The 269,778-nt window shown below is 37.6% G+C and overlaps 13 protein-coding genes across 26 annotated transcripts in view; 9 read left to right on the top strand and 4 right to left on the bottom strand.

Annotated features, from left to right (window-relative positions):
• The first annotated feature begins 89,086 nt into the window (after nucleotides 1-89,086).
• Nucleotides 89,087-194,831, top strand: bun (TSC22 domain family member bunched). Of its 9 annotated transcripts, none has more exons than XM_017080313.4 (5): nucleotides 89,087-89,202; nucleotides 95,562-99,755; nucleotides 123,937-124,677; nucleotides 172,666-172,717; nucleotides 192,155-194,831. In XM_017080313.4, exons 2-5 carry the CDS (start codon nucleotides 96,748-96,750, stop codon nucleotides 192,626-192,628), a joined length of 4,275 nt encoding a protein of 1,424 aa, XP_016935802.4. In that variant the 5' UTR covers nucleotides 89,087-89,202; nucleotides 95,562-96,747; the 3' UTR covers nucleotides 192,629-194,831. The 9 variants fall into 9 exon arrangements, with proteins under 9 accessions (XP_016935802.4, XP_036673120.3, XP_036673115.3 ...); XM_036817225.3 differs by having other exon boundaries at nucleotides 89,190-89,207; XM_036817220.3 differs by lacking the exon at nucleotides 89,087-89,202 and adding an exon at nucleotides 89,228-89,382.
• t-cup (tetleys-cup) lies at nucleotides 147,032-147,969 on the top strand. The gene has a single exon (XM_017080353.4). It carries the CDS (start codon nucleotides 147,187-147,189, stop codon nucleotides 147,895-147,897), a length of 711 nt encoding a protein of 236 aa, XP_016935842.3. The 5' UTR covers nucleotides 147,032-147,186; the 3' UTR covers nucleotides 147,898-147,969.
• A 1,371-nt stretch (nucleotides 194,832-196,202) lies between the features above and the next one.
• On the top strand, nucleotides 196,203-198,077 carry LOC139354330 (uncharacterized). The gene is given in 4 exon segments (XM_070998556.1): nucleotides 196,203-196,226; nucleotides 197,297-197,546; nucleotides 197,549-197,623; nucleotides 197,626-198,077. Coding segments are annotated over 4 exon segments (801 nt in total).
• A 660-nt stretch (nucleotides 198,078-198,737) lies between these two features.
• Oatp33Eb (Organic anion transporting polypeptide 33Eb) lies at nucleotides 198,738-203,279 on the bottom strand. The gene is made up of 5 exons (XM_017080323.4): nucleotides 203,050-203,279; nucleotides 202,800-202,988; nucleotides 201,809-201,965; nucleotides 199,687-200,984; nucleotides 198,738-199,630 (listed from the first exon to the last, which is right to left on the bottom strand). Exons 1-5 carry the CDS (start codon nucleotides 203,114-203,116, stop codon nucleotides 198,855-198,857), a joined length of 2,487 nt encoding a protein of 828 aa, XP_016935812.3. The 5' UTR covers nucleotides 203,117-203,279; the 3' UTR covers nucleotides 198,738-198,854.
• A 330-nt stretch (nucleotides 203,280-203,609) lies between these two features.
• LOC108014286 (V-type proton ATPase subunit S1) lies at nucleotides 203,610-206,504 on the top strand. The gene is made up of 5 exons (XM_017080333.4): nucleotides 203,610-203,779; nucleotides 203,833-203,938; nucleotides 203,999-204,248; nucleotides 205,074-205,700; nucleotides 206,120-206,504. The coding sequence occupies exons 1-5, from the start codon at nucleotides 203,682-203,684 to the stop codon at nucleotides 206,329-206,331; spliced, it is 1,293 nt and encodes a 430-aa protein (XP_016935822.3). The 5' UTR covers nucleotides 203,610-203,681; the 3' UTR covers nucleotides 206,332-206,504.
• Nucleotides 206,505-206,888: 384 nt separating this feature from the next.
• Oatp33Ea (Organic anion transporting polypeptide 33Ea) lies at nucleotides 206,889-213,237 on the top strand. 2 transcript variants are annotated; one of them, XM_017080373.4, is made up of 8 exons: nucleotides 206,889-207,110; nucleotides 208,622-208,971; nucleotides 209,306-209,547; nucleotides 209,606-209,858; nucleotides 210,326-210,819; nucleotides 210,886-211,079; nucleotides 211,794-212,473; nucleotides 212,777-213,237. In XM_017080373.4, exons 2-8 carry the CDS (start codon nucleotides 208,752-208,754, stop codon nucleotides 212,938-212,940), a joined length of 2,247 nt encoding a protein of 748 aa, XP_016935862.3. In that variant the 5' UTR covers nucleotides 206,889-207,110; nucleotides 208,622-208,751; the 3' UTR covers nucleotides 212,941-213,237. The 2 variants fall into 2 exon arrangements, with proteins under 2 accessions (XP_016935862.3, XP_036678623.3); XM_036822728.3 differs by having other exon boundaries at nucleotides 208,592-208,971.
• A 1,562-nt stretch (nucleotides 213,238-214,799) lies between these two features.
• On the bottom strand, nucleotides 214,800-221,793 carry eRF3 (eukaryotic translation release factor 3). 3 transcript variants are annotated; one of them, XM_036812820.3, is made up of 7 exons: nucleotides 220,861-221,793; nucleotides 217,720-217,905; nucleotides 216,874-217,643; nucleotides 216,723-216,809; nucleotides 216,191-216,367; nucleotides 215,961-216,129; nucleotides 214,800-215,902 (listed from the first exon to the last, which is right to left on the bottom strand). In XM_036812820.3, exons 1-7 carry the CDS (start codon nucleotides 221,279-221,281, stop codon nucleotides 215,859-215,861), a joined length of 1,854 nt encoding a protein of 617 aa, XP_036668715.2. In that variant the 5' UTR covers nucleotides 221,282-221,793; the 3' UTR covers nucleotides 214,800-215,858. The 3 variants fall into 3 exon arrangements, with proteins under 3 accessions (XP_036668715.2, XP_065724958.1, XP_016935843.1); XM_065868886.2 differs by lacking the exon at nucleotides 220,861-221,793 and adding an exon at nucleotides 220,409-220,439; XM_017080354.4 differs by lacking the exon at nucleotides 220,861-221,793 and adding an exon at nucleotides 219,067-219,215.
• Nucleotides 221,794-222,243: 450 nt separating this feature from the next.
• On the top strand, nucleotides 222,244-225,463 carry SC35 (SR family splicing factor SC35). Of its 2 annotated transcripts, XR_010655404.2 has the most exons (5): nucleotides 222,244-222,442; nucleotides 222,563-222,693; nucleotides 223,822-224,236; nucleotides 224,298-224,380; nucleotides 224,835-225,463. XR_010655404.2 is itself a non-coding variant. In XM_017080368.4 (4 exons), exons 1-3 carry the CDS (start codon nucleotides 222,365-222,367, stop codon nucleotides 224,198-224,200), a joined length of 588 nt encoding a protein of 195 aa, XP_016935857.1. In that variant the 5' UTR covers nucleotides 222,244-222,364; the 3' UTR covers nucleotides 224,201-224,236; nucleotides 224,298-224,632. The 2 variants fall into 2 exon arrangements, 1 of the variants encoding a protein (XP_016935857.1); XM_017080368.4 differs by lacking the exon at nucleotides 224,835-225,463 and having other exon boundaries at nucleotides 224,298-224,632.
• A 288-nt stretch (nucleotides 225,464-225,751) lies between these two features.
• Nucleotides 225,752-227,275, top strand: LOC108014274 (cilia- and flagella-associated protein 276). Its single transcript, XM_017080317.4, has 3 exons — nucleotides 225,752-225,950; nucleotides 226,007-226,422; nucleotides 226,913-227,275. Exons 1-3 carry the CDS (start codon nucleotides 225,910-225,912, stop codon nucleotides 227,032-227,034), a joined length of 579 nt encoding a protein of 192 aa, XP_016935806.1. The 5' UTR covers nucleotides 225,752-225,909; the 3' UTR covers nucleotides 227,035-227,275.
• Nucleotides 226,682-229,290, bottom strand: Trm1 (tRNA methyltransferase 1). Its single transcript, XM_017080316.4, has 4 exons — nucleotides 229,199-229,290; nucleotides 228,684-229,138; nucleotides 227,362-228,441; nucleotides 226,682-227,303 (listed from the first exon to the last, which is right to left on the bottom strand). Exons 1-4 carry the CDS (start codon nucleotides 229,223-229,225, stop codon nucleotides 227,132-227,134), a joined length of 1,734 nt encoding a protein of 577 aa, XP_016935805.3. The 5' UTR covers nucleotides 229,226-229,290; the 3' UTR covers nucleotides 226,682-227,131.
• A 430-nt stretch (nucleotides 229,291-229,720) lies between these two features.
• LOC108014278 (heat shock factor-binding protein 1) lies at nucleotides 229,721-230,489 on the top strand. Its single transcript, XM_017080322.4, has 2 exons — nucleotides 229,721-229,930; nucleotides 230,012-230,489. Exons 1-2 carry the CDS (start codon nucleotides 229,832-229,834, stop codon nucleotides 230,171-230,173), a joined length of 261 nt encoding a protein of 86 aa, XP_016935811.1. The 5' UTR covers nucleotides 229,721-229,831; the 3' UTR covers nucleotides 230,174-230,489.
• A 417-nt stretch (nucleotides 230,490-230,906) lies between these two features.
• Nucleotides 230,907-233,351, bottom strand: Fam92 (CBY1 interacting BAR domain containing protein Fam92). The gene is made up of 5 exons (XM_017080321.4): nucleotides 233,147-233,351; nucleotides 232,724-232,883; nucleotides 232,080-232,220; nucleotides 231,551-232,024; nucleotides 230,907-231,484 (listed from the first exon to the last, which is right to left on the bottom strand). The coding sequence occupies exons 1-5, from the start codon at nucleotides 233,284-233,286 to the stop codon at nucleotides 231,212-231,214; spliced, it is 1,188 nt and encodes a 395-aa protein (XP_016935810.3). The 5' UTR covers nucleotides 233,287-233,351; the 3' UTR covers nucleotides 230,907-231,211.
• A 31,260-nt stretch (nucleotides 233,352-264,611) lies between these two features.
• Nucleotides 264,612-269,778, top strand: part of vir-1 (virus-induced RNA 1) — a 23,041-nt gene continuing 17,874 nt past the window's right edge. The window contains exons 1-2 of one of the 2 annotated variants that reach the window (XM_017086264.4): nucleotides 264,612-264,629; nucleotides 266,258-266,442. In XM_017086264.4, the coding sequence (XP_016941753.1) occupies nucleotides 266,379-266,442 (64 nt within the window). In that variant the 5' untranslated portion in view covers nucleotides 264,612-264,629; nucleotides 266,258-266,378. Of the gene's footprint in view, nucleotides 264,630-266,226; nucleotides 266,443-269,778 lie in introns of those variants that run through there. The other variant, XM_017086268.4, reaches the window with a different exon arrangement.

Genomic DNA, 269,778 nt, shown 5'->3' with positions numbered 1-269,778 from the left:
GGATGCGATCCGAAGGGGCTCTTTCTCTCCAAGGCGGAAGCATGACTGGACGCCTTTTTCTGGTCGTCAGCATTCATTGATCGATATCGGGAAACTGTGGAACTCAGTCTCAAATTGTATTCTTTTCTCCACCTTGCTCCCTACGTTTATACCATTCAAAGGCTTCACCATATGATCATATTTTAACAATAAGACTACCCAAAGAGACATTTTCGTTTTAATTGCTTCATATTTTTCGGGACCTAACACATAAATAATAATTTGTGTTTAATACAATTTATAAAACTTAGCTGTTCCAATAGCTTACAGTTACTTTACAAATTGTTCACTACTTTTATTGATACATTACAGTATAACTTATACATTTTACATTTAAAACATTTTTTTCAACTATATAAAATCATTACTGTGAATTACTGTACCTTTTCAATAAGAAACGGGTCATTGAATATTTAATTTATCATACTCAAGTCTGGAACGAAGACTTAAAACGCTTTTTAGCGTGGTAAACTAAAAGTGGTTCTGTTAAATTATCTGTCATCTAACAGTTCAACAATTAAATTTACGCCCCTTTCCAATGTAAAACATGAATAAACACTTTTTCTCCAGGGCTTTATTCTAATTAGCAAGGTGGTATTCCCTTTCCCCGTTCAACACCTTTTTACCCTTCTCTACCGGTCTTACGCACTCGCCATGACTGGTAAAAATATTTGAGCCGCTTAATTGGGGCGGACAGTCCGCTCGATCCGCTCAGTTCTTTGACATGTTTTCTATTTGTCTAATTTGTCAAGTTTTGACTGGAATATTTTCTGTTAGTAAAACGGAAATGATCTGACAAAAAGTTTGTGGCCTAAACACTTTTTTTGAGTTTTGAATTAATTTGAAAGCGTGTCCAGGTTTTTGGGTTGGTAAGAAATAGAAAAATATGTATTTAAATTGATCCAATTGGGCTCGTGTTCAAACAATGCTTATTTTGCGACTTGATTAGGGTAAGCGTGCTGCGGTGATTATTTTTTTGGTCGGGAATACGTGGCAAAGCATACATAAGAAAGTTTATCTTGGATTTTAAACCTTCAAATCGAAGCGTGTGGTTACCTAAGAAGCTTAACATTGCTACCACTTGATCTTAAAGACTTTCAAAAATTATACACTGGTCGGCATAAGTATTTTGACGAAACAAAAGTTAAAATTACTCATATCTTAAACTTACTTCTTGTAAACTTTGGCATCAATGGAAAAGTAATTTAGTAGCCGTTTGAATGATACAATACATTTCTTAACCCATTCAGTACTTATTGAAAAAGGACGAATTTGTATAAAAATCTACTTTTTAAACATTTTTCCTTGTCTTGAAAACTTAAATTTTTTTATGCAAAAAGTTTCTCTAAACAAAAGTAATAGTAACTACAAAAAGAATTTTTCAAAAATCCGTTTGCTTATATTTTTTATGATTTTTTGAAAATGTTTAGAAACATGCATTTGAGCCATATTTTTCTTTTTTCATAAATAATAATTTAATAATTATTATTCTTGTTATTTAGTTATTTATTATAACAATAATAAAATATTATTGTATTAATTCGAGTTAATAAATGTTCATTGTTAAATCTGACTGTTTCAATTTTGTAAATGATTTTGTGTCGTTTACTCTTATCTAAAAACATTACATGACGATGACCACAATATTCTCAGAATCACCTTTTTTATGTTTTCCACTATTTTCCGAATATTGTGTCCTATTGGTACAGACAGTTTCAATCATATTGATAATGTCCACGTGCCTAAAATAGTAGTGCTATAAAAATGTACAATTTTCAATAATCTTTATTACTTACACTAGCACACTTCATAGAAAGGTAAAGTTGCCTATATTTTTAGAAATTATACGATCTCCTTTTTTAAATGTAATACCGAGCTCCTTTCTTTCTGAAAGTCTAAGCACAACTGAGAGCTGGGTGTAAAAATAAAAAAATTTCATCCACCCTTCCGGTAAAAAATGAACATCTATTCAACCCTTTACGTGGTCTCTCACTTCCAGTCGATAATTTTTGCATAAGGCCATGGTCTTTCCTTTTTTAGAACTCTTCCAACCCCTTTGATAAGGAAGAACTAGTTCCGAACGCTAGATGGCGCTGGTTACCATTTTCGTGGGACTTCCACTGCGATAGCAATTCATTAATGGCAGAAAAACTTGTGAATAATTTATATAATTAATACCCCGCTACGTTGACCACGCACAGCTGGCATTTAGTCGCAACTTAAGGAGAGATCTCTCAGCTGCTGTTTAATAAAATATTTTAAATAATTCCGTAATCTAAATGCAGTCATCGTCAGAGCAACAAAACAAGCCCAAGAACGTTGGCGACATTTTCCTCATCGGATTCAACAGGATGCTGAGAAGCTGGCACTGAGAAAGAAATTCTAAATACCAACGAGTCACAGCAGCATCCAGCACAAATCACAAATTGTCACGTTAATAGTGGCAGCCATCCCCGATACCCGACCCCCGACCCCCGATACCCGAACCCACCTCCATCCTACCTCCGCCTCATTTGAGCTTGTCTTGCATTTCGCATCCGTATAAATGCAATGTAAATTTTTTTGTGTTGTGCGCGCCATTGCATATGTCAAGACAACAACAAAACGCTGACGGAGGAGATGGCCAAAGAGACCAAGATGAGGTTTTAGAGGAAGTTTGGTGATGGCATCGTGAGGACTAAGATACTATAAACCTAACACGAGAGGAAGCCAACTTCAAAAAGATAAAGATTATATACACTTCCAGCCGAAACCCTAACATTCAATTGAAATCATCCGTATATTCAAATATATATAGAATATTATCAAAAACAACGAAGCTATAAATTGTTTCATATTATTTTCAATATTAATATTTCGTCTGTTCGTATAGAAGGTATTTTATAAAAGTCAGTTTAAATAGAATTTTATTTGTAACTTTGAAATCAATTAAAGAAAGCTACAACCAGTGTAAAAAGAATGTGATAAAAAACATCAAAGGTAGAATTTGTTTCCATTATATTCCGATCCTCCCTATGAGAGGATCTACCTGCAATATAAATAAGATTTTCTGGATATTTTCATCCCCATATCTTTAAAACTAAGTCACTTATTTGCGTAGAAACTGGTCAAGAATATCAAAAATATGTATAGTTAACAGGGTCGGAAAAGTCTCCTTCACTGCTGGTAAAAGTATTGACTGAAACTACGAGTATAATACCCCCTGTAAAAATATGAACATCTGACGTCAGCTAATATGTGAAATTTTTTTAATTTATTTTTCGTTTATATAATATTTGAATTAAAATTTTAGTTTGGATTAAGTTTTATACAAGTATTCTTTTAAACAGAACAATATAATAAAAGGGAGTTACATTTTAAATACACTTTTAAAAGAGCCAGTTATAGAAAATCAAAGAAATCAAATATAAATTAAAGTCACTAAGCAATTGTTTAGCTTTTCATAAATTTACAACTATCAATTTAAATATAAAAATGTAATTCTTTTAAATAATACTTTTATAAAATTGCTTTTAAAATTTTATTAACTATAAACCATAAATCATTTCGTGAACTATGAAAATCCGCAACACGCTTCCATCTCCAAAGTTGAAGCCCGATGGAGTGCCATTGCCAGCCACTCTTCTTCGTCTCTCAGCACGTTTCGCCTTGATAATTTATGAGACGCCTTATTAACATCAGTCAGCATCGGCAGAAGCGCAGATTCAGTCTTCTGGCCTCGTCTTCAGCTCGGTCCGCGGCATCCAACTGGCTTTCTCGGAAAGGAATCTCCGCTTTTTGCCTTCTCTCGTCGGCTGCCACATTTTCACTCATTTTAATGTAATTTCTGCTGTTTAATTTGTAAATTATTTTAATGCAGCCTTTGTCATAATTTATTGCCTGTTCTTGCCCGAGGAATCCGTGTATCCGGTAGATACACATATATTCCCCCGCTGACGGGCTATACGAGCATGCAAATCAGCTGGCCAAAATCCTCAACCAATCTCATTCTATGCAAATCCGTTTTTCCCGGCCGATTCAAGTCCATTGAGATGAGGTGGCTCGTTAGCTGGTCAACCGCTGGGATTTGCATAAGTATGTTGACTTTCAATAAAATGCCAAAGCTCGATCAGTTGTTAAAGGCATTCCGAATGTTAATTCTCAAGTGCATTTGATCGTAATGCCCAGTATGCCAAACGAAATTGGGAATTTATAAACTAAGTGGTGAAGCAGAGATACCCTTAAAAAATAATATAAATCTAGTATTTTTATTTTAGTTTAATTTACCTTAAAGAGTAAGCATTGCACAAAAAGAACAAAATTTATAATTTGTTCTAATAAAACTTTTTAATCTTGTTATTATTTAAATTATGTTTAATATTAACAAATTTAAAATTATTAACAATTATTAAATTAGTCTTAAAAATGTAAGTTTTTTTAGTTTACATTTAAAAGGTATATATTTCTGATAATGTGTTGATTAACATATTGCAATAGTTTATGATCCTTATATTCATCAAAACCAAATAGTCTACATATTTTTTATAGCCTTTAAGTAGCCAATGTACACCTCTACAGTTTCAAAACAACATTCACATTTATAAGGCACACCAATCAGTTCAATGACAAGCAGAGCAAATATGTAAGTTTTCGATTCGGATCGAGTCAATTGAGGGCAGTAAATGTTTGCATAAATTGAAAAGGAAATCTGGCCTTAATTGTTCTCAAACAATTATCAATTGTGCATAAGCACAGCCCCATTAATGGCAGAGAAAAATGCTTAAAAGGATTTAAGTCAGCGACAATTAGTTGGATGATTTTTCATAAATTCGTTGTAAATTAGCCACTCCAAAAAGGACCGAGACGGATCTCTGATAAATTGGCACTCTACCAGCGGCAAGTTCAAGTCCATCTTCCTCTTGGTCAAATTACAGTATTTAAAAATCTTAAATAAGCGCAAAATCAGGAGTGGAATATGCCGAAGCCGACCCACTTCAGGTGCACTCGTCTGGGGGCGTGTCGGCGATCTTGAAAAGCGCCGACACCTCAACACATCATCATCAGCGTCATTGAAAGCCGAACAGTAGCCGTCAGTAGATGCCAACATTCTTTTCGCCATCGTCTGAGGCAATATTTAAATTAATTGAGGCCTGACTCATTCGGAATTGAAAGGCGAAATGCTCGAGACAGAAAATTTACATTCGTTGGAAATGGAAATCGTATTCGTCTTGGCATTGCGAAAATCGTTAAGACAATGCACACTTTTGTAGACTATTTTGTAATTGTGAGCGGCCTCTCAATGAAACATTTCCGAATAAGTGAATAATAATCGGGATTACTTCATTGTGAATAATGTTCGAGCGGAAATTCTTTATGCTGTACACAAAAGAGAAAAGGAACATTTATTTTTTCGACATTTATTCTTTAATTGTTAAAACTTATAAAAAAGGTTGTACAATACTAATCGATTACTAAAAATTCAAAAGAACCATATTACTCACTTAATTGTCATCATAATGTTTATGAACTATTTGGCAACAAGATTAAAACCAGAATACCATTGCCATTTGTTGTTTCTTTCTGTGTATGTAAAAGTTGACTAAATCATTTATTGATCTCTACTCAATTTCGATGTGTGCTCGATTTTCGCCAGCATTCCTTTTAACTTAGTTCATGGTAATGGACTCCAATCAGCGGCCGATTAACTGACTAACTAGCCTCGTGATTTCTAAATAATTATGCAAATTTTCGTTTTGCAATTGCAATTATTGTTACGTTAATAAGCAGAAGTCAAAGCCAAAGGCAGCAGCAGCTCGCAAAAAGCACTTGGCAAATTATTCAATCGAAAAATTGTTTTCCAACAGCTGCAAAATCGAACTCAAATCTGACACACGGCGAAAAAGAGAGAGAGAAGTCGGCGACAAGGCGACATTGCGGTTGAAGTGTTGTTGGCCTGGGGCCACAAGTTGGCAGCTGTCAGTCAGTTTGACGTTTCTGACCAAATCGTGTAAAAACCGTTGAAAACGACAAACGACACGTCGCCAGCAGCTGAAGTTGCGAACAGATGCAAGCTTTTCAATTCAAACTTTTTGAGATGGCTGCGTGAGAAGAGTTCATTACTCTGATAAATATAAAACAATTAAGTCATAAATATATAGTTTACGGGGCATATCCACACAATTCATTTATATTTCTATATTTATGTTATAAAACAGTTCAAATTTTAAGTCATTCATTAAATCAATCAAGTTATCTTGAAATACTTAGAAGTGTTTGTTCGAAAAATCGCTGTAGTTTGAATTATTTATTTTTAATTAAACATATTTATGGCCTTTATGGCGTTTAACCAATGTTTTTATTTTATTGATTTGCAAAGCTTTAAAACTGTGCTCTTTTGCAGCTGATCACTTAAAAATTAAATAGTCTATAAAAAGAGGTTTTTCCCAATAAACAATCTATGATTTTTGTTCTTTAAATTTTCAGTTACTCTAAAATATATAACATTTTGGAAAGTCAGTTTGCTTTAATTCTAGTATCATACATTTTTGTATTGTTTTACAGATTATATCTATTTGTTTATTATAACTAGTTCGATTTATGTACAAAACTTTATTTAAATTAAAATGATTTTTTATAAGATCTCCCATCCCTAGTTTCTCCTTCCCTTTCGTCCGATGGCAGGCTGATTTTGTGGGCTTTACGCTTTTTGTCACCAGATTTCTCAGTCAGTCAGCCTCTGACGATTTCTCGTCTTGCCCCTCGGACCGATTAATTGTTGGCAATGCGCAAGCGCGCGCCTCTCCTCAAAAGTTTGTTTGTCAGTTTGGAAAATGTAAATTATGCTTTGTTGCATTTTTTGTTGTTGCTTCGTTTTGCTTTGCTGCCCCTCAAGTTGCTTTTAATGAGACAAAACTATTTGCATTTTGATTGACAGCACTGGAGATTGTCGAAATTGGACATGCGCTCGGATGCATATTTGGCAAATGTGATAATGATGCAGACAAAAACAAGAAGAATTCCACAAAACAAAAGGTAAAAATACTTTTGTTGGCCTTACAAATTTTATTTCAATCTGAAAGGTGTGGTATTTTTTAATGTACTAAAAATCTGAGTGTTGGCAATGCCGATTCCAAACAAGGGGTTACAAAGTTGACTGGAAGCCAAGGGAATAAAAATATTTTTGACACAGGGTCACACTTAGATTGTTCTAAAGATTCTTTGAGAAAAGGGGTAAGTGCCACTGCATTTACTTCCCAGAAAAAAGGGGTTAGGAAAATGTTTATTTTTTATCATAGGGTTGGTTAACCATTCCATTGCCACCCCAAAAACCAACGTTCACCGTTCCAACGAGTAGCTTCTTTTCCGTTTTTTATTAGTGTCGCGCATATTTCAGTGCGCATATTCAAATTTTTGTGAGTTTCCTTTAAATTGGAAACATTTCCAATCCAAGGAGTTCGTATAAAAGGCAGCCAGGCGCCAGTATGTTGCAGTCAATCGTATTTTGACGGCTATCGCGAACGGATCTCAAATCAGGATTGCTCTGTTGGATTACTTCTTATTGGATTATATAACCGTGGACTAATATTTATGAAATATTTTTATAAACTTGTTTAATTTATTTTATTTATAATATTGTTTTTTTTAAATTACACACTCAATCTCACCATTCTTTTTACATTTTTACTTTGTATACATAGTATATGTGTTGTATTCAATGTTAAATAGCTTTCATTTTAAAAGCAGTAGAATTTTTTTTATTTAGGGCTAATATTTTCAAATAAGTTTTAAAATGTTTTTTAAATAAAGTTTCAGATTTATCAAATAAATATAATTCCTGCGATTTTATAACTCAACAACAAAAATAGTTATTTTGCAACTTATTTTAGAAAGCGTTTTTTGAAAAACGTGAATTTTTTCTATTTATGTATTTAATAAAAATGGTCTTAGATTGTTCACAGTTTTTTTCTGTTAAACGTATTTTTTTTTAAGATAATTTCTCAGTTCCCAAAGTCAGTAAATTTCGTTGCCTACTTGCAACCCAATTTCATCTCACCGATCTTTATCACTTCTAATTTGCTGTAATTAGCAATGAAAACATTGCGAACAGATGTATATTTAATTTGATTTTGAGTTTCTGCCTCGTTGAAGGCCTTAAGCAAATACTCATCCGCCTTCCAGTCGAAATCTAAGCCAGCAACAATTTGCGTGTCAAATTGTGAACAGAAGAGGCAGCCGCCTCGAAAAGGCAGAAACTGTTTATGCATTTTGTGCAGCGAGTGCAACAAATTTAATTGTACCGATAGACATGCATTGGCAGTAAAAACCAAATCTAATAATACGGGCGAAAAACAAAAATAGTAAAAACCTTAGCTAAGTGGCAATAAAAATGCACAACACCAAAATTTCAGCCCAGCGACCATGCAATGATATCATTTCGAATCCACACTGCCCTGCGTGTTGTTAATTAAGCTCATTAATTTTCGCCGCTGTCGCTTGCCAGCAACAACAATATAGTTCTTTAACAACAACAAGGAAATAAAGACGTTAACTGGCTGCAAAGGCAATGCAAAAGATACTCGGATACGCAAAACTGCACCCAAACAAACATCTTTCATTTCGCCTTATAATTTATTTAATATTTTTCTTATTTCTTTTCTATTTTATTATATTTTGCGCTGCAAAGCGATTTGTTGCTCCGCAGCATAACTCATGGTGTGCAGCTGGGCACCCAGAAAATGAAATTAATTTTGAAAAATATCATTAATACTTTAAACTTAATATTTTGGCATAATATTACCATTTTTTATGGCCTTGCTCCGAGTGCGTTCGCTCCTGGAGTCTTTTGTTGTAGTTGATTTATAAGCCACAATCATAAAATGCCATTCGTAATCTTGATTTTAATTTGGCATTTGCTTTCGTGAGCTTTGAGCAGAGAAATTTGAAACGAATTTTTAGAAAAGCTAATTGAAATTGGACAGCACTGAATAGGAAAACATAAAATAGCTGTAAATTCGGAAGCGTGCGATTGCTATACAGAAAGAAACTCTATATCTTTAGGCTTTCTTAGATATTTTCCTCATGATTTTATAAGTCCCACTTTATTTTCAATGCATTTTATATTTATATTTAGAGTGAAATTCATTATGAATTCTTACAGCCATACGAAATATAAAGTAATACCATCTCTCTAATAAAGTATGCCATAAGGAAGTTTGATAATAATCAGGAGCACTCCGCTTAGACATAAAAAATTTGGAAAACATTAAAGTTCCATTTTGAATCCCAAGCCTCGCTAAAACAATTGCCCATATAACTGCAGTTTCTTAACTATTTAGTCAAACGCAAGAAATTAACAAATTCATGAGCCGAAATGTAAACACTTAAATATAAACATATATAAAAAACATCCCACTTTTATTACGTTACAACTAAATGGCAAACGACATGCAACTCATCAAAATTAATGTGCAACCGAGAACGGAAGCTTATTTCGGAAAGCCAAAGTTTTAATACCCTTGCAGATTTTAAAATATTTTTAAATTGTGACTACGGCGTAAAATTCAGTTAAATTTGACAATCCTGACAGATTGTCCCTTTCGGAGTTATAGCATGTAGTGCACCGATGTGCAAGCGTTTTTACCCTGATCAAGGTACACTGAAAAATCGGTAGGAAAAGCCAGTAAATATCTGGATACTGAATTTAAAGTTTCGTATTCACATTTGAATTAAATACAAACACTTTTATAAAAATCATATTAAAGTATGATTTCTATAAATACAAAATCATAAAATATAATATAAAAATCATAAATCATAAACAAAAAAATTTTTATAAAAATCCTATTCTCAATTTATTGTGAAAATATTTGAGTCAAGGCGGAAAATATTTGAAATAATGTGCTTTAAATATTTTCTGTTATTAAATCAATGCTTAAAATATTTGATATTGCTTTGATTGTTAAATTTAGTATTTCCATATATTAAGTTAATAAAAACCGCAATGAATGAAAAACAAAGCGATGGATATTCCAACTAAATATTTTAATAACAATAATTTAAACTAAAAGATACGTTTTTGTATTTAATTTATATATATAATTCGTATAATTGAATTCAATATGCAGATATTTATTTTGGTTTTTCCCAGTTTAAGCTATATATCAAAAATATAAATACACTTTATAGGGTCGCAAACTTCAGCTTTACTGCCTTACAAACTTCTGATCAAAACTGTAATACCCTCTCCAAGGGTAGATTAAAGTTTATAAATTGTCTATGCATAGATAAATTGTGAAAAGAGTTCACAACGTACAAGCTTGAAAACCTGATCAGGTCAGAACCAACCCATCATTATACCGCCCAAGATGGTCTATCTGAACCTGTCCATATATGTATATAGTGCTCGAGTAAGACATAAAATTATGCTAACTACGGAAATTGACGGCAGCCGCTGATGGAATGGAAATTTATAATGACTTGTGGACGCAGGGGTTGGAGTTTTAATGAGGGGGAGTCGGCGATTAGCATTTAATTCTAATGCGACTTTGACATGCAAATGATAAACTCACGTCATGGCCAGGAGTACACATTTTTCGTTCGAGTTATTTATATGTAAAACCTACGAACACATTTCAAATTTGCACTCCAGACCGAAGATCACGCCCTGAATAGCTCACTGAGGCAGAGTTTTATGGGAACCAAGCATGCAAATCCACTCAAGCCTAATCCGTGGCCTTAACTAATAAACACATTAAAATGTAATTTCTTTTTAATACGTTTTACAAAAAAAGAAGAGTTATTTTTAAGTTTGGCTCTTTTGTTGGTAGCCTACAACCTGCTATTAAGCAACGTAATAACACGTTTGTGGGAATAATTTAATAAATCTACTCTGTGATCCAGTTAGTCCGGACTCTTTCGTCTTGCGTGAAGATCTTCACATAAACTGGAGCTATTTTAGCCGTAGTTTGTTTAATCACTTTTACAGATTTAGATATGTTGGGGCGTCGCCGTACCTCATAATGATATAGCTAACATCGGAGTATTAGTTATTTGCATAATACCGGAACTTATTGCAGATGCTTAGATGGAATTAACTGGAACGAGAAGTAAAAGGTTTTGTAGATGTGAACTAAAATATGCGAACTATTTCATTTAATGAAAACTGCGCATGAATGTTATAATATGCAGCTACAGCTATTTAATAGTTTTTTTTAGCTAAGAATTATTTCAGAAATTAAGAATATGGCCTGTAATTATTTAAGATATTATTTTAAATTAAAGCGTAAGTGTTCACCAAGCCATTACAGCGTAATTCGGGCAAAAAATTACGATATAATTATACATATGCCTTCAAAATGTGGTTTTCTTACCGTCAAACTTCGTGTTAAAATCAAAACCCCTTATATATGCGTATGTTACATAAATAATTTTAACGCTGTACGCAGAAGCTCTATGGAAATTAATAAACTCGAATCTGGACTCAAAAGTAATTAAAATCCGAGGCAGACTTAAAGCGCAATTCGTGTGGCACGGTGCATCATGCAAATTTACTAAAGTGTGAAATATTGCAAATTCATGCAGACAGGGGGTGCGGGGCTTTGGCACCACAGGTGGCCATCGCAACGGACCTCCAGACCAATAAATTAACACTCTATTTTTATACAATACTTTTCCAGATCGCATGCAAACTGACCAATGCAGAAAATGCTCGAAAAGAGTTTTCCCTCAGCAACAATTAGCTATGCATAGGAAAATGTATTTCATTTCTGTTCCAGTTTTGCATTGGGGGCACGCCATCGTAATGGAGGGAATAAACTGTATTTTTATTATTGACTTGCAATTTTCTTGGAAATCTTGTAAGGAAATAGCGAACTATCATCTTTTAGTCTTGGCTAAGTTGATTAGTGGATAGATATTGCATGAAAAAGCCAAAGCTTGATAAAAATGTACTCTTTTTATATGCTATATACAATTTTTAAGCTGTTTTGAAATTTTAAAATACCTCAGTAGAAATTCTTAATGCCTCGAATTTAGTACATTGCGATTATGCCAAGCCATTATATTTATTTTGTAAAGTTTATTATTTTATATTTTTACAAATTTAATCTTCGTTACCTACAAAATATGTTACAAGTTAATATAAAGTATAAGAAGACTCCGTAGGAGCAAATATAATATAGACTATTTTATAGTCTTAGTAAGGGATAATTATAATTAAGCGATTTAAGTTCATTCTTTTTATAGTTTTAGGATCATTTACACTTTTTTTGTACAGTTAGACATTAAACTCAAATAGGACGCACTCATTTTATCCCAAAAAAGCAGAAATTAGTGAAGCTTATCGGCCGAGTCCAGTCCATCAGGCTGAAACATCCGCAACTCTTCGTCTGCCTTTCACCGTTGACAATACAAGGACCTACAACAATGAGCATTAGACATATGTCTGTTCTATCCAGCGATTCCATTTCCAATCCCCCCATGCCCAGCCCCCAGCGGAAAACCTACCGTAAATAATAAAAGAAATCGTCTTAGGCACGCATCTCGGGCGGCTGATGGACATTTTCGCACACAGACGTATAAAAACAGGACATCAGGACAACGAATGCCCCACAGGACATCACTTTGAATATAAAGCAAGCGAATAAAACACAACAGCGAATGAAAGGACGTGTGGCATAAAAAACACTTTCGACGGAAGGAGGGAAAATAAAAAAGAATTTCTTATTACAGATATTTTGCTTATCTGCAGCAAAACATTCGTTCACACTTCCCACAGGACCTCGAGCTGGGTTTGGGTTCCTTCGGCCTTTCATGTTGGCTAAGGGTGAATGCGAATCCCGAGCACCACCCTCCCATGAAGCACATGAAACTTGGATGGACACAAATCCGCTTTTATATTTTCAACTGTCAATCGTCGTCGCAATTTCTCCCTTCTCCTCCGTCAGTCGGCTTCACTTTGTAGGTGTTGGAATTATAATCAAAGTCCAGTGTACTACCCCCAAAAAAAACCATGCCAGTTCGCATTCCTTGCATTATCTTGGCTCACACACTCGGACGCTGTGTCGAACTTTTCCTACTCGATTTTATTTCCTTTTATTTGCTTTTCTTTTTGGCCCACAAATTGTAAAGCGAAAAATTCCAACAAAATTCGTTCTTAATGCCCTTTTTTCACTTGACTGACAGGCTCCGGCTCCATTTTCTTTTTCCCAGCTTTAAGAATTTTTTTAACTTTCTGCCTGCTGTTTGTTGAACACCTCCTACGGATACATTTTCCAAATTAGTTTCTTTTTAGTACGATGCTAATCAAGATTAGAAAACAGGCCTTTGATCTGAAAAACTTCAGAAGTAAAGAGACTTATATAAACTAAAATGCCTTAGGTTAATTACTAAATTGGCAGTAAAACAATATATTTAAATAAGAACTACAAAGGCGCCTAAAGAAATCCGCTTATAATGCTTAAAACAGCCTAAAATAACCGTATTCACATCAGAGTTTTTTCTAAACTAATTTTTAATAAATCTTATGTTTATATTGTTCTATTAAGGTTTTAAAAAATGTTTCTAAAGAGTTCTCATATCACAAAGAAGCAATTTAAGATATAAATCTCAGTTAACATTGAGAAAAAAACTTAGCCTAAGGTCCCCCCGAATTCCCAACTTATTCAAATGGCTGCATATTTAGGTTTATGACAGCGCAGCACATAAATCTAGCAATGAAGAACTAAGGGTTGTTCGATGCTAATGAGCCGCTTCGAGTTGGGAGGTCCGGGAACGGATATGGCGGGACTTTCCCTTGGCTTTCACCTTTGTGGTGCGCAGAAAGTTAGTGCCAAGAACGCCAACAATGAATCACAAGCGGCACCACCGAGTCCCAAACCACAGAGACCGCCACAAGACAGTGCCTCCAGTGAAGCGTTAGAACTGCCAAGTTTGCACAAAATCCTTGGGTGGCGAGATATATACATATATCTCCGCTTGCCTTGCATGCATAATAATAACAATCATAAAAATTGCGGGAGGAATACGACGGAACCAAATTATGCATACAATAATCATGGTTCATGACTTCTTTTCCTCGCTAAAGTTTTCTTCGGCATTTGAATTTATGACTAATCAAATGTATATAATTTTTACTAACCAAAGATTTATGGGTGCTGATTCGGTGGAATTTATGGGTGGAGGATTTTACTATTATGTAAAATTATACAACCCCTAATTTAAATGCAAATGAAGAGCATAGAAATCGAGGTTAGTCAGAAGATGGGTGAAAAAGGGTGATATAGAGGGGTGTTTTGAATTTTGAATTTGAATTTTACAAGCAATTTTAAATGGCGGACGGTTTAAAAAGAGTTCTTGTCGCTTATATGTATAAAAAATTATTTATAAAATGGCCGGGTACCGCAGTTCAGCCATTTTAATAGCAAAACAATTTGATGGATTTTCGTATATTAAAGCAAGAAAATAAACCATGTATACTTGACAATAAAAGATATACTCCTAGCTTCTCCAATAGCTTTAAATATTTTGAATATTCAATAATAATTTCATTTATTTTTAAGGCCATCTGGCAATATCAATGCAAGGTGCAACTTTTTCGTAATGCACAATCTCCCGAAAATATGTACATCGAAATGTTTCTAGACAGGCAAATAAAATCGATTTTATGTCACTTGCCACGGTGGCTTTTTCCTCAGCTTGTGCAGCCGGCAAAAAAGATAGACTAAACAAGAAAATACTCTTTGCTCTCGGGGCTCCCCCTTTTTGGAGGTAAAACTTTCTTTTCGGAGCCGGGGCATTGCTTTGCATGTGCGGGGGAATGGGACATATCCTTGAAGATTGTAGTTGCTGCCTCGGGCTGGATCTGAAACAGCTTCCAGACTGTGCGTGCAAGATAAGAAGTCGGAAAGAAGGAAAAGTCTAGGAAAATACGACAAAAGGGGCGTCTGGCTCACGGTTTCCCGTTGCAAGTGTACTTACGTGTGTGTGAAATCTGTCTGCCTTGCAGAAGGATATCCGGTTTGCAATGTAGTCATATAGACAGCCGAGGGAAAGGGTACAGCGATTGGTTTGGGTCACCAGTCGATTTCAAGGCAAGAGTTCAATAGTATTTAAGAAAACTAAGTTGGGAATGTTGCCAATTAAATTAAATCGTTATTTATATATTAAATGATATATACAAATTCAGTCGACAACATAAACCCCTAAAGTGAGAATCGTTAGACTGATTTTAAATTAAAAAAAAAATTTTAAAAACTATTAAAAACTATCTTTTATATCTTGATTTGGAAAATATTCTCACTAAAATTAAATGAAACAAATTGTTGACTTGAATTTTAGTTAAGACTAAACGGCCCTTACAAAACATCATTACAATTTTTTTAATACAATTTTTACAATAATAACGATGCCCATTTCGTTGACCTCCCAAACAAATGTCTGTGTTTCTTATGTTAATTGTACGGCTATGACCAAATTACACCCGCCAAAAAATTGTAAACAAAAACATTAGAGAAGCAAATAAAAATAATTTATGTAGCTTGCTTTTAGGCGAAACTATCAATTTGCGACGAAGTAAAGAAAGATGATTAGACGTGGAGAGGGCAATTTAGCCATTGAATTTTATGCGCAACGCAGCGTAAAAATTACACGAACAATTACCGGAGTGATGATATGCTTTTAGTGCTAATGCTTCAAATGTCTCAGGATCTGCTGACCGCAGCAAATCCCGAAAAAAGAGCTCCGTTCAAGCAGGCCAAAAAACAGGACATAAAATCTATAGCGGCATAAAAGCCTCTTTCAATTAACATAAAATTAGCATTCCAATTCAATTTATTTTTATATACGGCCCAGCAGCCCCTTTTCTGGACAAATGGGTTGAAGTTATTTACGCGATTTCGGCTTCTTTCTCTTCCAACCAAAGCCAGGCCAAAGCCAAGGCAACATTTACATTCCCACATGCGGCTAAAAAAAGAAGAGGGTGAAATTCATGACTGTTTTTCTGTGTGGGAGGGTGCCGGGAAATGTAAGTGGTCATAATAATAAAAATAATGATGCCGCAATAAAGCTGATTCAAGTCCTCCTCGGGACTCCAGGAGCGAGCTGGTTATTGGCTCGATAGGCCTGCGTCGATTTGCGTAAAAAATGGCAGGGTCCTGGCGCAGATAAAAAAGCAAACACCAGCAAACGAAAAGGCAAAGGCCGGAAAAGCAGCGCAGGAAAGCCAAGGGGAAGTGGAAATGGTCAAACGGTACGACCAAAGAAATTTTCCTGCGAATCAGCGTATTTTTCATGCTGCAGCGATTATTCACCTCTGCGTCGGAAGGAAGGTGCACTGGAAAAATTAAAAATAATTATTTTTAGTGGAGGGCTAAGTCCACAAAATTAGTTATTTTATGTTTGAAATTGAATTTAAAAGTATGAAGATTATATGCGGATTTTCCTTATACCTACATTTTAATGTCAAGTTTATTGTTAACCAAAATAAACCATTCCCATTTTTAATTGTAAGCATTTGAAAGGAGTAAGTTTACCACAGAATATAACTTTATAACTTTCGTATAAACATAATTGCATTTTGCACGACTGTAAAGTTTCTAAAATCATACAAATTTACTATTTACCAAAAAATTATATATGCATATTTTTTTAATTTTAAAATTGTCTAAATTTTTTTTGGAAGTCATAAAAAACATTTGTTAATTGTACGATTATGCACTAATATAGGAAAATTGCCTTCCATTAGATTGGGGAGCTGATCACTTAACATTTTCGAGGAGTAGTTGTTTAATTTTAGATTGCCAAAAAAGGGGTTTTAAGAATGTTCATTTCAATTAAAAATTAAGTTAATACACCCAAAAAAAAAATCGCCCTTAAATCAAGAAATTCGCCTTTAAATCAAGAAAATCGCCTATGATTTTCATCCAACGGCGACTCACCTTTATTTTAAATAAATAATTTTCTTGAATTTATGGTTTGCCATTTCTGGAAATAATGACAAATTTTTCTTAAATGTATGGTAAAAAACCTTAAAATTAAGGAAAAATTTATTAAAATAAGAAAAAAAAATATTTATGATGTAAGATTACATCATTTTACATTTTACACCTTACATTTGAGGAATTTGGTTGGTTTTGTATACCAATGTTGAATTTTAAATGGATAAAACCGTTTCTAATTTTAATGGCAATTATTACATGGGAATACTACAGTCTGAAAATTTTTATATTTACCTGAATTTATTAAAGATTTATTTTATATAAATACTTTTTATAAACATATAAATAAATATAACAAATGGAAAAATCCTTACCTCAGACAACCCCGGCGTGAACTCGAACCCGCAACTGCTCACACCATAGCAAGACGTCTTAACCATTCGGCCACGCGTGCTTCTTGTCATACAATGACTAAAGAGGGCTAAGGTGCTTTTGGTCCAGCTTTACGCATACAAATAACGTTTATTCTAATCTAAACCTTTTTAACAACCGTTTAAACAATTTGGTAAATAGAAAAGTGAAACTAATAAGAATAAAAATTACATAAATTAAAAAAAAAAGATAAATAAATAAACAAAGGGTACACTTGCCGTGGCGTGGGCTCGAACCAGGTACTTTTGTTCGATTGTTTATTGACCGGACGTTTTTACCAGCTAGACCACCATCAAAATGTATAAAAAAAAGTCACTTTCTCTTAAAATATGGATATTTCTTTCCTAAATTTAAGTAAGAATTTACCATTATTTCAAGAAAAAAAATCAAGAAAAATTCGCCATTAATTGAAGAAAAAAATGGGATTCTTCCTCTTCTTCATTACAAAAAAAAAAAAAATTATGGCGAATTCCTTAAATTGTAGGCATTTTTTCTATAATCAAGAAAATATTTCTTAATTCAATGGCGTTTTGAAATCACGGGCGATTTTCTAATATTTATGGTGATTTTTTTTTTGAGTGTATAAAATAAAGAAATTATATAAATAAAAGCGGTTAAATTGATTTCCCATTTGCAAATAATTTTCCGCTGTGTGGGAAAAATACCGACTCACCCACTCAATCCGGCCATCCCACCCAAAAACTCCCAGTTACCCATGCGAGTCGTACGTCTTGGCCAAAGTGTCATAAATTCATAATAACGCAAATAAGCACCGGCACTAGCAGAACGCAAAACTTATCGGAGTCATCTAAATCGGTCGAACCAGCAGCAGCGGAATCGGCCAAAGCCGTGGCCATAGGCATCCTGCCAATAACAACATCGAAGGGCTCGTCCTGGGTGTGCGTCTGTATGTATATGGCGGCAAATACGTTTTTTACGACTTTATGCTAAGCACTTTTTATGCATAAAAGGCAAAAGGAGAAAAAAATAGCAGCAGGCGGCGCAAGAAAAACAACCACCAATGGACCAGAGATGATGGCCAAACCACCACGCAGATCCTGCACCACCGCACCACCAGCAACATACATAACCGTTATTTTCCTCTCGGACGGGTCCTTATTTATGCGTTTTTTAGTATGGAAAGCACAAGGACACACGCACAGTCAGAGATATCCTTTCAGCGTCGCGTATGTAAAGAACAAGTGCGCTCTTGCCTTTTATGCCTCGGGTAATATATTGAAAATAGCCGTCCAGCGTAATAAAATGTATCTTCACTTGAGTGTTGGTGTGCGCAAGGACCTCCTGCGCTTCTGTGTGCGTTTGTATGCATACCAATAAAACTGCCAAATGTGAAAAGCAAAAGCAACAGCCACACACAAAACTCAATTTGCTTACAGAGTCACAGTGGTCTATATATTATTATCAATTACAACAAAATAAACGTAAAAAAAAACGTAAAATAAATACAAGTTTAAAGCTAGTCATGTTTGATTTAGTTTAGGTTTAAATATTAATTTATTTTTTCATTTGACAGCTATTTTGTTTATAAACGCTTGCAACAAAACTAATTAAATTACAACTATGCCCTTTTTTCATAACATTTTCTTGTGCAAACTTTTTTTTGGTAATAACCAAATTTACAAAGTATGTTGTAGGCAAATTAAAATTTGAAATTTTATAACTACAGGTATACAAAGACAGATTGACGAAATATTTTTTTTGTAATCATACAGATTTCTTTTACTCGTAATATAACTGCCAATTTATTAGTAGGGGAGTGTAGGGAAAGGTGACGAGTAGAGTAAGGTGACGAACTTGTCAAATCTCATATGTGACGTTAAGTAAAAAATTCCAAATAACTTTAGTAGATTTCCTAGGTATCGTGACAAACATTTTGTAGCGTATGAAGATTACCTCTTTGGTATTTTTTGACATTATATCGTTATTTGTTTCTTTTCTACAGCAGATAACTAAATAATTTTTGTAATTTTCTGAACTAAAATTAGACTTTTTTTGTAAGTGTACAGTTAAATTTGTATTCCATTATTGTACATTTTGAACAGATATTGAAGAAAAAAAAAATCATTTTACATCTGCATAGAGTTTTAGTCTGTATCTATCGGTTCGTCACCTTACCCTACAACTTTTAAAAGAAAGGAAAAATTTGTTTACGTCAAGAGCTGGAATTTTACCACCGAACTTTTACACAAATATACACTAAAAGCACTACCCTAAAATATGAATTTTTGAAAAAGTGACATTAAAAATCCGAATCGTTCGCCCCTATATCCTACACTCCCCTATACAAATATTTTGAGTTATGTATTTGTAATATTTCAACCCACTGTGTGCCAGAAAGTGCGCTGACCACGAACTCTACGTCCCCTTCGCACACCCCTCGATTTTTTCCGTCCATTGTCATCATCTTTGTCCATTTGGCAATCCCCTTGTCTGAGGCTATGTTTTTGAATTGCTGCTCAATGAAATTGCATCGATTATGTTGATTTTTCTATCCATTTCCTTTTTTCTCCAATTTTGCTTGGCTCTTCAATATTACTATTGTTTTGCTTGCCATTTCATGCTGCAACTGTTTTTATGGTCATAAATAAGAGATGCTTGCAAGGGCTCGAAAAAAGAGCATGGAAATCGAAGCTTTGAATAATTGATGGCATTGGAACTATCAAACAGAACAAAGAGATATATTCACAAAATGCGTCATGCTAAGCGATAGATTTTTAATATTAGCCGAGTGCTGGGGAATGAACCTTGGACTGCAAAATTGGCAAACTGATTGTACTTCCAACTTTCAAAAATTCAAACTCAAAAGCTATAGAAGCGATAGAAAATAATTTTTGCAAACAGACTTTTTGAATAATACTAGAAAACGTACTTGATTAATCTTAATAATGTTTGTACACCCCTAACCGCCTTTATTGTAATTTCTGTTATTAACGAAAACTATATTTTCCAAAAAGTTATTTTCTAACAAAGGCATTTTTCCTAACCACATTGAAAGAATGTTAAATTCGGAGATTATTAACATTTCACCCTCAAAATCACCCTCGCCTATACAAAACCCCATACACATATGCCAAGTGCACGTAACTAATACAAAATAGATTTAAATTCCATTTGGACGGCATTAGCACTTTGGGTCACAATGGGAACTCAGCACAAATCTCCCCAGAGACCGAATTGGGTGTAAACAAAAATTATTCCGTAAGTGTTTCCATAAAAAATGCATAACATTTTGAGGAATGTCGTCTCTCTAAAATTGCGAATAATTTGAAACATTTTCTGAAACGCTAAATAAATGCCAACGTTTCAAATAAACATTGGTCTTCGAGTGCGGAACGAATGAATGAGAGAGTAATTTTATTTTTGTAATGTAAAACGAATTCGCAACTCATTCTCAGCCCTCCAGATGAGTCTATTTTCCTTCGGCCAAAGAAAATATATTTACAAATAAAAAGGGCAAGGGTCCATGAAGGTGGAAACAATCTAGCCGCAAAAAAGTAAAAATTTCAAATGTCCAGCATTTGGGAGGGTGTCTGGCTGTAAATCCCACATGAAAGATTACCCAGAGACAAACCCTAAAAAGCACTTGATGCCAGACGCACACGCATATGCGAGGGTAGGAAAAGATGAATAAAATGTAAAAAATAACCTCAAAAAATGTATAATTTTTGTGTGTGGCCCTGGGGCGAGTTTTTCTATGTTAACAGTGTTGTTTTTTCCGCCTTCTCGACCCCATGAGGGTTGCGAGGAGGGGAACTTTGACATGTTATTATGCTGAAATAATTTTATAATTTATTTATTTTTCTTCTTCCTTCTTGGGGTCCTTTTGTGCTCCGCCTCGCTAGCCATTCGTTACGCCTGCCATCTTCCGTGGGACTAGCAGATGACGTCTGAGTAAGCTTCTTCATTTGGGGAGCCTTTAGTCCTGCCGGCACACCCCGTCGCTTCCTCACGATGAATGGAGAATGCTGATGGCAGCATCAGAGTGACATTTCAGCATTTCCTGTTTTTCTTGTCCACGGACCACGCACAATTGCTAAAAAAATATTTCTGAATTCAGAGTGGGTTGAGAGTTTGTAATAGAGACATAAGACAAAATTTTCGTTGATATATATTATTATACAAAATCCGATTGATATAAACTGTTCTGAGCATAAAAAAAAATAACAGCAGGGTGAAATTAAAAGCAACTAGAAATATAATTTTTTAATATAATAACCGTATTACACAATCTTGATTGAAATTAAGAAAAATTAATTTTGTTTTTTTATTTTTTATATCGGGTAGGCTTGTTCAAACGATTGGTAGCACTATCGATACTATCGATTGTTTTAAAATATTGGAAACATCGCTGGTCTGGACTTAACATCGATGGTATCGCTCAGCAAAATAATTTAATTTTACGTGCGATATTTGGCTTTATTTTATTGTTATATTTTTTAGAACAACAGTACACTTTCTTTAATTTATGTGTTCAACATCGAACATATTTTCATTATAATTGTGTTAAAATGTAGGTAGATCTTTTATGTTTTTTTTTAATTTTTAAGAATCAATTTTCAATTAAATTAATTCTTAGCATTCTTCTGTTTATGTAGTTTGACCTTTGTTTTCTACGATTTTTGATAGTATCGATAATATCGGTAGTGGCCACTATCGATAGTCAAAACTGTCGAAGTTTTCCAACCGTAATTTCGGGCTTGAAGTATCGAGTATTATTGTAATAAAGTAATACATTTTGAACCTCACAATTGCTTTGCTATAAATTGTTGTTACCCTCTGACCTTTTATAAAAACCGACCCTGCTCAAATACTTTCGCATACCAGAGCCAAACATAACTTTTCAAATCGAATTACCAACTCTACGCACCAAACCAATTCCATACGCAACATTACGCAATTGAAAATCGAATTTTGCTTTCCTTTTCTGTTCCAGGCCGACGTAAAATGTTCACAACAAATTAGATTTTACAATTCCAGATATGCGGCCATAAAAAATTGCATTTATGTGTAAGGAAACGAATCGAGCCCCAGAGCACGATAAAGACGAAACTCCCACTGATTAGATTGGCCAGCCAGGATGATTGGGGATGGAAGTTTGGGGAGCTTAAGTGGCTGCTTGCCAGGAATTTACATAAAGTCAATCAATCATGGCATTTGCCAGAGCCATTTTGCATGTGAGGCAGACACTTGTGAGATTTCATTAATATCAAGTCGGTGGCGGATTCCGGGGGCCCCTGTCTCGGGATTAGCATTTCGTCGCTCATACGCCCCCGTGGCACTGGCATGAGCTTGCATAATAGACGAGGACGATGTCCTTCGCCCCGCCGAAGGGTGTCATGATGAATGACCGAGCTGTCCCCGGGTCTCTTCTGGTCCGCACTTGATCCTGCTCCATTGTCCTGCTCGCAGGACCATCATTTTTCATGCGTTTAAAAAAACCAAGAGGGGGGTATAAGCAGAAAGGAAAGCAACAGTAGCCGCTGGTCAGTAGCTGAAAAACTGTTCAAATTTGATTTACTCACTTGATTACTCGATGGCGTTGGTGCGGGGAATTCCCCCGTCCTTCCACTTTGATTTAGCCATGTTTCGTATGTATGTGGCCCCCAAGGTCTTTGTTCGCCCAATTGTCGAGTGGCGTGTAATTTGCGTAAAAATGTCATATTCATATTCGGCCGGAGCTGCTGATGTTGATTGATGAGCCGGCAGCTCAAGTGGCAAGAGCCTCAAATTATTCCAAGAGCTAAAACACTTTAGTCAACGGATCGCCCGGGGGAAGAATGTTTAAGATTGATTTAGTTTAGGTTACGGTTCCAGAAATCTGTGGTAGTTCTAGCAATTTATTCCTTAATGCTTGATTGTTGTTAATTCAATACTCATTTTTTATTGATTTTCTTAAATATTTCAATAACACATAGGTAAAGTAAATTAATAATTTGTAATAGCCGCGAATTTATACAAATTCAATACATTATGCTACACTTGTTCTGAAGAATTCGCGGTTTATTTTTGTCAATGAATGTCAGTTGGAAAATGTTTGGTTTCTATTTTCTATTCTATATGAATACAAATGTGGTTTTTCACCAAAATATATACCATTGATATTCCAACTACCATTACATTCTACAAAAAATGTAAGCATATAAAATATCTTGATATCCAATCGCAATCTGTACTATAAGCCCACTGCAAAATAAGCAAAGCCCACGCAAGAAAATCAAATAAAAATTTTCCAAAGTAGAAAATGAAAGTTTGACTAGAGGGTCCTTGTGAATTTGATGTGCGTTTGTGTCAGGAGCAGGCAACAACAAGAACTTTTGACCCTAAGAGAGGAGAGCAAAAAAAGAAAGCACATGGCAAACGTAATTTAAAATTTAGAAAAAAAAAGAAATACCCGAAATGCTCCTGTAAGTCCTAAAAAGGACACACGCCTGATTGGCACGCACATGACACAAACAGAAAAACATATACGTACCATATACTACATACAATACAAAGTCAAATATTTGACGTTGGCGCATTTCTGTTTCAACTTTCTATTTGGCATTTCTTTCTGCGGACCTTTTTGTTCATTTAAAAAAAGCCAGAGAATTCTGGGGTCTCCTTCCAGCAACACAGTAATGAAATTGACAAACATATATGTGCGTGAGTGTGTAAAACTGTCTTATCTGGAGGCCAACCATACTCGGACTCATCCTTATCCCAAGAACCCCTCTTTTATTTCTTATTTTCCAGGCATTCGGCACTCGTGTGTCTATTCAGGTCTGTGCTAATTTCTACGCATTTTTATCTCCCTTTGACTTTGGGTGGGTGTAAAATAAAAAATCCAAGTTGATTACTCAGGCATTCAAAAGGCATTTTGATTAGTCCAAAAGTGGCATGTCTACCAAGAGGGGCTGCCATTTTGCCTTTAATTTGAACTTCTGATTGAGCCAGAAGGGCGTTTCTTATCGGCCAGGTTAATACTTCAAAGCAGTTTTGACTTAAAACGAACATTAGCAAAAAATAAAAGGAATTCAGAGTGATACTTCTGTACCTTTGTGTATGTTTTTTTTAGAATGACAAATGGTCGAGTTGAAATTCAGAAGTCACTTATGTCATTATCTTCTCAGATAATATTAAATCATTCTAAATGAAAGGATTTATATATTTGTAAGGATGATTGGTTTTTTATTTAATTCTCGTAATTTTTAAACAGACGGAAGGAAAGAAAACAAATTTATTAATTTATTTAATTTCACATTGCTTCACCCGATGTCTCTTAGCTCCGAAATAAGTTTAGTGTCAACCTCATTTTTGTGTATCTACGTTTTACCAATATTTATCTGGCCCATTTCGGGAGTTGTGTAAATTTTCCAACATTAAATAAACATGAAAGAAGAACAACACAAAAGTTGCCAACTTGAGTTGATCAGCATTGAAATTGAACTTTTTCCCTTATTTAGTTTTATTTTGTATCTCGTATTTTATATGCAGGAGGGCATATATTGGCACAAGACAAATAATCACAGCCCCCACTCCAACTTTGTCCTGTGTCTCTGTGTAGTGTAAATAAAATGTTGCTAAATTTTGCCTCTTTTTTGTGGAAAATTTGTTCAATTCGAGAGGTTGGGATTTGGTGGGACTTTGAGGTTCTTTCCGTGTGCTCTACGGTTCGTTGCACGTTGCCACTGATTGGACACATGTCGGCAGTGAAAAATCTACGGGCAGGTACCTTCCAACTAAACCGGAAGGCGGCACGTGTGTGGGCGGAGGCGGAGGAGGAGGGCGTGGCTGCCACATAATGAGACATTTATTTAAAAAGAACATTTGAACATTTTTGATGGGCCATATCTTGGCTTGTCAAGCTCCAGGGCTGACATTTTCCTCAATGCTTTTTTTATGAGACTGGGGAAGGTGTATAGCAAAAAACGTGTCCTGTTTTTCTAAGCAGTCCTTGGGATATGAGCCATTAAATTAGTTAATTTTGGAGTGTATTTCATTTTAAATATGTTCTAGGAGGGGTAAAGAAAAGTTGTAGACACATATGAGGGTTTCTAAAGTTCGAAAAAAAGATACAAACGATAAATATATTAGGTAATCACACTTTTCTTCAAGGATCAAATGCGTTTTTAAAGTACATAACAAACTATGTATTTGATTTATATTACTTTTACCATTAACATTTTTCCAAACCCTTTTAGTCATCGTTACAAAAACATAATCATATATCATCTGTCTTGCAATTTTCCCCGATTCATAATTTTCATAGAAATTAATATGAAATCAATCAAGTATAATTTTCATTTACGTTTTGCCGATTTGGTTCCGTTGATTTGCCGGATCATCGTCGACATTGTGTTAATGGAAAAGTTATGCTGCCCGCAAGAAAAGAGTTGAAAATTCCAATTTTTGTCATGCTCATCGGGGGAAAGTTTCTCGGTAATTTGACCGGGACAATCGTTAACCCCTTATCGCCCCCGCGCAGCTGAACTGAGCATTCATTAACTGCCCCCAAAGCGTAATTAATCTCTTTCTCGCAGGAATATTTCCCCATCCGCCATTTCTCCAGAGAAAGCCACCCCTTGAAATGGCAGTTGCATGTTGTAAATTAGATTTTCGTCTGTCATGACAACCCTCGCGCGAGGGTTGCTGCAGCATTCGAATGCAAAACTGAATTTGGGTTTGGTCATTAACCTGTCTGAGGCAAAACTTAGATTCGGATTTCTTCCCCCAAAACGAAGGGTACAGCGAAATGCTTTCAGCTTCCGAAGTTTTGCAACCCTAAAGTACAGAGTTTCCACACTGTCACGATTCTGATGCGGCGCCATTTTTGGATCACGCAAAACTTCTTAATGAACTTTAAGGAGACTGCAAAGGAAGTCGATGGGGAAAGGGGTAATATAACCGCACAAAAGGGTTAAGCAAGTGTTAAAGGGTGAAGGGAATAGTTTTGGAAAGGGAGGAGCTCATCAATCATATTTCATACATAGCTAAATCATTTACTCTGCTCAGTTTGGGTTACTTAATGGGTTTATCCCAAGAAGGGGAAAGTTTAATCATGGGAAACAGACAGGTCCAGATGGAAATTTTATAAAAATTAGCCTTGAAAAAGATATAAAGGGACCGTAAGTTTTAAGCAAGTTTAAACAACTGTTACCAAAATCTCCACAACTGGATTTAATATTAATTTTTTAATTTAAAGTATATGTTAAAATGAAAATATTTTTCCAGATAAATATATAAAATAAGTATCTTAATGCCTTCAGGAAGAAATAATAATAATAATAAATTTAAAAAAATAGGTAAAATCCGTAAAAAGCAAACAAGCTAACACTGTAAAACAAATCCCAAGATGGCAATTTCGGTACATCTAAACCTATTTGAAGACCTTGCAGATACATTTGGTATGTATACTACTGAGCATTTGTAAATGCGGAATGCTTATTTTTATGCGTTTTCAATGCCAATTCCAAGGCAAAACCAACAAAATCACATGGAAATAATGGAAAAGCAATTTCCATTTCAACGAGGGAGAGAGAAAGAGGGGCAGATACAATTCCCCAGCAGCGATTTGACCATTAAAATTATACCCACAGGACGAGCAGGCATAAAAAGTAGAGGATGCGAGGTGTTCGGGGACTTCGATATCTCCAACTTGAATATGAAATCGTTTGGAAATGCCCAACGACCAAATTGGCATTTGGAAAAGTGCAGAAAGACAGAAGAAGATGTTTGAAAAGAGTTTTTTGTCGGTTGGTCACATTTGTGTTCTCGTTAACTGCGTGGGTGGTGGACCAACAGAAGGAGAAGTACTGGGACAGGGAACTTCCTTACGTGTTGGTTGGTCATATTTTAGAAACTAATGTGACATTTCGATTATTCGATTGGATTTAATGTGTTTTATGAGTTTTACACGCTCCAAACGTTCTGCTTTTCCTTCTTTCCCTGTGTGTGTCGTGAAAGTGATGACAACTCTGGCGGGGGAAGGGGATCCGAATGGTTAGGCCCTGTCACTGCCTTGATTCGGAGATAAATGTTGTGGGCGTGGAAGATAAAACCAAATACGGGAAGGCCATCTACAAAATAGGGCGACTCCTTAGGTTAACCTTTTATTCTTCTCATTTTGTGTAAGGACTTAGCTTTTTCACGATTCAACATCCATTTTAAAATTATGCTTAGTTAAAATTAGGTATTTTAAAATCCTCTAACCTATACAAAAATTTTGCAATGTAAAAGGATTTCAAAAAATTCAATTACAATTCCTTTAGCTGCTTCCATTTCTTTTCAAATATTGAGAATTTATGGATGATACAGTGGCTAAACTAAAAAAACATAATTATTTCAAAAAGCTATGAGGAATATACGATTTAAGAGTTGTGTAGTGGAAGTTAAAGTAATCTTCATATGGTCATAAATTTAACTTTTGTTCTTTATTCTTCTGAACATTTTGTAACATTTTCTTATCCACTTTACTTATAGTTTAGAAAACAATTCTATTATATGGGTCAATATTTTGAACGACTTTTTTTCGCTTGCATTAAAAAAACACAACTAACCCGCAAAATGTGGACTTGCCGAAATTCACTTAAGCATCTCCCCTTGATCATCACGATTTCAGGCAAAGCTTACCCCAAAAAAGTAGCCATTTCCCTGAAATTTCCCTCTCCGCCAACCTTATCTTACCACCTCCACCCACTGCCTTTCAAACTTTAACTCATTTGTATGCCAAACAGCAACAGAACTAAAAGTTTTTTCATGTGCCTCCCCCACTTGGATTTATTTATTTTACTTTTTTCCCTCATCTCTTTTTGCCCAGCTCGGCACTTATTACTTATTACTGGACACACACGAAGGCGAGAGCGAGGAAAAACCCTAGACATGCGAGACATGGAAATTCATCATCAAAAATGAATAATGTCTACACTTAATGCGGCCATGGAAGTAGCAGACCCGAACTCGATTCCAACTCGAACCCCCGGAAAACTCGGACTCTATGGATAAGTCGCATCGCACCCTGCTGAATCGCAATTCGCACCCCATCAAATGGCGGGGCGTGAAGCCAACGGAAGGCTCGGCAATCCCAAGTAGATCAGAGATGGGTCCTGCAAAGGTCTTTGGGGGGAAACGGTTGCTTGAATATTAATTGTGAATATGTAGAAGGCCCCGGATGAAAGACCCCAGCACAAAAGGGAAACAAATGTGCAGACTTACGAATGCAGGCGACGTGCATGGGTCCCGTCAGGACATGATGCAGTGTGTCCTGAAATCAGGAGAGGGGACAAAGTCCTCAGATCTCTGAGTCACAATCTAATAGATTTCTGCCAAGTGTCGAGATAAAAACATAATACGATGGCGGGGAGCTGTCAAAGGGAAATTACTTATACGATTTGGAAGGACCGGACTCTAAGGGGAAATACACTTCCAATGCATTTAATGATGCTTCAATTAAAAGACACGGAAAAAGGCAATCCTAAAATTAAGGCAAAAATTTCGTATTGTTTTTTTTTAAGCTAGTAAATATTTTTAAAAAATGTATATACCCTGTAACTAACGATGACTTTCAAAACAGATTGAGTCTCGCTGTTTCAAAGTTGCCCTACAAGACTAAAATATATTTGAGTACTCATTAAGTTCCGTATTTATTATTGATTAATATTTTTTTATGAAACAAGGAGCATACATTTATACAAACGTAAAACAAATGTTTACATGTAATATACAATATTAATCTAATATTCAGGCACGTAGCGAAATCATTACATATTTAACCAGTTAACCATTTACAGCCTAACGCACCATAATATGAAGCGCATGACGTGTAAAAATCATTCAACAATTGCGACACTTATGAGTATTTGCACGCCCTTAGGACCGGTCACCATAAACAGATGATAGATATCCGTAGGAAAAGTAAGTAAAGATGTCCTACGGTTGGCAACCCTTATACCGTCCGCAAGTTCATCGAGGAAGCCGCAAAAAATACTAAGCTATAATTTCCGACTAGACTTATCCACTTGGAGATCTGTTGGAGAAAAAATTGAGAAGGCGAAACGTTTAATGAGCTTTGAAATTGTTTTTTGGTTCACGTACGCCTAATTTAGGTCTCGAAAATGAAAACCAAGCAGAATCGAATTGAAATCGAAAATAGAAGAGAGGACCACAAATCAGGGAAAGTTGTTCCATAATGCCAGTCATAAATTATGGGCAATTAATATGTAACACGTTAGATCCGAATTCGAATCAAAAGCATCTAATGGCGAAGTCCTTGGCCATTTGTCAGCCTGGATGTGGCCATAAAAAAGCTACCGCGGCACCCCATATGGCCTACACCCCCGAAACTCCTTCACTTTCGCTTTCAGTCCCTCCAGATAAATCACCATTAAAAAAAGAAACGCGTTTCGCAGTGGACAATCCGCTGGCGAAGGGACATAAAATAAAATTAACTTAAAAAGCAAATTCTCACAGACATATTTTATGTGGCAATGTCCAATTCGGCTTTGTTAGCTCATAACTCAATGCGCTAATCCTTTAAATAGGACATTAATGTTATCCTGCCTAGACGTTGCGACCATTAAAATTAAATTTATATCTAAAAAAGCAACGGAAAGAGTCAACTGTCTCTCATATTGATATTTATGACATTTGCAATGCATTACAATTCTTATTGGATTGTTATTTATGTTTATACGTGTATATGACTGTTGTTAGCCTGGATTATTTATCGAGCTCATACGGCATTATCTTTTGAGGTCTAGAAGGAAAACAAAGAATTTATAATAATCATTGTATATATAAATATTTCAAAAAACATCTTTGTCAAAATGCACTTTTTAAGCACTCTAGTGTGGCACGCTTTTCTGAACCCGATTGTAAAAATACATTTTTTTTAAATATAATATTATTTAAGCATCCCAAAAAATGTTTAGTAATATTTAAATTTTCAATTTTATTATTGGCTTACATATTTCAATAAAAATTTTAGCAAATATGTATGCATGTTTAATAATTTTTTAATTATAGACAGATCGATTTGATGTGTTCTTTTTGGCTTTCATTTATATTATTTTGTAAGCTCTTCCACATTTCACAATGAATTACTTTCCTAGTGCCAACACAAGAATAATACATTTACTTTTGATTTTTCCACGAAAGTTACTTTTGTAGTCATTTTTTTCTTTACAATAGCAATTCTATTTACAGTTCATTACTTTTCATAATTTCTGCCTTGTACTGACGCAAGGACTTGGTAAGGTCCAGATTCCCCACTTCTCGCAACCCCCCAAGGCAGCTGTTCAAAAATCCCACGCAGCAAAAATATTCTGAGGGTTGATTGGAAAGTTTTTGGCCCAGCCCAAATCTAATTGGACGCATTCGTTTCGCTTTTACGTTTGACATTTTGCCCTCTAAAAAATATTCTATTTAAATTGTTGAAATCCGCTTATGTTTCTGTAGCCTCTAACCTCGGCCATTTTGTGTTAGTCCTAAACGTTTTGTATTCAGTCTCAAGTTTCCTTTTCCATTTGAAAATCAAATTGATCGGTTTAAGTTTTATTCTAAGCTACTTAAATGTCCTTAAGTTTCTATAAATGTAAGATGAGCTTCGTTGACGCACTTTAAGTATATTTCTTCTTTTATCAGAATTTATGTGTATCCTGTACACTATTTCTCACTCCAAAGGACAAAAATCGATAATATGCAAATATTTTTTGCATCCCCCACACACACACGAGCGTAAAACAAACATAAACCCGGCGAGTCCTAAGTCCTCTAGCCTCGCTCCCCCTCCCCTTTCCCGCACACACACACACAAACTAAATAACTAAATACGCATTAGCATCCTGTCGGATTTTCCTTTATTATAGCTGCGGCCGTCGTCGAAACGAAAAGAAACGAGATGCGTGGGAGGCGAGCAGGCGACGCACGTTGCACGCGCTCCTCCTGCGGCACAGTGGGGCAAAACAAATGTAGCAGGCTGAAAATGTAACAGCACATCTTAATTTCGTTTTGCAATGGAAAAGTCCAATATATCGACATTAACACTGCGTTCAATATCGTATCGTAAATATAGTAATGTGGGTATATCAAAAATATCGATATATAAATTATCGTAAATATCGAAAATATTCGATAACATATTTAATTCTTCTTTAATTCTTAATTCGTTATATATTGTTTTTCTTTATATTTAGCAAGGAGCAAATAAGAGCTATAACTACTCATATTAGAATTTTTTAGGTCAGTGAAAAATTTTGAAAAACCTATTAGAATATAACCAAATCAAAGTGAAGGTTTAAAAATATATCTTCCTTGATTCTGAGTCAGTTTATAATAACATTGTTTCCTTCGAATTGCTTTATTCAACTACAGTTGATAACCAAAATATAAAAATTTTTGGCATTTCTTTCAGAAAGCAGTGTCATTTTTCGTTTTATCTCGAAACTTTTCCACTGTTCGCTACCAAAAAAAATGCCAACAGTCCGAATGGCAACAAATTCAAACGAACGTATATGCAGAGTGTGACTGAAAGCATTATTAATAGAGAATGTCGGCGGCTAAACTCAACCACACACACTGGAGGCACTCACATACACGCAAAAGGGATATAAAAGCAATAAGGACATTCATCTTCATAATTACGGGCAGCGAAATGAGGAGAAAGTCCGAGAGGAGAAAGATGTGGAATACGTTAGTGAAGAAATTCAAATGAAACGGCAAAGTTTTGCATATACTTTGGGGATGTGTGTGTTTTTCGAGGAAGTTGGAGGGTTCCCGCCCTTGTTCGTAAGTCCCAACTACACTTAGGAAAATAATGGAACAAGAGACAATTGAAAAATTAGTACATAAGTTTTAAATTACCAGTATGTATTCTTAAAAATGTATCTCAAGAAAATGAATAATAATATTAGTGTTTGTCAATAAAACCAAAACAAAACAAAATGTGTTTTAAATAAGTTTATTGATATGTATAGAAAGCCAATCAAAAGCATAAAAAAGCATTTATATGGTAATTATTTCGTGAGCTTTTTCGCTCGGTGTATGCTTGACCAAATGGGCGTCTTATGGAAATGACAGTTAAGCCCGCCGACACGGGTCACCCTAATGAATGCTCGAGCAGGCGCTTTCCCCCGTTCGGGATGCAATCAAATGGAAATTGTTAAAGAAAAGCAAAAATGCCCGAAAGGCTGAGAGGACGAACAGGAGCGAGTGGAAGAGCACGCCTGACTGGATCCCGGGACTTTTACCATTTAACGAGGGTGCAATGCATCGGTCTGCACTAATTACGCACAAAACATGTCCGGCAAATCTTTGGATGTCGAGAGAAATGGGGAGTTTTGAGGGAGACTGGACCTCAGGCGTCTGTTTGCCCAGTGTTTTTTCCTGCCTGCTGCAATTTAAATGAGACGCTGTCCAAAGGCGAGGGTGTCGCGTGCAATCGGTGGGTGAAGGTGGGCGGGGCTGGTCAGACGAATTAATTCTAATCCCGAACACGTTCCATCGCAGACGAAGTGGTCAGATGTGTGATATATACATATAGAACTCCTGGCATGGGTTTCAACTGGTGGAGGATGCGTCGATCATTAGCGTGATTTCTTTCCGCTTTGACATGCCTGAGCCGCAGAAAAATTGCTAAGGAAATCGGAACGCCTCAATGAACTGCTACAGAACATAAAAATAATAACTACAAGATGGTACGATAAATACAGGAAATACCTTCATTATAGCTTCAAGGCTTTTGAATTGTCAATCCAAAATTTAATTAAATAAATTTAAAAAATTACCATTGTTTAAGCAAATAAGTAATTTCTGACTTTGTGGGTGAGTTATTTGGGAAATGTCCAGAAATTTATTTGTAGTTCTTTTTAAATAAGTATAAGAACTGACTCATTTTTATTAATTAATTGGGAAAAAACAAGAAACGGATTTTAGGTGTTTGACAAGCAACATCTACAAAAACAGCGAGCACTGTATTTATTTAGATTGTGATATTGTGTTGTTCCAAAACTCAACCAAAACCAACTAAAACTTATATTATAAAATTAAAAGTCTATTTTTTTTAAAATTTTTGATTTTGTCAAACCTTTAATTTTCGACCTATGTTGCTGATAACTGCGGCTGCGGTTTAAAATAGAGCGACAAGCAGCACCGAACCGAAATCAAAATCTTCATTTAATCAATGTCTTATAGTCGTCATGAGCTGGCGAATGTATTTTTTGGCGTTGGACAGTTGTTGGTCAAATGTTTAGCCATAGTATAAAGTATAAAAATCTCTACAAACGGCGTATACCCCAACTAACCCACGATGTGTTGTGTTTATAGACGGATCATCCCCAAAAAGCTTGGAGAATCCAGCTTTTGTAGGATCACAGTTCTTTGGAAACGGTACCCGTCGACAAATTTACCGAAGCTACAGAGTAGATCCATTTGAGTTGGATCCTGAAGGGGTGGAAGTCCAAAGCCATTGTCAGAAAGTCAAGCTTTCTACGTGTATACCACTTGAACTGCCTCTACGATGATTACAATGCGGTACTGATGTGCCGCTTCAGGCAGAATAGGCACAGCTTGGAAACCACGAGATGCTCATTGACAATGGATAATACAGTTAAAGAGGATTGCAAAAAACATGGTTCTTTTTTTGGGATCTATGTAGGGGTCCAACTCTACTATTTACTACCATTATCAAACTTGGATCATTTTCGCTGTAAATGGTTGGACCCAGAATTCCATGGGTCAATCGTTGATGAACTACACTCAGAAGACGCCAGTTCTGATTAACTATACATACATATTCTCTACTGGGCTTTTCGTGTCCCGCCAATTGTGTATCCACAGAAAAATTGGTGGAAACTATATATTCTGGAAATGGATCCGAAGGGGCCTATACAACTGGCAGTAGGTGCAAGATACATAGGTTCTTCAGGCGCTGTCATGAAGTGGAATGTTGATCCGTCAAGTGTCTTGTAGTCTCATTAACCTTCGCTTTCCATAAAAAAAATATTTGGTTGTGGAACTTGGATAAATACATTTATTTATCCAACCCCAATCTTAACATTACTTACAACAAAATACGGAGAAAAGAAAAAAACCGACAACTAACGAAAAATGTTATAAATTTTTTCAAATAAATTCGAATGGCGCCAATAATATGTATTTATAGGAATCGTTCTAACTCGCCTCAATAACTTACATGTAACTTACATGCTGGTCTAAGTGCAGGGAATTCGCCGCGTAGAAAACGATTCGAAGCGAATGTTAGCGATACGGCGAATTCAAACGAGGCGAATCCAAGTTTCGGACCAGTCAAAAATTATTAAAGTTAGCGTTGGTAATAGGGGAATGGTGGTATATAGAACAGTGGGGCTCTTTTTATTTGTCATTTTGTTCCATTTGGTGACCAAATTAAAAAAACTATAATGCATGGTTGGTCAAAAAAAAATGAAATAATAATAACCTATGTTTAAAAAATGCATTTGAAAAATCGTGTCCCTACCATTTTGTTAACTGCTCCCATCACAAAGGTTGTGCCAATACGCACGCTTAGCCAAGCTATTAAGCGTTAATTCGAGCTTCTGCCAATATGCACGTTATGTGGGCTGTTTTGGGATCATCTAGAAATGTTCTGTTATTTCATCAAAATTAAAGCCACGTTTTTTAAAAAAATTGTTTAACCGGGGGAACGGTTTAAAAGATTGAGGAAAAGCCGTTTAATCTACAAACTGAACCACTGGATACTAAGACATGAATCACGATGGAAATAGCTTAAAAAACCTTTTTTTCCGAAGCAAATTTTCTTTAATTTGCTACAGCTCTCATAGAAATTGTGCCAACTTGCACAGTTTCTAATTAGAACGGGAATTTTGAAAATTTTTTTGTTTAAGACCTAGTATTCAACCTAATAAGAAGTCGTCCAAAACCAAAAACTTGATATAATAATAAACTTCACAACATTTTTGTGACGTTCTTTGTTTCATATTGTTTTCCCACCAATTTTCCGATCGTTCCTATGGCAGCTATATGATATAGTCGTCCGCTTTTGTTAAAATTTAGTTCGAAGTTCAGAACTAATTAAAAAATGTTACTTCCAAGCGTACGAGGTTATATGTTAAAAAACACCGAAGCTATAATTTGTTTCATATTATTTTCCCACCAATTTTCCGATCGTTCCTATGGCAGCTATATGATATAGTCGTCCGATTTTGTTAAAATTTAATTCGAAATTCAAAACTAATTAAAAAATGTTATTTCCAAGCTTAGGAGGTTATATGTTAAAAAACAAAACAGATATCATTTTTTTAAATTTGTTATTCCTATGGGAGCTATAAGATAGAGTTGTCCGATCCGGCTGGTTTCGACTTATATACTACCTGCAAAAGATATAAGACGTTTGGGGAAGTTTCAGCCCGATAGCTTTAAAACTGAGACTAGTTTGCGTAGAAACGGACGGACTGACGGACATGGCTAGATCGACTCGTCTAGTCATGCTGATCAAGAATATATACACTTTATGGGGCCGGAAACGTCTCCTTCACTGCTTTGCAAACTTCTGACTGAAATCATTATATCCTCTTCGAGGGTATAAAAATATTAAGTTGCACAGAGTTCCACTCTCAGAGGTTGTACCAACATGCACGGTATATTGGCAGATTGGGGATCGCCTAAATCAAGTTCAGTGGAAAAATCATAAAGATAAAGCCTTCAGTTTTTGAGAAAATAAAGATAAATAGTTAATTGCCGCCAGGTTCAAATTTGAACCAGAAAGTTCCAAGACATGAACCACTATGTGAAAAATGTATTGGGACACTAACCATGTGGGAAAAAATTATTTTGTTGTTACGTTTTGCATGCACGGTGCCTCGTTGGAAAGGAAATTAATTTAACTAATTAACTAATGCGGTACGGCAAACGGAAAGCCGTCAGTTTCTGAAAAAATCGTATAGTGCGTTGTGGGCATCTCATTTGATCCAAAACTGAAACTCGGAACACATTAACCTTAAATCGATACCCTACATCGATACTTTGATAAAAGCAAGCTGAAAGTGTGGCATCACTCCCGATTCGCGGGAACTTTTTATTTCGCTGAGAGCAGATCTTGCATCTCCCTTTTTCACTGACACTTACGGTGGCTTACGTTTTGTTGACACTTACGTCAAATCTTCCATCTCCCTTTTTTACTGACACTTACGCTGAGGCTATCTCCCTTTTTTACTGACACTTACGGTGGCTTACGATTTGTTGACACTTACGTCGAATCTTGCATCTCCCTTTTTCACTGACACTTACGCTGAGGCTATCTCCCTTTTTCACTGACACTTACGGTGGCTTACGTTTTGTTGACACTTACGTCGAATCTTCCATCTCCCTTTTTCACTGACACTTACGGTGGCTTACGTTTTGTTGACACTTACGTCGAATCTTCCATCTCCCTTTTTCACTGACACTTACGCCTTACGCGGCCATTTTTTCAACGGAGGGAGAATGTCTAAATGCGTAAGTTTATTATTATTTATTAAAGCGTAAAAAACAAATAGAGGATGAAGAAACGGAGCTTTTAGAAGTGTCCTGTGTCGAGGTGGAGAGCGAAATAGATTGTGTTCCAATTGATAACATTGCAGATTGGTTAACACAACCATGGACCATCAAAGATGCAAATGAAATCACTAATGATGATTATTAGATTTTTTGAGTTCTGCTAAAAACATTTATAGTTTTTAATAATTTAATTACTTTCATATTTTAAAAAATTAAGATATTGCTGCCAAAAATAACTTCGTACCGTAAGGACTCAACCCACTCTAGCGGACCAAATAAAGCTCTGTTAACTTAATGCTTAAGCACATTTTGAGAAAGGTTTCAATAAGTAAATAAATTGTATTTAATTTAGAGCTACCAGTGTTAGTATATTCTCTTGTGAGATGTTTGAAATTGTTAAGATTGGTAATACTGAATCGGCTTAAGTTTAACCGATGTTTACCGCTTCGGATCACTCCGATTGCGCTACCCTATAGATAGGGAAGGGAAACTGTGGTACGTAAGATAAATTGTGTATTTCAAGTTAAGTTAAGTTAATTTACATTAGTTAGTAAATTTATAGAATAAAACAACTCTTATTGCGTTCATCACTCACTGTTATGGAAAGGCGATTGTTTGCTTGTTGTTGAAGGCATTACCCCGGGATAGCAAGGTCGGCGTCGGACATTCATATTAAAGGTTTAATGCCATTCTCAAAAACAGCACATGTATATACATTTGTATGTATGTTTAAAACACAGTTTCCAAGAATGCACAAGTAGTTGGCGTTTACATCAGTGGTCGGCACACACATACCATCACAAGTTTGCCTTGCATTAGTGTGAGTGTAACAAACACGAAGTTTGCGCGCGGCGTGCTGTAGCGAGACGTTTCTCTGCTTTGCACTGAGATCCTCTGCCGCAGCAACAAAAAAGCGCGCCGAAGTTGAGAAAAAATGACCCGAAGACCCATGCCGAAGTCACACGAACATGTACGTTATACGTGAGCGAGCAGAGGATGGGCAGAACACTTCCCTATGCTCACTAGATAGGCCACTGCCGACCACTGGTTTACATACATAAATAAGTATTTACAGAGGAATGTGTATTTATACGTTACTGCGATGCTATGCAGAAGCTGCTCAAATTTGTTAAAGAAACCAATTTGGACGAAGAATGTCTAACAAATTTAACTGGTTCGTTTGCTGTTACACAATTAATTACACAATATTTATTTAATTATATTTTTTAATTAATTTTATCATTTAGAAATAAATAAAATCGATATATTTACTGGCCGGTCTATCCACGTACACCTGGCAGAAAATTTAAATTAAAAAAAAAACTTTTAATAAAAAAAATGCAAAAGAAATTATGTCCGTCCAATTAGCGTCGGTGACTTAGAGCCGATGGCGGAACGGTGGAATCTGGAACATGGGGCCAATTTTTATTTTTTGATTTTATCGGCTTCTTGGTGTCGAATCGAAAAATAATCAGCCGCCTTCGCCTTCTTGCGGCGCTTTTGTGGCTTTTTGCCCTTCTGCTGTTTGCGTTTTAAGGGGGGAGCCCCCTCGCCATTCTCTCCAACGACGAACTTGTCTATATTCTGTAAATGGGAAGAATAAATTGTTATTAGTTCATTTTAATTAATACATATATGTAAATAACTTATGCACTTGACCAGCAGCACCTTCGACTTCTCCTTTCTTGCGAAATAAAAAGTTCCCGCGTATCGGGGGTGATGCCACACTTTTAGCTTGCCTTTATCGAAGTATCGATATAAGGTTAATGTGTTCCTAGTTACAATTTTGGAACAAATGAGATGCCAACAACGCACTATGCGATTTTTTAAAAACTGACGGCTAATTGTTTGCCGTACCGCATTAGTTAATTAGTTAAAGTATTTTCCTTTCCAACGAGGTACCGTAAAACCTCTGTGAGGGGAGCAATAAATAAAATTGTGGGTACCCGATTTTTTAAATAGATTTATAATAGATTTTTAGAAGTCGGATATGTTTTCAAACTATCTAGATCGATAGATATTTTCATTCTAAACAATTCTGCATTTAATATTTTTCGATTCGGCCCCAAAAACCGAGGAAATCAAAAAATAACAAGGGAGAACGCTATAGTCGAGTACCTCGACTATCAGATACCCGTTACTCAGCTATATGGAGATATGCAAGCAGCAAAGCGAGATTAAAATGCGCCACCTACCGGCGGTATACAGATTTAAGCGTTATGGGCGTTAGAGTGGGCGTGGAAAATTTTTTTTGGAACAATCGATAGGTATTGACGAGACCAATACATTTCAGTTAAAATTTTTTACCTAGCATGAAAATTGTGGGCGTCACAGGGTTTTGCGGTTTGTGGGCGTTAAAGTGGGCGTGGCAAACTTTTTTTGGATCAATCGATAGGTATTGACGAGACCAATACATTTCAGTTAAAATTTTTTATCTAGCATGAAAATTGTGGGCGTCACAGGGTTTTGCGGTTTGTGGGCGTTAAAGTGGGCGTGGCAAACTTTTTTTCGGGTCAATCGATAGGTATTGATGAGAACATTACATTTCAGTTAAAATTTTCTATCTAGCATCAAAACTGTAGGAGCCACAGTTTTGGGCGGTTTGTGGGCGTTAGAGTGGGCGTGGCAGTCTACTGAAACAAACTTGCGCTGCGTAGGAAGCTCAGGAATCTGCACGCCAAATCTCAATAGCCTAGCTCCCATAGTTTCCGAGATCTCAGCGTTCATCCGGACAGACGGACAGACGGACATGGCTAGATCGACTCGGCTAGTGATCCTGATCAAGAATATATATACTTTATGGGGTGGGAAACGCTTCCTTCTGCCTGTTACATACTTTCCGACGAATCTAGTATACCCTTTTACTCTACGAGTAACGGGTATAAAAATTGGTCCCATGTTCCAGATTCCACCGTCCCGCCATCGACGCTAATTTGACGGTCATAAATAAATTATTAGTCTTATTTTTGGGTGTGAAATCCACAATTTATTCGTGTCAACAATGAGTATCAAATTACTGCGAAATAGTGTCAATGTGACTACATATTCTTAACAAAAAAATGCCAATGAGTAGTGGCCTTTTGACACCAAAAATAGTGTCAATTAGATGTTCTTCGTATCAGAGATTTTTTGACACTCAATGGTATATGGTTACGGTTATGTAAAATAGAATGTCAGTTGTGTAGTTGGTATTTTTTTTCCAGGGCTTTCCCTTGTTAGTGATTTTGTTTTAAAAAATCAAAATATCAGTAATTTTCGAACCCTGGTAGTTAAACATAGTATACAACTTACATACAAATTCTAAAATAAAAGAGCGCGAAGTCTTTACCACCACTTTGCCTCAATTCCGGCATTTTTTTGATAAAGAGACAGAAAAAATTTACTTTTACAGCACATTAACTGCGGTATTACTATACCTGTACTTCCTTCTTGCATTTTATTCATTTTGGAAGCATAAGCTAATCCGAAAAGTTACTATATGTATAGCATTTTTGCAATTTTCCAATTTAATTTACATATAATATACAACTGAAATAGGAATTTGAATTTTAATACACTATTGTTTGTTGTTGTTGTCTTATAAATTTTTATAAACATTACCTTTCCTTGCAATAAAAAACTGAAGGTTTTTAGAAATTTTATATACTTTTACATTAGTTTACAGAGTAAGAAGACCTACTGCATCTCAGCGGGCTGGGAACCAAATTTATAGAAATATATTAAATAGGGGAAATAAGATATAAGCTGAAATTCCGAGGGAAACAAATGCAGAGTTAAAACTTATTAGCCAGGTATACAGAGCAGGGCGTGATTACATCGTCTCGTAGGTTAAGAAGCTTGAAGCAGCCGACACTGCGACATTCAGAAAGTCGGCGAAATATTAATGTGAGCACTCTACAGCAGTTTCAAAATACCGCCGCCTACAGATAAGGCGCTTGGAGCCGAAGAAGTAGCAGATACTCGGCGTCATTCCATAAGGCTAAGAAATAGCCAAGTCACTGCTGACGATTTGCAAAGGCGTTTAGATCCTGTCCTTCGTGCGGGTGAACAAGCAGCCATGCTCGGCGTGGTTCGACCCTTGGAAACAAATAACGTGCAACTTACAGAAGCTAGATCAAGTTTTAGAGTTTGCAGGGTCGTCGAGCACGCGAGAAATACACTGGCTTGACGAAGTGCTGCTCGACCTCGATTGCGAAGACTTATTCATGGTTCCGGTAGAGGACAGGTCAAAGGTTACCCTGTTACCACTTATCCAAGAAAAGAACGCTGCCGGAACCACCATCGTCTACGATTGGCAAATTTTCCTTGCAAGTCTTGAACACGACCGCTCTTGTGATGTCATTATTTTGTTCTTAAACGTTAAGGAACAATTTTATAAATATAAATAAATAATTCAGTTATAAAGGAGAACATTGCTTACCTATAGAAGTCGACGAACACTTGAACACCTTTTTAATGGAAACCTGCCCAGTGCTTTTGTTTAATTGATCAACTATGAAATAAATTAAATAAGCTTAAAAAAAATCCATGGGTCAATTTTCCTAAAAAACTTTGTTAGTGATTTTTTGTAATATACATTTAAATAAACACTTATAATAAGAAGATTGAAACAGAGTGAATTATTTTATTGTTGCATCGGACAATTCTAGGTTAATTAGTGCAATACAGTTAGTTGAGTTGAATATGTGTATGTCAAATACCGCCATATAAAGTTACAAGTTGAAATATTTAAATACAGGGGTGCCACAAAAATATAAAACGCATGAATTCAGCGATCTTCACATCCCCACGGTGCGAGAGCAGATTAACATGCACTCAAGCCGTTACAACGAACGTCTACTAGCCCACACCAACCATCTAGCAGCATCCCTGGCAAACCGAATCACAATGAGAAGAAGACTAAAGCGAAGGCACCCCGGTGATCTCTGGACAAGAGGACGTCAGGTCTCTCGAGTCCTAAAGCAATGAAATTGTTTTTGTTCAATTGTTGTAAATATTGTTAATCACCTTTTCTCTTATGTTTCCATGTTAATTATTCCTTTTCGTACACAACGTTTTATAGCCATTAAGTTGGCTGATCAACGTTAAATAAATAAATTTGATATACTAAAAAAAAAAAAAAAAAGCATGAATTCAGCGAATATCGGTTTCTGTGCAATGCACACTTTAAATAAGCGTCGTGGTGCTTCATTTTTAAGTGCGACGACAAATTTGACGAGTCACCGCTCGTTTCGATTGATTTGCTGCACAAAGTGCGGATTGCCGCATAGAGGTGGGAAACTATCGATGGCACTATCGAGGTATCGAATATTTACCTCTCTAAGCCACTATCGATAGTCTTTTGTCACTATCGATGGTGCTGGGCAATTTTCACATCAATTACATTAGCGCAGAACACGAACATCGTGTCACGAGGTTGCAAGAATTTAGGTAAGAAAAAGGGAAAAAATTAAATATTATATCTCTATTGATAAAACTGCATTCTAGGTGAGCTCTAAGTGAAGGTCGGTGTTGACTCTGAACATGGAGAAATATTTAGTGAATCTCAAAAGAAAGGTTAATTATATTTACTCTTTATAAACAATGTAAATTTAGTAATCACTGTGGACGGCAGTACACGTAGTGGCGAAGCGCGCAAGAGAGCGTGCGAAGACAACTACTGTATATATCTGCAGAATTGAAAATCTGCCATTATGGTCCGATAACGTAACGAGTGTTACACCGATTGAAAGGTAAAGCGGTGAAAGTGTAAAAGTAAAAATTTAGAAAATTTATGTATTCGGCACGCTATAACAGAAAATGTACGTGTAGGTAAATAAATATATACTGTTGCGGGCCGAAATCATAATTTAATATAGTTTATTTATTTTCACAATTGTTGATATCAGAAATTTTTGTAAAAGGCGCGTTCGCCACTACTTTTTACCTCGTTAAGAGGTGTTTTTGTTTGATAGTTATTTATCTTGCTATGCTTATTTAACAGCACTTCAGAAATGAACAGCTCTGATGAGGAAAACAGTGGAGTAAAAAGACCAGGAGTTGTAAAATCGAAAGTGTAGTTTTTTTTTGTTAATTTAATGACTTTTTTAATAGTCAACACCATTACGAGGCTGTCAAAATATGAAGAGCGTTCGCGTCCGCGAATTGCAAATGTTGATTTGAAAAGCAAGGCTTCCGTTCTCTTTTTAACTCTGTGCATGCCGAAAAGTTTCTAGAAAATAAGATGACCACACTCCATGCTGTAGAGCAGGGGTCGGCAGCGTTCTATCTAGTGAGCATAGGGAAGTGTTCTGCCCATCCTCTGCTAGCTCATGTATAACGTAGATGTTCGAGTGACTTCGGCATGGGTCTTCGGGCCTTTTTTTTCTCAGCTTCGGCGCGCTTTTTTGTTGCTGCGGCAGAGGACCTCATTGCAAAGCATAAAACGTCAGGCCTCAGCACGCCGCGCGCAAGCTTCGTGTTTGTTACACTTACACTAATGCAAGGCAAGCTTGCGATGGTATGTGTGTGCCGACCACTGCTGTAGAGCCACCACCACCACCTCAAAACCGTCAACCCCAGTTCTAATTTGTCAAAAAAAATATTAAAGAACTGCCAAAAACAAAAAGGGCTGACGCAATTGTCCCTTTTAATTTGAAGCATTCTGATGAAAATGATGATCTCCTATTATACTGGAATACTACTATAAAAATATAATACTGGTCACTGTACCAATTTGCTTTAAACATAAGAATAAACCTAAATAACATTTGTTTAATTTCAGTATAATGATTCTAGTATACAAATTTGTATGTGTTCCCGCCACATCTACAGAGTCCGAACGCATGTTAAGCAAGGCTGGACTTATAATGAGAAACCGCAGGGCCTCGCTTAAGGCGAACAATGCTGACATTCTTCTATTCTTGCAAAGAAATGCATGGATAGAATAATATTTTTGTTATTTACCTAGCCGAAGCATTCGACTTGAAGTTTTTAGTTTTGTTAATGAGTTGATCTCAGATTTTGGTTCCTTTATTTCATACTGAAATGTATATTAATTTTGATCTCTTATATTTTTAGTCGTAGTTACAGGATTAAGCACAAAATATATGAAATATACATTCGAAATTGCTTATAATTTAAATTTTTATAAGGAGCCGCACAAAAAAGATACTATCGATAGTATTTTCGTTCCCAAACCATCGATAGTTTCCCAGCTCTATTGCCGCATTATTTATTATTTGCGAATAACAAATTCGCGGCGCGCTCATATTGTACCTTTTGCTACTTCGTTCCAAATCAGTGTGACATTTTTTATATCAGGGAAAAAAATATCACAATATAAATATTTATCTTTATTCAAAAAATATCGATAAATTGATATTTTGATATAACAGATATAACAGTATGTATATATTCTTGATCAGTATCACTAGCCTAGTCGATCGAGCCATGTCCGTCTGTCCGTATGAACGCTGAGATCTCGGAAACTATGAAAGCTACAATACCGAGATTACATATGCAGATTCGTGAGATTCCTGCGCAGCGCAAGTTTGTTTCAGAAGGGTGCCACGACCACAAAATTGAAAAAATCGTAAATATGAACGCGGATATCTCAGAAACTATAGAAGATAGAGAATTGGGATTTCAGATTTACATTTCGTATCCTTGTACGCAGTGCCACGCCCACTTTAACGCCCACAAACCGCCCAAATATGTGGCGCCCACAATTTCCATGCTAGAAAAAATGTTAACTAAATTGTATTTGTCTCGTCAACATTTATCGATTGACCCCAAAAAGTTTGCCACGCCCACTCTAACACCCATAACGCCTAAATCTGTCTAGCGCCCACATAAACATATATTGAGATAACGGTTAGGTGGCGCATTTCAATCTCGCTTTACTGCTTGCATATCTCCACTTCCCTTTGGTCCCTTTAGCTGAGTAACGGGTATCTGATAGTCGAGGTACTCGACTATAGCATCCTTCCTTGTTTCATTTGAAATCTGAATAAAACTTTGTCATAACATCAACTTACACAACTTATACAACTTTCTCATCATATCATAACATTAACATTTAGATGTTATTTTTCATAATCGTGCAGCGGACCATGTATCGGCGAGTACTTGAATCGGGGACCTTTCGGCTCATAGACAGACACCATACAAAATGGTCCATCGCACAACGTTTCCCGCTGGTGCTAAGTTTAAGTGCCATGATAACTGATACTTGAGTAAGATATTGCGACCATCGCATTTGCGATAGGCACAGATCAAAGCCATTATCGGTATCGAAGTAACTACGGTTGTTGACAGTCGGCTTCAGGTGACGTCAGCAATCTGGCGCCCACTCTCGCAAGGCCCAAGAAGGAAGCTAAAAACTACCAATTTACATGAATAAAACTTCCCTTAAACAATGTGCGTCAAATTAGCGTCGGTGACTTAGCGGCGGTTGTGGAACGGTGGAAACTGAAACTTGGGGCCGAATCGAATTAAATGCAAAATTGTTTAGAATTAAAATATCTATCGATCTAGATAGTTTGCAAACAAATCCGACTTCTAGAAGTATATTAAAAATCTATTAAAAAATCGGGTCCCCACAATTTTGTTTATTGTTCCCCTCACAGAGGTTGTACCAATATGCACAGTAAACCTGGTTATTGGGCGTTCATTCAAGCTTCTGGTCAGAAAGTATCATTGAGCTAAAGCCGTCAGTTTTTGAGAAAATCGCTTTACAGTGGGGAAAGTGCCGCCATATTCAAATTTGAACCAGGCAGTTCCAAGACATGAACCACTATGTAAGCATTTTTTCAGGACACCATCCATGTGGAAAAAATTATGTTTCGACGCTATCTCTTTTTTTCAATTAAATCGACTTTCGCAGACGTTGTTTCAACATGCACGGTACCTTGTAGAAAATAATAATAATTTTACTAACTAACTAATGCGGTACGGCAAACGAAAAGGCGTCAGTTTTTAAAAAAACGCATAGTGCGTTGTGGGCACATCATTTGTTTCAAAATTGTAACTAGGAACACATTAACCTTATATCGATACCCTATATCGATACTTCGATAAGAGCAAGCTGAAATTGGGGCATCACTTCCGATTCGTGGGAACTTTTCATTTCGCTGAGAGCAGATCTTGCATCTCCCTTTTTCACTGACACTTACGCCCCTTACGCGGCTATTTTTTTTTTGTGTTTGTAAGAGATGTCGAGGGTCTCGTTAATCAAACGATATTTAAATAAATATTAAAAATTGATCAGGCAAGCGAGGATAACTGAAGACATGTCTTTAATTCGTTAAAAAAATATTCTTTAACATAATTTCGTTTTTATATATTATGGCGCCAAGTTTATTTTCGGGGTGTCACAGAACCAACCGTTTTTGGTTGGAAGAGATTTTTGTGATAGCCCCGATTCTGCCATAAATTCTGCTGGACCTGCCTACATTTCACCCGAATTTCTCCAGAAAGGCCTTTTAGCTTTCTAAAATAAAAATTGTAGGCAATTATTTTTTTAATATTTATTGAATAAATATTTTTGGAAGGCGACAGTGCTACATCGTCTTTGGCGGCCGCCTCCTGGCTAGCCGTCTCCTGACCAGTAGCCTCGTTGCGAGCTTGGACCCCATTCCTACGGCGCTTTCGAGGCTTTTTGCCCTGGTCCTCGCGTTGTTGTGCTTTGGGAGGGGGAGCCCCCTCCCCATTGTCTCCAACCGTCTGTAAATTATATTCTGCTTATATTCTGTAAATGGGATAAATAAATGAAAAGTATTTAATTTTAGTTAATACATATAATAATAAACTTACGCATTAATAAACTTACGCATTTGATTAACAAGACTTTAGACATTCTCTCCCCGTTGATTATTTATCTTTTTTTTGATTTGTTACGGTTTTTATTTACATCTGCCCAGGGGGCAATAAATTAAATGTTTTGATAACGTTGGGTGTGAGTTAACAAATTAAGTTTTTGTGATGAGGTGTTTTTGGGGTGTACAAATAGGTGGGAGCCGTTCGCATTTCATACTACAAGCTGGATGTTTATGGATTTTGGCTATTAATCCTGTTGGAGAGCATTGACATCATTAGATTCTGGAATTGGTTGAACATGGTGATCATCATGGACTCCATTTGACGCATCATCCTTTCCTCCAAGGCATCGAGGGGGGACCTGCCATTGAATTGATTGTTATCGAAGTTTCCAGCTGCGCCTGCCCAATAAGTCATGAGTTCAACATTTATATCGACCGGCTTGGCAGAAAAATTTAAGATTTCACTATACGCCTTTTTTATGTCGTCATAATAGGCGTCTGAGTTCTCTCCGCTCTGTAATTCTTCAAATGAACTTGATTGGCTTGAAGATGATGGCGCAAATCGGTCTGAATAAATGATATTAAGGCTTAAATTAAATCGTACCGAACTATAAAACAGAAATATTTACTTATTTAATTACTAACAGCATGTGTCTGTGAATAAAGATGCTTTAGCAGAATTCTTGCTATGATTATGCACTCAGGGTTTTTGTTTAACACACGTCGAATTCGAGGATCCAAATAACCTGCACAAGTTACTATATGCTTTTCCAAAAAGAGGGAGTCCACCAATACCTTGCTACTGGTACCCATCACATCACCAACTAGCTTTAGCTCGAGACATATCTTTTAAAAATTGGTGGCCACGAATAATGGCTCCAAAGTAGTGCACATAGTTCTGATCGTTGTCCAGTCGGAAGCCGTCAAGTTGGATTGAATATAATGTTCAGAAAAGTTCTCATAATCCAGCAGTCTTTGGAACATAAAATACGTTAAGCCCCACCGAGTTGGGACCTATGACGGGACTTAAAATTTATGTTAACAATATAATATTAATAACACAAGCCTAGAAGACGGAGTCCTTAACATTTTGACTTCTGCACGTACTTTTTATATTAATTTTGTATATTCCGAGTTGACTAAAAAATACGCCTAATTGCAAGGTATGGGCAAAACATTTTACAGATGTTACTGAAGACACTTCAAGGTTTTTGATAAGTTCTCCATCGTCATCAAATTCATCATCATCCAAGAAAGTGGCATCGTCGTCACTGCTTTGATTACATTTTTGTCATTATCTGTGGAAATGCTGTATATATGGTTCTTCAAAACATGAAACTCTTAAAATTTTCTCGATTTTCGAGCTTAGATTGCTTCCTGAATGTCTATGGTACAGTTCGACGTGAGACGTAAATCCGGTTATTGTCATAAATCTGGGCATTCATTGATGCCACGGTTGAATCGTGTTGGTGTCCATTTTTAAGCATACTATTTTGTTTTTAAACAACCATTTTAAAAACCCTTTGATTTCATTATATTTTCTTTCAACGAACGTCATTATTTTTCTCGATGAAACAGGGCTCGATTGAGATTGTAGAAGATTTGCTTTCTCAATGTGGTTGACTTTGCTTTTGGACACTTTTACAGAAAACTTGATTTTTCTACTCCTTTCCACGGTAATTTGAATGTTTATTTTTTTATCAAAGACGTTTTTGTAGTGGTCCGTTAGATGGCAAAAATCGATTGGTGGATTGGATTAATATAAAATCGAAATAGTTTCGCGGTGTTATAAGGTTTTCGTCCTATATTAATATAAAAAATAATTCTTAAGGTGGTTGTTACTGATTGAGCTGACTATAAACAGAAGCGAGTCTGATCAAAATGTTTACGAAAAACGGAGACCTACACGTCGCATTTGTTTTTCATACAACGATGACAAAAAATGGGTTTAGCTATCTTAATGTGCGTTTGCAGACCTATCACTGACCCACTTTGCTAGTATAGACAATTTAATTTCGTTAACCGAGCATTTAGTATTTAAAATTTGTTTTTATATTTCTATTTTGATCGAAATAACAAAACTAAGAGAACCAGTTTTGTTATTTGATTTTTATATAAAACTCAAGAATAACTGTTATTTGCCAAGTTTAACATAAGACTCATGGGTTAAAAAAAAATATGAAAAATAAAAATTATTGAGGTTATGTAAAATACAATATCTAATAATGTCAGTTGTGTAGTTGGATTATTTTCCAGGGCTTTCCCTTGTTAGTGATTTTTGTTTAAAAACTCAAAATATCACTTATTTTCGAAATCTGGTAGTTACTATACATATTGACTTTTCTCGATATTGTTTAAATATAGAATACAACTAACATACAAATCTTAAAATAAAAGAGCGCGAAGTCTTTACTTGCACTTCGTTTTAATTCCGGCTTTCTATTAAAAAAAGTTGTTGGTAGAATAATCCAACTTTTACAGTACGTTTACTGTGGTGTTACTATACCTGAACTGCCTTCATGCAGTTTATTTATTTTGGAAGCATAAACTAACCCGAAAAGGGACTATATGTATTGGCCTTTTTGCAATTTTGCTATTTAGTTTAAATATAGAATACAACTGAAATATAAATTTGAATATAGAGCGCGAAGTCATAATTGTAATACACTATTGTTTGTTGTTGTTGTTTATTATATTTTTATAAACATTTCCTTTCCTTGCAATAAAAAACTGAAGGTTTTTAGAAATTGTATATACTTTTACATTAGTTTACAGAGTAGGAAGACCTACTGCATCCCAGCGGGCTGGAAACCAAATGTTCAGAAATAGATTAAATAGGGAAAATAAGATATATGCCGAAATTACGAAGGAAGGAAATGCAGAGTTAAAACTTATTAGCCAGGTATACAGAGCAGGGCGTGATTACATCGTCTCGTAGGTTAAGAAGCTTGAAGCAGCCGACACTGCGACATTCAGAAAGTCGGCGAAATATTAATGTGAGCGCTCTACAGCAGTTTCAAAATACCGCCGCCTACAGATAAGGCGCTTGGATCCGAAAAAGTAGCCGATACTCGGCGTCGTTCCATAAGGCGAAGAAATAGCCAAGTCCGAGCTGAAGAGCAGGTTCCAATCACTGCTGACGATTTGCAAAGGCGTTTAGATCCTGTCCTTCGTGCGGGTGAACAAGCAGCCTCAGTGAAAATAGAGAAGCAGAAAACATTTGGAATACAATTCGAAGGCAGGAAATACATGAATTACGTGTGAACTACCAAAAAGTAAGCTCTTCAGAGCGAATTTGAGTTCCATGGTGTATCTCTCAAGTTTTGTAAAACTTGTTACAACAACATAAAGGCCGGCAGAAAACCTAATGGTGGCAAGGGAGTTACTCCTTTAAAAGAACGGCTGATTGAGTCGATAGTCCATGAGCGACAGAGTGAAAGATGCTGTTGTTAATGTCCCTATTCCGGTAGCAATATCGTGACGTCTCTTCCACGAGCTTTCAATGAGGCTGAGGTTATTCAGCACCACCTAAAGCTAAGAATTGAGTCTTCAAAAATTGCGGAAGTAATTAGATATTTTCCAGCCGGCAGTTCCCTGGAGCTTACCGGCCCGAAGCTTCTGAAGTTTGCGCGGGATAAGAGGAACGGCGGTGGATCAATCCCCCTTTTCAACACCTTGGAAAGGAAATGGGATTTTACGAAACCCTTCGTCGTCCTAATTGCTTTGTGAACGCCGTTCGTATGTATGTCATGTGTGTGTACTTTATGGAGATGCATACCATTTATATGTATAAAAATAGGAGAAATTTTATTTATAACTAATTTTACCTCGTTAAGATAAGGCCAAGGTTTTCTCAATACTTTATTAGATTCCAGATACCTGGCACCAATATAAGACATCCACATTTGCCTTGCAAACTTTCGATGGGTCGCACTTTCAAGTGGTGTTTATGGAAGTAGTTCTCCATAGTAGTTCCACACGCATTAAAATAGTTTTAAAAAAAATTATTCAATTTTTAAAAGATTCAAATATTTTTCATCTTTTGCTGGCGTTTGTTTCCGATAACGGTGCAATAAATGGAAAAGAGGTACATTCCGCAGTTCCAAAACTGTGGGATTATTCTCATTAAAAAAAAACTTATGAAGATTCGCATACAGAAGTCATACTAGGCGACTTGTTTGCGAAACCAGTTCTCAAAACTAATTTTGAAACCATTTCTAAAAAATATTATGACTGTATTCAAACCAACACGCCACCATTACTCACTGAAATAATAGAAGAACAAGCAACCAAGCTTCTGAAAGCCGCCTCTAGATTTTTTGTTGTGGCGCCTGATCTTCAATTCCAGGCTTGCTATCTGAAGAGTGATATCCTTGAAGGTTTTGGCCAAAAGTGGAAGACTGGCCTTCGTGGTGCCATCAAGAAGCTCAAAATCACGAAAAGACAACTTCATCTCCATGGTCAAAACTTTTACCCAGAGATCTGGTGTGTACTAGTCCAACGAGGGACTGGAGACGAGCAGCGTGGGATCAAATGAATTTGAATAATTTAATTTGTTTAGTTATAATTAAGGTATGTTATATAAGTTGAATGTGTATATATATTTCAGTTGTTCCTATATATGTGGACTAGGGCGAACCACGTAAAAAAAACGCGCCGTGTTGCTCTACCTCTGCCATGTCTTGTAGTCTCATTAACCTTCATTTTCCTTAAAAAAATATTAGGTGGTGGAACTTGGATACATCACTGTGGACGGCAGTACACGTAGTGGCGAAGCGCGCAAGAGAGCGTGCGAAGACAACTACTATATATAGCCGCAGAATTGAAAATCTGCAATAATGGTCCGATCATAACGAATGGTACAGCAATCGAATGGTATCGCACTAACTAAGAAGATTGCATACCAAGACTTTCGAAATATAGATTTGTTTGGGAGAAAAAGCGGTGAAAGTGTAAAAGTAAAAATTCAGAAAATTGGAGCTGCTGGATACGGTGGGGATAAAAGCCGCCGGCTGATTAGCTAGTTTTATTCTTACTGAGAATACGCGTCGAATGACACCTCATTTGTTGAAATCAGATGTCCCGTTCAAAAGTAATTCAAAAAACAAGATTTTCTTCTTCTTCCCAAAATGAAAATGTTTGTCCCTTTGTTTGTGGGTTTGTATGCATCCCATCTTAGTTTTAGGGTTTTGGAAACCCTATGGGTGTATAAAGTAGCTTGAAATAGAAAACGATTGTTCTACGACTATTGGAAAAACCCGCTAGTTTAGCGGAAAATCCAAAAAAGAAAGCCAGATTTAAAATGCGTATAGTAGCTAAACAACTAGTGCAACAGAAACGTGCTATATATCTCCGAAAAGGTAATTTAATATGCTAAATACTCTTCATATAGTAAAATTGTCTGAATATAATAGATTTAGAGTTATGATAAAAAGTTTTTTTTTAAAACCACTTTTTGACTATTTTCTCAAAATTGAGTCGAACGATTTCTTGTTAAATTTTATATCATGTTGCCCTTGAGATTCCTTAACTTTTGACATATAACACTTTTTACCCTAAAAATTACCGTTTGGAAGATATTAAGCGATAAAAAGTGAAACTCGTTTCAGCTCCGTATACGAATTATTTCATACTTATTGGAATAAACAAGAAAAAAACCAATTTGATGAAAAATATTCTTATTAGATTTTTTTAAACGGAAAATCTGTTATGGTTTTAGGGTCCTTTACTTGCATGAAGCTAATCGAAATAGGAAACTTGATCTATTTGTTCTACCACTTTGGAAAAACCCGCTAGCTCAGCGGGAAATGTAAGAAAATACAGATTTCTCTTGAAATTTGAAACTATACAACCCTTGAGATTCCAAACTTGTGCTATTAAATTAGGTAATTGAAGCGATAAAACTTGTTATTAAAAAGTTTAATATTCATATTATATGTTTCATTCTTATTAAAATGTGAGTGTAAACAGCCCATACCTTATTAGAATAAAGTTAAGCCGAAGTGGAACATGAAAGTGTGCGTTTGGTTTTTCAATAGCCAAGCCATATGGGGACGACTCCTAGTCATTGTATTGGAGTACTTAAACTCTTGTGCAAAAAAAACTTCTGATATCAAACAAAAACACCTCTTAACGAGGTGAAAAGTAGTGGCGAAAGCGCTCTTAACAAAAATTTCTGATATCAACAATTGTGACGAAAAATTATATTACATTCGATAAAATAAATAAACTATATTAAATTTATGTATTCGGCACGCTACAGCAGAAAATTTACGTGTAGGTAAATAAATATTTACTGTTGCATACTGATTACTGATTGCATATCTCCATTTCCCTTTGGTCTCATTAGCTGAGTAACGGGTATCTGATAGTCGAGGCACTCGACTATAGCGTTCTTTCTTGTTCAGGTTGCTTTTATCGAAGTATTGACAAGGTATCGATATAAGGTTAATGTGTTCCTAGTTACAATTTTGGAACAAATGAGATGCCAACAACGCACTATGCGATTTTTCAAAAACTGACGGCTTATTGTTTGCCGTACCGCTCTCTGTGAGGGGAGCAATAAACAAAATTGTGGAGACCCGATTTTTTAAAAATATTTTTAATATACTTCTAGAAGTTGGATGTGTTTGCAAACTATCTAGATCGATAAATATTTTGATTCTAAACAATTTTTCGATTCGGCCCCGAGAAGCCGAGAAAATTCAATAAATAAAAATTGGACAGATGTTTCAGACTCTATTTGATTAAATTTTCATTGTGATATGTATGCACCCCCTAACTGGTCTTTATTTCCTGAATATTTTAATGTATAATTCATTAAAATCTAGCTAGTGGCTTGGGTGAATTTAACATTTTATTGATTTAGAAAAATATAAAAATTTCTTGGTTGCTATTGTGAAGTTGCCATACTGCCCAAAAACAATCTACGTTACTTTTTAAGAGAAATCCGTACAGAGAAGATAAGTTAAACCAAACAAAAGCTACAATGAAAAAAACAAAAAACATAGATACATCATGTGTAAGTTAATCGTATTTAAACTATTTATTTTATTAGAGCGCAATAGGAAGTCATTCCAGCGGAAAATGTACGCAGAAATTGTAAGTAGACTTTGCATTTTTTTCGTCTCCGACATATATATGTCCATGTGATTCAATACGGTTTGCGTGCCTAGTTTAAAGACAAAAAATAACGCTATATTGGGATGCCTCGACTATCTGAAACCCGTTACTCAGCTAATCGGAGGGCGAGGCAAATGGAGATATGGGGGCGCGAAAAGCAGGACACGACAACGTTTTATCGCGGGTGCCACAGAAGTCTTTTCCAACCAAAAACCCGTTATGTTTCTTACGTACAATCAATGAACTAAACCAACCGTCTTGGGTTGGAAGAGATTTCTGTGGCACCCGCGATAAAACGTTGTCGTGTCCTGCTTTTCGCGCAGTGTAGATGCCGGCTAGTCAACGAACATCCCAGGGAGGGGAACAACCAACAATGTTGTCTACGCAGCAGACACAACAAAAACAAAAACGGAAATTCAAACTCGGACAACGGCCATTTCACGACGGATTTCTCTTGAACATCTGGCACTGGACAACACAGCTCTTATTGTGGTCCTGGAGTCCCTCCCAACCATGAGTGTATCCTTCAACATCCTTTGGACACATCTCCCAAACCTGTTCGGTGGATCGTGCTACCTCGCCTAACTCATCTCACCCCCCAACACGAATTTCTACTCCCACGACTTCATTTCTTTTCACGTTATAATTCACAATTTTCTCTTAAATTTTAACATTTAATAATCCTACCTACGGTACCGAACTTTTACAGGGAACACATATATATATATATAAATAAATAAATAACAATAAACAATATTCCAATAGTAAATAAATAGGTTAAATAAATAAATAATTTAAATGGATATAAGTGATAATAAATTAATTTGGGCGGGTTACATAATCAACAACAGCAGTCTCAATTTTTTTGTATTAATTTTTGGCTTGTTGAATTTGTTTGCCGCTTATAGTTTTCAAGAACCTTTTGCTAATTCTGGGTGGCAAATATAAGGGGCGAATAAAAACCTGGGGCCAACCGGGGATGAGTGGCCAATTTTCTTGTCGAAAATGTAGATCTCCTCCTGGTGGCTGGTACTCGTCTCTCCTTACGTCAGTATATTTTCCTGATCCAGGCTTTTCCCTCACGGAATATTCTATAAATATTTATATTTCAACTCCACTCACATTAACAAGGATTTTTTTTATCACTCACTGGGTAGGAACTTGACTTCTAATCTTATATATATTTTTTTCCACCAGAACCGTCTGCGACAAACTATATTTGCCTTTAAACACCCTTGCTTGTTTCAATTTTTCAAGCCTCTCATCGCCCAAAAACCACTCAAACTTTTCGAATTTCAACCTTGGTTCATTTGGGAGTTATCCGGTTAAAGGAACCAGTTCCATGACTTGTCTAAGCTGCACGACTCCCTGAAGTCACGAGTCGTCGATAGTGTTGTATCGATTTTTTGCCTATCGTAAACAGGTAAACAGCTTTGCTAAATTCCAATTTGTGCATATTTTTGACGTTTAGCACATAACAACGTTGATCGCGCGTATGTACATAACTTTTTAATGAGTGGTCAGACTTGAAAAATCATGCATTAGCAGCATTAATAACTCAGTTAAGAACAAATGAGAATTAATAACGAAAACGAAATGTTGAACATACAAATTTAGCAGTTAAAAATAAACAACAAATGTTACTAAAGAATATTTACTAATTTATATTATACCATCCAGAATCGGAACCTATGCTCGCCGATCATACACACCGCCTGCAGAGTGTCGACATCCTGGTGAGGGATCTGTAGGCGGAGCGGTGGAAGCAGCAGCGGGCTAGGGTGAACCTTATCCAGCAGACATCGAACATGCGACTATGTATATACCGTTATAAATGTTGAGCCATTTACATACAACACTCGGTAGATTAAGCTTACATACTTATTGTGTTCAATAATCATTGTGACTTTAACTTAAACTCACCCACGCTCAAATAGAGAACAATCCTCACTAGTTTACCTATTTGTAACACATCTAGTAATCGACTAACTAATATGAACGGAAAAACTACAATATGTAAATCAGGTATAAAATCAATCACCTGCACAGGAGTATAAGTATATAAATAATAAAATATAATTAAATTTTGTATGTTTTTTTATTGTTATTAATGGTTATACATTTTTCCTTCAGGAGCTCGGCGCCGACTCGCCGTCTCCTCTTCATCGGCGGAGCGCTCCTCCTGGGAACCCTCCAGATTAAAATTGGTTATTGTCTGAAGAAGAAATTGTTTTTGTTAATATAATAAATAAATAAAATCAAAAAATATATTTACACATTTCACCATAGAGATTTCTCGTGCCATCCTTGACTTATTCCTGCGTAAAACTGAACTTGTGACTCTCCGCAAAATACAAGCGTTGTCGATTGGCTCCATTAAGTGTTGTAGGTCGAAGCCTGGCACTTGGCGATGTATCGATAAATACCTTTAGTGTAAAATGTCTTGGCTGAATTCGCCTTCTCGCTGGTCTGGACAGTGTGACCGCGTGGAAAAAGCTATAATTGAAAAGACTTGAATTTTTCGAAAATTGTGGGCTTGACTTGCCTGTAATTGATTCAGAAATTAGCTATAATTATGCCCCTTCGAATGCGATACCGTGCAAGTTGGCACAACCTCTGTGAGAGTTGTATGAATTAATTAAAGTTTGCATAGAAAATATTTATATTTATACCCGTTACTCGTAGAGTAAAGGGGTATACTAGATTCGTCGGAAAGTATGTAACAGGCAGAAGGAAGCGTTTCCGACCCCATAAAGTATATATATTCTTGATCAGGATCACTAGCCGAGTCGATCTAGCCATGTCCGTCTGTCCGTCTGTCTGTCCGGATGAACGCTGAGATCTCGGAAACTATGAGAGCTAGGCTATTGAGATTTGGCGTACAGATTCCTGAGCTTCTTACGCAGCGCAAGTTTGTTTCAGTAGACTGCCACGCCCACTCTAACGCCCACAAACCGCCCAAAACTGTAACTCCTACAGTTTTGATGCTAGATAGAAAATTTTAACTGAAATGTATTGTTCTCAACAATACCTATCGATTGACCTAAAAAAAAGTTTGCCACGCCCACTAAAACGCCCACAAACCGCGAAAACCTGTGACGCCCACAATTTGCATGCTAGATAAGAAATTTTAACTGAAATGTATTGGTGTCGTCAATACCTATCGATTGATCCAAAAATAAATTTTCAACGCCCACTCTAACGCAAATAACGCTTAAATCTGTCTACCGCCGGTAGGTGGCGCATTTTAATCTCGCTTTGCTGCTTGCATATCTCCATTTCCCTTTGAGTAACGGGTACCTGATAGTCGAGGTACTCGACTATAGCGTTCTTCCTTGTTTTATGGTTGATGTCATGGGTGCGGGTAGTCTCGTTGGCGTAGACAGTGGAAAACGACAATATTCAAAATTGTATGTGCTTAACACCCCCCACTGTAAATCAATTTTTTTAAAAACTTTGGCTTTCATTTTAAGAAATTTTCACGAAACGTGCTTAAGACGATCCACAATCTACCCATACACCGTGCATGTTGGAACAATGTGGGAGTGGAACCGTAGGTAATTTCATTTTTGCCCCCCTTTTTTGTATATGGAAAATAAGAGGTTGCCTCACTGTTAGGCGATTTTCTCGAAAATTGTGGGTTTGAATTTGATTAAACTTTCAGACAAGAATCTTTAATTAACGCCTAATAGCCTGGCTTAGCGTGGATATTGGCACAACCTCTGTGAGGGGAAAAGTTAACAAAATTGTGGGGATACGATTTTTCAAAGGCATTTTTGAAAAATAAATAGTCCTCGCATGTGTCCCAAACCTACCAAGATCAATAGATCTTTTTTTTCTAAACAATTTAACATTTTAGATTTTTTGATTTGGTCGAGAAAATTTAAAAATAAAAAGAAACCAAATTTAACCATTCCACTTTCGTTGCTAACAGGCTGACGCTAATTTGACGGATATTACTTCCCAAGACACTTACCGTATGAAAACACACATGGTCTTCATAAGAGTTTTAAATTATTAATTACTCTCACAAAGGATATGTCATCTCTCAATGCTTTGGCACCTAATATCGGTAACCATATATTCTTAAACAGCATCACTAGCCGAGTCGATCTAGCGTAAACTCTGTGTTTTCGGAAACTATAAAAGCTAGAGGGATGAGATTTCAGATTTAGATTCCTTATTTTCGTACAAAGCGCAGCTTTGTTAAGCGACGCCCACTCTAACGCTCACACACACCACAAACGAGTAGCGCACACAGTTTTTATGCTAGAAAATTTTTTAGCTGAAATGTATTTGGATCGTCAATATCTGTCGAAAACTCCCATAACTTTTTTAGTAAGTTCAAGTTAAATAATGCACCCCTGATCATTTTAATGTATAATTCATCAAAACTCGATCCAGTGGCTTGGTAGATATAAGGATATTGATTTTGAAAAACGTATATTTACATTAGAGGGGACTTTTTCGATTACCATCTAAAATGGTAGTTTTCTGTTCATAAAAAAATTATGCGACAACAACAATTTAAAGCAATTAAAAATAAAACAATTTAAATATTGGTTTCAGCAAGACAATGCCCCCGAGCACATTGCACAGAACACAAAGACTTGGCTGCTGAATACTGTCAAAAAATAAATAAAATAAAAAACAAGAAAAGAAGCTAGTTTCGGCAAAACGAAGCTTCTATACCCTTGCAGGTCGTTACCGTTGGAGCATGATAAGGATCTTCGAGTTTAGGAAAACAAAAATCTAAATACAAAAATAAAAAGATAATGTTCCATTTAAATTTACTACCGTAAATAAACGAAATAAAACGGTCTTTGACATTAATTACCTGATCGTTCTTATGGCAGCTGTATGATAAAGTAGTGTAATGTTTTTAAATTTATTTTGAAATTCTGAAATATTAAACGAATGATAGTTCCAAGAGTAAAAGTTAATAATAACACCAAACTTTGAGCATCGGTATGGGTCGCAAACGTAACAGTATCTTTCGTACCTTTTTTTCCTATGATATATCAAGCAAAAACACCTCTTAACGAGGTAAAAACTAGTGGCGAACACGCCTTTAAAAAAAATTTCTGATATCAACAATTGTGACGAAAAATGATATTAAATTCGATAAAATAAATAAACTATAGTAAATTTATAACTTCGGCCCGCAACAGTAAATATTTATTTACCTATTACCGAATACATACATTTAATATAGTTTATTTATTTTATCGAATGTAATATCATTTTTGTTGATATTGTTGATATCAGAAATTTTTGTTAAAGGCGCGTAAGAATATTTTTCATCAAATTGGTTTTTTTCTTGTTTATTTCAATAAGTATGAAATATTTCGTATACGGAGCTGAAACGAGTTGCACTTTTTATCGCTTAATATCTTCCAAACGGTAATTTCCAAAAATCAAAAGTTGAGGAATCTTAAGGGCTATAGACTTGAAATTTGAAAAGAAATCATTCGACTCAATTTTGAGAAAATAGTTAAAAAGTGGTTTTAAAAAATAACTTCTTGTCATAACTCGAAATCTATTAAATTCAGACAACTTTACTATATGAAGGGTATTTAGCAAATTAAATTATCTTTTTAGAGATATATAGCACGTTTCTGTAGCATTAGTTGTTTAGATACTATAAGCATTTTAAATACGGTTTTTTTTTCGATTTTCCGCTAAACTAGCGGGTTTTTGCAAAAGTCGTAGAACAAACGTTTTCTAATTCAAGCTACTTTATACACCCAAAGGGTTTCCAAAACCCTAAAACTAAGATGGGATGCATACAAACCCACAAACAAAGGAACAAACATTTTCATTTTGGGAAGAAGAAAATCTTGTTTTTTGAATTTCTTTTGAACGGCACATCGGATTTCAATAAATGAGGTGTCATTCGACGCGTATTCTCAGTAAGAATAAAACTAGCTAAACAGCCGACAGCTTTTATCCCCACTTTCACCGCTTTTTCTCCCAAACAAATCTATATTTCGAAAGTCTTGGTATGCAATCTTCTTAGTTAGTGCGATACCTTTCGATTGGTGTATCACTCGTTACGATCGGACCATAATGGCAGATTTTCAATTCTGCGGCTAGATATAGTAGTTGTCTTCGCACGCTCTCTTGCGCGCTTCGCCACTACGTGTACTGCCGTCCACAGTGATATAAAATGCAGAATTTAAAGTTTGCAAAATAACTTTTACCGTCAACTATGTACGTCTGAACCTGAGGCGTCATTTGCGAGGCAGGTAGAAGAAATAACAAATAAAATAATACGAATCCATAACAATGAATCTGGGCAGGAATATCTACCGCGTGCTCATACTTTGGACAAGGGTTTTAATATGACACTTGAAAGCCTTTTTAATGGACAGGCCCAATGCTTTTGTTTAATTGATCAACTTTTTTCGCATTCTGAAAAATATTAATTTCCTGCTTGTGTTAATTTTCGCACCAAATTTTGTGCTAGGGGTCGTGCTTGTGTAACATATACCTTTTTTCGTGTTTGTGTGCCAATTTTCCTAAAAAAATTTATGTTATTTATTTTTTTTTAATATACAATTAGAATATGTATATCGACTAAATTATAGGGTTGCAATCGATACTTATTACCGGAATAATTGGAGGGAAATACTTTTTTGAATAGATTAAAAAAATAAAAATACATATAAAATGTTTTCGTAATCATTGTGCCTTATTTCTCCATGTTTAGAGTCACCACTGACCTTCACTTAGAGCTCACCTAGAAGGCAGTTTTATATAATATAATATTAAATTTTTTCCCTTTTTCTTACTTAAATTCTTGCAACCTCGTGACACGATGTTCGTGTTCTGCGCTAATGTAATTGATCTGAAAATTGCCCAGCACCATCGATAGTGACAAAAGACTATCGATAGTGGCTTAGATGGGTAAATATTCGATACCTCGATAGTGTCATCGATAGTTTCCCACCTCTATGCGGCAATCCGCACTTTGTGCAGCAAATCAATGAAAACGAGCGGTGACTCGTCAAATTTGTCGTCGCACTTAAAAATGAAGCACCACGACGCTTATTTAAAGTGTGCATTGCACAGAAACCGATATTCGCTGAATTCAAGCGTTTTATATTTTTGTGGCACCCCTGTATTTAAATATTTCAACTTGTTACTTTATATGGCGGTTTTTGACATACACATATTCAACTCAACTAACTGTATTGCACTAATTAACCTAGAACTGTCCGAAGCAACAATAAAATAATTCACTCTGTTTCAATCTCCTTATTATAAGTGTTTATTTAAATATATATTACAAAAAATCACTAACAAAGTTTTTTAGGAACATTGACCCATGGATTTTTTTAAGCTTATTTAATTTATTTCATTTTTAATATTCTTTCAGAATGCGACAAAATTTGATCAATTAAACAAAAGCACTGGGCAGGTTTCCATTAAAAAGGCGTTCAAGTGTTCGTCGACTGCTATAGGTTAGCAATGTTCTACTTTATAATTGCATTATTTATTTATATTTATAAAATTGTTCCTTAACGTTTAAGAGCAAAAATAATGACATCACAAGAGCGGTCGTGTTCATGACTTGCAAGGAAAATTTGCCAATCGTAGACGATGGTGGTTCCGGCAGCGGTCTTTTCTTGGATAATTGGTAACAGGGTAACCTTAGACCTGTCCTGTAGCGGAACCATGAATAAGACATCGTTCTCGAGGTCGAGGCCTCTGTGAGGGGAGCAATAAAAATAATTGTGGGCACCCGGTTTTTTAAATAGATTTTTAATAAATTTCTAGAAGTCGAATATGTTTGCAGTGTATCTAGATCGATAGATATTTTAGTTCTATACAATTTTTCATTTATAGTTTTTTTTAAGGAAAATGAAGGTTAAGGACACTACAAGATACCTGACGGATCAACATTCCACTTCATGGCAGAGGTAGAGAAACACGGCGCGTTTATTTTACGTGGTTCGCCAAATAGCCCTAGTCTACATATATAGTGGGATCATTTGATCCCACGCTGCTCGTCTCCAGTCCCTCGCTGCCCTTAAAAATGTCACTCTGAATGTCGAAGAGGACTAGTACACACCAGATCTCTGGGTAAAAGTCTTGACCATGGAGATGGAGTTGTCTTTTCGTGATTTTGAGCTTCTTGATGGCACCACGAAGGCCAGTCTTCCACTTTTGGCCAAAACCTTCAAGGATATCACTCTTCACATAGCAAGCCTGGCATTGAAGATCAGGTGCCACAACAAAAAATCTAAAGGCGGCTTTCAGAAGTTGGGTTGCTTGTTCTTCTATTATTTCAGTGAGTAATGGTGGCGAGTTGGTTTGAATATAGTCATAATATTTTTAAGAAATGGTTTCAAAATTAGTTTTGAGAATTGGTTTCGCATACAAGTCGCTTAGTATGACTTCTGTATGCGAATCTTCATAAGTTTTTTTTTAATGAGAATAATCCCACAGTTTTGGAACTGCGGACAGTACCTCTTTTCCATTTATTGCACCGTTGTCGGAAACAAACGCCAGCAAAAGATGAAAAATATTTGAATCTTTTAAAAATTGAATAATTTTTTTTTAAACTATTTTAATGCGTGTGAAACTACTATGGAGAACTACATCCATAAACACCACTTGAAAGTGCGACCCATCGAAAGTTTGCAAGGCAAATGTGGATGCCTTATATTGGTGCCAGGTATCTGGAATCTAATAAAATATTGAGAAAACCTTGGCCTTATCTTAACGAGGTAAAATTAGTTATATATGAAATTTCGCCTATTTTTATACATATAAATGGTATGCATCTCCATAAAGTACATACACAAACATACATACGAACGGCGTTCACAAAGCAATTAGGACGACGAAGGGTTTCGTAAAATCCCGTTTCCTTTCCAAGGTGTTGAAAAGGGGGATTGATCCACCGCCGTTCCTCACATCCCGCGCAAACTTCAGAAGCTTCGGGCCGGTAAGCTCCAGGGAACTGCCGGCTGGAAAATATCTATTTACTTCCGCAATTTTTGAAGACACCATTCTTAGCTTTAGGTGGTGCTGAATAACCTCAGCCTCATTGAAAGCTCGTGGAAGAGACGTCACGATATTGCTACTGGAATAGGGACATTAACAACAGCATCTTTTATATCACTCTGTCGCTCATGGGCTATCAACTCAATCAGCCGTTCTTTTAAAGGAGTAACTCGCTTGCCACCATTAGGTTTTCTGCCGGCCTTTATATTGTTGTAACAAGTTTTACAAAACTTGAGGGGAACTCAAATACGCTCTGAAGAGCTTACTTTTTGGTAGTTTACACGTAATTCATGTATTTCCTGTCTTCGATTTGTATTCCAAATATTTTCTGCTTCTCTATTTTCACTGAGGCTTCTATACTGACTAGCTCTTTGACTTATATTTCGAATTGCATCGATGGTTGCTTGTCGAGCAGCTATATGTGCACTTCGTCGAGCCAGTGTATTTCTCGCGTGCTCGACGACCCTGCAAACTCTAAAACTTGATCTAGCTTCTATAAGTTGCACGTTATTTCCTTCCAAGTGCCGAGCATGGCTGCTTGTTCACCCGCACGAAGGACAGGATCTAAACGCCTTTGCAAATCGTCAGCAGTGATTGGAACCTGCTCTTCAGCTCGGACTTGGCTATTTCTTCGCCTTATGGAACGACGCCGAGTATCGGCTACTTTTTCGGATCCAAGCGCCTTATCTGTAGGCGGCGGTATTTTGAAACTGCTGTAGAGTGCTCACATTAATATTTCGCCGACTTTCTGAATGTCGCAGTGTCGGCTGCTTCAAGCTTCTTAACCTACGAGACGATGTAATCACGCCCTGCTCTGTATAAGTGGCTAATAAGTTTTAACTCTACATTTCCTTCCTTCGTAATTTCGGCATATATCTTATTTTCCCTATTTAATCTATTTCTGAACATTTGGTTTCCAGCCCGCTGGGATGCAGTAGGTCTTCTTACTCTGTAAACTAATGTAAAGTATATACAATTTCTAAAAACCTTCAGTTTTTTATTGCAAGGAAAGGAAATGTTTATAAAAATATAATAAACAACAACAACAAACAATAGTGTATTACAATTATGACTTCGCGCTCTATATTCAAATTTGTATTTCAGTTGTATTCTATATTTAAACTAAATAGCAAAATTGCAAAAGGCCAATACATATAGTCCTTTTCGGGTTAGTTTATGCTTCCACAATAAATAAACTGCAAGAAGAAAGTTCAGGTATAGTAACACCACAGTAAACGTACTGTACAAGTTGGATTATTCTACCAACAACTTTTTTCAATGGCTCTATATCAACAGAAAGCCGGAATTGAAACAAAGTGCAAGTAAAGACTTCGCGCTCTTTTATTTTAAGATTTGTACGTTAGTTGTATTCTATATTTAAACAATATCGAGAAAAGTCAATATGTATAGTAACTACCAGATTTCGAAAATAAGTGATATTTTGAGTTTTTAGACAAAAATCACTAACAAGGGAAAGCCCTGGAAAAAAATCCAACTACACAACTGACATTATTAGATATTGTATTTTACATAACCGCAATAATTTTTATTTTTCAGATTTTTTTTAACCCATGAGTTTTATATTAAACTTGTTATTTGCCAAGTTGAGTTTTATATAAAAATCAAATAACAAAACTGGTTCTCTTAGTTTTGTTATTTCGATCAAAATAGAAATATAAAAACAAATTTTAAATACTAAATGCTCGGTTAACGAAATTAAATTGTCTATACTAGCAGAGTGGGTCAGTGATAGGTCTGCAAACGCACATTAAGATAGCTAAAACCATTTTTTGTCATCGTTGTATGAAAAACAAATGCGACGTGTAGGTCTCCGTTTTTCGTAAACATTTTGATCAGACTCGCTTCTGTTTATAGTCAGCTCAATCAGTAACAACCATCTTAAGAATGTTTGTTTAAAAACAAAATAGTATGCTTAAAAATGGACACCAACACGATTCAACCGTGGCATCAATGAATGTCCAGATTTATGACAATAACCGGATTTACGTCTCACGTCGAACTGTACCATAGACATTCAGGAAGCAATCTAAGCTCGAAAATCGAGAAAATTTTAAGAGTTTCATGTTTTGAAGAACCATATATACAGCATTTCCACAGATAATGACAAAAATGTAATCAAAGCAGTGACGACGATGCCACTTTCTTGGATGATGATGAATTTGATGACGATGGAGAACTTATCAAAAACCTTGAAGTGTTTTCAGTAACATCTGTAAAATGTTTTGCCCATACCTTGCAATTAGGCGTATTTTTTAGTCAACTCGGAATATACAAAATTAATATAAAAAGTACGTGCAGAAGTCAAAATGTTAAGGACTCCGTCTTCTAGGCTTGTGTTATTAATATTATATTGTTAACATAAATTTGAAGTCCCGTCATAGGTCCCAACTCGGTGGGGCTTAACGTATTTTATGTTCCAAAGACTGCTGGATTATGAGAACTTTTCTGAACATTATATTCAATCCAACTTGACGGCTTCCGACTGGACAACGATCAGAACTATGTGCACTACTTTGGAGCCATTATTCGTGGCCACCAATTTTTAAAAGATATGGCTCGAGCTAAAGCTAGTTGGTGATGTGATGGGTACCAGTAGCAAGGTATTGGTGGACTCCCTCTTTTTGGAAAAGCATATAGTAACTTGTGCAGGTTATTTGGATCCTCGAATTCGACGTGTGTTAAACAAAAACCCTGAGTGCATAATCATAGCAAGAATTCTGCTAAAGCATCTTTATTCACAGACACATGCTGTTAATAATTAAATAAGTAAATATTTCTGTTTTATAGTTCGGTACGATTTAATTTAAGCTTTAATATCATTTATTCAGACCGATTTGCGCCATCATCTTCAAGCCAATCAAGTTCGTTTGAAGAATTACAGAGCGGAGAGAACTCAGACACCTATTATGACGACATAAAAAAGGCGTATAGTGGAATCTTAAATTTTTCTGCCAAGCCGGTCGATTTAAATGTTGAACTCATGACTTATTGGGCAGGCGCAGCTGGAAACTTCGATAACAATCAATTCAATGGCAATTCCCCCCTCGATGCCTTGGAGGAAAGGATGATGCGTCAAATGGAGTCCATGATGATCACCATGTTCAACCAATTCCAGAATCTAATGATGTCAATGCTCTCCAACCGGATTAATAGCCAAAATCCATAAACACCCAGCTTGTAGTATGAAATGCGAACGGCTCCCACCAATTTGTACACCCCAAAAACACCTCATCACAAAAACTTAATTTGTTAACTCACACCCAACGTTATCAAAACATTTAATTTATTGCCCCCTTGGCAGATGTAAATAAAAACCGTAACAAACCAAAAAAAAAAAAATAAATAATCAACGGGGAGAGAATGTCTAAAGTCTTGTTAATCAAATGCGTAAGTTTATTAATATGTATTTATTAAAATGAAATACTTTTCATTTATTTATCCCATTTACAGAATATAAGCAAGTTCGTCGTTGGAGACAATGGGGAGGGGGCTCCCCCTCCCAAAGCACAACAACGCGAGGACCAGGGCAAAAAGCCTCGAAAGCGCCGTAGGAAAGGGGTCCAAGCTCGCAACGAGGCTGCTGGTCAGAAGGCGGCTAGCCAGGATGCGGCCGCCAAAGCCGATGTAGCACTGTCGCCATCCAAAAATATTTATTCAATAAATATTAAAAAAATAATTGCCTACAATTTTTATTTTAGAAAGCTAAAAAGCGTTTCGGGAGAAATTCGGGAGAAATGTAGGCAGGTCCAGCAGAATTTATGGCAGAATCGGGGCTATCACAAAAATCTCTTCCAACCAAAAACGGTTGGGTCTGTGACACTCCGAAAATAAACTTGGCGAAATAATATATAAAAACGAAATTATGTTAAAGAATATTTTCAACGAATTAAAGACATGTCTTCAGTTATACTCGCTTGCCTGATCAATTTTAAATATTTATTTAAATACCGTTTGATTAACGAGACCTCGACTTCTTTCCTCCCGGAGGAGGAAAGTTCCCACGAATCGGAAGTGATGCCCCAATTTCAGCTTGCTCTTATCGAAGTATCGATATAGGGTATCGATATAAGGCTAATGTGTTCCTAGTTACAATTTTGAAACAAATGATGTGCCCACAACGCACTATGCGATTTTTTCAAAAACTGACGCCTTTTCGTTTGCCGTACCGCATTAGTTAGTTAGTAAAATTATTATTATTTTCTACAAGGTACCGTGTATGTTGACACAACGTCTGTGAAAGACAATTTAATTGAAAAAAAGAGATAGCGTCGAAACATAATTTTTTCCCACATGGATGGTGTCCTGAAAAAATGCTTACATAGTGGTTCATGTCTTGGAACTGCCTGGTTCAAATTTGAATATGGCGGCACTTTCCCCACTGTAAACCGATTTTCTCAAAAACTGACGGCTTTAGCTCAATGATACTTTCTGACCAGAAGCTTGAATGAACGCCCATTAACCAGGTTTACCGTGCATATTGGTACAACCTCTGTGAGGGGAGCAATAAACAAAATTGTGGGGACACGATTTTTTTAATAGATTTTTAATATACTTCTAGAAGTCGGATATGTTTGCAAACTATCTAGATCGATAGATTTTTTAATTCTAAACAATTTTGCATTTAATTCGATTCGGCCCCAAAAAGCCGAAAAAAACAAAAAATAAAAATTGGCCCCATGTTTCAGGTTCCACCGTTCCACAACCGCCGCTAAGTCACCGACGCTTTAAGGGAAGTTTTATTCATGTAAATTGGTAGTTTTTAGCTTCCTTTTCGTCTTGCGGATTCTTCGCCATCTTGGGCCTTGCGAGAGTGGGCGCCAGATTGCTGACGTCACCTGAAGCCGACTGTCAACAACCGTAGTTACTTCGATACCGATAATGGCTTTGATCTGTGCCTATCGCAGTTGCGATAGTCGCAATATCTTACTCAAGTATCAGTTATCATGGCACTTAAACTTAGCACCAGCGGGAAACGTTGTGCGATGGACCATTTTGTATGGTGTCTGTCTATGATCCGAAAGGTCCCCGATTCAAGTACTCGCTGATACATGGTCCGCTGCACGATTATGAAAAATAACATCTAAATGTTAATGTTATGATATGATGAGAAAGTTGTATAAGTTGTGTAAGTTGATGTTATGACAAAGTTTTATTCAGATTTCAAATGAAACAAGGAAGGATGCTATAGTCGAGTACCTCGACTATCAGATACCCGTTACTCAGCTAAAGGGACCAAAGGGAAGTGGAGATATGCAAGCAGTAAAGCGAGATTGAAATGCGCCACCTAACCGTTATCTCAATATATGTTTATGTGGGCGCTAGACAGATTTAGGCGTTATGGGTGTTAGAGTGGGCGTGCCAAACTTTTTGGGGTCAATCGATAAATGTTGACGAGACTAATACAATTTAGTTAACATTTTGTCTAGCATGGAAATTGTGGGCGCCACATATTTGGGCGGTTTGTGGGCGTGGCACTGCGTACAAGGATACGAAATCTAAATCTGAAATCCCAATTCTCTATCTTCTATAGTTTCTGAGATATCCGCGTTCATATTTACGATTTTTTCAATTTTGTGGGCGGTTTGTGGGCGTGGCACCCTTCTGAAAGAAACTTGCGCTGCGCAGGAATCTCACGAATCTGCATATCTAATCTCGCTATTGTAGCTTTCATAGTTTCCGAGATCTCAGCGTTCATACGGACAGACGGACATGGCTAGATCGACTCGGCTAGTGATACTGATCAAGAATATATACATACTGTTATATCTGTTATATCAAAATATCAATTTATCGATATTTTTTGAATAAAGATAAATATTTATATCGTGATATTTTTTCCCCTGATATAAAAAATGTCACACTGGTCTGGAACGAAGAAGCAAAAAGTACAATATGAGCGCACCGCGAGATTTTTATTCGCAAATAATAAATAATGCGGCAATAGAGCTGGGAAACTATCGATGGTTTGGGAACGAAAATACTATCGATAGTATCTTTTTTTTTGCGGCTCCTTATAAAAATTTAAATTATAAGCAATTTCGAATGTATACTTCATATATTTTGTGCTTAATCCTGTAACTACGACTAAAAATATAAGAGATCAAAATTAATATACATTTCAGTATGAAATAAAGGAACCAAAATCTGCGATCAACTCATTAACAAAACTAAAAACTTCAAGTCAAATGCTAGGTAAATAACAAAAATATTATTCTATCCATGCATTTCTTTGCAAGAATAGAAGAATGTCAGCATTGTTCGCCTTAAGCGAGGCCCTGCGGTTTCTCATTATAAGTCCAGCCTTGCTTAACATGCGTTCGGACTCTGTAGATGTGGCGGGAACACATACAAATTTGTATACTAGAATCATTATACTGAAATTAAATAAATGTTATTTAGGTTTTTTCTTATGCTTAAAGCAAATTGGTACAGTGACCTTCCAGTATTATAGGAGATCATCATTTTCATCAGAATTCTTCAAATTAAAAGGGACAATTGCGTCAGCCCTTTTTGTTTTTGGCAGTTCTTTAATATTTTTTTTGACAAATTAGAGCTGGGGTTGACGGTTTTGAGGTGGTGGTGGTGGCTCTACAGCAGTGGTCGGCACACACATACCATCGCAAGCTTGCCTTGCATTAGTGTAAGTGTAACAAACACGAAGCTTGCGCGCGGCGTGCTGAGGCCTGACGTTTTATGCTTTGCAATGAGGTCCTCTGCCGCAGCAACAAAAAAGCGCGCCGAAGCTGAGAAAAAAAAGGCCCGAAGACCCATGCCGAAGTCACTCGAACATCTACGTTATACGTGAGCTAGCAGAGGATGGGCAGAGGATGCTCACTAGATAGAACGCTGCCGACCCCTGCTCTACAGCATGGAGTGCGGTCATCTTATTTTCTAGAAACTTTTCGGCATGCACAGAGTTAAAAAGAGAACGGAAGCCTTGCTTTTCAAATCAACATTTGCAATTCGCGGACGCGAACGCTCTTCATATTTTGACAGCCTCGTAATGGTGTTGACTATTAAAAAAGTGCATTAAATTAACAAAAAAAAACTACACTTTCGATTTTACAACTCCTGGTTTTTTTACTCCACTGTTTTTCTCATCAGAGCTGTTCATTTCTGATGTGCTGTTATCTAAGCATAGCAAGATAAATAACTATCAAACAAAAACACCTCTTAACGAGGTAAAAAGTAGTGGCGAACGCGCCTTTTACAAAAATTTCTGATATCAACAATTCTGACGAAAAATGATATTACATTTGATAAAATAAATAAACTATATTAAATTATGATTTCGGCCCGCAACAGTATATATTTATTTACCTACACGTACATTTTCTGTTATAGCGTGCCGAATACATAAATTTTCTAAATTTTTACTTTTACACTTTCACCGCTTTACCTTTCAATCGGTGTATCCCTCGTTACGTTATCGGACCATAATGGCAGATTTTCAATTCTGCAGATATATACAGTAGTTGTCTTCGCACGCTCTCTTGCGCGCTTCGCCACTACGTGTACTGCCGTCCACAGTGATTACTAAATTTACATTGTTTATAAAGAGTAAATATAATTAACCTTTCTTTTGAGTTTCACTAAATATTTCTCCATGTTTAGAGTCACCACCGACCTTCACTTAGAGCTCACCTAGAATGCAGTTTTATCAATAGAGATATAATATTTCATTTTTTTCCTTTTTCTTACCTAAATTCTTGCAACCTCGTGACACGATGTTCGTGTTCTGCGCTAATGTAATTGATGTGAAAATTGCCCAGCACCATCGATAGTGACAAAAGACTATCGATAGTGGCTTGAGAGGTAAATATTCGATAATTCGATAGTGTCATCGATAGTTTCCCACCTCTATGCGGCAATCCGCACTTTGTGCAGCAAATCAATCAAAACGAGCGATGACTCGTCAAATTTGTCGTCGCACTTAAAAATTAAGCACCACGACGCTTATTTAAAGTGTGCATTGCACAGAAACCGATATTCGCTGAATTCATGCGTTTTATATTTTTGTGGCACACCTGTATTTAAATATTTCAACTTGTTACTTTATATGGCGGTATTTGACATACACATATTCAACTCAACTAACTGTATTGCACCAATTAACCTAGAATTGTCCGAAGCAACAATAAAATAATTCACTATGTTTCAATCTTCTTATTATAAGTGTTTATTTAAATGTATATTACAAAAAATCACTAACAAAGTTTTTTAGGAAAATTGACCCATGGATTTTTTTTAAGCTTATTTAATTTATTTCATTTTTAATATTCTTTCAGAATGCGACAAAAGTTGATCAATTAAACAAAAGCACTGGGAAGGTTTCCATTAAAAAGGCGTTCAAGTGTTCGTCGACTTCTATAGGTAAGCAATGTTCTACTTTATAATTGCATTATTTATTTATATTTATAAAATTGTTCCTTAACGTTTAAGAGCAAAAATAATGACATCACAAGAGCGGTCGTGTTCATGACTTGCAAGGAAAATTTGCCAATCGTAGACGATGGTGGTTCCGGCAGCGGTCTTTTCTTGGATAATTGGTAACAGGGTAACCTTAGACCTGTCCTGTAGCGGAACCATGAATAAGACATCGTTCTCGAGGTCGAGGCCTCTGTGAGGGGAGCAATAAAAATAATTGTGGGCACCCGGTTTTTTAAATAGATTTTTAATAAATTTCTAGAAGTCGAATATGTTTGCAGTGTATCTAGATCGATAGATATTTTAGTTCTATACAATTTTTCATTTATAGTTTTTTTTAAGGAAAATGAAGGTTAAGGACACTACAAGATACCTGACGGATCAACATTCCACTTCATGGCAGAGGTAGAGAAACACGGCGCGTTTATTTTACGTGGTTCGCCAAATAGCCCTAGTCTACATATATAGTGGGATCATTTGATCCCACGCTGCTCGTCTCCAGTCCCTCGCTGCCCTTAAAAATGTCACTCTGAATGTCGAAGAGGACTAGTACACACCAGATCTCTGGGTAAAAGTCTTGACCATGGAGATGGAGTTGTCTTTTCGTGATTTTGAGCTTCTTGATGGCACCACGAAGGCCAGTCTTCCACTTTTGGCCAAAACCTTCAAGGATATCACTCTTCACATAGCAAGCCTGGCATTGAAGATCAGGTGCCACAACAAAAAATCTAAAGGCGGCTTTCAGAAGTTGGGTTGCTTGTTCTTCTATTATTTCAGTGAGTAATGGTGGCGAGTTGGTTTGAATATAGTCATAATATTTTTAAGAAATGGTTTCAAAATTAGTTTTGAGAATTGGTTTCGCATACAAGTCGCTTAGTATGACTTCTGTATGCGAATCTTCATAAGTTTTTTTTTAATGAGAATAATCCCACAGTTTTGGAACTGCGGACAGTACCTCTTTTCCATTTATTGCACCGTTGTCGGAAACAAACGCCAGCAAAAGATGAAAAATATTTGAATCTTTTAAAAATTGAATAATTTTTTTTTAAACTATTTTAATGCGTGTGAAACTACTATGGAGAACTACATCCATAAACACCACTTGAAAGTGCGACCCATCGAAAGTTTGCAAGGCAAATGTGGATGCCTTATATTGGTGCCAGGTATCTGGAATCTAATAAAATATTGAGAAAACCTTGGCCTTATCTTAACGAGGTAAAATTAGTTATATATGAAATTTCGCCTATTTTTATACATATAAATGGTATGCATCTCCATAAAGTACATACACAAACATACATACGAACGGCGTTCACAAAGCAATTAGGACGACGAAGGGTTTCGTAAAATCCCGTTTCCTTTCCAAGGTGTTGAAAAGGGGGATTGATCCACCGCCGTTCCTCACATCCCGCGCAAACTTCAGAAGCTTCGGGCCGGTAAGCTCCAGGGAACTGCCGGCTGGAAAATATCTATTTACTTCCGCAATTTTTGAAGACACCATTCTTAGCTTTAGGTGGTGCTGAATAACCTCAGCCTCATTGAAAGCTCGTGGAAGAGACGTCACGATATTGCTACTGGAATAGGGACATTAACAACAGCATCTTTTATATCACTCTGTCGCTCATGGGCTATCAACTCAATCAGCCGTTCTTTTAAAGGAGTAACTCGCTTGCCACCATTAGGTTTTCTGCCGGCCTTTATATTGTTGTAACAAGTTTTACAAAACTTGAGGGGAACTCAAATACGCTCTGAAGAGCTTACTTTTTGGTAGTTTACACGTAATTCATGTATTTCCTGTCTTCGATTTGTATTCCAAATATTTTCTGCTTCTCTATTTTCACTGAGGCTTCTATACTGACTAGCTCTTTGACTTATATTTCGAATTGCATCGATGGTTGCTTGTCGAGCAGCTATATGTGCACTTCGTCGAGCCAGTGTATTTCTCGCGTGCTCGACGACCCTGCAAACTCTAAAACTTGATCTAGCTTCTATAAGTTGCACGTTATTTCCTTCCAAGTGCCGAGCATGGCTGCTTGTTCACCCGCACGAAGGACAGGATCTAAACGCCTTTGCAAATCGTCAGCAGTGATTGGAACCTGCTCTTCAGCTCGGACTTGGCTATTTCTTCGCCTTATGGAACGACGCCGAGTATCGGCTACTTTTTCGGATCCAAGCGCCTTATCTGTAGGCGGCGGTATTTTGAAACTGCTGTAGAGTGCTCACATTAATATTTCGCCGACTTTCTGAATGTCGCAGTGTCGGCTGCTTCAAGCTTCTTAACCTACGAGACGATGTAATCACGCCCTGCTCTGTATAAGTGGCTAATAAGTTTTAACTCTACATTTCCTTCCTTCGTAATTTCGGCATATATCTTATTTTCCCTATTTAATCTATTTCTGAACATTTGGTTTCCAGCCCGCTGGGATGCAGTAGGTCTTCTTACTCTGTAAACTAATGTAAAGTATATACAATTTCTAAAAACCTTCAGTTTTTTATTGCAAGGAAAGGAAATGTTTATAAAAATATAATAAACAACAACAACAAACAATAGTGTATTACAATTATGACTTCGCGCTCTATATTCAAATTTGTATTTCAGTTGTATTCTATATTTAAACTAAATAGCAAAATTGCAAAAGGCCAATACATATAGTCCTTTTCGGGTTAGTTTATGCTTCCACAATAAATAAACTGCAAGAAGAAAGTTCAGGTATAGTAACACCACAGTAAACGTACTGTACAAGTTGGATTATTCTACCAACAACTTTTTTCAATGGCTCTATATCAACAGAAAGCCGGAATTGAAACAAAGTGCAAGTAAAGACTTCGCGCTCTTTTATTTTAAGATTTGTACGTTAGTTGTATTCTATATTTAAACAATATCGAGAAAAGTCAATATGTATAGTAACTACCAGATTTCGAAAATAAGTGATATTTTGAGTTTTTAGACAAAAATCACTAACAAGGGAAAGCCCTGGAAAAAAATCCAACTACACAACTGACATTATTAGATATTGTATTTTACATAACCGCAATAATTTTTATTTTTCAGATTTTTTTTAACCCATGAGTTTTATATTAAACTTGTTATTTGCCAAGTTGAGTTTTATATAAAAATCAAATAACAAAACTGGTTCTCTTAGTTTTGTTATTTCGATCAAAATAGAAATATAAAAACAAATTTTAAATACTAAATGCTCGGTTAACGAAATTAAATTGTCTATACTAGCAAAGTGGGTCAGTGATAGGTCTGCAAACGCACATTAAGATAGCTAAAACCATTTTTTGTCGTTGTATGAAAAACAAATGCGACGTGTAGGTCTCCGTTTTTCGTAAACATTTTGATCAGACTCGCTTCTGTTTATAGTCAGCTCAATCTGTAACAACCATCTTAAGAATGTTTGTTTAAAAACAAAATAGTATGCTTAAAAATGGACACCAACACGATTCAACCGTGGCATCAATGAATGTCCAGATTTATGACAATAACCGGATTTACGTCTCACGTCGAACTGTACCATAGACATTCAGGAAGCAATCTAAGCTCGAAAATCGAGAAAATTTTAAGAGTTTCATGTTTTGAAGAACCATATATACAGCATTTCCACAGATAATGACAAAAATGTAATCAAAGCAGTGACGACGATGCCACTTTCTTGGATGATGATGAATTTGATGACGATGGAGAACTTATCAAAAACCTTGAAGTGTTTTCAGTAACATCTGTAAAATGTTTTGCCCATACCTTGCAATTAGGCGTATTTTTTAGTCAACTCGGAATATACAAAATTAATATAAAAAGTACGTGCAGAAGTCAAAATGTTAAGGACTCCGTCTTCTAGGCTTGTGTTATTAATATTATATTGTTAACATAAATTTGAAGTCCCGTCATAGGTCCCAACTCGGTGGGGCTTAACGTATTTTATGTTCCAAAGACTGCTGGATTATGAGAACTTTTCTGAACATTATATTCAATCCAACTTGACGGCTTCCGACTGCACAACGATCAGAACTATGTGCACTACTTTGGAGCCATTATTCGTGGCCACCAATTTTTAAAAGATATGGCTCGAGCTAAAGCTAGTTGGTGATGTGATGGGTACCAGTAGCAAGGTATTGGTGGACTCCCTCTTTTTGGAAAAGCATATAGTAACTTGTGCAGGTTATTTGGATCCTCGAATTCGACGTGTGTTAAACAAAAACCCTGAGTGCATAATCATAGCAAGAATTCTGCTAAAGCATCTTTATTCACAGACACATGCTGTTAGTAATTAAATAAGTAAATATTTCTGTTTTATAGTTCGGTACGATTTAATTTAAGCTTTAATATCATTTATTCAGACCGATTTGCGCCATCATCTTCAAGCCAATCAAGTTCGTTTGAAGAATTACAGAGCGGAGAGAACTCAGACACCTATTATGACGACATAAAAAAGGCGTAAAGTGGAATCTTAAATTTTTCTGCCAAGCCGGTCGATTTAAATGTTGAACTCATGACTTATTGGGCAGGCGCAGCTGGAAACTTCGATAACAATCAATTCAATGGCAATTCCCCCCTCGATGCCTTGGAGGAAAGGATGATGCGTCAAATGGAGTCCATGATGATCACCATGTTCAACCAATTCCAGAATCTAATGATGTCAATGCTCTCCAACCGGATTAATAGCCAAAATCCATAAACACCCAGCTTGTAGTATGAAATGCGAACGGCTCCCACCAATTTGTACACCCCAAAAACACCTCATCACAAAAACTTAATTTGTTAACTCACACCCAACGTTATCAAAACATTTAATTTATTGCCCCCTTGGCAGATGTAAATAAAAACCGTAACAAACCAAAAAAAAAAAAATAAATAATCAACGGGGAGAGAATGTCTAAAGTCTTGTTAATCAAATGCGTAAGTTTATTAATATGTATTTATTAAAATGAAATACTTTTCATTTATTTATCCCATTTACAGAATATAAGCAAGTTCGTCGTTGGAGACAATGGGGAGGGGGCTCCCCCTCCCAAAGCACAACAACGCGAGGACCAGGGCAAAAAGCCTCGAAAGCGCCGTAGGAAAGGGGTCCAAGCTCGCAACGAGGCTGCTGGTCAGAAGGCGGCTAGCCAGGATGCGGCCGCCAAAGCCGATGTAGCACTGTCGCCATCCAAAAATATTTATTCAATAAATATTAAAAAAATAATTGCCTACAATTTTTATTTTAGAAAGCTAAAAAGCGTTTCGGGAGAAATTCGGGAGAAATGTAGGCAGGTCCAGCAGAATTTATGGCAGAATCGGGGCTATCACAAAAATCTCTTCCAACCAAAAACGGTTGGGTCTGTGACACTCCGAAAATAAACTTGGCGAAATAATATATAAAAACGAAATTATGTTAAAGAATATTTTCAACGAATTAAAGACATGTCTTCAGTTATACTCGCTTGCCTGATCAATTTTAAATATTTATTTAAATACCGTTTGATTAACGAGACCTCGACTTCTTTCCTCCCGGAGGAGGAAAGTTCCCACGAATCGGAAGTGATGCCCCAATTTCAGCTTGCTCTTATCGAAGTATCGATATAGGGTATCGATATAAGGCTAATGTGTTCCTAGTTACAATTTTGAAACAAATGATGTGCCCACAACGCACTATGCGATTTTTTCAAAAACTGACGCCTTTTCGTTTGCCGTACCGCATTAGTTAGTTAGTAAAATTATTATTATTTTCTACAAGGTACCGTGTATGTTGACACAACGTCTGTGAAAGACAATTTAATTGAAAAAAAGAGATAGCGTCGAAACATAATTTTTTCCCACATGGATGGTGTCCTGAAAAAATGCTTACATAGTGGTTCATGTCTTGGAACTGCCTGGTTCAAATTTGAATATGGCGGCACTTTCCCCACTGTAAACCGATTTTCTCAAAAACTGACGGCTTTAGCTCAATGATACTTTCTGACCAGAAGCTTGAATGAACGCCCATTAACCAGGTTTACCGTGCATATTGGTACAACCTCTGTGAGGGGAGCAATAAACAAAATTGTGGGGACACGATTTTTTTAATAGATTTTTAATATACTTCTAGAAGTCGGATATGTTTGCAAACTATCTAGATCGATAGATTTTTTAATTCTAAACAATTTTGCATTTAATTCGATTCGGCCCCAAAAAGCCGAAAAAAACAAAAAATAAAAATTGGCCCCATGTTTCAGGTTCCACCGTTCCACAACCGCCGCTAAGTCACCGACGCTTTAAGGGAAGTTTTATTCATGTAAATTGGTAGTTTTTAGCTTCCTTTTCGTCTTGCGGATTCTTCGCCATCTTGGGCCTTGCGAGAGTGGGCGCCAGATTGCTGACGTCACCTGAAGCCGACTGTCAACAACCGTAGTTACTTCGATACCGATAATGGCTTTGATCTGTGCCTATCGCAGTTGCGATAGTCGCAATATCTTACTCAAGTATCAGTTATCATGGCACTTAAACTTAGCACCAGCGGGAAACGTTGTGCGATGGACCATTTTGTATGGTGTCTGTCTATGATCCGAAAGGTCCCCGATTCAAGTACTCGCTGATACATGGTCCGCTGCACGATTATGAAAAATAACATCTAAATGTTAATGTTATGATATGATGAGAAAGTTGTATAAGTTGTGTAAGTTGATGTTATGACAAAGTTTTATTCAGATTTCAAATGAAACAAGGAAGGATGCTATAGTCGAGTACCTCGACTATCAGATACCCGTTACTCAGCTAAAGGGACCAAAGGGAAGTGGAGATATGCAAGCAGTAAAGCGAGATTGAAATGCGCCACCTAACCGTTATCTCAATATATGTTTATGTGGGCGCTAGACAGATTTAGGCGTTATGGGTGTTAGAGTGGGCGTGCCAAACTTTTTGGGGTCAATCGATAAATGTTGACGAGACTAATACAATTTAGTTAACATTTTGTCTAGCATGGAAATTGTGGGCGCCACATATTTGGGCGGTTTGTGGGCGTGGCACTGCGTACAAGGATACGAAATCTAAATCTGAAATCCCAATTCTCTATCTTCTATAGTTTCTGAGATATCCGCGTTCATATTTACGATTTTTTCAATTTTGTGGGCGGTTTGTGGGCGTGGCACCCTTCTGAAAGAAACTTGCGCTGCGCAGGAATCTCACGAATCTGCATATCTAATCTCGCTATTGTAGCTTTCATAGTTTCCGAGATCTCAGCGTTCATACGGACAGACGGACATGGCTAGATCGACTCGGCTAGTGATACTGATCAAGAATATATACATACTGTTATATCTGTTATATCAAAATATCAATTTATCGATATTTTTTGAATAAAGATAAATATTTATATCGTGATATTTTTTCCCCTGATATAAAAAATGTCACACTGGTCTGGAACGAAGAAGCAAAAAGTACAATATGAGCGCACCGCGAGATTTTTATTCGCAAATAATAAATAATGCGGCAATAGAGCTGGGAAACTATCGATGGTTTGGGAACGAAAATACTATCGATAGTATCTTTTTTTTTGCGGCTCCTTATAAAAATTTAAATTATAAGCAATTTCGAATGTATACTTCATATATTTTGTGCTTAATCCTGTAACTACGACTAAAAATATAAGAGATCAAAATTAATATACATTTCAGTATGAAATAAAGGAACCAAAATCTGAGATCAACTCATTAACAAAACTAAAAACTTCAAGTCAAATGCTAGGTAAATAACAAAAATATTATTCTATCCATGCATTTCTTTGCAAGAATAGAAGAATGTCAGCATTGTTCGCCTTAAGCGAGGCCCTGCGGTTTCTCATTATAAGTCCAGCCTTGCTTAACATGCGTTCGGACTCTGTAGATGTGGCGGGAACACATACAAATTTGTATACTAGAATCATTATACTGAAATTAAATAAATGTTATTTAGGTTTTTTTTTATGTTTAAAGCAAATTGGTACAGTGACCAGTATTATATTTTTATAGTAGTATTCCAGTATTATAGGAGATCATCATTTTCATCAGAATGCTTCAAATTAAAAGGGACAATTGTGTCAGCCCTTTTTGTTTTTGGCAGTTCTTTAATATTTTTTTTGACAAATTAGAACTGGGGTTGACGGTTTTGAGGTGGTGGTGGTGGCTCTACAGCAGTGGTCGGCACACACATACCATCGCAAGCTTGCCTTGCATTAGTGTAAGTGTAACAAACACGAAGCTTGCGCGCGGCGTGCTGAGGCCTGACGTTTTATGCTTTGCAATGAGGTCCTCTGCCGCAGCAACAAAAAAGCGCGCCGAAGCTGAGAAAAAAAAGGCCCGAAGACCCATGCCGAAGTCACTCGAACATCTAAAAAAGAGAACGGAAGCCTTGCTTTTCAAATCAACATTTGCAATTCGCGGACGCGAACGCTCTTCATATTTTGACAGCCTCGTAATGGTGTTGACTATTAAAAAAGTCATTAAATTAACAAAAAAAAAACTACACTTTCGATTTTACAACTCCTGGTCTTTTTACTCCACTGTTTTCCTCATCAGAGCTGTTCATTTCTGATGTGCTGTTAAATAAGCATAGCAAGATAAATAACTATCAACCAAAAACACCTCTTAACGAGGTAAAAAGTAGTGGCGAACGCGCCTTTTACAAAAATTTCTGATATCAACAATTGTGAAAATAAATAAACTATATTAAATTATGATTTCGGCCCGCAACAGTATATATTTATTTACCTACACGTACATTTTCTGTTATAGCGTGCCGAATACATAAATTTTCTAAATTTTTGCTTTTACACTTTCACCGCTTTACCTTTCAATCGGTGTAACACTCGTTACGTTATCGGACCATAATGGCAGATTTTCAATTCTGCAGATATATACAGTAGTTGTCTTCGCACGCTCTCTTGCGCGCTTCGCCACTACGTGTACTGCCGTCCACAGTGATTACTAAATTTACATTGTTTATAAAGAGTAAATATAATTAACCTTTCTTTTGAGATTCACTAAATATTTCTCCATGTTCAGAGTCAACACCGACCTTCACTTAGAGCTCACCTAGAATGCAGTTTTATCAATAGAGATATAATATTTAATTTTTTCCCTTTTTCTTACCTAAATTCTTGCAACCTCGTGACACGATGTTCGTGTTCTGCGCTAATGTAATTGATGTGAAAATTGCCCAGCACCATCGATAGTGACAAAAGACTATCGATAGTGGCTTAGAGAGGTAAATATTCGATAATTCGATAGTGTCATCGATAGTTTCCCACCTCTATGCGGCAATCCGCACTTTGTGCAGCAAATCAATCAAAACGAGCGATGACTCGTCAAATTTGTCGTCGCACTTAAAAATTAAGCACCACGACGCTTATTTAAAGTGTGCATTGCACAGAAACCGATATTCGCTGAATTCATGCGTTTTATATTTTTGTGGCACCCCTGTATTTAAATATTTCAACTTGTTACTTTATATGGCGGTATTTGACATACACATATTCAACTCAACTAACTGTATTGCACCAATTAACCTAGAATTGTCCGAAGCAACAATAAAATAATTCACTCTGTTTCAATCTTCTTATTATAAGTGTTTATTTAAATGTAAGTTACAAAAAATCACTAAAAAAGTTTTTTAGAAAAATTGACCCATGGATTTTTTTTAAGCTTATTTAATTTATTTAATTTTTAATATTCTTTCAGAATGCGACAAAAGTTGATCAATTAAACAAAAGCACTGGGCAAGTTTCCATTAAACAGGCGTTCTCCTTTATAATTGAATTATTTATTTATATTTATAAAATTGTTCCTTAACGTTTAAGAACAAAATAATGACATCACAATAGCGGTCGTGTTCATGATTTGCAAGGAAAATTTGCCAATCGTAGACGATGGTGGTTCCGGCAGCGGTCTTTTCTTGGATAAGTGGTAACAGGGTAACCTTAGACCTGTCCTGTAGCGGAACCATGAATAAGACATCGTTCTCGAGGTCGAGGCCTCTGTGAGGGGAGCAATAAAAATCATTGTGGGCACCCGATTTTTTAAATAGATTTTTAATAAATTTCTAGAAGTCGAATATGTTTGCAGACTATCTAGATCGATAGATATTTAAGTTCTAAACAATTTTTCATTTATAGTTTTTTTTAAGGAAAATGAAGGTTAAGGACACTACAAGATACTTGACGGATCAACATTTCACTTCATGGCAGAGGTAGAGCAACACGGCGCGTTTATTTTACGTGGTTCGCCAAATAGCCCTAGTCTACATATATAGTGGGATCATTTGATCCCACGCTGCTCGTCTCCAGTCCCTCGCTGCCCTTAAAAATGTCACTCTGAATGTCGAAGAGGACTAGTACACACCAGATCTCTGGGTAAAAGTCTTGACCATGGAGATGGAGTTGTCTTTTCGTGATTTTGAGCTTCTTGATGGCACCACGAAGGCCAGTCTTCCACTTTTGGCCAAAACCTTCAAGGATATCACTCTTCAGATAGCAAGCCTGGAATTGAAGATCAGGCGCCACAACAAAAAATCTAGAGGCGGCTTTCAGAAGTTTGGTTGCTTGTTCTTCTATTATTTCAGTGAGTAATGGTGGCGTGTTGGTTTGAATACAGTCATAATATTTTTTAGAAATGGTTTCAAAATTAGTTTTGAGAACTGGTTTCGCAAACAAGTCGCCTAGTATGACTTCTGTATGCGAATCTTCATAAATTTTTTTTTAATGAGAATAATCCCACAGTTTTGGAACTGCGGAATGTACCTCTTTTCCATTTATTGCACCGTTGTCGGAAACAAACGCCAGCAAAAGATGAAAAACATTTGAATCTTTTAAAAATTGAATAATTTTTTTAAAACTATTTTAATGCGTGTGGAACTACTATGGAGAACTACATCCATAAACACCACTTGAAAGTGCGACCCATCGAAAGTTTGCAAGGCAAATGTGGATGCCTTATATTGGTGCCAGTTATCTGGAATCTAATAAAATATTGAGAAAACCTTGACCTTATCTTAACGAGGTAAAATTAGTTATATATAAAATTTCGCCTATTTTTATACATATAAATGGTGTGCATCTCCATAAAGTACACACACAAACATACATACGAACGGCGTGCACAAAGCAATTAGGACGACGAAGGGTTTCGTAAAATCCCATTTCCTTTCCAAGGTGTTGAAAAGGGGGATTGATCCACCGCCGTTCCTCACATCCCGCGCAAACTTCAGAAGCTTCGGGCCGGTAAGCTGGAAAATATCTAATTACTTCCGCAATTTTTGAAGACTCCATTCTTAGCTTTGGGTGGTGCTGAATAACCTCAGCCTCATTGAAAGCTCGTGAAAGAGACGATATTGCTACTCTGTCGCTCATGGACTATCGACTCAATTACCATGAAAGAAAGGCGAGGAGAAATCAGCCGTTCTCTTAAAGGAGTAACTCCCTTGCCACCATTAGGTTTTCTGCCGGCCTTTATATTGTTGTAACAAGTTTTACAAAACTTGAGAGGTACACCAAGGAACTCAAATACGCTCTGAAGAGCTTACTTTTTGGTAGTTTGCACGTAATTCATGTATTTCATGTCTTCGAATTGTATTCCAAATGTTTTCTGCGTCTCTATTTTCACTGAGGCTTCTATACTGACTAGCTCTTTGACTAATATTTCAAATTGCATCGATAGTTTCTTGTCGAGCAGCACTTCATCAAGCCAGTGTATTTCTCGCGTGCTCGACGACTCTGCAAACTCTATAACTTGATCTAGCTTCTGTAAGTTGCACGTTATTTGCTTCCAAGTGTCGAACGACGCCGAGCATGGCTGCTTGTTCACCCGCACGAAGGACAGGATCTAAACGCCTTTGCAAATCGTCAGCAGTGATTGGAACCTGCTCTTCAGCTCGGACTTGGCTATTTCTTCGCCTTATGGAACGACGCCGAGTATCGGCTACTTTTTCGGATCCAAGCGCCTTATCTGTAGGCGGCGGTATTTTGAAACTGCTGTAGAGTGCTCACATTAATATTTCGCCGACTTTCTGAATGTCGCAGTGTCGGCTGCTTCAAGCTTCTTAACCTACGAGACGATGTAATCACGCCCTGCTCTGTATAAGTGGCTAATAAGTTTTAACTCTACATTTCCTTCCTTCGTAATTTCGGCATATATCTTATTTTCCCTATTTAATCTATTTCTGAACATTTGGTTTCCAGCCCGCTGGGATGCAGTAGGTCTTCTTACTCTGTAAACTAATGTAAAGTATATACAATTTCTAAAAACCTTCAGTTTTTTATTGCAAGGAAAGGAAATGTTTATAAAAATATAATAAACAACAACAACAAACAATAGTGTATTACAATTATGACTTCGCGCTCTATATTCAAATTTGTATTTCAGTTGTATTCTATATTTAAACTAAATAGCAAAATTGCAAAAGGCCAATACATATAGTCCTTTTCGGGTTAGTTTATGCTTCCACAATAAATAAACTGCAAGAAGAAAGTTCAGGTATAGTAACACCACAGTAAACGTACTGTACAAGTTGGATTATTCTACCAACAACTTTTTTCAATGGCTCTATATCAACAGAAAGCCGGAATTGAAACAAAGTGCAAGTAAAGACTTCGCGCTCTTTTATTTTAAGATTTGTACGTTAGTTGTATTCTATATTTAAACAATATCGAGAAAAGTCAATATGTATAGTAACTACCAGATTTCGAAAATAAGTGATATTTTGAGTTTTTAGACAAAAATCACTAACAAGGGAAAGCCCTGGAAAAAAATCCAACTACACAACTGACATTATTAGAAATTGTATTTTACATAACCGCAATAATTTTTATTTTTCAGATTTTTTTTAACCCATGAGTTTTATATTAAACTTGGCAAATAACAGTTATTCTTGAGTTTTATATAAAAATCAAATAACAAAACTGGTTCTCTTAGTTTTATTATTTCGATCAAAAATAAGACTCAAAATCACTTTGCGGCGGTTTTGTGGTTCATAGAAATATAAAAACAAATTTTAAATACTAAATGCTCGGTTAACGAAATTAAATTGTCTATACTAGCAGAGTAAGTCAGTGATAGGTCTGCAAACGCACATTAAGATAGCTAAAACCATTTTTTATCATTGTTGTATAAAAAACAAATGCGACGTGTAGGTCTCCGTTTTTCGTAAACATTTTCATCAGACTCGCTTCTGTTTATAGTCAGCTCAATCAGTAACAACCATCTTAAGAATTATTTTTTATATTAATATAGGACGAAAACCTTATAACTTACCGCGAAACTATTTCGATTTTATATTAATCCAATACACCAATCGATTTTTTCCATCTATCGGACCACTACAAAAACGTCTTTGATAAAGAAATAAACATTAAAATTACCGTGAAAAAAAGTAGAAAAATAAAGTTTTCTGTAAAAGTGTCCAAAAGCAAAGTCAACTACATTGAGAAAGCAAATCTTCTATAATCTCAATCGAGCCCTGTTTCATCGAGAAAAATAATGACGTTCGTTGAAAGAAAATATAATAAAATCAAAGGGTTTTTAAAATGGTTGTTTAAAAACAAAATAGTATGCTTAAAAATGGACACCAACACGAGACAACCGTAGCATCAATGAATGCCCAGATTTATGACAATAACCGGATTTACGTCTCACGTCGAACTGTACCATAGACATTCAAAAAGCAATCTAAGCTCGGAAATCGAGAAAATTTTAAGGGTTTCATGTTTTGAAGAACCATATATACAGCATTTCCACAGACAATGACAAAAATATAATCAAAGCAGTATCACTCCTAAGCGACGACGATGCCACTTCCTTGGATGATGATGAATTTGATGACGATGGAGAACTTATCAAAAACCTTGAAGTGTTTTCAGTAACATCTGTAAAATGTTTTGCCCATACCTTGCAATTAGGCGTATTTCTTAGTCAACTCGGAATATACAAAATTAATACAAAAAGTAGTAAAGTAAAAAAAGTAGTAAAAGTAAATTAATAGTAAAAGTATTGTTAATACAAATTTTAAGTCCCGTCATCGGTCCCAACTCGGTGGGGCTCAACGTGTTTTATGTTCCAAAGACTGCTGGATTATGAGAACTTTTCTGAACATTATATTCAATCCAACTTGACGGCTACCGACTGCACAACGATCAGAACTATGTGCACTACTTTGGAGCCATTATTCGTGGCCACCAATTTTTAAAAGATATGGCTCGAGCTAAAGCTAGTTGGTGATGTGATGGGTACCAGTAGCAAGGTATTGGTGGACTGCCTCTTTTTGGAAAAGCATATAGTAACTTGTGCAGGTTATTTGGATACTCGAATTCGACGTGTGTTAAACAAAAACCCTGAGTGCATAATCAGAGCAAGAATTCAGATAAAACATCTATACATGCTATTAGTAATGAAATAAGTAAATATTTCTGTTTTATAGTTCGGTACGATTTAATTTAAGCTTTAATATCATTTATTCAGACCGATTTGCGCCATCATCTTCAAGCCAATCAAGTTCGTTTGAAGAATTACAGAGCGGAGAGAACTCAGACACCTATTATGACGACATAAAAAAGGCGTATAGTGGAATCTTAAATTTTTCTGCCAAGCCGGTCGATTTAAATGTTGAACTCATGACTTATTGGGCAGGCGCAGCTGGAAACTTCGATAACAATCAATTCAATGGCAATTCCCCCCTCGATGCCTTGGAGGAAAGGATGATGCGTCAAATGGAGTCCATGATGATCACCATGTTCAACCAATTCCAGAATCTAATGATGTCAATGCTCTCCAACCGGATTAATAGCCAAAATCCATAAACACCCAGCTTGTAGTATGAAATGCGAACGGCTCCCACCTATTTGTACACCCCAAAAACACCTCATCACAAAAACTTAATTTGTTAACTCACACCCAACGTTATCAAAACATTTAATTTATTGCCCCCTTGGCAGGTGTAGATAAAAACCGTAACAAACCAAAAAAAAAAAAAAATAATCAACGGGGAGAGAATGTCTAAGGTCTTGTTAATCAAATGCGTACGTTTATTAATATGTATTAATTAAAATGAAATACTTTTCATTTATTTATCCCATTTACAGAATATAAGCAAGTTCGTCGTTGGAGACAATGGGGAGGGGACTCCCCCTCCCAAAGCACAACAACGCGAGGACCAGGGCAAAAAGCCTCGAAAGCGCGGTAGGAAAGGGGTCCAAGCTCGCAACGAGGCTGCTGGTCAGAAGGCGGCTAGCCAGGATTCGGCCGCCAAAGCCGATGTAGCACTGTCGCCATCCAAAAATATTTATTCAATAAATATTAAAAAAATAATTGCCTACAATTTTTATTTTAGAAAGCTAAAAAGCGTTTCGGGTGAAATGTAGGCAGGTCCAGCAGAATTTATGGCAGAATCGGGACTATCACAAAAATCTCTTCCAACCAAAAACGGTTGGGTCTGTGACACCCCGAAAATAAACTTGGCGCCATAATATATAAAAACGAAATTATGTTAAAGAATATTTTCAACGAATTAAAGACATGTCTTCAGTTATACTCGCTTGCCTGATCAATTTTTAATATTTATTTAAATATCGTTTGATTTAACGAGACCTCGACTTCTTTCCTCCCGGAGGAGGAAAGTTCCCACGAATCGGAAGTGATGCCCCAATTTCAGCTTGCTCTTATCGAAGTATCGATATAGGGTATCGATATAAGGCTAATGTGTTCCTAGTTACAATTTTGAAACAAATGATGTGCCCACAACGCACTATGCGATTTTTTCAAAAACTGACGCCTTTTCGTTTGCCGTACCGCATTAGTTAGTTAGTAAAATTATTATTATTTTCTACAAGGTACCGTGCATGTTGAAACAACGTCTGCGAAAGTCGATTTAATTGAAAAAAAGAGATAGCGTCGAAACATAATTTTTTCCCACATGGATGGTGTCCTGAAAAAATGTTTACATAGTGGTTCATGTCTTGGAACTATCTGGTTCGAATTTGAATCTGGCGGCACTTCATTTAACTATTTATCTATTTCTTTATCTATTTTCTCAAAAACTGACGACTTAATTTTTATGATATTTTCACTGAACTTGCTTTAGGCGATCCCCAATGTGCCAATATACCGTGCATGTTGGTATAACCTCTGAGAATACTGAGAGAGTAATATTTGCCCCTTTTTTTTGTATGGGGAAAATCCGAGGTGCATTCTCTGTTAATAGGGTCTTCCCACAGAGAACCATTTACCATCTGCCATCCGTTGAACGAATGGTCCATAAGGTTTTGCCGTTCCGAAAATTTTCCAGTTAGATCCCCATCCAAATTTGACGGACTATTTTATGCGAAAGTGGAAAGTGGAACATTCACTACGAAAACGTAAACAATGATGACGGGAAACTTTTGAAAATGGAAGGCGACAAAGTAACAGGTAAGAAAATAAATGCTCTTTATATTTTTAATAACTGATTGCTTTTAATTTTACAGTCAATAATACGCGAACTGCCGGTGGCAAACTGAGGTGGACTATGCAGATGGAGGTCCTGCTTCACTCGTTTCTAGGCGCATACCGCATCCACAACATGGAGCAGAACACCGTTCAGAACGAGAGTATGTCCCCACACTTATATTTATACCCGTTACTCGTAGAGTAAAAGGGTATACTAGATTCGTCGGAAAGTATGTAACAGGCTGTCTGTCCGTATGAACGCTGAGATCTCGGAAACTTTAAGAGCTACAACACTGGGATTAGGCATGCAGTTTCCTAAAAATTTCTGCGCAGTGCAAATTTGTTTCAGCAGGGTGCCACGCTCACTCTAACGCCCACAAACCGCCCAAAACTGTGGCTCCTACAGTTTTGATGCTAGAATAAAAATTTTAACTAAAATGTGTAAATCGTAAGTATGAACGCTGATGTCTCGGAAACTATCAAGGATGGAGAATTGGGATTTCAGATACCATACATTGAGATCGCGGGTAGGGTGCGCATTTCAATCTCGCTTTTCTGCTTTGGTCCCTTTAGCTGAGTAACGGGTATCTGATAGTCATGCCGTCGACTACCGCGTTCTCTCTGGTTTATTATTCTACGGTGCTACGAATATACTCGTACGATGCCACGCCGTCAAATAGTACCAGTTATCACAAGAAATGGATTAACTGGAACTTAAAGGAATAATCGAAAAAAAGTATTATTTTGACTCTTTTAATGGGCATCGTGTTATCACTCAAGCAGGTCTTTAGTTTTAACTACAGATGCGGGTTTTTCTATGAAATCAAATGTTTTTTTTATAGAAAACTGGAATTAAAATCCAGCGGTTTATCAATACAAATCTACCCATTCAACAATTTATGAGCTCGGACCATTCATAAAAAAGTTATGAGCAATTTAAGTTTTTACCGCTATGTGTCGCCAGTTAGCTTAATCAGAAACAGTTAATTTAAATCTAGTGTTAGATATTGACATGTATAGTGCCTTGAAACCCACGTTTGTTTCAGTCGAATGACACGCCCACTTAAACGTCCATAACGAAAACTTCTGCCTAGCGCCGACATTTTGAAGCTGGATAACTAAAATTTGACATTCAGATTCATATTGGAAATAACTGAGTACCGGGTACCTGATAGTCGATACAGATTTTAGAGTTCTTCTTTGTTTTTGAATTTGAATTATAGCAACAGCAATTTGAAATGCCCAAAAATCTATCATAGGTTTGTGTACGCGCTATATCACAAACGGTCCTTCACCCAAGTCAGCGATGACAACCACCTGGCATTTTAGTAAGACCGTTTGTGGAATACTTTTGGTATACTTGAACATATACCAAAATAATGTGAGAGGTGTTTGTCACCGCTATCGTAGCGGAGTAGCCTACCTAAAAATTTAGTTAGGCCGTTTTGTCCCGACGGTATAATTGAGCGATAATTCCGCGGTCACACTGCTGTTTTAACGTAAGGTCATTTTTTATAATATTTTTAAGCAGTTTTCCCCGAAAAGCGCAAATCGCGGTAGGCGCAAATCGAACGCATCGCGGACTTATTGCAAAATCGCAAATCTCGCGGCGCCCTTGAAATCGAGGGGAAAAAGCGAAAAAGGCTGAGAGGCTAGCGCAAAATCGAAGAAAAAACTGTGTATGTGCGTGCGTTCGAGTGTGTGAGTGTGACGTGTGCGTTCGCTGTGTGTGTGAGCGAGCTGGCATGCAGAAACGTATGTGTGTGTGTGCGCTGCTGCTGCGGCTGTGTGTGCGTGTAAATTGAATAAGAAAACGGAGCACAAAAGGCACTGATGGAAAATTTATATGTGCGCTGAAAAATTAATTTATTTGCAAAAAGCCAAAGAGCTGCGAAAAGTAAAGTGACAAGCGGAGAGACGGGCAAAAAGAAGAACAAATTGTGGATTGCCGACTCTCTGCAGATTTGAAGAGAGTGGGAGACTCAGAAAGAGAGGAGAGGGAGTTTGTGTATGTGTGGGTGTGAGCCGCCTTTGCCAGGAAAACTAAAAAGAAAAAAGTCCCTGGCGTTAAAAGTTGCAAAAAAAAATTGTTGAATTCGATTGTTTGCTTTCCGCAGTTCGGCGTTTCGTTTCTTTTTTTTGCACAAAAACTTTTTTCGCCAATCTTTCATGCACGCTTTTTCGTTTATTTAATACCTCTCTCTTGCTCTCGCTCTCCTGCTCTTTCTCTCTGGCTCCGCTCTCCGGCTCTCTCGCTCTCCGCTTTTTGCTTATGCCAGGCCAACTGTCAAAACTGTCATTTACCTTCCTTTTGTCCGATTAGCAAAACGCAACGAAAAACTAAAATCCCATCCAAATTTAAATCGTGGCCGTTCGCTTGTTCTTAGTTTGTTATTTTATACCAAGAAACGTAGTACTTTTAATTCGTTTGTCCTACGCGTAAGTGTTGAATGAAGAAAAAGTCGAAGAACGAAGAGGCGAAATGGAAAAAATCGCCGCCGCCGCACAGTGCAACAAATCGATCAGAAAATAACCAAAAAAATCGAATTGAAACAAAGTGTTAAATGAAGGAAAATCAGAGAAATTCAATGGGATAAAAGTGCAAAAATGTCGCGTGATTGTGATTGGTTGTGTGTGTGTGTGTGCCCATCCTTTTTGCTCCTCTTCTTCCCCTTCACTTTCGCTGTGTTGTTGTTGCAGTTGACACTTTGTACCTTAGATTTTCTGAGTTCCTCTTTCCATTCTTATTTCTCCAAAACAGCTGGCCAAGCATTTGATTAACTCCAATTTTCTTTCTTAGTTTTTTATGCCATTTGCTTTTGTTTATAATGTCAGCTGGTGCGGCATTGTTGTTTATTTTCTGTTCTGTTTCGCCTTGATTGTTTAGTCAAGTGTTAGTTTTGTTTTTGTGCCATTTTGCAATTTTCTGCTTATTTGCCATTCGATATGGGGTATTTTTTATGTGATTTTCTATAGAAATTGGATTTTACACAAGTGTTTGGAATTAGGGAGATGTATTAAGTAACGGAATCTAGTTACATTTGCAAAGGAAGTATCATCATCATCATCCGTCTATAATAACTTTTATACGTATTTTGTGAGCTTGACTTTAAAACAACAGACGTTTTTATTAATTTCGCGTTTTCAAATAGTTAGTCTTTCTTCGAGCTACACAGTCATTTTGAAAATAGTTGATTGATTTAATTTTTTTAAAGACGCAGTGACGTTATGAATTGCTCTTTGAATTCGTAATATTATGAATAAGCTTAAAATATATTTTGTAAATCCGTACATTTTGAGCCAGTACAAAGATATTAGATACTTCTACAGACTGAGCCGAATTATCTATATTTGTGTTTATAAAACAAATAAAACCTATTTAATTGCCAATCCAAAACAGTTCATATTGGAACCATTTTCAACCCAACACCATTACGGATAAATCTGATTAGCTTTGCATGCCCTTGAACTGATCTTCATTGCCTTCAAGATCATAATGAGCATCCCTTCCATAGCATCTCCGATTTCAAAGCAAAATAAAATAATCCTCAGACAAGATCGGTTTTGCCAGGCCGCGTGGCATAATTTTTTGCTTACCCTGCACCTTTTCATAATTGTCACTAGAATATAGGTTTTTTGCTTAGAAATCGGATACTTTTTAGACTCCCGCTACTTTTTGGTACGAAAGTTGGCAAAGTTTCAAATCTTTGAATATCAGTTGTTAGCTATTAACTTTTTTGTATTTCTAACAGGAAAGTTTTTATGAAATCGATTTTAATTTGAGAAAATAAACTGGGTTCTTTTGGGTATACCCAACAGGGATGTACAAAACATGCGTGTGCAGCCAGTCACGTCTACCAAACAAGGTTTCAATATTTTCTCCTCCAGTTCTATAAATCTTGTATAATGTTGCAATTGGTCGTATTTAATTTATTAAAAGGCATCAGTTTCAGAACAATTTAAATATATAAACATACTTAAATTGAAATTAAAATTTAAATAATTAGGAATTTAAAAAGATACATTTTTGATTCTTGATTAATGCTAAACAATTTTTTTAAAATATTAATTAACAAGTTCGTTTTTTTTTTGAGAACTAAAAATACCTAAACTTATAATGATTATACCCGCGTTAAATTACCTTTTTTTAATTGTTGTACCCATTTATTTATAGGGTATAAAACATACCTTAATTTTAAGACATGTTTTCTTTGATATCTTGTTGCATTATTTTTTGTTTGCTGCTCCACACATTCTGCGACTCAATTCAATTGAGAAATTTTATTCGATTTCAAATTGTCATTGTAATCTGTGACTTGTTGTTGCTCTTGCAGCGGCCTCTGCCTCCCTCCTCCTCCTCATCTTCGTCGTCTTCCCTTTCGCTGCTCTTTTCTCGTTTGATAAACATTTTCATTGCCTTCTCTCGTCCTCTCTCTCTCGCTCCGCTCCTATTTCTCTTCTCGGGTTCTTTTACTTCCTCCTACAACGCCTTCGTTTTCTTTTCCTTCTCCCTTGCCATTTTTTGCATTGTGAATCATTTCCTTGCGGAAAGGAAAGGAAAAGAGGTGGGAAGCTCTGTGGGTGGGGGCAAAAAGGAAAGCAAAGTCCCTGATTAGAAATCGTTCGTTTTATTTAAATATAAATTGTATTAAGTGCTTTTCGGTTGTTAAAAAATATTACAAAAATAAGAAACATACATACAAAAATGTGCTTAGGGATTGTTTATGAATTAAAAAAGTTTAAACTTGGTATGAAAATAGATTCTTGGATTGCTGCGCTACAAACTTAATATCATTTACTTCTTAGTTTGATGCGGTTACTAAAATGTCAAAGAAAAGGTAAAATTTGTCAGTGTAGTTTGGGTTTAAAGAACCTAAAAAACCTTGTGTGTTTTGTATGTGTTTTCCTATTTTTTATCATTTATGGTTTTTAGAGTTGAAGGTATGATATTCGGCTGGTGCACTGCGAACAATCGGGACACCTTTCCTTTTAGCTTTTCGTCTTCTTCGGCTGCTGCGCTGCTATCATCATCAATATTGATTACCGGCAGCTGTCCGAGAGAGAGAGAGGAGGCCGCTCTCCTTTTGCGGTTTGTTTGGTATGCGGCCCCCGCCCGCCCCGCCCACTTGTAGGCGCCCACCTTGGTGGGAGGGAGGAGGGGGCCTGGCTCTCGCTCTTTTGGGGCTCTTTCTCTCTGATTGCAATTTTCTCAACGCGCATTCGCTTGTTCTCTCCTGCTCTCTCTCTCCCTCTCTTTCTGTACTATCTGTTGTAGTTGCTTTTCATTACATTTGTTGTTCTTGTTGTTGCTGGCTTGCCATCGATTTTATGCTTTGTCGTTGCAATTAGTTCTTCTTCTGTTGCTTGTTTCTTGTCTGCACTTTTAGTTCCCATTTTCTTTTAACCCCATCTCCTTGTTGTTGTTTTTGCTATTGGGGAAGGCAGAGTGAGAGAAGAAGGGAGACAAGAAGAGATTTGTTTGTGTGCGAAATCTGGTGCCTACAGCGATACTTTGATTATCGACTGGCAGGGGCTAATGGGGGACCCAAGTTTATTGTCCAGAAGTTGAGTTATAAGAATGGATGTTCTTCTATTTGTCCTGCCTAGGTGGGGCATACATTGGATTGGAAAGGACTTAATCCTATAATTGGTTTATTTTCGGTGAGAGTGTCCATACTCTTAATGCTATTATAGAAAACAATCGTTTAGGGTTAAGGGATCAGTAGACCAAGAAACCAATGCCATTTCTCCTTCAATAGTATTGTCGTCTTCAATTCGCCATCTCTACTTAAGCAGAAGATATGAAGATACCTATTTGTTAACCTCGTTTATAAATCAGATAGGAAGTCTGTATATCCTGAATTTTTAAGTCCTATAAAGATTCTGTTGAATGATTTGCAGTTTCTGTAACGGTTATTCCTTCCTTTTCTTCAGACGCGACTTACAAACCGACCGAAAAAAGCCAGACACTGAAGTCACTTTCTTTACAGATTTTTCATCTTGAATTCATACATTTTTTGCATTTTTTTGAACAATTTTCACTCCTTTACTCCCCCAAAAGATCTCCACAATATGAACGAGATAAAGAAGATCGACACCAACAACAAGGCCAATAGACTCTTGAAGACCCAACAAACGACAGAGCCCCAAAAAACCCACCTTGGCAGAGTGCTACGACCAATGTTGACCTATAACTGATTTTCTGTTGTTGTACGGTTGTTCTTCTGGTTTGCTGATTTGGTCGGTTGTCTCTTTTTTTCAACTAATTCCTCTTTTAGCCACGAAATAATCAGATTTTTTTGCGTCGTTTATAACTCGATTAGGCAAAAGAAATAAAACAAAATCAAGCGAGAAAGAGAATAAAAGAGCAGCAGCGTCAAGGTCTTGACTTTGCCTTCTGGCAGGGCACTCGTAGAGTTCAAACGCAACTACAGTAATCACTCATAAATCTGGATATGAATCATCAGCTATGGTTCTCAGCATGGGTTGTCCTTCGAGCAAACCTTCAAACTCAAGAAATCAATGTATTACATATCGTTTTGGTGGTCCTCAAACCCAAATATTCAAATTGTTTCATTTTCAAATATTAAGGGACCACTGTACCAACAAATACAAACACACTCTTTTCTAACAAGTCCACGCAATTTATGAATGATCGTCAAAAGCGTACGGTTATTAACCAACACAAGTGCTGCGAAAAAAACAGCGCGTGTGCCCGAAAATGTTTGCAAAACTTTTTCGGCAACTTTTTCGCGAATAATTTGGGGCTGCCTTTTTATCTCTTTCTCTTTGCTTCGCGCTCATTTCTGATTTCCGTAAACGAAATCGATTAAATAATGAGTGAGGCGAAACAAAAATCAATGAAAGGAAATAAATATTTGAATGTTCCATTGCAAATGCAAAGGTAAATAAGGCGATCATCGAAAAGAGAAAAGGAGAGTAAAAAGTTATTAAAAGCAAACAATCTGTTTTTTCGTTGGTTCGGAAGGAAACCACCTCCAAAAAACTTCTTTCTCACATGTAGCACTTAACTAATTCAACAAAACTACGACGTACATACCTTAACTCTGACAACTCAATGAAATCAATAATAAAAAAAGGAGGCGAAACAAAAAATAATGAAAAGCACACAAAAGCATCATCAACATCGTCATGATGATAATAAACGAATGCGAACTACGCAGTTATGAAATTTAACTAGATACTTATAGAAAATCATCCAATATGCAGAAGCAGAGGGTCGGGTTTAAGTTCAGGCAAATAAATATAAAGCTTTTTTTTGTTATACGCTTTGATGGATGCCATCTACGAGATGTTTTGAATATAGTCAAGTGAGGTAGATTAAATAAAAACATTTTGGATGTAATAAACTTTTCTAATTAAATACAAAATGATGATTAGTGATTTGCAGTCTAAAACTGAAACCCTTTTTAGGGTAAAGCTGCAACATTTGTGTAATGGAATATATTATTTATTTTTAATTGTGTCGATCAATACTTTTAATATCTTTGGTTTCACTTTGGTTTTGGTTCAAGCTTCCGCTCAGTTAAAAAATGGGAACCCTTGATTATTCGTTTATTTAATTACCCAAATGAACTCTTGACAAATGTTTTTTCCACTAGGGGTTGGTCTCAGCCTTCTCTTTCCTACATTACGTATACGTCGCGTTGCTCAGTGCAATTATTTACCTTTTTCGTTACCCCCTCCACTGACCCTCGATCTTCTTGGCCGGCGTCGTTTCTGTATATTTAATTTAATAAACAAATAATGGAAATTAATATTTATGTTTATTCTTGATCGAATTTCGAGTTTAAATGAATATAATTCTGATTGTCATCTCGTTCTTTCTCTTTCACAGGAGTTTCATTTCTACAACTTACTGCAGTGTGCTAGTAAAACTGAACCCAAGAAATTAACCCTACGAGATAAAGCTAAAGAAAACAACAATTTGAAAACCCATTCGTGAGCGTGTTACGACAAAGTGGAAAAGTGCAACAAATACATGAATACAAGTATAAATCAACGTTAAGCCCAAATCCAATCCCTAGTTACCCAAGATCACCAAAATATTTTCATAATTTTTAAGAAATATTTCAAGTGTGATAGCAAGTTGTAAAACACCTCGAAAGAAGTCATTTTCAAAAACGAATCATCAACTGCAGGACCGAATCAAATCGAATTGATTCGATTAACAGCTGTGCTGTACACATGCACCTGTGTGTGTGAGGGGCGCGCGCGTGTGCGTGTACGTGAGTGTTTCGTGTATCTGTGTGCTAGTGTTTGTCAGTGCTGGTGGCGAAAATTGAAACGCCCGCTAAACAAAGTCAAGCGCTAGATGGCGCTGTCGCTGCCGCCTGTGACCAGTGTTGTTGTTGCTGTTGTCGGTGTGCCACACATTGTTGTTGTTGTTGATGCTGCAGCTAATAAAACGCGGAAAGGCAAATTATAACCGCCCACCAACCCCACAACACAGCATAGCGCTTAAACATCCCGCCCCAGTCGGATAAATAAATCAATTTCAATTTATTAACCTAACAAAATCAACGCCCCAACAAAAGAAAAATAAAATAAAATAAAATACAAATAAAAACGTAAAGTAAGTAATAATCAAGAGTTTCGCATTACCCATCGTCGGTCGGTTCAAATTGCGTCGCGTCGCGTCGCGATCGTCGCTAGTCCTCGGATCGGATCGGAACGGAACGGAACGGAACCTTATAGTACGGGCTGTTACGGATCAGATCGGATCAGTTGGCAGTCGGTGGCACCTGACAACGCAACGCTAACCGCTATTATGCATCGGCGTCGTCGGTTGGCCAGTGCAAAAATCGGATTCGAATTGGCGGGCAAGCAGCAGCTAAAACAACTGACAGAACTCAACTAAACGGGCTACACATAAAGTAGACATTAAATAACCCCATAGTTATACCGGCTTACCAAACCGAAGGTAGATAATAACTTTTTTCGTGACCCAAATAATCCAAGAATCGTCAGCAATCCTGGATTATTTGCTAAAGACTTTGCGCACGCTGAAATCCAATTCGATTATGGCCGAGAATCAAAGTGCGGCCAGCGAAGATTCCGGTCACCAACAGCAACATCAGCAGCAGCAGCAACAGCAACACCAGCAACATCAGCAACCACTAGCCACCACATCAGTCACCGCCGCTTCAGCCACATCGACGTTAGCTAACCAGTCGCCCACTAACTCGCAGGCCTCATCCCCTGAAAATTCCCAGGAAGCACTGCCCCTGGTGCGACGCCAGCAATCAGCAGCAGCAGCAACAGTAGCAGCAGCAGCAGCCGCAACAGTTGCCGCCACCAGTAGCAACACTTCGCAGCAGCAACGCAGCAGCATCAGCAACATGTTCGATCGCACGGTGAATGCCAAGTTCAAGCCGACGGCCTCAAATGCCGGTCCCGGCAACAATCCGGGACGCAGGAACTCCATGCTGACACCGGCCCGAGGGGTCAGTGTGGGCGGCACTGGCGGCAACATACGCAAGTTGACCAAGGTCAACTCGCTGACCAGCAATCATCACTACTCGGTGTGCTATCCCCCCAGCAACATCTATCAGAATAGCAACAATTCCGGCAGCAACTCGCCTTTGCAGCGCACCACCAGCGAGAGCTTGCGTTTGAACTCGCTGAGCCGCGTGGCAGCGGCGACAGCCTCATCGGTGTCCAGGGCCAGTAGCAACTCCAGCCTGGCCACGTCCACCTCCACATCGCTGGCCCCCAAGTCCAGCAGCAGCAGTGGTGGCAGCAACTCGACCCCGCAGCAACAGCAACCGGTGAGCAGTAGCAACAGCAGCAGCAGCACCGGCGCCAGCACCAACAACAGCTTCACCAAGGCCAGTTCGCCCAACAACAACGGAGCACGTTCGGTGGGCGGAGCAACTGCAACTGCACCTGCAGCTGGCAGTCATCATCATCAGCCACATCACCACCATCATCACCATCACCACCATCAGCATCACAACCACCAGCAGCAGCAGCAGCAACAGACTAGCCTCAGCCAAGGACACGCCTCGTTGACCGTCGCCGGTGGATCAGCTGGGGGTGGTGGTGGTGGTGGAGGCTCCTCGGGCAACGCTGGTGGTGCCACCAATCGCAAACCAAAGACGACTTCCTCATTCGAGATCACCTCGGTGACGGTGGGCCATCCCAAGCTGAATGCGGCCGGCGACACTGGAGACGAGTCGGCCGACGATCTGGACGAATCTCACACGGATGACAATAGTCGGATAACGGACCTCGAGAACGAGACGCCCTCGATGTCGGAGGATACGTTCTCCAAGGAGGAGGTGTACTATGCCAACAATGCCCTCAGCACGAATGCGCCGGTGATACCGACTAGCTCGCAGTACGGCCTCGTGGTGGTGGATCCCATTGGTCCGTCGCTGGGCCAGACGATCCAGAACGTCCAGGTGAACGTGTCGGATAACATTATCAATGTGGTGAGTGGTGCCGTCACACCGGGCGGCACCAAGAAGAAGGACGACATCAAGGAGACGCAGCATCGCAGCGAGCGGTTCAAGGTGGTCAAAATTGAGTCCACGGAGCCGTTCAAACGTGGTCGCTGGATGTGCATGGACTACCTGGACCACTCGAGTGTGGGTAATGGTGGTAATAACAACGAAAAGACTGGCTCTTCTACTTCCGACGCGCACGCAGCCACGGCGGATGGTGCAGCAGGTGTGGCCGGTGGGTCAGAGGCCCTGCCCCACAAGACCACCCAGAGCATGATTCTGCCGCCCACCCAGAAGCTGAACGAGAATCACCTGGAGGCCAACTCGACCGATGCCAACTGGAACTATGCCGAGCAACAGCAGCAGCAACAGCAGTCGCAGCAGCCGCCGCAATCCCAGCAGCAATCCTCGCAGCAGCAGCAGCAACAGGCCCAGATAAGTGCCACGCCCAGTGGGGTGATGACAGCCCCCGCCACAGTGGTTCACGGGATGCAACAGTTGCACATGGAGGCCCAGCAGCAGCAGCAGCAGCAGCTCTTCGACAGCGTCAATGCCAATGCCAGCTCACCCAGTGACTCCGTCAACATGGACTATGCTCGAACGGCGGCCATGCAGTTGCATCAAACGTTGAAGCAGCTCAAGGAGCGCGAAGACGCCATGGACGTGCCGCCAGGGGGTTATCCAAATTTCCAAAACGGCGGAGAGGTTGGTGGTGGGTCGGCCAACAACAACAACACCGGTGGGGCAGCAGCTGCAGAGTCGCAGCTGAGCACCAGCTATGTGGAGCAACAGCAGCCGCTGTCGCCGACACCACTAACGCCCCAGGCTGCGCCCACATTCGCAGCTGTTGCTGCCGGGCAGTCGCCCAACTTCCAATTGGAGCAACAGCAGCAGCAGCAACAAGCAACATCGCAGATAGATGGGATAGTCCCCCAGCCATTTAACCCACAACAACAACAGCAGCAGACCCCGCAGCAATCAATACCACAGCAAACAGCAGCAGCAGCACCATCTGTCGTTGCTGCAGCACCACCACAACAGACTTCAAACACTTCCAATGCAGCAGTAACCACTGGCCAGGGTCAGACACTACCGCTGTTATCACACATGACCAGCTACGAGCAGCAGCAGCAGCAGCAGCCCAATCTAGGAGCAGCAGCAACAGGAGCAACGGGAGCAACATCGGTGGCTCCCCAGCCAGCAATTCCCACGCTGCAATTGCAGAGTGCTCCTGCAACAATTGCCGATCCACAGCAATTGATGGTGCCACAACAACAGCAACAGGAGGAGCAACAGCAGCAGCAGCTGACACAGCAGCAACAGCAACAGATTCCGCCAGCAAATATCGCGAGTGCTAGTGCCAATAATAGTAACCTAAACCTAACGAATACGAATGTTGTGGCCACCGCCGAGGCAACGACAAACGCGCTGACCTTGACCGATGAACAGGCGACCGCGGCAGCAACCACTGCAGTTGCAACCGGAGCTGCAGCAGCAACAGGAGCCACATCGGCAGCAGCAGCAACGCAGCAGCAAATTCAACAGCTACAACAGCAACCAAATGCAGAATCCGAGACTGAAAGGTGAGTCACAAGGCAGATATCTCTTATCGAAAGGTTTTACATAAATAAGAGCAGGAAGGGATAGAAAGAGGAAATTTATAAATGACTAATTGATAAATATGAGTATAAAGAAATTTATTATTAAATATTATCGAGTAGTATTAGCCAACTTAAGGTCACGTCACTGGTTGGGAACTATAGTGCGGCAAGAGGTAAACTTCGGAAAGCTGATCCAAACCCTTAATGTGTTGCTGGACCTTTTTATAATCTAAAATGAACAATGGCTAGCCTCTGCTTTAGTCCTTACACTCGAAAAATATAAGAAACATAGGCAATATTTCTTTAATTATATTAAAATTTCCATTTTTTAATTTATAAAAAACCCCATCGATTCCGCCCGTTTTATTAGGGAAAATCAAAAGTATTCAGTTCAATGGGCTAATGTATTTGGCTGCTATCTTATCGGGTTTTCCATTTTCCTCTACAAATTCATTCACAAAAACTTGTGACGTTGGTTTTCCACATTTACGACCTGGTATTTGGTTGTCTTATCTCAAACAGTATTGGGCTGATCAAATATTTACACGATTATACACAAAACGCTGCCGCTCTGTCTACTTTTGTACGGGGGACTTAATCAATTAAGAGACGACGACGGTCCCGAAAGTTATTTATGGCCAGAGCCGAGGTTCGGCTTTGGTTTGCATTCGACTATATTTAGAACGCATAAGCGTTGTTTGAACAAGTTTTGAGAATGCCCGATGCCCTGGCAGCCCCTGGCGCCCTCCCCTTCTGAATATTATCGTCTAGGGCTAGTTTCAGGTTCATTTCGAGCCGCTAAAGTGCCAACACGCGCCGCCTCTTTCCCATCGTGTTGTGCCGTCTCTTTCGGTCACAAGAAATAATTTCGCCACTCAAATAATTTGTTGTTGCCTCTTTTTTATAGTTTTTTCTTATATTTTTTAGTTTTGTTTGTTTGCAAATTTGTTGCGTCCATTTGCTGGAATTGCTTGCTTGGGCGGGCAGCGTAGAAAGAGAGAAAGAGACCTCTAATAGAGGGTAAACCTCATTATAATAATTTATTTAATAAAAATTCATCAATGAAATTAGCCATGGAATGTTTGCACCGAAAGCGAGCGGTATATTCTTTTTTTTCGGAAACGTTGTGGAAAAAGGGGGAGTGGACGGATCGGCGTGTTTTTGTGGGGGCGGTGGCTCTACAACTACAAAAATACGAACGTGACACAAAAGGTCGCTTTAATTAAGTTCGTTTTAGAGTGTACAACCGTTTACCCAATTGTCATACACTGGCAAAAATTTTAGCAAATTGTAGTAAAGGCTTTTTAAATTGAAATAATAAAATCAGGCAATTTTAAGTGGCAGTTGAACTTCTTAGACCTAAACTCACAGCATTTTATCTTATATAACATGTTTTATTATATATTGAACTAAAGAAATTAACTACATTGTGAAACATGCCAGACCAATTTTACTTAATTGATTATTTCAATTTATCAAAAATATTAAACTTCTAATTGGCCATTTGTATTCATTGCTTTTCAGATTAAGGCAATGCATTACAAAATGCATAAAACCTTCAATAATTGCGGTCGAACTATTATCGATTTTAAAAACAATAAAATGCTTTCATTACCAATTGTACATTTAAAAGCAAATATTTTACAAAGTGTTTTGTTTTTTCAGTATTGACCAACTGTTTTCCGGCTAAAACTTGGTGACAGTTTTTTTTGTTTTTATTGGTGCTCCATCAGGCTGATGACTAATTTGTTTGCCATAGAAAAAGTTTATTGGATGACTCACTTTTTGGGGGTTTTGCATGTGGCGCTGCTAAACGGATTGATTAAACTAGAGAAATGCATACAAAAAGGGGGATCTTTTTCAGTAGTTTACACATTGAGCAAATGCCAAGAGATTAAAGAGAGACCAAAGTCAAGGAAAATGAAACATGTGTGTAGATACAGATACATATACAGCAGATACAAAAGATATGTGTACATTATATTCTTGGCGGATTGCGCATTTGCGTGTGACGAGGAGCGAGTCAAGTGCCTGCAACCCCCTGAGACCCCTTCACACCCCGCCCCTTTTGGTCACTCCCCATATTTCTGAACGATCGTCCCTCTTTTTGTTTTTTTTTTCGTGCTTCCTCAACGAAATGCAACTGGAAATTGTAAAAAAGGGGCAGACTATGGCAGCAAAAGGCAAATTACAATGAATTATGTGGCTTGGGTATTAAAAATAGCCGGCACCCAGGGCCGTGGGCTGCAGAGGGGGTTTCATGGAGGACCCAGGGGGTGACAATGCGTCGTATGAGTAATACCTCCCCATATGCGCACTTGGAAGTGGTTTGTTCGTGCTCACGCTTGTCGGCTTAGCAACAACTTGAAGACCAAAACGGCCTGCACTTGACAACTTCTCCGCAACTAGCCCCCCTCTCAATCTTCATTTCACATTTATTTTTCTCCATCTCGTCTTACTCTGGCAGACAATTTGTCCATGTTTTCTTTATTAGAGCAACTGATTGATGCACTGGGCCCAAGGGCGTCTTACCCATGGTTTTCCACATTTTCCCCACCCCTTTAGGTCCACTTACGTCACTTACATTGGGACAAGTGGCCATAGAGGAAAAGGAGTGAGGAAAACCAGTTTGAGCCCTGCACATTGAAAAGGAAAGTCTTTGTTGAATGGCACTCAATATGGATTGTTACAACAATTGCAATTGTACATCACTTTACCTTATATAAAGGAAGAGAAGGATATTCTTGGGCTTAAATTGAGTAAGAAGTAAATAACAATTGGCTAATTGAAATAAATTAACGAGTTTTATCAGAACTATAAAAGGAGTTTAGCCGTTGGCAAATAAACGTTTTTATAAACAAACTTATATTTTATTTTAAAACCCCTTTTGCTTTCTTTTTGCCAACCTTTAAATTGTACATCCACTGATTAATCATCATTATTCTCTTGAAATCAGCAAATGTTTATTGCTGGAATATAAATCGCTGCTTGCGTCCGCCAAGCATCTGGAATATAAATTCTATTCCCTTCCGTTGAAATTTGCAATATTCGAATGGGTTTGATGACAAAAGTAAATTCCATTAACTTCATATGCCCGACTTGGCCCCATGGTCAAATGTTGTCATCGTCCAAGAGCTGAGCTCATAACTTGTGCTCAACACACACACTGGAAACTAATTTTCCTTTGTCCAACTGCCAATTAGTCGGGCAGAAGTAATCAAATGTCTCTATAAAAAAGAATACTTTATGCAGAGATGGCTAGTACAATTCTTTCGAAACGGACCCCTTGCTCTTATCGTTACATTGTTAGTTTGGTAGGGGAACGTTCATAGTACATTTGTTAAAGTTAGATCGCAGATTTAAAAATGTACTAACATGTAAATATTTTTAAATAGGTATAAATTAATAATTAATGTGATTCGAACAGTGGAACAGTTCACTTGAATGGTTTTTGTATTTATTTATTTAATCTTATAACATTTGTTAAAGTTTAGGTCGCAGACTTATAAAGTTTACACAAAATGTAAATACCTTTATTAATAAGTTTGTATAAATAAATTAGGCGATTTAAAGAATAATAACTTGAAAACATTAATATATTAATAATATACCACTCACATAAAAGTTATTTTGTTTTTATTTATATAATATTATAACATTTGTTAAAGCTTAGGTCGCAGATTTATAAAATGTACAAATGAAAATACTTTTTCAATAGGTATAAATAAATATTTAATGGGATTCAAGGAATAATAATAACTTAAAAACATTCAAAATTCTAGATACTGAAACAGATCACTAGAAAGATTTTTTATTTTTCGCAAATTTATAAAGTTTACACAAAATGTAAATTTGTTTTCAATAGGTATAAATAAATAATTAATGGGATTCTAGGAATAATAACTTTGAAGCATTAAAAATGTATATACAGGAACAGCTCACTTAAAGGTTTTTTGTTTTTGATTATTTAATCTTATAACATTTTTGTTTCCTAGTTCTAAACATTAAAAATAATATTTAATAATATTTATTTTTTAATTTACATAATCTCACAAAGCTCTTATTTATTTCAAACATTGCTGGCGGTAGTAAATATAATATCATATTTAAAGAAAAACATATTGAAAAAGGTATTAAAACACAAAGGTTTTTTTTACTTTTACTCATCCAGTAATTGTTGTCACGCGGATTCCTTCTTCTTTTTCGCAGCTTTGGCTGAATCTTTTCCGGACTTTGTTGCTATAATTTATATCGAACAATGTTTCACTCAGCCGCCTCTGTCTCGACTTCTCTGGATATCAAGTGATTGTGCGCTTGTGTGTAGGCAATTGACAGATTTACTGCAATTGGTTTTGGTTTGCCGGAGGCAACGACCCGATCGTCGTTTCCAGAGACCCAGGAAAAATGCGTCACCCGGCAGATAAAAAGCAGGAGACACCTTTACCTTTGCCACAATCCGAATCCCCCTGGAAACTTGAAACTACGGGGCATATCAGTGGATGTGATTACCTCATGCGTTGCTTAAATCGCGACCAAGGCAGGGCCCACCGACTATACGTATATGTTTATACGTATCGAATTGTTAACTTGACGCGTGCCTGGCATTGACCGACTTAGAATAATTGAAAGAGCCCCGAAACAGGAGCTGGGAAATGGGGAGGTTAGGCCTGTTCTTGGGTTCCAGTGACCTCGACAAATGAACTTCCGTAATGGGAGGAACGAACCGAGGCGGAGGCGCCAAGAAATGCCTTGTCAATTACTCACTCTCCTGCGAACGAAGTTGATTCACTCACACACAACACCAAGCGGAATCAACAATAATAATGTATGAATAAAAAAGTGGCCTAAGAACAGGGGAAGAAGAACCATATTGAGTATTCAACAGTGTTCTTAATGCCATTATTGTTTTGTTTTTGCATTTTCTGCGTACTTGGACAGCGACGTTAAAATCTATGTCAAAGTCGCAGAGAAAGGTATAATATACCATCGCGAAAATGAGTGGACACCTGCTCGAGCATTTTGCTGCTCGTGTTTCCAATGGCAAATTGAAAATTTCGCATTATACAGGACAGTAAAACATAAGGTAATGGATTTGTAACAAAGGATAATGGATTCATTTATTTATTCAGATTACCAAGTGATAGAGTTTAGTTAACATAAAACGATTTTAATTTTAATATATAATATCAATTTTAAGTCGATTTTCCTTCCCTTGAACGCATGCGGTGTACGAAAAAACGATAAATCATATACCATACCTAAAACGATTCATCTCTGTGATTCCAGTTTTTTGCAGAACATTTTTGCGAGTAACCGAAAATATTGAAAATACTTGTATTTATTTTTTGCCACAAGGTCAAAAACATTCCCGTCTCACATGTGCCAAATTATATATCATTCCTTTGCTACTTTTTCCTTGGCTAAATTTGCCTGTTTTGTTTTTCGGGGCCTGTCGTCTTTTGACGCAGTTGACCTACTAAGGAGGCAACTTTCGGTGCCATTATTTTACGCTCAAGAACCTTCTGATGCGGTTGTCACTTCCGTTTGGGATTCTGCCTTATCGGGTGGCGACCATCCAACCAACACTGCTATCTTCATCCCCTGCCCTCGTCTAGCTTTTGTTTATCTAAATTATCTAGAATTTGCCCGAACCAAATTGAACCCCATACACCCACTTGTCAAGCCAACAGATTGTACAAATGTATCTGCATGTCGGTTCATAAAAGCAAACCAGCAGTTAGGATTGCAGAGGCATGGTATTATGTGATGGACTAAAGCACTAATTTAATTTAATGCACTAACAAATTTACAATTTAATTGGCTTGCTTGGGTAACTTAAACAATTGTTTAATAGAAAATTTAGCTCACATAATACTAACCTTGTTAAAATCTTAAGAGAAATGTGTTTGAAGTGGTACAGTTAACCAAATTGTTGGTTAAACACGAAACCATTCTAATCTTCAGATAATGAAAACCTTTGTTTATCAGCAACAGTTGCTGCCATTCCTGGCGCTAAAGATAATTTACATTACTAATTTAGTTTACTGGGAAAAATGCATGAGTTCAAGTTCAAGTGATTGCTTAATGAAAATGTAAACAAATTTGTCAACGCCTATTAAAAAATATCTTTGGATGGTCACAGTTATTAATTGGAGGTGTTATTTAATGATGAATGTACTTTATCAATTGTTTGTTGATTTGATCGAAAAATGCAACTTAGTTAGGGAATGCCAACTAGGTAGTCAGACAATTTGATTAAACCTCAATAATTTTAGTTTAAATATTTTTTAACAAGTTACCCCAAACATTTTTGCCAGATTAACTTATCATTCATTTCCTCATAATGCATTACCGGCATGTAGCTAAATAAACATGGGCACAGTATACGAACATGCATTTCCATTTTATTTTCGTCTCGTTTACATCTAAAAAGTACGCCATATTGGGGGCTTGTAGCCCCCGTACATCTTCCCACCCCTTTTGCTTACATAAAAGCCACGCTTTACGCTAAAATGAGCTTCGCCTTATGCGCTGCGCACTTACTCGCCGTCCAAGTGTGTGGGGAAAAACTGTGATGTAAAAAGTAACAAAATGTAGTAAAAACTGGAAATAATTCGTTTACAACAGTGTGTGGAAAATGTAACGAAACCAAAAACACAGCTTGACCTTCGCTTGGGAAATTCGATGCTCAAGAAATGTGGCTGGCGACGGGAAAGGGAGAGGTGTGTGCTAATATAGGCGCCACACAACTTTCCAATTGGTGATGAAATAGTTTCGAGTGCCTTATTATATATTTATAATGCACATGGGATGACAAACGTGGAAATGAATAATGCGACTTTGAGGGAATTGGTTATGGTTCTCTTTATATAAGCCACAGCTCGAGTCATGAACAGAAACAGATTTGAAGTTACAAAGTGTTTAAGGATTGGAACCATTGAATTATACATTATATTACAAACAATTTAAATTATATTCAAAAATAATTGTAATACAGTATAAATAGGGATCATCATATTTAAATATATTTTCCCATTCACTTTTTTTCCATATACTTTGAAATATAACTTAATTTGATCTTTTACATATAAATATCTTTAAAAAAGAAAGAATAAGAATGTATTCTAAGTTTCACTTTAAATTTTTCTGGAATAGAAACGATTCAAACTTATTTTATTTTCCAAGTTTTTACTGAGGTTTAAAAAACAAAGATATTGACCGAGATCAGAGAGCTAATAATGTTGGGGAAAGGAAGTCTATGTATGAAAAGGAAGTTCTGGTTGGCATACATGTCGTATGAGTAATTTTTAAGTAAAATTTGAAGACATTTCTCAATTTTAACTTGAAAAAAATAACTGAAGTTTTTGAATACATTGTTTCACACTTTAATCTACCATACGAATAGGTGAGAAAAGGATTTCATTTTTTCGACCATGCACATGTTTTATATTCCCTGTAAATGGACTTTTCTGGTATTGACTAAGTGTAGTATACCCTAGTACTTATAAAATAGTGAGTACTCAAAAATAAAAACAAAACGTCGATTCTCTGACGTCGCTTCGTCTGTCTGGCGTCTCACACACACAAGCGTATAAAAGACATTTACGTGTTGGAGAGCGATTTTCGCAGTGCTCCTAGGATTTGTTGTTGTTGCTGTTGGTGTAACTGCAAATGATCGTTGGCCGGCGCATTACAAGCTCTTTTTTCTCTCCCTCTCTATCTTTTCGGCTGGCTCTCCCTCTCGCATTTTCTCTCGCGCACTCAACCCACACAATCAACGGTCATGCGTTCGTATCGCTTCGTTTGTGTCTAAAAATAGACACAAATATTGAAGTTGATTTTTATACGGCCACCGTCAGATACCCCCACCCCACCCCCTGAAAAACCACTCCCCCTTCCCCCGAGTCGTTTGGCGAGTTCGTTGTTGCTATCAAGCATCGCCTATCAATGTGCGACTTTTTCACTAGATGTTGTTGTTATTGCCATTATGTATGTTGTTGCTGCCTTCATTATAATGCGTTGTTGTTGCTTAAAAATAAGCTTTGCTGCGCGTGGCATTTTTTTTTCTCCTAATTCTACTCTCTCACGAGGAATAGAGAGAGGCAGGCAGAATTCTCATGCGTTGATTAAAGTCAATGAAATAAATTAGATTTAATTCATGTTTTTGGCTCTCCAACATGCTCATTCCTTACACAGAGAAAATTATATATCATCTTTGTAAATAATCCAAAAAGATTTAAGTACTAACATTCAAAATTTATGATTTAACGGTATATAACTTAATTTACCTATCTGGAAAATTATGGAGCTAATAGAGTTTATGGATTCATTTTCCACTATTTTCTTATATCAATCTTTTAATCATTAAAATAATTGTTACTCCTAAAAAAAAACCTCATTTATTTTCCAATTAAAACATGTCGCATAAAGTTCTGATTGTATCTGATCTTCCTTAGAATGTTTATCTATGAATAATGCAACTTCTTAAGAACGCATAAATAGTACCATTAGTTTTGTTTAGTGTAGCTTTTCCTATTGCATATTTGCGACAACGTTTTTTAATATTTTTGCGCAGCATTTTGCAATGTTTGTTTTGTATTTTTTTCGCGCCAATATTTTTAGCACCTTCTCCAATTTTTCTCTGTTGCTGGCTTTTTGTTTGTTTTCCTATTTAACGCCACGAGCTGTTTTTCTCAGATAAAATTCAGGATGGAGGGGGAGGGAGGGGAGCGCCGTCTGGCGAGTGCAACAATGTTGCCTCGTTTCAAGTGGCTGTTTAACCCACTGGTGGCCCAGGGCGATGCGAGTGCATAATGGGAAAATTTAACCAAGTGTGCATCTGTTTTTGATAAAGATAAGGTTGGGAGAGCTACTACTTTTTGTTTAAAGGAGGGTAAGGGTCAGGGAAAGTAGAAAGATATTTGACATTTTACATAACTCTTCCAAGAGATAAATTAGGGAAATGCTTACACACAGAAAATTCTGCTGAAAATAAAAATGTTCTTAAAAATATAACATTTTTGAAGTTAAAAATTTTTTATTTTGCTCGAATCAAGTTGAATTCGCGGTATTTACATAGTATATCTCAACAAATAAACTATTAGTCCAGTCAGTAGTGTGTACTTATCAAAAAGTTGTTAAATAAACTCAATTTAACTTTTCTCTTCTCACCATATCGTTCTAATATTGATAACATTGATTTAAAACTTTACTTAGACTGTTTTGAAGAACGAATATTTTCAATTCAAGAACAATTTAATTGAATAATTTTCTGTGTAGCTTTATTTTTCTACGACTTTTTTTATTCCCCCGCGTAACTTACATTTATGTTATACACGTGTTAACGTAATGTTTTCTAAGATCTAATGTAGTTTAACCGATTCGGCTATGATTCTCTTATAAACAAAAGAATCTTTAACCTAAATAAATAAAAATCTAAGCATTCATTAGAGACCATAAAGTACTTGCCCCTCTACTTATTCCCACATAATCCAAAAATAAACTGGACAACTGCTCCAAAACGAATTCCAATACGCTTAGAAATAGAATAATTCCCTTTGTTGCCAGGCAGGAATGTTAACGAGGTGTGTGGTGTGCCGTTGGTGATCTTTCCAATCATTATCAAACAAATACAAAGCGAAAAAACCTGATGGCTCACAACCTGCCCCACTGTGGTTGCGATGCGAACTGCGAACCGAAATGCTGAACAGGTGTTTCCATGTGACGAGGGCTGAACTTTCATCGCTCGAAATTAAATGCGGATTGCCGGCAGAGGGAATACCTCAGATTACGACTGCCCCCAGGGTTTTGCTCGTTTTGCTCTCATATTTTTATTTTTTGCTTTTTGTTTCCCCACATTTGACACTTGCCTCACTTGTTTTAGACATTTTTGCTGAAAATTGAAACCTTGACAGAGCGTGAAACGCCTTTTATTGATTTATGGGCGCCTCTTCGTGCGCTCGAATCGCCCGATTGATTGATTGATGATTGGCTTTGACTCTGGGTATTGACTTCTTGCACATTTGCAAGTCAAATTCGGCCGAAAAAAAGGCGAATTGAACGATTGTAGAAAAGCCAAAGCACTGGGAAAAAGTCGGTTCCCTTTTAAAGATACCCGAAATACAGAACGATATTATTGATAGACGTCAGTTGGCTGCGATCATTTAGATAGATAGGCAATCGCAGGGGAGGAGGACAGGACCCAGAGCACATGATTTAAATACTAAAGGCAAGAATAACAAAGAAGCCAAGTAAAACGAAAGAAAAACAACCAGCAATATCAGGCATATTTATTTGCTCATAAATTTCTACGGTCCGCACAAGATAGCAACCACCGCAGAGAGACAATGTCCCCATCTCTTTCGCCATCTCGTCTGCCCTCTCACTCTGAACCCCCCCCCCCCATTTCTCTTGCCAAGTGCCAAGATTGTGGTGCGATTCTTCTCACAGTGGGTCAATAATCGCAATCAATTGAATGAGTTTATGTGCTGTGAATGCGAAGTGCTGTTTCCCATACAGAATTCTTACAAATTGAATTTATCACAACATTCGGGGAATTTATTAAAAGGATAATATGTGGATAAATTAATATGACAAGATCGAAGCCTTCGTTGAGTTATCTTTTCCAGTGAATTGCAGTTGTTAAACCTCTAAAGACCTTAACAATCCATAAAATCTGAAAAGTTTGATAAGCTTATGAAAGAATATAAATCTGTTTAGTGCAGGAATTATCGATTCGAAATAGCTGGCTTGCGAGCTATTTCTATCATTCATAAAAAATATCTGTAAAGGTTATTTAAATCTGTAATTGACACTGCAAATTGCAATGGGGCACAAAAAGTTTTTTTCTCAATCCATGAAAATCTTAATTAAATGACTTCAGAATAGTATCCAATCCTAATGTTGGATTGACATGTCCATTAATTAACGTTCCCTCTTCATTTAATCATGTCAGACGCCGTACAGTGCCAAAAGTTGTCCGACTCTTTTCGCATGTCAAACTTAATTTGATATTTTGGCAAAACAAGGGGCATAAAGAGCTCTTTCCTTCAAAATTTGTGGCCAGCAGAGGGGATGTAAACAAAAAGCAACAAAATCGAACCAACAAACAAGGGAAATTGACGGAGAGTGGGGATATTACTTTAGTGGATTGGAATTGAGGACCCAGACTATTGTATAGTTGCATAGGATTACTTGCTTTTTGAATAAAGTTTAAAAAAGTAGAAGAAGAGTATTATCCAAGAACAAGATATATAATTGTTATGCTATTTAGGGAATTCTAATTATAGACTAAGATAAATGTCAAAACACAATATGAAAACTATATATGTACATTATGGTGCGCATACCAAAAGAATTTTGTTAAAAAACACGCGTTTTACGGTCTTCGAATTGGTTACAACGTTTATAACGCATACGCAGTGTTGCTTTTGATCAATTATACTATTTTCGTATCTGAAACACAAAATGATCTCTTTTATGTTATATTATTATCCTATGTTACAGTTAAGTTTATTTTATTAAAAACAAATAGTTTAAGAACCAATGAGAACAAATATTAGGTTTGAAACAATGAATAAATCCTTATTTTGTTACCTTTAAGTCAGAGTTGATGTGTGTACCTATTAATATGATCAGGTGTGTAGATGTTCATGACTTGGTTTTATTTCTAAAATTAGTTTTTGATTCATATTGACCAAGATCAGAGAGTTTACAAAATTGGGGAGGGAAAACCGATTTTTGAAAAAAAAAATTCTTGGTGGCATACATGTCATAGGAGTAGTTTTTAAGGAAACTTTGAGGACGCTTCGAAAGGTCTTAATCTTAGTCTATAAAAAACTCAGTTTTTCAATACATTTCGTGCACACTTTAATCCATCATATGTAGAAATGAGAAAAAGATTCGAGTTTTTGCAGATTTTGCTTTGAAAGGGAAGTAGTAAAAGCCACATTCTTAAACTCTTTTCGATTCTACCTTGGAATTACTCTGCATTAAGTGGTCCGTTTTTCACCGCATTTCGCCAGTACACAAATCAACTGGTGACACCCTACCTGCCCCACCATTTTCAGGGAGTTTATTGTCGGATAAAAGTGCCACAACAATGACCACAAATAGGCGAAGGAACAACAGAACTCAGTTGGAAAATGGGGAAATGCCTGCTTAGGCGAAAGTTAACTGTTGCCTGAATAGGGAACTGAGAGCGGGGGGCGGAAGTTGAGAGGCTGGGGGCGGAGGTACCACCCGGCCGAAGAACGACCTTGACAGCGGAAAATAACAATCGGCACACGGGTGGGAAAAAGCGAAATTATTATTATCGTGTGTGGGCAAACAAACAAACTGCAAATCGCGGAAAGTTGATTATGGATTTGCATTTCGGGGGAAGGCTCGAAACTGAACTGAAACGCAATTTCCACTTGCTGGAAAGTTACTCGAACCGAAAATCAATAAAGAAACAAACGCCGGCAAAATGTCAAACGGTGCTGGGGAAAAGCGAATGGGCTGCGCTAAAGTTGCACGTGAAAGTTGGCAGACATGAAAAGTGTAAAAAGTGTTTACGTCTTTTTTAGTTGCACCTTTCCTTCAATTAGCATCGTTCGCACAAATTGCGGGGGCGTGAGATGTCTGCACTCTTGCAAAAGGTCGTTAAAATGTTCGATGGGAATTGCCGGATGGTTTTTCAACTTTTGCCGAGTGCTTTCGAGAGATTTGTGGCGAAAGTTCTTAATAAAAGTTAAAAAAAGGAAAGTGTTCAAATTGTTGCAACCCTTACTTAAATTTCGTGGACCTTTTTTATGCTTTTATTTTAATATTACAAGGCTAGAGAACATAAATTACTTGCCCTGGATTTCTTAACCTTGTTCATAACATATAAGGAACCTTTTTTAAAATTGTAGGTAAAAGGGCAAGGTAAATTAAAGGTAAGGGTTTCTAAATATCATAATTAAAGAAGCTTTTATACAAATTAAATTAAGAAAGTAAGGAAAAAACTGCTGTGGAATAAAATGTCTTGATGTCTTTAATACCTATTCAAGAACACAAATTGAATTGGGTTGTCAGAGTGTGAAAACACATTTGTAGTTCCTCATGAAAACAAATTTCAAATAAAATGTTATTTAACCAGAAATAACAGAAATACTAATACAAATGTGAATGAACCTTTTGCCCCGATTGACGTATTCTGATTGTGACGCATTTGGTCGAGACTAACATTTGTTGGCCTGAAATCCACAAGTGGGCCAAAAGAAAGAAAGACTTAATAAGCGTGTCGGCGACTAGAAAAAACTACTCCCTCTCCTAAATCGAAGGTGGCGAACGATGAACCGAACCTCAAAGCGGTTCCAAAACAAAAATGTGCGTGACAAAATGCATTTCTCTTATCAGGCATTTGTTTTGACCCAATACGGATTTTTACAGTCCTAGTTGGGCAGTTTCATCCTCTGTTTTCGCACCTAGTTTGCTAATTTATTTATTGTGGGGTCATCGAACTGGGAAAGTGGGGAATATATTTGTTTCTGTTTAGATACTCCCACTTATCGGCTAGGGCCTCATTTGGTGGATCAACCATTGTCCAACCTGTTTGCGCACATATGTTTATTTAAAGTGTAAAATTATGTATTTACTATTTTTAGTTATATTATATTTTTAAAATTTATATTTAAAAACCTTTCGTCTAACTGATTGAGTATCTGATAGTTGAGGCACTCGACTGTAGCGTAACTTTTTGTTTTAGTTAAATTTCGAGATAATTTAATTGCGATATATAAGCTATTATTTTTTCCAAACGGATGAGTAGTTTTTTCTCAATCTTGTAAGCAAGTTTATAAAATTCATAAGATGTTAAATTCGGAATAATGTTAATAAACAAAATGTTTGTCAGCAGCGTCTTTTTTTTTTATAAAACTAGTTTCGATATTTATATATTTTTCGCCATTTTAAGTATTTGGTTGCGTAGTTTTGATAGAACATTCTTAGATACTTAAGGGTTCCTCAATAAGCCACAGTCACTGACTCAGTACTTGGTATACTATTCATTTCCGTTTCACTAAGCTAAGTGTTTGTATCTCTCGTTTGTACTCTCATGTTGCATTTACAATCGCGTTCCCCCACTTCCATTCACATTATTTAATCAACTTCTTTGTCTCGGCTTTCATTCATTATGAGATTTGTGATGCCCATTCAATTCAACTTTCTATCGAAGATTATAAGTCCTCAGATAATAAAATAAATCTTTTAAATATATAATACGGAATGACTAGCCCAAAGTTCCATTATCACATTTTTAGAATCAACTTTTCTATTTGTTTATCTTTATTTGCTAGGCTTGTTTTCTTTTAAAATTCTTTTTTCTTATCTTTCACAAGTTTGCATAATTTCGTGCATTTTTACTAGTTAATACAACTTTGTTTCTGTACATTATACGAATTAGGATTTTCGAACAGATTTTAATTAGTTTGGAAAGATTTTCTATAGTAATAAATGTCTTTTTAAATATCTTGTCTGCTTGAGTTTACTATGGCTGACTAAGAACTTTTCTAGACGGATACATCTGCCCACGCAGCTTAATGGGAAATTCCTCTGAAGATGTCAGTATTTATAAAGATTCGTAATATATCGATTTAAATATTATTGTTTGTATAATTATACCCGTTGCTCGTAAATTATAAGGTTATATTGTATTCGGGGAAATATATGTAACAGGTAGAAGGAAGCGTTTTCGGCCCTATGAAGAATGTATTTTCTTGATCAGGTTAACTAGACCAGTCGATCTAGCCATGTCCATCTGTCCGTGTGAAACCGGTGATCTCGGAATCTATAAGAGCTAGAAACTTGGGACTTTAAATTCCTTAGCTTCTCATTCAGCGCAAGTTGGTTATCCGAACGCCAACGCCAAGCCCTGTCTACCACCTACATTTTGTAAAAGTGTAAACGGGATTTTGTTTTGAATATTAATATTCATCTACCCATCCAACAGATTTTCAAATCTAACAATTCACTAAAAAGTTATGGGCAATTAAAGTTTTTAACGCTCTGTGGCGCCACTTTGGGAATTTTAAATATGTCTCCCTTTGAAGCTAGAGTGTTAAAAAGTTTAATATATCTTTACAAGTGCGTATGAGCCCCATGTTTGCTTCAGCCGATTGCAACATCCAAATTTTTAAACTGTTTTTAGTGTAAAATTTATTTTGTTTAGGGTGTCCATATCTGTTGACGTGCCAAAAGTTGGTCAAATCGGATATTAAGTTCATCATTTAAATTGGTTAGCTGAGTAACGGGTATATGACAGTCGTTTTATTATGTTTTAAAGGTTACCTAAGTTTTTTCTTTCTCTTAAAATTATAAAAATAAAAAAAAATTCTGGATACAATCTTTAAAATAGCTTCGCTCTGCCTTAAAAAATATTTAACCAGCTTTATGTTTTATGGGTGTAATTTTTTCATTTGTTTTTATTATTTGTTTGTGCTGTCGATTGGATGTACATATAGTTTTGAGCCGGTTTTTTCTTTGTCTGACTGCTTGTTCGTTTTTAGCTATTTCGCCGGCTTTTATTTTTGTTTTTAGTTTCCAGTGCTTGATTTTTTATTGTTTTGTTTGTTGTTGTTTGTTTTACAGAGTGCAGAGTCTCTTTGTTGTTTGCTGGTGTGCGAGAGTGTTTATTAGTCACCATCCACGTACACTCTGCAATATAGACTCCGATTTCCACTTACAGAAACTCCATAAATGTGATGGTATTTGCCCTCTCTTTCTGGCGCCCCTTTGTTTGCCGGTTTTGTTTTTTTTTCGAGTGGATATATAGCAGCTGTGTGGAGTCAGCAGCAAACAGCTGTTTTGTTTCCAGCTCCGTCTTCTTCTTCGCACGACAACGCCCACAAGGCATCCATACAAACTCGCAAACTCACACGCCCACACGAACTGAGTTATACGAATACACCCAAGCATATGGACAAAGGAAGTTAATCAAAGTTCAGTGGGCAGATTGAAGTTTTTCATACTTATAAGGAGTAAAGGGGAAGAGTTTTGTACTTTAGCGAAAATATTCCACTACAAGATGAAGCACTTAAAAATAAAGAAATGATGCAGGAATCATAAAAGGGTAGTTAAAGTTAAAGAAAGTTCTCATACAATGTGCATCAGAAATTAAATTGAATCCGCAATAATAATTATACAAAAATAAATAAATACATATAAATAATACACATCCTTAAAATGGTATTTGACACATTTTAAAGTAAACAACCATGATGAAAAATAATAATATAATAGCTTATGAGAGTTCAATGTCTTTTATGTTCTTTGGTGATTAAGCTTTTGGTGAATACTACCCAGAAGATACATTTTCTTTTAGAAATTGGCATCCTCAAACACTTTAAACAGTTATTACATTTTCCTATCTAGTGGCACAGCAGTCGTGCCTTTAGTCACTCTTCTCTGAAGATTGAAGTTTTTCATATTTATAAGAAGTAAAGGGGAAGAGTTTTGTACTTTAGCGATGAGATTCCATTACAACAAGATGGCACTTAAAACTTAAAGAAATATATTTCGACTTTAATGTTGCAGGGATCTTAAAAAGGTAGTTAAAGTTAAAGAAAGTATTCATAAAACATCTAAGTGTTCTCATAAAATCTGAATCAGAAATTAAATTGATTGTACAATATTCAATAAATATATATAAATAAAACACATTCTATCAATGGTATTTAAAATAGTTAAAGGAAAGCAACAACGATGAATAATAATAATAAATCTTGTTTATGTGAGGTTCAATGTCTTTTGTGGTCTTTAGTGATACTACCAACAAGATACCTTTTCTTTTAGAATTTCGCATCGTCAAACACTTTAATCAGTTATTAAATTTTCCTATCTAATGGCACAGCCATCGGCCTTTAGTCACTCTTCTCTGAATCACTTTTTCTGCTGTTTGGCGCTGCACTGCTGCCCAAAGTGCCAATTAATAAATTACTAATTAAATTGCAACCGAACACTTGGCAAATTGAATGGACATACGGGTGTATTATGATGTCTATATGTCTGGGGCTATGGCTGGGCGATTCAAGTGAGCAGCAGACGCCTTGACGCTCCATTAATTTCGCATTAATTTTCTTCATGCGCGAAAATGCGAAATTAATTTATTTACTTTGCCTAATTATTGTTTGTCAGTGAGACAAACACACGTTGGCACACAGAGGGGCGGAAAATTGAACAAGACACATGCAGTTGTCATGGACACGAAAAGCGGCTGAAAAACAACAGCACGAGATAAATTAAAATTAAATAAATAAAATTGTTTGCACGAACGAGCGGTGGCGACGCCAAGGAATAGAAGAAAATGCAATTTTAATGAACATTTCTTGCACTGTCTTTCGGCCTATTTATTTTACCACACGAGTTGATGGGGCATGCTCGAAGACATCATTAAAATAAGGCAATGACTTGTCGTGTTTTAATAATGCACATATAACTTTAAGTCTAACAAGAAGAAAATTAACTTCGGCAAGCCGAAGTTTGAATACCCTTGCAGTTATAATTATTAAATTTAAAAATACAAACAATGATATTCCCACAAGTATAAGATAATATGTCAAAAAACACCGAAGCTATAATTTGTTTCATATTATTTTCCCACCAATTTTCCGATCGTTCCTATGGCAGCTATATGATACAGTCGTCCAATTTTGATAAAATTTGTTAAAAAACACGAAAGATATATATTTTTTAAATTTATATTTTTTATTATTCCTGCAAAAGATAAAAGACTTTTGAGAAAGTTTCAGCCCGAAAGCTTTAAAACTCAGAGACTAGTTTGCGTAGAAACGGACGGACAGCCGGAGAGACGGACTGGCTAGATCGACTCGTCTAGTCATGCTGATCAAGAATATATATACTTTATGGGGTCGGAAACGTCTCCTTCACTGCGTTTCAAACTTCTGACTGAAATCAATATACCCTCTGCAAGGGTATAAAAATCCAAACAGTATTTATATTAAGAAAGGCAACAAGCCATTTCTAACGAGGAAATATTATTTTTTTAGTTTTAAGAAGCAGGTAATCCCTTAGTCCAAATCATTGCCTTTTAGCATGACTGTTGTACTGTTTATTTTCATTTTCTATTTGCATTTTACATTGCCTTGTGATCGGTCAATTTGTCATTGCCAAATTTGACTTCCGCACAGGGTGCACCGTGGGCATGAGAACATTTTTAAAGATACATTAAATCGGGAGGGGAAAGCATAAATCAATTGGAAATTCATTTTCTTCGAACTTAGATGCGCTGAGCAATTTTTCCCAGAGAAATTCCATTGCAAAATGCAATTTCCAATAAGGTAAATCGAGGTCAGCAAACGATCTATTGATTGCATTCTGGCGATATTGGTGATTTATTTGTGCGCTTATTAGGAGGGTTGGGGATCGAGACTCATTAAACAATTTACAACACTGCAATTTTACAACTGTGTAAATATTTTATGACAATGCTTCCTGGTTGTCTATTGTGTTTATGGCATTTTTAAATGAAAGGTGATTGGTTTCGGCGCTTGAATATCTCATTTATCCATTTGATACAATACAATGGGTTTTTAAAGTTAAAAAAAATTAAGAAAAGAAATTTTTAGTACGTTTTTTCCAAATTAAGAAACAAAATGAAACTGGATTACATATATCAAATTTAAGTAAGAAACTCAAAATAAAAGTGGGCTGGGGTGATATAACTTTCCTGATTTTTTTGACACCCGGAAACATTGCAGGCAGAACGAAGTTTTTATTTTTGGCATTTATCAATTGGGGAAATTAAAAGTCGCCTCGTTGCAGCACGCTCGTGTTTCGCCTTCTTTCTTTTTGCTTTCTTCTTATCAGGTATCAAGTCGAACTGAGTTCTGTGATAAGAGACAACCGGCGGGCAGGCCATCGATTATGCTTGTCTTACGTGAATTCCCAGTCATACGGACATATGGACACATATTCACCCAACTCGGTAGTCAGGGGCCTTAGACAAAATTCTGTGCATGAACGGAATAGTGAAAAAATCGAAAATAATAGATTTTGTCGCTTGTCGGTTGGCGCCAAGGCGCTTAAGCAAATTGTCATGAGTGTGCATATAGTATATCATATACGTATGCGCGATATCGAAAGGGGCGTGTGGGGGTTTTTCCCGTTCGCCAATTCTCTTTTTGTTTGGCAGTATCTTCTGCAGTCTTTCTGTTCGTACACTTTCTAGGGGAGTATGAAAATTAAGAAGATAAGATGTGTTTTAATGTTCATGTACTGTCTATTCAGTCGCAAATATTTCCTGTACTCATGCAATAAAAAAATCCAAAATTAAACTTTTATGTTTGCTCCGGAATTTTCAATAGACAAGTCGAATTTGAAAAAAATTTAAAAACGAAAGAATACCAGACCAGGGGTGATAATTTTAGCATATGACCAAATATACATGAGTTTTTTTTTTAGAATAGTTAGGGTTATAAATAAATCTACCATAATCTAGCATATTTTTATCCTACTTTCTTATAAAAAGTTGATTAGATGGACCAATACTTAATGGCTATACCTTAAAGGGTATTGAAACTGATCTCTTTTTCCTAACTTTTTTTGTTTTGCTCTTTTTGTGATTGACAGCAACAACAAACCGAAGCTGACAAATAACAAAACGTGAAAATCAGAGAGCGAAAAAAATAAAAAAAAATTAAACAATTTCTCAAAACATTTAAAAATAGTGCGCAAATTGCTATTTTTATTATAGACGGAAAAAAGAGAATGCAAAACAAAAACAAAACAAATGCGACACAAGACTCGCAGTCAATCAATTCTGCGAGAGGAGAGACAGAGAGGGCAGACAAGCTTATCACTTGGGTTCTCCGCTCGTTCCTCTCTGTTACTCTCTTACATCGGTAGTCTTTTACACACGTGAATTGTTTTGTTTTGTTTCTTCTCTTCTCTGCGTCCTCTAATTGCATTCTATCGTCGTCCGTTTTGTTTTGTTATTGTTTTCTGTTTTTTCTTACCTTCTCTTTCTCTCTCTGTATTCCTCTCTCTATCTCTTTCCGATTTTGTTCTTGATCGCTTTTGTGCATTGCACATTATCGCCTTGTTTGTATTTGTTGCCATTTTTCTTACAAAATAAAAAAACAACAATTTTGCGGCGAACGTAAACACATTTTTTTAATTGCGTTTCGGTTTTTTAGCTTTCATTTTTAAATGTTTCTTTAGGTAAAAAAAATACACGAAATACATACAAAATAACGATGTTTTAAAATGATCTTCTGGCTTAAAATGTTTTCTTATTTTTTACTTGAATTTGTGTTTTAAAGAAATATTATTTCGTATAATTTTAACTTTCTTTAAATTTATTAAAAAAAAAAACAGTAATGGTAATTAACGAATTGCAGCTTTACATTTTAAACAATTTTAGCTAAATTTTTACAGCTTACTAAAGCAGAACAATTTAAATATTATTTCTTCCAATTGTTAATAGATTTGTTTAATGTCTAATAATATTTTACTTCCTTTGAAATGGTAATTTACATTACATACAAAATGTACCCCGAATTCTACACGACTGCTTTGTTCCTTCAAAGCAAGCAGTTCATTGCTCTTATAGTTTTAGAGTAATTGTTTCGGGCTAACTTTCAAGTTAACTGCTTGCTATTGTAGTTGTAGAGCAACTGTTCCTTGCTAAATATTGAAATATAAACTGCTTAAAGCAGTTTTATGTTAAAAATAGGAAAAGTTCGACAAAGCGGTTATTTAAAATCGGCAAGCCGCCCTCTAGCGGAATATTTGTGTACTTTAAGCATTGGAAAGCAGTGCAAAGCAAGTGGTTCATTGCAAAATTTGAATTTTAAAAAACGTTACTATTAAGATTATACAAAAATTAATTTAAAATTTTCTATCGTAGCCAATTACTAAATCCCACTTTCTTTTATTTTCAGGTAAGCAAGAAAACTGATAAAACGTGTTATTGCCTTTGTGTGTATGTGAGTAGTACTATATCAACCTTTTTCCCAACCACACATCAAATAAACATGCATTATTTCTCGTTTTCAATCAACCTATCTGATTTTATCACTGTCTCTGTCTTGCCATTTAATGCATTTAAATAATTTATTCATGCATCAAAAAACTAACTTGTAAATAAAACTAGCCTAGAAAAACACAATGTAAAATGTCAGTTATGGTTTAAACCTGTGCGTACGACAGCCGTTTGGAATTCTGTTATTCCAAGAAAATAATTACTTGACCAATACTTAAAAATATCCACTGGGTGCTATCCGTTAAAAATGTTTTTAAACCAAATACAGATTTAAATATTTAAAATGCAATTTGTGTGGAATCGAAATTTTAATAGAAACCAAATTTTTATTAAGAAAATTAAAATTATTACAGTTTATTGTTGATTCGACTTCTGATTAGGTGAATAACAATTTGTTAAGTAAATAATTGTAATTAGTACAAAATATTTTATGGTCACATTTTTTTAATCCATCTGTTTCTATTTTTATTGAAATATTATTTTCTTGGATCAGAAGTAGATCTGTAATCATTACAAATCGAAAGAATTCCAAATCGAGTGCCATACGGATTTTTGTAGTTTAGTTTTTGGTGTTGTCTCCTCTTTTCTACCCCCGTCTATCCCCTTTCGCGCTTACGCAATCCTTTCTGCTGTCCTTTCAAGCTAATTGTGCTGTCAAATCAAACTGCCGAATTGCGAATAAAAACCGCAACATTGGAAATCAAATTACGTAAATAGAAACGAATGAAAGACAATTCGCAAATAAATTTGGCTTGGCTTGGCGGTAAAAGTGGTCAAAAGCAGAAAACAGCAGCGGCGAGCGATGAAAATTCGCAGATAAACTGCGAAAACAAAACGGCAGAGCGATTAATTTCCCCCCTTTTCCACCGAAATTTTCCTTTGAGCTGACTGAAAATTTCTTTTCAACGATTTTTTGTTGTCTTATCTCTGATCGCAGTTTTCGAGGCTCCCGTTTTGGAATTCTCTCTGCAGTTTTCTTTCAACTCTAGCTCCATTCACCTAATTTTGTTCAACAACAAATGCTTGTTTTTCACTATTTTTTTTGTTTTTTGAAACTTTTATTTCCTTGTTGGCTTTGGGGCGACATACTGAACAACAACAAAGCGGGAAAACACAATGGTAAATGAAAATGGCAGTGGTGGGGGAAAATGCTGCATGTAATGTGCATTTAATTTGCTGCTGCAACAACAATGCAGCCGCAATTTTCCATAGTTTTCAATGGGGTCGTTTCTTTTTTTGTGTGTTACCCATTTTGTGTTGTTCATTTTATGCTAATTTTGCTACTTTGCCATTATGCAACCTGCAAGTGGTGAAAGAAAGGACGATGACAACCCAGTTGCCAGGATGACACTGGTTTTTTCAAGAGGATGACTCAAGACAAAAGGAGAAAGTATCAAGTGTTAGGGAGTGAAAACAATGTGAAGTAATTAATTTATATTGGCGGAAGGGGATTTATTGAAAATTAAAAAAATGGGTAAAACCTCCTTGTTCCCAAGTGAGTCAACAACATTTTCCATTATAAAAAAACAGAAAAAATATGGCTTTTTAATTTTACTTATCCTCTTTTTTCAACTTTTCTTTGTTCTGATAATTTCCTCAGTCAAATAAAAACTTGCTCTCCAAAGAGTTACATTTTTGTAATGTGGACCACATAAAAAAGTTTCCCGAAACTTGAAATTAACAATTAAAATCGTAGCAGGAAAATCAAAAAATAAACAGAGCTGTTAAAGAAAAACTTTTGCTGCAGTCGAAAAAAGCAGAAAACCACAAACCCTAAAGCAAAGGAAAAAACCGACATGTGAGCCCCATTTTATTCCACTGAGTATAAGCCAAAAACCACTGGAGGAAAATTGAAAAAAAGGAAATTGCGGCTGGACTGCAGCTAAATGTAGTTGTTTTTGATATTTTTGGGATATCCCAGACTTCTTTTTAATATTCTTCTTATTTTTCGCACTTAGTTGGTTTTAGTTTATTCTGATCATTATTTTGTGTATAACTAATGTGAAAATAGACCTTTGGGCTTCTTCTGTATGCAAAGTTTTAAGGAGAAATCAGCTTTCTGCATGCCTTTTTGCATTTAAATTATGCACTTGGCTGTTGAAAGAAAATCAACCTGACTTTGTAAGACGGAAATATGTTCTTCGCTCTCAAAGAAAGTTGTCGTCACTTTGTAACAGATCAAACAATTTCAAAAGGAAATGTTCGTTTTTACCCTATTTAAGGAGATTAATTTGCCACAACGTAATTGACAAATTTCTGCACTTCCCCCGTTTTTCTTTTTGGATTTTGTCAGTTTCATTTGCGATGCATAAATTGCATGTGGCATGCCACATCCATCATCTGCGGCAGCAGCTAAATTCGATGTTGCATCCTCGGCAGTTGGATGTTGTTTATGCTGAGAATTGGAGCGCATCGACACGTTGCCGCAAATGTTGCATCATAATTTTCCTTGTTGCTGTTGTGCTGGCAAATGAAGTGGAAATTGAATGTGCTCCCCTTGTTGGCTGCAGTCGCATTTATTTTCCTTTCTGATTCTTATATATATTTATATATTTATTTAGCAAATATGGGCAATCAAAATAAAAACAATAACCATTTCAATAAATTATACAGAACAAAACAAACAATTTAACATAAATCATGTCATATATTTTTATGTTCAAAATAATTTCCATAATGATTAAAAACATACGAAACAAACTTTATTGGCAATTAAAACCTTTGATAAAATTTAAAGCCAATTATAACACTCAAACTGATTCATTTCAAGTTACAAAAACCGAAAACCTTAAAAAGGCAGTCTAATCTGGCTATATCAACCCATAAGATTAGCTCACCCAAATAATTTGCCACCGATCACAGTTCACTTCGAATCGCAACTTGATCACTTCATTGCAGCAACACCAAATCGACTTTTGTTGCCTGGCACCAAATCCTCTCCTATCCCAACCCAAACAAAATTATAGATGTTATATTATAGTTTCGATTGGCGAACCGAAAAGAAAACATGCAAATCTAATGAAATCTATATATCTAAAGCTTCTTCCAACCTATCTTATGCCTCTAAACCTTTTATTTTTTATTTAAACTGCGTGCGACCCTTTGCTTTGCCAACACCCAAATTCCAACTGAAAAATTCAGCTTTAGAACCGCTTCGATGATCCCAGGTGGAAGTCGGAAACGGGCCTTTAGTAATCCGCACATAGGAGGGCCCAACGATCCGACATTCGTGCACCGACTGAACCCGCAGCTGTACTACTACAACAAGTCGCAGTCGGGGCGGAGTTCCTTTTGCGTGGACGAATCCCTGTGGCCCACCAACAATCCCAATGGCACGGCCAGCGAAACGAACTTGTACATGGGCTCGAGCACCGAGGAGGACTACGAGGAGGCCATTGATCAGTTCTCGCCCACGATATACACTCGGTCGGCCAGTCGAGCGATTCCGATACCCAGTAGTGCTGGCAACAGTCCACAGCACCATCCGCACTCGCAACCGAGGATTGCATCTGGGATTGCTTTAATGGGCGGAGGAGGAGGAGCAGGTGGACCTGTACCCACAGGGGCCTTTAGCGCCGGTCCCTCGATATACGCCTATCCGCACTCGCCCTTCTATGCCAGTTCGCCGGATACGTCGCTCTCCTCGCCGGTGCAGACTTCCGGATTGCCAGGACAGCATCCGCACCCCGGCTCACGCATATCCTTCAGCTACGACCCTGCCTTCCAGCGCCTGCAAGTGCCGCTCATATCCGGCGATCGAAGACCCCGATCTCCGCTGGAATGCGCCACCGTTTTCGCAGCCGTCGCTGCGGCAGCCACCTGTGGTGGTGCGGTCGGTGGTGCAGGTGGTCCAGGTGGTGCGGCGGATACCACGATCAACAGGTCGGTGTGGGTCGATCACCCTTCCTTTCTTCCGGTTGCGGGCTCTAATCTCCATGTCTACTACTTGTCGCTTGATTTTGATCCTATTTCCGTGTCCCTTCCTGTGAATGCTTGGTGTTTCCTAACCGCTTGGCCTGTGGTGTTGCACGCTGAATGTTGTTCTGTACTTGGATTAAGTTCTTATGTGGTTTCGATTGCGGTGGTTCCTGATTTAGTGCACGCATACCGAGGGGGATTTCTGTGTATTCTTTCAAAAATACTGTTCCATAAAATGACTTTGGGACTGGTGAGGATTGTTATAATTCTAATAAATTAACACATACATTCCTAGAAACAAAGTCAGAATATAATAACCTTTTTTAACGACCATAAAAAAATAAATTAACAAATGCTAACAGTTATGCCATATGTATTATGACAATTAATAATATTTAAATTATAATTACTAATTCAAAGAAACATTAAAATAACAAAATAATAAATCATACAAAATTCTGTTAGTGAAAAAGGTTCTTATGTATATAAAATGCGTATCTGTCTAACTTTGATTATCAGTGTTATTAAATCGGCATGAATTAACTTTTAATTATTTTAAGCATGATCTTTTAACTAAAATTGATAACTTTGACATTTTATTTTGTACATATTATTGGTAATAATTGAGTACACATACATGAATTCAATGTTATGTCCCTTTATTGATGTGTTTTAAGTTTTTTATGTTAGAGTTATTTTGTTTCTGTGAAAATATTTATTGAGAAGTCCCCATTGGCATTTCCGATTTTAGCAAATTAAAAAAGGTTACAATAATATCTATCAGCAATTCGCCTTTAGCTTTCAATCACGTTGCGTCATCCCGCTGGTGATTCATGTGGCAATCACAAAATGCATCCTTTTCGTGGTCCAAGGCAATTTGTAATCCAGTCGCGAGGCCCTTAGGTTTCTTCGTATTCATTCCGCCTTTTGCTTAATTATAAAAACCAATCTGGCGGTAGGAAGGAAGCTTTCCCCGCCTCCCTCACCCAACTATTCAATCAACATTCAACGCATTTAAAAGTTGTGCGAATTTGTTCTTGGGTTTGGTTTTTGGTTTGGCTTTGACTTGGAATGATGTCATTCCTAAACTTGACTTCCCTTGTAATTCTTGCTTCGTGTTTCGTGCATTTATTCTCGATGATGATGGTGATGATGATGCGTTAGCATTTGCTGGCTCATAAGCAATAAAAAAGCAATTCCTTTGAGGTGGTGCCCTGGCCACAACGCAATTTCTCGCCAGCGAACTGCGCAAAAAGTGAAAAGGGTCTCTCGATAGTTCCCCATCCAGCCCGAAAAACCAAAATGGGGTCCCACAAAGGCGAGGCTTTGTTGGGGAATGGCGCACTAAATTAGGTATCCATGACAAGACAAGTTCACATGTTTTCGAGGGTCTGCCACCGCCTGATAAATAACATTTTATGTCGCACAAAAATCCTACAAATGTCAAAAATTCCGCCTTTACAATATGTTTTCCTCAAAAATTCCAAATGACGCATTTGTAAATTGAAGTGAACTTCCTTTAAAATGGGAGATGATCATATTAGCTCAGAAAACTATTTGAAAGTATAACTACGCGTATAATTACCTTTAGTGACTCATATGTGAATCACCTTTAAAGTTCAAAGATAGCGCTTCATGTGGCCTTATAAGGAGCGAGTATATTTGCGGGTGATTAATCGGGAAATTTTGTTGTATTTAAACTATGTTGAACGATTTCTGGTATTCCCCACACAAAATTAGCTTTTATATGGCGTAGGTTCAAGTTTATCTGTTATTTGCGATTTCTAAAGATAACTTGGTACTTGCTTCTAATAGGTGGTAACATAATGCTACTTGATGCAAGAGATTTAAAAGAAAGTATCTAGTGGCTCAAACAAATAAATGTCAAAGTAAAAAATCGTTGCATCACACTACTTTTCGTAGCTTTTGAGTTTTTACCATCGATAAATAAAATTTATACTTCGTTTTCCATTAAATTAGATTTCTAGTAGTAGCTAATTTAACTTGAAAGCTTTGTATCTTTTTTAAAATAAGTTTAAAGTAAAGTTCCATCAAAAGGTTTTTAAACATCTTGACTGGTACACCGTGCGTGTTCTTTCATCTGAAGTACAGCTCCGTCAAAAGGTTTCAAGCATCTCCGTTTCTCTCCCCAAATGCAGTGCAAATGCACTCAAAAAGCGCACAAAATGATATTCTGCCTGAAAATAAAAATAAAAGATGTTCGTGCGCCGTCCAGAAACATTTTACTGGGGAGAGGACCGAACTGACTCAAGTTCAAGGTCAACAATCCCAGGGAACCGGGTGTTCCTTTAGTTTCCCCAGTACATTCGGAACATTTTTGGGGAGGGAGCCAAGAGCCAATGGAATGGAAGCTGCTGTCGACTCCCCAGCCCAATTAGAATTTCAATTAGGCATCATCTTGAACAACTTTGGCTTTATCTCACTCAAGAGAGGCAAATGAAACGTGGTGCTTGTTTGTGCCACTCTCCTTATCGAGAGGGTCTTCTCCTGACTTCCCCTGCCCCAAAACCAAAAGTGAGCTCGATTTTTGTGTGGCTGCGGCTGAATGGTTTGCTCGGGATGATGTCAGCATTTATTTTTGGCACAAAATGCTTGCAGCCAGCCGAGCAAAACACAATGGCCAAAAAAAAGAGCAGACAACAAAAGCAAAACAAAACCGAAATCCCAAAAAATGAGAAAAACAAAGCAGAAGGCAACCAAAAAAGCCGCAAAACATGCCAAAAATAATATTCAAGTAAGGAAAATAAGAAACCAAAAAAACGAACCGCACACAAACAATTATCTTATGGAAATGGTTTAAGGAGTCGGGGTGATGAAGTGTAGGCCAGAGGCGAGTCTTTTATGGCCAAGAGTAATGTATGTTGGCCCAGAAGAGATGGATATCTGTCTCGAAACGATTCTTCTTGTTTACTTTGCTGTCTGGCTTGAAGATTTCTCTCTTATTCTTCTGGTCGATGGCTTTGTTTGGTTTTCGGGCCTGTCTAAGAGGAATTCTTCCCCTTTCTTCAGCTGCCTCCAAAGATCATTCTTCGTCGCCCACTTTTGTCTGCAAATATGACGATTTATTTATTGGTCTTTTTTCACAAGTATATCTTGTCAAGTCATTTCAAATTATGGCCTACTCGATGAGTCGTGGTTATTTATTTATTCCCATCTTTATATTTTATTTATTTAATTTATTGATTGCGGTTTGTTGTCTGGTTTTCGTGTATGTACACATGCAATAATCGTGTCTGATAAGTCTAAATTTAGGCCTATTCAAAAAATGTTTATTCATAAATCAAATATTTATTTTTATTTCAGGTATGTTATGCAATATTTATATTTATTTCTATTGGGTGGTAAGTTAAAAATACATTTTGCACTTTCTCAAGCAAAGTATTTACCCCAATGTCAATGAATTGTGGGCTATGAAGGCCCAAAGGTTTTGCAAAACATTACCCGTCCAAATTAATTGGTTTAAAAGAAAATTACATATTTTTTTTTGTCACATTTGAATATTTTCTGTGCCAAATTTGAATATTTCGCAAAAGCTACTATTAAAAACACATCAATCTCTGTTTAGTTAAATTATGCAGAAATAAGAAAATGGTGAATATTTGTCTCTAAAATGTGTAAAAAGGTCACACTAGCAAAGGTAAAACCTAAATACATAAATATTTTTACTTTTAGTTTATATTTTGAAGTAGAAGTCCGGTTTATCAACTACATTTTGCGTCTGTGGTAATGTGGTTATCTTTTCCAATAGTTCATGAACTGTAATAACCATAAATCTAGGCCATAAGGAAGTGGTTGAGGAACTTTAACTGCCTAAGCCAACTCCACTGTCCATACTAATCGATGCGATTACATTAGCATTAACCGGGGACATATACATTGGGAATAGACATAGACATCGTTGAAATGTGTAGGAAGACAGGGGGACTTCGAAGACTAACGAGCAACAACAATGGCAACCGATGTCGACGCCATCATGTCTGGCACATTCGCTCGTTCACTGGAAATCGTTAATTTAACACCCTTTTCCCCAGGCCCTCCCGCAAGCGAGATGGGCCTCGAGCCAGCGACGAACCTACAGATACAGATATAGATACACTTTTCTTTATTTCATTTCACATAGCAAAGTGCGCCAAATTACATTTAAATGGCTGCCACTTTAAATGTCTATGGGCGGGCAGGGGAGAAACTATAGTTCACGATGGAGGCTCTTGTGGGGGAGAGAAGAAAGTTGGAACGGAAAGGGCTTTCTATTATTAAAATTGCCTATGCAGGGAAGAGTGGAAGGGATTGGAAAAATGCAACGACAAATGTGCAAATATACGTTTTTAATAAAGAGCGAAATCTCTAGAATGATTTTAGAAATCCGATAAGAGGGTTGTGCAAAGGGGGCTGCAAATTCAGCACAAAGTTTTAATTCCATAAAAACTGTAGAGATTCAAACCCAAACCAGCACTTTAGAGACAAAAGCCGGAATTTTACTAATTACAATCAAGATATAATTACTTAACAAAAATAGATTGCTAATTTACAACTTTCCAATTGCATTGCTAATCTCTTAAAGAAAAGCTAAGTAGCTATATGTTGATGCATATCGTTCGGGCGTGTCGAATATCTTTATTGCGGTTTCTTTTGAGGCTCTGGATATTGTCCGAGTCGATTAACGCTTTTCGTTTTAATTACTTTAATTGCCATTGGCTTTGTTTTCCACAAAATAATTCCCGATGAGAAACGGTTGCATAAACACAAAAATACAAACAGAACAGTACAAAGAGTGTGCGCAATTAAAGGAATTACTGGGCTTGGTCGCATCTTGATAGATTCCGATTGAACTTTAGAATTGATAATACTCGGACAGCTGCGACTTCGCATTCTGGTATGGCGTGAGCAGAATAATTCAGGGTTGGCAGGTGTCATCAGTCCAGGTGGGAGATAAAGACTTCAGCTTGTTTTGAAACGTCATTGATGCATTTGATTTAACGGTTGGGAGGGTTAGAACTATAGGAAAAATATAAAAGTCCCAGCAAATGCGGGCTATATATGACTTACAATGGAGAAACAACTACGCTAATTTAAAGAAGCAAATTTTATATTTTAACAGAGCTGGCATCATTGATCTTGGTATTCTGACAGTATTGGCATCACTGATTTTTTATCGGACTAATTGGCATAATTTTTCATATCCCCATCCTCCGATTATTGATTACAATTCCAAATAAAAACCACCACTAGTAAATCCCACTATTTGATTGCATTTCTGCCCGACTCTTGTTGCCGCATGAAAAGGCTGAAGTTTTAATTATTTTCCCTAGAACTGACAGCCACGTGGCCAATGTTAAACAGAAGCCGAATGTGAAACACAAACACAGACAGAAAGCAATTCTGCTCGCCATTTGGCCAGCTGCCTCTATTTGGCCAAGCTAATGAGCGAAGGTGAGACAGTTTAACCAGAAAATAAACCAAAATATACTGACGGTTGGCACATGGTTCGCTTCATTAGTTTACCCCCAAAGCCAGGGCAAAGACAACCGGCCACCAGCAACCTGAGATGGAAAGTGTGGGGGAGGAAAGCTGTTGGTCGACAACAGCGTTTTTAGAACGCTTAAGTTCATTATGGTCTCGGGTTACAAAAACACACGGAGAAAGACGTCAAGATATGGCTAATAACATGGCAGACATTCTGGCGGCACAAACAAACGGCGACAGTGAAATATGCGTCCAAAACAAACTGTTGACTAAGCCAAAGACAAAGACACAAGTTTTCACTTAATAGTCATTTTTGCATAATGCAAGGAAATTCTTATGAAACTCCGGGCCACGCAATGTTATGCTTGCAAAATGTGGAAAATAATGGAAGAGCGTGGCTTGAATTATGGTATATCAATTATTATGCAAACGTGCAAAGCGCAAGCTGGTGAAATTGTCAAAAGAATTTCGTATACACTTTCTTTTGAGAGACCTTTCTGTCTTTTGTATCAACAGGTTAGCCATTAAGTTTATATTACTTAATCGTATTTATTAAGTCGTAAAACCTGAAAACTCACCCCCTTGGCGGTAATTTCTCGGTAGGCTACGTTCCGCCCACCAAGAAAAATCACAAAGCAGCCAAAGGAGGTCATGTCTTGCCCTCCAGTCATCGGCACAATCGCAAGCCTCATGACAAGCCCAAAATGCCCCAAGACAGGCGACTGCCATAGAGAAATAGAAAGAAAAACAACAGAAAGAAAAGTGTTGCCGCCCAGTTCGAATAATTGCATAGGCAAGTTCCCCCAGTCAATCCCAAAAAAAAGTGCAACAATCCAACCGGCGGCCACAAAAACGTCAAACTTCAAAGCAACTCCAACCGCAACAAAGAAAAACATGAGTATGGAAAACAAGCTGAAATTATGATTAGTTGTAATTTGATTTTAGCCAGCCTTTTGCCTTGCGGTTGCATTTTCCCCTCTGCCATTTTGCATTTAATTATGTGCGAAATTTGTGATTTTATGGGCAGCGATAAAAGCAATTTTGCCTGAATCCGAACAAAAGCATGAAGCAATGGCTTCAAATTGCTGTTTCGACTGGGAAATACTCTGTGATCAGACTAGCTAGGCAAAATATTATTTCTTTATTAAAACTTAGTAATATATTATTAATCTAGAAAAGATTTGGAGTTAATATTAACCTTCGATAACTTTTTATAAATCCTACACATTTGCCAAGGACCGACCCCTCTACTTTTACAGATACAGGGGTATCAAGGGAAAATAATATCTAAGAACGTGCCGCACTTTGGGATTCGAATCGTTCTCTCAACGCATACGATATTATTCGCTGCCTTTGCGTTTTGTTGTTGTTGGGGAATTAGAGCAATGAACTGCGGCCACGTTGACTTGTCTCAGCCGGAACTATGAGTTCATAGTGCCCATTACGAGAAATGCAAAATACGAGAAGGCGAAAGGCCCAGGGACCACACTCGCATGCAGACAAACCGATTTGAGCACGAAATTGTACGGGTAAACATTCAAAATTTATAGCAACAACAATGGCTTTGCTCCTGCTAACTGCAGTCCTGCTGACCCACAAAAAGGGTCTCGTTCCGGAGGTGATTGCACTACAGTAGCACCACCCACTTTGTCCATGTCGAACACCCCACCGAACATTACAAAAATTGCCTTCGAGGGCCCACGGCACGCGATGTGTCTCAAATGTCTTTGCAGGCCTCTTTTCCACGAATTGTTGCATTTTAATGAAAATGCATTTGGTTTTCCCAAGCAGTCGTGCATAAATAAGTATACCCCCAAAGCCAGTCAAAGTTTGCTATAAATCAGACTAAGTAGACTTTACCCACTCATCAATGGGTCAATATTTGGTCTTATTCGGTTAAGCAAATAAAAGCCAGTCCATAATATTTGTCCATTTGCACAAAAGGCGACTGGAATGCCAGCAAAACAAAAGATAGCTAGGAAAAGATGAACTAAATATGACTCACACTTCATATTACAAATGGGATTTGTTACAATTATACAGTTTGTAATTATCTTCTACTTTCAAAATATAATTTATCTGCACAAGAAGCACCAATATATTTAATATTTTGTCAAAAGAAATTTAAATATATGCCTTTTTTACGGAAATAAATATAAGTTGAGATGATATTATTATAACATTTTGTCAATATTTAAATTAGTTACTCTTCTTGTGCCCTCCATTGTTCTTTAATTTGCTAAAAAAGTTCAACGACACTCCAATCACGCAGACAGAAATCCGAAAGAGAAAACTACCTTGTTTACTTACAATCAGCCAAATAAAAATATTTATAATACGTCTACGAAAAAAGCCCTGGATGGACTGCGCTGGATTTTGTTTGTTTTAAAAATATGTGTATAATTAATGGCTATGATTTACGCAGTGCTCTTCTGTTTCATTCATTATTTGCTTAAAAGTGTTTTATTTAACGAGTGATGACGCCGAGTGGATATACAAACGCAGACTACACGTGTAATTGTCTTTACACTTATTACGTTTTTGTGACAAACTTTCACTTTTTAACGAGTACTTGTTGAGTGATATTTTAATTCGAGGAAATTGTGTGAGCTTTTGCGATGTCCTCATCCATATTTAATAGGCTATATCCAACAGCTAGTTCTAGAAATAGATTTTTCTTCCGTTTTTTTATGAGAGCATTTGTAAATATTTGAGAGATAGAAAACACTCACATTTGTGAATGAAATAGTTGAGGTCATGTCCCAAATTAGCTCTTATCAATAACAGATACGAGTGAAGTAGAAGATAACCAGGTTTTTTATATATGACAGTTGGTCGGTTTTGAAAGACATTTATTTATGGCGCACAATAACAGTGATAGATTTAATATGCTGATATGAAGTGGAAGTTGGGCAACTCACGTTTTGGTAACTCAAGTTTGGGCAACACAGTACACACTTGGTTAGGTATTTTAATATTTTTTGCAGGGAAACATATAAATAAACTAGTTTATTGCGAGATTCAAATAACTGTAAAAACAATTTTCCATATAAATTGACCTGTAATATTCCATCATATAGTCAGTCCCCCTCCTTTGTTTCTATATCGTTTGTAAACAACTTGGAATAAAGGCCGGGCAGCAGAGCGAAGCCAAGTAGATTTAATCACACGCAAAACTGGTTTATAAGGCTAAATTAATAACAGTCAACAATGGAATTATATATATGCCAGTTAGACCTTGCCCACCTCGAAAAACCTTTGGTTCTCAGATGATTTCAAAGTTTATTTTCCAAACTTAAAGCCTAATTAAAACTATATATGTATAAAAGGTACAATTTCTTACATAATACAATCTTTAAAATACAATTAAATCACATTACACTTCAGTGTGGTCAACAAGCAAATAATGGGGGTAATGAAAACAACAAATCAAGCACATTTTAATAGGAATATGTTTGGGTGTCGCAAGAGGAATCTTTCGGTAATTTCCGCTGATTATTTGGGCACACTGCCAGCTGATGTTTCGCAATTTGTGTGCCCGTTCCGCCGTTTGTTTTACATACTTCCAACTAGATTACAGTCATGGCGACGAGCATGAGCAGCAGGATGAAGATCCCGGGGAAGATGAACATCAGGCAGGCGACTTCGAACATTTTGCTGCAGAGTCCTCCTCTTTTCGATCGGCCAACTGTTGCTGTTGCTTGCGATGTAGGACTTCTCACAAAGCTCTTTGTTTTGACTCAGGGTTTGGACCTGCTGCCATAACACACAGCACTCGGAAAAAGTCCAGAAGTTGTGGAAACACACACACAACAGGTACGGCGTTCGCTGTCACACTGAGCCAGTCGAATTCGAACCTTTCCTCGTGTTTGTCGACGATGTTGCTGATGGGCAGCGATGTGTTGCTGTTGCTGTCGTGCTGTTGCTGCTGCTGCTGTCGCTCGTTTTCTTGTCGCTTCGGCTCTTTGTTTGGTTGTGCCGGTTTTGGTCTCTCCTCTCCCTCTCTGGTTCTCTCTCTATCTCTCTCTCTTGCTAGTATCTCTCCCGCTTTTTTCGATCGGTCCAAGCTTTTGTTTGGCTTTGCCTATAGCTTACCTTTCGAGTTCCCCCTACATCGGAAAGCTTCTGACAATTGCATTTCAATTTCATTGACCCCACACATCAGCGTTTTGATTTCCCTTCTACTGCCTCGTTGTTTCCATTTTCCCTACTTTGTCTGCGAGCTGTTCTTATCGTCTTCCCTTGGGTTATCATGAATAACCTGGATCTTTTCAGGTGAGCTTCGGTCTACCACGTGTTGTGCAACTGACAAAGTTGCGGATCAGTCTATAACCTCCAAAACTAGAACAAATTATAGAAAGGTTTTCTATGTAAATTATGTAAATGGAAAAACATTAATATTTAAAATATTAAAAATAAACATGGGGACGCTCTTTAGTGCAATATAAAGTAATTTTTTAAGTATCCCTATGCTTATACACATATTAAACAATTTTTAAAATAACATTAATTTTATAGGAATTCAGAAAGTCAAGTGTTGTATTAAAAATTTATATTATTTAATATATTTTTTTAAGAGATAAGTTGAACTAAAGTGTTAAAAACTAAAATGTGTGATGTAATTTATTATTTGAAAATTGCATATTATTCACTGTCCAGTCAATTCCTCGCGATTCTGACCGATTAAATGTATTAACGTTAGTTTTAAGGTACTAATATCCCATTCTTTATAAAGACAAAAATTTTCCATGGCTTAATTCCATCTACTTAAAGCTAAAATCCTTTTTAAATGTTTTAACATACAAAGCTCCCGTTTGTAGCCCACGTAAATCATAATTAGAGTGTCAATACCATGACTAGGTCAATTCTACCTTTCAAAGCTTTACTGGCCAGCTTTTCTGCTCTATAGTCGAAAAAAGACATAATTTGAGAGTGGAATTGATCGTGACCATCGAGGCGACCTTTTACAGAACTGGTCTGGGGACTGCACCCATTGCCATGTGGAAAATTACAGGCAACCAGTTTTGTTTACTTTGGGCTCTTTAAGTCCCAGGCAGCGTAGATGATTGCTCTATAAAAAGTGAACAAAGCGGGGCATTCAAGCTTCGTCATCTAATCAGTTTTTCACCCTCCAACACTTCCTGCGCTTCTAATCTTATCAATCGTTATTTACTTCTCGAAAATGTCTTTAATAGTGATTGATTTACCTGCAATTGCCTTATTGTGCTAAAAAAAATATCAATGAACTGCACTGCATGACTGATAATAACCTAATTTATTTTAATTTATTATATTTTGAGACGAGTGTATTTAATGTATTTTCTCTTTTATTTTCAGGTATGTTAATGACGATCTCTGCATTCTTAGCACATTTTTGTAGTAAGTATAAACCTGTGCGTGGGACATACATATATTTATATGTGCTCCTATAATTTGTATCTATTAGCATCTATTAGTCAGAGCTAAATGTTTTTACATAGCACAATGTGATTTATGGGGCAATGTATAGCCTTTCTAATAGCCTACTTTGAGTGGTGCTTTTTAAATAGGGGTTTGGTAACAATATTCAGCTAAGTATGCTATACAAATTATAAAATGTAGTTGTCTAAAGAGGAAACCCAAATAATTTTCCTTTTTATTAGCTTTAATGGTATATAGATACGTGTTTCGCCAATGGGATTCGATTTCGATTTATTGCGTATACGCCCCGTTTAAAAAATATAGTTTTAAATTTTTCAAGTAGGGAAGGTACGTTATGGTTAACTTAACTACTAAGATAGAGTATATTTCGAAAACGCTTAGTTTCCAAGAAAACTTCCCTGTTTTTCAATGAGCGATTGTGTTTTCTTGCACATTATACAATATTACGTATACGCCTAGTAACCAACCATGATGAGGCATTAATTCTTTTGGCACAATTTCAACTTCCCTATCTAACTGCTCTATTTAGCCTTATCAACACAGAAGCCTTACATTTTATAGGGTTTCGTTTTTATGACAAGAATCAGTCTAAGTTTGTCCCTTTGTTCCCTTTTCCCAGTTACGACCCACACGCACCGAAATTCAAATGTTTTCTTAGGGTTCTGAGCGTTTTGTTCTGAACATATATTCGCATAGCTGATTTTTATGGTTTGTTTATTTGACTATGTGGGTCATGCTCCACTTGTAATCAGAACAGCAGGGAATGGGATAGGATGGGACGGGCCCGCATGTAAGCAATTAATGTCGGGGTGTCCTTAGAATGCCCCCTGAAAAACTAGCTATTCAGTTCGGAAGCACGGGAAATTCCTTCAATTCCTCCACTGACATTGATTTACCTTGTCATTGAAATTCCTTAGCAGGAAATTCTTTCATTCCTCCATGCAATATTGTACATTTTTTGTGGTACTTCGCTGCCATTGCCTTTCCAGGAAGCCTTGAGGAAGGACCTTTCAAACGGTTTCGCCTCGTTGATAATTTATAAATTGGTGTAATTATTTTGGCCAGCCGAGGAGAACTTTCAAAAAATGGGGACAGCTGAGAGGCACTTCTCTCTCTCTTTCTCTCTCTGGGTTTTTGGCCTATTGTGCAGGGTTCATTTCTGCACAGACACATGCAATCGCAGCCCATCTCTCTTCCACTTATTACAGATGATAACGATGAATTTATGTTCTTTTCCTTGTATTTTCTATATATACAAATATATCGTTGGGCTAGCACGCTTTCTTGGCCGATTTGCGCAGGCGTGAGAAAAGTGAGGGCCCCAAAACAGGAGCAGGTGTTATTTATGCTTCACCCAAACCCCTATGTGTTCTATATTTATGTATACATCAACAGAGAAAGAGAGAGAGAGAGCAATAGAGAGATGTAAGGAAGGAAATAAAGATAGAAAGATAGAAAGGGCCCCTGCAGGCCAGAGCTAATTAGACGGAAACGAAACTCAAATTGCGAGGGAAAAACCAACGGAAAATTCAGATACAAATTTTCTTTTGGCGAGAGCTCGAAATTCACTTTCTTTGCGAAAATTGCGGCTCTCACGTGGCTCTCGCTCTCTCGCCTTTTCTGGCGAAAATGAACTCGCGCTTGCTCTCTTTCTGCACGGCTCTCTCCGTCTCTCTCATCTGCATGGTTGGGCGATGAACGCGCCACAAAAAGCTAGCAACAAAAAAAATCCTACCCTCAGTCAGTCAATCTACACTTTGGCTTCTTGCTAAACCAAACATAAAAACAAGCTGGCGAAATACAACATTTTGCAGCGTTGGAAAACATTAAAAATTCTCTAATAAAATTTGATAAAAGTATTTGCAAGAATTAAGTTCGTGTTTCATCGCTCGATTTCCACTGCTGTGCAGAAAAAGCCATTTTCCTGTGTCTTGTTTTTGTGGCAAACGCGGAAGTTTTCGCTGCTGTCGTCAGTCAGTCGTATTCGGACATCATCGCCGAGCGTTTGTGTGCGTTGAGGGTGCTTGGTGTGCGTGGCGTGTGTGTGTGTGAGTGTGCCTGCCACAAAATAAATCTACAACAATTTCAAGTTGTATAGAAAATAGAAAATAAAAAATAAATCAAAGCCAAACCAAATCAAAGTGTTTCAGCTGGTTATATAAAATCAGCGAGTAAACGGAATGAAAATTTGCATCTGAGCAATCAAAAAGTGAAAGAAAAGGCAGCTACCAAAAAATCTTTCATTCAAAACGCCTCGGTTGATTTGAGTGTGTGCGTGTGTGTTGGCCTCTCTCTCTCTCGCTCTTACAACTCGCTCTCGCTCGCTCTTACTGCATAGATAATTTCTAGAATTTCGCGCCCATTTGTTAGTTCTCTTTTTTTTCTCGTACGCGATAAAGTACCCAGAAAAGTTTACTAAAATAATTACATCCAACACCAGTGACCAAAAAAGTATCATTCATGGAAAACAAAAACAATTTAGAAATCGCTTTTAATAACGGAAATATTTTTATTAAAAGGTAATGTCACCCAATTCTAAATTCTAATTATTTGTGCTTGTGTTGTTAGTTAATTCGTTTCGGCTTATGATTTCATTGTGTTGACCAGAACAAAATAAATGGCAAATTATCCAATTGAAAATATTCTTCACATCTGATCAACATTAAACGAACATCAAACATTTCTGAGCATTTCCGACTAATTGTTTAAGATTATTTGAGGGATTTCGCGGGGAATCGCTGCTTGATTTGATGGTTGGGTGAGGTCAAAGCCTTGGATATTTGGGGGTGCACAAACATATACAAAGTTCCTTGGCAAGGCAAAACTCAGGTGGCTTACCAGGGTTATCAAATCGGTGAAAAAAGTAGCAATCTATACAAAAAGAAGAATTTTTTATGTTAGAAACAGCTGGCATGCATTTGTTTGTTACGCATGACTGGTCTTTTGTGGAAAAATAAATCAACATTTGAAGTTAGTTTAAAAATAAGCTAAAATTACAAAAATAATTGTTAAACGCACATATTGGAAGTTTTTCATTCATATGAACTTAAAACCATTACTGCCAAGACGTATTAAAAATATGTATTTCAATTTTAAACAATGGTATCGATTATCACACCATTCTTTCTCTGAAACTATCCCCAAAACTATCTAAATTTCAAAATAATGTCGAAACCAACCGCAAAAGGATCCCTAATATGCCATACCTAGTCTCTATAGTAAATATACCTCCCAATAGGGCACAACACTTCAAATCAATACAGGAAAAGACTAGTCATTGAAAAGGCAAACATTTAATCGCCTTGACTGGCGCTTTTCCTTCAATGTCACGGCGTCCTTAATGGGCCAATAAAAGTGTCCTTCTCCCCAAAGCCGAACGGGCATTAATCAGAAATCAATAAACAAGGGAAACCAAATGGCAAATTCCCCAGGAAGCTAAGCGCAAAAAGTTTAATTGTGCAAACATGATTGAGGGCATTTCTACGAGAGCCAACGAAATCATTGATTTTTCTCTATCTTATGCTGTTTTCCCTTCTTGTTCTTGGGCTTTCCTTAACGAATCATTGTTGTTCTTTTGCCCACACAGACCATTTGAGGTTGTCAGCTTATTCGTGTTTGTTGTGGTGTGTTTGTTTCCCACGCATTCGTTTGGCTAAGACCACAGAAAGAACCCCACCCCCCTTTTGATTACGCAACTCTTACTTGAAAGTTGATTTTCATTCATTTCCTTGGCGTTCTTCCGTGGAATTCCCTTGAGTTTGGGCCCAGTTTCGTTATCGTTCTGCCAGCCACAATGGCGTCACGTCAACGCTGCGAATACGCAATATTTTGACTGGTGACCTCAACAAAGGGAGGTGGAGGTTAAACCGAAAGAACACGATGACACACACCCCGAAAATATTATCAACTTCTATTCGGCGAGAGCGATCTTTTTCGCTTGAATGCAACTTTGCCTGTAATTTTCCAATTTTGGTTATTCCAACAAAAACAATTTAATTTGAGATCTTTTCATGCTGATAATTTGATTTAAACTGCTTAGCATCATCATCAGCTGTACACGTCACAAATGTGAATGTATAGATAGAACATCTGGCTGGTTCATTTAATCGGCGGTTGCCTATTAAGCGGATCGCATTTTGTGCATCTCGCTTTTCGATTTCGAGTAAATGAATCTTGATGAACTCAGCCGGCTTAGAGCGGTTTTTGCCGGTATTCCGCGACTTTAATGATCTAATATTGATGGTTCTTTTATGTATTTATTGATTTATGATGGAATGATAAATCAATTGAATTGAAAAGTCGTTAAAAGAATTGAGCGGGGAAATTACTTTTACGGAACCTAATTGAGCACAAACTTTAATGAACCTTTGAATTAAGTCATCGGAAGTAAATTAGAAATTGGTGTTTATTTTTGTGCAATTCGTTTAAGTGGGCGCTTTTTTTTGCCCTATCTCTTTAAATTAGCAGATTTTCTTTAAAGGTTTGAACAAATTTGACACCTTCCTGTAGTGCTTATCGTAACCTGAATTTATAATATATAGTTTCAAACGAACTGTTATTTTGTGAGAGTCTGAATTGTTAAAAACAGGCAAACATGAGAAGATGATTGGCTGGAGTAAATGAGATGCAGTTGCTGGCTTTCAGCAACTATATAAAATAGACTTGGTCGGTGCCTTCGTTCTTTTAATAACTTTAAAGAATATTTTAGCCTTAATTCTTGCATACGTTTTTTAAGTTTAAAATCTTCTTTCCATAAGACCGAGAAAATTATTCCAAAACTATTATCTCCGTTGTTGCCATACAGCAATTGCTTAAACTGATCATTTGGGAAACTTGTGTACACAGAGAAAATTCTACCGTTCTCATCTAAGTTGAAAATGTTCTTAAAAATAGAACGACATTTTTAAATTGAAAATGCTTTTATTAGCAAAATATCAATATCAATCAAGTTGAATTGGCGGTATTTGCATAGTATATCTTAACAAATAAACTATTAGTCCAGTCAGTAGTGTATATTTATCAAAAAGTTCTTAAATAAACTCAATTTAACTTTTCTCTTCTCACCATTTCGTTCTAATATTGAGAACATTGATACCAAAAAGTACTTACACCGTTTTAAGAACGAATGTTCTCAATTCAAGAACAATGTAGCAAATATTTTATTGGTTATGGTGCAGCTCGGAAAAGTCTCAATCATCAATCAAATTTAAATCTTTGCATTTTCTAAGAATGGTTATTTTTTTGTACCAAAATCAGACTTTTACAGTGCAGCCTTATGAATGTGTTCCCAAGTGACACAATCAAATAGTAACTATTACTCCATAAATACCGCTAAAAACCCAGTTTCATATCAACCCATGATTTTTTATACCCCACCCGTTAAAGCGGAAGTTTATAGCCCGAATGCAAAGCTATTTCGTAGACGCAAAGCCCTCGGACTGCTTAAATGCAGCTTACGTGATGAAATCGTTTTGGAAATGTTGACGTCCTTGGCAGCATTTTGCGGCAATTGTGAGTAGCTCAGTCGCTGAGTTGCAACTGGAGATGCCATAAAGTCAAGCGAAGCTGAGGGAAAACTATAAAATTTTATCATAAAATCAAGAGGGGGAATGGGGCGCAGAACATAGCGAAGCATCCGCCACGACCCACTTTTGCACCCACACAATCACTTCGAGCATTTCATGCTGTATCTGTGTAAATGTATCTGAGTCTGCTGCTGATTGTGGGCTGTATCTGTGTTCGCCCGCCAGTATCTGTATCTGCATCTCCATTTGTATCTGGGCGAAGCAGTTGCAACAAAGAACCAAACTAAACTCAAATAACAGCATGTTCAGGTTTCGTATTTTTCTGTTGGCCCATTCACAGGGAGATAGCTCGAAGAGGGGGCGAAAGCAGCCCACCCACCCCTCGTTTGCCCCACATGGCGCAATTTTCAGGTCAAGGTCAGGTCTGCTGGTGTGCAACTGTATATGTGTGCTTTTGTGGCAAAAACGATTTCGTTGTATTTTTTTCTTTTTATTTCCCCTTGTTCCCAAAGCAAGTAATGCGCTTTTGGAAAGTTGACGAGTCCTTCGCCCGATCCTTGTCCGTACTTGCTTTTTTCTGTTTTGTTTTCCATAGCTCAATGACGCGTACACATACACACACTTAAAAAGACCCGCACACAGATACTTTGCATAATTCAATTTTACACTGCGTGTGTTGCGCTTAAATACGCATAAAGATAGGTACTAAAAGACGGGGAAATGGAGGCCAGACGAAGGAGATTTCGACTCCTTGCTGACTTTGTTCTATGAAGTGCATAAATTTTACGCTCAAGTGATTTTTATTGTGCTCCTTGAAAGAGCACGATATTTGATTATGGCAGTACATTTCGGAAAGGAAAAATGAAAGTCTGTCTTCGATTTTGAAAATCTTTCTTATAATTTGAATGGGTATTCCTTGTTTACGAATAAATTTATTATTTTTGAATATAACTAGATAATATTAAGATAGTTAAAAAATACTTTAACATTACACATTCTCTTTAATTTATTTCTTTTCTCGAATTGTCGTTTAAAATACTTTTTACTTAATACTACAATTAAAGGATGGGTTCATATTCTGAAATGATAGCTTTTAAGTTTAAATTTCAAAGGAAAAATATTTTCACAGCATCCAAAATTTGTTAGACATGATTAGTAATTATAAGTTCAGGGAAGACAGGATTTTAGAAAATGTATTTAAAATGCATTTATGCTTTATAATGTTTTGAAAAGATACTTTTCGTTTTTTTAAATAAATTTTTAAATAAATGATGAGCCAAGTAAGTAATCAGCTAATATTTTCGGCTTGTTTCCTTTCCAAGCCCATTTAATATGTGCCAAGATTCCCCAAGCAAAACCTTATGAACTAGGCCTTCCTTCACTGTAATCTCCCATTACTGCCGCGCATTCCATCTGATGTATCAAAGCTCACTGGCCCCCAGCACGTGCTTAGCGAAACAAAAAATCCTTGCCAAACATCCATTCAACCATTGTGTTGACTACCTCAGAAATTATGCCCCTACAATGGGACTCGAGCATTAGACTTGCAGTTCATTTTCATACAGAGATTTTATTTTCTTGTTTCGCGCTGTGCTCTGTGTTGTTTTGGGTTCCATTATGAAAACGCTTTCAAGGCGAAATGGTTTTTGTGTTGTTTCATGCTGGGCGCCGTGTGTCAGTTTCAATTGAGTGGGGGATGTGAATGTGAATGGGAATGTGAACGAGTTTGTTCTTTGGCAGAGCAACTCAAGGTTTTCCACCAACTCTGTAGAGGAAAATACTTGGCAAGCTGGTGCCCCAAACCCGACCTCTCCTTCCGAGGGCTCAGAAGTGTCGACCCTTGACAAAAAAAAGTACTTGGACCGCCTCTCTGGTACGTGACTGGTCGACTCGGGTTGTGTGGGCACGGGGAAGTCAAAGTCAGGGTCGGGTAACATCGTCGTTAGGGCCTCAGTACTTGACTGTATTAAAAAACCTAAGCGTATGATATCGCACAAAAATATATAAATAATTCTGTCGAGTACGTTCTAACCTTCGTACTCTCGGTTCTGGTGATTAAAAATGCTAATTAATGTGTGTAGCACATCAATTTTAGTCACACTGTATTTCGGGACCTGCTTTTTAGTAATGTTTCTCTGGGGAGGCATCTTTCGTCCCTCATTATGGCTGGAATGTCTCTGCTTTTTGCTTATCGCATCTTAAACAAGTTGTTGGACAGTTGTTGACACACAAGTGCCTCCAGCCGGAGCTGTCATACTTCTAGCCGAACTGTCAACTAGCTGTCAACAGGCGCCATTTGTTGCACCCTCAAAGGCTGGGGGGAGCTGGAATAAAATGGGAAACCGGCGACCCAGTGCCTGACTAACTTTTGCATCAGAGACATATTACATTTTTGTACCACTTGACAGGCGGTCGGCGCAATATCTTTGGCTAAACAAAACGGTGGCCCACTCTCAAAACTAAAAACTAAAATTGTCGTGAAAAGGGAAGATCATATTTCCGGCACTGCAGTTTGGCTTTTCTTTCGAAATTATCCTTAGTCACTTTAAAAATTGGGTTCTTTTTACACTGTGTGGGATGTAAATATCTTTTAATTAAACAAGCTTCTTCACTCTTCTTTCGAAACTTTTACTTGTGCTTGCAAATAAAAACGGTTGTGCCACAAAAATCACAACAGTTTTAAAATCCCTAACTATGGTGCCTAATAGTATGCAACAACGTATAATTGGTAAATGTATTTGGCAACAGACTATTGGAATTAAATCATACCTTTCAATCTTATACACATTTTAACAGGTTCCTGAGATATTGATTAAATTTAATTGCAATAAGTTTTTAAAAGGAAATATAAGTGGAAATATTATACATTGCTGTACATGTAGTGTTGGGACATAGAACTTCTAAACAAATAAAAGCAAATAAATTATGAAAACAGAAATCCGGTAGTCGAAATTGTTGAGTAACCCACCCAATTGTTTCTGTTACTGCATCTCGCATGCTCCCTCATCCGCTTCACTTGTGTTATGTAAGCGTTGCTCATCTCCCGTTTGTACGAGTGTGTTTTTGTTGTTTGAGGCATGCAACAAAATGCCTTGTGGCATGTCAGAGCTCTGCGAATGTTAATTAAATACTTTACTCCATGCTGAAACTTCGCTCTTAATAATGACACACGCAAAACACCCACACAATCACCACCACTAACACCACAACACTCGACAAATTGCAGCTGAAACAGAAATTAATGGAAATTGGCAAAGTTTCAAATGAAAGCAACATACAATTTGCCAATTGCTTTTGTGATTTAAATTATGGTTTTTTGGTTTAAGTATTTTTGTATGACTATTGCTGAGTTTCAAACGTTTTTATTTAGGCTGAACAAAGTTTAAGGTTACTTATAAAAGATTTTAACTAAAGTGTAACATTTTAAAATTTCCTGCTCCGTGTCTGCTAAAATTTGCGAAATATATCTTGATTATTAATAATTCTAAATTTAACGTTATTTAGAAGAGATTTTAAACCAAAATACAACATTTTATAATGTCCTGCTCCTCGTTCGTTTAAAGTTGCAAAATATAACTAAATTCTACCGCAAACAAATGTATCTATCAAGTAAAATAAAGATACAGTAAATTAAAAAAATTACCTAAACTTTTAGTTATTAAAATATAATTAATACAAGCTACTATAAAAAATTCGTATACAAAAAATTGGCATTTGGATAATTATTTTAAAAACATTGCAGTCAAGTTGTTACTTAATTTTGAAGCCTTTGCAATAGTTATTTGATATCTTTGGCTTGCCAAATTGTAGACTTTTGTATTTCAACTTTTTGATCGATTTTAAGTTAAGTTCGAATTTGGCTTCACGCAAGACAATAAAAGTGCGCTAATAAACCGCAAAACCAACTTTGATCGAACAAAAACAACAAAGCTAAAGCGACAGAGCCACAACAACAACTGCATGAGAGTAAGTGTTGCCAGCATGGCGGCAACAGCTACAACAAAATGGCTACGTTAGCCAACAAAATGGCTGCCAATATGGCGACGACCAGCAGCAACAGCAACAACATCGCCGGCAGCGAAACCGCGCTGCAGCTACAACAACAAATGCACCACCAGCAGCAACAACAAAACACCAATCTGATGCCCGCTGCAGTCATTCATCCAGAATATTTACTCAATAATGACCGCGGTTTATTTAAGGTTTATTGTTTTATCAAAGATTTCATCGGGTAAGTAAACAGAATACAAGAGGATACGAAACACAAGCCAATTTATTACTAGAAGATACAAATTTATACGACCGAATCAACATTGATTATTCGAATTGAATCAGTTAATTATATATTATTAAAAATCCAAAAGATACAACATTTTTTGCTTTTAAAAACCTAATTTAAATATTCTTAATCTACATAAACAAAAAAAAGTTTATTAAGAATTAAAATGTCTAGATAATTTGTTATCAAACAAAAGCAACCTTCAACCACCTCGTACACTAAGAGAAAAACAAATACCTTCGCTCAATAACTTTGTTTGTTTATTTTACTTACATTTATTTTAATTTTGATATAAACAAAAAACTAATGATACATTGTTTTAAGATACAACTTATTATAACCATTCAAAGTCGAGAACTTCTGTATTTAATATAGAAACATATGCTGCTTTCAAGTTCAATTTTGAAACCAGTGTAAATTATGATTAACACCTGAATAGATGGATATTTATAATTTGTTTGTTTTTCTTTATTCTCTCTTTTTTAAGAACACCCTGTATGAGAATATTTGTTGTAGGGTTTTTAGTATACCGGCGCTTATCGTTTTTCATGACACACATACACTTTTGGAATTCCGAGTGTGTTGTGCCTTTATTTGTTCATATAATTCATATTTAATCAACTGATAATATAAGAAAACTGTTCAACCTGCCTTTGTGCTGACTGCCTGCCTCTGGGGCTGTGCTCCAATTTCTGTGCTCCTGATACACTTGCTGACATTATCACCTGCCCTGGCTGCGCAAATGATATGGCAGCGAGGCTCCGGCTATGTGATAACAGCCAGCCACTTGATATTTTCCAAAGCAACGGCAGAACAGCAGAGTAAACTTATGTTACCACACTCAATATTGGCAGATGAAATAGAGAAAACTATAGAACTGGACTGATAGAGGTCTTTACTTGGGAGTTGTTATATGATAAGTAGTAGATAATTATGCACGTTATGTAGGTTCAAAAAAAAACCCTCAGGGTATATAAAGACATCTCAAACTGATTCTAAACTTCTAAAAAAGGAAATATGGACTGATAGAGGTCTTTACTTGGGATTTGTTATATGATAAGTAGTAGACAATTATACAGGTTACAAATATAAAATTATAAAAAATAGTTCTTCAGGGTATATAATGACATTTCTCAAACTGATACTAAACTTCTAAATACGGAAGTAATAAAGAAATAAGGATTGATAGAGGTCTTTGCTCGGGATTTGTTATATAATAAGTAGTACACAGAGAAAATTCTGACGTTCTCATCTGAGTTGAAAATGTTGTTAAAAATAGAACGATATTTTTAAGTTGAAAATGCTTCTATTTTGCTCGAATCAAGTTGAATTGGCGGTATTTAAGTACATTGTATGTACAAATAAACTATTAGTTTAGTCTTTAGTGAATACTTATCAAAAAGTTGTTAAATAAACTCAATTTAACTTTTCCCTTCTCACCATTTCCTTCTTATATTGATACCAAAATGTACTCACACGGTTTTTAAGAACGAATGTTCTCAATTCAAGAACAATGTTCTTCTTTAAGGGTATGTGATGACATTTCTCAAACTGATACTAAACTTATAGATAAGGATAAACAAAAATTCTTTGAGAAGACCTTCGCAAGTTGGCCTTGAGAATACCATTATTTAGGTACATGTTCGAAACAATTTGAAACTTAAGCACTCCCAGAGGAAATGTTAGGAAACAACTGTGTCAACAAATAAATTCAGAATTTTACTCAGTACCATTTCGGCCAAGTTGAAAGAGTGATAAGACAAAATGAATGAGGAGCTAGGTGACTTTGGCTGTATGGTCAGCATTGCGTTGACCTTTTGTGCGGCTGCCCTGGCGTATTTATACGTCTATCGATATAAATTAAGAACCGGCGGACGCAACCAACTGGATTTGGCCAAGTTGTGTGCTACCGATCTGCCCGATTTACCCCCCATCAAATTGACCCTGGATCAGCTTTTAGGTTTCGATGGGACTCGAAGTGATGGGAGAATACTGGTGGCGCTCAGGGGAAAAATATACGACGTGTCCAGTGACTTCCCAGAATTCGGTTTGAATGGCACGCTGTCTCATGTGGCTGGCAGGGACTTCACATACTACCTCGAGACAATAATGGAGATAACTACGGAGATCAACTATGTGGATCGATGGGAAGCCATTCTGGAGACGAATTATTCACGTGTCGGCATCGTAATCGATGAGCTTGGCAATCCCCTGATCGAAAAAAGTAGTAATATGGGTGTTAAGGATTTAAAGATCCAAAATACTGAAATAGTCGTGGAAGATAAGGCGGTTATGGTGGATGCAGAAGAAATCGGAGTCACTGGTTCGGTTACTGTTAACTCAAATGTAAAGTCGAAAAGGAAACTAAATGAGGTTCTAACAGCCGAAACTTTGCCATCTGATACAATACCAGAGAAACATTTGGAGGAGCCCAATTCTGATCTCATTGTCACCGCGGAGATTTCTGATTGTTAAAAATTATTATTTACACCTTACTTTTAGGTTTTTTTTTGCTTGTTATATGAAAATGATTTTAAAATTTCTTAATAAAGTTGGTTGGCTTTAAAATAAACTTCCTTAGTTTTAGCATTATTTTGCTACAATGGCTTCCAAAATTGTGTGTGTCATACTTAATGCTGAGCATTGAATTTGTGAGGTTTTTTATAGATCTTACTCGAAAAAAATACCTACTCTATAATACATATATATTTTTTATCAGGATCATTAGCCTAATTAATCTAGCCATGTTCGTCATTCTGACTGACTATTTGTCTGTCTCTTCGTTTTCTCTTGTTTTCATTTAATAATTTTAAAAATTCTTGTAAACAATAAAATTTTGACCAGAAAGATTTTTTAAATGATTTTCCATCTTTTACCGATTCAACAGAAACATTTGATATACTTTTTTTCGACACGCAACACGTATTAAGTAGAAATATATGTAAACAAAATAGTGTACGTAATTTCTGTAGAAGAAAATTGTCACGTCCGTTTTGTTGTTTCGTTAGCCCACATTTGTGTATTCATTAAAATTCCCAGAAGTCTATTTTGTGCCTTTGGGGGCTCAACCGAGCAGCCTCCCCAAAACCACTTCACCCCTTTCCTTTGACACTTGACGATAAGTGCCAAATTAGGCAGAGTATTTCAATTATAAGGCCGAACCCATTTAATCTTTGACTCATCCTCGATCTGCCCACCTGCCAACAGCCTGACAAAAGAATATTCCGAGTCGCGAAAAGGGCGCACGAATTGTATATGTGCAGTCAAATTTTGGCCATCAACACCCACTCGGTTGGTGGCACACATCGCGATGCTATTGCCAAAATTGGCTAACCGCGAAAATTGATGCTGTTTTTCCTCTCATTTCGCTGGTGGTCGGTGCCATTTGGCCGACAAATTACACTCGTGTGACGTCTTTTGGCAGGAAGCTAGCTCTTTAAAATTGCTAAAATTTATTTTTACAGATACCCATGCATTTAATTTGTTGCTATACCTGATTACGACAATTAATTAAACCCACCATTTTTTTTCGCCTCTGCTTTATTTTATGTTCATCTTCATTGTAGTCGAATTCGACGACGACTTTTTGCGTCGTTTTCGAATTGACAGCGCTTTCAATCAGTTTAAAATTAATTATTTGGCTCGGCATAAGTACTTGAAATTGATTGGAATTGGCTTACAGTTAATTAATTGATATTTATTTTTGCATTTTCTTTCCAGGTAAGCGTTTCCATTTCAACTCACTCACTCGAAAAAGACAGTAAGTTAAACGGGGTGGGATAATTGTAGCAGAGGGATAATTAAGCAGAGGAACGTGAACCGATTAATAATTCAGGGCAGGGTTTCGAAAGAACTATTTGATAAGAGGTGGGGTTTAACCGGCATTAAACAGCCATGGAATATAATTTATTAAATATACATGGCTACAGCATCGCTAGAAAAGTATAGTGTGATACCAAAATCGATACCATAAAGATAGCTATACTTTTTTAAAGTTTTTTAAAAACACAATAACAATATATTTATGTTTTTAATTAACAAAGTCCGTCTAATTATATACTCCCTTCAACCGTGCTGCTTTATAAATCCAAGCATTGGGTCCATTTTTTTTGTCTGATATTTTCCTGACACTTTCACACACTCAGTCTGAAGGGTATTTGCACAACCTTATTTATGGTTCCATAAGAACTGCAAAGTTTCATACTGCCCTGCAAATGGTCGAGTTGGAGTTGTGCTCGGAATATTGACTGTTAATTAAAAAAAAGCCAGTCAAATATTGACTTTGTGCTGCTGTAAGTGCTGTAAAAACAATGTCCAAGTCAGGGCAACGTGACTGAAACACCTGGTTAACGACAGCAGAAAAATGGTTTGCTTGTAATATGACAATATATTAAAAACTTGTTAAATACGACTTAACCCTATTTATTTTATAAGAATTAAACGTCTTAAAAATAGCTTTTTAAATCTTTAAAAAATATGCGGAAGTATTTCCTGTAACCGAAATCATCTCGTGTTACCCAACACCGTCTAATGGTTTATATATAGAAAATGACTCACAAATAGCAAACATACCGGGCTTATCGCTAGACCATATAGATTATCAGTGGGCCGATAAGAGCTGAGTTCCTTGATGAGAACGTTCAACTGACAGCTGCCCAGTCCCAATGACATTCAACCAATTGCAATTAAACGCCAATTAGACATGTATACGACTGTTAACGCCCATAGATACACCCGTGTGTATAGAGATATAGATAGATGGCTGAGGAAAGCAGCGGAGAAATATGCCAAGCATAAATTCGCCTTGGCTGCAAACTATTTTTGCCGCTTTAACGTTTGCTCAACTCTAATGAGCCAATAAATTCACATTACGTATACGCGCAGGTGGCCAGCTGCTGTAATTTGCTTAAATCAGAAAGCAAAACTGAATCGTTTGCATTTTCCTTTGCCTCGCTTTTCTTCTCTGACTTTTCTTTCACTCAGGCGCGGCCCGTTGTTGGCTATAAATTTCACGCTAACTCGACACTTGTCGCAACCTCTTTCCTCTAATTTTCCTGCTTTTCCCTGCCATTTACCACAAGTCTTATGAAATCTAATTTCTTCCTCTATTCATAATTTGCCATTAAATCGCTTTTCAGTCAGATGATCATATAGAACATTCGATAACTCATGCGTCAAGCTTTTTTGTTGCGTATTTGCTTAGATTTTCCGCATTTTCATATTTATTTGGTTGGAGTTGGCTAGTCGAGTGGCTTATAATCAAAGTGCACACGCTTTTCCTGTCATTTGATAGCTATTGTTTGTTTTTTATGACGTCAGTGAATAGTTCATATAAATTCTGTTGGGGTAGTATAATTGGAGTGATGGTAAAATATTATTTTTTCAATTATTAGTGTAGTGCTCTTGGTAGTAGCACTTAGTAGCCTTTTTTCAGATTTTGAGGAGAGGTATCATATAGCAGGGCGGTGTCTTCAAAGCAGACTGACTGCCATAAATTCAACATCCTTTCCAAAAGCCTATGATTAATTGAGTTTGTGCTTTTGATTCTTATCAGTATCATTTACATATTGTCTTTATATGGACTTTAATAATTAAGACCTTTTAAGACCCATTTTTGTGACGGCAAGACAAAGTCTTGAAAAGATATGGTTGGTTCAAGGGCGGCGAATCTTTTAAACAACAAAGAATTATTTGCAGTAAAATATCGTGCTAGAGATGGCAAATCGTTTACGAATATTTATCGGAGAATCCTTAAAAGTCATATCATTCCTAATGGATGTCTTTTTAAACGTTGAGTTACTGAACCATCTCTGGTTTAAACGAATGATTTGCTTACCAGCCTCCTCGTCAGCAATATGATTGATGATGATTGCCGTTCAATCAGCTTTCAGGGGTTTTACTTTTTGTCAAATCCCTACTTTTTGCCACCCACAACTGGTTCCCTTCCAATATTTCAACCACTTTTTTTTCGTTCTCTAGTCTTCACCGCTCCACCCATCACTCAATGCTAATTATCAGACGGCGATTAGATAGACTACTTTTTGATAAGGAACACACGACGGTTCTTCGATGTAATCTACTCTGTTTTTTCGCTTGTCGCGTTTCGTTTTTTGGACTTCATTTTTTCTCGTTATCGTTCATCGGCGTCGGAGCTGTGCTCCAAAAAAAATACAATAAAATAAAAAATAGCTTCGGCTCCGGTCGTGTGTGTAAATTTTGTTTCTCGCCTATTATTCGGCGCTGTCGTCGCTGCCGTCTTCCCAAACTAAAGAGAGGAGAAACGCAGAAAAAATGTATTTTTGAAAATAATTTTATTGCTGCCGTTGAGCGCAGCCACCACTGTCGACGTCGCCAGTCGTTTTTGGATATTGTGTAAAATTCGGTTTTTGGTTCGAATTCAGTAAACAAAATCTTGTCGCCGGCGTGAGACGCAAAACGCGAACAAAAGCTAGTTTTACCAACAAAAAGCTGCACACGAAGATCAACCAAAAAGTAAAGAGCGAAGAGTGTTTGTTTAAACAATTTGCTATAATTTAAGTGGCAGAAATCTATCCCGTCCGTCTGTCGCTACTTGTATCTTACGGATACGCGTCGAGTGATGACGTCCGTTAAATGTTGCTGCTGTTTTCTGTTGTCGATTTCGATGTCGATGTCGATCTCTGGGTACCCTGACCTTGTTACTGACTGATTGTGAATTCTTTGCTTATTTATCTACGGTTTTTCTTTGGGCCCCTATTTACCTACCGTTGAGATACAAATCTATCTATGTACTTGGCGATCGCACGCACAATTTATCTAAATCGAATTCGTCTAAAAATAAGCGGCGAGCGAAAACAAAATGAGGGAAAACGGCAAAAACAAATTGTGGAATACATTTTGGGTGGTTCAAAAGTTTTGCCTTGCATTCGCTTTTCTTGGTGGGAGATCGCTTGATTTGTTTTCACATTCGAATGGAGCCAGAAATGGACCGGAGAAAAGCGCAAATTAATTTCACAAAATAGTGAACATTTAAGTGTCTACAGTTGTGCATAAGTATAAAATTTATTTTTTGAGAATTACAAATTTAAAATCAAGTTAAACCAAATACTATTGAGTTCCAAGACCAACTACACCTTTTAAAATTAAACAAAAATTCTTCTATACTCCCCATTCAAAATGTGCATTCGCGAAAACTAATGAACTTAAGTTCCCGATACAGTATTTTCAAAATACGCAGCAAAATCACGTTTTGACATTCTGTACACAAATTCCTCGTGTATCACAGGCGGCTCTTCTGCTAGGCAAACATTAAATTTGTCTGCAATTTCAACTTTGTATCTTTCGAGTGCCCGTGTGCGGCTGCTGTGCGTATCTTAATAGATAAATTTAATTGGTTGATATTTATTTTTAGTCAAGACTTGATTAATTGCCACCCGAGAGGAGGAGTTCTCTCGGAGCTCCGTTCGGGGAATTCTCCACCAGCTCGCTGTGGCTTTGCTCCCTCATATTAGTTTTTGCTATTTGGCACGCGCAACCAGTTCCAGACAGCGCTTAACAATTTATCAGCGCGAAATACAGCAACAGAAACAACAAAATTAAAAGGCGACAGCAACAATGTATGCAAAATATATAAATAAAATTATAAATACAATTGGCCAACGTATTGGGAGCTGTTGGCCGTGTTGTTGCTTTTGTCCAAGTTGAAGTGCATGTTTCTCTCGGGTCTCTCTACACGGCTCTCACTCTCGGCAGCGAGAAAAATAAAATTAATGCAAAATTCGAAAATTCAAAGCAATTTTTGTTTTTAGTTGTCGTTCGACCACAATTCGTTTGCTGTTTCTCCTTTCTTCGCCTGATTGAATAATAATTAAACACTCAATATTTCTGCCTGTTTTTTTTTTATATAACAGCTGAAACCCAAAAAAAGGGTCACAAAAGACAAACAAGTTATCCAAACCGCTAATTTATAAGCCTAAAAATAAACCAACTCAAAGTGAAAAAGTAAATATTTACGATAGCAAGCTAATAAATTGTACCAAACATCAAATTGAATAAAAACAAAATAGAAAGAAGTGAAAAACAAAAAAGAGAAAACCCACAAGTGTGAGAAAATGCTGAAGTATCCGCGAACCACTTCGTCGACCTCGTCGGGCTACTTTGATGATGATGAGGCCATGATGAATCCCTATCAAACTCCTCCAGCTTCGCCGCAATCTGTGCCCCAGTATCTGCAGCGTCACATGGTGCGAATGTTCAGCACTGAAGTTGATAAGTAAGTCGTCCTCAAACAGGCCCCCATTTGAAGTTTTGCATTCTTTCTAATATACTATAAGCTGATTGCAAAATGGAAAAAGAAACAACTTGACTTACTTAGATAAAGAAATGATCGTATCTTTCAATAGTGCAATAAAACATTTTTTTAAAATATTTAATAGTGTTAATCAAAGGAAACTGCACAAAGCTGTTTCTAATGATTTTAATATTTTGTTAAATTTGCCATTGGCATCTGAAATTGAGAATAATAGCGATTGCCTCGACTATCATATACCCGTAACTCATCTAACAGTCTTATTGAACCACTTTTAAGTGGGTGGATGGTCATAAACAGACGAAACATTTTTGGCACGCTCACAAATATAGATAAGTAAAGCATAGTAAAAAATACAGTGAACAAAAATCTTGGGCGACTAAAACTTTTGTGTTTTGCGTGCCTTAAAGTAGGGGTTCCACTGGGCTAAAGCAAACTAGTAGAATTTACATGTTAAATTTAAACTCTCTAGATTCAAAAATGTGGGTCATGGTAAAACTTCAGTGATTTTAAATACTACAGTTCTTAACGTTGAAATAATGGAATACAAATTTAACTGTGCACTTAACAAAATGTCTACTTCTGTTCTGCGTTTAGATTGAACAAATTAAGTTGTTCAATTTTTAGTTCACAAAAATCAACAAAAAGTAAATGTTTTTTAGTTATCGGCTCTAGAAAAGAAACCAACAACGAAATGTCAGCAAATACAAAAAAAAATTTAATATTCATACCCAACAAAATGTTTGTCACGATATGTTAGAATATGTTGGTGCTACTTTTATAGGGCGCAAAAGAATAGATCACAGATAGCAACAACTTTTGGTAAAGATCTAATTAATATGTACATGTATGTATTTATCTGACTTGGTTTTCCACAAATATTTACTCTGGCACTGCTGAAACACATAAATTGAATGGGTTTTACGAACAAATTACTGGAGCTCTTAATAATATTATTTAAAATACATTGGCACAATAGGAGAAATCGACTAAAATTATTTGGAATTTTTGACAAGACGTCACATTTAAAATATCACGAGCTCGTCACCTTACTCTACTCGGCACCTTACCCTACATTCCCCTATCCTATTTCTCTACAAGTAAGGGGTACAAATTAAAATTTTAAATTTAAATTAGAGGCCGTATGTGCTATTAGATTTATGCCTAGTACCTCTAGATTTTCCAGACCTTACGTCTTATAAATATGCATACGAAGCTCTAGAATGAGTTATTTATAGTAAGTGATTACAAATGGAGAAATTATATAAATCTAGCACGACAAAATCTTGTAACGTTTATTAATTCAGGAATTTACAAAAAAAGTAGCAAACTCGAAGAAAATAACCCAGGTTTGCAAAAAAAAACCCAAGACTGAAAGTTACAAAATCTGAAATGTTTTTACTTGTAGATTACGACCCCAAACTTTTAAATTTAACATCACGATACAGTGTAAAAAAACAACGTTAAAAGTACAAGATTTCGTATTTTTTGGCACTTTTCGGCTTAATAACAGCTAAACCATTCGTATAGTATATCTTAAATGCTACTTTAAACCTTAAATCTGTGTCGTGATGGAAAGTAACCAAGAATAGGGTAGAAATTTTTAGGTAAAATCCTTTCAGGTTTTGAAGTGTTATTATTATTAAAAAATGCCAAAGATCTAAAGCCAATATTTAAAGAAAATTTGTGAATAAATAGTTCAGTTTCAGTCCATTTTGCATAGTTTACGACAGCTGCCTTAAATAGTCATCATACGGTTTTCTACGATAAACTTAAGCAGGTCTTTTTTTCGCGAATATATTTTATTTATTGCAAAATAGTTATATAAAGTATAAGCAGTTTCTGGTTTCATAACTGCGAGCAACAACAAAAATAAACAGAAGCAAAAATGCCAGGAACGCCAATTTGGTTCTACAAAAACGCTTAAATGGAATAATTACACAAAAATCAATTATAAATAAAATCAACGGTGGGGTAGCGGTGCCCACAAAATCGTAGCATTTTACATCCGCCCTCTGCAGTTTTTTTTTTTAACTCGGTATGCCCTTTTCTCATTGCTTTCTTCCCCTGTCGATTCTATCCGCTGTTTTCTCAGTTCTGTGATTGTGGGTGGTTCTTGTTTATTTTAACAGCCACGCGCGCACATGTGCCATGTCTCACCCATTCCGTCGTTAGTTGCCACAGAGAAGTTCATTTGTTTGACCATTTATCGCATTCATCGCTCGTTGCATTTCTAAGTGCAAAATGCGCTTTTTACAGTATCTCGTATATAGTCGCAAATCGTTTTATTTTTGCCGGATGTCACATCATCTTAATGGTTTAGAAGTAACGGTGTAAATAATAGGGTTATTATAATGAATTTAAGACTTACAGCTGGCTAAGAATTTAATTAAAATGTAGAAGGGATTTCTCTAGGGAAATGTTTGTAGGGAAATATTGAAGGCGGTATATAAAAAAAAGAAACTAAAGATTTCAAGATTTAATTATTGATTAATGATACGATTTTGCAATGCATTTAATATTAAAGCTGAAGTCATAATCTTTATTTTTAGCTGCCTCAGCAATTTTATATTCCATTTCATTACAGCGATTAACTTTTGACCGATTCTGACGCAAATTTACTTTGTTGTTTCTTTGTGTTGCTGCCCTTAGAGCAGAACGGTTATCTCTAAGGAGTCTCTTGGTGATAATGGATTGGGTTCTATTATTGAGCACAAGGCTGTTTCATCTTCTGTTGAAATTATATTGTTTTAATATAATGTGCTAATCTTGTCCGACCTTTCCTTACATCTTTTGCTGAAAATCCTTATCATCTTGGTCATGCCCTTCTTCTAACACTTGTGTTTGTGGTGTTTGTCCAAGGGACTCTTATTTTGAACAGCAAAACACAACGAAGTTATCGCTATCCATACGCAAAGCATTATTAAACCCATGTCTTACAGAGCCAAGTTCTTCCCTTCCTTTTTTCATTAAACCTGGGCACATGAAATATCAATTTGTCTTTTCTTGTTTTTACCTTTTTGAGTTTCCCCTTCCTTACGGAACTCTTTTTAATTCACGCCTACAACTGAACAATGAGCAGTAATTAGACGAAACTTTTCTTGGTTGTTGTTTTTTCATCAATGAACTGCCTTGAACTCGCATAAACACAAAAATATCAACTAAAAGCTTTCAGAAATCTTGAAAAGCCCAGACAGACGAACTAAGAACTTCAACTACAATAATAACAAGAGGAAAAGGGCTTGAGCCACGCCCCTCCAAGGGAACTACAAAGGCAGAAATAAAGTTGTTGTGTCTTTTTTGTGTCAACGACTGAAAAGGTAAATGCACCTGAAAAGGTCGTGAGCGACCTTTGACCTTTTCGTGCCCAGCAGCGCTTATAACTGTGATATATGTATGCCGAGAAGGCGTAGAGTATGGCGGTAGAGTTCTTCAAGTGGAAAAGCGGCGTGAAAGCGGCAACACATGTTCTTTATTGTGGCCAAAGCTTTCCACATCGTTCTTCTTCGAGCTTATCACGGGGAATTGACAAACGACTTATTTATATCGCGATATCGATTGGATATATTTATAATTACGGGGCGGATAAAATGTATTGGTCTTTGAGAGCCAAGTCGAATAATGCTCGAAAATGATTGAAAGGGAGCAAGGAGAAAAGTCCAAATTAATTTTTGGTTTTTGTTTAATAATGTCAAAAAAAAGATCCAAAGAAACGCCATCTTTTATACACCTAGACAATACAATTTTAAGAATTATAGGTGATGTTAAGAAGAACTAAAACCACAAAGAATGATTAATACCCGGAGGCAGCTTTTAATTGTAAAATTATACTACTTTAATCACATCACCAGTCGAACAAAGCAATACGCAAATAATGTATTAACCTTGACATTGTCTTAATGTCAAATCATGATAAATGAAACGAAATGCAAAACAGTATGCAACAATTAATCTTCCACGCTGACTATAAACGTGTGGATACCGATTTTCCTCGCCAAATCGTTTCAGGAGGTGAATGAATAATGTTCAATAAATTTTAGCTTAACTCGAAGAAAATGTGAACAACAAGAGGGAAAAGCAAAAAACAATGAATATAAACAACAAAGTGTTGGCAAAATATAAACAAAAACAGCGGGGGAGGCATAAATCTCTGATTCCGGACGATAGGGCTGGATAGAAGGGTGCTGAAAATGTTTAATTCAAGGTGAAAGAGGCGCCACTGAGTCGGCTTTCAATAGAGCCATGTGTTTTCCTCCATTAAAGCGAAAAAACATAATAAAATTACACATGCTGGGATGGTAACAAGAACTCTGAAGGTCAAAGTGCTGTAAAAATAGTTACAACTTAAAAAAACAGTAGATTAAAAGAAAACATGTAATGTACTAAATTATTATTCATACATATGTAGCTCGAAACCATTTTTTATTTCCCCCTTCTATAAGTTTTGGTACAAAAATAAAACATATTTAGTAGGCCTCTTCGTATTTTCATCTCCCATATTTGCACCTTTAGCTTTGTATATACATATGTACATATTTTCAGTAACACACATGCAAAATAGATTGACCGTGAAAAGTGTTTTCGCTTGGACGCGTATTTTCCTTCAGGTGTTCGACCGCAAAAAGTTGTTTACCTGTATGAGTTTTCGGCAAAATAGTTCGTGGCTGTAAGAAATTAACGAGATAAAATTGTGTGAAAACTAATTGAAAAATTCTTTCGTTTTTAGCTCCCATAAAAATATCCTAAAATTATTTTGAGTATGGAGTTCGAAAGATAAAAGTAACACTATTCAAATGCATCTACGAATTAACAAACCATGAATCCATTCGTCTGTAAGTGCGGTTCAAAAAAAAAAGGAAAAAATGGATTTTTTAAAATTTGTGGTTCTTTGTCTCCGAATCCTTGCGGTGGGGAATTTTAATTTAGCAATTTCTTTACGTATGGTTTTTTTCGTTCGTGTAATATGTTTTATAAAACTAAAGGTACTTGCTTACCGGTTCTCTTACCGATTATTTAAACAGTATAATTAAAATCGTTTGTTCTTAAATAATAATATTAATTTTATTATTTTGCTGGATTTGTAATCCAGAAAATCGGTTGTGTTCCAGGTATAACAGATTCGTAAACATTTCCTTATTTTTTTTGTACGTACTTTAACTCACTATTTATTATTTTGTATACCCTTGCAAAAGGTATAATAATTTTAGTCAGAAGTTTCCAACTCTGTGAAGTAGACGTTTCCGACCCCATAATGTAAATCTATTCTTGATTAGCATCTACGCAAACTAGTCTCTTAATTTTAAATTTATCCTGATGACCTTTTTAAAAAACTTATTTCTATTGCAAGTAGTATGCTCAATAGTCGGAACGAAGCGGATCGGACAACTATATCCAATAGCTCCCATAGGAATAATCTATATAAATTGCTCCCATGGGAACGGCCTGAAAGGGTATAGAAATTTCGTCTTGCCGAAGTTAGCTTCCTTTCTTGTACATGAATAGGTTATAACGCCGGTGGTGTCACTGGCTAATAATAAGGTTTGCATCCCAGCTGATAAGAAATAAGTATTTGTTTATAATTTCTTTTTATGGATTTGCGGCTTCAACCTTATATTAAAAACCAAAATAATTCACAATAAAGGCAAATGCTCCCCTGTTATGGAACTTAAGCAATTACAAATGCGATTACCATGAAGAGTTGAAAAAGTTTATCACCCCGGTGGGAGGTGTCACGTCTGAGGAACCGGTTTGGATCTTAGGTAACAAAGACTAGTTGTTCGTAATTACTTTATAGCTTGGACTGCAAAGAGAACGGGGAATCGAAACGACTTAGAATTGATAATTCACAGCCCATAATCGCGTTTGGCTGTGGCATTTTCATAGGTCGCAACTTAAGATTGATTTGATTGCACAAACACGTTTTTATTTCCATATTTTCCTCACCACTTACAAGATTAGCACGAGAAACATGAATGATAGTCTATAGGCGGTCAAGCGATAGTGCTATATAGTAAGATTAGGGGCAGGGGTGTATAAGTGGTGCCGGTTATACGTGTCTTTCCTGGCGATCTGTTTACCCGGCTGCGGTTAAATTACGTTCGCCAGCGAGAGTCATAAATACTAGATAGATTTAATAACGCTAAAAAGTTTGCCACGAGCTCGTGTCTCAACGATGACGGTGATGAGAGTGTATATAAGTTATATAGTATACTCCACTGCCGCCAGGCTGTCTCAGCTGTAAATCGAAAATCAATCCACTTAGATGGAGGTGTGACCACAACAACCTTGCAACTTGATTAAGTTACCCACCTTTTCTTGGGTTCAAAGTGTCCACTTTACGGCAGGCCGTCTCTGGGTTTTTCTCGCCACTTTTTGACGTCACTTTGGTTTTCTTTGCCAATCGCAAACCGATCGTATTTTGACTGTAAATATTCCCACTTTTCATCTTCGACCGGCGATGGTGGCCCCTTTTTGGCTTTTCGTTGATTTTATGACTCAATTAAAAGATAAATACGCAAAGTGCAAACATTTCAATGTTCAGTGAATGCAGCCGACAAACGAACACATGACGTCAACCCAACCATCAAACAAACAAATTGTTGAAAGATTTATGAGTACTTCGAGTGTCTATATTTGGATATCCACGCAAACACGCACTTTTTCGAAGATGAAAGAGAAAGAGTTTGGCTAATGGGACATTTGCTCCCAGTGAGTACCATTAAGTTATATGGTGGATTAAGATGAAATTTGAAATAGTACGGTGATGTTGACAGATCCTTGGGCTTTTTATGATGGAAATTAAAACACTCCCAGTTTATTTGAGAGATAAACAAACAGGCAGATAAACCAAATTTTCAGAAAATTATTTTTCTAAATACGCAATTTACAAAACAGGTAATCCTTTAGTCTTTAAATGTCACTCGCTGGCTTGTGCTTTATTTTTCGGTATCATAATTATTTGTGGTTATGAGTAACATCTTTATTTATCTTTTTAATTTACGACTCTCGACTGCGTCAGCAGTGCGTGAGTGAAAGGCAAAAGTCCGCCAACAAGTTAACCTTAACATCTTTTCGCCGCTTTTTTATAACATTTATATTAAAAATGCTTTTGCAGATTTGCATACAAATTCAATTAAAACGCGTGAAGGAATTCAGTGAGCGAAGGCAGTTGTGGGAAAGTAAAATTAAATTAAAATGCTAAAAAGGAGGTTTAAATAAAACACCATATAAACTTATAATTAAGTTCATTTAACCAAACCTTCATTATCATATAAATATGTTCCCTCTTAAAATACCAAAATTATTATACATTTATTAACGAGTGCTGCCTGACACTCAGCTCGAATTAATGTTCGATTGACATGTCAAGTGGAAATTAGAGAGGAAAACATTCAAGTGGTTAATCAGTGTTGAACTTGTTTTTGTTGTGGTGCTTTTAACACTCACCACCCACACAGCCACAACCGCAGAGAGCTGAGGTCAAAGGTTGAACTTGACGTGAGTTCGCCTTTCGCTTTTCAGCGGTCTTTGGCTGAGGGGCAGGTTTTCGCCGGGTCAGAGGTGCAGGCGCCACCTAATGACTTGCAGCCTGGCATTAAATTGCCATTGCCTGGAAAACTCTGAAAATGAAAGTAACAAAAAGCGTTAAGTCGAGCTCACGATTTTGGATTCACAAGATTCATTGAGTGAGGTCTTCAAATACCCTTTTTTGAGTATTTGTTAGAAAATTACTAGGTTACTGATATTTGTGTTAACATTTTGCCTGTCAGAAAGTATTAGAATATTTTTGGAACAGTTGGAACTATTGTAAAATTTCGAAATTAAGACTTAGAATTTCTAATTTTTCTAACTAAAAGTAAAAAGTAATAAGTATCTAATAAAAATAAATGTTAAACATATGTATCTTAAACTACAAGTTACTTCTAGATGCAAGATACATTAACTTAGACATTTTTTTGTATTATATGTTTAGGTCATATTGCTATTTGTATTTAAAAATTATTTTTTTATTTACTTATTTAAAGCAATAATGTTACCCATAAAAATAGACCCTATAGATAGGGTATACAAAGATGCGGCCTAGACGGCGGCGCCCCGAGCCAGCGATTAAATGTTGTTATATGTCTCTTGGGTTGTTCGTTCGGTGTTCGTTGTTGGTTGTTGGTTGTCTTGGGTTTCATAACAACAACAAGACAATGCCTGGAAATATCCATCTATCTTATTGTGGGTTTGTCTTTCCGTCGGCCCCAGTGTTCACAGTTATTAGACACTGTTTTATGTTACACAATTGTTGTTTTTGCTGACCAAACTGAATCCGGCTGGCAACATGTTGCCAACTGGCAGATCTCTTGGGCCTTTCGATAATGGTGGGGCCTTTGCTAATTGTCGGGGCGTGGCCCGATCCCCAGCACAGCGATGTTGTTTTGTGCGAAAACCAACAGACGTCCAGCTGTTTACCACCCAATAAAATCACACTCCAAAATAACACTCATTAACAGGGAGGTTCCAGTATTTTATCGGCATGGCTGGGGTTACATTTGCAGTCCTCTTTTTTATGTTTTTTATTTTTTCGGCGGGGCTTGGCACACGTTTGCGCTATGAATACCAAATACTGCCTTTGTTGACATTTATTTGCACTTATTTTTCGTAGCTGGCGAATAATAATTTGCACAAACAATTTGCATATTTTTGAGATTTTTATTTTGTTGTGGTTTTCATGGAGGCGGAACGCGCTTGTTAAACGCAGTTAATGAGGTTACGGAAGTCAAGGTAAAGGGGATCGGACCAATTCAGGTCAGCAAACGAAAAGAATGGGAAGTATCTTTAAAGAACGATAAGTCTAATGTTCCTTGAAGTTTTTTTGTTGTTTAAAAATATTTTAAACATGTAAAATATTTTGTTTAATACACATTGTCCTCTGTATTTCTTTGCGCAATTGTTACGCACATTTCTTTCTCTTTCTCTGCTTAATTTTCATTGCGTGACCAACAAAACTTTTCTCCAACAAATTCAATGCGATTTCGAAATGGTTTAGTTACGGGGTGTTGCAAAAGTCGTAAAATAAGAAAAGGCGAGAAAATGTAGTGAAATAGCGGAAGAGTAAAGTATCTAAATGCGTGACCAGGTGGAAATGGCCTCGCTTAGATGTCCAAGCTGAAAATAAAATTAAGTTTAATTGTACATTACGCAATTTATTAATGATGTTTCTCTTTTCTTTTTCAGGTGAGTCTGATTGAAAAAATGTATTAGTTTGTATCCCATGTCGGAGACGGTAAGATTTTAAGAAAATTAAACGCCAAAGTTTCGAAAAAATGTGGTAAAATAATGGAAGTAGCATCAGGTTTGATCTGTTTGTGCATAATAAGCACCTTAGCGGAATTTAATGTCACTTATGATACATTGCCTGCCATAGATGAAAAATTGATATCCCAATTTTTTTTACGTTAGGACAGTTTAAAGTAAAAAATTCCACGATATTAAAAAAACTTATGATACCATTAAATTTTGAATCTTTTGCATTCTTAACATTTTTAAATTGTTTTTTATTTTCTTTAAGTTTTTTATACATACATCCTTAAAAATAAAAAAGACACCATTCTTAAGAAACATTTTAATAATTATGAATTCAAGATGATACTATAATAAGGCAAACTGATTTAAGAAAAGTCTACTTCCAGACCTCTGGAAAATATATACACATAAGTACTTAACAAGTTACCCAAAGTTACACCCCTCATAAAACCCGTCAGCAAAAATAAAATCAGCTGACTCGGAAATAAGCAGCCACACAGTATCTTTAATATTTCACAAAGCAACAGCGTGAGAAAACGGTCGAATATGCATGGAAAACCTTTTTCCATCGTGGGTGGTGGGTTTGGTGGATAGGTGGGTTGTTGGGTTGCTGGTTCGTGGCCAGCGAATCTACAGTTAGCACACGGGTTATTGAGCCTTCAACGTGGCAACTTGTCATAGTCAAGTGGCATGGAGAGTCTCTTGCTGTCCCTTTCCGACGCTGATGCTGCTGCTGCATCGCTTCACTGGATTTCAAAAGTTCTTTTGCCGTTACAACACGCTCTCTCTCTCTCTCTCTCTTTGGGGCCCGCTCTTTGCTGACAAAACCGCTGTTGTATGGTTTCTCTCCCGCCGATATTGCTCTCTGTATCTGGAATTCAGCTAAAAAGCTTTCAAAAAAGCAGCCATGTTGCTTTTTTAGCGTCCATGTGTGTGTGTGTGGGAGTTGAATATCGCGCTCTCTCCTCTCATAAATTAACTGATTGGAAAGATTCGTTTGTCTGCTTTTTTCGGCTTCCTCGACGTTTTTCTGTGTTTATATTATTTGTTTGTTTATTTTTCATGCATTTTTTTTTGTTTGTCTTTAACACGAGCGCAGCGAAAACGTGGAGCGGCAATGGGAATATCGCTCCGAATCGCTCTCAAAAAAGGGTTCCGTAACAAAGATCGCGCACCAGACGTACAGTGAAGCCTTTACATAAGGGGTTTTTGTAAATCTAATTCTTAGATAACAAAAGTTGTAATTTAGTGATAGCTATATATAAATTAGTCTTAATTTAATATAAAAAATTGTTTAGCAAACATATTTTGGATCTTATTTCCGGTCTAGAATAATGTGGCACCAAAAATCTTATTAATTTAATGTGTCTCATAAATTACATTACAAATCCATGCAATTTTCTTTTTAATTAATATGCAATTTGGCTTGAAAAAATAGCAGCAGTGGCGTTTTTTGCAAGCTCCACTTTAGCTTCCAAGCTTTGCTTTGTTGTGCTCTCCTGCATTTTTGCAAAAACAACAGCTCTGTCGGAACTGCCTCTCTCTCGCTCTCCCACCAACTTCGAAACTTCAAAAGCCACCACCGAAAAGCTGTTGTAACAACTGTTGTTGTTGCTGCTGCTGCACGTTCAGCTCTCTTGTGGGCTCTCTCTCCGTCGGCAGAGGCGAGGCAGCGACTGCGACGCGCAGCAGCGACGTCAACATTTTCAGTTATGCTTCCATTTCCATTCAAACACGAATCGCCTAGAAGTTAAAACTTCGAATCGCTTTTGTCGCTTGGGCTTTTATTTTATTCCGTTGCTCAATTGTTGTTATTTGTGTGAAAAATAATTATTTTTAGCTGTGCTCTTGTGTTGCAATCTGTGTTAAAGAGAGAGAGGGAATTTTAACTAGAAAAAGAACAAAAACTGGCGAAATTGTTTGCAACGACAGCCTAAACAATTGGCAAAAAGTTCGCCAGACATTTAATATACAAATCTTGAGGGAAAAAAACGGCGAAAATCGTCTCGCGCGCATTTTTAACATTTTCACTCAGTGAGAGAGAGTCCAAGAGAAAGCAGAGAGCGAGAGAGACGGAGTTGCTGAATAAGAAACGCATTCAGCAAAAGAGAGAGCCAGGGATTCTCTCAAATTTTATCTATCTCTCCCGAGCACAGAAATAAAAGAGCTCCCCAGTTCGTTGTTTTTGTTTGTTTCGTGTGTTAAAACATAAAAAGGCCTAAAAGCGAACACCTCAAATACATGTGTAACTGCAAGTGAAACTCATTAAAAGGGAAGCTGGTAAAAAGAGCACCCAATTAACTGTTTGGTCACATACACTGAAACCAATTATTGCGGCAGCTCTTCCAACAGTGTGTGTGTGTATCTAATAAGACAAAGCAGCGGCGACCTCCCCAAACAAATTTGTCAAATTAAACTAAACGGTAAAAAACGGTGAAAAAACATAAATTCCAATCACATTTTACACATATCATTGCTGAGCATTTAAAACATAAAGTTCTTCCAACTTTAAAAGATACACAGTAAACAAATCGCAGTGAACTATCGTAAGATCGATAATGAAAACTGAAACCGGCGGCAATAATAATAATAACAATAATACCGGCAGCAAAATGGATTTCGATATGTATCCAAGTATTTCGGGCAAGCAACAGGATCCCGTTCGCGAAGTAGTTATGAAATATATCGATTACTTTCTGCCAGAGTGAGTATGCGATAGGGACCGAACATTGAATCGTTAGAAAATTGTGAGACAACAAAAGATAATGGTACTAACGCGTCCAATTGTAAAATTATTCTCCTAAACAGATTTCTTGAAGCAGAAAAGGTTCTATTAAAAGTACATCTTATCAAAAAAATAATAGTTTTAAAGGCTCATTTAAAAAATATATAAAATGTTTTTATAATTCAGTTGTCCTTTGGGATATTATTTATTAAGGACATTTTTGTGATCAAGACTTATCTCCTTTAAAGTTTTACTTGTTTGTGTGTTTTTATTGAGTGGAAATGGGAAATTACATTTTTACATTTACAATAACTTTATTGCGACAAATTACAATGAAAAAATATAAAAATAGCCTGTGGGAAATCAAACATTGGTTAGATAAGGTATGGGGTTATTGTCCAAGCTGATAACAAACTGATGAAGAGGTCATCCCAAGATAATAGCCGCATATTTGGCTAAGGATTTCAGTGGGAAAACAGTAGCTCTTTGTACATTTGTTGACAAACGGCATTATCGTTTGAGATAAAATTGTTTTCAGACTGGTTATAGCTGGGTTTTTTAAGTAAGCTTCTAGGGAAAACATTTTATGAATCTGTTTATATGGTTGTGGCTATTTTTGTTTAGCTCCTAGACACTGCCTTTGAGCAGGGGGGTTTTTCAGTTTTTTAAGATTGTTTAGATTATATTAAAATGGTGTGTTACGAGCTAGAATGTATTTTGGGCATGATATTTTAAAAGATTATACATACTTTCCTCATTTAGAAATGTATTTTAAGAGGGCTAAAAGAGAGTTAAAAATAATGTTATTTATCTTAACTTTATTCCTTTATTTAACTCAGTTTGAGGGCAATGATCTTACTTTTTACTTGTTAGCTGAGCTTTGTCGTATAACACTTCGTCTTATCCAATCATAAAATGGTTATGTGTCCACCTGATGATTGATAAACCAAAAGATGACTAATTTTAGATGTCCCCAATGGTTGTTTAAAGTAAACTGTCAAATTGGAAGCAGCCAATTTAAGCAATTTTGTGTGAACTACTAGAAAAAATATGAAAACAACTTCAGACAACTAAGCAAACGACAATTGAGCAGGTGGCTATAAATAGATGGCAAAAATATAGGTACTTCCGACCCATGGTGGATGTGATTCGCCGCTTAGGAAACCAATTAGCAAACCCAGACATCATGATGATCCATAATGGGTCCTATATTATATCCCGTGCATGGCAACGCAGCTGAGCTGTTGCTCTTCGATCAGATCTGAGTAAGACACATCCGATGGCAAATACACTTCAAGGTGCTAAGTTGTGGATGGCGAGAGCAAATATCGATGGTCTGTTGTGTTGATTTTATAAGCATATATAAATATTTATCGGTTGGATAAGTAGACAGGCGCTCTAATTATATTGGTAAATAAAGTTTGCGTTGTGTAAGCGATTATAAACGGTTGAGCTGGCAGGGAAAAGTATATTTCTAATTTAATGTGCTGGTATAAAAGCATTAAATTATAATTTTAATTTGACATTTAAGACACAAATCCCCCGAATGATTTTCTTGGCAAATCTCGTGAAATATATACTTTAAACCGTACCGTATGTAAAAGACTGGTTAGTTCGCCCGCTTCCTGTCTATGGGGCCTTACATCACCGGGAAAACGGGCCAACGCATCGTTAGTTGGATAAAATACTATTTTTTGCTCTGACCTCATTTTGCTTTTGTCCGTTACGTCCAGTTAGGCAACTTGTTGCAAGTTGCGTTGGCATGGGCGGGGAAAATCCAGGAAAGGGGGCACCGAGGAGCAGGCTGCCACGCGCCTCTTGCTGTGAAGCCTGCCAAGTTGGCGACATTTCTTCGGTGGTTTCGTTGGCACTTTAAGGCTTCCTACAATAAGGCGGTAGCAATGAACCGGTCTTGGTATTGGACTTCACTTTGCTTTTTTCAACTCTCTTTTCAACAGTTTTTAAACCGCCATCTTACGTCTTTTGAACCCTTTTTGCCGTTTCTATATATAGACATTTACTTAATTTCCATTTTATTTGGGTCAGGGGCAAATGATTCCTTTTAATGTTTCCCTCATTATTAAGACTGAATATATATAATTTCGTATTTAAAATTGTTGCTATTGTGTTTATTTTCCTTGTAACAGAGCTTTCTTTGTTATTTGTGAGAGCTGCTGTAGGAATATATTTATTTCTTAGGTATCAACAAAAATATATTTAAATGAAGTTATTGAAATAATATAAACTTTGTAGCCTAATTGCTTCCTCCACGCCTTAAACTTTGCTTTAAATTCATTTCCCGCTTTCCGATCGTTTATTGTTCCTATTTTGCTGAACAGTTTTTACGATGTGTTTTGTTTTCGTTCGCCAACTTCCTGGAGTCGTAAACTCGGTGTCATCGTTCCCAGCTCTTGAGACCCTCAAATGCAAATAAACACTTCGCAAAACGGCATGCCAGAGTGACGGGAAATCATTCGACGGATTCAGAACCGCGAAGATGGCATGAATAAGTATGCCAAGTTCTCTTTTCGCTTACATCAGCCATCAGAAATGCCGCCTGACAACCATTTCGGTATCTGTTTTTCCTATGCATTGTTCGATTTTGCGGAGTCAGCGGAGGGCATTTGCTGTGCGAGCGATTTGTATTTTTAGGGGCAATCGCAGAATCGGCATCCGCAAGTTTAAAATTTCGGAAATGCGCGAAACAGTTTATGTCGTGTGAATCCCACAAAAAGTTGTCGTCGTTTCTCGATATTTTGAATGAAAATAGACGGGCAGAAAATGCCAAAGAGCAGCGACACTCATCAAGGGATTAGTCTGGCACTTGGCCAGAGTTTCATTCACACATAATGCGCTTATTCGGATTGATTCGATTGGATTCGAAACGGCTCATTGGCGGCATGTAATTCGACTTTTTCGATTGCCAGTCGAAACAAGAGTCCAATAGTTAAAAAAGGGAACGGCTGTGAAGGGCGCAGACTGCAAAATAAAGAAAAGTAATGAATAGCACAAATGGTTAAACGAGTTCCAGAATAAAATCTCTACTGACTAAGTTATAAAACTAATGATGTTAGGTGGTTCTGCATTTAATATAAAACTCCTAAATGTTAAAATTTAGTAGTTTGCTGTTTAGATACTGCCAAAAATGGAAAAGTATAAATAATTACTGTATATTAAATTTAAAGTTTATATTTCATATATAACGAACTAAAAAACTGTAATACTTAATACAGAACATTGCATATTTATTTTTAAAATATTTGAGTAAAGTTTGTACAATTTATATTCGATGTTGGTAATATTTAATTAAACCATTTTAGCTTATTAGAAACTGAAATAATTGTAAATATTAGAAACAGAAATAATAAATAATCTTTAATATAAAAATCTTTGAAATCATAAAAAATGAAGTACATAAAAAATAAAGCCGAAAATATTTAAAATTAATATGAAATCGTTGAATTTACACTGTCTCCTTTGTTCAGCGTACATAACAAGAAATATGTATTTTTAAAAATTAATTTTCCTAACGAAAAATACATTTATTAACCTCCTACCTGGTTACTCTAAACCAGTGGTCGGCACACACATACCATCACAAGTTTGCCTTGCATTAGTGTGAGTGTAACAAACACGAAGTTTGCGCGCGGCGTGCTGAAGCGAGACGTTTCTCTGCTTTGCACTGAGATCCTCTGCCGCAGCAACAAAAAAGCGCGCCGAAGTTTAGAAAAAATGACCCGAAGACTTATGCCGAAGTCACACGAACATGTACGTTATACGTGAGCGAGCAGAGGATGGGCAGAACACTTCCCTATGCTCACTAGATAGGCCGCTGCCGACCACTGCTCTAAACATAACTACATTTGGATAGACATTTTAGTAAACAAAATCGGCTTACTTACGCAGATTTTTAAAATAACTTATTTCCTCCTACTTTGCATTAGTTTGTTTTTGTTTTTCAATTTTTTTCACTGACGTGCTTAGGCAATATATAACTATTGCTTACGAGACCTTATAAATAATCCCAAACTATAACTCAACATAAACCACAGTCAGACTGACGAATGCCGAATAAATAAATAATCTTTAAATTAGCACAAAAAGCAGAAGTGAAAAAGTAAATAAATAAATGACATCACTGATATTTTTACGAGCGTTCGATGGCGGCGTTTGAACCTTAATAAACTTTGCACTTTTCTCCCTCCGCTGATTTCTTCCTCTTCGTGTTTTGGGTGCTTTTGAATAATTAAATATATAAATTGTGTGGCTTTAATTTGTTGTTCGTCGCGTGATTTTGTGCCTTCTTTTCCCACTCGGTCTAATATTTATTTTTTGGTGTCTGTACCTGTTTTTTTCTTTATTTTTGTTTGTCTGCTTGGCCATGTCTAATATTATTTTTCTGACTACATGCTGATTACGCCTGGAGAGATTATAACGAAGCAAAACAACAATCGCGTTCCTAATGATGATGATGCTGCCACCAGCTGTGCGTAAATGCCATAGTTTTTAGAGAGTAGTTCAAACTATCAAAATAGTATCAGAGAAATATGAGGTCCTAAATATACATATTGTAGTTAAGAATTCACTTTTAAACATTTGAATTTGTTTATTTTAACAGGCCCATTTGAATATATTAAATAGAATACTTTCGTTAATTTAATTAAATTACCTTGTGAACAAATTGTATTTTAATTTAAAGTAATGCGTTCCGGTAATAAGCAACGTGTTGTTGTCTCGATTTCAGTTAAATGAGTACTAAAAACTCCCCGACAAACAAATCCTATTTATAATTTATACTCCCATTCACCTCAAAATAATTAAGTGTGTTATTTGTTCAAATTGCTCTCCATTTTATTATCGAATGAATTAAAATTAATGGCCATGCGAAAAACGAAGCGAATTTTCGCCCAAAAACTCCGCGTGGCCAGCAAAAACAACTACAGCAATAAAGACGCCATTGACCGGTGTCCGAAATGACATTGGCGAATAAATGTGGTTTTATTTTATTTTATTTTTCTGGCTTTTGTTTGTGCCCATAGCCCAAAGAAAGAGAACAAAAGTCACGGCATGGATTGAGTCATTGCACTCGGCCGTCGTCTGGATGCAAAGGCGAGACTTTTACTTTTTCCCGCCTTGTTTTTCCCAGGCAAGGCGAGATGATATAGAAAGTCGTAAACTAAGTTCCCTTGACTCCTCCGCCTCCTCCGGCAGGTTAAGAAACTTTCCGCCACTCGTCCTTGTCGGCTGACTCAGGGGGTAAATCACAAGTTTCCCCTTCTGTCTTCGAAAACGAAACTCTCGTAATTCTGTTCTGCGATTGCTGCCCGCCCCCCTTCTCGTTCTTTATTGCCTTGCCCAAGCCGACTTCCACTGACTTTAATTATTTTGCAGGCCGCAAATCCATTGCCTACATCCGAAATGATAATATTCCATTTCATTTAAATGAAAGGCATTTCGGCAAAAGCATCAACAGCGCGATGTGTTAATCATTAAAGTGCATTTTTTATTTCTGTGTTTTATTTTTGTCTTATTTTGTTGATATATACTGAAACCAAAAAATATCATCTGCTGAAAAATGGAAAAGAGTAATATAAACAGGAAAGTTGAATATGTGATCACATACAAGCTTCAATTTTGTTCATTGTAATGCCTATATAAAAAATGCGGAATGATAAGGCTAAAGATTTGAATGTTTTTGGTTACTTTTTACACATACAAATTTTCTTTTCTATTGTTGGGTCTTATGTCTTAATAAAATTACTAAAAGGCATTTACTATAGATGACTTGTGCAACCCTTATGTGGACAACCTTAAATAAATTGCTTTCAAATGACTCATGACTCCATTATATCACATAAGTGTAACTATCCTAAAGCCATATAATTTTATGACACACCACTCCATATTATCTTGCCATTTCTATAATTAGAAATTATTGCGTATGTCAATTATTTTTGAAGCACATATCGAATCCATTTCGTTTGATAAAATGAAAGACAGATAGAACAGAAAAAGATATGAACAAAAATGACATGAACCTAAAGAAATAGAGCTGACAGTTGCTTAATTTTCAATAAAATGAATCGGTTTGGATCCTAACATATTTGTTAAAAAGCGTTTTAGACTTGCCTTTTTGAAATTCATCTTGTAGGGTTTTCCACCTACAAAATTATTTTAGTTTCCCCTTCAGGTAAGGGCTAACAAATGCAAGAAATTAGGTTTTAAGAATGTTATCCAAAACCAGTTTCTTTCAATGCTATATTTACTGTTCAAGAATTTATTAAAATGGCTTTTGGACTGTAAAATTGGCCGTGCCTTTCTAGTTTTCCTCAGAGTTTCATGATTGTTTGTCAATCGATCGACCGAGCAATGTAATAATTTGCACTTTTGCTTGCACTCAGCAATTAAAGAAATATGCCAAACCGTTGTTGATTGATCAAATCGTGGGGTACGGGGAAAACCCGTTGCATAAATATAATTATATCGGATTTAAATTCAATCAAAAAGTCTGAACACTTTTCATACCACTCATCTTTCACTTTGGTCTTATGACAATTTAATTGCTCATTTGGCATTGCAATTAGATGGGGAGATTTGAGTTTTATTCGGAGTTCGTTTTTTTTTTTGCGAAGTCGAGGAAGTTTTATTGTCAGATTGACCTCAATTTGCGGCTGTCATCAGCAAGGTCGGATCGCCAAAAATAACTTCCATTCGAAGGTCTTCAGCAAAAGTTTTTAGGCATTCAAAAAGGCAACTAAAAAATAGGTATTTGATTCGTTTTTAATTGAGAGGTTTGATGAGACTGCTTGGATGATGGGGCTATTAAATTGTCGAGGAGGCTAAGCTATAATTTGCAAATATTTAAATAGATAATGTGATACAATCCTAATACTTTACATTTTATAAATTAATACCCTAACTATTTACATCTTTATTTCAGTGCATCTGGAACAAGTGCAGTTGCGATTGATAACAAAATCGAACAGGCAATGGTAAGTTCAAATTGAATTATATTTCTAATTGTTTTATCTCAAATACATATAAATACGACCGTCAACTCATAAATTAAACACAAAGACAGAAAAAGTGCGAGTGCCAAATTGATAAGAATTCGAAAAAAACATGAAATCGTTAATCTTTATACTGGGCGACAGTTGCTACTAAAGTTCTTATCAGGCAAAAAAGGAATAATCAAGGAATACGTCATGGGCTGAGCCTAAAGTGTTTTTGAACTTTTGACCGTGAAAACAGTCGTTGTTTTTTAAGGCAAATGGTGCGTACTTATGTGGATGGTCCATTCTTGATCTCGATTAGGCAAGGTCTCAAGTCTCAGCAACCCATAAATAGCTAGAAGCATGAAAAGCCAATCGAAAAGATTTTCGAGTGGGGCACCATGCTCACAAAAAATGATACAATTCAATCAAGTGGCCCTCCTTCATCATTCTCGGCTATGGACGAGCATGAAGTAAAAATTTAGTTCAATTGAATTGAATTTGCTTTGTACATACTGAGTTGGCATGTATTTCAATGGAGGATTCTATATTTAGGCACAATTAAAAGACAGTACACAAGACTCTCAAAACAATGAACAATCCCAAGAAATGACAATTGGTTTCGAGTCTTTTTCAATGAACTGAAATGAACTGTAGCGAGAGTTATGAATGGAAAACCATTGATATTCATGGTTTACGGCTATACACAAAGAACAATCGAGTTGGTCTTAAGTGCTGAAATCTAATCGAGCTTGTAATCGGTTTTGCAATCAGTCAAAATAAAAGTTTCAATCATTATAACCAATGGTTTGTTGGTTACAGACAGAGTTGTTGTCAACCCTAATTAAATTTGATTTGTAGATTTGCTATCAGAAATCGATTAGGCTTTATAACCAGAAGCCATATTTATAAACAATATTATTTATGGGAAAACCATAATTCTAAGAATTCAATGTTTTTCCACATACTTTGGGTAAACTCAATTTATTTATCTTTTTCAATAAATCATCTCGATGGCGTACTTTTATTATACCAAGTAACGGAGCTAATAGAAAATTCCAAGCGGAACTTGATGACACATTTTGCGTTGTGGCAACTGGCCGCTGCATGTGGTTCGATTTTGCCTCATTTAAAGTCAATCAACTTTTCCTTTTCCACGAAATCCAATTGAGAGACAGTGTCTGCGCCTCTGTTGCAGTTGCAACTTGCCACCCATAATGGTCATTTGGGTCAATTGAATTGCTCTCCCCACTTTCTTTGGGCCGACGCATTTCATTTCGATTCTCTTCTTTTTTCATTTTCTTTTTTAAATTCCTTTCTATCCATCTAGAAACGTTTTCCCTCTTTTTTCACTTTGTGAAAGTATTTTCCCCAAGCGTATACCATTTTCCTTTGTGCAACACCCTCTTAACTCTTGTTTGCGGCTGAATTTATGCGTTTAATTCTGTTGTTGCTTTTGACCTTGGTGAGGAAAGAAATAAAATAAAATACAATTGTATACGAGACTTTGGGGCTGATATTTTTATGAGCTCCCTTCCAGGCGACGCTTATCAGGCTTTTGTCTTGTTTACAAAATGGCAGACTGTTTTTTCTGCTTATCTCACAACCGCCAGCAAATGCCACACTTCAAATATGCCATAAACTGTTTGCCAATTCAAGAGCAAATAAGGCCAGAAATGTGAAAGAATATAAGAATACAGCCATATTGTGTTTGCTTTGAGATAATTATTGAAATTACTCAACTCAATCATCGAAATGAAATTGGCTTTGGGGCAGCTTTGTATATTTGTGTGACACATTGCTAGACAAATCTGCGCCTTTGTTATCTTTTTACTTTGAGAAGTCTGAATATGACTTTTGTTATTAAGAACAAGTTTATTTTTACTCGCATTACATTTTTCCACAGGTGTAGCCTCAATTTGATTCGGGAAAGTTCTCTAACCCCCAGCAGATGTCGCATATCATTCATATTTTAGGACACTTCCCATTTCTTGATCTGCTTTATTTCATATACACATTATGCATAGTATATAAACTCATTCCGTTCGGTTCAGTTGTCACGTAGTGGACATGAGCACACAGATTGCGGATTACGGACTGCGGATCTTACGGATTCTGGCGTATTCCTTGGCTGACTCAGAAACAAGAGATGATTTTTTAGTCATTTGTAGCCTACGCCCAACAAAGGCGCGTCAAATAAAATTTAATTTATTTGCAGCAGTCTCTTTGCGACAGTCTTTTCCTGTTTTACAAATGCAAAGTACATAAAAAATAAAACTGAGACGGAAGCGTTTTGCTTCCTTAAACAATCGTTTTTATTGTTGATTTTCCTTTTATCACTTATCAATCAAGGCAAGTGACGTCACGGATTTACGTTCTTTTGCTCATTTCTTGGTTTTTTTTTGCCCGCCGTATATGGAAGTAAATTAAAATGGTGATAAGTCCCAGAACAGGCGATTGCAGTTCTATGAAGCACAATCTCTAGCCCATATAGTATATAGACTGGGAATACTTGACAGCCACGCTCCAATTTCTGCGCTAATCATTTGCCTCTTCAATCAACCGTCGATCGATGAAGAAAACAAGTTTTCCTCAAATAGAAACAAACATAACATCAAACTTAGCGCCAATGATTAAGAGTTTCTTTTCGTTCCGAGTCTAGTGATAAGGTTTTTAGGTTATACCAATATTAAATAATTGATTTGAACTGGCGGAAAACAATAGGAGCGGAGGGTAATGTAATACACTTATCAGCTAAAAACGCTAGAGTAGATTCTACTCAAGGTAAGATGTAAGCAAAACCTTGATGGGTTATCGTTGACGATAATTTGAAGGTTTAGCTGGACTTATCGAAAACCTTATGTGTCGAAGGTTAGTTTATCACATACATCCCCTTTCTATTTGTAATTTCTCTTTTCTAATATTTATAAAGCCCAATGAAAACGAATTTCTCAAGCAGCTTTCGATTCTTCGTAATTCGAAAATAATAAAGACCCAAAATATCCTAACCAATCCCAACAATCAAAGAAAAAGTTGTGAAAAACAACAAGATAACGATGATAAGTTGATTTGCTAAGACAACTTAATGACTTAATGACATTTATGAAGCTTTATTTCGACCAATGTGCGGATCGAATGGCTTGACTTTTGTCGAGCCCCTGACTGGCTGGCTTTATTCCTCAACTTTAATGAAAAACAAAATGCAGAACCCATAAACAAGACCATAAAAAGCATGACAGATAAGATAAAAATAAAGTAAAAAAAACACATTGGCCTGGTCGGGTTGTGCTGGGTTTTTACCACTCGATTTGTCCGGAGTCTCGTATTTGTGCAAGTGTGGGGAGTTTCAGCTAAGGCGAAGTGGGAAAACAAGCCTAAGAATAATGTTAAATAATTTACTTTTCCTCGACAGCCAGACATCAGCCGATAAGAATAGCAGACAATCGGACGGTTAGGGGAAAACAACGATATCTGCTGATTGCATAACATAGGCTCAGGAATTGCCAGAAAGGTATCTATAGGATGGGTAAACATCGGTCCAAGTCTGGTTCCAGGTTCCAGGTTATAGGCTGTTTACCTTTGGCACACAAAAGCGTGTTCTGGCCACGTGCCTTTCGGTGGTCTTTCCCTGATCTCTTACATGATCCCAACGGCGCTGGAATCACAGTTGTCCGAAACGATTCATTTACTGGTCTGTCCAAGTATCCATAACCAATGCTCAAGTAGGTACAAGTTATCATTATCCATCTCTGGCTGTATCATGATCTATCGCCCAGTCGGCCTAATTGCATTGACAATGCGCAGCACCGCAATTTTAAAACAATTGACGTCAGAAATCGATACTGTATTGTGGGTCGGTCAGTCAGTTAGTCGGTCGGTCGTTATTTTCTGAGCCCAAACCGTTCGGGCTAATTAGACGTGGCACTACAGCAAAGGCTCCCGCTGAGTCGCCGTTGGCGCTGCGTGTCTATCAGACGATCTAGTCTGGTCTATAGTTTATTACTATGGTTCTGGTGATGGACTCGTGACTCAAGACAATGCACGATAAACCATCGGATGAAGTAAATCAGTTGGCCTGAAAAGAAACACTACTTGATCCCAAATTATATTTTGGTGCGTGCAATTTAAAAGTAAATATGAAGGGTAAGGAAATGAAAAGTTAATAATTTTCATTCGATATTAATCGATTATTATCGATTGCTAATCGGAACTTTTGTAAACTTCAGAAATACGTTTAATCGGTTAGCCCAGTTAAGTCGAATAATTATAACATGCCGTTTTCTGTTAAATAACACTTAAATATAAACTGGTACTAACTGTTGCATCATTTCCACTAGAACACATTAAAAGCCTTGCATTGGACTTTGTAACAGCCACCGTGCTGACGTCATCTATTCAATCTCAAATTGCGTCACAGCGTGCAGTATCACAATGCCCGGATGATGATCTCTGCGCTATTGTAATGCATAATACATGTGGACACGTCTTACACGAATTCCCCCAGCAGAGAATTCTTTAGAACTCGGAGAAATTTGATTCTGGCCTTTGTTTTTTCTTCCCCCTCCGTCGAGGTCGGCGACTTTCAATTCACGCGAAATGCAAGAACGAAATCGGTGGGAATCGAGGGGAAATAAGGCAAAAGCAGTGGCACAGAGAAAGGTAATAGGCCAATGAGCCAACAATTCACAAACGGCGATGAGCTCACCCCTCCAACCTCCCACTCCACCAGTGGCGAACTCCTAATGACTCACAAATGCCACAATTTAGCGAGAAAATTTCACTGCAATTAGAGTTCATGCGAGCAAAGTTCCCCGAATCGAACTTTGTGTTTCAGCAACCTTGAAGGCTGAATCCGTGGGTGTTTTGCAATTGGGTGTGAAGTTCGGGTTTTTGTCCGAGAGGTTTTTGTTTGCAACGCGAGCCTAGTTGTGCTAGGTTGAAACGTGTTTCGCCTCTGGCCGCCTGCCTGCCCCTTCTAAAATCCAAGCTAAACACTCTCAGGCAGACCAGACGTTCAACATTTTATTTATTTTTGTTTTTTTTTCGCAGCCAGACGAGATAGCCTTTAGTTTAAGTTGCAATTGTCGTTCGAGCTGCCCGTTGTTTTGTTTGTACGTGCATTGCAGCTCCAAAAGTGGGTCAGTTTTATCGCCAATACATGTCTATATGCCCATACTCACACTTGTATAGACCCGATGCAGTTGATTTTCGTTTATGTTGGCTGCCTGTTGCCAAGCGCTCTCAATTTTCATAAAATACAAATGCAAAATGCGACAAACTTTGGGTCTGCGGTCGTTCCTGGAAGTGCACTGTGAGTGTTTGAAAACTATTAAAATAGATTTTATTTTATAAAGTATTAGTGAAATTTGACTTCCATTGCACTTGGTGTTGAAAGCACAACCTCATTTAGTCCACTTCAACTCACATTAGTAGAGATAAAGCCAAGAATCATTAGGGAATTCTGCTTTATCTGCACACTTTGGGGAATTGGCTTTTGTCTGTGCATTTGTAATGCTTATCAAGGAATTTCAAAATCCCCAAGGGCCGAAATGTGAATTGGACTTTCAGTCTATTTTTTTTAGTTATTGCAAAATATCAAATAATTAGATTACCAAAGAGGCGTGTGTGTGGGTCTGCTCAAACGAACTACATATTATTTTCATTGCATGTATTAGCATACAATTAGCCAACAATTTGCCTGCCAAAATATTTTCCTCAATATCAAAATTAATTAGACATCATCGGCGCATCACAAGGTATAATAAATTTGGTCGGTTGCTGTTTTCATCCATCTCTCTGCTTTGGCAGCCAGTTTCCTGTCTGCTTTAATGCGGAACTTAAAAACCACAATAAAACTGCCTAATGTTTGCCAAAATCATTTTCTAATTCACAACACTTTGACTTTCAACCAGATATTGATGTGGTTTTTATTTTTCTCTTGGCAGTGTTAAATATTAAACAAGTTTTGTGAACGTCACAAACTGGTTTGGCTTGCGGGTTAAATAAAAACGAAGTAAAATTAATAGCATTAGGCGCAGTCGTTCGATTTGAACGTTTTGTCTTCGGTTAATCCCCCAGTCGGGCATGCCAATGTGATAAATGCGGCTTAGATGTATTGACCTTTGTGCCATATACGCTGAACTCTAGCTAATATCTTCCGTCTTTGTTCGCTACACGCAGTCGAGCGAGAGGAATCATTAAAAAAGCGCTTTTAAAATGCAGGAAGCAAAGCTCAATGTATTCTTAATCGCTTTTAATTTGCAAACATGTGCGCCGATGATAAATCAAGCAAAACAAAAGGTAATCAAAAGTGAACAAAAGTAAGCACAAGATCAACCCTGAGAAGTGTGTTTCAACTTTGCTGTGGGCAGCAGCCTCTGTCCTAGACCTTCCCGCCCTCTTTGACCTTTGAAGTCGTCGTCAAACTATATCCAAAATGTTTGTGGGAGGTGTGTCAAATAAAGAAAAAGAAGGCGTGCTTCAGCGAAACGATTTCTCCCCTCGGGTAAACAATTATTTTTTTGGCCCATGGCCTGTGTGCCACTTTGCACAACAACTAAATATGTCAATCAGCTGTCCACCTGTCACACACAACTGTACTTGACAACCACTAAAGTTTTTCGATTTTTGCCCATTTTTTCGATTCTCCAATTGTGTTGCCAGGCAAACAGCAACTCGGCAAATTATTCGTTCACGCAAAAATTGTTTAAAACCGAAATGAAAATGTTATTGGGAAAATGACAAAAACAGTTGCTGACCTAATTATATATTTTTTTGCCTGGCGAAAAAGCTCATAAAACATACAAAAATTAACTAAAAACGCTATAAATAAACGCGAGTTTATATTTTTGCTAAAGCTTTTATCTTTCGCTGTTATGCCTGCCTGCATATACATTTTAAGTAATTTATTATGGTTAAATTGATGGCAGCAATTTGCCTGGTTCAGGGTCCGATTTGTGGATTGGTTTTCGGGTTTTTGGCGGCACTTGCTTTCTAATTGGGTTAGTGACATCACAGTGAGGGAGCTAAAACCAGTTTGGCAGAGTTTAAAGTTGTTCAATTGTGGCTTGTTTATAGGTTGTTTATATGTGGGCTACCGAATAGATTTGCCAATGAGTTCGACGAGGGATATAAAAACGGTTTAACGATCTCAGATAAGCTTCAGGTTTACTCAGAGTCAAGGATGGTTAACTTTAATTTTGATTTCGAAATTGAGATGATAAAATCGTAGTTTTAATTTAAGTTTTGTAACTCTTAAAAAATACCCAGTTCTTTAGGAGAAAACATTAAATATATTTTAAACTATCATACAAATTTTAGACATAAAATTTACTGCTTATATTTTCAAATTAAAAAGATATCTTTCGGGGAAACCCCTTTTAATTTTTCTCTATTATTTAATCAGAGCATTAATCATTGACAAAAGCCGAGACAGAAACTATTTATAATATGCGCCTACGCCGGTCTAATCCGGCCAATTAAGTTTTCCATTTTAAAATATTTTCAAGTGCATTGCTGACATAAATTGATTGTAAGTGGCAGCGCCATCGACAGATTTAAATACATGCGTTAATCGATTTCGGTTGAGGTGCGACTTGTGTTGATTTTTTGCTTCTTTACTCTGGGGACCTGTTTGACAACTTACTTGCAAATGATCTGAACTGGACCCAGCTGATCTCAGATCTCGGATCTCAGCTGAGTTGAGAAAATCAGAAATGCGCTGCGTGTGCGTGGCGTGCGCGTTGGCAATTGGCCGAGACACACCTACCTGCCTTACCTGCGAGTCCGCCGGACTTGTACACACGATTTAAATTTGGCCATGATCGAACACCAACGCGAAACGCGTTTGGTCCGAGACACGGCGATCTCTCTTTCTCTCATCGTAAACTTAAAAAAGATTTTGCAATTGATGATTAATGTGTGCGTTGGCTTGTTTGTTTGTTCCCTGCCTTTGTCTTGGCTTTATTTTTGGGCCTTTGCATTTTAATTGACACCAATATGTCATTTGAAACAACGCGAAGCGAACTGGCAATTTGAGGCCCCCACAGAAAGTTTATTCCGACCTAAGCATTTCTATTTTGCTATGGCCGGCCCCGCCTTTGGTCTCTACAAGCGCTACGAAAACAAAACGCCAATAAATATATCAAAGAGATATGTGTGAGTTTATATCTGTGTGCTGAGACCCCCATATAAAACTGTGGCGACTTTAGCTTCCGCATTATAACTCATCTAAAGACCTATTGAGAAACATTTGTCTGACCAAGAATGGCGGGGAAAATTCCGTTTTAGAAACTCCCGATGAACTATGTCAAAATGTTAGTTTATTTGGGAAACATTCCTAAATCTAGAAATAATTCGGTGTAATTAAGTTTCTTTCTTGATATTGACCCTTCAATAAATTTATTCGCTCGTTATCACTGGTTCATTTGGAACAATAACCGAATCAAAACGGATCCATTACAGAGTTAAAAGTGGTTATTTCTGGCAAAGTGCCGGTTAAAAACCCACTTTAAATCAATTCATAAAATATATAAAGCCAATTAAATTGTCCAGATATCAGGATTGAATCATAAATTTTTAACCATTTCCATAACATGCTTAAAGGCGAGAAAACAAAAAAATATTTCACCGCAAAAATATTCCGCGGAGCATTTTACTATATTCCCAGAAATTTATTTTCCCGTTGACAGTTTTATTTATTTGTCTAAGAAAAAATTCGACAATAATTTTGTTTACACATTTTTGACACTCTTATTCTGCTTCTTCTCTTTGCAGGTAAGCAAAACAAAAATTCATAAAATTAGACAGCAAATTTTGTTGTTCTATGGTCGGCGTAAGTCAATCAGTTAACCCATATATGTACATTGTACATATATGCAAACATTTGAGTACAAATATATATTCTTTGAGTCAGTTAAAATTATTCCACACACAAATTGAATAAATTCCAATCAAAACAGAAGGGGAAAAATGAAAAAAAAAGAATTCCACACAATAATTGAAGGAATGGAAATTATGTTGACATTCTTGATCACTTCTTGTTAGGGTGGGAGAAATACACATTGCCAAAAATAAATTCGGAATATATATAGCAAAACAAAATAATTAAGCTATTTCGCGTTAGGATCGTTCCTTATTGCCAAAATATATCATCCAAACAGAGCACGATAAAAACAAAATACTTGTTATTGAGAACGAAGACTTAAGTACCCTAGCTATGAATTCTTCTATATGATATCACTGCTATTCCCAAGACGCATAATCCTTTTTTATGGGGTATACAATAAAGTGCGAGTAAGAAGAAGGGGAGCTGAACTATTTTTCCGAAAGCTATAAGGCCTCTTTTGGGTGCAGAACACTAAATAGTAAACACACAAATCGAATGATACTCACACACAGACTTATATCAAATAGTGTTATTGTGACTGCCTCGATTGGCCTTGAATAATTCATGATTATTTGAGGTCTTTTTTCGCTTTCGAGCTTTAATTTTTCATTAATGGTTGTTTTTGTGGGGCTCTTCATTTTGTATTGTTTGTAGTTCTCTTTTTTTGTGATTCCTCTTTGTTCCGCTTATTTGTTTACCAAGTTTTTAAGACCCTTTCGGCATAGGTGGAAAAAAGAACTTTTGATTTGCGACCAAAATATTTTTTAGGTTTAATCGTATTCTGGGAAGACACAATATAGACGAATATCCAGGGTTGCTATTTTATATTTGTTGCCCGTTTTCATTTTAAAACTATTTCTCATAATAAGTTGCTATGGACCCAATCATTTTTTTTAAAGATATGACCTCATCCTTTAAACAAAAAAGTTGACCTTATAACAGTATTAAAAAAGGAAAATTGGTTTATGCTTCACTTATTTCACGAAATATATGTTAATATTTTAGTTTGTATTGCGTTCCATGTCACCTATTTCTATTAGGTTCATTTTATGAGTAATTGGTTTTTGGCGTGTTTGTCCTTAACCCAAAAGTTGTCGCCAATTGTCAAATCAATTTTCCGAAACTTTTTCAATTAAATTGTAGTACAAAAAAATGGTCACAAGGATGAGAGGCAAAAACAAATTCTATGCAATTTCAATGAGTTTTTATTATTAAGCCAATATAAACAAGATAAAAAGCAAGAAACAAACAAAAAATAGAAACATGGGGAAAATTCAGGTCAAGATGAAAGTCTATTCAACCGAATTGCTTAAAATAAACCAAGAAAATGATATATATACGCGAGATATATCGTTTATATAGAAAGGACTTCCAAGCAATATTAGACAGATACATATAATTCAGCGTATAAACCTTGAAAAGTCGAGACATTTTTTTCGATGCTTGACTCTTGGCCAGAAGTTAATTAGCAACACGTGCCGGTGGTCGAATCTCTTTACAACAAATTCGTGCGCATTCGAATGCAATTAGCGGTCGGGCCCCTACCTGAAAGTATCTTTGTCTACCTGGGAGTACTTTCAGTGGGTGACGACGATCGACCATAAAACGATTTAATGGCTCGCCGAAACTGCAGCAGCCGGCCGATTTAAATGCAATTTGCACTTTTATTTTTATCTTTTTCGTGTCCGGATGGCGCATTAGTTTCACATGTGATAAGTGGCAAAGAAAAAAGTATTTGAAATATCTTTTACGACCTGTTGCTGGAAATCCGGAAGCGTTAAGGAAGAAATAAACCAAATCCTGCCCAGCAATCATAAGTTTAAACGATGTTAATCCATTAAAATCTATAATATATGCTTTTATAATTTTAAAATTATTTTTGTTGTTCCACTAAGCCGTTGAATCTTTTAAGATAGCAATCGGGTTATGGAAAGACAACCAAATGAATGGCGGATTTTAGTAAAACACAAATTGAAAGTGAAAAAACGAGAATGTCAGCCAAAAAGAACCCTGCACAGTTACAATCGCTGCAAAAGTAGTGCCAAGAATTTTTTTGATAAGGCCAACCACTGCACCGTCCATTTTGAACCTATACATCTATTAGCTCGACTAATTCAATCGCAAGCGACCAAATCCCTATCAAGTTGGTGACTTTAAAGGGCCTTGGAGGGGTCGTTGGGAAGGCAACCATTCTATAGTACCTCCCAAACTATAACATATAGGGGAATTCTATTAATATCTAGGAGTCCCGAATTCCCAACAATTTATCTAAATCAGTGGATAACCCAAAAGATTAAATACTCGGACATTATGACATACATATTAAAACATCGCAAACTTTATAAAGGCCGTGCAGGAAATGGAAAACTCAGTAGAAGCGGCGACAAACTAATTAGCCAATCTTTTAAAATAGGAATATTTTTGCTGATTTCCTAGAAAACTATTTTTTATACCATTAAACAAATAGTTCCTTGACCAAATTCAGGTCCCATGTATTAGTTTTTAGTTTCTATCTCCCTGTTTACAGTTCCCAATATCTCACAATTTCGCTCACCTTTTTTTTTGCTGATCACGCCACACCTGTCGATCATCTGTTTGCAATTTCCGAAAATCGAATTTATTTTTTTGCTGGTGCCAAATAACGTCCCAGACAAATGTTTGTCATAGTCAAAGAAAGGGAAACCGTTTGATGGACGTATTGACAGACAGCTGCTTGGACTTGCACCGGCCGTTATGTACGCACAAAAATATATAGTCGTTTATTTGTGAGTAGGCCTCTGGTTTCAAGGTGTTCCCTTGGCCGGTCAACACAAATAAAGGCTCTTATCAACTGAACAAGAAAACGGAACTACAAAATGTGCTTATCAAAATACATAGGCAAATGCCAGCTAATCGCGAACCGAAACTTGTTCTAAGCAGACTCAACTCAACAGCGAATTCTTTGTTTTGATTTTCATTCGATTTTGTTGTTACACAGCTGCTGACGTATGGCTGGCTGCTAAATGGCGGACAATTGAAATTCATTAAAAGCGAATCAAAAACGAAAATTGTCAGAAGCAGCGTTCTCCAGTTAAAAATCTGAACCGCTATCAACCCATCTGCTTATGACTCGCCCTTATCAGCTTGCCTATATGTCTAGCTGAACTGCGAGCGATTTATTTAATGTTTTTCCTTATCAGCCAGCTCATCCCACTTCCATCTTGCGTGATTCGCTTGTCCAAAGGCAAATAGAACAAACATCTTCTATGGAAATAGTACGTGAAATCATTTCCTATCTCCTCATTACCACCAACAAAGTTTGTTTACCTCAAAAACTGGCCTATCAAGGAACGGGAAACGAGATAATATCAGCAATGTGTAAGAATAGTTGCGTGGCTCTATTTTGCGTAGGCTTGTTATTTTCCTTAAAGATATTTATACATTTTAAATGATTTATTGAAACTAGGGCAGAGATGGTTCATACATATACCCCACGATTGCCTATATATTTTAGACAGGCGCGTGTCTCGATGGCCATCATTTATTTTGAAGGCACGTGTATGGAATGGGGGCAGGGGATCATCTGTTTAAACCGCGCTCTCACGGAGTCTTATCAATTTGTACTGAGCCATTAGTCGTTGAAATTGTCTAATTGTATCTATCAGATACTGATACTGAGAGATACACGCAAATGCTTTTTTCTTTTCAATATAAGGAAATCACTAATCAAAACGTTTTCTGTCGATTGACCAAAGTAAAAAATGACATTTCTAAACGAGCTCAATAAATTGTATTTACGGAAAAAAAGATGTTGAGGGAAAAAAGGAACAGTTGGAATGTGGAATGGATGTTGGAGAAAATTGGAGAGGAATTGTTGAGATTTTGATCGCATTTTTAAGGGATGTTTTGGGGGATTAAATGGTTTTAATACAAGTATATTTGAGATGGTACCCCGAGTAAATAATTTGTTCTTTAATAAAATGCTCTTCATTTTTTTATGGCCATTGGAAACTTACTAATAAATTTGAATAAAATTTCCACTGAGATCTTGAGGATCTCCTCTTGAGATCTTAGCCTCTTGAAAAGTCAGTCGAACGACTCTAGAGATATGAGTTGTTACCTAAAATATAAAAAATAATAAACAATACTTTTCCACTGCCAGTTGATATCTTCTCTATCTATCTCCCCAGTTTTTGTCTCTCCCTTTGTGTCGGACTCTCTGAGTATAGGAAACACTTGTAAATTTCCACTGGGTCTGAGACTGCCTGTCGCACCTTTCCCTTTCCCTTGCCCCACCCACACCCTTTCGGTATTAAGGTGTACCATTGGCTACCACATTTGTTATGGATTGTATATTATGTCGGAGACTGCGGGACGACCCAATTTGCCCTCCTTTACCCCTCGCTCCTGGTTCTCCCGATTTATTGCCCTGTTTTTGAGGATTGCAACTTAGACAACCTGTCAAGCGGTTGTTGTAGGTTTTGTTCGGCGATAACCTATCTTATCAACACTCGGTCCTAGGGAAACCAATTAAAACTCGTTGGCCCCAAAGTCCAGTACCAGTACTACAAAAGCAATTGCCATTAAATCTACGAATTTTCCCACATATGAAACCCCGTAGATCTTCTAACAATCTGACACGCGCCGCTCAATGAATCAGAATTAATTGAGCTGCATGAGAAAAGAGCTGTTTATCCCAATGATGACACGCTAGAAATGTTGAAAAATAATCAAATGCAAATAACAATGTAATATTTTGTTGCTTTAATGTTTACCTACTGATGTATTTTAAAATATTAATATCTTTATATTGGAGCTTAGGTTTTTTTTTTTACTTTTAAAACATTTATAACCCCTTGAAATTTTAACTATTTTGAGTTTAATTGATGCCAGATTTTTTATATTTATTTAAGATGTGCTAATTTGTATAAATTATTTTAAAAACACCCCGCAACAACAAAAACTCACCACATACATACGAACATGTGTTCAAAAATCAACAACGAAATCAACATCAGAAATGCTGTAATTTTCCACACGCTTTTCTTTTTGATTTCGCGGACTTTTCAAATATTTTATAACTTTTCCGCATGTGTAGAAATTTGTTATGAGAGTGGGAGAGAGTGGGATGGTGGGATGATTTGCTCCGCTCCACCCACCCCCCGATTTTCACCCTTCTTTGGGATGTGGTCAGGCTGTTACAAAACATTTGGACTTGTTATTGTTGCTCGCTCGCTCTATCTCAGTTTTCCTCTCGCTCGCACCACCCCCTTCTCGGGCGCGATTCAATTTTATTGATTGTCAGACTCGGCGACTATTTCGAAATTTTCATTTGTTGATTCAAAACACACATACAGAAACAAAGAATGTGCATTGTTATTGTTGTCTTGATTTTGTATGCAATATGTGCGGCACTTAAATGCATATTGTGTACATATACAGCCAGTCGTCAACAAATGCATGCAAAAACTGTGTGTACAGAAAAGCTGTTAGAACTGACACAAGCCAGCCGTAGAGGAAAGTTTTTTGAATGGCTTTTAGAATTTTCCGATTTGATTGAACAGTTCTATAGATGCCTTAGAAGCAATGGCAATCACACTAGCTAGCCCAAAGTATCAAACCTAACTACTAACACTTTTTGATGACTTATAACTTTGTGAATTACCAGATATTGAGTCAGTAGGGTAGGTTAGGTAAAAAAGAATACAAACTATCTTGTTCGTAGTCCCTTTATGGACTTCTAAATATTTTTACTACATAATCTTATATTATGAAAGTATTCCCTTTTAATCTCTTAAAAACGGAATCGATTTTCTCCATTAATGCATTTAGAGCCTCTTAAGTTCCTTAAATACTGAAGCAGTCGCCCAGTTTCACTCAGCACTCTCAGCCTCCGAAACTCCCCTCCACCACCCCAAAACCCCACCCAGTAATACTCCCCACCACGACACAACCCATGACAATCCCAACTCGGTCTCATCTACGCAGTTTGCGTAGCAATTAGGGAACTTCTCTTCCTACCAACCCACGATTGTTGACATATTATTTTACAGCATGCCATTTGTTTATTTAGATGTGCATTTAATTGCTGTTTTCTCCGGTGTCGGCATTTAAAAATATTCTCCTCTTTCATTTTTCTTTCATAATTTTTAACGCGGATGTTTGTTTCATTTTTTGTTAAACAATTTGTTGTTGATGCGTCGCATGCCGCTCGTCGAGCTTACTGTTGGTTCCTATATACATAGATCGAAATCTATATGGCGTGTATGGATTGACAGAAAACGCTTCCTTCAACATGCGCGTGAAATCGATACGTTCTGTTCGTTTTTGTTTTATTGTATAAATTTTGTTCTGCGGGTTTTTAGTTTACCCTCTTCTCTCTCTTGAGCCCTTAAATATGTTTTGTTTGTTGTTGCCGAAAAAAGGGAATCGATTGTATGTCAAGGCTGGGGTTATATAATATTTATGCTGGTATATTATAATATATAAACCTCTGATTTTGTTAGAAAATATCAGTAAACTTGAAAGTTTGCTTGCAACAGCTCTTGGTACAGATTTTACGAAAATGCATGAGGTGTTAACCAAAAATTTTACTTGGTGTGGAGACCAAGGAAAAAACTTTCGTATTGCTACCCTTTCAATTCCCAACCATAATTATGTAAAGTCATGAATTTTATCGAGGAATTTTGTTTACTGTTTACTCCAACCGACTTAATTCGGTTAGGGGGAAAACGCAATGCGCAAAAGGTAAGAAAACCAACCCCACACACTCACACATTCCCAGAGAAATGCCGAAGTAATCGAAAACCACCGCGTGGCAAGCGAAAAAGTATCTACAAGAACGTCCCATCAAAATAAAAATAAAAAGAAATAAAATATAATAAGAGAGCGAGCAGAAGAGCTGCTGAGCGAAGCGAGTGATAAACAAAAGTGTCGTAAAGTTTTTGCGTCGCAGTGGCTGAAAAAAACATATGTATATTTTTCAAATAACAAAAAACCGGCTGGCTGTTCGGAAATTCAGTCAAACATTTTGGCAAATGAGCAGCCCGAAAGCCAAATTTATATATGTGGATTGAATAAATAGTGGAAGTCTTTGTAAATTGATGAGAAAACAGTGGGAATGAGTGGCGCGTCAAAACAAACAGAGAGTATCTGAGTATCTTTGTATCTGGCAAATGCTGATGGATATATCTATAGGCGGCCAGATACAGATACACATGAGAGGGTCGCCGCAGAGAGAGCGCGATTCGCAGTGCGCAACGAGAGAGCACGGCTCTCTTTCACTCAAAGGCACTGCCATTTTATATGAAATCCGCACTAATTGCACGCAGACGTTGAGTCGCCATTAGCTCTCTCCGCTCTCTGAGAGTTTGATTACACTTGCGTTTTGGTTGGATTCCTTGAGAAATGCCAAAAAATTGGGAATTTTATAGGTGCTATACCTAACCCTCCACCAGTTGGTGGGGGTGAGATGGACGTTGTCTCCCGCTCTCTCGCTTCGACCAGCTCTCTCTCAATGTATCTCAATGTGGCCTGGCTCTCTCCACTCAAAGGCACTGCCATTTTATATAAAAGCCGCACTAATTGCACGAAGACGTTCAATCGCCAGTTGAACTCGCAACACGCCACATCGCCAAGTAGAATTGGCACCAGTTTTTTATACTAAAATACAAAAAAATTACAATTACTTATATATACCAACTAAAAAACAGAAAAGCCAACCAGAGACTCGTGAATTATATTAATTCGTTTTAAGCAGACGCAAATCGCCAAAGGCAGTAGTTTTAATCGAGAAAAGCTCAAATATATCGCAAAAGCTCTGCGCCGGTCTCGTAAATCTCACAAAAAGCTAAACTTTGCCATACAAACACAGCCCGAAAAAGGCCTGAAAAAGCAAGAAAGAAAAGAAGTGAAAATACAGAAATACATTTTTCAACCCAACTGTGATCTGATCCAACTGAAACCGAAACAATAACTGAAAAGTGCGAGTGTGGGAGCAGAAAGTCTCCGAAAAAGAAACCAAAAATTATCGTATTCTTATAAAAACCCCTCAAACCCAAAAACCAAAACGCCAAATATGATGGGCACAATGTCGCTGCGCCAGCCAGAGAATTGGCTCTACGAGATTTGGCAGAAGGGCTACGACAGCCCCTGCTATGTGATGGTGCCCAATGCAAAAGTATGTATACCTTGCAAACCCCTTCGAAAAACCCCAGTTTACCTTGACTAGATGCAATTCTATCGATTTTTTCGTATTTCGTGAGGCTGCGCGCGTTTTCGTGGCGATTTTCTGGCGACTTTTCAATGTCGTCAAAGGCAACCAAGAAAAAAAAGAAACGTTATTCGTGTGCTGTCACTTGTCAATTTATTTTCGCTGTGCCATTACTCTAACTTAAGTGCAAAAAATGAGACACCACTTCCCCTGCTTTGAACAAAAAACAAGAAGAGGAGCTGGGTCCTTTGTTCTCTACACAAAGACATATTATTTCTACCTAAGGACCCCCGACAAGTGTACCAAAAAAACCTCAGTGCGGTGTCCGCCATGTTTGTTTGAGAAATGCAACCGAAAAAAGCAAACTGAGAACTGCAGGAGACCTCGAGAGAAGAGATATCTCTGGAGAAGCGCGTGACCTGACCCCAGAAGGCAACCCAGCCCGCTTCTCCAGAGGGCAGAGGTCTCTCTCTGTTTCTCAGCCGAGAGTGTGTGTATCTCCCCCGAGTGTGTATAATTAGCATTCAAATCGCTTACCTGAGCCGGAGTTATCTTTTTAGCAGATAACCCTTATGCCTATCTATGGAGATTTTCTCGAATCCCCTTTCAGATGGTGCAAAAAGCCGATAGAGACCCAAAGAATGGTTGAAAAACAGAAACTGTGGCACACCTGCCCCGTTTTTGAACAACAATTTAATGATTCGGCCCCCGGCCTCACCCTTATATGCCATATATTTGGTGTTCACTTATTTTTTGTGCTTTTTGCACCTCATTGTTAACAGGCCGAAGCGGTATCAACCGGTTTGCATTTGCTTAAAGCGGTTGCTATTGTTGTTCGAACTCGGCTTTTGCTCCCCGATTCGACTGCCGTCTGCTACGAGTTTTATCAAATCTTGTTTTTCGTTGCGTCTTCTAATTTTGGTTATTTTTGCACTTATTGATCGGTCAAGCGGGGGACCGTGTGTGTGGGTCTAAAAATACAGATTGGTATTTTTATAAAATTATTTATTAGCTCGCCTCGAAACAGGCGAAAAACGTGCAAAATATTATTTCTTACGATGGTTTTTGGCACTGTTGCCAGAACATGCGACTCTCCAATGGCTTTCCATGCCTCATGCTCATGCTCTGCAGATATATACCCACTTTATAGCGTATAGAATTTGAAGTATGACTAATTGGCAAGAGGCGTGCGAAATGTTTGCGCGGTTCAGAGTTCTCGAATAAAATGTATATTTATTTTGGACATTTTTGGCTTGCCTTGCCAGCGATTTTTAATGACAGGATTTCGGAACGCGCTTTTGAAGTACTTCCAGTTTCATATCCTTTTGCCGATTTTGTGCGTTTTTCTTTGGGAGATTTTTACTTTCAACTTTTATTTTTTCTTGGGCTGGCTGAAAAAACGAGGCCACAACAACAAGAAAATGTTGAAAGAAATTGTTGAAAGTGAAGACGACGAAAGCATCCGAGCTGCCTATTTATAGAGATCGCAGTGGAGAGTCGAGAAAGAAAGAAAACTCTTTCGTGAAACGGAACTGCCACGGGCAGCCTTTCCTAACCAAAACCAACCGAGCCCCCTTTCCCCACCCACGGGCTCTTTTCGTCTATTGACATTTCACATTAAACATGGGAAGAAATCACCTGAACACGTGCGGCTAAATGCACAGAGGAAAAAACGAACAGACGCCCATGCGATTATTCTATACGCCTGCACGCGTTTTCCTATCGGCCGCCTCTTTAATGGGTTTATTAAATTTTCACAAGGTGCCTCACAGCCAGGTGAGCCGTGGATGTTGTGTGCCGATTCGGTTTTGTTTCGGTTTCGGTCTCGGTCTGGGTCTCGATGACGTGTTCTGCGGCGGTGGCATTGACAATGACACGAAAGCATTTGATTCTTCGGGGAACCATTTACATTTACATTTACCTTTGCTCGGCAAACAAGCGAAATATGCAACGCGAACACGCCACATTGGGCAAACATTCGCCGCTGGTGCAAAATGTGATTTATGAATGGCCTGAATGTCGTGGGCAATGTTAAATCTCTGCAATGAGTCAGAGCCACCATGTAAGGCGTATTTACGAGTGGCAACAGATGTTAGATGAGCTGAACTAACAGAGGGTTCCGGTTAATCTGTGGGGTAAATATGAGGGATGGATAAGATTTGCTTTACAATTGGGGGTATAAACTGGGGATTACAGTCCCTTATAAAGGGATGATTAATGTAGAATGAACTGACTTATGAAATATTGTTATCTCCTCTATAATAATAGACTGGCAGTTATACTACTAGTTAGGATTATTTTAATATTGTATTGAAAACAACTTACTAATCACAGCTTTCTCTTTGCTCCCCCCTTTCAGGATCTGGTCAAGTCGCATCTCATGATAGCGGTGCGCGAGGAGGTCGAAGTGCTGAAGGAGCGCATCTCCGAGCTGATGGACAAGATCAACAAGCTGGAGCTGGAGAACAACATTCTCAAGTCGAACATCCCGCAGGAGACGCTGCAGCAGCTGCAGATGCAGCTCCAGATCGCCGCCCCCCCGGCCACGCCCGCCATTCAGGCGGCACCGGCGGTACAGAGTGCCGTTGCCTCGGCTGCCGCGGGTCAGGCAGTTCAGGCCGGTCAGCAGCAGGCCGCTGGAGGGGTCACGGTGGCGGTCACGGGCGTGGCCACCAGTCCGGCCTCCGCGGTGGTCCCCACGATCATTCCCAACGGCAGCGCCGAGAACGGCGGCAGTGCAGTCGAGCAGTCGGCGGCAGCGGCGGAGCAGCAGCAGGTGACCTCAGCAGCAGCGGCAGCAGCGGTAACCACCACAAACGGTCCCATGTCCTAAGCTGCTGTGGCCGAAAACACAGTGTTTGTTTTTTAAGCGCCCACGCTCTGGCATGTGGGGGAAAATGAACGTTTTTTAAGAATGAAAACCGTAATGTAAACTCAGCCTGGTCTCTTTCCTAGCCGGAGGAGACGGGGCCGAGCAGAGCAGCGAAAGTATTAGGTCACTAACAACAACAACAACAACAGCAGCGGCAGACTCGCCACCAACTTGTTAACCCCATGTTGGTTGGGCTAACCTGCGGTTAAGGACTGTTATGTTGTTGCTGGCTGTTAAGAAGCTGCTGCAGCCGCCGTTTTGTTAATTTCTCGATTGTGATATTTGTTTAACACACATACAGACCACACACATGTACACACACATCCAAAAAAAACACACACACACTCACACAGATAGACTGCACGCTAACAGCGACTGCGGCTGGCGCTGTTAACGTCCTCTGTTAACAGGAGGCGAAAGTATAGGAGTCATTTTTAACATCGCGCTGCTGCGCTTCCACTTTTTGTTTAAACTTTTTATTTTTGTTTACCCGTTTGTTTCCACGTTGTTAACGCTACGAATAAAAAAAAATTGAAAATCATAAACAAACACACCCAGAACACACAACCACTCACTGAGCTGGCTGCAAAACAATACTTGAGGAGAGTAGAATTTTCGGCCATCGGAGAAAAATAGCAGAAAAAATATACAAATCGATAATGTGTAATAGAGTGCCAGGGAAAAACATGCAGAAGAAAGAGAAGGACAGAAGGGAAATTAAATGAAAAATATGTGATAATTTGCATTGTGCAGTCAGAGACATAAGATGTAAATTGTAAAAAACAAAAGCGAACCAGAGAAGCGCAGGACAGGAAAGTAGGATTCAAATTTCCAAACATATTCAACATTGATTGATAAATACAAATACAATTTAATGAAACAAGAAAGGACAGCTGCTATTTTTATAATTTACTTTTAATTCGTAATTTTACTGTAAAAAAAGAACACAGCAAATATTAACTACATCATAAATATAAATATGTTTCAAATTAAACAAAGCGATAACAAAGCACGTAGAAAATTGTAGTAATTCTAGCATATTCTCAAGCTATATTAAAAAAGATTTATAGCTTTTCAAAAAGAACATAAAGAACAACAACCAAACAAAATGAAAGCTTATCAAAATTGTTTGTTAAACTCTTAAACTATCTGCAAATCGAAGAACCCAAATATATCTGTAAATATTGTGTAAAACTAAAACGAAAATTGAGAACAAACTTCTAAAGTCACGATGTTGAAGATCCAATGCAAAGAATATGAAAACAAGCAAAACAACAAGATGAAAAGCTAAATTTGTAAGATGAAAAAAACTCGTCCTATTTTTGTTATAATTATTTAGTCAATAATTTTGCATTAACCTTAGTTTGAGAACTCCTCGGTGTTTAAATGAAATCTGTTATAGGATTTTCTCCACATTATATTTTTGTTCCCCTCCCGCACTCTACGACCGACAAACCCAAAGGATTAACCATGAAAAGAAGCTGAACTGCTGCAGCCAAGAGATGGAAGTGTGAATAACTGAAAGGGCAAAGCTCTCGAGAGGTACTTCGCCTCCCAGAGTGGTCCCTGTCCGAAGTTGACCGCCCCGTAGACGCCAAGTTTTGTAATGCCCAAGAGCACTCACTCATTTGGGGGCAGGGCATAAGATCCTGCCCCAAAGACAGAATGCCAAACACAATGCAGCCTGCGGAGACTCAAATTGTCTAAGGTTAGCGTGGATAATACAAGAAAAACGAATGTCCCACATCGGTGAGGACCATCAAAAATGATCGCAGAATAAAATGTGAAGTAGAACCAAAAATAATACTCCAACTAAAGTGCCCAAAACTAGCAGTCTACGGAGCGAAAACCAACGGAAGGACATATAAGACAGACAGACGGACGGACGGACAGACTATTGCCATCCCCCGATCCCACATTAATTCTGTTAAAAGTATTCCCCTTTTATGATTTTCTTATTCAATTCAATGAACCATCATCATGCGTTTTATGTTTAGGTTTTTTCCTATGAGTTTTACGACTTAAGCCTCTTTTTAAGCTAACTATTAATTTATTAATTAGTTTGTAAGCGCAAAAATAATTAAAATAAATCTAAACAAAATAACTGCAAACAACCTATATTAAAATAAAGGAAAAAATAAAATTATATTGAAAACCAAAATAATCATGACTTGACTTATTTTTAGGGAAAGATATCTGGTGTATAAACTTTTCCAATTTCAGAATGAGGATCCCAATAAATGTTTGCGGGGACCAAATGTTTTTAATTTTGTGAGACCCTCAATTCGGAAAAATTCCCCTTGGACCAGTAGATGTCTTCGTATCTACTTAAGTTTGGCTACTACTGAACACCAGTAAGCGGGCAGATGGAATAGCTTCGCTCAGCCTATGGCGACACACGTAGAACTGCGTCGTCACACACACAATAAGCTGCCCCGTGCAAATATCTCATACAAATTAAAGACAAAATATCGTTGTGTTCCGTTCCGACCGCTGAGATAGTCCTATTAGAGCTAGAGTAGTCGGCCAACCCATACCCATATTTCGTATCAATCCAATTAAATAACTTGAAGATAGCAGTTTAAGTTGGACTATGCATTTGTCAACATCTTTTTACATTTTCTGTGAGGGACTTTACACCACCTCCGCCTAAAAGTATACTTCATTTTTTAGTATTCACTCTTCGCGTAAAATTTACTTGCCGCTTAATTACAAACAATCACATTTATTTCGTCCAATGTATTGTGATACATTATCAAGATGGTTTATTCAATGTTGAAGTTAAAGTCTAAAGTACAATTTCAGATAAAACTTGGATCTTGGCTACGAATAATTTGACTGATGGGAAGCCGTAAAAATACCTACGAATTGAAAATATAGTACTTTCGTCTCTATTGTTTCGAAACTTTATCGTGATGGAAAGTTTTGAAGTTTGTGTTCGTAATCTACAGGAAAAATCCTTTCAGATTTTGTAGTGCTTGTTCTTGGGACTTTTTGTCGTCTTGTGTTGTTTGGCTTTTACTTTTCCGAACGTTCTAATGTTATCTGCCATCGAAATGGCATCTAAGCGATATTTATAAAATGTAAATCGTAATTATACCCTTTACTGGTATACTGAAAAAAGAGCATTCTAGAATCGACGGATAGTACGTAAAACGTAGAAGGAAGTGTTTCCGACTCCAAAAGTATATATATATTTTTGATCAGGATCACTAGCCTAGTCGATCGAACCATGTCCGTACGACCGTATTAACTCTGTCATTTCGGAAACTCTAAAAGCTACGATTCTAGAGATTCCAACGCAATGCAAGTTTGTTTCGTAAAAGTGCCACACCCACAAGCCGCCCAAGACAGTGGCTCCTGCAGTTTTAATGCTAAAAAAAACATTTTACCTGAAATGTATTGCTTTTGTCAATACCAATGAAATGAAACAAAACAAGGAAGAACGCTATAGTCGAGTACCTCGACTATCAGATACCCGTTACTGAGCTAAAGCCACCAAAGGGAAATGGAGATATGCAAGCAGTAAAGCGAGATGAAAATGCGCCACCTACCGGCGGTAGACAGATTGAAGCGTTATGGTCGTTAGACTAGGCGTGGTACATTTTTTTGGATCAATCGATAGGTATTGACGAGCCCAACACATTTCAGTTAAAATTTTTTATCTATCATGAAAATTGTGGGCGTCACAGGCTTGGGCGGTTTGTGGGCGTTAAAATGGGCGTGGCAAACTTGTTTTTGGGTCAATCCTTAGGTATTGACGAGACTAATACATTGTTGGCGTTAGAGTGGGCGTGACATCTTCACGTAACAAACTTGCACTGCGTACAAGGCTACGGAATCTAAATCTGAAATCCCAATTCTCTATCTTCTATAGTTTCTGAGATATCCGCGTTCATATATACGATTTTTTGAAGTTTGTGGGCGTTAAAGTGGGCGTGGCAATTCGTCGAAAAGTATGTAACAGGCAGAAGAAAGCGTTTCCGACCCCACAAAGTATATATATTCTTGATCACGATCACTAGCCGAGTCGATCTAGCCATGTCCGTCTGTCCGTCTGTCCGGATGAACGCTGAGATCTCCGAAACTATAAAAGCTAGGCTATTGAGATTTGGCATGCAGATTCCTGAGCTTCTTACGCAGCGCAAGTTTTTTTTAGCATTTTAACTGGAATGAATTGCTCTCATCAATACCTATCGATTAAAAAAAGTTTCCGCCCACAAACTTCAAAAAATCGTAAATAAGAACGTGATACCTCGGAAAATATCAAAAATAGAGAATTGGGATCTCAGATTTAGATTCCGTAGCCTTGAGCGCAGCGTAAGTTTGTTACGCGATTATGCTACGCCCACTCTAACGCCCACAAACCGCCCAAATCTGTGGCGCCTACAATTTTCATGCCAGATAAAAAAAGCATGATCGAGACTGATTCTGGGCGCATTCTTTTTTAATGCACCTGGAATATTGGGATCTCTGATTTTGATTCCGTAGCCTTGAGCGCAGCTGCATGCATATCTCCATTTCCCTTTGGTCCCTTTAGCTGAGTACCGGGTATCTGATAGTCGAGGTACTCGACTATAGTGTTCTTCCTTGTTTTCTTATATATTTTTAATTTACTTTATCGAAAAGGTTCCAGTTTTTAGGGTTCCCCGTACATTGAAGGACAACTCTCACTTCCATGGCATTGATGGCTTTAAGGACGTGGGTGACTATCCGGATGTGAGTGAGCTGCGGGACCAACTGCAGCAGGAACACGCCATGAATGCAATGTACAGGTTGGTTTGCCAGAAACCCAAAGAAGTGGACTTTCTGCTCTGCGGTCTTACTAACTTTGCCAACTGCATTAACCTCTCCGGAAATGAATTTCTGGAAAAGATCGGTGGGTGTACATAATGGGAGGAAAGAAATATGGCCGCGGCAACATCATAAAGTGTGCCGAGCTTAATTTCATGATGGAGGATTGAAGGAGCCAGCTCTACTCGTAATTCTACCCCGGGAGCCCAGCGTCGAAGAAGACTTCTATCTGCCACTCGACTGGAGGCTAATTGTTTTGGGGTCCGTGGACCATCCCTTTGTAAAACTGATGAACATAGTGGAGCGATCCATGATAGAACCCCGTGGGATCAAGAAATGGCTCAATCCTGATGCCGTTCTCGCAGCTGCCTATCTCTTTCCAGAAGCAACTATTGCTGAACAGCTGGACTAACATGCCACAGTGAAATTGGCTGGCTTCCACACTCGTGACCGGAAGGTGCTAGATCATCTGCGAGGCCGTCGGGTGGATGCCATCCATGGAAAGAAGAGCAATGTGCGCATCATAACGCACCACAATAGAGAGCCCTTTCAGACTATTATGTCCTGGACGGGATTTCTTTCAGAGACAGATATTTCAAAGCTCTGCAAGCAGTAACAGACAAATGCTCAATCAATCTGAAACCCATTTCAATTTGTACAAGATGAGATCCATTAAAAATATATTTTAAAATAAAACAAGAGAAAACGGTATAGCCTTATATAGCTCGGCTGTTTCCGTGTTTGCACACTTCACCAATGGGAGACGCTATAGCGTCTATTCCTTTATTTGCTTATACATTTTTGATGAATAGTCCGACTTAAACAATTTTTGTCATGTATATGGGTGTTGATAATAAAAGCAAAATCCCATTTACAGTTTTGCAAAATCTTCAAAAATGTGAGGGCTATACAGGTTATGGACGTTAGGGTGGGCGTGGCACTCCGATGAAACGAACTTGCGCTTGCAGGAACCCCAAGAATCTTTATGCTTAATCCCAACATTATAGGTCTTATAGTTTCCAAGATCTCAGCGTTTATATGGACATACGGACAGACGGACATGGTCAGATCAACTCGGCTAGTGGTCCTGATCAAGAATATATATTCTTTATTGGGTCGAAAACGCTTCCTTCTACCTGTTAAATACATTCCGGAGAATCTAATATACTATTTTACTCTACGAGTAATGGGTATAATCATCCTCCTGTCTTAATCTTTCTTCCTAACTCAGTTTGCTTTCCTTAATAAGTTTCCCGGTTATCTAATCTCGAATGGCTTTACAATGGAATGAAAGATAACTATATTTGTTCAAATGATTTGTCTTGGCACATTGGATCGGTCTTAAGCTAAGGAATGTAATAAAAACACGTTAGAATACTTTGGTGTGGCCCCCTCAGAAGTCCGTTTCGGGGCTTTGTGGCCTGCCATCGTCTGGCTGCGAATGGTGGTTTGGTTGTGCTGGAGGGTTCTGCTCCTTGACCTGCGGATGGACCTGTGGGAGCACGGCTTGGACCTGAGGTTGGACATGCGCTTGCGGTTGGGTGAGCACCACGTCGTCGATGTCCACTGTGTCTTTACCTAGGTCAGCCTCCTGCTTGGGAGGATTGAAGGACTTCAGATTGCCCAACTGGCTGCGAACGTCCGACTCGGAGAGAAGGTGCAATGGAACATTGGCTGGGACGGCCAAGCGCTTGGGACTAGTGCTGCCGTCATCAGGCTTGCGTCTGTCTGGCGGGAAGACAACCTGCGCATAGGTGACGCCACCCTCATGGGGCTCCACAATGCTCTGGGCCCCGCCCGACGAGGTGGTCACCGAACTGGGATTCCTGAAGACCGCAGTCTCCGTCCGGTTCTCCTGCGGGGCATCGCGGCGTTGCATGGGCGAGGAGGTGGTGGTGGTGGTCACTGGACTTCCTCCTTGGGGAGCACTGGGTGATGTGGTCGCATCCTCGTGCGGAATGGGGGCGTATAGGGAGGGCGTGTAGTTATTATCCGTCACCTTGCAGTTGTACAGATTGAGACCCTTGGCGAAGATGTACACGAGGATGTCGAAGAGCACACTGGCCAGGATCAAGGAGGCGGTCAGGATGTCCAGGATGTTGCCATGTTTGGGCGTCTCCCGCAGCAGACAGCGCTCGTAGTTGGGAGCCCAGTAAACGCAGGTGGAACCTAGGCAACAATTTGTTAGATATTTTATGCAATTCCCTTGGAAACACAGCACTTACGGGTGACAATATCGTAGCTTAGATGTACGGGAACATAGGCGAAGAGGCCCACAATCATGAGCTCGAAGGCCAGGGCCAAGGACTTGTCCTGCGGCAGGACAGCCCTCAGGGTGATCAACGTTTTCCCGATCACACCCACGCCCATGAGGAAGGCCACCGAGATGCTCATGATCTGGAAGATGATGATGGCCGTCTGGCAGCTGTCGGAGCTGCAGGCTCCTGCGGTGGCCCTCATCTGGCCGGTGGAGTTCAGGGACTGGTCCCCGCTGCAGCTGCAGCCCTCGAACAGCTGGAAGCTGTTGATGGTGGTCTCCTTGGTGCAGCCCGCGTAGCAGGGCGAGAAGTAGGTGACGGCACTGTTCTCCGGGCAGACGGGCATGAAGGCGGTGGGCGTGCACAGGCACTGGCTGGAGCAGTAGGGCTGCTTCAGCTTGCCCCCCTCCACGCCCGCAATGGCGCCCACGTCGCACTGGACAAAGACCAGGCCCACGAAGATGGCCACCAGATGGATACTTAGGGCTATGTTGATGCCTGTGATTTTGCGGGCCGAGAGCTGGGCCTTCGAAATGATCAGGCCACTGATGAGCATTCCCACCGCCATCACCGGCGGCTTGAGAAAGTACGAAACGAAGGCCGACCTCCACTCCGCCGTCAGGCCATCCTGCTCGTTGTAGGGCAGGAAGAACCTGCTCTGCAGATAGCTCTCCTCCTGCAGGCCATAGTTCACCACCGCACTCTGCACACACATGATGCTCAGCAGGTTGACCATCAGCAGACGGTTGTTGAAGAGCCTCTTCAGCGATGGCCAGAAATCGGAGTCGTCCAGGTAGGTGGAGAACTGGCTGCCAAAGCGCCGCATGTTCGACTGTTCGATGATCCTCTGGGCGGCCTGGTGGATAACCGTCTTGGGCAGCCGTTTAGGAAACAGCCCCAGGAGCAGGGCTCCCACGAAGATGAAGGGAGCCAGTATCACCCAACCGAGCCACCAGCCCACCTGTGTCAGACCCACTGCCAGGACCAGAAAGGAGCCCGCCTGCTGACCAAAGACGCGGGCGGCCAGGGCAGCTGCTATCACCGCCGGACTGTCCTGCGAGAGGGAGTTGTCGTCGATGTAGCTGACCCCCAGTGTGTAGTAGGCCAGGCCACCCATGCCCAGGGCCAGCTGGAGGACGAAGAGCATCGCGAGGGTGAGGCTGCTGCTCTGGGCCTCGGTCAGCGTGAGCTTCTGGAACTGGGCCAGCGAGGTGGCGCACAGATTGGCATCGAGCAGAACGTCCTTCGCCTTGTTGCCCTCGGCACTGCAACAAATCAATGGGAATTAGGATATACAAATTCATTATTCGTTGAAAAGGTAATTCAAATTCTATTGCAAAGTAAGGGACTACATGATGATTCTACAAAGGGAATAAATATTTGCATGGTTAAGTATAATTTATCTATCTTAAAAAACTCCCTCAAATAAAAAACGAGAAAGAAAGGCGAGAAAACTCTCAAATTGATCTGGGAAAGGGTAAGAAAGCAATTTTCGAAACTCTCAAGAATAGAAAAAGAGAGCGAAAAACAGTATGGCGAACATATCAAAAAGATACGCCGCCCTATACCTAGATAGAATTGATACCGAATTTCATCAAATTATTCATCATATCCTATAAAGTGTTTCTCTGTGTATCAATAAGTTTAGGTTTAAATAAAATTCTTGGACTTGGACAGTTGCAACACTAATTGAAATGTATGAGACCTTTACTTCTTTTGTGTTCTAACAATATTGATTTATTTTGGAATTGGATATAAATGTAAATAAAACAGATCAGAAGACTTCAAACTTAAATTGCTTATGCTAGAAACTTGACCTTTAAACATGGCTTAAGATGTTCGTTTGAGTTTCTTTATATTCTTCGGGCGAAGCATCAACATAAGATTTTCCCGAAGGATTTCTGTAACATCCCCGATTATACTGGTAAGCACAGAAATTGAAATTCAAAACATTATAATTTTTAAAATGTTTTTCTACTCTTCGCAGCGTAAATTATACCCCAAAGCATTCCTTCGTCTGAAAATGTATTTATTGCTGACTTTCCTTTGTCCTACTTATTACACAAGTTAGCTTTATCGGGTTACTCACAAGTTCATGATGGAGGGAATCACAGCCACCACGCAGGTGACTGCCTGCAGCATCAGAGTTCCCACAAGCCATTTGATGGGGTGGTAGAATTCCGCCCAGTAGGCGAAGGCCAGTGCGAATACAGCCTGGAACAATCCACTGGCCACCAGCAGCCAATCTGTGGGGTTTAAAATAGAAACAGTATAAATAGATCGCTCAGGTGTGCTTCAGAAGTGCGATGGCGAATCCCTGGTAACCGTTATCTAACCCATTCATTGACGGAGATATGACGTATGAGTAACGCGACAGCGGGCCAAGTTAATTCTATATATAAAATCGACTTTAATTGAGGGAAAGCGATTTCCGTTAGGAGAGCATTTTTGTTCGATTCCCAGTAACTAAAAAAAGTTTAGCACGCACCAAATTTTGCTACGATTACACATAGCTTATCTCTTCAAACAATGACGAATATTTATTACCCACCGCAGTAGCATTGTAAAGAATTCAAAAGGAGCAAGTTAAATATTACGCCTATTAGGTACCTTGTATATAGTTTTGTTTATTAAAGGAACTTGAAAAATAAGTCATTACTGTTCACTCCTGCATATTCGTTAATATAATACAATAACTTTTTAGTTATAATAAGGTATTTATTTTGTTTCAGTCAATCTACGATTTTATTCTGTTGCATAATAGTTGCAATAATAAACTAAGGATATATTTGATATAATTCCTAAACACCGCTTATTTATGTATAGCTAAAAGTTTAGTACTAGGCTTATTTATCAAAATATAATAGAATGCCCGTGGCAAGCCAAACATATGTGTTATTTCGACCTAGGGGTAACAAGTGGAAAGAAGTGCCCCCAACCCCATACACAGGCAATCGACAAGAATATCGCAAAACTGATAACTATACCGAAATCTCCACGTAGAACCAGGCCAACACCTCAATTATCTTTCCCCGGGCATGTCAGCATTTCCCATTCCAGCGATAAGGCTTCTTACTCACCCACTAGCAGTGGACTATAGCCGAACTGGAAGGCGGCCTGTTTGGCCGAAACGCGGAAGTAGGATTCGCAGGCGCCCTGAAGGGTTCCCGAGATGGCCAGGACCAGGATGAAGGTGCGCAGCCGGGCATACTTCTGACATCCAGGACCGCGACACCATCCTAACCCTTTGATGCCGCAATCGACGCTGTCTGGGTGGGGTAGAGAAATTCAATGAAATATACGAAATCGGAGGCGATTTGGGTCACCCACCATCGGGTATATTGTTGGCATTGACCGCTATTTGCGATAAATCGGAGTTGCGCGTATTCTGCGCCATGTTCGTATTCGATTTCGGGTTCGGTTGTGTTCACTTCACTTCACTCGCTTTTTGTATTGGTTATTGATTACTTTAGTTAGTGGCCCTGGCTCGAAGGCATCTTAGCCGCGTTGGGACCGCAACTAACGTCTATTCGAAAAGAGGAACGAGAGCAAACTGAGGAGCCCCACCTGGCCAGAACCGATTCCCTCTCTCTCCGACTTTTGTTTGATAAGCCATTTCTTATCTAATCTTGTTTTTTGTTTTTAATTGCAACTGTATTGTTATTCCGCATGCAACATGTTGAAGCAACAAGTTCCTAGTCGAGTTGGATCGTAATTATAAAATAAGTCTGGAGGAAATTATTATTTAGCACAACATGTGTATGATTAATGATAATATGTGAAAGATAATACACAAAATGTCTATGAATAATAAACAAAATGTGTAAGATAATAGTAAAAAACATGAGAAAAGGATATTTCTTTTCTCAATTTAAAAATATCAAACCAGCAAGCCAGTTTTATGTTTCAAACATTTGCTTGAAGCTATTATTAATTTCACCAAGTCAAGAGAGCGGTTCAATATGTATTGCCTAATAAGTCTTTTATTGGTGATGCAATTTTTCGTAGTATCTGCGAAGGTGACGAGTTCACCACCTGTTCTGATCTGGGGCACCGATACGTGAGTAGTTGGTAACCAAAAATAATATAATATTCCCTACAGGATCTTTGCAGTCCTAAAGCTACGAGTATTTTTCGCCCGTTAAAAAGTGGACAGTTTCAAAAAATAATACAAAATTTAAAGAAGGACAACATGATAGTGGTTTACCTAGCCTCTGAGGTAATTTGTGAGGCACTTACTTAAAAGGTTTTTAAAATCCTGAGCGCCTTATTATTTTAGCTCGCCGCCAAGGACATAAACTGCGATGTGTGCTTTCCCTACTTGAGCAAGATCCAGCCCATGAACTACTACAGCCAGGTAGAAGAGCCTTTGATGGCCGTGGAAAGAGTCAGCAAAAGTTCCGGAGAGATTATCTGGCACTATCCTGCTCTTAATGAAATAAGGAAACTAGAACTGGAAATGGAGCTGCCCTGCAAAAAGGGCCAGATTCACGCTTTTAGCTTCAACAATCGCAATCTCCTGGCCCACGGTAGGTTCAAATGGAATCCATTATTTTAAACTAGCTTAGGGACCATAAATTACGTAATCATCCTGCTGATTGATTACTCATGATAAAATATTTTCGGGAACTTGAACTTTTATAACATTTTCACGATATACTTTTAAGATTTCACTAGAACAACAATTAAATTGAGCATAAGATAGTTTACCAAGTATCAAACAAAAAAAATTTTAAATATAAAAGTATTTATTTTATTTATTGATATAATTCTAACATCTAATTGTAAACTGGTTGCTAAACATAGGGGTGTGTAGGGTAATATGTGACGCTACGGCAAAAATTCCAAGCCGATAATTACAAAAACAATTATTTTTGTTGATTTTTGTAAACTAGGAATTGAACACCTTAATTTTGTTCAATTAAAACTCAGAACTGGAGTATACTTTTTTGAACAGTTAAATTTGCATTCCGTTTTTTTAATAAAAAAAAAAAAAAGTACGTCACCTGACCCTACAACTTTTAAAAGTGAAAAAGATTTTGGTTTACGCCAAGAGCTGTAGTATCTAACTCCGCTGGAATTTTACAATAGATGCCAGCAACTTTCTGCTTTAAAACCTGTGCAAAATATAAAACTTTGGAAAAAACATTCAAATATCGAATATTTCAATGGCTATCGAGCAGAACCTCGAACTTTTTCTAAGTACTTAATATATTTCTGAGCCTTTTAATCTACGTAACTCAACATCAGAATAATAAATTTCTTAACTTTTGCAATTAAAACAATTAAGTTGAAAGCCATTAAAATATTACGATTTAATTCGTATACTTCTGAAGTAAGATTGATTATTTCAGACGCTGCCATGGCGGTGGCAACCTATCAGTTCAGCGACTGTCCGGTGGTGCATGTGTACACGGCATACACGGAGGAAGATAGGGCCTTCCAGCGTCGTAAAATCCACAAGACCCGTCCAGCCCCCCACTTAATGGACCCGTTGAAGAACCTTGATGCATCGACAAATGCATCTGATTACGAGTATGGTCAAATGCCGCAGCGTTTTAGCTACAGTTTGGTCGATAACATGACCGTTCTGCGCCACGACATGCTCATCTTATCCTTTCGGAATATTCTGCTGGCCAAGAGGGAAATCCCAGGACTGCTGCACCCCTTCAACCGAACGGACGTGGTCCTTCCTAATGGAAGGGAGGAAGTCCAGGTGGCCTTCCTCAACGGCCGGGACGTTCACGGGGGAATCATAGTGGGGATGGACACAAACATCAGCCCCCTGCTGCTGGAGTTCATTCCCTCGCAGGGCAATTGGTTCCTCACCCGCATGATCCTCAGCAATTCCTCCCACTATCTACGGGACTACGTGTTCTTCGGCTACGAATTCAGCCTCTGCTGTACGGACATTACGGGCTTTGCCTCCGACACGGAGCGGCTGACATTCTTTGACTTTCACCTGGACATCCTTTGGCGTGGTAAGTGTTAACAGTCGAACTCTTGTATCTGGATAGATAACTGAGGGCAACTTTTTCTATCTTTTTTATTTAATACTTTCAAATAAAGAATCAAAACAATTATTTGTTACACTCTGTTGCTTTCCGAAAACTAGAAAGATAGCATGCAACCTTCTAATTTTATTCGGACCATATTATAATATTCGCTTTAATGCATTTAGTTTAATGAAGATACATAAATTAGAAGACATGATATTTTTGGGTCAATAATAAAACACCTTTGCCAAATGATATCCGCTTGAAAAAAATATTTTCACTTGTGTGCTCTTTTCATATTTATCTTTTATTACCCCATTGAGTTGCGATAACAATGTGCCATAAATTAGGAATATTTTTAAACATTAAAGTGAGTCAAGATAAATTGTTTTTACGTTTTATAGATACGGATAATGGCATGGACCTGAATTACGAGGTGAAACCCTGCTGGAGCTGTTCTGAACTTATGACCCCGACCCTGACACAGACCTTGTTCGTGGTGCTGATCATCGTTATACTGCTCTGGATCGGCCTGGCAATGATACTCTCCATCGGGCAGAACAAGATACTCCAAAACGCCAACGACCCTGACCTGCACATCAAGACGGACACCTAGGGGACCCGCAACTGTGGTGGCGACCCTCTCAACCCACGCTCTTTGATGCACATGCGGCACAGTACTCTACACATTCTGCTAATTCACTTGCTTACAATTCTAATCGCGTGGGGTCGCGGATGGTGCTGGGGAAGGGGCTTAGTGATCGTAATAATAATGTCATTGTCGCGTTATTTTATTGTCTGTTTTGAACAGAGGCGGATCCAGGATTTTTTTCTAGGGGGTTTTCAGAACACATTTTTGTTGCATACTTTTTGAACACCACATATCCTTTTACTTTCTACCCGAGTGGGAGTTGCAAACTTATCCCTCGAATCCCCCCGTGGATCCGCGCATGGCTTTGTATAGTCACAGCCATTCGGCCTCTCCGAAGAAAACAGAGGTCCGATAAGCCATAGGTTGCCTGAGATATGTCCAAAATTTGATTTGCACGTGGAACAGCGGTGAGAGAACCGATTGTTCCCGCCCTCGGCTTTATGGCCTGATAAAGCTTTATCAGGCTTCGATTGGCACCGAGCGGACACGGCCAGCTGCCTGGGAATTTGAAATTCCATTTCTCAGTTTTACTCGCGCCTCGATTCGGAACGGATCGGTTATCACTGTCTCCGCCCACCTACCTGTGCGCTGCATCGGGACTAGTTCCTGGGAAAAGGAACTCGAACGGAATTTAATTAATCGCATAAGTGCCGATTAGATTGTATACGCTAAACGAGAGACTACTATTTGGCAATTGATAATATGCGCACTATATAGGCAACTCTTCACTCGAGTCTGAAAAAGTACGTACACCTGTCTGGTAATCTAATTGTTTGTGATATCGGGCGGCATTCGTCGTTCGACATTGGGGTAGCTCGTCATGCGGAAGGAACATATAGTATAGATACTATACTATAGATACACTCCATGTGCATTTGTCCCCGCCGGGAATCTTTAGATCTCTGGAGCCGCATTCAAGTGGAAATCTTTTTAATCTTTCAAGATTGCCTCCTTAGATAACTTTATAGTTGTCCTTTTTTTAGAAAAGTGTTCTACATTAATGGAAATGATCTCAAAAACCTTTTTTTATTTATATAATCTGAAGGATGAAATGGCTTTTATTCAGGTGAAAAATTTTAATTGAAAAGTACTTTTTAACGCTCTATATTTTGACTTTTTTAACTGAAGTTGTGCCTGATCCTAATTTTTGATTTCCATTTATATTTGGTCTGAAGTGATTTTTGGAACACCCCGTATAAGGTCAAGTTTTTTTTATAGATGTGATCACTTAATAAATTTGTTTGGAGCCTTGAAAGTTAAACATTTTTAAATGGTTTTCCATGTCTTAAGAAAAACCATGACACATGAGTAGTTACAATAAAAGAAGCCCAGACCGTATTTTTAACTAATCAATCACTTCAACTCTTGGAATCAATATTTTGATAAGCCTTTTGTACCAGACAAATTTGTTGTTGGAATGCCCAATGGCAAATGGAAAGCAGTCAACAAATAAAATAACCATGAAATTGTCTGAGTCACAAAAAAATGGAATTTTATTCAATAAATTGATAACCAAGGAATTACATTACGAAACATATAATTTTCACATCAGTTGGTTGTAATCTGAGTTCATTAAACTGATTTCAGTTAACGGTTGTAGGTCTAAATAACAACAAAACGCCGTATTTATGATTGATTAGAAATGTTCCCAAAAATAGAAACCTAGAATTGAAAGTGCGTCGACTTTGCTGGCCTTTTTTCCGCAGATGTATACTTATGCAGGCGGGATTTCTTGGCCAGTCATAGTGATATAGGTTGGCTATACCCCTAATTCACCGTAAAGTACCCTACTAATATGAACCTCTTTGATATAACTTTCGATAAGATTTCTTTGGAGGCAACTCTAATAAAAGAAGGAAATGATTCTGATCATTTAGCGGGTGGTATGATCAATGAAGAAAAGATGTCTTAGTGGTCATCGTTATGCGGTAAATATAGCTGTTTATGAAAGCTACCCCGACCATATAGATATTGTTTATTTGGCAACGCCGGCTTATCTAATCGTCTCGGGTAATGTGATCTTGAGCGGGCGCCGTCGATAGTTAATCAATACCGCGAATTTCCCTATCCACAACATTTATAAGCCCTAAACGATATTTAAAGATTTCGGAATCCGGAGAGTCATGATTATAGAAGTGATTTTTAATCTACTAAAAGTGTATGGTGAAATTCCCTTTGGAGAAGGGAAACTTTCCAAGAAATCTTAATGCAATGTGATTTACAGGAGTACGTCCCTTTGCTCTCTCCTTGGCAGACTGTTTGCTATCACTCCACTATCTATCGGGAAGCCGAGTACGCAATCTTATCGTACCGAAATCGATGGTTCGCTGAGTACCACCGACAAGACAATAGCATCCCGCAGTAGGGGCGGTACGGAACCGAAGATGGCGGAAGTGAAACGTCGGGGATCGAATATCCCGCCCGGGCACTACTTGTGCGGCATGGCCAACTGGCATCCAGCATGGCTCCAGAAGTACGCCACCACCAAGATGTTCATGGGCGTCTACGGCCTGCTCGGCACCATCCAGGCCATGTCCTACATGTACTTCATCGTGACTCTCACCGTGCTGGAAAGGCGCTTTAAGATTCCCAGCCAAACAACAGGTAATATATAAAAAAAGTTATAAATTTAAATTATATTCTTTTATTTAATACAAAAATATGTTCTTAACATTCGTTAAAAAATAAACACATTAACTATTCTAAAATATAGAAAAAGGATTAATTTCAAGAAGTTCGTCAAATATATCTGAAATATATTTAATAATGAACTAAATCATTATTAAATTAGACAGTTTTAAGATCTAAGTAATAAGAATTCCCGGAAGCTATCTCAAAAAGCATTTTTTTTGGATTTAAAAAAGAATCTCCAGAGCTTCCCAAGAACTCTACCTCCAAAAATTAAAATTTTCTCATTTTGAAACTTGTCCCATTGCAGGTATTGTCCTCAGCGGCAATGAAATCTCGCAGATCATGCTGTCCCTTATCCTGTCCTACATCGGTGGCCAGCGGAATCGCCCCCGTTGGATAGCATGGGGCATCGTCTTCTGCGGTCTGTCCTGCTACATCCTCGCCCTGCCGCACTTTATCTACGGAGCTGGTCACGAGGTGCTGCAGTTCACCAAGGAGTACCAGGAAAGCCTACTGAATGCCACGTCTGAACCGGGTCAGCCCCTGGTGGTGGGTTATTTGCTCTCTCATCTATCATTACCTTCACTAAATAGTCATCCTCCTGTAGAATTTCACCTCTCCCCAGACCGAGCGACTCTGTGGAGTGGGCGCAAAGGGGAACGACTGCGACGATCTCTTCTCCTACGTGCCACTGGTGCTCATCTTCCTCTCACAGTTCGTGCTGGGCGTGGGCAACACCATGTACTACTCCCTGGGACAGACGTATCTGGATGATAACACCAAGAAGACGAACACTCCCCTGATGCTGGCGGTGGCCATGGCCTTGAGGATGATTGGACCTGTCGTGGGATTCTTTTTCGGTATGGTAGAAAGAGTTTTCAAGGGGCTTTTGTTAAAAAATACATACAAAAGTAGTTAAAAGTAGTTAGTCTATATATATAAACATATATGGTGGCATAGAGAATTAAAATGCAAAGCACAATCTTTTTTAAAAATAAGATAATATATATCTTGTTGTATCTACTGTTTGTTATACCAAATGGTACATTTTTTTTGTATTTTTAAAGAAATTTGTTTTAATGTTTTACTTTTCTGTGTCTTTACCCAAAATAATGCTAGAGGAGTATACCTGAAGTTGCCAATGGCTTAAGAGATTTGAGGTGTACACAAAATCTTTTAAATAAAACAATCACAGGCTAAGTCAGAGGAACAACAATGAGTACTTTCAGATCTTGAAATCCAAACTGGTGTACATTTTCCTGTAGCACTATGTAATCTTTCGAAAAACAAACTTTTACCAAAACTCTAAAATTTCTTACGATTTTAGGTTACTTGTCGCTCAACACCTTTATCGATCCAACCAAGACTCCTTTGATCGACAGAAAGGACCCTCGATGGCTGGGAGCCTGGTGGCTCGGTTGGGTGGTCCTAGGCACCCTGATGTGCCTGTTCTCCGGGCTCATCGGACTCTTTCCCAAACAGCTGCCCAGGATCAACGACGCGCCAAGGACGAACTCCCACTTGCCGCTGGCGCTGCGTCAGACGAAGGAGGAGCTCAAGCGTGAGGAGAGTCTCTCGCTGAGCAGCCGCTTCTCCTCGAACGCCGCACTGGACACCATTGGAGCAGCTGCCGGTGCCAATGCCGAGCTGCCAAAGCTGAAGGACTTCCCACGCGCCCTCATGCGGCTGCTGCGGAACAAGCTGCTGATCTTCAACATTCTCTCGGCGGTCTTCTACATCTTGGGCGCCTCCGGCTTCATGACCTTCCTCACCAAGTACATGGAGGTGCAGTTCCACAAGGACCCCCAGAGCGCCACCATTGTGAGTTTATTAACATTTTTATAAAATTGTTTTTAATTATCTAACAAATTGAAACCATCTTCTCAGGTCGTTGGTCCCATCTCCATTATGGGCATGGTCGTGGGTCTGATTGGATCCGGGCTGGTGCTTTCCAAGAAGAAGCCTCACGTGAGCAAGGTGCTCATGTGGAACGTGCTCGTTGGCGGAGTCTCCATTTTGGGGCAGATCGCATACGCTTTTCTTTACTGCAAGGACACCTTTTCCATGGCCCACGTAGGACAGTAAGTATCCGCGACCAAATTTATTTTAGTATTTAGAAGTATGATTCCTAATCGAATTAGATTATATTTATACTCGTAGAGTAAAAGGGTATATTAGATTCGTCGGAAAGTACCGCCCAAAACTGTGGCTCCTACAGTTTTGACGCTAGAGTAAAAATTTTAACTGAAATGTATTGTTCTCATCAATGCTATCGATTGATCCAAAAAAAGTTTGCCACGCCCACTTTAACTCCCACAAACTTCAAAAAATCGTAAATATGAACGCGGATATCTCGGAAACTATCAAAGATAGAAAATTGGGATCTCAGATTTATGCCACGCCCACTCTGAAGCCCACAAACCGCCCAAAACCGCCTAATACTGTGTACTAAAATAAAACTGAAGTGTACTGTTCTCATCAATCAATAGGTTCCCCACAAACCGCCCACAACCTTTCAAAAATCGTGAGTATGCCCACAAATCGCCTAAACCTGTGGCGCCCACAGTTTTCATGCTATGCAAAAAAGTTTGCCATAACCATATATTGAGATCGCGGGTAGATGGCGCATTACAATGTCTCTTTGCTGCTAGCATATCTCTATTTAGCTGACTAACGGGTATCAGATAGTCGATCTACTCGACTATAGCGTTCTTCCTTGTTTTTATTTATTGATTTAGTTTTACATTGTGTATAGAAAATTTGACTTAATATAATTTTGATTCTTTTTTTAATAGACTAAACCTGACTAGCTCATGCAACACAAACTGTGCCTGCGAAGGGATCAAATACACACCCGTTTGCCACGAGCCGACGGACACCACCTTCTTCTCGGCCTGCCACGCGGGATGTCGCGGATACAATGCCACCTCAAAGTTGTACGAGGATTGCAGTTGTCTGGTTAATGATACGCCTCCAGCCAGCGCGACCCAGCGGCTGCTCAATCTATTACAACCCACTCCGGAACCGGAACTGGATGGCACCACAGAATATGAAGGGTACTTCAGCGGTGTGCCCCTGCTCAACGACGACGGTGACTTCGATGAGAAGCTGCTGTCCAGGACCACCAGATCCACTCCCGATTCGGTGCTCCGTCCAGGTATCTGCACAAAGAACTGCACCTGGAGCTTTTGGGCCTTCTCCATCACCTCGATGATCGTAAGCTGGTTCGGATCATCCGGTCGAGTGGGCAACGTCCTGGTCAACTACCGAGCCGTGGCCTACGAGGACAAGTCCTTCGCTCAGGGACTGGCCCTGATGATGATCAGCTTGCTTGCTCTGATCCCGGGTCCCATCATGTTCGGCCGTCTTATTGACTCCACGTGTCTGGTGTGGACGAAGACTTGCAATGGCAATGGCAACTGTCAGTTGTACGATCAGACTCGCTTCCGTTACTCCCTCAACTTTTTGTCGTTCAGTAAGTTTCATACTGATCATTTTTTAAATTTATGTATCAAAAAACAAAACTAAGGCACTCTTTTACCATGAATATTTTGTTAAAAAAATATTATTTTATCCAAAATTTAGAAAATTATTTATAACTTTCCATTTAACATATTAACTCTTGTTAAAATTCCTAAAATTTCACATATAATTCAAAACGATGCAATAACGAGCAAGTAACATCAATGTGCTAGTACTTGTTTTAAGACAATTTTGTGTTCAAATTTTGTTATATTGGCTCAGTCTAAAACTCTTTTACTCCCATCAATTATTTCAGTTCTCACCTCTATGGGAATATTCTTTGATTACCTTGTTTGGTACTATGGACGCACTCTGGACATTTATGGCGACAAGGAGGCTAAGGAAGAGGAGCGGGCCACCAGAAGGAATCAACCTATTACTCCGCTTCTGACCAAAAAATCCGACCAGGAAGAATTCTAAAAAGAATCCGTGATACTCAATTATAAGGGGTAGATTCGTATAATACACACCAATTCCGAGTATTTAATTAAACAAAGCACATTCCTAGAGTAAGTTTCTAAAGAAATGTAGAGAAAGATCGGGTGAAGCTAAAAATACAAAGCCATATGTACAAACCTCCCGCTCTTCGATAGGATTTTAGTTATTGGATTCGCAACACCCTATGTCATATTTCAATGTACAATTGTTAACTATTTTTATTACGAGCTAAGTTCGCTTACTGTACCATGATTAGTTTAATAAAAACAACTAAAAGAATTTATTTGTACGCATGTAAATAAAAAACAGGGACCGAAAACAATAATTTTTTTATTTATCTATTATACCTGTTACTTGTAGAATAAAAGGGTATACTATAAAATATGTGTATTCACTATCAGGATCACTAACCGTCCGTATAAACGCTCGGATCTCGGGAACTATAAAAGCTAGAAAGTTGGGATTAGGCATACAGATTCTACAGAATCTTGCGCAGCGCAAGTTTATTTCAACAGGGTGTCACTATAGCGCCCATAACGTTAAAACATTTCCAGCTCCCACATCTGTGTAGATTTTGTAAAAGTGTAAATGGGATTAAGTTCTCTTTATCAACATCGGGCCATCCATTGAAAAGTTATAAGCAAATAATGAAATCGAAGCTAGGTGGCGCATTAGAGTAGTGTGCAATTTTGGAAACTGCCGCTTTGCTGCATTCATATCTCCATCCCCCGCACTCCCATAAATTACTTACGGGTATCTGATAGCTGAGGACATCGACTAAAGCGCTCTCTTGTTTTTCTTATAAATGTAAAAAATAAAAAGGGTATATTAACTAAATTTGAAAACAAAAAAAGCCATTTAATCTTGTCCATAATTTGCGTACAAATCAGCCAAATTAAAAGTTTCCCCGAAGTTCGCCCGAAGAGATTTCTGTGATTAAATGGGTCTTTTGGTTTGCTTCAAAAATAGTATATAAGAAAGTAATTATTTACACAAGTCAATTTTTGTGGCACCACCGATTATTAAATCAAAAACTCGAAAAAGACCAGGAAATTATTTTCGCAATCCACACATCCAAATAATTAAAATCGCTTAATTTGGTTCGTTTAGTTCTTCATCTTTTTTTTTTATTTTTCTTCACTTTTATTGATAAAAAATGTTCAAATTTATGCAGATCGTTTGTTTTTTCATTTCATACGTATATGTATAATAATAATACATTTGAATTTCGTTTTTTGTATAAATATTCCCGTTTTGTCTATATAATTTCTATTATTACGATCGCTCCTATTCCTCAGTGGCTTAGTTTTCGACTTCCGTTCTGTCTTCGCGTGTGGTTTGGTTGAGTGTCAGTGTCGGGGGTGTGTGTGAAACATTTTAAATAAGTTTCCGCGTTGTCAACAATTATATCGCACTTAGTATTATTACAATATGAATAATTTATCATTCGAGTTCGATTCGTAGGAGGCCGCGAAAAGCGTTAGAAGCAGGTTTAAGTCCTTCATTAAATATGTCCTTGATTTAAGTATGCATCAGTTAATTAAATTAACTTAGACAGGGGGACTGCTCAACGTGCTTAATAGGTATTATTTTAAATTTGATTACTTGTGTCGGTATTGTAACAAATAATGAATTTAAAATAATGAGGGGAAGACAAAATTTGAATAAAGGGGTGAGTGTTTTGAAACCGCCTTGGTCCTGAATCTGGATGAGTAATGAAGCAATACGGGGTAAACTTAAATAAAAACCTTAGATTTTTTGTTTTTGTTTCTGCTTAGTAGCAAAAGGCATTTTATTCTTTCATAAGTGGGTTTCGTGTTCAACTCTCACGAATTCTTCAATTAACTAAATTATAAAAATCAAATATTTTTTTGAATCAGCAAAATAAAATGGTTTTATCAGAGGGCTAAAATTAAAGTTAACAAATAGATGTTTCCGTAAGTGATAATGTGTGTTTCACTGTTATGCTTTTTCGTCGTGTTTTCAATACTCCAAAGACTTTTCATTTTGAGCTTACAAATCAAACCAACTTTACTCCAAGTTCTTTAAGCTTAAACTTAAATTAAAGCATTTAGATTATATCATGTAAAAAAGAAGAGCAAAAATATCGTATAGTATTTTGTAGGGGTTTAACAAATTTGCAATTTGAAGGCGCTTACAGGAAGCTAAATGGGGAAGGAGGGTTGGGATCTTGCTATCGCTTGTACAAATACAAAAATGGGGTAGCTTGCAGCTTTAGTTTGTTTTAAAAAATTTCACGTCTTGCGCGCGATTTAGGCATGTACGTGTACGCTATGTAATGCTTACAGTTTATACAAAAGTGGTAAACCAGGGCCTCAACAAACAAAATCATTCCAAGAAACTATTAATTAATGCCTTATCAGTTATCATCGCGGCTCCTCTCCAACTCGCTTTCGCATACATTATTTTATATATACGTGAGTGGTTTGTGTGTGTATATATATATAAATAGTTCATCTTGTTTCGCGTTCGCTGCCTCCGATTCTGCGGCTTAGTTATACATAATATAGTTTATATTTCGTATATAATGCAATTCTGTTTCTATCTCTGAACTCTTCTTCCGTGCGTCCGGCTTGTAAAATAACTTTTTGCTTGCCCGTTCTTATAGTGCACTCTACATTGCCGATCCGTTCCGATTCTATTCCCCTTCAACCCTTCTAATCAATGTATAATCAATTGCTATTGTTGGTAGAAAGTAAAGTAACCATATGTGAGTGAGAGCTCGAGCGTGGGTGTGTACTGTTTTTGTGGATTTGTCAAATGTGAAGAAAGCGTGGCGTGGCGTTGCTGTTGTTGTGGCTGTTTTCTCTTGTCGGGCGTGCAATGCTATCTGAAAAATCGCAGTGAAAGGCGGGCGCTCGAATTTAGCTTGGCTCAATTTATTCGACCACCTTCAGCACCTTGCCAATGGCAATGGTTTTGTCTGAAAGTTAAGGATAACGTTAGTCGCGGATTTCAACTTATATGAACTCTAGACTTACTTTCATCTCTGAGCGTGAAACGGCCCATTTGAGGGAATAGCTTAAACTGTTCAAGGCAAATCATTCCGGAGCACTCAATTCGCATAATTGCAACCTGATCCTGCTTTACGAACCGTGGACGTGTTTTTGATTTGTCGCCAGTCTTTTTGTCGACCAAACAGATGAGGGCCTAAGGAAAATAAAACGATTTAGTGTCCATGCAATTTATGGAAATTATGATGAAAACTCACCTTAACTGTAACCTCTTCGGCAGCGCAGTGTATGTGCATAACAGCCGAGTAACCCGCACAGATAATTGATTTGTGTTCTAAGATTACGACCTGAGCATCAAAGATTTTTCCCGTCTTGATGGGATTAGCCGCGTCGCAGAGCACAAACCCTGGCGAAACATCCTCCTCTTCAATTCCCTGAAAAACAAATTTTAAAATAATTAGTTACAGGGTAATGACAAAATTTGCTTAGTTATTGGAGATGAAGTCATGTATGCAGCAAATATTAAATATTTTTAAAATAATGTGGGCACCAGACAGACAGATTTAGCGTTATAGGCGTTTGGAGGCGCAGGAAGCCAATATCAGCTCTTAAAGTTTCTGAGATCTCAGCGTTCATACAGGATCGACTCGGATAGTGATCCTGATCAAGAATATATATACTTTATAAGGTCGGAATCGCTTCCTTCTGAATGATAGATTCTTTCCGACAAATACAATCTACCCATTCACTCTACGAGCATCGGGTATTAATGATTAAAACAACACTTACTTTCAGCTTGATCTTGACGTTCTCGCCGGGGCCAACAGATGTGACTTCGAAGTCGTCGGAGAACAACTGGTCCACAGCGACTTGCGTCTATAAGAAACGTTAAGTTAGTACCCAGGAAGATGTCGGCTAGTTTCTAACCGCAAGAACTCACCCTATTTGGCATCACCAACAGGTTCTGGCCCTTGCGCGCCATTCCGGACTCAACCTTGCCCATCACCACGGTGCCCATGTCCTTATACTTGTCCACGATTGGCATGATAAAGGGCCCGTCAGACTTGCGGTTGAGTGAGGGCAGCTCGTCGATGAACGGAATGAAGGCGGGCCCCCGGTACCAGGAGCACAGCGTCTCCGGGACTTGGTCCTTCAGGCCGTAGCCGCTGAGGCCCGAGCAAGGCATAAAGGTAAGGTCCTTGGCCGGGTTGAAGCCCAGCTTCTTGAGGTATGGTAGTATCTTGTCTTTGCATTCGTTGTAGCGCGACTGATCCCAACTGACGGTGGGGTCATCCATTTTGTTGACCAGCACGACCAGATGCTTGACGCCGGCGGTCTTGGCCAACATGGCGTGCTCTCGGGTCTGACCACCACGGTCGAAGCCCGTTTCGAATTCACCCTTTCGCGCCGAGATGACCAGCACTGCGAGATCGGCCTGCGCCGCTCCACCGATCATGTTCGGCACGAAGCTCTTGTGACCGGGCGCGTCCAGGATGGTGAAGTGCTTGCGGTCTGTCTCGAAAAAGGCTCGTCCCACCTCCACAGTCTTGCCCTTGTCGCGCTCCTCCTGGTTGGTGTCCAGCGCCCACGACAAGTACCAACTCTCGCGCGACTTCTCGCGCGCCTCCCGCTCGTACTTTTCCAGCGTCCGCTTGTCCACCATGCCTGTGAGGGACATGATCTGTCCGCCAATCGTTGATTTGCCAGCATCTAGTCGATGAAAAACCACAATGTTAATACTTAAGGGTTTTGGAGATAGCAGATCGTATAAATAACGCTAACTTACCAACGTGGCCGATGAACACAACATTCACGTGCTCGCGCTTGCTTCTGTTTTCCTCCACCTTGACCACCTTCTTCTTGGACACCTTGGGCGTGGCCTCGCCCTCCGTGAACTCGGCATCCTCCACCTCCTCGTCCTCAGGCGTGATCACTGCATCGTCCACATCCCAGCTGTCAGCGGGATCGGTTTCTAAACACAAATGAAAGAAATAGTAATTAGTTAAGTCATTTACAGGGGTTCCACAGTGCTTTGGTGAGGGAATGTCATTAGTTGCTGAGGAATTAGGTGTAGGATATCATAGAAATCCGAGAGTATGCATGCTTGTTTGTTCTTCCTTTAATAGTTGTGCCAACGGTAGGCAGTGGTCATTAGGGTTATATTACTAACATGCATGGGAAAAAATACATAATGTATTTACTTAAATTGTAAAGAATAAATAATTTAAATTAAATTGCTTTTAAGGTATATATTTTTATAAATTTTTATTTTTATATTTTTAAGATTAAAAACTAGCAGCTCAAAGTATTCCTCAAAATAGTGTCAACCAAATGCCGCATTCACTGGATTAATCCAGTTTTAAACCAAATAAGTGAATGGATTCTGCGAAAAACATAATTTGAATTTCTTCCTATGTTATTTTTGGAAATTTTCCACATCATCGGAGTGCTTTAGAGATAGAGAAGTGCGAAGCATACTTTCTCTATTTTCACAAAACTAAACCTTTTGTACATTTACTGTGCATTTGGTGGATACAAACGTGTCTTTTTTGTTGGCGTACTTGCTGTTCTTTTTAATTACAATGAAACTTTGTTCACTTTCTTGTATATTTTTAGAAAACTCTCAAAAATGCGAGGTATCTTTTTTGAAGGTGTACCTTTAGTCTTTCATTTCTGGCGCAGAGACAACTGTGCAAATAGCTTTATTTCAATTTAGGTCGAGTTGTAGAGAAATTCATTTCTTGGAAGCACTTCTAGATGATTTAAACTCATGGAAACTGCTATGGCAACCAAGTTGAGCTAGCTCTCTCCTAGTTAAAAGTATGTGTACTTCATTCAGGGGCAATCGGTGTTAGTTGAGTATCTACTACCACATGCACTCGCAGTGTTTGACCTAGCGGCCACATGCTAATTGGAAATCACTGGCTCTAGCCAGCCGGACGATGAGTCATGTGCCGAGTGGAGTGCTGGTGACAACGTGCTCGGTTGAAGAGGTGGATTTCTATTGTTAGGATCCCGAACCTTAGCCTTGGCAGGAGACCCTCCGGCCATGTGAAGAGGGGTGTTTCGAAGTGGATAGCGTATCCCGTATCCCGAAGCCCGACCACGGGACATGACATCCCGGACTACTAACTTTTTCTCCACTGCGACGTCGATGGTTTCTTGGAGTAAATGTAGCGAGAACCGGCGCCCTTACTCATGACTGCGATACATAAAACTCAAGGCGAATTGGTAATTGGTAACAGGAGCGGATGGACGAGCGAGCTGCGATCGCGCGAAAGTGTAAGAGCCAACAGCACATAATTTTTGTTCGTCGGTTTGGCTTGCCTGCCGCACAGCCAAACGCCGTGGAATCGAGTTCGAAGCGGTTTCAACCGCCGGCGAGCTGCACTAAGCGCTTCCATTCGGGCCAAACAACTACAAAGTGGCCCCAGTGGTGGAGTCGCTGCGATAACGACGAGTGAGCCAGCTGAACGGATGCCGATGGCGGTGGCGATGCCATGCCATTCCATTTCATTCCAGTCCGCGAAGCGAAGCTGGGCGCAGCATAGGCTCCAATAAACGGCTGGCAAAAACGCAAACGTGTCAAAAACACATGAACGGGGGGAGCCGCTTGCGCGTGTGGGTGAGGAGAGGACGAGGCAAATGGCCAAATAAACGACGGCACAAAGCATAGCGGGAGTAAAATGGCAGCGCAAACAGCTGCTCGTCGGCGTCGCCGGGAGAATGGCAAGTGGGTGAGTGGCCCCCAGAGATGCGCGGTGAATGGGAACAAGTGACTGTGATGTGATTGCGATATATGAAGATAGTAAACAAGGCAAAAGCAGGAAACAATTGAGTGAGATTAGCTAACTGCCTGATTAGCTAAAGAGGTGAAAAGGCATTTAAAAGAATTGGAAAGCACGGAATATCAATATTCCGATTGTAGAATAGAACAACCTTCTCTAACAAAATATTACTTAAAATTAATATTACATCTTTTTTATGGCTTGTGTTGCTTAAATCTATATTCCAGTTCACTTACTTGGGTTTATCTTTAAGGTAATACAAATTAATAATAAAATTGCTAATTATTCAAAATGATTATTCCAGGCAAGGAATTCCTAAATTTAGCTTTATAGCGGCGGAACTAAACATCAAAAGTAGTTTGTTCGGCTTATTCAAATTCATTATTCAGCAAAACGAACCTTTGAATAATTGCAGGTAAAAAAGAAACTCACAATTTTAAGTAACTGAATTCTTAAATAGTCATAAGCTTGGCGGTGACAAAATAGTTTGAATGTTATATCAAAGGGAAAAAAGAATACGTCCAACAAGTATAGATGGTCAAATGTAAGAGGTGTACAAAAATTTAAAAATGAAACGTACGTTTGAATGTTCAAATGTATTTTGGTATGCCTTAAACCAAATTCTACTAGATAAATTAGATTACTTTTTGGGTAACGAAAATACATAGACATTTTTAGTGATCTGACCGTGATTCCTGCGCATCTCTGCGATGAGCCACCGCTGGCGACACGACGACGTGAAAAGCGGCCAAAGAAAAGGCCCTGACCAACGAACTGTTTTTGCGCGCAGGCCGAAAGCGATTAGCCATTTGTTCAACGGCACAATAATGCCCGCAAATCGAATGGAGCTAGAGCAACACATGCGACGCCGACTGCAGCGTTGGCGCAGATTGAGGTTATGTGCTGCGGTACGCCGATAATAACCTAACCCAAACCTGCTGAATGCAGCCTTCTTCGGGCTCTCCTTTCGCTGGCTAAGCCCTCCTCCCTCCCGCTTTCTCTTCTCTAGTCTCTTTGCACCAGCAGGTAGCAACAATAACACGCTTCTTTGTTGACGTCACAGAGGAAGAGTTTAATGGACGTGGGGCGAGTGGATTTGGCAGGGGTTCAGGGGTTTCGCTATCGCTAGCTCTATTTACCATTGTTTGCGACTTTGTCCGAGGGGTTGAGACCTTCGATGGGCGTTGGAGCCGCCGATGCTGCTCCAGAAGGCGTGGTGGCTGGAGAACCCGGTGCTGGCGATGCGGAGTTGGAGGACGATGTGGGTGGTGGTGCCCCCGCCGCAGTCGCCGCCTGTGCCGTAGATGGGGGAGGGGGAGCTGCCCCCGCTGTGGATCCCCCGCTGCCGACGGAGTCGGGTGTGGTGGCTGGCGTGGCTGATCCGGAGGCGGGACCCGGGTCCGCCGCCGCCGCTGCTGCCTCCTCCGCTGCCACAATTGCCACCGCCTCCTCTGCCGCGGCCACGACGTTGTTGTAACTGAAACTGGGCACGAATTCCACGGCGTTCACGTTTAGCGTGGAGAACTTTGTGCTGATCTCCGTGTTTTCCTGGGCGGCCATAGTTGCAGTGCGTCGTTATCCTCTGTCCTCTGTTTTCCCGATGAAAATCTCTCGCTTTTTTCACGCGACACACTTTCGCCCTCCTTCAAACGGCTGCTTCTTCTTGCTGCTCCGCACTCACACAGAACACACGCGGTCGTTTCTTGGGATTGCAATGGGAATTGGAAACTGGGAATGGCAATGGCACAGCACCAAAAACACACACACACACGCTCGCCTCGACGGTTGTGGGCCGGGGTTTTGGTTTTGCGGGGGGTTCAAGCCAGACTTTCGACTCAATGAGGTCTACTCTAATGTTGTGATTCGGTGTTGTGTTTTTCTCGAGTGCGCTAGACAAGGCAACTCCGATTAAACTCGATATCCCTGTATTTCCTGCGTTATCGACTGTTGAAGGCAGTGGTGACCACCTGGTGACCTGCAGGTGCGATTCGACTACCTGAACGCTAAATGCAGTGCTCGGAATTAGCAATCTTCTCGTATTTTTACACGTTTCAAGCCACGCATCGGAGTCAGGGTTGTCACAAATGCGCAATATTATCGACTTATCGATAGGTGCAGGCACAGTGGTCCAGAACAAAGAAAACCAAAAGTGCTTGAAATAGTTTTAAATCAAGTTATAGTTTCGAAATCCATTATTAAAATCTTCAACTAATTCACTCAAATAGTATTTATTATATTTCACTAATTGTGCGGTTTTAATTCCTCATGTCAAATAATTTTTCTAAAATACGCGTTTTTATTACTGAAAGTTTTTAAAAAACATTAATTAATATTTAATTTAGTTTTTTATAAGAATACAAAATAATTTAGTTGAGTATCATAGATACACACAAAATTACCACATTAAAAAAAAACAGAAGATTGGTGATTTTTAACGATATTTAAAGTAACTCCTTTTCGCACACTTCCTGTAGATATCGAATTAGTGTTAATCGATAGACCGAATAGTCATCGGCCATTGTTCCAGCTCTAACGTCGTCTCTGACCTGACGCCATTTTAACATAAAGGAAAAAATCGTCTAGAGATAAACTCGCTTTGAGGAGTCGTGATTTTTAAGTGGTATTAAAATCTCAATAAAGACAATGAGTAACGGTGGAGGTGCCGGGGGATTGGGCGCAGCGCGTCCGCCTCCCAGAATCGATGGAATGGTCTCGCTAAAGGCAAGTACAAATGAAAAATTGGGGAAAACGCTAACAAAATGGCGGCCGGCTGGCAACGTTGCCCGGTTAGATAACCTCTTTGCGGCAAGTAAATCAACCCGCGTGTATTAATATCCGCAGGTCGACAATCTCACATACCGCACTACGCCGGAGGACCTGCGTCGGGTCTTCGAGAGATGCGGCGAGGTGGGCGACATCTACATACCCAGGGATCGCTACACACGCGAGAGCCGTGGATTCGCCTTTGTGCGGTAAGTAGTCGCCGTTCGGGCCATTTTCCGGGAAATGTTACCAACCTTTGGGTTGTCTTAAATTTACCTGCTACAGTGTTCCATTCTGAGAACCCTCAAAAATGTTTAAAGCGAAATCATTCGAACGTATTTCGCTGGTCAAAGCCTCAACTTTACAACTTGATCTTTAGCTCTAAGACCTGGTTTTGCTCTACGTTTTATTTATACCTTATGTATTCATATCCATGTATGTAGAGTGGACACAAAAAAATAGATAATTTTTGACCATTCTTCAAAGAATATTTATAAAAGATGGCGCATCTTAGCGGGAAATTACTTTTTCCAAGAAAAACTCATTTTGTGATAGTAAATTCGATCTTGGGTCAATTATATACAATTATAGTCAACTTGTAACAGTTATCTAGAAAAGAAATAGCCAGCTCATTAGACAAGTGTATAATATCCCCTAATTAAATAGAATTAGCATTATTTGCTATCATCGAAGGTGTATCAGCTACGAGTCTGTACATTTTCAGTAGCAGAACGGTGCCAGATTAACGTGTTCACTTGCAACTGTTGCCTACTCAACTCCTACTAGCCAACATACTGAGAATACTACATTATGGAACCTTGCATAAAGTAACCCTGATTTTTCGCGGTTATATTTTAGTTTCACTCGCATCATTGCAATCTTGAGAAATGTTTCAGTTATCAAGCTGTACATTTTGTTTGGTACGGTGCCAGAAAAACTGTGTTCACTTGCAACTGTTGCCTACTAAACTTCTACTAGCCAACATACTGAGAATGCGACAATTTTTAATAAAAAATGTTAGTGCTTGAAATTAGATTCTGCTTCGCGACATAATAGTTTTCAGAATTATGGTTTCTGTGCATTAACCTTAGATATAAACCTTAGAAGTATATCATGTGCATTATTTGCTATCTTTGAATATGTATCAGCTTTAATCTGTACATCTTCCCTAGCAAAAGGGTGCCAGATTGACTGTGTTTACTTGCAACTGTTGCCTACCAAAACCCTGCTAGCCAACATACTGCAAACCCCACAATTTAGTTTCGATTAAAATTGAAATGTAGTTTGTTTGCGATGTGCGTTCATAGATCTAATCAAACGTCTGTCTTATATCGCAGCTTCTATGACAAACGCGATGCCGAGGACGCACTGGAGGCCATGGACGGTCGCATGTTGGACGGCAGGGAGCTCCGTGTCCAGATGGCTCGATACGGCCGCCCGTCGTCGCCCACTCGCAGTTCCAGCGGTCGTCGTGGCGGAGGAGGAGGAGGTGGATCCGGCGGACGTCGTCGCTCACGATCTCGCTCTCCGATGCGTCGCCGGTCTCGCAGCCCGCGCCGCCGCTCCTACTCTCGCTCCCGCTCGGCAGGTAGCCATTCGCCGGAGCGCCGATCCAAGTTCTCGCGCAGTCCAGTGCGCGGTGACAGCCGCAACGGAATCGGAAGCGGGACCGCGGCACTGGGCACAGCCGCGTCTCGCAGCCGCAGTCGCTCCTAAACATCGAAGAAACGTTCCATCTTGTTAGAGGGCGAGGTGAGTTGAAAATAATCCCTTTTATTTTTATTTCCCTATTTTATTTCCTTCTGGTTTCCAGGTATGGCTCGCTGACAAAGACCACATCCGAATCCTGTGCCGGATCTGTGGCTCCTACTGTGTCATGCTGTACCCGAACAGCAGGTATACAAACCATTAAACAGTCTTACACTTTACAAAACTATTTATAGCGAACTATTTTAAGTTTCGGCAGAGTAAATAAGTAGAGAACAGGCATGATTATGTTCCGAGCGAGATCCCCGATAACTGGGCGATCCCTCGATGTCGGTTCCTTCGCATTAGGCTTTTGATATACTTATTAGTAGCGTAGTAGAAATCCTGAACAAAACCAGAAACAGAACATAATAAACTCAAATTAACACGGCTTCAACTTAATACCCAAATATCAGATGAGAGACAGGAGGAGAAAGAGAGGAAGATGAGTGATAGCACTGCTCTAGGACACTGTTTGTTTCGTTGCGTTCCGTTCGATTCTATTCGATTCGATTGCGTTTGTGTTGCTCGTTTCCGTTCTTTGTACCTTTTAACGACAAACTTATTAACAAGCTTCTCCCACACGTTTATTATATACATGCAGGCAAATGGTGTGTGGCAGTTGTTGCGGTTCAGATAAGATTGTGGTTAAATCGCGAGGGAGGATCAGCAGCAGCGCATCATCTAAGCTACAACTCCTTCCTCCCGGGAGCGGACATCGCGTGGCTGCTGTTTGTTGCTGCTACTGCAGATGCTGATGCTGCTGCTGTCGCACGTTGCTGTTGCTGCTGCTGTCGCACGATGCTGCTGCTGGTGCCGCTGATGTTGCAGTCGCAGTTGCCGTAGCAGCTTCCCGTTTCCTGTTAGCCGCTGCCGCTGCCACAGCTCCAGATTCTGGGAGCCCAGCTTGGGAGCTGGGAGCAGCAGTCACTCATAGTTTCCTGTTACCCGTCACTTCTTCTCTCGTCTCATCTCGTCTCGCGATTTGTTGCTGGTTGGCGTTGTTGGTGTTTTCCTGTCGTTGGTGGGCGTCCCTTTTGACTTTAGGCGAAAAAAAACATTTCCAGCAGAGCTACGCCGACGATGCGGTGGATGTCCAATTGGGGATCACGAACTGACTTGTGAGCTTTAGATACTTTCAATTACCTTGACGATATGGTGAGTGTGAAAACTAACCTCTTATTTTGCAGCTTAAATAACGATTCAATAAAATTTAACTTGATTTAATGTAAACAGTGACGTTGTTATTTGGGAAATACTTCGATTTATTCTTCAGGCTATGCAAAGTAAAACACTGGATTCAGAAAATACTTAAAGTTGTGGAATCATTGTTTCTATCTATTTTAAGTAGATATCGAACTAAGCAATAAAATTATTGTGATTTCTTTAAAAAATAAGTATAGCAGGTGTCTTAGGGTTCTATACACCAAGTACTTTTTGATATGCATTCCTAGGTTAGCTTTGTCTTTTATAGTATTTGGTTTACCAGAACTTGTGTTTTTCAGTCGGTTTCCATCGGCACCAAAAAACTTGGTAATCGGGGTGTTTATTGACAAAACAGTTGCCGGGAAACCGTACACAAAATCACAAATCCAAGCTGTCTTGAAACTGGTCCAGTCTCCCACTCTCGTCGAACCCTTTACACTTTCGTCCAAAATTTGGTTGGTTCCTTCTGCAAGATGATTCAATACGATACTGTGCAGGTCAAAAATGTGTCCTGGTAAGCTTTGTCTAATGTTGGCTTGGTGTCGGATGTTCATTCTTGTGGGTTGATAGGCAGCCTGAACTGCACACGGAGGGCACCTATGTGTGCTCCTTTCCGGAGCCTCCGCCGCCGGAGCCTCACTTGAATCCAGGCACTTGGCATGGTCATCTGGAGCCGTATCAGCGGCTTTTCTATCACCAGACGATGAACTCGGTGCGCTCGAGCAAGCGATACCGTGCCAACCCGAACGTCCCGAAGGACGGTCTAGATTTCTCGCTGCAGTCACGCTACGACCATACCCGTGAAGCCTTTCCGGACAAGGTTGATTACGTGATGCAACGGGAGACGTGCCGCGCCATAAGCAGCTGGTCGGCTCCCGGGGCCTCCAAGGAAATTGGGGCCCAGCTCAAGTCATTTCGAGTCTTACGCAACACTCGGTTTATTCGGCGCAAACAGGAGGATGTTCTTGGCCATCCTCTTCGCATTGGTAAGTTATCCCATTAAGAGATCTTTGTCCGCACGTTTAGAGCGTTTTAGAGCTATAATACTTAAGAAAAATTGGGAGTTTAAAGGCTACTAATAGTTTATAATGCGGAAGAGCAAACGGCTCTTTGAATAGTGCACCATTCCACTTTTAAGAGGGTCTTAACAAATTGGCCCTTTAAAAAAAAAAGTATTTTAAGTTGAATGGAGGAAATTTTGAGTTCAAAATATAGGGAAATTAGAAAAACTTTTTTAAGTCCAAATAAGTTTAAAAAGTAAATGTACAAAGGAAAGTTTATTTTAAAAAAACATCACCTGCAAGTAAAACAAGTTATCAGTTAGAAGTGATTGAAAGTTTAATTTTAATCACTAAATATAAATGTGCACTGAATTCTGTTAAATTTTGTCTTTATAAAAATGTTAGTTCAAGGCAATAGTTTTATAGTAACTAATATCAACTTGTTATAAATATTTTGAATTTAATATATTTCCAGGCGGTTGTAAGGAAAAAATCCACCCGCACAGCGTCAAGTTAATTTGCAGCGGCGTCCACAACCAGCTGGTCAACAACGGATTCTCGCGCCAGACCTCCGACGGCAACTTCTTCCGCTATTAGTTCCTCGAAGGCATTCGCTTTCCCAGAAAAAATACCGTTTTGTGTTTTGGGTTTTACAAACATTATTGGCAATAAATTTGTGACATAGAAGCAGTTGTCACGCAGTCGCCTCCAGCTTGGCCTGCTTGGCGGGGTGCTTTGCCTCACCATCATCCTCCACCGCTTGTGGGCCATCCTTCTGGTCCTCCTCCGGCTGCTGTTGCGAAGCTTTGTGACGCTGCTTCTTGTTCTGGTTGCGGTAGCTTTTGGGCAGTTTATTTTCGCCAATCCTAGGATGGGGTGGGAGTTAAGTATGCGAAAAAACGGTGGTTTTAGGACTTAGCTTACATAATAGTGGCTCTGGTGCCTGGTCCCCAATGGGGTGTTGGATTCTCCTGGAAACGCGATAGTGCAGATTTGCGGCTTTTGGGATTGGCCTCCGGGTGAAGGTCATCAAACTCGTAGTCTGCGGTGCCTTCCTTCGAAAGTATGGCCTGCAGAGGAGTTCCGGAAATCATTCTCTCGGGATTCACCGGATGCCTCTTGCTCCAGCTACGCAGGATGTCCCACAACACCGCTGGCGGGGCATCGGTTTTCAACGAGTTCTTCGAGGCATGTGAGTAGGAGACTCGATAGCCTGCATGTAGGATGGCAGAGCGGAACTTCAGCATGGGTACAATCTCCAGCTTAAGCACACAGCATAGTTTGTCCGGAGTATAGTAAAGTGGGACATCATGCAGTTCCTCTTGTACCATGGAAAGCACTCCAACGATTCTCCTTTGGGTGCCCAGGGATTGCAACGGTGTTTCCTGCACGGTCTTCAACAGATCCTGGACGAACTCTGGGTTGTGAATCGGAGCTGACCATATGGGTCCACCTAGGTGGTGCCTGTGACCGCAATGCTCGCACTGCGAGTTAACCGCCGGACCTGTCGGTATCCCGAATTTTAGTTGCTGCGGATTACCCGCCGTGGGATTGGGCTTAGTGGTGCCCAAAGGCTGAAGGGTAAAAGTCTCGCAACCGGTGCACTGGTATATCCAAGACTGCTTACTCATCGACAGCTTGCACTGGGCCTGTCCGACATACACTCGAACAAATATCCGGACGTAGAAGTCCGCGGAGATGCTCAGGAGCGGCTCAATGTACTTGCCGTGCCTGTTGGCATGGCTCTCGATGCAGTGAAGCAGGATTCTTAATGCCATCTCATGGCAGCACTTCATCCGCAGGGGCACCGACCCGTATTTAACGTAGCATGCTTCCGGAGCATTTCCGGCCAGCACGGCCATATCGGTGGCTGTCACCAGCAGCAGACCGCCGTCTACTAGGCACTGCATAGCCCCGTCCAGGAAGCGATTGGGGCATCCGTACGGATCGAGGTCCACAGCATCGAAGCGTTTTTCGGGGTGAGTCGAAAGATACATGAGGGTCCTGTAAGATATAGATGGATAAGATATGATGATTGGAAAAGTTGTTCAGAAATTTGTATAATTATTTATACAATTGATTAGTAAATTATCGTTTAGTATTATTCTTTGTCCATATATGTATGTTGACTAATGTTTTCTATCTAATAAACTTTTAAATTTTTCGGTATTGTACGCTACAATTATTACTAATTGATCCGAAGGATTTTAGATGTTCCCCTAAACGTATCAACACTTTGTACTTACATGGCATCCGAGTGACTGGGCTCGATCAGCTCCTCCACTTTGTTGTGTCGGATGTTCGTGTTGATAGAGGCCACCGCCTGGCGGGAAAGGTCGTTGGCCACAATCTGGCGTACTCCGGCGATTTCTTGGGCGTAGCGGATGCTGCGCAAGCCGGTGGCTGCGAGGGCCTCGAGGATCCGAAGTCCATCCTCATAGCGAGTGCCTGCCACATAAACGGATTGATCGTCGGGGACGGGAGAGGGTTTTCCTTCGTCCTCCTCTTTTACCTTCCTCCGCTGCTTTTTGATCGCCTTTTCGATCCTTTCCTTTGCTAATCTCCGAAAGTAAACATTCAAAACCGCGATGCTCAGATCTCGATTGAATTCCTGCACAGGATTGTAAAATACATTGCCGCCGGAAACGATCTCCGCATTGCGTTCACGGATCACGGTCTCGTTGGGGTTCTCCGCAATTATCTACAAGGGATTGGTTAGTTTCAAAGGTTTAATTCTAACTTAAGAGATTTTAGTAACAACCTGCGGTTTTTCCTCCTCGACTTCCATTTGGTAACGATAGAAATCATCCACGTGGGGAAACGATAAATAAGAAACGTAGCTATAGCTAAATAGTCATTACAAGTTATAGCTAGATTACTATACAGATAGCTAGATATTAAGTCAATTACTTTTGAAAATAATTTTAAAATTCACAACGCTGTTAAGCAACCAGTTTACTTTTATAAATAATACAAATTCAAAGCTCTGAAAAACCAACATAATCTTTTTTTTATATCATAACTTTTATATAACTATACTTTTTACAACTAACAGCTGGTATTCATTTAATATTCATACGTATACTAATTACATTTATCATACTTGACTTATAAAGTTTCTGGTTAATTTTAAAAACTCTAAAAGAAAGTATATTAAGCGATAGATACATTAAAAGTTTCAAACGACAGTTGAACAATTATCATACACACTCGAAACTAGCCAGCATGCCATCACCAGAATTATCGAAAGGCCCATCGGAGCGCAGTCCACCCCTAAGCCTGATAAAGAAATTAATTTGCAGAAGTGAAACAGCCGCAGCCGCAAACGGAAGCAAAACAGCTAGAAACGATAGGAATTTTGTACTTTTATACAGCGACACAAAGAAGCCACAGAATGACCGATCTGCGCAACGAGATGGACAGCGATCTGGACCAGAACTACTCCCTGAACAGCAACGCGGACCCCAAGAACATGCAGGAGCTGACCATATACGTGAGTAATGCCCGATCCGGGAACACCCAGTAATAGACACCCCCAAGTGAGCACCCAGTAAAATCCGCCTCCTGTTATCAGGTACAAAATCTGTTGCAGAATGTGCAGGACAAGTTCCAGACGATGTCCGACCAGATAATAACGCGCATCGACGACATGGGCAACCGCATCGACGACCTGGAGAAGAGCATCGCGGATTTGATGAACCAGGCCGGGATCGAGGGTCAGGGCCCGGAGAAATGAGACCCGTAGAGCTGGTTCAGCCACGCCCATTTGGAAACAGCATACCAATCCCATAAGATACATACATCGAACACCTGGCACCCAGTCACCCGTATCAAGATTACAATTCCAGGCTCTCACATTCATTTAATCTCCTCCGCACCCAGTTGCTCCGAAAAACACATTTGCTCATCCGTTTATTGCATAGTTTTAAGTTTCGCCCACTCGGAGAAGATCATAATTTAAGTAACGTAATTCTTTGTGAGCAATGGCCAATAATTTTAAATTATTGCCGATTAGTTTCTATTTATAAATTAAAAATTCGAGAATTGTAAAATCCCTGGTATTTGGGGGTTCAGGACTTCGATTTAACAACCGTTACCAGGCGACCAGTTCCCGGCTTTCGTCTCCTCACCTGAAGAGTTAGGGCGGTATTGCGGGATAGGGGAGAGAAAAGTGTTATTTCCGCTTGATTAGTTATGTTATGCATATATTTATTCTTGTTTATCTGGGGCAAATAATGCAAATCGTGAGCCGTGTCCATTAAAACTGTATGCAAATCAACGTTGTCAGCTAGTTCTAGATAAACGTAGACAGTTTTAGAAGGGAAAAGAACCCTGATTCATTAACCAGTCTGGCCTTCCTACTTAGTACTTTATTTTGTCAAAAATTGTGTGACATATTTGTGTCTTTAAAAATGGATGGGTTCAAATTTTAGAAAAGCAATCCAATGCAAAACATAAGTAACAAAAATTTGTAAGGTTTTGATAAGTAATTTTATTGGATTACGATTTGTTCTTGAAGGGACGATTTTTAAGTAGAAGAAGTGGATAGAGGTCTGATTTCTTGGAGTCATTCTCAATTTAAATTTTGAATATAATACTTCTTAAAAAATATACGTTACAGAATAAAATGAAGGATGTAATGCTAAAACAATAATGGAACGATTTTTAAAGTGGGGTTAAGAAACAAATCAAATTATTAAAATTGTATTTTGTCTTGAATACTGATGGGACCCCTAGTTGACTAGGAGCTCTAATTGTGTTTTTAATTTCAGTGCTAGTGCTGAGGCACATGGAACTGTTTCTGCAGCCTTACATGGGTGGAGGCCACCGCCTTGAAAGGATGTTTGACCGTTTGCCTGCTGGGCTTGGGAGGAGCAGAAGTGGCACCGGCGCTGTTCGAGGGCGTGGGGACTTCTTTACCACCAGATCGGATCTTGGCCCCAAAGACATTATCGCGGGGAGTGACCTGGCTGCTCGGCTGGGTGGGCTCCCTTTCATCGTCTGTTGCTGTTCCTGATTCCTCCTCATCGCCACTTTGATCGGTTTCCTGGATGTAAGTTTAAATGAGTTTTTCTTGGGTCAATCCTGAAAAGATTTATCCCAGATCTTTTACCTCGTCTTCGTCATCATCATCCTCCTCATCCTGCTCATCTGTTTCCTCTTCGGGCTCTGTCCTACTGCCGTGATTGATTCCCGCTCCTGCCAGATTTTTGGTGCTCCTCGATAGTTTCTGACGCCTCTTAAGCGGACTAACAAGGTGCTCGTGCTCCAAACTATCCATTGATTGGGAGCGCAGGCCCTTCTTTAAGGCCGCCTTGCGAGGCGTGGGCTCCTCCTTGGTTTTCATCAGTTTCTGGAACTCCAGGAAATCGTCGCGCTCATCGATGCTTCCTATGTCATAGTAACTTGCGCTCAGCACCTCCAAAGCTTTGGTGTGCTGCTTCATGGAGATCAGTATAAAGTCGCTGATTATCTGCTTTATGTCACGCAACTTTCGCTGCTCGAAATTCCCGATGATATCGTCGATTTCCTTGTTGGTGCGCTGTACCTCCATTTTGGCCTTGAAAAGCTCCGAATCGGCGGCACTCTAGGAGTGTATATTTTAGATTATTATAAAAAGTATTAAGCTTTATTCCACCCACATTGTTCGCTGAAAACTTTGACTTTAAGTCCAACATCTGGCGCTGACGTAGAACCTCCTTGTCCCGAGCTATAACAGCCAGACGAAGATTGTCCCTGGTCGACTTGCAAAGCTGCTCGAATTGCGCCAGCTCGTTGACAATCTGAGGGTGGGAAATAAAATGAGCCGAAATATTTGATATGTTATTATTAAAACATTTCTTAGTACTAGCCTACGAATAAGGTTATTTTTTTTTTTTTTTAATTCATTCAAATTTGTATAATTATTTATTACCCATTTTTTGCAATTCAAAATTGTGACGCTTATGCACGATTTTAAGCAAGTATCTAGGATGGCACATTAAAATTATGAATACTTTTCTTTCCAATTCTCTTAAATTTTTTTACCTGATACTCCTAGAGTAAAAAGAGCTAGAGAGTTTAGATTTCTGATTTAGATTCCTTAGGTTTATACGCAGTGCAAGCTTGTTACCCTAAGTGCCATGCCCATTCTAACGCCCACAAACGGCACAAAGTTGTGGCTTTTACAGCTTTAGTGCTAGAAAAAAAGTTTCCCTTTTCCTCTCTTTAGCTGAGTAACAGATATCTGATAGTCGAGCCAGTCGTCTATTGTTAGATCTATAAATGTAATTCTTTAAGACTGCACCTTATGTTCCAACCGGTGTACGTTGATGTCCATATAATCGCCCATAATGGTAACCGCATTAGTAAAGCTCTTAAGTCCATTAGAAAGACTCTCGTTGATTTCCTCATCGTCTGCATAACTCTTTACATTCTTGGCCAACTCATCGAAGGAGTCGCGATATCTATAAGGGATCGTTATTATTAAGAAATTATTATTTTATTATTTTCAATAATTATTATTACTATTTTCACTTCTCGCCACCAAGCCTATAGACGCTAGCTATAGAATAGGTTGCGCTATAGGCTAGGTGGCGCGTTAGTGAAAACAGCCAATTTTTTGCAAGCATATCTCCATCCCTCTCGCACTCCCTGAGTAACGGGTATCTAATAGTCGAGGCCATCGAATTATGCATTTTTACTTGTTAAGTATTGTCACGGTACTAACTTGGCCATCTTTCTTGTTACCAAAGCGAAGGCTGAGCACATCTCCATTAAATGGCGTTCTGTAATATTGATCCGTTCGTTTATTATTTTGATGCGATCGTCTTTGGTGCTCAAAAAGGATAGTTTTCCGCGGCGAAACATTTTTATTGTATTTTGCTTAGTCCTCTTTTTTCTTTCTTTCTTTTGACAATAAAATCGAGTGCAAACCGTTACCAAGACAACGTTTAAAATCCAGCTGGCAACTCTGGTTAACAGACAAACTGTAAAATAAACAGAGCTGGTATGAGCTCATTTACAGTAGGGGGCGCTTCTGCCAGTTGCTTTGAAAAATACATAGATGGCGTTTTAATTGAATGAATTTGAATGTACATACATATATATATATGTATAGTTCAAGGCTATGTCATTACAGCGTTAATACGAACGGACAGATTAACAGAAATGGCTAGATCGACTCGGCTAGTGAAAATGATTAAGAATTTATATACTTAGTAGGATCACTGTGAACTCGATCACGATCAGGGTGAGGATGAGGGTGAGTGGAAGGAGCAGGAGGAGGTTGAGGAGGAGGATTATGCTTAAATTTAAGTATTAGAAATTTAAACCATCCTGCCTCATCCGTAGCAACCTCCACGTATGCCAAGAACTGCGTCTTCAATTTCTTTGTGCCTATCGGTCCTCCTCCTCTCCTCCCTCTGATGTGTTCCGCTCTATACCTACAATGTGATAGAACAAAAATAGTAATTAAAGGACTATTTTTGACCTTTCTTAAATTAAATATGTATTACATATTTTTTTAGCCAATAAAAAAGTTAATACAATACAATTTGCTTGAAAAATAGTGTTAAATCATTAAAATAGTTATATTTTCAAGCAAAAGCAAGTGCAAATATCGACCCACCCTAATCTAAAATCCCCTTTTTCTATCTTTGATATTTTCCGAGATATCCGCGTTCATATTTACGGTTTTTTGAAGTGGTTTGTAGGCGTTGAAGTGGGCGTGGCATCTTCTTTTTGGGTCAATCGATAGGTATTGATAAGGACAATACATTTAGGAGCCACCGTTTTGGGAGGTTTTGGAATTTTAATGGAAAGATAGCCTTTGCATGGTTTTGACTTTAACATGACTTTGTTCTTCGATTTGATGTTATTTGTCATCAATTTTTATAATAATTGGATCTTCATATAAACCCTGTTCCCTAAGAACCTTTTAAAGCTTATAAGGCCTATTCACACAGAGAGGGTTTTCTCTTCGTCGAATTTTTTTCTCCGTAAGAAATACATGTGAAAGAAACGGCAAAAAGTCGCTACAACTTGCTGCATCGAAAAGTGGGACCGCACACGCATATTGATTCAGTATTCCAGTGTTTAACGAGTTTAGATAATTTTGGTACTTGGCGTTTCGGGATTTTTTTGAGAGGGAAATGCATGTGAACTGCAATGGCGCCGGTATAAGGAAGTAGTATTTGGTTGCAGGCCCAAGGAGCCTTGCAACGGCTCGTTACTCAGTAATTGTTATTTGGCGCTGTAAACATTCCACATGTTAGCGTTCAAATTGTATTTATCTTTGCGTTTTTTCTTAGCAACTGAATTTGCACTAGGGATGCAAAAGCATCGATGTTGTCCTAAATTCACTCTGACCTGCAATTGTATGAATCTCTTCGCCTTTTTAGGTTTGGCTCAGCAGACGCTTCATGCTGGCTCAAATCAAAACTGGAAAAGCTATTACATGATAAATTAGATATAGCGTCGATAACAGTATTATTTACAAATGGAGATAAAAGAATGAGTATTACATTGCAAAACCACTTCTCTAATTCCTTAATTGTAATAATATTATATGCCAGACCAAGAGCATTTCTAACAAAATCTCTTAACTCAATACTGGCCAATCCAACGGTTCTGATATCGACATTATTTTGGCATAGTGACTTGTGCAAAATTGAACGCATACACTAGGAAATATGTCACTTTCGCCATATAAGAAGCGGAAGCACATAGTATTGTATGCAACAATATCTGAATCAATAAATTCATTCAAAATGGCTTGAATAATAGCCATACTAACGTCGGTTACTATGCGTTTGCATATTGGCAGCTTTAACTTATAAACTTTACAACACCTATTTAGCTCGCTTAAAAAGCGAACAATGTCATATGTAAAGAGATTCGACAAAATGGCATGCGCCACTGGATATACCATATTATATTCTGGAATATGTGCAACCATTGAGTACAGGAGAATTCTTTTCTCAACATATTTCATTCGTTGCACAACACATCCCGATGCATCTAAATGCAATGTATCCTTCTTGATATTGTTCATCAAAAGACTTATGTGTTCTCTGTTCCACAAATTCGTCGGTAAAAACTGAATGAAGTGCGAAAAATTCTTACATTTCATATCAAAGGCGTCCTTAAAGGGATCTTTATCAAAATCCTCTTTTGCGTTTTCCTCTGATATAAAATTCCGGTAATAGGACAAATGCTTATTGATCATTTGATCATTACCAATAAGCGCCCTGTTTGTGTTGGCCAAATTTATCAATTTATTTCTAAATTCAAAGGCAGTGGTGCCTTTGATTTCCTTTTTCGCCAAACACCGATTTATAGCCCTGCATTGCGTTATTTAATTGCATTAATGGAATGTTTTAATTCAATTCTATTTGAATAAATTTTAATATTTCCATTATATGATCCTTGAAACTTAAAGAAGAAGCAGGATGGATCTTTGCAGTATCCATAAGCTGTGTACGATACCCTTTTAATACGAATAGACTCAAAGTTTAGTGAACAAGCATTGTTAACAGAAAAATAATGTTCTCTTATAACGTGCTCTATGCTCTGTTTCTCTGTGAACATTGCACAGCATTTAAGAACTGTTTCTTGAAATTCCTGAATTTGAATTTCAGCAATTAAAATTTCACATGACTCTGGTAAGCGATCCCGATTGGTATTGAAATTTACCATTTCCACGTCAACATTTAAACTCATTTTCCCAATCCGACAAGTTTTTCGAAGTCACTTTAAGGATGCTTCAATATGACTTTCGTCTATAGGATTGGGAATTGAAGAAGAACTTAAAGAAATATAAGGATCAATTTCTAATCGTAGTTCGTCCTCACAGGACATAGAACTTGGAAGGGGAACATCTTATAGTTCAGCTATTGGTTCCTCTGCCTTCTCTTTCAATAAAGTTTTTTCATTTAAGTTAAACTTTTTCAGAACTCTCTTGTAGCTCAAAACAATTTTTTTCTGCCATTTTCTTGGAGCGTTTTTATGTATAAAACTAGCTCTGTTGGCAGCACAAACATTTTTACGTATAAACGTAAAAATACGTTTATACTCATTTTCGGATAAATGACCTGACGTCCCTATAACTCCTTCTTCTAAAGCGGCTTCTGTGGCCTTATATAAATTTAATGGTTTGTTTCTAACAAAAAATATATAAAAATAATTATATAATAAACGGCACTACATTTTTATAGAATTTAAAATAATATCTAAATCTTTGGATTTTTGGTAATTTAATATATTTTTGTTTTATCTTTTCTAGTGCCGCTCCAAAAATGTATTTTCCAAGCCCAATAAAAACTAGAGAGGAAGCTAGCTTCGGCCAGCCAAACCCTTGTCTGTATACCCTGCATTTAGACTTACTGCATATATGTTGCAACAAACAAAACTAATATAGCTGCTTTCGTTATATATATATATATATATATATATATATATACATATGTATACTTATACACATATGTAAACAGCTATAAATTTTACATTTTTCGTTCCTTCCTAAGGCAGCTTTATAGTTTAGACGCACGATTTTTGTGAAATTTAATTCGAAATTCTGAAATTGAGGAGATTTAAAAAAACCAACGAAGCTACAATTTTTTTCTTGTTAATTTTGCATTGTTTTTTGATTGTCCGTATTTCACCTATATAATGTAGTTAACCAATTTTTTGTAAATTTAATTCAAAACAAGAACAAATTTTAAAAATCATTTTCACAAAGCTTTACTGTGTTGCAAACTTCTGACTGAAATCATTATACCCTTTGCAATAATTTTAAAATGCGGAACATCTTTTACCTATTAATGGAGTAGAAGCCGAAGAATTTGTATACAAAGATTTTGTTTGTCTAAAGATATAATGTCAATTGGGTCAGAAAATATTACGGATAAATAAAAAAAAAATTGTTAATGTAGAAAGGTGGATACTGACAATTTAAAAAATACTTAAAGCATCAAAATTTTAGGAGCCACCGTTTTGGGAGGTTTGCGGGCGTTAGAGTGGGCGTGGCACATTGCTGAAACGAACATGCACTGCGTAAGAAGCTCAGGAATCTGCATGCCAAATCTCAAAAGCCTAACTCATGTAGTTTCCGAGATCTCAGCTTTCATCTGGACCGACAGACGGACGTGGCTAGATCGACTCGGCTAGTGATTCTAATCAAGAATATATATACTTTATGGGGTCGGAAACGCTTCCTTCTTTCTGTTACATACTTTCCGACGAATCTAGTATACCCTTTTACCCTACGAGTAACGGGTATAACTATCTGTGTGCCTCTCCATGTTAACTTCAATGAGCCCGTAAGACATTTAAGCACAACGCTTAAAAGACAGATTGGTCGGTTATTTGTTATTATAGACGAATCGGTGTTCTTTTTTTTTGGGACTGGAAAAACTTTAATTTTACGCCAAGAATCTGGTACTGTGCCATCGTTAAGAATTTAATTAACCATAGATACCAAATTTTTGGATTTCGTCAGGGGGTAAGGAGCGAAACATGCTATAAGAAATGTTGCCTAGACCTTTTCCGGAATTGGGGTTCGTTGTTTTACAAATTTAGTGAGTTCAGATGCAGAAAAATACGTTCTATTTATGGTTTGAATTTCAAAGGAGGGAAAATCCATTTCAATACATTCTGCGGTACCTGGAGCTGAGGAAATCTGATGAAGGAAAGCAATGTAATCAGAATCGCTTAATTGTCTGCTAGTGGGATTAATTAGTTTGTGGGATTTTAAAGATTTAATAGTTTGACACATTTCTTTCATTGATTTTGGGTTTGTCAAATCATTTGCTAATTTATTCATGTTCTCCTTTCTTACCGTGTAAAAATAGTTATTGAGTATTTTGTTATTTTCAAAGACAATTTTTGCGTCTGATAACAATTTGGTTTTGTAATATTTATGTCTGCTAGCACTTCTTAATCTGAAAAGTCTCTCACAGGACTCGTCCCAGTATTTCTTTGGAATATATTTGTTATTCTCATTTATTTTAACTGTATTTCTTTTTAAAATGTTGTTTGTTGTATTTGTGAGATTATCAAGAGAAGTAACTTTTATTTTGGAAAAATCGACCAAAACTTGAGACTGAATCAGCTATTTGTAGTAGCAGCAATATTAGTCAATATGGTTGTTGTTGTGTGGATGATCATTAAAAAACTTGTAACTGCCTTTTCTGTTTTTTCTCAGAATTGTGGAAAAAGAACGACCCGATCGATTCGGTAGATTAAACTCAAATGAACATTATTGTTTATTTTTAATTTTATTTATTGAATCGCATGTCTTGATCAAAACTAAAATTTCAAACTTGGTGTTACCGTACTGTTGGCACTCGGTATTCTAGTATATTTTGGCGCAAATCCGCGAACTTAATCGATAGCCTACCATCGCCAGCGATAACAACAATAACAAAACGCAACAACAAAAAACGCAGCGCGTCGAACGGGTCGTTTGGCGTTCGCTTGGCCAATAACAACAATTGCAAAAGAAAAGCGTAACATATTGCCAGGCTGCGGCGGTAACGGTATTAACCCACAGCGATAGCTTTTAGCCCGCAAACAACACACAAGAGCAGTGTGCAGTGATATCCAATCGGAGATTTTCGATTCCTTGCGGCACTTCTATAACAAATCAAACGCAGCGCAGCAGCGGCAGCATCAGCAGCAGCATGTTCGCTATCGTCCAGTGCAACGTCATATTTTTAATTGTAAAGCCCAGTACTCAGATCGGCTAAGAGTTTCACTAGTCGAAAGATCGTATTCTTTGTAGTTTGACTGAAGATTTCAAGGTTCACCCTCAACGCACGTAGCATGGTCTTACTGTCAAGCAGTTGGGTTTGTTGCCAAAAGGAATGCAAATCAATTGGAGAAATTTAAAAAGGAGTCTGCTGGTACACAAAGAAATTAGAATAAAAACAAGGAAGAACGCTAAAGTCGAGTACCTCGACTATCAGATACCCGTTACTCAGCTAAATGGAGATATGCAAGCAGCAAAGCGAGATTAAAATGCGCCACCTACCGGCGGTAGACAGATTTAAGCGTTATGGGCGTTAGAGTGGGCGTGGCAAATTTATTTTTGGATAAATCGATAGGTATTGACGACACCAATACATTTCAGTTAAAATTTTTTATGTAGCATGCAAATTGTGGGCGTCACAGGTTTTCGCGGTTTGTGGGCGTTTAAGTGGGCGTGGCAAACTTTTTTTTAGGTCAATCGATAGGTATTGATGAGAACAATACATTTCAGTTAAAATTTTTTATCTAGCATCAAAAATGTTGTAGTTACAGTTTTGGGCGGTTTGTGGGCGTTAGAGTGGGCGTGGCAGTCTACTGAAACAAACTTGCGCTGCGTAAGAAGCTCAGGAATCTGTACGCCAAATCTCAATAGCCTAGCTCTCATAGTTTCCGAGATCTCAGCGTTCATCCGGACAGACAGACGGACAGACGGACATGGCTAGATCGACTCGGCTAGTGATCCTGATCAAGAATATATATACTTTATGGGGTCGGAAACGCTTCCTTCTGCCTGTTACATACTTTCCGACGAATCTAGTATACCCTTTTACTCTACGAGTAACGGGTATAATAAATGGAATGTTCAACGAATGTTTTTATACCCGTTACTCGTAGAGTAAAAGGGTATACTAGATTCGTCGGAAAGTATGTAACAGGCAGAAGGAAGCGTTTCCGACCCCATAAAGTATATATATTCTTGATCAGGATCACTAGCCGAGTCGATCTAGCCATGTCCGTCTGTCCGTCTGTCCGTCTGTCCGTCTGTCTGTCCGGATGAACGCTGAGATCTCGGAAACTATGAGAGCTAGGCTATTGAGATTTGGCGTACAGATTCCTGAGCTTCCTACGCAGCGCAAGTTTGTTTCAGTAGACTGCCACGCCCACTCTAACGCCCACAAACCGCCCAAAACTGTAACTCCAACAGTTTTGATGCTAGATAAAAAATTTTAACTGAAATGTATTGTTCTCATCAATACCTATCGATTGACCTAAAAAAAAGTTTGCCACGCCCACTTAAACGCCCACAAACCGCGAAAACCTGTGACGCCCACAATTTGCATGCTACATAAAAAATTTTAACTGAAATGTATTGGTGTCGTCAATACCTATCGATTTATCCAAAAATAAATTTGCCACGCCCACTCTAACGCCCATAACGCTTAAATCTGTCTACCGCCGGTAGGTGGCGCATTTTAATCTCGCTTTGCTGCTTGCATATCTCCATTTAGCTGAGTAACGGGTATCTGATAGTCGAGGTACTCGACTATAGCGTTCTTCCTTGTTATTTATCTAAATTAGTAGCTTAAAGTTTCCTTCTCGTCCCACGGATGCTTCGCATTCTTTTCCGCGCCATTGCAGTCCAGCTCCGAGTCCCAATGGGCATATTGGACCTTGAGGAAGTGGGAGAACGGGGTTGATCCGCTGATGCTGCAGGAAGTCGCACAGCATCCTGGCAGTGTCTGGCTATGGCTTTTCCAACTGTTCCTTAGCGGGCGCTAAGAAGAAGAAGCGGGTCCTCCATCTCCGCTTGAGCTGCCAAGTAGCTGGTGGTGGTGGTATCCGGACCCGACGAAAAGCGTTAGCCACGTATTTGCCTCTCGCTCACTCCTATGGTTAGCTCGCAGTTTTCGTCGATCTGAGTACTAGGCTTAACTGAGAAAAACTAAATTAATTTTAAGTGCCCATCAAGTGGAGGTCATTGGCTATCGGTCTCTCTTTCGCTCTTTCACTAAATAGATACAATTTGCATATTAATATTAATACAAATACAAAAGTTTTATTATCGATAAAAAGTTATCGTTAAATGTCAAAGCAATTCAGTCAAAAAATATCTAAATAAATACTAAATACCATAAACAAAAAAAAAACGAATACATAGTTACATTTTTTTTCGATGTTACGTTTAATATGAAAAAACATGTCAATTTCTCAACTATTCATATCAGTACGATACGGATTTAAATCAACATTTGTAATGTATTACCATAAAAATGCGTTGACTAAATAAATAATGTTTTTTTGACTTTCTAAAAATTTAATTCTTTTCCAAAAAGTGCCAAGTAAATATGAAATTTAAAAAAAATTTTATATGGAATTTTAATGTAAAGATAGCCTTTGCATGGTTTTGACTTTAACATGACTTTGTTCTTCGATTTGATGTTATTTGTCATAAATTTTTATAATAATTGGATCTTCATATAAACCCTGTTCCCTAAGAACCTTTTAAAGCTTATAAGGCCTATTCACACAGAGAGGGTTTTCTCTTCGTCGAATTTTTTTCTCCGTAAGAAATACATGTGAAAGAAACGGCAAAAAGTCGCTACAACTTGCTGCATCGAAAAGTGGGACCGCACACGCATATTGATTCAGTATTCCAGTGTTTAACGAGTTTAGATAATTTTGGTACTTGGCGTTTCGGGATTTTTTTGAGAGGGAAATGCATGTGAACTGCAATGGCGCCGGTATAAGGAAGTAGTATTTGGTTGCAGGCCCAAGGAGCCTTGCAACGGCTCGTTACTCAGTAATTGTTATTTGGCGCTGTAAACATTCCACATGTTAGCGTTCAAATTGTATTTATCTTTGCGTTTTTTCTTAGCAACTGAATTTGCACTAGGGATGCAAAAGCATCGATGTTGTCCTAAATTCACTCTGACCTGCAATTGTATGAATCTCTTCGCCTTTTTAGGTTTGGCTCAGCAGACGCTTCATGCTGGCTCAAATCAAAACTGGAAAAGCTATTACATGATAAATTAGATATAGCGTCGATAACAGTATTATTTACAAATGGAGATAAAAGAATGAGTATTACATTGCAAAACCACTTCTCTAATTCCTTAATTGTAATAATATTATATGCCAGACCAAGAGCATTTCTAACAAAATCTCTTAACTCAATACTGGCCAATCCAACGGTTCTGATATCGACATTATTTTGGCATAGTGACTTGTGCAAAATTGAACGCATACACTAGGAAATATGTCACTTTCGCCATATAAGAAGCGGAAGCACATAGTATTGTATGCAACAATATCTGAATCAATAAATTCATTCAAAATGGCTTGAATAATAGCCATACTAACGTCGGTTACTATGCGTTTGCATATTGGCAGCTTTAACTTATAAACTTTACAACACCTATTTAGCTCGCTTAAAAAGCGAACAATGTCATATGTAAAGTGATTCGACAAAATGGCATGCGCCACTGGATATACCATATTATATTCTGGAATATGTGCAACCATTGAGTACAGGAGAATTCTTTTCTCAACATATTTCATTCGTTGCACAACACATCCCGATGCATCTAAATGCAATGTATCCTTCTTGATATTGTTCATCAAAAGACTTATGTGTTCTCTGTTCCACAAATGCACTTCCAGTTTCGTCGGTAAAAACTGAATGAAGTGCGAAAAATTCTTACATTTCATATCAAAGGCGTCCTTAAAGGGATCTTTATCAAAATCCTCTTTTGCGTTTTCCTCTGATATAAAATTCCGGTAATAGGACAAATGCTTATTGATCATTTGATCATTACCAATAAGCGCCCTGTTTGTGTTGGCCAAATTTATCAATTTATTTCTAAATTCAAAGGCAGTGGTGCCTTTGATTTCCTTTTTCGCCAAACACCGATTTATAGCCCTGCATTGCGTTATTTAATTGCATTAATGGAATGTTTTAATTCAATTCTATTTGAATAAATTTTAATATTTCCATTATATGATCCTTGAAACTTAAAGAAGAAGCAGGATGGATCTTTGCAGTATCCATAAGCTGTGTACGATACCCTTTTAATACGAATAGACTCAAAGTTTAGTGAACAAGCATTGTTAATAGAAAAATAATGTTCTCTTATAACGTGCTCTATGCTCTGTTTCTCTGTGAACATTGCACAGCATTTAAGAACTGTTTCTTGAAATTCCTGAATTTGAATTTCAGCAATTAAAATTTCACATGACTCTGGTAAGCGATCCCGATTGGTATTGAAATTTACCATTTCCACGTCAACATTTAAACTCATTTTCCCAATCCGACAAGTTTTTCGAAGTCACTTTAAGGATGCTTCAATATGACTTTCGTCTATAGGATTGGGAATTGAAGAAGAACTTAAAGAAATATAAGGATCAATTTCTAATCGTAGTTCGTCCTCACAGGACATAGAACTTGGAAGGGGAACATCTTATAGTTCAGCTATTGGTTCCTCTGCCTTCTCTTTCAATAAAGTTTTTTCATTTAAGTTAAACTTTTCCAGAACTCTCTTGTAGCTCAAAAGAATTTTTTTCTGCCATTTTCTTGGAGCGTTTTTATGTATAAAACTAGCTCTGTTGGCAGCACAAACATTTTTACGTATAAACGTAAAAATACGTTTATACTCATTTTCGGATAAATGACCTGACGTCCCTATAACTCCTTCTTCTAAAGCGGCTTCTGTGGCCTTATATAAATTTAATGGTTTGTTTCTAACAAAAAATATATAAAAATAATTATATAATAAACGGCACTACATTTTTATAGAATTTAAAATAATATCTAAATCTTTTGATTTTTGGTAATTTAATATATTTTTGTTTTATCTTTTCTAGTGCCGCTCCAAAAATGTATTTTCTAAGCCCAATAAAAACTAGAGAGGAAGCTAGCTTCGGCCAGCCAAACCCTTGTCTGTATACCCTGCATTTAGACTTACTGCATATATGTTGCAACAAACAAAACTATAGCTGCTTTCGTTATATATATATATATATATATATACATATGTATACTTATACACATATGTAAACAGCTATAAATTTTACATTTTTCGTTCCTTCCTAAGGCAGCTTTATAGTCTAGGCGCACGATTTTTGTGAAATTTAATTCGAAATTCTGAAATTGAGGAGATTTAAAAAACCAACGAAGCTACAATTTTTTTCTTGTTAATTTTGCATTGTTTTTTGATTGTCCGTATTTCACCTATATAATGTAGTTAACCAATTTTTTGTAAATTTAATTCAAAACAAGAACAAATTTTAAAAATCATTTTCACAAAGCTTTACTGTGTTGCAAACTTCTGACTGAAATCATTATACCCTTTGCAATAATTTTAAAATGCGGAACATCTTTTACCTATTAATGGAGTAGAAGCCGAAGAATTTGTATACAAAGATTTTGTTTGTCTAAAGATATAATGTCAATTGGGTCAGAAAATATTACGGATAAATAAAAAAAAAATTGTTAATGTAGAAAGGTGGATACTGACAATTTAAAAAATACTTAAAGCATCACAATTTTAGGAGCCACCGTTTTGGGAGGTTTGCGGGCGTTAGAGTGGGCGTGGCACATTGCTGAAACGAACATGCACTGCGTAAGAAGCTCAGGAATCTGCATGCCAAATCTCAAAAGCCTAACTCATGTAGTTTCCGAGATCTCAGCTTTCATCTGGACCGACAGACGGACGTGGCTAGATCGACTCGGCTAGTGATTCTAATCAAGAATATATATACTTTATGGGGTCGGAAACGCTTCCTTCTTTCTGTTACATACTTTCCGACGAATCTAGTATACCCTTTTACCCTACGAGTAACGGGTATAACTATCTGTGTGCCTCTCCATGTTAACTTCAATGAGCCCGTAAGACATTTAAGCACAACGCTTAAAAGACAGATTGGTCGGTTATTTGTTATTATAGACGAATCGGTGTTCTTATTTTTTGGGACTGGAAAAACTTTAATTTTACGCCAAGAATCTGGTACTGTGCCATCGTTAAGAATTTAATTAACCATAGATACCAAATTTTTGGATTTCGTCAGGGGGTAAGGAGCGAAACATGCTATAAGAAATGTTGCCTAGACCTTTTCCGGAATTGGGGTTCGTTGTTTTACAAATTTAGTGAGTTCAGATGCAGAAAAATACGTTCTATTTATGGTTTGAATTTCAAAGGAGGGAAAATCCATTTCAATACATTCTGCGGTACCTGGAGCTGAGGAAATCTGATGAAGGAAAGCAATGTAATCAGAATCGCTTAATTGTCTGCTAGTGGGATTAATTAGTTTGTGGGATTTTAAAGATTTAATAGTTTGACACATTTCTTTCATTGATTTTGGGTTTGTCAAATCATTTGCTAATTTATTCATGTTCTCCTTTCTTACCGTGTAAAAATAGTTATTGAGTATTTTGTTATTTTCAAAGACAATTTTTGCGTCTGATAACAATTTGGTTTTGTAATATTTATGTCTGCTAGCACTTCTTAATCTGAAAAGTCTCTCACAGGACTCGTCCCAGTATTTCTTTGGAATATATTTGTTATTCTCATTTATTTTAACTGTATTTCTTTTTAAAATGTTGTTTGTTGTATTTGTGAGATTATCAAGAGAAGCAACTTTTATTTTGGAAAAATCGACCAAAACTTGAGACTGAATCAGCTATTTGTAGTAGCAGCAATATTAGTCAATATGGTTGTTGTTGTGTGGATGATCATTAAAAAACTTGTAACTGCCTTTTCTGTTTTTTCTCAGAATTGTGGAAAAAGAACGACCCGATCGATTCGGTAGATTAAACTCAAATGAACATTATTGTTTATTTTTAATTTTATTTATTGAATCGCATGTCTTGATCAAAACTAAAATTTCAAACTTGGTGTTACCGTACTGTTGGCACTCGGTATTCTAGTATATTTTGGCGCAAATCCGCGAACTTAATCGATAGCCTACCATCGCCAGCGATAACAACAATAACAAAACGCAACAACAAAAAACGCAGCGCGTCGAACGGGTCGTTTGGCGTTCGCTTGGCCAATAACAACAATTGCAAAAGAAAAGCGTAACATATTGCCAGGCTGCGGCGGTAACGGTATTAACCCACAGCGATAGCTTTTAGCCCGCAAACAACACACAAGAGCAGTGTGCAGTGATATCCAATCGGAGATTTTCGATTCCTTGCGGCACTTCTATAACAAATCAAACGCAGCGCAGCAGCGGCAGCATCAGCAGCAGCATGTTCGCTATCGTCCAGTGCAACGTCATATTTTTAATTGTAAAGCCCAGTACTCAGATCGGCTAAGAGTTTCACTAGTCGAAAGATCGTATTCTTTGTAGTTTGACTGAAGATTTCAAGGTTCACCCTCAACGCACGTAGCATGGTCTTACTGTCAAGCAGTTGGGTTTGTTGCCAAAAGGAATGCAAATCAATTGGAGAAATTTAAAAAGGAGTCTGCTGGTACACAAAGAAATTAGAATAAAAACAAGGAAGAACGCTAAAGTCGAGTACCTCGACTATCAGATACCCGTTACTCAGCTAAATGGAGATATGCAAGCAGCAAAGCGAGATTAAAATGCGCCACCTACCGGCGGTAGACAGATTTAAGCGTTATGGGCGTTAGAGTGGGCGTGGCAAATTTATTTTTGGATAAATCGATAGGTATTGACGACACCAATACATTTCAGTTAAAATTTTTTATGTAGCATGCAAATTGTGGGCGTCACAGGTTTTCGCGGTTTGTGGGCGTTTAAGTGGGCGTGGCAAACTTTTTTTTAGGTCAATCGATAGGTATTGATGAGAACAATACATTTCAGTTAAAATTTTTTATCTAGCATCAAAACTGTTGGAGTTACAGTTTTGGGCGGTTTGTGGGCGTTAGAGTGGGCGTGGCAGTCTACTGAAACAAACTTGCGCTGCGTAAGAAGCTCAGGAATCTGTACGCCAAATCTCAATAGCCTAGCTCTCATAGTTTCCGAGATCTCAGCGTTCATCCGGACAGACAGACGGACAGACGGACATGGCTAGATCGACTCGGCTAGTGATCCTGATCAAGAATATATATACTTTATGGGGTCGGAAACGCTTCCTTCTGCCTGTTACATACTTTCCGACGAATCTAGTATACCCTTTTACTCTACGAGTAACGGGTATAATAAATGGAATGTTCAACGAATGTTTTTATTTATCTAAATTAGTAGCTTAAAGTTTCCTTCTCGTCCCACGGATGCTTCGCATTCTTTTCCGCGCCATTGCAGTCCAGCTCCGAGTCCCAATGGGCATATTGGACCTTGAGGAAGTGGGAGAACGGGGTTGATCCGCTGATGCTGCAGGAAGTCGCACAGCATCCTGGCAGTGTCTGGCTATGGCTTTTCCAACTGTTCCTTAGCGGGCGCTAAGAAGAAGAAGCGGGTCCTCCATCTCCGCTTGAGCTGCCAAGTAGCTGGTGGTGGTGGTATCCGGACCCGACGAAAAGCGTTAGCCACGTATTTGCCTCTCGCTCACTCCTATGGTTAGCTCGCAGTTTTCGTCGATCTGAGTACTAGGCTTAACTGAGAAAAACTAAATTAATTTTAAGTGCCCATCAAGTGGAGGTCATTGGCTATCGGTCTCTCTTTCGCTCTTTCACTAAATAGATACAATTTGCATATTAATATTAATACAAATACAAAAGTTTTATTATCGATAAAAAGTTATCGTTAAATGTCAAAGCAATTCAGTCAAAAAATATCTAAATAAATACTAAATACCATAAACAAAAAAAAAACGAATACATAGTTACATTTTTTTTCGATGTTACGTTTAATATGAAAAAACATGTCAATTTCTCAACTATTCATATCAGTACGATACGGATTTAAATCAACATTTGTAATGTATTACCATAAAAATGCGTTGACTAAATAAATAATGTTTTTTTGACTTTCTAAAAATTTAATTCTTTTCCAAAAAGTGCCAAGTAAATATGAAATTTAAAAAAAATTTTATATGGAATTTTAATGTAAAGATAGCCTTTGCATGGTTTTGACTTTAACATGACTTTGTTCTTCGATTTGATGTTATTTGTCATAAATTTTTATAATAATTGGATCTTCATATAAACCCTGTTCCCTAAGAACCTTTTAAAGCTTATAAGGCCTATTCACACAGAGAGGGTTTTCTCTTCGTCGAATTTTTTTCTCCGTAAGAAATACATGTGAAAGAAACGGCAAAAAGTCGCTACAACTTGCTGCATCGAAAAGTGGGACCGCACACGCATATTGATTCAGTATTCCAGTGTTTAACGAGTTTAGATAATTTTGGTACTTGGCGTTTCGGGATTTTTTTGAGAGGGAAATGCATGTGAACTGCAATGGCGCCGGTATAAGGAAGTAGTATTTGGTTGCAGGCCCAAGGAGCCTTGCAACGGCTCGTTACTCAGTAATTGTTATTTGGCGCTGTAAACATTCCACATGTTAGCGTTCAAATTGTATTTATCTTTGCGTTTTTTCTTAGCAACTGAATTTGCACTAGGGATGCAAAAGCATCGATGTTGTCCTAAATTCACTCTGACCTGCAATTGTATGAATCTCTTCGCCTTTTTAGGTTTGGCTCAGCAGACGCTTCATGCTGGCTCAAATCAAAACTGGAAAAGCTATTACATGATAAATTAGATATAGCGTCGATAACAGTATTATTTACAAATGGAGATAAAAGAATGAGTATTACATTGCAAAACCACTTCTCTAATTCCTTAATTGTAATAATATTATATGCCAGACCAAGAGCATTTCTAACAAAATCTCTTAACTCAATACTGGCCAATCCAACGGTTCTGATATCGACATTATTTTGGCATAGTGACTTGTGCAAAATTGAACGCATACACTAGGAAATATGTCACTTTCGCCATATAAGAAGCGGAAGCACATAGTATTGTATGCAACAATATCTGAATCAATAAATTCATTCAAAATGGCTTGAATAATAGCCATACTAACGTCGGTTACTATGCGTTTGCATATTGGCAGCTTTAACTTATAAACTTTACAACACCTATTTAGCTCGCTTAAAAAGCGAACAATGTCATATGTAAAGTGATTCGACAAAATGGCATGCGCCACTGGATATACCATATTATATTCTGGAATATGTGCAACCATTGAGTACAGGAGAATTCTTTTCTCAACATATTTCATTCGTTGCACAACACATCCCGATGCATCTAAATGCAATGTATTCTTCTTGATATTGTTCATCAAAAGACTTATGTGTTCTCTGTTCCACAAATGCACTTCCAGTTTCGTCGGTAAAAACTGAATGAAGTGCGAAAAATTCTTACATTTCATATCAAAGGCGTCCTTAAAGGGATCTTTATCAAAATCCTCTTTTGCGTTTTCCTCTGATATAAAATTCCGGTAATAGGACAAATGCTTATTGATCATTTGATCATTACCAATAAGCGCCCTGTTTGTGTTGGCCAAATTTATCAATTTATTTCTAAATTCAAAGGCAGTGGTGCCTTTGACTTCCTTTTTCGCCAAACACCGATTTATAGCCCTGCATTGCGTTATTTAATTGCATTAATGGAATGTTTTAATTCAATTCTATTTGAATAAATTTTAATATTTCCATTATATGATCCTTGAAACTTAAAGAAGAAGCAGGATGGATCTTTGCAGTATCCATAAGCTGTGTACGATACCCTTTTAATACGAATAGACTCAAAGTTTAGTGAACAAGCATTGTTAACAGAAAAATAATGTTCTCTTATAACGTGCTCTATGCTCTGTTTCTCTGTGAACATTGCACAGCATTTAAGAACTGTTTCTTGAAATTCCTGAATTTGAATTTCAGCAATTAAAATTTCACATGACTCTGGTAAGCGATCCCGATTGGTATTGAAATTTACCATTTCCACGTCAACATTTAAACTCATTTTCCCAATCCGACAAGTTTTTCGAAGTCACTTTAAGGATGCTTCAATATGACTTTCGTCTATAGGATTGGGAATTGAAGAAGAACTTAAAGAAATATAAGGATCAATTTCTAATCGTAGTTCGTCCTCACAGGACATAGAACTTGGAAGGGGAACATCTTATAGTTCAGCTATTGGTTCCTCTGCCTTCTCTTTCAATAAAGTTTTTTCATTTAAGTTAAACTTTTTCAGAACTCTCTTGTAGCTCAAAAGAATTTTTTTCTGCCATTTTCTTGGAGCGTTTTTATGTATAAAACTAGCTCTGTTGGCAGCACAAACATTTTTACGTATAAACGTAAAAATACGTTCATACTCATTTTCGGATAAATGACCTGACGTCCCTATAACTCCTTCTTCGAAAGCGGCTTCTGTCGCCTGATATAAATTTAATGGTTTGTTTCTAACAAAAAATATATAAAAATAATTATATAATAAACGGCACTACATTTTTATAGAATTTAAAATAATATCTAAATCTTTTGATTTTTGGTAATTTAATATATTTTTGTTTTATCTTTTCTAGTGCCGCTCCAAAAATGTATTTTCTAAGCCCAATAAAAACTAGAGAGGAAGCTAGCTTCACCCAGCCATACCCTTGTCTGTATACCCTGCATTTAGACTTACTGCATATATGTTGCAACAAACAAAACTATAGCTGTTTTCGTTATATATATATATATATATATATACGCATATGTATACATATACACATATGCATACATATACACATATGTAAACGGCTATAAATTTTACATTTTTCGTTCCTTCCTAAGGCAGCTTTATAGTCTAGACGCACGATTTTTGTGAAATTTAATTCGAAATTCTGAAATTGAGGAGATTAAAAAGCAACCAACGAAACTACAATTTTTTTCTTGTTTATTTTGCATTGTTTTTTGATTGTCCGTATTTCACCTATATAATGTAGTTAACCGATTTTTGTAAATTTAATTCAAAACAAGAACAAATTTTAAAAATCATTTTCACAAAGCTTTACTGTGTTGCAAACTTCTGACTGAAATCATTATACCCTTGCAATAATTTTAAAATGCGGAACATCTTTTACCTATTAATAGAGTAGAAGCCGAAGAATTTGTATACAAAGATTTTGTTTGTCTAAAGATATTATGTCAATTGGGTCAGAAAATATTACGGAAAAATAATGATTTAGGTTTGTTTGTTATATAATTACTTGATACATTTGATTAGTAAAATTGACTTATATGGATAGATACGTAACTGTAAAAAAGGTGTTATACTATTAAAAATACTAACTACTAAAAATAGTCAGCTTTTAAGGGCATACCTTTTATAAGTAAATGGAGGGGTTTGAGTTCTTTTCAAAAAAGTTGATTTAAGAAATGTAATGACAGAAGAGCATTCGCCATCAACTAAAAAAACGGCAGAGGCATGTGTGAAGCCTCTTAACATTTCGATCGCTCACGGGGAGGAAAAGTTGTGAGCTTTAGTTGCATATTACAAAGCTCTTAAAAATTGTTAATGTAGAAAGGTAGATACTGACAATTTAAAAACAAGGAAGAACGCTATAGTCGAGTACCTCGACTATCAGATACCCGTTACTCAGCTAAATAGAGATATGCAAGTAGCAAAGCGAGATTAAAATGCGCCACCTACCGGCGGTATACAGATTTAAGCGTTATGGGCGTTAGAGTGGGCGTGGCATATTCGCGTAACAAACTTGCGCTGCGTATAAGGCTACGGAATCTAAATCTGAAATCCCAATTCTCTATCTTTGATAGTTTCCGAGATATCCACGTTCATATTTACGATTTTTTGAAGTTTGTGGGTGGTTTATGGGCGTTAGGGTGGGCGTGGCAAACTTTTTTTCGGGTCAATCGATAGGTATTGATAAGAACATTACATTTCAGTTCAAATTTTTATTCTAGCATCAAAACTGTAGGAGCCACAGTTTGGGCGTGGCACTCTACTGAAATAAACTTGCGCTACGTAAGAAGCTCAGGAATCTGCACGCCAAATCTCAATAGCCTAGCTCCCATAGTTTCCGAGATCTCAGCGTTCATCCGGACAGACAGACGGACATGGCTAGATCGACTCGGCTAGTGATCCTGATCAAGAATATATATACTTTATGGGGTCGGAAACGCTTCCTTCTGCCTGTTACATACTTTCCGACGAATCTAGTATACCCTTTTACTCTACGAGTAACGGGTATAAAAATCGATGTTTCTCTTAGTGTAATTTATAAAAAAATTATTGTAATGAAGATCGGTGGAATACAGCATTGTTTAGCTGACCCCGTTTGAGGATCTCAGAATTTGTACAAAATACACAAATTTGTTATACCCTACAAAAAAAAATTTTTTAACTCGATATTTCTCTAAGTGTAATTTATAAAAAATGATTGTAATGAAGATCGGTTAAAAACAGCAATGTTTAGCTGACCCCGTTTAAGGAACTCAGAATTTGTACAAAATACACGAATTTGTCATACCCTATTTTTTGAAGTTTGTGGGCATTTGAGTGTGCTTGGCACGCTGCTGAAACAAACTTGGACTGCGTAAGAAGCTCATGAATCTGCATGCCAAATCCCAATAGCCTAGCTCTTATAGTTTCCAATATTTCAGCGATCATCCGGACGGACATGGCTAGATCGGCTCGGCTAGTGATCCTGATCAAGATTATATATACTTTATGGGGGCCGGAAACGCATCCTTCTGCCTGTTACATACTTGCCGGCGAATCTAGTATACCCTTTTACTCTACGAGTAACGGGTATAAAAATAACAATTCAACGCATTTATTTTTGTAGCATTTATTGATATATATTTGTGTGGCTAAAATGCTCCATCCTCTTTGGCGGCCGCCTCATGACCAGCCGCCTTCTGTCCAGCTTCCTTGTTGCGATATTGGGCTTTTGCCCTCACGTTGTTGTTGTTTTGGGGGGGGAGCCCCCTCCCCGTTGTCACCAACGACGAACTTACTAGTATTCTGTAAATTGGAAATGGGTATCGATATACGGTATCGATTTAAGGTTAATGTGTTCCTAGTTACAATTTTGGAACAAAAAAAATGCCCACAACGCACTATGCGTTTTTCTCAAAAACTGACCGCTTTTTGTTCGCCGTACCGCGTTAGTTAATTAGTGAAATTAATTTCCTTTCCAACGAGGTACGGTGCAAGTTGGAACAACGTCTGTGAAAGTCAAATTAATTAAAAATAGAGATAGCGTCGAAACATAATTTTTTTCCCAGTGTCCTGAATACATTTTTTACATAGTGGTTCATGTCTTGGAACTTTCTGGTTCAAATTTGAATCTGAAGGCACTTCATTTAATTATTTATCTTCCCCCACTGTAAAGCGATTTTCTCAAAATCTGACGGCTTTATGTTTATGACTTTTTCACTGAACTTGCTTTGGGCGATCCCCAATCTGCCAATATACCGTGTATGTTGGTACAACGTCTGAGAATGGAGCCCTGTGCAATTTAATATTTGCCCCCTTTTTTGTATGGGGAAAATCCGAGGTGCATTAACTGTTAAGCGATTTTCTCAAAAAGTGACGGCTTTAGCTGAATGATACTTTCTGACAAGAAGTTTGGATTAACGCCCAATTTACCGTGCATATTGGTAAAACCTCTGTGAGGGGAGCAATAAACAAAATTGTGGGGACTAAAGGTGCAGAAACATCGATGGAAACATCGATGCATCGATGTTTTTCAAATTTCTAAAAACATCGATGTTTTTTTTGGACCGTCGATGTTTCTAGGGCCCTCACTGTTCAAAGAAGAAGAAGGACAAAAGCACGATAAAGGTTTGTAATTTGTTACATTTTTCCTTTTTTCTTAATAATAATGTTTAATTAATTTTTATGTATTCCAGCCACGTATTGCGAGTCAGAAATAGCCTTCAGCAAGGCGGGCCAAATCATTAATTTCAGATCGCCGTACCCGGTTGAAGTCCGGTATCGTTGACCAACTCATGTTTTTTAACAAGAACTATCATAGCTTTACAAAGTAATCCCTTTAGAATCGAAGATGATCTCAATTGACTGAACTTTTGTTTATGTTTTTATTTTTATTTCTTAGCATGTTACTTGAATAAATTAATTGTTTTTTTTTTAGTTTTAATACAAATTCCATCAATATTTTTTAAATTATATTTTATAATACAATTATGGAAAAAATTAAAAATTGGCCCCATGTTCCAGATTCCACCGTTCCGCCATCGCCGCTGAGTCACCGACGCTAATTTGACGTACATCAATTTTGTTCCCTTATACCATATTCAGACAGAGTGGGCTTCCGCTTCAGCGACTTTTTCTTCCATAAGAAATACACGTGCTAGAAAGAGACAGATAAAAGTCGCTACAATTCGCTTCAGCGGAAAATCAGAACGCACACGAAAATTGATTCAGTATTTTAGTGTTTTTATTGAGTATTTTTTACGATTTTAGGTGATTTTTGTACGTGCCATTTCGGGATTTAATTGAGAATGAAATGCATTTAAACGGCACCTTGAAAACCTTCATCGCAAGATCTGGCACATGTTTCACCAAAACTATTTATGCTCCTAAATTGTTGCTCAGACCACATTATCTCTAGATCTTTTAAAAGTTATATAAACTTAAACATACATTTTGACTACCCAAATGTTTATTTACTGTGTTCAGTTGGAGCTGTGGGATACGATAAATATACTCCTTAAGTAGGTGACCAATGTGGACCTAATGAGTGAACAAAGTACGGCAATATATTTTTGTCCAATTGATGTATTATTAGGTCTAATTTTTTTTTCTATTAAAAGGCGGTGACAAAATTGGTAATGTTTTTATGACTTACAAATGACCGAAGCCTTTTCAAAAATGCGCCAAGTAAGTTTTGAATTTCAAAAAACTTTTTAAAATTGAATTTTAGTGGAAAAATTTCTGCTTTGGATGGTTTTGACTTTAAGATGACTTTGTTCTTCGACAGTACTGATGTTATTTTGTCATCAATTTTTCTAATAATTTGATCTTTATATAACCCCTTGTCCCTAAGAACCTTTAAAAGCTTACACTCTACATATCAATATTAAATTTGAGCCAATTCGACATTAACTAATATTTAATAATATAAATAATATTTGTAAATTAGCATGTACAATGTAAACCACAGATTTCGGGAAATTAGGTATTTCTATAGCTGTCGTTTTTTTATACAGTTCCAACAGAGGTTGTACCAACATGCCTGGTTTCATTGTATTTATTAAAGCCAAATTAGTCTCAAAGATTTTAAGATGATCAATTTTTTCCAAAGTTGTCGATATTTTCCTCGTCAGCCATTCCACTTCCCAAGACATTTGCCCTATGGGAACTCACGGAAGCCACACGATTTTTAAATAATAGATTACAGTTTTAGAGGACCGTTTTTGGCTTCAATTTTTCACGTCAAAGTAAGGTTGCTTGCGTTTGTACGAGATGTTCGGCAATCCATTTTTAGGGAGCAATAAGGGATCATACTCAGCTTACCTTTCAATTTTAACAGCGTTTCTGGGCAGCGCACGACTCGGCCAAACGTGTTTTGGGTTAAGTCATTTTATGAAATTTTGAAACCTTTATCGTTCACTATGGCGGTTAAATGTATGACGACACAATTTTAGCAAGAAATTTATCTAACTCGATATTTCTGCATGAAGCTGGATCGTACGCTACAGATTTGCATATATTTTCTGAATTTGCATTGGATGGAGTCGCTTTAAGTGATCAAATAGGTTTATTGTGTTGCCAGGAGTTTTATACTCCCTTCCGCAAAACCGACATCTAGCAAACATTTAGTTTTTGCACCTCTTAAAATATTTCCATAAGTCTGAACCGGTTTTTTTTTACGTTTTTTAAACTTGGAGGCTGAATCATATTCCGATTCCATATTTTCCAAAATACCAGCAGACGAAGATGTAATACAGAACCAAGCAGAAACCGAAGCAGCGGACGAAAAAGATGTTGAAAAAAATTCAACAAAGTTGAATGGAGGTTGCGCCTTCAAATGGATTTTTCTTTAGATACCTATACCGATAACGAAACGCCACCTAAACTGGAAACAAATACTGAATAAAAACAGCAAAATACTGAATCGATTTGCGTTTCCGCTGAAGCGAGTTGTAGCGACTTTCCTAAGCGTGCTAGAAAGACGTTTTTTTCTCATCTAAGAAAAAGGAGCTGAAGCGGAATTTGGTGGCTGAAGAGTTCTAGCTAGATACCGACGTAAATTCAATATCTATTTACTAACAAATATTATAATTTGTGGCGTGCCGAATTTTTAATCTTGAAAAATCCATCCATGATCTATGAGTATTGCACAGTCAACATATTATTTAATGGACTAATTTGTTTCCAATTGTGTTCGATTAAAATTTTTTCTTAATAATAATCAAATTTTGTAGTAGCCATGGCTATGACCCAAAATCCAATATTCAGGCCTATATTTGTAATATGACCCGTGCACCTTAATAGCACACATCGGAATTAAAATAGGAAATGTTGAAAAGTTTGGGCAAATGTGACTTGCCACAAAGTTCGAAGCCATGTCTCTGGGTAGAATATTGTGGCTCTGAAATGATGTTATAAATTTCCAAATCAGTTCTTCGAAGCTCTAGTTTTAATCCCTTAACGGCCAAAATCGCTTTTTTTAATTTGAATTAAAAAAATTAATTCCTTCCATGTCTAATTTTGAAGTCAAGTATCAGAATGGAAGAAGGGCAAGGAGCTAGAACTAGATAAAGAACTTATTTGCGTATCGATTAATTAGGTTTCCTTAACTATTTCAAATTACCTATGCTTGGGCTCTGTTTGGCATAGGCAAATTTTCAGCTTATTTTTATAAAAATTGGTGCGACCTTTTCTCTCTTTTCTTCTCCTAATTTATAAATTATCCATTCTCGTTCTTCTCTGTTCCTACACCTTTATAAAGCTAGGAAATGCAATATTTTTAAATCAAGGCGCCATGTGTTCTTCCTTTCTATAATATTTTCTAACAGAAATGTTAAGATGTCATGTTTTTAGCATTTTTGTCGGTCTGGCAGCACGGATACTTTTAGTGGCAACGCTGTAGATTTTAAATCAAGAAATTTAAACTCTGAGAATTTTAAAATATGGCTTGTGTCTTGGCTTACAGCCGAGCTCGCAACGTCCTCTACGTGTCCATACGTTATGATTTTACGCCCTGTCTAGCAAGAACGTCGTCAATAACGTCCCAGCAGGTAGATAAAAGTGTAAGGTATAAGAATGTAAGGTAGATGTTAGCACCGATGTTTCTACATTTACTTTGAAGTTGGTCGAATTCGCTCCACATCGTTGCCATGTTCAAATTCACCCACACTTGAAAGCGCCATCTATGTGTTTTATAATGCAACTAACACAAGCGTCACCTACTGTCGATTATTACACAGTTTGTGAGATGAATTACTTTTCTAAGTAGAGCTAGCTGGACTTAAAACGTTGTTTTGCCAACGGTTTTTAACTCTATTTTTTTCAAAAGAATTTCAAGAAAAAAAGACAGCAAAATACAACAAGAGAAAACGCTATATAGTCGTTACTAAGCTACTAACTTCAAAGTAAATGTAGAAACATCGGTGCTAACATCTACCTTACATTCTTATACCTTACACTTTTATCTACCTGCTGTAACGTTATTGACGACGTTCTTGCTAGACAGGGCGTAAAATCATAACGTATGGACACGTAGAGGACGTTGCGAGCTCGGCTGTAAGCCAAGACACAAGCCATATTTTAAAATTCTCAGAGTTTAAATTTCTTGATTTAAAATCTACAGCGTTGCCACTAAAAGTATCCGTGCTGCCAGACCGACAAAAATGCTAAAAACATGACATCTTAACATTTCTGTTAGAAAATATTATAGAAAGGAAGAACACATGGCGCCTTGATTTAAAAATATTGCATTTCCTAGCTTTATAAAGGTGTAGGAACAGAGAAGAACGAGAATGGATAATTTATAAATTAGGAGAAGAAAAGAGAGAAAAGGTCGCACCAATTTTTATAAAAATAAGCTGAAAATTTGCCTATGCCAAACAGAGCCCAAGCATAGGTAATTTGAAATAGTTAAGGAAACCTAATTAATCGATACGCAAATAAGTTCTTTATCTAGTTCTAGCTCCTTGCCCTTCTTCCATTCTGATACTTGACTTCAAAATTAGACATGGAAGGAATTAATTTTTTTAATTCAAATTAAAAAAAGCGATTTTGGCCGTTAAGGGATTAAAACTAGAGCTTCGAAGAACTGATTTGGAAATTTATAACATCATTTCAGAGCCACAATATTCTACCCAGAGACATGGCTTCGAACTTTGTGGCAAGTCACATTTGCCCAAACTTTTCAACATTTCCTATTTTAATTCCGATGTGTGCTATTAAGGTGCACGGGTCATATTACAAATATAGGCCTGAATATTGGATTTTGGGTCATAGCCATGGCTACTACAAAATTTGATTATTATTAAGAAAAAATTTTAATCGAACACAATTGGAAACAAATTAGTCCATTAAATAATATGTTGACTGTGCAATACTCATAGATCATGGATGGATTTTTCAAGATTAAAAATTCGGCACGCCACAAATTATAATATTTGTTAGTAAATAGATATTGAATTTACGTCGGTATCTAGCTAGAACTCTTCAGCCACCAAATTCCGCTTCAGCTCCTTTTTCTTAGATGAGAAAAAAACGTCTTTCTAGCACGCTTAGGAAAGTCGCTACAACTCGCTTCAGCGGAAACGCAAATCGATTCAGTATTTTGCTGTTTTTATTCAGTATTTGTTTCCAGTTTAGGTGGCGTTTCGTTATCGGTATAGGTATCTAAAGAAAAATCCATTTGAAGGCGCAACCTCCATTCAACTTTGTTGAATTTTTTTCAACATCTTTTTCGTCCGCTGCTTCGGTTTCTGCTTGGTTCTGTATTACATCTTCGTCTGCTGGTATTTTGGAAAATATGGAATCGGAATATGATTCAGCCTCCAAGTTTAAAAAACGTAAAAAAAACCGGTTCAGACTTATGGAAATATTTTAAGAGGTGCAAAAACTAAATGTTTGCTAGATGTCGGTTTTGCGGAAGGGAGTATAAAACTCCTGGCAACACAATAAACCTATTTGATCACTTAAAGCGACTCCATCCAATGCAAATTCAGAAAATATATGCAAATCTGTAGCGTACGATCCAGCTTCATGCAGAAATATCGAAGTAGATAAATTTCTTGCTAAAATTGTGTCGTTATACATTTAACCGCCATAGTGAACGATAAAGGTTTCAAAATTTCATAAAATGACTTAACCCAAAACACGTTTGGCCGAGTCGTGCGCTGCCCAGAAACGCTGTTAAAATTGAAAGGTAAGCTGAGTATGATCCCTTATTGCTCCCTAAAAATGGATTGCCGAACATCTCGTGCAAACGCAAGCAACCTTACTTTGACGTGAAAAATTGAAGCCAAAAACGGTCCTCTAAAACTGTAATCTATTATCTAAAAATCGTGTGGCTTCCGTGAGTTCCCATGGGGCAAATGTCTTGGGAAGTGGAATGGCTGACGAGGAAAATATCGACAACTTTGGAAAAAATTGATCATCTTAAAATCTTTGAGACTAATTTGGCTGTAATAAATATAATGAAACCAGGCATGTTGGTACAACCTCTGTTGGAACTGTATAAAAAAACGACAGCTATTTGTAAGTCATAAAAACATTACCAATTTTGTCACCGCCTTTTAATAGAAAAAAAAATTAGACCTAATAATACATCAATTGGACAAAAATATATTGCCGTACTTTGTTCACTCATTAGGTCCACATTGGTCACCTACTTAAGGAGTATATTTATCGTATCCCACAGCTCCAACTGAACACAGTAAATAAACATTTGGGTAGTCAAAATGTATGTTTAAGTTTATATAACTTTTAAAAGATCTAGAGATAATGTGGTCTGAGCAACAATTTAGGAGCATAAATAGTTTTGGTGAAACATGTGCCAGATCTTGCGATGAAGGTTTTCAAGGTGCCGTTCAAATGCATTTCATTCTCAATTAAATCCCGAAATGGCACGTACAAAAATCACCTAAAATCGTAAAAAATACTCAATAAAAACACTAAAATACTGAATCAATTTTCGTGTGCGTTCTGATTTTCCGCTGAAGCGAATTGTAGCGACTTTTATCTGTCTCTTTCTAGCACGTGTATTTCTTATGGAAGAAAAAGTCGCTGAAGCGGAAGCCCACTCTGTCTGAATATGGTATAAGGAAACAAAATTGATGTACGTCAAATTAGCGTCGGTGACTCAGCGGCGATGGCGGAACGGTGGAGTCTGGAACATGGGGCCAATTTTTAATTATTGATTTTCTCGGCTTCTTGGAGCCGAATCAAAAAATATTAAATGGAGAATTCCTTAGAATGAAAATATCTATCGATCTAGATAGTTTGCAAACATATCCGACTTCTAGAAATCGGTTCTCTATCTATAGAGGTGCAGAAACATCGATGTTTGTACACATCGATGTTTTTTCAAAAAACATCGATGGATTCCATAATTGTATTATAAAATATAATTTTAAAAATATTGATGGAATTTGTATTAAAACTAAAAATAAACAATTAATTTATTCAGGTAACATGCTAAGAAATAAGAATAAAGAAATAAAAACATAAACAAAAGTTCAGTCCATTGAGATCATCTTAGATTCTAAAGGGATTACTTTGTAAAGCTATGATAATTCTTGTTAACAAACATAAGTTGGTCAACGATACCAGACTTCAACCGGGTACGGCGATCTGAAATGATTTGGACCGCCTTGCTGAAGGCTATTTCTGACTCGCAATACGTGGCTGGAATACATAAAAATTAATTAAACATTATTATTAAGAAAAAAGGAAAAATGTAACAAATTACAAACCTTTATCGTGCTTTTGTCCTTCTTCTTCTTTGAAATTTGAAGAACATCGATGCATCGATGTTTCCATCGATGTTTCCATCGATGTTTCTGCACCTTTAGTCCCCACAATTTTGTTTATTGCTCCCCTCACAGAGGTTTTACCAATATGCACGGTAAACCTGGTTATTGGGCGTTAATCCAAGCTTCTTGTCAGAAAGTATCATTCAGCTAAAGCCGTCAGTTTTTGAGAAAATCGCTTAGCAGTGAATGCACCTCGGATTTTCCCCATAGAAAAAAGGGGGCAAATATTAAATTGCACAGGGCTCCATTCTCAGACGTTGTACCAACATGCACGGTATATTGGCAGATTGGGGATCGCCTAAAGCAAGTTCAGTGAAAAAATCATAAAGATAAAGCCGTTAGATTTTGAAAAAATCGCTTTACAGTGGGGGAAGATAAATAATTAAGAGAAGTGCCTTCAGATTCAAATTTGAACCAGAAAGTTCCAAGACATGAACCATGTGGGAAAAAAATTATGTTTCGACGCTATCTCTATTTTTAATTAATTTGACTTTCACAGACGTTGTTCCAACATGCACGGTACCACGTTGGAAAGGAAATTAATTTCACTAATTAACTAACGCGGTACGGCGAACAAAAAGCGGTCAGTTTTTGAGAAAAACGCATAGTGCGTTGTGGGCATTTCATTTGTTCCAAAATTGTAAATAGGAACACATTAACCTTAAATCGATACCCTATGTCGATACCCATTTCCAATTTAGAGAATACTAGTAAGTTCGTCGTTGGAGACAACGGGAAGGGGGCTCCCCCCCAAAACGCCAACAACGTGAGGGCAAAAAGACTCGAAAGCGCCGCAAGAATGCGGCCCAATATCGCAACAAGGAAGCTGGACAGAAGGCGGCTGGTCATGAGGCGGCTAGCCAGGAGGCGGCCGCCAAAGAGGATGGAGCATTTTAGCCACACAAATATATATCAATAAATGTTACAAAAATAAATGCGTTGAATTTTTATTTTTATACCCGTTATTCGTAGAGTAAAAGGGTATACTAGATTCGTCGGCAAGTATGTAACAGGCAGAAGGATGCGTTTCCGGCCCCGTAAAGTATATATGTATAATCTTGATCAGAATCACTAGCCGAGTCGATCTAGCCATGTCCGTCCGGATGAAAGCTGAAATATTGGAAACTATAAGAGCTAGGCTAGGTTGGGATTTGGCATGCAGATTCATGAGCATCTTACGCAGTCCAAGTTTGTTTCAGCAGCGTGCCAAGCACACTCAAATGCCCACAAACTTCAAAAAAAAGGGTATGAAAAGTTCGTGTATTTTGTACAAATTCTGAGTTCCTTAAACGGGGTCAGCTAAACAATGCTGTTTTTCACCGATCTTCATTACAATCATTTTTTATAAATTACACTTAGAGAAATATCGAGTTTAAAAAAATTTTTTTTGTAAGGTATAACAAATTCGTGTATTTTGTACAAATTCGGAGTTCCTCAAACGGGGTCAGCTAAACAATGCTGTTTTCCACCGATCTTCATTACAATAATTTTTTTATAAATTACACTAAGAGAAATGTCGATTTTTTTTGTGTTGTTTCCAGTTATGTTTGTGTGTCCTGGGATCCACAATAATTTTATGTACCACTGATGGCTGTTGAGAATATCTCTGATTCGAGCGGTGTAGAAGGATTGGTTGCTTATGTTGGCTATTGATTGCAGTGAAGATAGAGAGTCCGAGCAAATGACGAATCTCTTCTTTTGTGATACAGCGTAATCGCACGCTGCATAAATTGCTGCCACTTCTGCCGTGAAGATAGAGCTATGTGCTGGTACGAGTGCTGTTTTATTGATGCTTGTGTCCGTAGAGATACTATAAGATCTATTTCAACAGTGTCAGGGTCAAGAGCAGAATATTTTGTCATAGTTTCTGTGAGATGCTTTCTGTGGCTATAATTAAATTGGAAAGATACGTGTCTAATTAATAGCTGCACAACCTAAGGAATGAGAAATGGAGAAAAAATACAAAAATATAAAAAGAGAAGAAAGGCATTAGGTCGCGCCATATTTCACGATAATTTTATTGAAATTCACAGAAGTTTAAGATTTTGAAGTTTTAAATAAATGTCTTAGTAATTTTTATTTTGCCAAGAGAATCGATGGTAAGCACTTGCAAAGATGACAATACTGACTCAATTTTTTCTCACTCTAATGCCTTGACAACCAAATCGTGTTTTTGGGGAATTCATCGCCTCGACCGCAAGAATGTTGTGTTAACAATTAACCGAAAATGGTAATTTATTTTAAATGCTCCACCGCCACTTAAAGGCATAGTGCAATCAAACCTGTATGTAGTAAAACAAAAATAGCAGTCCGAATAAAAGCAACGAAAGTGCAGTTAAATCGGAATCCGGTTCGCGGGACGACAAGAATTACAAGTTGTAGAAAACGAAGAGCAGTCTACAGAAGACAGAAGACTGGAACAGCTATATGCTGCAACGATCGAGATTTCAATCAGGTCGAGAACTATAAAGGAACTCGGGGCGAAAGGGGGAGGTTCAGGTGAAAGGGGCAGGGGATTTCATTGTCAATCCAAGAACGTCGCTTGGCGCGCGTTCCCTGTCGCTGTCTATATCTCCGCCTCTCTCTCATCCCCTCCATCCGTCTCTTTCTCCGGTGCTGTCGGCTATCTGCTTTGAATTTCTGATTTTCGTACACCTCGAACTGTTTTGGTCAAGGGATTGCCCTGAACGACGTCCACAGTCCGCGTATAATGGTTCCACATACCACATTCACTTTTGCCGCCAATGACGTGTCAATGAATGCTCTTTTGAATTTCTGTACTTTGCGTTACCTTTAAAAACGTTGGGTATATAAATGCAATTCTTAAAAAAGCAGGATCACAAGACTAAGAAAAGAAAATTAAGTATAATGCACATCCTATAATTAATAAATCTTTAGTTGTTGTAAAGTCAACTAAATTCCAATGAACTCAAAAAACATCGGTGTCGGAGAAATCGTTATTAAATAATGTATACTATTTAAGCCCAACCAATTATTGGTCTTTGAAATAATTTCTAAATAAAAAGCTTTTGTAAAACCGACGAATTTTCGGTAAGTTCTTAGTTCATTACTTAAATTAAAAAGAAATACGTTTTTATTCATTTATTTAGAATATATCTACAGAATAATTTTTTATTTCTTGTTATTCCTCTTTATTTTTCCTCCCTTTATATGTATTTATGTTGCGAGTGTTTCCAAAAAATGATACAAAATTCGTAAAAATTAATTTGTATTTCATTTAAAAGTGTCGAAACCTCCATTTTCACATGTTTTCAAATAAGTACTATTATAATTAAATTCGAGCATTTCTTGATCACTCGAGAAACCCTTTTCTTTCCCGCGTTTCTCAGTCTCTCTCTTCTCAATCTCTCTTTTCCGTGCCAGCTGGTATAAACGTGCGCTGGTATAAATAAAGCCAAAACCGTACGCAACCGTTTAGTCCGAAATATTTCATTAAAGCCAACGCACGCTGAAGATCGCGCGTTCTTCTCCGATCTTTCGAACCGAGTGATTCAAGCGACCTACAGAAATAACTGTATGACACCGGTAACAACAATAAAGTTTATGCAAATTCGCGGCGGTCGGCATGTGAATGTGAATGAAATTGTGTGTGTGAGCGATTTCCGCTTCGACGCTGACAAAAATGTTTACAAACAAACAATTTGAAGCTTGTTTAGGCTGTCTGCGCAACAATTTGCACCCCCAATTTGTTCACCCAGTTGCTTGCGAAATATATATATACTTGTGCTAACTTTAATGTGCTACGCCCAGCATAAACAAATGATTTCCAAAATTATCAGGCATTGAAAACCATAAAAAGTTTTAAGTTTCTAATTTTTGAAACCTTGAAAGATCTTTTTTTTAAAATGTTTCTGGTGGAAAATTTCATTTAAATGTAGTTGCAAAATGTATATACTGGTTTTTAAGCTATGTTTATTTTATACATGATAGTACTGATAGTTAACATATTTATTTTAATTGTTTCTGATAGAACAATTTAATCAAAATGTAGTTGCTGAATGTATATTTATACTGGTTTTAAAGCGTTATTTTATACCCTATCGACATAAACCTGCTGATGATGAGTTAGTGGCTATAGTATGATTTTCACGTAATGTCATAAAAGATCATTCATAATCGAATCTGCCATAACGACTCCCAATAAAATGACGATCTTTGGCATTACCGTTTGCTAAGTCGTGATTGAACTCGGCTCAATCAAGGCGTGACTGCTTTATCTGGTGAATTAACAAGAAGCACTTAATCATAAACATTTAATTACGGAGAATGGCCCCTCTGTTTAATCTCTAGCTCCGTTTTCATTTCTTTGGAAGAAAATTCTCGATAGCCTCGCTATTGGGAAACAATCAAATGAGCTTTTTGTTTTCGAAACTATAGCCTTGAACTCCAACCAAGCTCGTTGAACAGGTGATTTAAGCATTCGTCAAATTGACATAATTCCAGTCAATGCAATCGAAGTGGAATTCAAAATACGAATTGCGAATACAACGTAGAATAGAAAAACATTCAGCAACTGTGACAGGGACACGGTTGGAGACTAAAATAAAAATATAATGGAATAGAGAAGCCCGCGTGCAGTTAACGAAGCATAGACAAAAACTGATTAAGTAAATTGAAAACCCAACTAAATTTACGGCCCGCAGAGGTTGGCACAGAGTGTCTAAATACCCTTACAATCGAAGGGGTTCTGGTCTTATAAATAGATGAAGGTTTTTATAATTATTTATTTATTCAGAAAAGAATAGTTAGAAAATATCCCCAATTTTTTATAGCTCTATTATTATTAAAATTATTATATATATGTATGCTATGAAAATGCAGATCAATCAGTTAAAAATGTATAAATCAAAACGGGTTTAATACCAGGGTATATAATATTACTCATACGCTGCATTCAGCACAGTGGCGTCCCCGAACATTGGCCCCGTCGACCGGCACAGTAAGCCGTTCTTCCCACAACACTTGGCTGACCATTTAGAATACATGTATATTTATAAACACAGCGACTAATTGAGTGAGAGGGAGAGTGAGAGACTGGTCGGCAACTCACTCACTCGGTTTCCCACTCACTCGCCTGCCGTTTATTTGCCGCTTCCTCAAATCATTTAAGCGCATTTGACGATTGTTTGTCTTTCCACACAGAACGCAATCGAATCTGGTTGCCGGCCTACATCAACGCTTTGGAAACTTTGAACCCTAAATAAACACAGACAGCTAGAAATTACCTATAAGTGTGTGAAAAACAGGGACCAACTAAATAAAAATGAAGCTGCTGCTTGGAGTACTGGTGACCGTGCTGGCCCTTAGTGGAGTCTTTACATTACCGGGTGAGTAAAAGCCCTAAATCAACCTGTTGTGAAATGGAATTGGCAGGCAACAAGTCAATAAATTGTCATTTAAAGAATCACTTTCAAGTAAAAACATTAACAATTTCTTCCGATGCTAAAATTCGATTTTGTTTGCATTCTTTTTGATTATTTCATTTAAGTTTATTCATCACTTTAAAGATTACAAATATGTAGCTTTCCTTCCTCATATTCACGTCTGCCCTCAGTAATAATAAAATATGTATGTGAGAGGAAAACAGAGACAACCTTTAGACACGATTAACAAAGAAAATTGATAAGAAATGGGGATTCCAAGAGCCTGCTTTTATGAATACCTATAATTCTTGGTGATCTGGATTATTCTGGTAGAATCTTAAAGATCATTTCCAGACTTTGAAAGAAAAATTTTTACTACAAATATTTGGATTTGAGTCGCAGATTAAGAAAACAAAACTATTTTGTATGGTTAAACTAATATAAATAGGGAAATCAATATAACCATTTTTTTTTTAATTTAACAACATTTAAATTACGCAATTATTTATATTAAATAGCCCTTTTACTGGATTTAACGGAATCTTGAAGTTTAAAGTCGGTTCGCTTCCCGGATAATGATGGAAGCGTCTTGATAACAAAGCGAGGCACTTGACAATCAGCCGAATGCATCTTACAGATACACAAGTAACTACAAATGGCAAAATAAAATACCAGGGGTTCTCGGATGCGCGGCGCAGCATCAGAGATTCAGAGATTCAGAGATTCGGCGTCCTTATTGTCATCATCAGCGTTTGCTGTTCGCTGCCTTTGGCTGCCACTTGAATGCATAAATTGCTGGTGAAGCTGCCAGCGAATTGCAGATGGTGGGCGGCTGGTGGGAGTGGGCGTGGCAGCGGGTTGGCAGCTGCCACAGCCACTTGAAGTTGTCAAATTCGGTGCAGTCCAAATCATCTGCAAGGAATATGAAAATGTTATGCAACACTCGTAAATTCCCATTTTTTGGCTAAAGGTTGCTTGAGATTCATCTTTGCAATGAGTGCTTCAAATTACAGTGGACTGTTTGGTAAATTGATGGGAAAACATGACGACAGCTCTTTGCAATTATAAGTTAAGTGCAGATTTATTATTCATATACTCATGGAGATCTATGTTTTAATCGGTTGTAGGTAATATTATTTATAAAGAGCACGAAAAAAGGATATTAAAATAAAACATTTAGTTGTATTTAATCATTAGATCGGGCAATTTAAATGCTTTGTTTTGAGTATTATATATTTTGTGTTGGATATAAGTATAAAAACACGAGATTTTGAATTCAATGCTCATACATTTATTTATACCGATCCAATATTTCAGCAGTGTATGCTAAAAGTATGGAAAACAATAACTTTTTCTGTTCCAGTGATCAATTCATAACCAGATTATTAGTTAAATGACTAGTATTCAATGAATACCAAAGTTATTTATATTAAATTTTCCATTGTTTGAGTCAATAGGCTTGGAATAAAATTTAAGTTCAACTATAATAGCAAATTAAATTACTGGAGATGTGGAAAAACTTGATTTAAGTGCTAAGGGCAATCAGTTAGGTTTTTATTTATTAGCTCCCATATATGTATATGCAATTTACATATACTTTGTAAGACGTACTATTTTCTCAAATCTAGATACTGTTTTGACTCTCGTGATTATTGGGTATTTGCAGCTTTCACCCAACTCAAAATCGGTTGAACGAACTCAATATTATGCACTCAAGTTCTGCCTTTTTACCCCACACCATTTCTCGCCCTGATTGCAAGTGAAATGCTTGAGCATTTTTCAGTGCTTGTTCTCTTTTCTTATTTTTCTTAATTTTGTTTTTATGAGAACGTACCATGTCAGTGTCCCATGGCCAAAAGAATTGGGTTAATTATGGCCATAATTCGCTTTTAAGGCCTTTTTCCAGGGAATGTCTTTCTCTGCCCCAGAACAAATTGCAATTGCATGTTCACATAAATCACTTTTTTGTATTTTTATTGCTGTTCGTGCTCGTACGTGGATCTATGCGTGGAGTAATAAAACTCAAAACAATTATGAAAATTATTGGTAATTTTTATTTTTTTTTATTCTTCATTGTTGGCATTTGTTGCTGAATGGCCAGGCAATTTGTTTAATTTAGATAGATATTTATTTATGCAAATTGAAGTTAATTTTTGGACCTTTACAAATATTTTGGTAAATTGTATGATGAATAATGGTCAGATAATTAGCATTTTGTGTCTGGCCTAAATCAGTGGCAATTGTTATGAAGTGGAAATATTCAGAGTTCATTTATTGGGGGCTAAGCTGATTATGGAAAATTGTTGACAAAACAGAAAAAGCAGCAATTAATGAGGTTTAATTCAAGGACCTAATCAACCAGTAACTCTTTACTTATTATTAATTTTTATGAACTAAAGAAGATTGCAGCTGTTTTTGCTTTGTTTTGGTGTTGTGGTCACAATTTAATTAAAAACAAGCTAAATTCTGATCTGAAAATATCCGCAAATTGAAGCTTATATTATACCCTCATCAGACAAGACTTATTTAATTAAAGCTCCGAAACCAAAGTCAATTAAATGAATAAATCGTTTAAATAAAAAACACTTTTGCTAACTAAATAAAATGCTTAAAATTGAGTATTTTCATTTAAATTGACTTTACTTGACTTTGTCTGGTTGCTTTGGAAATTTGGGCTTTGCGGTGACTTAATGAAAAGAACGCAAATAAATTGAGCTCTGCACAAATGAATTGTAAATTAAATGAAAACAACAAGACCGACGGGCAAAAGCTACATTCAAGTTAAATGAAATTGTTTTTTTTGGAATTTGAACAGTAAACTTTAATTGGTTTATTAAATGAAAAAAATGTTGTCTTGTCACTTTTTACACTAATTCACAGAAAATGAAATCAACACCTATTTCTTATTTTGTACAAAATAAAACATCTTTTAGTTGTAACTTAATTGAATGTTAATGCTTTTTACTTATTTTATTAGATGACACAAATATTACATGACATTGAACTAGTAATTTAAGTGGTTAATTTCTTAATGCGACAACTGTTTCATCTGTTAGTCAAATGATGAATCAATTTCAACGAAGCCAAAACCTTTTTCGTTGTAACGTGACTTTGAGTTATAATAGAGGGAAATAGATTTTAATTGGATTCTAAAAATGTGTGTTTTTTTCTGGCTTTTAGTAATTGCCAGCCAGATCATTATCAAGTTTTTATGCCGGCTGCAATAATAATGGAAGTATTACCGGTATTGAAAAAGATCTAAAAATAAAATTTAAAAATTGTAAAAAACCAATACAAATC

This window comes from Drosophila suzukii, chromosome 2L (assembly GCF_043229965.1).
Source record: "Drosophila suzukii chromosome 2L, CBGP_Dsuzu_IsoJpt1.0, whole genome shotgun sequence".
Classification (NCBI taxonomy): domain Eukaryota; kingdom Metazoa; phylum Arthropoda; class Insecta; order Diptera; family Drosophilidae; genus Drosophila; species Drosophila suzukii.
Note: the sequence above shows the minus strand (reverse complement) of the source record. Positions and strands in the feature narration are given on the sequence as shown.

What these genes read in the sequence shown, in the direction of transcription:
- eRF3 (XM_036812820.3), bottom strand. Translation starts at nt 221,281, where the DNA reads ATGGCCGCCCAGGAAAACACGGAGATCAGCACAAAGTTCTCCACGCTA. An exon ending in GGACAAAGTCGCAAACAATG is followed by an intron (nt 217,906 to 220,860) that starts GTAAATAGAGCT and finishes ATTTGTGTTTAG; the next exon opens with AAACCGATCCCGCTGACAGC. An exon ending in TGTTGGTGATGCCAAATAGG is followed by an intron (nt 216,810 to 216,873) that starts GTGAGTTCTTGC and finishes CGTTTCTTATAG; the next exon opens with ACGCAAGTCGCTGTGGACCA.
- Trm1 (XM_017080316.4), bottom strand. Translation starts at nt 229,225, where the DNA reads ATGGAAGTCGAGGAGGAAAAACCGCAG. An exon ending in TCGAGGAGGAAAAACCGCAG is followed by an intron (nt 229,139 to 229,198) that starts GTTGTTACTAAA and finishes AATCCCTTGTAG; the next exon opens with ATAATTGCGGAGAACCCCAA. An exon ending in CCCAGTCACTCGGATGCCAT is followed by an intron (nt 228,442 to 228,683) that starts GTAAGTACAAAG and finishes TATATCTTACAG; the next exon opens with GACCCTCATGTATCTTTCGA.
- SC35 (XM_017080368.4), top strand. Translation starts at nt 222,365, where the DNA reads ATGAGTAACGGTGGAGGTGCCGGGGGATTGGGCGCAGCGCGTCCGCCT. An exon ending in ATGGAATGGTCTCGCTAAAG is followed by an intron (nt 222,443 to 222,562) that starts GCAAGTACAAAT and finishes TAATATCCGCAG; the next exon opens with GTCGACAATCTCACATACCG. An exon ending in CGTGGATTCGCCTTTGTGCG is followed by an intron (nt 222,694 to 223,821) that starts GTAAGTAGTCGC and finishes CTTATATCGCAG; the next exon opens with CTTCTATGACAAACGCGATG.
- t-cup (XM_017080353.4), top strand. Translation starts at nt 147,187, where the DNA reads ATGAATGAGGAGCTAGGTGACTTTGGCTGTATGGTCAGCATTGCGTTG.
- Fam92 (XM_017080321.4), bottom strand. Translation starts at nt 233,286, where the DNA reads ATGTTTCGCCGCGGAAAACTATCCTTTTTGAGCACCAAAGACGATCGC. An exon ending in TACACCGGTTGGAACATAAG is followed by an intron (nt 232,221 to 232,723) that starts GTGCAGTCTTAA and finishes TCCCACCCTCAG; the next exon opens with ATTGTCAACGAGCTGGCGCA. An exon ending in CAAAGTTTTCAGCGAACAAT is followed by an intron (nt 232,025 to 232,079) that starts GTGGGTGGAATA and finishes ATACACTCCTAG; the next exon opens with AGTGCCGCCGATTCGGAGCT.
- LOC108014278 (XM_017080322.4), top strand. Translation starts at nt 229,832, where the DNA reads ATGACCGATCTGCGCAACGAGATGGACAGCGATCTGGACCAGAACTAC. An exon ending in TGCAGGAGCTGACCATATAC is followed by an intron (nt 229,931 to 230,011) that starts GTGAGTAATGCC and finishes TCCTGTTATCAG; the next exon opens with GTACAAAATCTGTTGCAGAA.
- LOC108014274 (XM_017080317.4), top strand. Translation starts at nt 225,910, where the DNA reads ATGATTCAATACGATACTGTGCAGGTCAAAAATGTGTCCTG. An exon ending in CAGGTCAAAAATGTGTCCTG is followed by an intron (nt 225,951 to 226,006) that starts GTAAGCTTTGTC and finishes GTGGGTTGATAG; the next exon opens with GCAGCCTGAACTGCACACGG. An exon ending in TGGCCATCCTCTTCGCATTG is followed by an intron (nt 226,423 to 226,912) that starts GTAAGTTATCCC and finishes ATATATTTCCAG; the next exon opens with GCGGTTGTAAGGAAAAAATC.
- LOC108014286 (XM_017080333.4), top strand. Translation starts at nt 203,682, where the DNA reads ATGTATTGCCTAATAAGTCTTTTATTGGTGATGCAATTTTTCGTAGTA. An exon ending in TGGTTTACCTAGCCTCTGAG is followed by an intron (nt 203,939 to 203,998) that starts GTAATTTGTGAG and finishes TTATTATTTTAG; the next exon opens with CTCGCCGCCAAGGACATAAA. An exon ending in TCGCAATCTCCTGGCCCACG is followed by an intron (nt 204,249 to 205,073) that starts GTAGGTTCAAAT and finishes TGATTATTTCAG; the next exon opens with ACGCTGCCATGGCGGTGGCA.
- Oatp33Eb (XM_017080323.4), bottom strand. Translation starts at nt 203,116, where the DNA reads ATGGCGCAGAATACGCGCAACTCCGATTTATCGCAAATAGCGGTCAAT. An exon ending in CTATAGTCCACTGCTAGTGG is followed by an intron (nt 201,966 to 202,799) that starts GTGAGTAAGAAG and finishes TAAACCCCACAG; the next exon opens with ATTGGCTGCTGGTGGCCAGT. An exon ending in AAGCTACGATATTGTCACCC is followed by an intron (nt 199,631 to 199,686) that starts GTAAGTGCTGTG and finishes ATTGTTGCCTAG; the next exon opens with GTTCCACCTGCGTTTACTGG.
- Oatp33Ea (XM_017080373.4), top strand. Translation starts at nt 208,752, where the DNA reads ATGGCGGAAGTGAAACGTCGGGGATCGAATATCCCGCCCGGGCACTAC. An exon ending in ACCCCCAGAGCGCCACCATT is followed by an intron (nt 210,820 to 210,885) that starts GTGAGTTTATTA and finishes CCATCTTCTCAG; the next exon opens with GTCGTTGGTCCCATCTCCAT. An exon ending in CCTCAACTTTTTGTCGTTCA is followed by an intron (nt 212,474 to 212,776) that starts GTAAGTTTCATA and finishes CAATTATTTCAG; the next exon opens with TTCTCACCTCTATGGGAATA.
- bun (XM_017080313.4), top strand. Translation starts at nt 96,748, where the DNA reads ATGGCCGAGAATCAAAGTGCGGCCAGCGAAGATTCCGGTCACCAACAG. An exon ending in GCGGATACCACGATCAACAG is followed by an intron (nt 124,678 to 172,665) that starts GTCGGTGTGGGT and finishes TCTTTATTTCAG; the next exon opens with TGCATCTGGAACAAGTGCAG. An exon ending in ACAAAATCGAACAGGCAATG is followed by an intron (nt 172,718 to 192,154) that starts GTAAGTTCAAAT and finishes CCCCCCTTTCAG; the next exon opens with GATCTGGTCAAGTCGCATCT.